Here is a 288,358-nt window from a genome sequence, read left to right as displayed (position 1 = left end):
AGGACAAATGGCCAGAGGAGGAAAGGCTGCTTTAGAAAGAGGCATGAGAAAAATGGTGCAAGGATTTTTTGTTTTTTGCCTGTGCTGCATTTATAAGAAAGTGTTAGACAATGGTCGTGGAAAATATGTGGGTTGAATGGGCAAATTATACATATGTTTAACATTAGTTAATTTTTAAACAATATTAAATGCAAAGGGCTAGAATGAGACAGTGCATGGGAAATGCTTAAATTCTAAAGTGTCAGGCCAAAGGAAAGTGGCGCTTATTTTTATATGAGTGTATTTATAATAAAACTAGAAAGACAAAGAAAACCCAAGCCAAGGGCCTCGGCTGCTGGTCTTCTGGGTTTTGGTGTTCCCCACATCGTGTGTCCCCTGCTCCTCTTTATCTTGCTGAATTACAGCTCTGCTCCACCTCTGGCTCTGAGGGCTGATGTGGGACAGCTGCTCAACAGCTGGCCTGCATTTACCCCAGGTGGTGGTATTTTAGAAACCAGTTGAGCTGTTACTCTGCTATGTGTGGTTTTGGGTTTGCAAAATCCCATAATGATCCTGAAAGACCCATGTTGCTTCATAGGTCTCTCCAAATTGGGTCGAAGAAACTAACATCATACGGTGTAGCCACTGCTGTTTGGCCTCTAGGACCATCTGCACTGGGGCTGCCAGAGGAGCAGACAAGGGTGGTGAAGAGGAAAGCATGGTCACGTGGGTAGGAAAAGTGCCCATGTGCCTCTGGGGGCTCCCAAGACAGTCATTTGGCTTTGTGGCCGTGCATCTGCCACAGACCACCATTTTGCAGAGCCACCACTCATGCTTTCTTCTCCTTTCTCTGGTCTAACTCCTCTTCTTTCACTACCCTCCCTTCACTTCTCCCTTTCTTCTCTGGCTATCATAAGACAACATCTTGTAAGAATAGATAACATAGGGCTGAGAGATGGGCTAAGATGGGGTTCAAGGTTTGTAAGAGATAAACTATTCTTAAATTGATGCCATACAGTTTCTCCTGCTACCTTGCAGGTCAGGCTGTGTGACCAGAGTCTAAGGTTGCAGAAAGGGGCCATTCAGTGTTCACTTCCTTAAAATGAAAGCCACGTCTCTCTCCCAGAGAGCCTTCCGGAGCCCATGCTGGGAGTGACTGAACAGTGGTGAGGAGACAGGACTCCTGCTCAGTAAGCAACTCTTCCCTGGCCCTGGGGCCTGCTCTTCTTTGAAAAGACTAATTGCCTGGGCACTCCTGCTCAGTAAGCAACTCTTCCCTGGCCCTGGAGTCTGCTCTTCTTTGAAAAGACTAATTGCCTGGGCGAGTGGAGGTTCAAAGATGTGATTCCCAGTGTTTTCATTTCCAGGGGCTGCTATCCAAGCATTTGCTTCCAAAAGATGTGATCACTAAGCAATTAAATGACTTTCTTTAATGCCCCATTAAGTGAGATTTTTCTCCATGTTTTGATTAATCATAAATGAATGTGTTTGCCTATCAGGTTTCTGATGGCACAAGCCACCCAGGGTTCTCACACAAGAAGGCGCAATCCCAGCCCACTACAATCAATGCCAGCTGACATTTCAGTCAGCCTTTGAGATCTGACAGATAAAGATGCTTTTCCCCCCGGGGTTCCTGAAATATTTGAATGCCCGTGGAGACCCAAGACATCCCATCTACCTTCCAAGGGACCACTGCTTTGAAGTATAGACCATCATAATTAAGGAACTGATGGGGGAGGACATTTAGAACCAATGTGCCACTTAGGAAAAGATCATCTTGGGAGAGAAAGGTTGTGTTTGGAATTAAAAAACAAGTCAGGAGAAGTTCTCAATGGGGAGGGTTCAGGTTTTGTGAAGTTTGAACCTTATGGCATCTAGTGGAAAGGCCTTTCCAACATAAATGTTGTACAATTACAAACACAAAATTAATATGGGAGCTTCATGGATCCTTGTCTTAGTCACTTGATTCATCACTGAGATGCAATACGAATGAGGTATTTTGTGTGAGACACCCACAAATGAACAGAGGAGAGGGTTACTTTGGCTCACAGTTTGTAGAAGTTGCAGTTGATAGTCTGCTGGCTGCCAGGCAGGACAACATGGCAGAGGGACATTGTGGAAACAAAGGTGCTCACTTCACAGAAGCCAGGAAGCAGAGGGCAAAGGGATGAGCTGGGAAGACTGCTACACCCTTCCCGGCCACACCCCCAGTGACCCTCCTTTTCTGACCAGATCCCACCTCCTAGCAGCAGACCAGCTATGAGTCCCCACAATCCAATCACCTTCTAAAAGCCCCACCTATGATCCCATGAGGCTGTTGGAGGATAGCACGATATAAACCACTACAGTCCTAAAGTTTCAGGTTTACCAGGTTCCCAGTAAGTCTGCTGTGCTCCTGTGGAAACTTCCTTCTGAGTTGCAGAACTCTCAGGCCATCCTAAAAGAACTGAGAGGCAGTTCCCCGGCCTGGCCTGCAGTCCCTTTCCCCAGAATAGCAGTAGTCACCAACTGCCCTGACGTCTGACTCTCAACCTGACCCTCTGCCCTTGGCTCAGTCTGTAGGAAACCCCCTCAGACTTTCAACCACTGCTTTGTGCCAGGCACTGGGGTTATAAGCTGGAATAAGTCGGGCTTTGCTCATAAGAAAAGAGAATAGTAACAGAAATGACAAACACATAAACTAATGTCTAAGATGGGTGTTTGGGAATATTCACAAGCAGCTTGAAAGAACCTATAGAAGGGATGTTCTGCTTAAAATGGAAGGAGAGGAGGTAGACACCCAAAGAGCTTACAAGGATAAAGATCAATTCACCAAGTGTGATAGTTAATTGTGATGTCATTGGTAATGGATTGAGAAACACCTAGCAAGTTAGTGGAGCACAGTTCTGTGTCCATCTGTAGATGATTGACATGTAAGCCACAAATCAAGGCAGGAAGACCCACCCCACATGTGGGTGGCACTAACCAATAAGCTTGTAGGCTGGATGAGATAAAAAAAAAAAAAGGAGAGGGGGAAAAAAGGAACTCTTCTCTTTTGTTCCTTTAGAAGATCTTTGGTCTTCGCCATTGCCTTTGCAGGTTGGTCTCCAGTTCCTTCAGGCTTTGAGTACAGACCCTTCAGCTTTCTAATATGGACTCACACCAGACTCTGCAGAGAGCTCCAGCCCTTCCACCTTTGACCAGATCCTCCAACTTTCCTGCACACAGCCAATTTGCATTCTTCCACGCCTATTCTTTCAGGCAGCCATTTACTTAGTAAATTCTTTGTATATCTTGTGTGTGTGTGTGTGTGTGTGTGTGTGTTATATTAAATATGTTCCTTTAGTGAACCCTAACTAATATACCAAGCCAATATTTTGCTCACCACTTGTGTTAACCTTCATGCGTGCAGATATTGTCCTCATCTTTCCTACAAAAATGTGATTATCCTGGGAAGCTGAGGAGTAAGACAGGTCTGGGTTTCCATCTTGTCTTGGCTGCCTTTTGGGCGTGTGGAATAGGCAGAAGACTTGTAAAATTTTATAAAGCCTAATCTGAAGATAGAGACAATAATAATTTCATATGGTTGCTTTGAGAATTAAATAAGACAATGAATGAAGGCACCAGTGTCTGACACATAGTAAGTTGATAATAGATATTGATTATCATAATATGCATATGACTTTCAAGGATTTATATATAAATTATCTTTGATATCTCCATGAAAATATATACAGTGATGTCATCTTAATGGCTACACAGTATCCTTATATGGATGTATCAGTTTATATAACCAGTGTTTTCTTGATAGATATTTCAATTATTTCTAAGTACTCGCAACTACAAATAAAGCCCTAAAAAACAACCCTGAACATATATCTTTGCACAATTGTGCAAGAAGCTCTATAGTATTGATTTCATGAACTGAAACTGGTAAATCTATGCATTTGCCTATTTAAGCTTTTCACAGATATTGCCAATTGCCTTCTCCACAGGGCATGGCACTTCAAATTCCCACCAATGGTAGATGAGATTTCTTCCCATCTAGTTACCAACACTAGGTAATGTTAATCTTTGAAATCTATGCCACGAGGGCTTCACTAGAACAGAAAGAAACAAAAACAAGTCCATAGAAGAATGTAGTAAGGCATTCAAGAGGTCCAGGGAAAGATGGAGAAGTTGAGGACGAAGTGTTAACTGGCCTATCCTGGAAGCAAATCTGTTTCTAGCCTGCTTTGATCCATGCTGGGTGAGAACGCTCTAGGGTCAAACCCCCAGAGCCTGCCTCTCTGCCCAGGCTACTAGGTTCCTAGGACTGAGGCAGTGTCAGGATGACTCTGGAGGCATTCAGTGTCCAGGGTCTCAGGGCCTGGGGTTATGACACTGCGCCAGGCCACTGCTTTTTGGGAAGAGAGCTTATGACAAAAGTTTTCTCCAAACCTCTCAACTTTTAACTTCTATTTGTCACAGACAAACCAATAACTTCAAACTGCATTCTAGAAACCCCAGTCTGTCATAACTTTCCCCCATGTGGCTCTCAGAATGACAGAGTTCATAATCTAAGCCTACAAGTAGAGAAACCTTTTTAGACAGCTCTCATGCGGCCTCAGAGGCAGTCTAGGCAGAAGAGAGCTTTGGAAAAAATGGCCTTGAATTCATGCAGACTTATGTTAAAATCTGCAGCTGCGCCAGTAACTAGCTGAGTGATTTTGAACCTCAGTAACTTAATCTGAAAAACGGGGAAAATAATTCTCTATAGGAAGAATCTTCTAGGGAAGATTACATAATAAAATCTCTGTCCAGGACTGGGCTCAGTGATGAATGTAAGCTCCCTTTCCCCAAAGCCAGAGTGGAGATATGGAGCTAGTGTTTGCACATAGTCCTGGGCTGGATTTTACATTGGGCAGTTTAGCGTGTTGAATGGGACCTTGTGTAGAATTAGACACACACCCAAAGTGTGCACTGCTCATATTGAAATACTGTGACAACTCCATATGAGTATGACTTTAAAAAGTATATTGAGTCATACACTTTAAATGACTGAATTATAAGTTATGTGAAAAATAGCTCAATAAAACTGATACATAAACACCAAAGGTTTTGTGGAGGTCAGTTTTCTATTGCTGCATTATCTGGCTGCAAAGAATAAATAAAAATTAAATGTAATTAACATTGAAAATCAATCTTTGTGCCTGCCTTCTTTCCTTCCTGCCTACCTTCCTTTTTCGTTTTTGGTTTTCAGTACTGGGGATTGAATCCGGAGCCCTCACCCAGGCTAGGCAAGCACTCTCAAGCTGAGCTACATCCCTAACCCTTACTATTTTGAGACGGGGTTCCACTAAATTCCTCGGGTAGCGTCAAACTTGTGATGCTCTTGTCTCAGCACTCTGAGTAGCTGAGATGATAAAGGTGGGCCTCTGTACCTGGCTTGTGCTTTTCTTTTTTTAAAAAAATAATTTCTTAATCTTATTCTCTTCAAGACATCTCTCATTTGGGGGAGAATTAGGATTGTTCAAACAGGAAGACAAAGGGGAAAAGTCAAGGTTGATTTTTTTTTTTAAACCACCAAATTCAAAATGTTTGCCAAGCAATCATTTTATTTATAAAGGAGAGTTCTGCTGGAAGGAGAAAAGACTCTTATCAATCAAAATGAGGCAGCCCTGAAGGCACCAAGAGAGCATCCGTTCCACAGGGAGAGGGAAGAGCGGGTGAGAAGACTGGACTGCCCCACCTTTCCCTCGCTACAGAGAAACCAGAGAAGGGCCCTCTGGGTGGGGAAGTGGGTAGAGAAGGTCCACGGTCTGGGGTGGAATGCGGCAGGGGTGGAGGGCCCCGGGGCGATCCGTGAAGCCAGGACCCAGTGAGTCCTCAGCACTGACTGGGGCTGAGGGCTGCCTATGCCCGCAGGCTTGCTGGCCTCAGGGAAACATGCACAACCTGATGAATACGCTAAAGAACACTAGGGTGCGCATTACTGTCCCGAGAGCCTTTTTGCCATAGCTGCCTGTTTGTCACCTCTGACTGTGATAAGTGACATTTGTCCATGCCTTAAGATTTTGCCAAGATCTGGCCCAATTGTCTGAGTTGCCCAAAACTGTTACTCCCTTTTCAATAGCCCAGAACTGGGATGGGCTGTAGGAACAGAGTGGGAATCCTGTAATCATTGGTGGAACACGTTCTGCTAGCACAGCCCCGAGCTGCTTGGCCTCCAGCAGCAAGGAGATAGATCTGTGTGCATGTGAGGGTCTGGTGAGCCCTTTTCCTGAATACTTCTGTGTGGAAGTCCTTAGCTGTGGTTGTGTTCTTTTTCTCTAAGCTCACTTCTTGGTCAGTCCAATTCTTGCATCAGTCTCTGCTCTGCTCCCTGGCACCAAATGCAAAGCACTAAGAACCAGTTCAGCTCAGTTTCTGAATCACTGACGTTTTCCAGACTCCCAGGCCTAGGAGGAGGAGAGACAGGAATGTGCCCCGTATATGATTTGTCACCTCTGTCTTTACTTTGTCAGGGAAGTTTCCAACTAGAAGAGGAGTTGAAGGGAGGGCCGGGTAGGACAGATTCTCATCCAAAAAGAAGAAACCAGAATGTTCCTGGGAGGGGTCAAGATGAAGTCACCCTGACTCCCGAAGAGGCCTCTGCTTTGAGGGGTGTCTCTCTCCTCAAAGGCCTTCAGGAGAGAGCTGGGATTAAGGTCAGGGGAAGATAAACAACTCAGCAGTCACCAGGGCTGAACCAAGTTCTGAGCTGGCATTATATTCAAGTCAGATCCAGGCTTACCAAGCTGAGCCAAGCCTTGCATCTTAAAATCATAGTGAGGCTTTGCTAAGATTATTTCCAAAGGAAGAGAGAGATGAAGAGAAGCAAGACAGCTTTAAATGTTCTTTCCTCACCCTATAAAATGTCCCCAATGTTGGAAGGGGAGACAGCTAGAACAAAGTCCTGAATATACAATACCATAGCGGAGAAAGGATGGAAGCAGAGTGCTTGGAGACAATTCATGTGCAGAGTTTGGGGGGCCTTGCCTGAGTGTCCAGTAGGAGTGATAGGGCTGCAGAAGGACATTGGCAGTCAGGCTCCAGCTTTTGTGTACTGATGGGGTTCCTTTGGGGCCATCGTTGGGCCTTTGTCTGAAGTACTGGGCAGAGTTTTGACAGAGAGTCAGCTGGCAGACATGCTTATCTCGGTGCCACTGTCAGCTCTTCCCACTGACCCATCTTAGCCTGCTGTCCCCAGCTCCAGAGCTACTCTGGAGTGAAGCAGAGCGTAGATGTCTGCCATCTGCACTTCGCCAGGATCCTCCCATCTTCCTCTGGGAACTGCCCCGCCAGCTCTGCCTCACATGCTTAGACCTCTACCTCTGAGCTCCAGACATGTGGACATGATCTAATCCTGGGATTTTTTTGTTTTTAGTATTCTGAGGAAATAAGAGGCTTATTTTCAGCTGAATTTGAAGCTGTAGGGAGTAAACAAAAGTTGCTGGAAGCCACCACTTGGAAATATCTGCCTGGAAAGAACATTAATCTGGAGCTGAGAGAGAATCTCCTGGGTCCAGCAGCTCCTGAAGCAGGAGCTACCTTTAGTTTTAGTACATTGGAGATGTATAAACAAAAAAATTTTCTCTGTGCTTAAGTATGTATGAGTTGAATTCTACATTTGTAAGCAAAGAAATCCAGATAAGGGAGATGACCACGGTATTGGCCACATTTTCTGTTAAAACTTAGAGTTCAGTAACAATGCTTTGCCTCAGTTCTTCCTCCAGTTTCTTTCCTGAGCTATGCCCTTGATTTATGCCTTGTTGAGGCTGGCTCCTTCCCCTTTGTACATCCTCCCAGTCTGTATCTCTATACGTTTTCCTTGATTTTCACTCTGCCGCCTAGACCTCCAAATTGCTCAGCATTCTTTCATCAAGGAACTCTGTCTGCCTGTTTGGACTTCCTTGAGCTAGTCTTCGCTCACCTGGTCTGAACTTGTGTGAACTTACTGTGAATCTTGGGCACTCCCTGGCAACCTCTGAAGTGTCTCTGTACATGCAGGTCTGTTCTTCATCCCATAACAAAGAGCTTAAGTCAGTCAGCCTGAGATCCACCCCTGAAGACTCTTCTTGACTCCATTGTGGCTCAGACACACATCCAAATGAGCACACCAAAGGGGAAGAAATATGGGGATATGGACTCTAAAATCAAGGTTCTTAAAGGCAGATTCATGATTTGATGGTGTCTAGCTTGGAAAAGAGGCGATTAAAGGAGAGATATGATGTATTTCTTCAAATATTTATAAGATTATCAATGTAAGACTAAAGCCAATGGATGGATATTCCAGAGAGATGAATGTGGGCAAACTTGGGTTGTTTTTGTACACTTGAGAGCTGTCCCTGACTTTAGCAAGGGAATCTTTTAACATCCTTATAATGTCTCCAATGCCTCTGGTCGTGGATATCAATAAATGTGCATGGATGAATCCCTGGGAATGGCATCTGTGAGGAACCTGAGAGGCTGGAGTGAGGTTGGGGTGAGCTATATGGAGCACATCCATGGCCCAGAGCTGGATCACATTCCTGCACCTCAGGAGGCTGGGAGGAGGAATTCTTGCCCACTAGCTGAGCTCACTTCTAAGGAGCCAAAATATTTCTTCACTGGGAGACAAAGCAGAGTGCCCACTGTGCCAAATCAGGAGGAGGAACCACCTTCATAAAGCTGGTGGGAAATGGGAGCCCAAGCTTAATAATGGTAAATCTATCAAACCCAAGCGGACATAGCTCACATCCTGTGAGCAATAAACATCCACAGGTGAAATTTTATGGGGTTTTAAAGGGAATTTTATGAGCTTTGAGGGAGTCTTAGTATAAACTGAAACCAGCCATGGAAAAACAATATAATGTGAACTGTGGAAAGCAATATCTGAAAGTTTCTGTCACCATCACCACACCAAAGAAACCGTTCTGGGAAAGAGGAAAGACATGCTAGGTTCCCTGTGTTTTTCTCAGGATTTCTGGGGAGGTCGACTTCCTCACTAGCAACACTTTTGCTCCTCGAGAATGAAGGCTACCAGAGGTCTACTGTGTCTCACACAGCACCTTGTAGAAAGCACAGATGTGTGTATGGAAAACATGTGTGGAATGTTTCTAAGAGATGGTGAATAACATTGGTGAGTACTTCCACAGGAAGCCCTCACTCTCCCAGAGAAAGTTTGTATTACAGGTAGGAAACTTGAACTCGGAGTGCTAAGAAGCTGCCCTGAGGTCACATACCTAATAAATGACTGAACCCAGATTTGAACATACATCTCTCTGTCCCCAAACCCCAAGTCCTCTCAACTAAATTTATGGTTACCAGGCTTTTGGATTTCATCAGGCAATGAAGTTTCAAAATACTCAAGAGGACACTAAGTGTATTGGCAACAATTTATTGAGAGGATATTGTTAAAAATTGAGAACATTATTTTAACAACAGCCTCCAAAGGCAGGACATGATGACATGATCTCAGGATAAAGAGAATAAGCCTAGCTTTACAAAATACACCATTCCTTGATGACCATGCACTTGGGTGTACCTATAAAAATACTAATGGTGACTGGCACTGGTCTAGCTTGAGGAATGGCCACTCTGCCCCAGGCTATCCCCTTGATCCCCTGAACCACCAATCCAATAGCACACTGTCCTGCACGAAGCAGATGGTTACGATTTCTGATGAATGACTAATGATTTACTTTTTTCAGTTATGGTTCAGATCTATAATGTGCCCCCCAAATGTTGGGAAGTTGACTGGACTGTGGAGGTGCTATCGTCATCAGTAGATTGCTCTACAGGTGAGTTCACGGCTCACTTGCTGTGAGCAGGTTGGACCTGGGTAGAAGTGGTGATGATGAACATGACCCGAAAGGCTGTATTCTTGTCCCTGCCTCTCCCTTCTCTCTCTGCTTTAAGGCTGCCATAGGTTCAGCACTTTTTCCTCCACCGTACCCCATTTCTGCTTTGGAGCCAGTCAATCAGGGACTAAAACCATGAGCCAAACTAAACTTCCCCTCCTTCAAGTTTTGAGTGCTGAATATTTTGTCACAGTGAGGTGAAATTGACTAAGACAGGTCCTATGAAAAGATTTTACTGATATAGATTCTGACCTGTATCACAGACCCAGCTGACTTGCTTCATCTGGTTTGAGCTTGGATTTGGCCTCCATCACCTCCTCATTTCCTCTCTAGAACAGCAAGATTTCTCCTCCTGGCAGACTCTGTCGATCTAGCTCCATTTCTTTTCACTAACAAGACTTCATCACTGCCCCTCTGCTTAGGACCTCACCCCCAGGGATTCTGCACAAATGCAGTCAGGGAGAACTGCAACTCTAAGAGGTATGTGGGGACCTTGGTCCCCCTGGTTCTGGGGTTTGACAGTCCCATCCTTTTTTCCCAGTTCTTCCACGGTTACATTGGAAAATTCTCTCCTCTTCTTGAATCTCAAGTTTTTTCATGTATAAAATGAGGGAGATTGGGCCAAAATCATTAGAAGTTACTTCCAGCCTTGGCAACACACATTTCACTTCCATCTGGCTGATTCCAGCTCTTCCCTCTCCAAGGTTCCTTTTGTTTGAGAAAAGCTGGAGTTTGGGGATGGATTCAATGACAAGCTGGCTCTTGAGGAGCATTTTGCAATATGATCGTGCAGCTGTTTAGTTGGCTCAGTGTCAGTGTAGGACCACTTGAGGGTGGAATGTCAAAGTTTACCAGACATTATCTTGGACCAAGACTCCTTTTCCCAGGAGACCAAATCATCACCCCCCCCCCCAAAGCATTATTAATTGTGCATGTCCACCAGATGTGGAAGACCTTGCTGAGAAGCTGAGGACCCATGCTGTGGGTCACCCACCCCACTCGGGTTTCTCCTTGGCTGAGCTTATGATGGAGGGCCTGGCAAAAAGCCAAGCTATGCCCTGGAATAAATGACTTGTCACGTCACCAGTGCCAGCCCCAAGAGGTGTTCACAGACCCACTTAGTCTTTCAGGCAATGAAATTAGCTTGCCTAGAAGCCTACCACACTGATAAAAAGGTTAAGTTACAAGGTCTAAGTCTTTTTAAAAAAATTTTTTTTGGAAAAGATATTCTTGGCCTTTAGTTTTAGAGTAGTTACTCTCTAGTACCCATCAGACCAGGGCTATTTGGATGTCATCTAAAGACAGAAAAGAGAGGGCTAACAGAGCACCTGCCTGCTAGAGTGATTTTGGTTGCTTTTTCACATACAGATAAAAAACTCCCTGAACAGTTAACTCTCAGCAAGGGAGTGACATGCTTAGCAAGAGGGAGACTCCTACAAATAGAGAGCACTTGGCAGAACCATGTACATTCATGGTACAGATCACTGCAGGAAATTTCTGCTCATTATACAGATATTCCAAGATGAACATTGGCTCTACCCAGGAAACATCCAGGATGGTCCCCCAGCTATCTTGCCTATAGTGGGTAGGGTTTCCCAGACTCTGGAAGCCTACAAGGTAACCCTTTCTCAATAGAGCCATCTTGCGCGAGGGGTTAGTTTGCAGGATCTCTTTTCCCTTGGTGCCATTTTTCCATATTATCCCTGATGGTCAGTATGAGAGCTTCAGTAACCATTGAAAATAAAAATCCTGGAGGAGGGCAAGACCAAGAAGGCAGAGATATAGTATCATGAGTCCAAACAAGAATATTGGAAAGCATGAAAGGAGCATGAGTTGACTGAGGAAAGGCCTTCAGGGAGTAACCACCAAAGAAGTCAAAAGAGCAAGTAAGGGTACAAGATCCTCAGGAAAGCTGACTTGGGAAAAGAGAGACCCCACACTGGGGAAAACCTTATATCTTTGCTTATTTTTTACTGTTGTAACAGTGTTATAATGTAGATCTAAAACACTGTTATGTTTTGGAAGATTCTTGGATTTGGGGGCACTGCAGCAGACTTGCTGTTAGGCGGTAGGCCATTCTGAGGGTGTGGCCTGGAAGGGTGCATCTCCCTCTCCGGCTTCTCCCCTCTCTCCCTGCTTCCTGGGTGCCATGGTGTGAGCAGCTTTCCTCTACTTGGCTCTGCCACCATGTGGTTTCTGTGCTGGATCCAGCTGACCATGGACTGAAACCTGCGAAACTGTGAGCCAAAATGAACTTCTCCTCTAAGGTGCAGGTGTTAGGTATCGTATCTCAGTGACGGGAAAGTGACTAAGACACACAAAATACCTGAGGCTGGGAAATTGTTAAGGGAAACAGATTTACTTCTCACAGTTCTGGAGGCTGGAAAATGCAATCTCGAGGTGCTGACATTTGGTGAGGGGCTTCTCACTGCATCATAATATGGCAGAAGGCATCACATGGGGAGAGGGAAGGAGCGTGCAAATTCAGATCTCTTTTCTCTCTCCTTTAATAAAACCACTAATGCCATCATGGAGGCCCTACTTCCATGACTTCATGTAATCCTACCTATCTCCCTAAGATTCCACCTCCAAATATCACCCACATATTAATTTAGAAATTAAGTTTCTATGCATGAACTTTCCCCCTTCACATTTATGTTTATTAAAAACTGACAAGCCAATAAAACCTGTACAAAAAATATCCCAAATTGCTTCTGCACCAGTCATCTGGAGAGGCTTTGTGGCCTAGGACCCCCTCTTTTTGTACCATGGCCATGTCCTCTTCCTTGACCTGAGCCTTCACTTCCTTCTGCAACAGCTTCCCTCTTCTTAGATTTCCCCTTAGGTTCAGCTTCCACAAGTAGTGTATCCAGAAGCAAGCTGTCTGGCAGAATAAAATAGTGAGTGTTATTTCCTCGAATGCTCAACGGCTTCCAGCTCTTCAGGCTCTCTTTCTTCAGAGTCATCTTCATAACTTTCAGATGTGTGTTCATGCTGATATCTGCCCCTGTGATTGTTCCATGGACCTGTGTTCCATTCTTCAATTCAGTGGTGACCGTTTCGTGACTCAGTTTCATCTAAAAGTTCACGAACTTCATCCTTGTGACACCGTCACACTTTCAATCCCCTAGTGCACAAAATACAGTGAGCAGGACCCAGCAGCCAGGCCTATGGATGGCCAGAAGCCCATATGAACTTTTGAGTACGCATTCAAATTGCAGAACTCTGAAGAAATGTCTGTGAAAGGTGGCCCAGAGACTTTCTGAACTCCAGAGAGCCCAAAAAGAAAGGTCCCCACTTGGTAGATAGAGGTGTCAAGAGAGAAACAGCCATGGTTTAGCATAGTTGGAGGAGGAAGAAAGGGTGGAAGGGAATGAGAAAAGGGAAGCGTCTGATAAGAAGTGCTGGGTGGAATTTAAGGGAAAAATCCAATCACTAAGAAAGGCCTTCTAAGAGGCCCTCTTATATCTGCTGAACTGTTATAAGTAGTTATGGAGAAATTGAAAGGACAGAAGGAAACTACCTTTTTATGAAAAACTTAAACCTTGTCACCATTAACCTAGTAAGCCACAGAGGCTGTTCAGTATCTTCCTATTGGCTGATTCCTCCAACAAATACAGAAATGTGTCAGGACCACAGAATTAGAGACCAATCTCAGCTTCTCATTTGGCTGATAAAGATATCTGTGGTCACAACAAAAGTGAGCCCCTACCTGGAGCCAAGGTCTCCTTCTCCAGCTCTAATTCCTCCTACTTCTCCAGCAATCTCCGGCACCCAGAGGGTGAGAGCTACCAGGGCAATGCGCATCTGTGCCCCCACTTTTGGAATCTGAGAGTTTCCAGTGAAATAGCTCTGTCTTCTGTCATAGTCTCCTATCTTTGCCTCTTCCTCATGTGAATGAATCTGTGTCTTCTTCAGCTGTCGCATTGAGTCCCTGGGCTCAAGATTGTGCTCAGCCACTGCTAGCTATTGTTGGCCTGTCTGCTGCCACCATTTACTGGTTACCCCCTCCTGAGCTTCCCAGGAATGTAGACTTTTGGTCTCTAGCCCACATATTCACCATCTCCTTGCAGGGCAGGCCTGTGTGGGGCTGGGGTCTGGAGACAGAATGTAGCATGCAGGCAACCATTAAGACCTGTCCCCAGAGTCCCTACCCATTTACAGACACACAGACGAAAGTCATAGTCATGTACAGGTGCTGGCCATATTCTGGCCCCCATCAAACGACAAAATCCTCAGAACTGGTAGGCTGATTATTTATGGGTTTACTGCTTAAGCCAAAACTTTTGTCATTTTCCTTAAGAACAAGTTAAAGGTTAAGAAGATCTGTTCAATACAGGGTCAGAAAGGTCATTTAAAACAGATTCCATTAAACCAAGACCCCATACAAATTCAAGCAGAAAATCCTTAGAGAGGAGAAGAGGGCTTCTCCGGAAGAGCTGGCCTGTCAGGAATGACCAGCTCTCCAGGGGCTGTGAGCTGGACTGGAATTCAGGCTGGAGAATGAGCCCTAAGACAGCACCTTTCTCCAGGCTGTTGGGCAGGCTTTGTCCCACGCTCTAGATTCCAAAGAACCCCTCCTCCTCCTTTGTTCTTTAAAAGGCCAGTGACACTCGTTCTCCTCCTGAGCCTCTCGAGGTGCTATTTATTTAAACAGAACTTATTAAAACAAAAACAAAACCCTCCTGTGAGCCAGACACCAAAATCTGGGATTAGAGGTGATGCACAGGGGAGAGGTCATAGTCCTGGGTCACACAGAACTCAGAACAAGGTCAAGGGAAGTCCAACTGCCTATGACATGGAAAGTTTTAAAATGTTTCCCAAATGGCTCGCTGGCCCAGCTGAGAGGCTGGTTCCACCACCCGCCTGACTCCAGGCAGAATCAGAGCCACTCTCTGGTAGAAGCAGAGAGCCATTAAGTTACACCTGGGACCCTTTTGTGTTCCATTCTGCACCCGTACATTACGTGGCTTCCCTGAGCCAGGTGCTGAGTGAGGCTGGTTGCTGGCCTCAGGGACGCTTCTGGGCTTGGTATCTGGTTAGCCGAGGCGGGGGGTGCAGCCAGTGCCCCGGCACATCCTTAGCATCCCCTGGTGAGACACAGGATGCTTCTGTCCATCTCTCCTGTGGCTTTCCTTAATGTCACTGGCTGGGGGTGTTGGATGGACCCCCAGGGAGGCTTTAAAAATTGAAAGCCAGTCCTGGCCAGGGGCCCCACCGGATGGTGAAAGAGTGCAGGAGGAAACAAAAGCGCTCGTGTTAACAGAATGTCATTTCCCAACATGATTCAGGCTGAGGCAGGAAAAGGAGAGCAAATGCCTTCCCATTCATCACGTCGGACACGGATATTTTTAGAGAAACACCAGCTTGGTGGTGGGTTCCAAGGGCCCCGTCGTGGAAGGAAGTGAGGCTGGGCTGATAGAGTCAGTCAAGAGTGGAAACTGTGTGTGCGTGTGCGCGTGCGTGCGTGTGTGTGTGTGTACAGAAGACAGGGAGGGGTGGGCAGGTGTCCTTCCTCCCATCCTGCAGAGCCCAAGCCTGGCCGCTCCTGTGGACACAAAGAGGAAACTGCACAGGGTAGTGATCACCGGGCAATTGTCAGGGGAGAAGAAAGGGAGCCCCCCTGCCTGCAAGTGAAGTGGCCCCTTGGCCTGGAAAGGCCCCTGCCACTCCTGCTGGTCCAACCTGCGCTTTCTGGCATGCACAGTTCCCCTGGGGCCAAGCAGCCTAGTCCTAGAATCACAGGTATACTGCGGTACTGTGGCTTCGCTATCCTTGCCTTGAAGAATCCGGTCAGCTCAAAGGCTCTGTGCCTGGCTGTCAACTGTAAGCAGCCTCTGGAAAGGTACCCAGCCCTAGTGCCTACAACCCCATTTTCTCAGAGGAAAGTCTGTCCTGTAGTGGAGAGAGCACCCCTCTTTGCAAGAGACGGAGAAGAAATTTCCCTTCAGACCATACCATCTGGCTCTCTTCACCAGCTGAAGGGAAGGGAGGCTGAGGTTGACATTGCCTTGGACAGATTTGGGCTCCATGTGATCCGAGATAGTAATTCTTCCTTCTCTCCTTTCCTGACTTCTATCTCTGGGGTTATTTCTCTTATACCTAACTTGACCCTAACCAACCTAAAGGAATTGCAGCCCAGGATGAGCCTAACTTGTCTTCCTTTCCACAAAGCTTCCTAGCTGTGCCTCAGGGTCTACGGAGATGTCGTCTAGACTTCATGGATCTTTAAGGGCCTCAGAACTGACTCACTTTCCATTAATAGCCTAACCATCCTTGAGGTCCTGGCCAGTTTTAAACCTCCTTATGGGTGAGGAGAGTTGAGGTGACTTCCTGTACCAGCATTGTATGAATCCTCACTGGCCACAGCCAGGGGACAGAGCACCCCACGAAGCGTGTCTGCCTTCCCGCAGGAAAGCAGTAAAAGCTCCTGTGAAGCTTGATGGAGCCCCTAGCTTGTCTGTAAGCAGGAGTCCTTTTGATGCCCCTGGTAGCTCCCATGAGATGAGGGCTTGGCTATTTCACACCACGACCAGGGTAGTGGGGAGATGGGGAGGAGCAAAGGGGGAAACCTGTGTTTCATTCATTTCCACCTCTAGCTTTCTTCTGAAGAGTTATCACAGATGAGGTGTGAGCCAGCAATTCCACAGAGAAATGCACTTGACTTTTTGAGGACTCTCAGGTTTGCTGTACGGAAGACAGAGAATTGCCTGAGAATTCAGGTGGCCTGGTCCCAGCTCTGCACCCAACTTATGTCCACTGTGTCCTCAAGTCAACCACTCACCTCTCTGGACCAAAACAGGAAGGGCTCAGACCAACTGATCTTGAAGTTCCTTTCCAAAGTATCACAAAACAACTCGAATGAGGAAGGTGGGGCTTCTAGAAAAAGGCACCTTGGGGAAGTTAGTTCTCACGCGCTGGCGGAAGTTAACAGATAGTAGAATAATAACAACTACAGTTAGCAATCTCTTGTCAAATGCCAGGGACTATACGCATCTTACCTTTACGGCAACCCTGTATGGTAGATGTTATTCTTCTCATTGTACAGATGAAAAAACTGAAGATCAAAGATGTTAGATCAATTGCTCAAGGCCGCTGCAGGCAGGCTTAAGCCTACATATTTCTGATGCCAAAGCTCATGTGCTTTCTGCCACACTATATCCTTTCAAAGGACCAAGGAGAACAATGCCTGTTTGTTTTTCTTATATTAAGCATCCTTTTAAAAGTCTATCACTTCTCTGTCCTTCGTTTTTTCCTTTCTAGGACATTATATATTATTATAAAAGAGCTGCACCTCTGCCTGCCTTGAGCCATACTGGGAAAAGTAAGGAATAATATTGGTAACTGCCTGGCCCCATAGGCTGCCAAATCAGTCTGGTACGAGTCATGACCAGATGATGTCATCTGCAAGCTTCGGCGTGTGCTGGTGCGTGCAGTCGAGTGGGGTGAATCAGGTGGAGCCCACTTCTTTCCACACACCTGACACCAACCGACTTCCTGTTCCTCTTTCCTTTGGAACAGTGTTGCTTGGTGCTTGAAGCTCTCTGGGAGGCTCTGATTGTTTGCCCAGATCCTCATGAGCCTGGAGTGTGATAAGTGGCAGTCCCCATGTCCGTTCCATTCTCTCTGCTAAATTCCTTTTCTCTTTGTCATGCCCTATTACTTTCATAAGCAATTATTTGCCTCTTCAATATGCTATTTTCAGTTCTTTGCTTTCCAGTCACTCTCCCTCATACCTCTTTGACCTTCTCCCTCTTATCTCTGTACCTTTCCATTCTTTCTTCTCTTCAATTACCAGGTGTCTGACAGCTGGGAAGAAACAGAGCATTGTACACACAGCTGATTAAAGTTGCCTTTCCATAGACCCCAGTGGCCTTCAGGACACCACCATACCAGGCTGTAGGAGCCCTGGAGGGCAGGAAATAAGTCTTTCTACTTGATGCCTAAGGAGGTCTGAAGCCGAAAGGATTGTGTCATTAAGAAACTGACTCACAAATCATACTTCTAGGCACAGCCTTCAATGAGAGAGTTCTCAGAGAAGGATCGTGACTGAGGTAGGTGATTATGAGAGCTCATATTTTTGCTGTTTTTCCTCCTCACTGGTACCTGAGGTAATCATAGGGAAGAGAGGCAGGAGGTAGGCAGCACTCCAGAACAACCTAACACTTTTCTCTTTTTCCCATCCATAACAAGGTCTGCTTTAGAGGAACCTTGCAAATAAGCTCCCCAAACTTACCAGCCTCAAAGGCTTGTGTTGGTTTCCTAGAAGTCTGAGAAACACCAGGTTGAAAAACAAAGTTGGCAAGGTTTACTGCATGCTCAGCACAAAAGACCTCTTACTCTTGGTGGGTAGGTGAATGGCAATTAAAAAGGATCACTGGTGTAAGTAGAGATGGTATCTAGATGCATCATCTGTGGGGCAAAAGATGCATCATCTTGTCTTACTCCCAGTGTCTCTCTGACTCTACATGATCCTCAACATTGTTTACTTTTTGTGTCTTGCTTTCCACATTTATAAGACAGGCTTTAGCAAGAAGAAACCAATACATAATTGGATAAAGAAAATGCTATGTAAATAATATTAGAGATTCTTCTGCTGTTTGCTTGACAGTAGTTCACTTGGAAGGTTCAAGATTCTTTTGATCTTAGATGAGAAGGACCAGCTGCTGAGAGAGGGAGTCGGATTTAATATAGAGTTAACCCTCCAGAAGATCTCTGTGGATAATTTGTGATGCTTCTTTGGAGTCTATATTCAGGACAAAGATGAAGAATGATTTGTGGAATTGATAACAACCATAAACTCTAAGCGGTGATCAAGCCACTCTCTTTGTTCTGCATCATTTGTCTCCTACATACTGCACGTTGTTCCATGCAGACTCAAAGAACTGTTCCATCTGGGCAGGTACTTCTGACCTCTCAAAGGCCGTCAATCCTGTCTACTTAAGCAAGAGCTAGGAAGGCTAACCCAATATATAAGAAGCTATACAAAATTCAGAACGGAAAATATTTCCAGCATTTCTGACTGCCTACTTGAAGAGGTGTTAATGTGGCTCTGAAGAGCCAGTATGGGAAAGGGCTGGTGGTGGTGGGGTCACAAAAACGAAGGAACTAGACTGCATACAACTGTCTTCCTGCAATCCTCCCTCACGTCCCCACAGCAGATTGGAGCAGCCTGTGGAAAAAATTCCTGTCTATTTTCAGAAACAGATAAAAGCATTCAGATTATGCAGTACAAATCTCAGCCTGAAAGCAGCTGGAAAAATCTGTTTCTTGCCACTGTCACTGACCCCCTGACCCTTCCAAGTAATGACATTCAGACTCCCTTCCCCCTTCCCCCTCCTCATCCCTTCCCAGTACAGACTGACCCATCCACTGCACATCTGGTCCCTGTCTACACTGTCAGAGCATTTATCTCTCAGACACTCAAGACAGGAGAGTCAGAGTTGAATTTTCTTGCGTTTGAAAAAAATTATCAATGGGTTCAAGGAGAAGTCAGGGTTAAATCTGTGTCTCTTTCTGTCTGCAGTTCTGGGGTGCATGTTTTCCATGCTGTTGGTCCTCTCCTCTCTATTCAGGGGTCATAAGTCAGGAGGTGCAGTCTCAGGCAGGTACGTGGGTGTCATATGCTCAAATGCACCCTTGGGTAGGACAATATTCCGCCTGAGCCTAGTTATCTCTAGGTTCTGACCTCTCATAAGCATATGCGGCTTGGGAACACTGACTCGTTCATCACACTGGCTGTCTGAGGCAGGGGGATTATCTTGGGCTTTAAGGAAAAGTCTGCCCGAGGATGGACCCACTGTGCAGGACACTTATGTTTGCTCTGAAGACTCAAATAGTAAACACAATAAAACAGGATTATGCTTAGTGCATCAGGGAGCAAATGTCAGCATGCACACACTCGGGAAGACCACAGTTAACTTTCCTCTGGGAGGCATTAGAGGGCTCAGGGCTCCATACTGAAAATCTGCCTTCTCTTCTGGAATGCTTTCTGCCCAGCACTCTTTGCTGAACAATTCACCAAGTACCAAACTCCTTCTCCAGCAGCCCTCGTTTCCACCCCCGCCCCCCACTCAAGGCAATGAGTTTACTCTCCAAATAGAAGCCAAATACAGCCAGCTGCCAAAGGCGCCAGATGGGATAGCTCCTCCCAGGAGGATGGGATGGGTCTCCTTTTCTCCCCCTAGTTTCCCCCTCTGTGGAGCAAGAGCCTCTTCAAGAGAGGTCGAGGGCTGGTCTGTCTGGCAGGTGGATACTGCAGCAAAGAAGGGTTCCCCAGAGCAGAAGAACAGAGTGTAGGATCAGAGCTCTGTGCTCCATGTGTTCCAGGTGTTCAGACAACCACAGGCAGGATGTGGACCAAGTAAAGGATCTTAGAGGACCCTGCCAAACCCCACCAAGTTTCAAGAACAATGTTTTTGTTTCTCAGCTTTTACACTGAAGGCATATTCTGTGAGACAAGAACTGAGGATCAAAGTGGATTGTCGTTATTATGTTTAATAAAAAAGCAGTGGCAGAGCACTAGAAGGAGAGAGAACCCACAGTTCACATCATACCATCCACTAATGTGACTACCTTTGAATGCTTTATGTACCTCTAGCTTTTGCTCAGTCCAGTCTCATCTGCCTAGAACGCCCCTCATCATTTTCTCTAAGGGCCAAACTCCTACCCACCCTTAAAATCCAGTTCAGATGTCTCTTCTTCTGCAAAGCCTTCCCAGACCCCTCCAGTCCAGATAAACTGCTCTGCTCATGCTCCAGCAGAACCATCTCTGTCCACTGTGCCCATATTATCTTCAGGCTTGTGAGACTAGGTAGTGACATGCGGGTCTGTGTCTTCCAACAGGCTGTGAACACCTGAAGGACAGAGCCTATGTCTTATTAGTATTTTCTTCCTACCCATTCCCAGCAGAGAACCCAGCATAAAATGTGCTCCTCCAATTGCATCATCTTTCTAATGGCCATGATGGAGTCCCAAATGCTAGCTGAGATCTAGTGAAGCAAAATGTTACAAGACTTCCTCATTCTTCCCCTCTTCAGATAAAATTCAGGTGTCTTAAAATTTACCATTTTAAAGGGTACAGTTCAGTGGTTTTCAGTACATTCATAACGTTGTGAAACCATCATTCCTGTCTGATTCTAGAACATTTTCATCCTCCCAAAAAGAAACCCTGTATGTATCAAGCTCCTCTTCTTCACCTCCCCTGCCTCCAACCCTAAGGAACCAGTAACCTACTTTCTGTCTCCATGGATTTACTATTCTGAGCATTTCACATAAATTCAGTTATACAATATGTGGCCTTTTGTATCTGGCTTCTTACATTTAGCATAATGTTTTTTTAATTTCATCCATGTGGTAACATGTATCAGTACTTCATTTCTTTTTATGGTTGGATAACATTCTATTGTACTAGATATCATGTTTTGTTTATATATTTATCCACTGATGTATATTTGGGTTGCTTCCATTTTTTGACTATTATGGATAATGCTGCTATAAACCTTCATGTACAAGTTTTTGTGTGAACATATGTCTCCAATTCTCATATGTATATGTTTGAGTGGAAACGCAAGGTTATTGGTATTTCTATGTTTAACTTTATGAGAAACTGCCAAACTGTTTCTCCTAACAGCTGTGCCAAGTTAATAGTTCCACCAGCAATGTATGAGGGTTCTAATTTCTTCACATCCTCGCCAATTCTTGTGATTTTTCTGTTTATCTGTTTTTAAATTTTTTATTAAAGCTATCCTAGTGGAGAACCAAACCTAGTGAAAACCAAAACACAACTCATTTGGTTTTGAATTGCATTTTTCCCTAATGACTAATTATGTTGAGAATATTTTCATGTTGATATTGGCCACTTGTATATTTTCTTTGGAAAAATGCCTATTCAAGGTCTTTGTCTACTTTTAAATTGGGTTGTATGTTTTGTTGTTCAGTTGTAAGAGTTATTTATGTATTCTGATACCAGACTTTTATCAGACATAGTACTTGCAAGTATTTTTCTCTTATACTTCAGGTTGACTTCTTTTTACCTTCTTGATAGTGACTATGATCCACAAGTCTTTAGTTTTGATGAAAGAGACCTTTTGTGCTTGTGTTTTGGTGTCATATCTAAGAAACCATTGCCCAATCCAAAGCTGTGACATTTCATTTATTTGTCTGTTTTTGCAGTACTCAGGATTGAACGCAGGACCTTTGCACTGAACTATATCTTAGCACTTTTTATTTTTTATTTTGAGACAGGATCTTGCTAAGTTGCCCACACTGAGCTTGAACTTTTGGGATCCTCCTGCCTTAGCCTCCCAGAGGGCTGGGATTATAGGTGTGCACCATCATGCCCGGCTTAAGGACATGAAGATTTATATCTATGTTTCCTCCTTAGAGTTTTATAGTTTTGGTTCTTCTATTTAGGTCTTTGACTTACTTTCAATTAATTTTTGTATGTTGTGGGAATTCAAATTCATTCTGTTGTACATGGATGTCCAGTTGTTCATGCACCGTTTGTTGAATGGCCCTGGCATACTTGTTGCAAATCAATTCCTTATTCTTTTTTTTAAAAAACCCATTATTTCCTTGAGTTTGTCATCTGAAATAAAGGCATTGGTTCATTACTCAGATATAGAAAGTTGATGATGCAAATGTAGCAGTTGCATCAACTTGATTTCTTCCTACACATCTCAGACTCTGGTGGATTAACCAATGGCCAACTTGGGACGCCCAGCTGAACTGAGTCGGCGTGGTTCTGGGGATGGAAGACCCACCTGAGGATTGTTGCCATGGGCATAAAAACACAATTGGAGGGGAAGATCAAGTGCTGTTGATTTTCCTAGGGAGGCTTGCTGCGGCTGGTTTTCTTGGTGTGAACTTGGCTGTTCTCATCGGTCGGAGGAGCTCAGGCCTTGGTGCTGCTGGGAATGTCTGCTGTTCTCAACAGGGGAGCTCTGATCCTCACCTTGAGCGTCGCTTCCTGGCTCCAGTGCAGACCCCTCAGCCTGGTGGCACAGATCCTTCACCCCTCCAGGGCAGACTTTCTAACTTCTGCCACTGGCCTTTGCGCCTTCTCAGTAAAGATACTCTACACAGACCTGCAAGAGTCATTGCCGTGGGCTTTAGGTCTCTGGCTGGACTCATGGAGGACTTTGCCTTGGGCTCTACTCTATGCCTTTAGCGGGACTTGTGTGGGATATTGCTGGTGGATCCAAGCCCTCGGCTGGATTCTTCATATCTCTAGTGTGTGGACAGATCTCTTGCACTCCTCTGCATTTGACTTTTTGGGTGAATACTATAAAAAGATCCTATAAATTATGTGTCCTGTATTAAATCTATTCCCTTGCAAACCCAGACTACAACAGACTCCATCCAAGAGAAGTTAACAACATCCAAGGTCAAACATTTTCACAAATGGAAATCCCTTAGACTTTAAACTGGATACATACTATAAACCTAAGATAGCTAGAAGGTAAATTGTATAGGTTGTTTTTGATAAACAGAGAACACACGCACATTATAAAAGAGAGCTGACATTCCAGCCTTTACAACTGGACCCGTTTTATTAGAATCCATCATAAATTAAGTGGAAATGAGTCATTCATTGTTGGTGACTGGTTGCTTAACAATGAAAGAAACTCGGGAGAGAATTTTTTCCCTTCCTGACCCACCTCAATTTAATGGTATCCCGAGGGCTGAACCTAGAGAAGTGTAAACGTGGAGTAAGGGATGGGGATGTAGTAAGGGGAACACTCTTGGGGAGAATAGAGAGGTAAAGAGCAATGGCAGTACTAAGAAAAACAGGAATGAAAAAGTGGGCCAAGAAGTAAGGAGAAGTCCGAGTCCAAAGATGCTGTTTGGGAGAGGGCCTTGTCCAGTAGAACTGGATGACTTCATTAAATGAAAGGCCCAAAAGGAGTGGGTCCTGGTCTCAGACGCTAAAATCACTTGACTTTTTTATAGCACCAGGAGCTGAAAAGTAGTCTTCTTTCTCTCTCTCTCTTTCTCTGTACTGGGGAGTGAACCCCAGTTCTCCTTAAGCCCACTGAGTTTTCTGTCTTTCAGGCTGCTCCTGGCTAACGTTGCTGAAGAGATGTCTGCACTCCCACACGCATTACAGCATTATTAACCGACAGCCAAGCTGTAGACACAAGGTGTCACAGAAGAATGACAGAGAAAAGGTAGCACTGTGCACAAAGGAATTCACAGTAAACAAAGAAGATTCTATCCCTTTTGATGACATAGATGAACTTGGAGGAAAAGTAAGGCACAGGATGGCAAATATCGTATAATCTCACTTATAGGTAGAACGTACAAAAGCCAAACTTTAAACAGTAAAATGGTGGTTGTCAGAGGGAGAAGGAGGGAGGACCGGGAATTGGGGAAATGTTGATCAAAAAGCACAAATTTTTGGTTAAACAGGAAGAAAAACAATTCAAAAGATCTACTGTATATCATGGTGACTACAATTAAAAATAGAACATTATTTTCTTGAAATTGCTCAGAGAGATTATAAGTGTTCTCATCATGAAAATAAGTATATAATTAATACATATGTTGAATAGCTTGACTAGCCATTATATGATGTGTACATACATTACAATATCATGTCATGTACAATAAATACATGTAACTTTTACTTGTCAATCAAAAATAATATTTTTCAAAAATACTTTTTATTTCCAGGGATTTGGGATGGATGTTTGCCTAGCATGTGCGAAGTCCTGGAGTTGACCCTCAGTACTGCCAAATAACAAAAGTTAAAATATATGTATTTTTTCCCAAATCAGTCAATATAGCACAATTGATGACTATTTTTACTTAGGGAAATTAAAATATCACTAGTCTAATACAAATATTTTCATGCTTTTTCATATTGTATTCTAGTTTTGTTAATAAGTATAATTACTCTCAGTTCTATTTTTAAAATATTAAATTTTATATTTTTATTTTTTATTTTATCATACACATTTTCTAGATGTGAACTCTTTTGTCATTTATTTTAATACCTGCATAATATTCTTGAGGTTTCACAATCATATTTTTCTTTACTGTGCCCCTCTGTTGAGCACTTAATTTAATTTAATTTTATTTATTTATTTATTTTTTGGTACTGGGGATCAAACTTGAGACCTTGCGCCTGAGAGGCAGGCATTGGAACCACTGGCCTAAATCCCTGGCCCCAAGCAATTAATTTTAGTTTGACTGGTATACCAAACTTGAAATCAATCATGTAGTTTGTTGTTAATCTCTTTCTTTAGGATAAACTTCTAGGAGAGCAATATCTAGCTCTTGGCGTATGAATATTTTTGTGATTTTGGTGTGCCTTGTGATTTGACTTTCCAAATGGGTCATAAGAATTCATACTTCCTCCAATGACGTATTATCGCCAGTGTTACCTGCAACCTGCCCGTCATCAGTGTCACATTTTATTTGAACTTCTCCTAGTTTACCAATGTAAGTTGTTGCTTTAAGGCTGTTCAAATCCACGCTTATTAAGTTATAAAGATTTTTTTCTTAGTTTACAGGTAAGCTATTGTTTCTCTTTTGAAAATTACTTGTTCACCTTGTTTTTTTCATTCAGCTATTGAGATCTTGACATTTCGTTTTATTTTTATTTATTTATTTATTTATTTGGTACTGGGGATCAAACTTGGGACCTTGCACTTGCAAAGCAGGCGGTGCAACCACTGAGAGAAATCCCTGGCCCTCATTTTATATTTTAATGAGTAATTTATAAACTATCAGTGTATACTCCTTGTCATGATTGATACAAATATTTCTCCAGTCTTTTGGCAGCGTTTTATATTAGTCTGACTAGTTTACATTATTTGAAAGTTACTGGAATATGTATTTGTGCCTGTCAATCTTACAGATTTCTTCAGTTACTTCAGATTTTAGAAATTGTTTCTCCTCTAATCTAGCAAAAGCCTCGAAGTTGAGTTTTTAGTAGTTTTGCCACATAATTTGTCTACCTATCGTAATTTTGAGCCCAATTAGTATTTTCTGTATGATATAAAGTATTGATCTAAATAAGTCATTTCATAAATTTATGACCAGTGATACCCACAGTTGTTATTAAATACAGTAATCTTATCTTAGTCTCCTATTTATCATGTTTTAAATTTATATAATGAGATTGCAGTCTGGATCTCCCTTCTTGCTATATTGATCTATTTTCCATTTTTGTGACAAGAATCACCTTGTTATAATTATTTGTTTTTCTGATATCTGTAGTGTTGTCTATCTTGACTGTCACGTAATATACGCTCAATTATTCCTTCTTTTTTTTTTTGGTACCGGGGATCGAACTCAGGTCCTTGTGCTTGTGCAGCAGGTGGCAAAACCAGAGCTAAATCCCGGCTATATGCTCAATTAATCTATTGCCTTATATTAAATTTACAAATATCTGCTAAGTTTCAACCTCAAGTCTTTTCTGATTGAAAGATAAATTTGGATCTCTCCTTATTGGCTGATTGAGTCACATCTAGAAAGTCTTCTTTGTTATCTGCAGAGCATCTCAATTTCCTTCCCACTTTTATTTCTTTCTATAATCTTCTGAGCAGTATCAGAAATTGAAATAGTAGAGTGTGAGAGTAGAGGAGTTTCCAGACTACCTTCACACGTGCATGATCTCTTCGTCCTCACAGCATCCTCAGGAATTAGGCCTTCTGTTTGCGTGCAGGAAGGGGAAGCTCAGAGAGTTTCACTGACTTGCCCAAGCTCACCCGGCCTGGAATTACAGCTCAAACCTGGATCATCTGGCTCTAAATCCTGTGTTCTGCCACCCCTTCCTGACTTTAGAGATACTAAGGTTTTGTGTCTTAATTATCTAGGCAGAACAACTAGTGAGCAAGTGAGTATTTTCAGACCGAACTCTGACATGGTGACATTTATTTGAAAAGGTACATTGCAGATTACTCACAATATCTGAGGGATGCAGCACAACTTCCACCCAGAACAAAATCTCTCCACAGCACAGGCTGTGGCTATAGACACATGGTAGGGTGGAGGGATCCTAGATGCCCAGTCAAGGCCTGGGAGGCTACCTAGGGAGCCCTTGTCACTGAGCTTCAGAATGCAGACTGCTAAATGCCAGTCTTCAGGGTGGGCTTGAATTTGAACATAGAAGAGCTCTTTTAAACACAGACCTTGAGCTGACCACAGGGGTCACAGGCAGAATAGCAAAAAGAGACAAGACTATAAATAGCAGCTGCAGCTAGAAAGCTAAAGACAGGCCTGACCTGTGCATAGTATGGAAAGGACCTCAGGCAGAGCATCAATCTTGCCCATTCTTCCTTCCTCTGCAGGGACCCCCTCCCCGCTACAGACATCTGCTCTCCAGCAGAGAAAGACTGCATAATGTCACTAGAAGAGCTGTACGCCTGCACAGCACCCTCCATTCCTAATCTAATGACTTAAAAGTTAAAATGGCAAATCAGCCTCAGCTTTGGGAACAGGGCTCCTCTGGGTCCATCCTGAAGGGCCAAGAGCTGATCCTTTATTTATGCTGGATTGTGTATCTTTGTCCAGTTCTGTCTGCTTAGCCAGACTGGAAATGCTTTGCTGGAAAAAATTATGGTGCTGTCTAACATGATGTAACAAGATGTCATTTTCTAACTTCAATGCATAAAAGGGATTTACAGGAAGGAGAAGGGGGGGGGACAAAGCCCCAGGGAGCACTTGGCTCAGATAAACCACTGGGCTTTGTTTGTGACTGTCAAAAAGCTGCATGTTATTTTACTTAGACAGACAGGAGAACAGACTGGTGTTTCAGGGGAGCACAAGATAGGGGCTACAGTGTGCTGGAAAATTAAGCTAATATTCATCTCATGTTGTACACATGCACAAATACACCACGGATCATACACATGAGCTACACAGACACAGAGCATTGCCACAGACGCTGCACACATGTCACAGGCACACACAAGTATGTACCACACACGTCCCAAAGACCCACTCATGCACAGCACACTGCCAGCAGATCATCCTGTAACCCTGCTACAAAGGCACACTCACACCTTCTTTTCAGCCAGGAATCCTTTCATTTCTGTATCACTGAGCCATGGGAGTGAGCGGATATGCGGGGTCTGAGCTTCTCTGGACATTTGTGAGACTCTCATGAGCTTTCCAGACTTCCCTTTACATATATACATATATATATATATATACAGAGAGAGAGAGAGAGAGAGAGAGAGAGAGAGAGACGCCTACTGGAAAACACGGAGGAGAGAAGGTCAGAGGTTTCACAGTTCTTTTTAAATATACAGTGTTTGTAGAAAGCCACATTCCAATCCACCCCTAATACAATGCAGGGAAGAAACGCGCGTCAGAAAGGATATGACAGGCTGCTTGATCATTCATGCTCCTCCGAGCACTGTTGCGTTCTTTATGCACTTGAAGCAAACTCCACTGTAGCCTCTGGAGACTGTCAGTGCCTCAGTCACACACACACACACACACACACACACACACACACACACACACACACTGAAAATAATGACACAGAGGTGGAGGGAGAGAGAGGCAGCCCACAGTTCCTTTTCCTTTGAAATCTTCCTTATTCAGCAGTAAGCCAGAGGTAGAGAGTGCTGGTAAAATGCTGTATATCAAGGATTGAATAAAAACAATTGAATTAGCTTTATGCAGTTTCCACTACTCTGGTAAAAATTAAGTCCATATGCATCTATGAGCCATGAAATCCAAGCTATGTAATTTCATTAAGTGCTCTTATTTTGCATTAAAAGCTGGCATTGGCCAGGCATGGTGGGGCACACCTGTAATCCTAGCACTCGGGAGGCAGAGACAGGACGATTGCTGTGAATTCCAGGCCAGCCTGGGCTACATAGTGAGTTCTGTCTAAAAAAAATTTTTTAAATAAAATAAATTTTAAAAATAATAAATATAATGTTGTGCATTATGGAGATGAACAATCAAACACATGTTGACAGTATTAAAATGATATTTTTTCTTAGACATTCAATTGCAAATCTAAAACTGTCATGAAAAGTTGAGAGGGAGATTGCAGAGAAAAAGCTTTCTATTTTATAGCATTTGAGGATGGTTGAACCCAGGGCCTCACACATGCTGAGCATGTGGAGCGCCACTGAGCTGTACCCCAGCCCTGTTCTTCTAATGTCTTCATCACTGCTTTTTTCTCTACCATTCTGCATCAGACCCCATGAGTCATATAGCTTTGCCTGACTGTCTTCCCCACGGAAATGTCTACTCCCCCTGGGCAGGAATTTATAGGTTTTATCATTGTTATTGTATCTGAAGACACTATAATAATATCTGGACCAGATGCAGTGGCACACACCTAAAATCCCAGAACTCTGAAAGGCTGAAGCAGGAGGATCTCAAATTCGAGCCCACCCTAGGCAACTTAGGGACTCAGACCCTGTCTTCACATAAAAGGAGCAAAAGAAGGCTGGGGTTGTAGCTCAGTGTGAAGGCACTTGGTTCAATCCTCAGTACTGGGGGGGAAACGTGTCTGCAACGTAGTCACTTTCAAAAACTATTTATGCAATACAAAAATGATTGGATAGATGAATGTAACCCGGCATGCCACACCTAGTCCTCTGAAGACAGAATTAGTTAGAATGCCTGGTGCACAGGGCATATTTTGTTCTAGAAGCAGCCTGCTCACTTAAGCTCACCTCCAATGATGGTCCCATTCATCCATTTATTGAATACATGTTTACTGAACACATTTTCTGTGCCAAGCAAAGACAAATTCTTCAGTTTTAGGATTACTGTTTAGAAAGGGAGCCATAGGAACATAAAAGCAATCAAGCATCAGGAGTAGTCGGGAGAGCTCTGTGCAGAGTGGTGGGAAGGCTGACAGTCAGTCAGGCCACTGAGAAGGCCTGAAAAGCCCTGGTAAGAAGGAACCTGGGGTTCCCCAATACGATCTCTGCTTCCACTAGAGCCGGCCTTCCTATGGACCAGGCTGAGCTGTAACAGCTTCATCTTCCTCACTGCCACCTCCATGCCTTTATGCAAGTTGTTCCTTCCCTGTGTTCCCTTCATTTCTCTTAAATTTCTTTCCCCTTTCAATCTTTCAAGGATTTTTCTTCCAAATTGACTCTCCCATCTCTGAGTAATCGTACAGCAAATTAGTCCTGAACATAGATTGCTTTGAATTGTTCTGTCGTCACATCTTGTTTATAAATCTTATCTGCCATCCTGTCCTTTCCTATCACTGACACTCACATCAGACTAGGCTGTAAGCTCCTGTGGAGCCGGGAGCCCTGGTTTCGCCCTATTTCACACAGTGTGTGCCGGCACTCCAGTGAGAGGACTCCCAAAAGTCCAGGCTGCAAAGGCCTCCGGGCTAATGCTCTCTCCTTTAAGGAGGAATAAACCAGCTCTTCAGTCAGTAGATAGGTATGACATCCTCTTCCTAATGAGCCAGCTAGACAGGGTGGGACCTGGAATGGGAGGTACAAGGACATGCTATCACTACCTACATTGGAAATATGGAAAGAGTGAATCCAGGCTCCCAGACCCATGTGTTCAAGCCACTGCACTAGAATGGAATCATCTGATGCAGATGAAAAAGCAATTAATTAGCTAACCAAAAGCTGTTTCCTCTCTGACTAGGTTGGGCAGATGTTCTTTCTGGATTCAGCTTTTCTGAGACAATCGTAAAGAGTGCCAAGACATCGAGCAGAGCTGGCAGCCACCTGCACCTCTAATTCTTACCATATCCCTTTCCACTGTGGGGAAAATACTGAATTGTCAATAATGAGAATTTGCCTTGTGCTTCTCCTCACACTGGGTCACAGTGGCCCAAGTAAAACTTTGAAAAGTGTTACCTCCTATAACACAAGGCTACAGAAGAACATCAGCTAATAAAAGACATGATCAAGACAAAGCCTTCTAAACAGATCCTACGGGGTCAAAGGAATCGTAATGCCACTGTGAACACCACCGAGTGTGTTTCAATTACATGGAACAAATATGAACTGAGCATCTACTGTATTTCTAGCCCAAATCTGTAGGGCACTCATAACAGTTTTGAGCAAGGAAAAATACATGATAAGAGTAGAAGAGTTTAAACACATGTGTAGCCTAGTGAGTAAGGTGGCAGGCTCTGGGTTTGATTGCTAGTTCTTCTAATCCTAGATACTTAGCTTTGGGCAAACTCAATTTCCTCATGGGTACAGTGCGGGGGGGTATGAAAAAAGTGCATTCTTTGTAGTATTTAGAAAAGATTATACAGTGTATTATATGTAAAGCTGTTAGCCTGGTTGAGTACAAGTGTTCCATATCTAGCTGATGATGTGATGAAAATAAGAGGTCGTTCGTTTTCTATAGGGTAGAAGAGAAGTATATTTGCAAATATAACCTTTTCATAACCTTAAGTCTTTCTTCTTCTAGCTCAGAGAGTAAATGGGAAGGTACTTTATCTTGTGGTCACCCAGTAAATGTTCATTGTTGATGGTGATTTTGAATTGATAATTCTGGGATAGGTTGCCAATGGGTTGGCTGGGGGTAAAATCTGGAAGGCTGATTAGAACCATCAGGTTCAGGGTCTGCTTAGGAAAACTGTGATTCAGGGTCCAGCCAGAGCTCCGGGAAAGAACTAGATGAAAAGGAGCTGAGAGTCCAAATCTGGAAAGTCAAATATGTACAGATTTTAAGTCTGTGTAAAATCTCATGTTTGATTTCCAGGGATTAAAAAGGTCAGCCCTAAATCATCAAACAATTCCTGCATCTCCTTATGTGAAGAGTGTAAAGCTTGTGGGGTCTCAGAAGTTGAAGATCTCGGTGGCATTTGGCAGGACTCACGTTGGGTTCCCTTGGGTCACTCTTGGCTTTCAGGATTCCCATGTGTCCATATGTGCTCATGGACATAATGATAAAGGACAATGAGATTGTTTTCTGCAAAAGGACCAAGACCCCTGAATGCTTTCAATTTTGTTTGCTCAACTTCACAATGTTTCTTGCCTAAACTGCGCATTCTAATTCCTGGTTTTTCTTCATTCCTCTTTAGTTCTCATACTTTCCCTCTTTGGTTTTTTTCCCTATTTGTTTGCATTTCACCACATCTGCCTCTGACAACCCTAGTAACTAAATAAAATAAATCTTTTTTATTTGATTGCTTTGTCCTGTATTATTGCTTTCCCTTATTATCACTATGCCATCAGGAAACCTGGTTATGATACATTGGCTGTCAGCATCCAAAAGTAATAAAACGTTGCTCTCCCAAATCTCTTTCTGGCAGTTCATCACCAACAATCTCTTTCTACCTTGAATTGCTTGATTTTATTGCTTCCTTTGTTTCCTGCCCTTTGGCCAATCCATGGTTTTCTGGCACTAGGATTCCTCCTTCACCTCAGACCTGACCTTAGAGATAATTTTCATCTCAGGGTCTGATATGTGACAGTCACAAGGTCATCATTTTACTGCTCCCTGACAGAGACCCTCAGTGATCTATAATATCTTGCTCATAATTTCTCAGTGTACCCATTAGCTTTTATCTTGATGGCTGAGCCCAGGCAATAACTGTTCTGCTTCTATCTCTAGATTCAGAGCTACCTCTCTCATGAAGAAACCACTCTTGTGCATGCATCTGAGTCCTCCATCTCTTCATTAGTTGTAGAACTATTCTTGTTTATGTTCAATGTTCTGTCTCATGTTCAGATTCTCTGAGAGGATTTTGGGGTTTTGTTTCTGTATTGCTTTAAAATCTGATGATTAAGAAGAGAACTGTTCAAGCTGAAGGCATATCTTGGATCTCAGGAGCTAAGAACCAGACAGTATCTGTGGAGTCATTGTATCATATCAGAACTCAAAGTTCCCGTTCAATCTTCTTGTCCCTGTGGGGATGTTCTGACAGACTGACACTTTCCACTTTTGTAAGTCAAAATGAGGTAATGGTAAATATTGATAGCCCCCAAAAAACTCTTCTTCCCCAATCTCTGTGTGCTAGGGAAACATTGGTCTTCCAGTGTACTAGTAACTTTGAGGAACAACATTTGCATTCAAATCTTGCAAATATTGCATTCATATTCAGTATTTTCATTTAAATCTATTCCATAGCCAATTCATTCTCATTATGAAAAATTTCTTTCCAGAAATCTTTAGAGGTCATTTTCCTCTGTGGCCATACTTTGGAGAAGATGCAAACAAGAGATAATAAAAACACAAAGCAGAAACTAACTAATAACTCTGGGTAATTAAGCTTATCTAAGAGGGAGATAGAAGGATGTTACATATCTGGGTTTTGGGAAATTAGTTATTTTTTTTCCTTAAATTCTTTTATTGGTACATTTTAGGTATACAATACATTTACATTTATCATTGGGTACTTGTACCTGTACATGATGTATCTTGATTCTTATTTTTTCCCCATTGCCTGTGTGCCCTTCCCTATTAATAAAGACTTTGTTTCCATTTTTTCATTTTCTTATAATTTTTCCTTTCCCTTCTTTCCTTTCCCCTTCCCCTAGCCCTTTGGACCTTTTCTTCCTATTTCAAATTATCAATTATTCGTTTTAATCATTTTATTTGTTTGTTTGTTTGGTTTTTGGTGCCAGGGATCGAACTCAGATACTTCCACTTGTGCAGCAGGCGGCAAAACCACTGAGCCAAATCCCCGGCCCTCATTTTAATCATTTTAATACTTATTTACACTTTCGGTTTCTCATACCAGAGAAACTTCGGTATTTACACGTGTGTCCTATTTATTTCACTTAAGAATATGGCCTCAATATGCATTCATTTAGCTATAAATGTCTCTAGTTTGTCATTATTTATGGCTCAGTAGTACTCCATTTTATTAAAAAAAACACATTTTCTTTATCCAGTTTCCAGTTGATGGGCACTTGGGCTGTTTCTAAATTTTGGCTGTTACACACTGTGCCGCTATAAACATGCATGCGCATATATCACTGTGGTATGATTCTTTTAATTCTTTCGGGAAGATACCCAGCAGGGGAATAGCTGGGTCAAATGGGACCTCTAGCCCTAGTTCTCTGAGGTATCTCCATACTGATTTCCACAGTGGTTACACCACTCTACACTCCCACCAACAATGAAGAAGGGTTCCTTTCTCCCCACACCCCTGCCAACATTTGTTATTGGTTGATTTCCTGATAGCAGCCATTCTTTCTGGGGTGGCATCTCAGTGTTGTTTTCATCTGCATCTCTTGAATGACCAGTAATGTTGAGCATTTTTTCATATCTGTATTTGCTGCTTTTACTTCTTTGTCTGAGAAATGTCTGTTCATTTCAGATGTCCATTTTTTAATTGGGCCTTTGAATTTGGGGGGTCTGATTTTTTTAAGTTCTTTATATATTCTAGATAGTAGTCCTTTGTCTGAGGAAGAGCTGGTAAAAATATTTTCCCACATTTTAGGTTGTCTCTTAGCTCTGTTGGTTTCTCTTCCAGTACAGAAGCTTTTTAATAAGATAAGATCCCAGTTGTTGATTCTTTCTGCTAGTTCCCATGCTATTGAGGTTTTGTTCATAAAGTCTTTTCCTATACCACTGTCTTCAAGAGTTCTACCTAACTTATCTGCCAGCAAGTTTAGTGTTTCTGTCTTAATATTTAGATCTTTAATCCACTTTGATCTTAGTTTAGTGCATGGTGATAGATATAGGTCTAGTTGTAATCTTTGGCAGGTTGAAATCCAGTTTTTCTGACACCATTTATTAAATGGGCCCTCCAGTGAGGGTGATTGGCTCCTTTGTCAAAGATGAGGTGGCTATGTATGTCTGGAGTTGTTTCTGCATCTTCTAATCTATTCCACTGATCCTCAGATCTGTTTCTTTGCCAGTACCATGCTGTTTTTTTCACAGTAGGTTTGTAGTATAGTTTCAAGTTGGGGATTGTATACCCCCTGCCATGTCTCTGTTGCCTAGAATTGCTTTTGCTATTCTAAGTCTCTTCTGGTTCCAAATGAATTTTTGGATTGTTTTCTCTAGTTCTGTGAAATATATTGTTGGAATTTCAATTGGCATTGCATTAAATCTATATAGTAGTTTTGGAAGTATGGACATTTTCACTACATTGATTCTTCCTCCCCAGGAACAAGGGGGATGTCTTTCCATTTTCTTATATCCTCCTTGATCTCTTTTTTCAGAGTGCTGTAGTTTTCAGTGTAGAAATCTTTTGCTTTCTTTGTTAGATTGATTCCTAGATATTTCATTTTTTTGGATCCTATTGTAAAAAGTATTGTTTCCCTAATTTCTCTCTCAGTGAGCCTGTTATTTGTGTATAAGAAGGCTATTGTTTTTTGAGTGTTGACCTTGTATCCAGCTACTCTCCTCGATCTGTCAGTTAAGTCTAGAAGTCTTCTGGTGGAGTTTTTTGGGTCTTCTATGTAAGGTATCATATCATCAGCAAATAATGAGTTTAACTTCTTCCTTTCCTATCTTTATTCCTTTTATTTCTTTCTCTTGTCTAATTGCTGTGGCTAATGTTTCCAGAACTATATTGAACAGAAGTGGTGATAGTGGGCATCCTTGTCTTGTTCCTGATTTTAGCGTGAAAGTTTTCAGTTTTTGACCATTTAGTATGATGTTGGCTGTTGGTTTTTCATAAATAGCTTTGATCAAGTTGAGATAAAGACCTTCTATTCCAATTTTCTGTAGGGTTTTTATCATGAATGGGTGTTGGATTTTGTCGAATGCTTTTTCTGCATCTATTGAGGTGATCACATGGTTTTTGTCATTGGCTGTGTTAATATAGTGTATTACATTTATTGATTTATGTATGTCAAACCATCTTTGCATCCCTGGGATAAATCTGACTTGGTCAAGGTGTATAATCTTCTTGATAACCCTCTGTATTCTGTTTGCCAGTATCTTGCTGAGGATTTTTGCATCTATGTTCATTAGGGAGATTGGCCTGTAGTTCTTTTTTGTTTGGGTCTTTCCCTGGTTTTGGAATCAAAGTAACACTTCCTTCCAGGAATGAATTTGGAAGTATTGCTTCCCTTTCAATTTCATTGATGAGTTTAAAGAGCAATGGCAATATTGCTTCTCTAAATATCTTGTAGAATTCAGCAGTGAAGCCATCAGGACCTGGGCTTTTCTTTGTTGGTAAATTTTTAACTATGTTTTCAATTTCACTCATTGTAATTGGGGTGTTTAGAATTTTTGTATATTCTTCATTTAACTTTGGCAATTCATATGTATCTAGGAATCTGTCCATTTCTTCTGTTTTCCATTTTATTAGTGTACAGGTTCTCGAAGTAGGTATTGATGATCCTCTGGATTTCTGCTGGATCTGTTGTGACTTCATCTTTTTTGTTCTTAATTACATGGATTTGAGCCTTTTCTTTCCTTTTTTTGATACGTTTGGCTAAAGGTTTATTGATTTTATTTATTCTTTCAAAGAACCAACTCTTTGATTCATTGATTTTTTTGTGTGTCATTTCTTAGTCTCCATTGCATTGATTTCTGCTCTGATCTTTATAATTTCCTCTCTTGTATGAGCTTTGGGTTTATCATGTGCTTCTTTTTTTAGGAACTTGAGCTTCAGCATTAGGTTGCTTATTTGAGCTCTGTTTTCCTAATATGGGGATTCACTGCTATGAATTTCTCTGGTAGAATTGCTTTCATTGTGTCCCACAGATTTCTGTATGTTGTACTGGCATTACCATTTACTTGTAGATACTTTCTAATTTCTTCTTTAATTTTCTCTATGACCCACTGGTTGTTCAGGAGGATGTTATTCAATTTCCATGTGTTTGTGGGTGTTTTATGGTTTCTTATGCTATTGATCTCCAATTTTATTGCAGTATGGTCTGATAATATACAAACGATAACTTCAATTCTTTTACATTTACTTAAACATGTCCTATGAGCTACCATATGGTCTATTTTGGAGAATGATCCATGTGCAGCCGAAAAGAATGTATATTTTGATTTTGTGTGTGTGTATGGGGGGGAACACTGTAAACATCTATTAAGTCCATTTATTCAATAGCTTGGTTCAGTTCTAGAATTTCATCATTGATTTTTTTGGTCTAGATGATCTGTCTATTTGTGATAGTGGGGTATGGAGGTCCCCCACTGCAACTGTATTAGTGCTTATTTGGTTTTTCATGTCCATTCATATTTGTTTTGTATAGTTGGGGTCATTTGTATTTGGTGCATATATATTTATGATTGTCATCTCTTCCTGTTGGATTGTTCCCTTCACAAGGATGTAGTGACCATCTTTGTCTCTCTTAATTAGTTTTGATTTGAAATCTACTTTGTCTGCAAATAAGATTGCTACCCTTGCTTTTTTGTGGGTTCCTGTCATGTGGAGAACTCTTTTCCATCCTTTTACTTTTAGTCTATGAATTTCTTTCTGAGTTAGATGTGTTTCTTGTATACAGCATATTGTTGGATTTTGCTTCTTAATCCATTCTGCCAGTCTATTTCTTTTGATTGGTGAATTGAGCCCATTAACATTGAGAGTTATAATTGATAGATATTGACTCATCCTTGTTATGATGTTTTACTGTTGTTGGCTCTTTTATTTTTTATTTTTCCCCCTTTCCCATAGTTTCTTGCCTTGCTTGGTAGCTTCCCTCTGTCGGGCCTCATGGAGTTGTGACCTTCATTGTCTTTTTCTAGGATATTGTTTAGAATTGTTTGGAGTGCTGGCTTGGTGTTCATGAAATTTCTCAGGTGTTTTTTGTCCTGGAAGTACCTAATTTCCCCATTAAGTTTGAAAGATAATTTTGCAGGATACAACAGTCTAGGTTGGAAGTTATTTTCTTTTAGGCCTGAAATACTTCACTCCAGGCTCTTCTTGACTTGAGGGTTTGTGTTGAGAAGTCTGCTGTGATTCTGATGGGCTTTTCTTTGTAGGTGATTTCTTTTCTCTAATTGCTTGTAGTATTTTGTTCTTCTGTTGAGTTTCTGGGATCTTGTCTAGGTGTAGATTCTTTTTGATCATGGCTAGTTGGAGTTCTATATGTCTCACTTATCTGTATGTCCAATTCTCTACCTCTGTCTGGGAAGTTTTCTACTATTACTTCTGTGAACAGGGTTTTTTAAAATTTCATTTATACTTTCTCCTGCTTTTTCATGGACTCCTATCAGTCTTATGTTATTCTTTTTTAAAATAATATTAAAACTACTGGATTGATTTCTCATGGTCCCTTACTATTTTTAAGAAATCTCTGTTTTCATGGTCCCTAACCACAATCCTGTCTTCTATATGTGATATTCTATCTTCACATTCACTCAATCTGCTGTGAACACTTTCAGTGGAGTTTTTAATCTCCTGGATATCTGTTTGAATCTCTTTCATGGATTCCATTTCTTTCCTATGTTGGGCAATCATGGTTTCCATTTCTTTCTTATGCTGGGCATCCATGGCTTCCAGTATGGTACTGAGATCATCTATTTTTTAATGTGTTTCTGTTCTAGAGACCTTAATCATGTCTTTCACACTGCTCATCATCTCTGTGGTTATCTGGGAAATTCTTTCTGTTTTGAATTTTTCTAGAGCCTCATTCATCTGTTTTGTTACTTCCTGTGCTATCAGTTTGGGATGACAAGGTGGTTGATTATCAGACTTTTCCACCTCGTTTTCCCCAGAGTTTGCCTTTGGTGGGGTGGAAGTCTTGTTTTGTGCCTTGCTTAAATGTCTTTTCATTTTTGTTTTTGGTACTGTCCATGGTTTAATTCCTGGGCTGATACTTCAAAATTGTTTATTGTAAGTATCTTTAAAAAAAATAAAAAATAAAAGTATCTTTGTTGCTTGTATTTAGAACCCTTATGGAATGATTGGTTCCCAGAGGTGTCTTCCAGATATAGGTTTGAGTCTCTAATGACTCTGGGGCTATCTCATTTTCATTACACCAGGAAGGACAACTGATTAGATCAATCACAACACCTTAGCCCAAGTGATACTATCAGCAACACCACAGCATCAAGACAGCTTAGAGAATGACAATTTGTGGTAGTTATTAATCTATCACCTTTAACTATGTGAATTAAATCAAAATCGAAGACCAGACCAACATATGTTTATAGTGAATAGACTCCTCAATATAGCAACTTAACCCTTCGGGATGAGATGTTAGAAGGAGCTGGGGAAGGAGGGATAGGTAGAAAGATAAGGAAAGGTTAGCAGTGAGGCCAGAGGACACAGGAAGATCACACAAACTGTAAGAAATTGTTAAAGACAAGAGGAAAAGACAGAATGAAAGAACAAAGATGAGAACAGAACAACCTAATAGCAATAGGGAGGCTAGAAACTGTATTTACTTTCCTTTAAAGCTAATGACAATTGAGAGAAAGAGAGAAGAAAAGAAAAATAAAGAAGAAATCCAAATTAGTGCCAGAACAGGAACAAAAAGGGAGATGAACAGTGAGAGAGAAAGAAAAGAGAAAAGAAGGGAAAAAAGGAAAAATTTGAAGAGTAGAAAAAAATAAAAATTAAAAATTAAAAATAAGAGCAAAAAAAAATTTTTGAAAACAGTGAAGAGCCTCCTTCACAGTATGTCTCTGCTGTCACAATAGACAATGTGGGCAGCAGTGTGCAGATATAAATCAATGAGTCTCAGCAAGGCAGTAGCAGACCCATGAGATTCAGGCAGATTTCTGGCTCCAAGTCCCAAGCTGAGCTCCCTGTCCTCCTTCAGGGTTGAATTCTGCAAGGTTCTACTGCAGGTTCCAGCTGCCTTTCCCCTGAAGATAGTCCAGGTTCTGACGGGAGGTGGTAATCCCTCCAATTTACCAAGTTCGGTGGTGTGGTGTGCCTTTATTGCAGAGATTCTCTTTACTTTTCCAGTGGGCTTCAATTTTCATCAAGGAGTCTGAGAGAGGCCCTCTTTCTGTTGCTCACTTCTGTGCTATCTTCTGGAGTGCAGAACAATGGCCTTTATGATCCCCTGTGCCTCTGTGGTGTGGAGCCAGGTACCAGCACAGCCAGAAGGCTGGTGGGGGGGGGGGTCGCTCCAGGTGCCTGGGCAGGGAGCCCTGCTTCACGCTGTTGAGGTCCTCACTGTCTGCTGGCCGGTCTGGGGGTGGGGGGCTTGGGCAGGAGGCTGAGCTGGATTTTTTTAAAGTGAAGAATATAGAGGAAGGCATTCCAGAAATAAATACCTGAGGGGCAACCCACTTTCTGGTCCCCCTTCTGTCTCTCTTAGGCAGAGCTTTTCTTTCTCCCAATAAATTTTTCCTACCCTTAACCTCCATTGTTCCTAGAATTCATTCTTCAATTTTAGAGAACACAAACCCCCATTTCTGATATCTAGTAGGTTTGGGAGTTGCATCTCTTCTCCCATATCATTTTGGAGGTCTTCCACCAAGATTACTGGTCAGAGGTGAGAATGCTTTTGTTGCATAGGTTCTAACTTTGGTCTTATTTGCTTTATAGATTGTAACTTTTATTTCATAGGCTCTCAACATTTGTTTCATAGATTCTGGTTTTTGTTTCATAAAGTCTGGCCTTTGTTTCAGTTGTTGTTTCAAAAGTGTCTTAATTTTGGCTGTGTGATTTAAATGTTTGCAAATTTCTTATTTTTCTTATGCATTGTCTTTTGTTAAAATTACATTTTATTCTTGTTTTGTATATGTTACATTTGGACTTGGTTGCTTAAAACAGTTGTAAAATGGGTCTCTTATGAAATCGTCTCAGATAAAGACAGTTCAGGCTTTTATCTGTCGCTTGTAGAATGCCAAACAATCCAACTCTGCCAACTAGTAACTGCCTTTAGAGCAGCTGCCACTCTCAAAGCAGAAGACAGGTTTCTCCAGTTGCCCTCTGCTGAATCCCCACTCCCGTTGACACCAATGGTGGGTGGAATGTTGACCAGATAGGCAATTGGGTTCCTTTCTGAGACAGATCTCTGATTGCGTGGAACTAGGGGAAACTGAGGTGACAACTGAGGGCTCATGGCCAGGGCTACCCTCTGGCAGATACCCAAAGGTCCCTCAGAAGAAACTAGCTCCAGACAGCCCATCCTGCTAATCAGCAGAAAATCTCCACATCTTGTCCCTGTCTGGACTCCTCAGTGAGGTGAAAGGGGAACTCAGTGATCACCAGATAGCCTCTGTCTCAGAGTGATGTGAAATGATGCTGTCAGAGCCCTTTCTTAAGCCACTGTTAAGAGTAGAGCTATAGGTTTGGACTTCTTTCTCTACTACTAATAAGACAGACTTCTAGACAAGTGTTAAAAACACCCCACAAATCTTTGATAGATTAAAAGCTACCTGAACTTTTTCTCCCCCCAGGCATGGTCTTCATCATTTATGTGTGTAGAAAAAAATACCTTTGCTGATAGGTTGTGGACTTATAGAGTGCTATATGGTGATTTTGGATGTTTAACCAGCTTGAGCTTTATTTGGACTTTTTCTCTCTGCTAGTGAGTTAGAAACTCCCCTCAAACTTGTCCCCAATTTGTTGCAAGTCCATTTGAGAATCCCTTGTAGTCAGACCTCTCCTCTTTCCAGAAAGTCAGACTAAGGCAACTTGCAACAACTGCTTTGTCTTACACTAGAGAAAATAGCAATCAGCAACTTGCATTTGTGTTTTACATGCTAACTAGAATATGGAACTATTTTGGCCAGCCGTTCTCTTCATTCATGAGTGCATAGGAAGTTGATAAGAGTGCCTTTACTATGTAGACTGTGGCTGCTAGGAGGATCTATGAGTTTCAAATACTTGGTGAATTTTAAATGGACCCTAAAGGAATACCTTGTATTGCTGCTAATAAAAGTTGCCTAAATGACTGGATAGACAACAGAAATTTCTCAGAGCTTTCTCTGCCCTAGGGCCCAGGACAGAATCTCTGACTTACCATCTCTGGAGGTGATCTCTTTTGCAGGAAAAGTGCCCTAATTTGACTGTTGACCTATTTTCAACTCTTTCGAGGAACTAGACAGCAGTGGTTTAAATCTCTTGGTTTGCTAGCAATACTTCCTCCTCTAAACAGGATTGTTATTGCTGTAGTCAATTGTAGCTTGTGCTTTAACAGTATCTATTGGAGTGAGGATATGAGTTCCCTGAGGAAGATAAAGTCATGCCCTGGTAAAGGGTAGATAGTCTAGTCCAGTTTTTTTTCTGGTTTTCTCTCCAGACAGTAGCTACCTATCCTGAAGTGGTATAAACCTTGGGGGACACCCTAGGGGGCACATAATCAAGCAGAGACTTATGGAATGCCATATTTGTTTCTCTTGTTTCAGATTAGGAGCTCCATATCTGAACCTCCCACTCTTGGAATGTATTAAGGAGCAATTAGTATTTCCCTATACCCATGCATGGTGTGCCTACCTCCTAAAGCCAAGTACACAGAGAAAAAAAGTACTATGACACTATCTCATTAAAATTATACTGTAAAAGAAAATGGTAAGAATCCTCTTATGTTGAGATTTTTCTTTCTTTCTCCCCCCGCCCCCCCCCCCAGTACTGGGAATTGAACTCAGACCTTGTGCTTGCAAAGCAGGGGAACCATACCTCACCCTTTAGGCATTCAGTACCTCTAAGCCTGAGGCTACCCCTCACCCTAACCACCAGGTGCTGAGGGTGGAGTTTCTAGGCCAGCCATAATTAACCTCCACGAGGCTATATCCATCCTTAGCTAAGTTGTTCAGGTCCCTCAAAGACAATATCCCTTCCAGGAAGTAAATGGCAAATATGGGACTACCTGTGTTCATGTGTCTTTTTCTCTCAGTGATGTAAGACAGTTCAAATGAGATCTAGGAAAATTTTCAGATGACCCTGATATGAACATTGATGTCTTTAGAGGACTTATTCAGACCTATGGACTAGATTTGAAAGATGTAATGTTGCTCTTAAATCAAACGTTGATTTCTAATGGGAGACAAGTAGTATTACAAGCTGCTACTACATATAGAGACAAGTATTATCTTAATTTTGGAAGTTCAAAAGTCAGACAGCCAAGGGAATAACTGGTTCCTACTGGCACACAAGCAGTTCCTATACAAGACCTCCACTGGCCTGCCAATCAGATAGGCGATTAAATAGAAGACATTTTCAGGCATGTATTCTTGAAGGTCTAAGAAACATGAGAACTAAGTCCTTCAATTATTTTAAATTGTCAACTATTTAACCAGGAAAAACCTGAGAACATCCCTAGATCCTGTTTTGATAAAAGGAAATACTATAGTTTTTCCTAAGTCACAGTCTTGCAATATACAGATGGTATAGTATTATGGGCCCCCTCAGAAGAGCTTTCTAGCCAAGACATCTGCTCTGCTGAATTTTCTAAAAGACAGGGGCTACAATGTTTCTAGATCGAAGGCACAATTTTGAAGCCTTGAGGTAAAATATTTAGGCTTTATTATATCTAAGGGAATACAAAGACTGGGGGAAGAAAGAATTAAACCAATTCTTTCCTTCCTACAGCCCAAGACTCTAAAACAGCTAAGGAGGTTCCTGAAAATTACAGGCTTTTGTGGCCTTCAGATAGCAGGATATAGTGAGATTGCATGACCCCTCTATCAGCTTATAGAAAAACCCAAAAGACAGCCATATGGGAACCTGGTTCCCAGACCACATTCCAGAAGCTCAAACAAGCACTTCTAGGTGCCTACCTACAGGACACCACTTCAGTTCGTATGTTAATAAAAGGTGAGACATGGCTTTGGGGCTGTTTTTACAACATCAGGGAGCTGTTCAACAGCCTGTAGGGTATTTAAGTAATAAATTAGATATTATAGATTCAAAATAGTTTATTTAAAAAGAAAAGCCCTAAACAATATAGTTAGAACACTTTCATTCTCTTTCAAGAGGCAAAAAGCAGCCATTTGGGTTCTTCTTTGCTTATTGGTTTGATTTCTCTGCTTGGCAATGCAGTGGGAGTCAATCATAGCTTTTGTCTCTGGAGAAATGTTTTGCTATGGATCATAGATCCAGGGCCAGGGATTTAGCTCAGTGGTTCTGGTGCCTGCCTCGAAAGCACAAGGCCCTGAGTTCGATCCCCAGCACCAAAAAAAAAAAAAAAAGACTCTGTCTCAAGGATCACAGATCCACTCTGGAAAAGCTCCTGATCTTAATTGTCCTTCTACACCTGAGATGGTTAAGATTTAGTTCTTGTGCCACACTTAAAGGCACTCTTCTGTCCCTTCTCCACTGCCCTGCTCCTGAGAAATAACACAGTTTGACTCAAGGCACTTCCCTCCTCTGTGGCTGCTGAATTTCAAGACAAAGCTTTCAGAATGGTGAGTTTCCCCCCCTGGAATTCTTCCAGAGTAAAGCTGACCTTCATTTATCTTTGGGCCATATAGAAAACTGGTCTAGGTTTAATCCTGAAACTCTCAAAAAATATAAAAGTGTTAGTCCAGATTTATCTGTCTTTCATCCCTCAGGCAAAATTAAAGAATGGCAAGAACAGCTAAACTGCTCTGGCCACTTCCTTGCACCTCTAGTCAGCCACCACTGGCACTGGATGAGATAAAGTCTAAGGGGAACCTTAGGTTGGGCACAGCACAAGAGGAATAGACAGGGATGCCTTCTTTTCCTTTGGTTTTTTTTTTTTTTCAAAATGGGAAAAACTGACATAGGCAGACATCTACAGCACAGCAGGTTGGAGCCTTGGCAGGCCTTCTTCCCTCTCTGTTTGGAATTCATACTTAGCTCCAAAGAGTGTCACCTAGTCTCTTCTACATGCAAACCTGGCCTGAGCAGACCCCCACTGGAGATAGTCAAAATTACCTTTAATAGTCTGTCTGTTTAGAGGGAACAATTACATGTGGCTATCTAACAACTATGGTTATCAAAGCAACAATGAGAAGCCTGTATAGCTGGGTATTCCAGTCAGCTAAACTGTCAACTTAGGGCCCATCTTAAAACTGTTTTTACTTTCCCAGGTATAGAAGATTTTTATTCCTTTTGACTCTTATTACAAGAGATCTCTGTTAGTTGACCTACAAAGTTCTGACTAGTCTTTTTTATAATTATAAACCTAAAAATTATAAAAGTTATTATAATTCAACTTGGCCAAATACATCTGAGTGCACTCTGGTTTATAAACAAGTTGTCGTGTGTGTGTGTGTGTGTGTGTGTGTGTGTGTGTGTCTGTTCAATTTGTTACAACATATACAGCTGTTATGTGTGAGGTTTTTTCTTTTGGCATTTTGGATTTTTTAAGATGTTTGCCTGTAACTCAAGTTGGCTTATAGATAAATATAATTAAAGACATGCTTCCCCCAGGTTGCCAAATTATCCAAATAATGTCAACTGGTTTTACAAATACAGTACATATTGTTGTCTATGTATAACTTGGGAATCTTTCATTGGTCAAAATAATGTGTTAATTGTTACGATCTGGCTCTCACAGGTCATCTAAAAATTTGTGAAGATAATTAAATAAAGACCCTTGGGCTTAGGAAAACTACTGGACGGGACTCCCCTTGGTAAATAAAGGAGCAGCTGCCTGGAAAATATTTATTCCAGCCTTTGTTCACAAAGAGGACCCCAATAATTTCCATAGCCTCCTGGGAAATACATTGCTAAACATATCATTTTGATATGTATACATCGGTCATGGCCAAAGTTTTCTGCGGGAAAACAAGGTTTTATTTAAAATGCTCTTGGTACAAAATAAAATTAAGGGACAAGAGTTTTGTGTAACTGATACTCATTGTTATTTCATGGCATATATATTCATGCCTTCCAGATGTGCAAGTCTTCTAGGATATTGTTTATGGTAATGATCTTTTTTGACTCAGCTATCTGCCTTTCTCTTACACTCCAGCTACTTGTGATAAGAGGTACATGTCAAGCCAGCATGAGAAAACCAGTCAAATAATAGTTTTCTTAAAAACTCATGTGATGTATGTTATATGTGTCACCACACTTAGGGTGCTCAGTCACCAAACAGTTGAAACAATGTCACACACTAAAATTAGAGGCTAGACATTATGAACTCCTAAGGTACATTTATAGGCCAATACATATGTTCTCTTTAGATGGCATCCTACTAAAGGATAACAAATAAGAGTTTTCTTTATGTCATTTAATGTCTTATGATCAGATGGAGGTGTTTCACTGAAAGACTAAGATGGACATGTAAATGCTACAAAGAAAATGTCATCATGATTGTCATGCTAAAATACTATGTGTAGCTCTTGATATTAAGTTTCTCTATAACATATAACTGTTGTCTGTTAACATTCTAAAGGGATTCAACTACTTAAACAACCATGGTTGGTAAAATAACAGCCCTCTAACTATGCTTTATACTTAAAAAGTGCTTGATGACTTAACTATTATAGTTATGCTCACTGCTCCTACTGAAATATTTATGTCACTTCTGGGTGTTCAACAACTAGTTTGGAGACCAAAACTAGAAAGGTAACTGGGCTATGAGGACAGCCAATATTTTGGCCCTGGTCCCTCAAGAACAACAATGAATCCAGGATATGAGGGAACCCTTTCTACAGGATTCTACATCTTTGGTAAGTCACTCAACCTCCTGAGCAGGGAGATTGGTGGGCACCAGAGGACAAAGGTACCATGTGCCAAAGGAGGGTCACAAAGGGGGAAAAGTCTCCCACACTTTCACTGAAAGCAACATGGTCAAGCAAGGCCGTGTCCCATCTTGACAGCTGACAAAGTAATCCCTGAGGAGACTTAACTGACCTTGATAGATAGCAAGAGTTCTTACTGATTGACATAGGTCTCACTTTAAATTGGTCTTAAACACCCAGCAGAAAAGAATAACCAAAAGAGGTATAAAACAATGCCATAGTAATAAAGCTAGATATAAAAAGGGGCTCCAGTCACTGATCCCTTCTGGCAGTTTCTAGCTACACCAGCAGCTGACCACAGTTATGGATCATTAGGAAAAAACTATGGTAAAATGCATAAGAGCTCAGCTAGAGTTTTAAATTTCTTAACCGAGATTTGTTCTTCAAATTGTCTCTTATCTTCTTACAGCTAAAACTAGAGAGATTTATGACAAAGTATCAGACTTATACATAACATTTATCAGTGAAAGGATCTAAGAGCCAGGAGGTTACAATCACTATTTCAATTTCTAAATGTGACTTTCTGCCCAACCTGGCCTTCCATTCTGGTGTGCTTATGCTTAGATTATACATGCTCTAATTTCTTAAAAGTTTTGTTTATTCTTACCTAGAGGCTGCTAAACTCCAAACAGTCATACAAATGGAACCAATGACAAATGTGTTAGACTTCTTTTACCGGGATCCACCAGATTGACCTTGTAAATAACTCATAACTGCTAAACTATACAATATAACTTCTGTTTTGGATTCTGAAGTCCCCTGGACCTTCTTACCCTCTTTGTGGGAGGCTATTACTAGTTCCTCCTAGTGGAAACACTTGTTGGCTATATTCATAGCAATCCTGCTGACCTTATAATTTGGTCGGTGTATTCTTTCTTTCTTTATTTAATTTTTTTGGTACTGGGGATCAAACTTGGGACCTTGTCCTTGTGAAGCAGGCGACAGAACCACTGAGCTAAATCCCTGGCAGGCCCATGTATTCTTAACTGTTGCTTTGGCTTTGTCTCCTCCAGACTCAAAGCAATACAGCTACCAAGAAGACAATACCTGGCACTTATCAAAGGCCTTTAGACAGACCCTCTGTAGAGTAACTCTGACTGCTGATCACAACTACGACCCTCTTCAGCTAGAAGTAGTCAGACACGTCTTCACCCTTTGGCCCCTCACAGCAGTTAGGGGTGCTTCTTCAGAGGGAGGAATATTGCAGATAGGTAAGTTAATTAGATATCTTGTATGCAACTAGATAAGGCCATCCCATGAGGAGCCAACATGGAGGACAGAGAAGACACATTCATTGAAGGCGAGCATTGTAAAAGGAGAAAAACTACCACACTCACGTAGGATAAATAGCAGTGATTGATTGATATTCTAAGTAGGTATCAACCACAAGGGTGGGGGCCGAGGTCTTAACCCAGCCTCTCCAGGAAAGATCCCTGACCCACCCTTACTGAAAATCCTTGTACATTTGCTATATGACTTGCTCCCCTATTTGACCCCCATTTAATCAATATTACCTGGGTGACTGTACTTGTAATCTTATCGGTTGGTCATGGTTTTGCCCCACCTCATAAATTTCCGTTGGGTCTTATAGTTTTATCCCACTTTGTACCTGCCTCGCCACATGGCTTTGCTGTATAAAATGTCTTTGAAAAGTGGGGTGAGCAGACAACCCACTTTCCAGTCCCCCTTCTGTCTTTCTTAGGCAGAAGCTTTCTTTCTCCCAGTAAATTTTTCCTACTCTAAAAAAAAAAAAAAAAAGAAAGAAAGAAAAAGAGAGAAATACTTGATAAATAGCTGATATGTGGAGAAGAATTAACAGGTATGACTAGAGCATAAAACACACCTGGCAATAATGGGAAATGATACACCTGTCCCTAGCCACATACCCTCTCTCCAGATCACAAGTGCAGGGAATCCTTCACACACATAAAGATCCCCAGAGACCTCTACAAATTTATAATTGGGGTCTTGTTTCACCAGTGAAGTGGTAAGTTCCTCAGTCCCTCAATGAAAAATAATTCCTCCACTTACGAATACTATTATCCTTTAGGCTTTCCAATAGGTTTCACTGCCCCATTTTTTTTTTTTTATACTGGGGATCAAACGCAGGACCTTGCCCTTGTGAGGCAGGTGGGGGCAACACTGAGCTAAATCCCCAGCCCCCACTCTTAAATATGTATAGAGATAACCAAGAAACAGCTGACATTTAAGGAAAGCCATGATGTAAAAGAGACTGTCAGGTAAAAGGGCAGAAAACCAAGACCAGACCAGGCCACAACAAGCCTTTATTAGGGAACAGATCTGTCAGGCTGTCTCTGAACAAAAGAGAGACAAAAGCAATATGGCCGGGGCAGGGAGAGTCTTTTATAGAGACTGGGGTGGGGTTTGTAGGGGCTGAGGTGGGGTTGAGTGAGGTAGTGACTAGGGAATGGAGGAGCCGGTGATGTCACTAGGTGGTAGGAGGTGAGAGAGAATTAGGTTACTTTCTAGGCCGGAACAGGGGCATGCTAGGAAGAAGGGTTTATTCTTTGGTAGGAGCAACCATCTTGGCATGATGTCACACGGGGTGGGGCAAGGCATGATAGGAAGAGGGTGGCTACTATACATAATAGCTGCTGAGGTGGTGGGAGACCTATCAGAGACCAATTAAATAAACAAGAAAAAGAGGGAGCTCAGATGAATAAGAGGTAGTTCAAAGACCAGAGGGAGAAAACTCTGAAGGAAGACAGGGAGAAATAGTATAAAAAAAGAATAGGATGCAATTTAATGTGAGCATAAGAAATGGCTCTGAGAAATTCAAAACAGGTAAAATAATTATAAAAGGTTGGAAAATAAAGTCAATGGTATTAAATGTGAGAAAAAATTAGAGCCTCAAATAGTTTCAACATCTAATAATAACTTCAGTAAATAGATTGGCCAGATTTGGCAAATAACAATTCAGGACACAGTAAAATTTGAATTTCAGAAAAACAATGATTATTTAGGATAAGTTTGCCTCACATATTGTGCAGAACATTCTTAAACTAAAAATATTGCAAAGATTGTATCTATACTAAAAAACTATTTGTTGATTATTTGAAATTCAGATGTAACTATATAACCTATATTTTACATGACAACCCTATCAATGAGGAGAGAGAGAGAAAAAAAAACTTAAAGGGAAGGAAATTATTAACCAAATAGTTTAACAAAATTTCTCAGAACTGAAGAACATGGATGCCCAGATTTAAAAGGTCCTGTTGATTATGCAGAGAAATGAATTTTAAAGGACCCACAAATTGGCATTGTACTTCTCAACTTGTGGAAAAAGTAAATTATAATTGATAAATTTTATAAAATTTCATGAGGAAAGAATTATTTAGCAATTCAAAAATTCAGAAAAGCTCACTTTTCACCTCGCCTTTGTAGGAAAATACTAGAAGATGTACTCCACCTATTTCAGAAGTAAACCAAAAAGAAGTAAAATACAACATTCAAGAAACAGCAGGGCCAGGGGTGTGGCTCAGTGGCACTGCACCTACCTGGAGAGCACAAGGTCCTGAGTTCGATGACTGGTACAGAGAGAGAGAGAGAGAGAGAGAGAGCGAGAGAGAGAGAGAGAGAGAGGGAAGAGGGAGGGAGAGAGAGAGAGAGAAAAGGAAGAGCAGATCCAGATCCAGCTTAGGAGGGCAGCCAAAGAAGACACAGAATGAGGACTGTGCAATAGACCTATTCTGCTGCTGGGGAAAAGGAGAATTCTCAAGGGAGATCATCAAACTAAAGTAGGTCTGATCATAGCTGCAGGTCAGACAATCTTACAGAGTCTAAAACAGGAAAGTAGAGATTTGTCTATGGAAAATTACAGAACTATAAAATGGGGCAATCATAAGCTCAAGGAAAATCAGAGCTATTCAAAACCAGAAATGTTATTTTAGTGTATACTTAGTTCTGTATTAATTATGTAAATACTGATAATTAATATTACTAAAAATAGAGATAAGAATTGAGAAAGAAGGGAGTAGGCAGATTAAAACGTAAAATTTTCTAGGTCAGAAGACTGAATATTTTTAAAAGTGTTGTTCTTCCCCAAATGACATATAGATTTAATGAAATCCAAATCAAATTTACACAGGAATTTTTGTAGAAATTTACAAACTTGCTTGCTTATTTATTTATTCATTTATTGGTGTTGGGAATCAAACCCAAGGTCTTGCACATGTCAAGCACGCACTCTATCAGTGAGCTCTGACAAACTGATTTTAATAAAGATAAATGGACCTAGAATTCTGAGCCAACAGCTTTGGGGGAAACAAAAGGCAGAGAGATAATATTACCTGATTTTAAGTAAATTAATAAGAAAACTTAGTCAAATAAGTTCGGCATTGGTGTAAAAAGCAGATGAATTAGCCAACAAAACAGAATACGGAGTCTGAAGATTGACCCACACATACAGGGACAATAGATTTTCAAGAAAGGTATAAAGACAATTCAATGTAGTAGAGATAGCCTTTTCAATAAACAGGAATAAAACAATGAATTTGACCCAACATCACACCTAAAAAATGAATTCATAGTAAGTCACAGACCTAAATGTAAAAGCTAAAATTCTAAAACTTTTAGGAGAAAACTTTCTGTAACTGGGTTAAGTGAACATTTCTTATATACAACACAAAAAACAAATCGACAATTTGAAATTCACCAAATTTTTAAATTTCTGCCCTTCTACATTGTTAAAACAATGAAAAGACAAGCCATAGAGAAAATCTTTACAAATCATTTAGCTGATAAAGAGTATGTACCCAGAGTGTATAACAAACTCTGTGTTCAATTGTAATGGGCAATCTTTGCCTAGACATTGTGCCAAACATGATATATAAAAATAGCAAATGGGGCCAGGGATTTAGCTCAGTGGTTCTGGCACCTGCCTCGCAAGCACAAGGACCTGAGTTCGATCCCCAGTACCAAAAATAAAATCAAATGACTACATAAAAAGACAGGCAATATCATCAACCACTAGAGAAATGCAAAGTAAATCCACAATAAAGTACCATTACATTAGAATGGCTAAATTTTAAAAGACAGAGCATACCAAATGCTGGTAAAGATGTGGAGAAACTAGAACACTCACATTGCTGATGAGAATATGAAAGAACCACTTTAGAAAACAATTCAGTAGTTTCTTAAAAAGTTAAACATGCACTCACCACATAATTCAGCTACTTCATTAGTAAATATTTACTCACTAGAAATGAAAGCAGAAATCCATAAAATCTTGTACAAGAATGTTTAAAGCAGCTTTATTTTGTTTTATTTTCCAAAACTGGAAAGAATTGAAATGTCCATCAACAAGTGAATGGATAACTAAATAGCAGGATATCCATACAGTGGGCTACTACTATTCAACAATACAAAGGAATGAAATGTGGATACCTACAACAACATGGACAGATCTCAAAGTCATTATGTTGAATGAATTAAGCCAGGAAAAAATAGCACATACCGTGTGTAATTCCAATATATTAAATTCTAGAACATGAAAACTATGCAATAGTGTCAGAAAGCAGGGTTGTGTTGCCTGAGGATGATAGCAGGGAAAGAGTAGGAGGAGGGGATGATGAAAGGATGTGAGAAAACTTTTAGAGGGGATGGTTACATTCATGACTTTGATTGTAGGGATGATTTCCTGAGTGGATACGTATGGCAGAATTTATCAGTTTACATTTTTTTTAATCAGTTTACATTTTAAATACATACGGGTTATACTTCTGTTATACAATAAATCTGCTTGTGATCTTTTATAAATCTTCATCTACATAAAAAGAGAATTATAAAGTTTAAAGCTTCAAGGTTGGAAAATAACAATATAAACATACTATTTAAAAATATCAAGGTGGGCCGGGGATTTAGCTCAGTGATTTCGCCGCCTGCTGTGCAAGTGCAAGGACCCGAGTTCGATCCTTGGTACCAAAAAAAAAAAAAAATATCAAGGCAAAGCATAAAAGAACTGCCCACCCCCCCCAAAAAAACCAGCTTAGAAGTCCCCTTTAGTGGCTTGAACTTGGGCAGAGTAGTAGTTGCCTTTAGTGAGGAAATGCAAGTGACTAATGCTTTTCATTATGGACTTTTTGCTTGTTTTTCATTTTTAAGAAATGTGCAGATATTAGTTGCATTATATGAATAATGGAAGAGTACACACACACACACAAACACACACGAGTCTGGAAATGACAGTACAGCATTTGCCTGCCTGAAATGGTCAAGGCACTAGGATCCATTTCTAGATCCATTGTAGGATCTATTTCCAGATCAATACTGGGGATCAAATTTACAAATTATACTATGAGATAAATAACTGAAAATGACCCTGGGTGGCATTTTGGTGACTAGACTGTGAACACTACGCATAGGAAACAAGGAAGCCCAGCACAGAGGCTTTTTGCAAACATCATGGGGAGATGGACGAATTGAGAAGATGTCTGAATTCAGTCTCTCCTTGTGTGATGTATGGTCCTCACCTCAGACTGAAGCTCATCACTCCCTGCAAATCCCCACCTCCTCCCCTCTGGCAGCATCACACTCCATTCCTTGGGAGGCTTAGCACCTTCAGGAATTACCAATTAGCCTTAGGTACCCACCCACATGTGAGTCCTTAGCCAAGAAGCAGTATAGGACCCGGGGGGATAAGACAAAAGGCAAAGCTAGAGGACTTCCTGGATGCTGTCCGCTACACACACTGCTGCCAGAATTTGAAACCTAGCCTAGCTTCCTTTTTGACACAAGCATGGATTACATGCCCACTACCTTAGCCACTTCTTGGAGGGAAAATGCCTGTACTCTCATTTCCAGACCCCGGTGCTGGAACCCAGTGTCTTCTGGTCATATTCATAGAGTTTTTTTGCCAGTTACCCACAGTCTCTGTTACTCAAATTCCTTTGAATTTCTACATTCCTTTCTTGCCTGTGCTGTTGACATTGGCTGTGGCAATGGAATTTTCCAGTTTCATAGAAACTGTCACAGTTTTCAGGGTATGGCTGCTCCATAAACTCTTTGTTTCTATTATAGCCTGAGCCCTGGAGCTCTTGATGAAACAAACACTTCATAAGATGTCAGGTTTGTCTCCAAGCAGACACCACTGGCGCAAGCGCAGATTATCACTGCACCAGTTAGCCCTCCAAATTGCTAATTGATTTAACTTGTTATAATTTATGTTTGTAAATAACTAAGGAATTAATAGCAGCAGAAGTGCACACATGGGAATGAGGATGAATAATAGAGCAAATAATTGTGCAAGATGACCATGTAAGGTAGTGAGACACAGTTAAGTGAAAAAACAGGTTACAAATCTCTAAGTACTGGATGGCCCTCTTTTTCTAAATATGTATACACACACACGTGTGTGCCTATATAAAACTTGGAACATTAAGACTGATTTTGTTCAAATGAGGGATTTATGAAAGATTTGTACTTAGTTTTTTCAAACGCGCTATTTTATAACAATAAGAAAAACAAGTTATTTTTAAAACATAAATTAAAAACCAGCAAAATTCTGGGCAAATGGCATATGTTTTGTCTGAATTCCACATATCCCTTCAAGAAGGGCCAAGAACTGCCTGGCTAGTGGGGCCCAAATTGCTGGGGACGGGAGAGTGGAAACTTCTCACAGGTGACAACAGGGGACATCGAGGCTGAGGAGCCAGCAGACACACACCGCTTATCAGAAATTCCTCCAAAAGTCATCAGATAGGTGGTCCAAAGAGTTGCCAAAATGAGAAAGACAAAGGCATATATTAAGACTGCTCTCAAAACCAGAAATGCAGGGCCACTCATACATGCTCCCTCAGAGCTCTTAGGTTGGGCCAGTATTATGCTGAGAAGCAGGGGGGATGGGAATGAGGCAACTGAGGGAGGGGCCCCATAGCAAGTGCTGTTCAAGGCTACTTGGCAGAGCTGGAGATCTGCTCAGGCAGCCTGCTTTAGGATACTTGTCTTAGTCTATTATAACTGCTAGGGGAGGATACCATAGGGTGGCTTCTAAAGAACAGGTGTCTCACTCAGCCATCTCATCTTCGACAAAGGAACCAAACACCCTCACTGGAGGAAAGATAGCCTCTTTAATAAATGGTGCTGGAAAAATTGGGTTTCAACTTGCCAAACATTAAAACTAGACCTATATCTCTCACCATGCACTAAACTAAAATCAAAATGGATTAAAGATCTAAATATTAAAATAAAAATTCTGAACCAGTTGGAACAGAGGTTAGGTAGAACCCTTGAAGACATCGGTGTAGGAAAAGATTTTATGAACAAAACCTCAGTTGCCTGTGAACTAGCACAAACAATCAACAAATGGGGTCTCTTATTAAAAAGCTTCTGCACAGCAAGAGAAACCACCAGCAGTGTGAAGAGACAACCCACAATGTGGGAAAAAATCTTCACCTGCTCTTCCTCAGACAAAGGTCTACTATCTCGAATCTATAAAGAACTTAAAAAGATCAGACCTCCCAAATTTAAAGACCCAATCCAAAAATGGGCATCTGAAATGAACAGACATTTCTCAGACAAAGAAGTAGAAATAGCAAATAAATACATGAAAAAATGTTCAACATCACTGGTCATTCGAGAGATGAAAATGAAAACAACGCTGAGATTCCACCTCACTCCAGAAAGAATGGCTGCTATCATGAAATCAACCAATAACAAATGCTGGCAGGGCTGTGGGGAAAGAGGAACCCTGCTCCACTGCTGGTGGGAGTGTAGACTGGTGCAAGCACTGTGGAAATCAGTATGGAGATACCTCAAAGAACTAGGACTGGAAGTCCCATTTGACCCTGCTATTCCACTGCTGGGGATCTTCCCCAAAGAATTAAAAGAATCATACCACAGTGATATATGTGCACCCATGTTCATAGCAGTGCAGTTTGTAATGGCTAAAACTTGGAAACAGCCCAAATGCCCATCAACTGGAGACTGGATAAAGAAAATGTGGTTTTTTAATAAAATGGTGTACTACTCAGCCATAAAAAATGAGAAATTAGAGACATTAATAGCTAAGTGGATGCACATTGAGGCAATACTCTTAAGTGAAATAAATAGGACACACATGTGTAAATACCGAATGGTTTCTCTGGTGTGAGAAACTGAAAGTGTAAATAAGGACTAAATGTATAATAGGTAATATGAAATAGGAAGAAAAGGGGCAAAGGGGAAGGAAGTGGGAGGGCTAAGAGAAAGGATAGAAGGGAATGGGATTAATATGAGAAAATGGAAAAATAGGAACAAAATCTTTGTAAATCGGGAGGACTGGAGGGGTTGAAGGGAGGGCTGGGCAAGGGTGAAAAATAAGAACCAAGAGAGACTATGTAAAGGTGCAAATTTCCAATGATGAATGTCATTATATTGTATACCTAAAATGTACCAATGATTAGAATGAATAATCGATAATGAAAAATAGGAAGAAAAGGTCCAAAGGGGTAGGGGTAGTGGGAGGGGCAGGGGAAAGGAAAGAAGGGAAAGGAAAAAATAATGAGAAATGGAAAAAATGGAAATAAAGTCTTTGTAAATAGGGAAGGTTGGAGGGCGTGAAGGGAGGGCTAGGAATGGGGAAAATATAAGAACCAAGGTGCATTATATAAAGGTATAATTCCCAATGAGAAATGTAATTGTGTTGTATACCTACAATGTACCAATAAAAGAATTTAATACAAAAAAAAAAAAAAAAGAACAGGTGTCTATTACTGGCAGTTGTAGAGCTTGGTGGGAAGCCCAAGATCAAAATGCTGGCAGATTTGGTGCCTTGGGAGGGCTCTCTTCCTAGTTCAAAGATGGTAGTTTCTGCTGGGACTTCCCAGGATGGAAGGAAGTAGGGGCTCTTTGGGACTTCTTTCTTAAATATACTAATCTCATTCATGAAGGTTCTACCTTCATGATCTAATGAATCCCACAAAGACCCCACCTTCAAATATTATCATATTGGGGATCATATTTCTTTCTCTTTTTTTTGGTACGGGGATTGAACTCGGGACCTTGCGTTTTCGAGGCAGGTGGTGGAACCACTGAGCTAAATCCCCAGCCAGGGATCATATTTCTACATATGAATTTTAAAGAGATTTAAACATTCAGTTTACAGCAATCTCCAGGAAAGGTAGTCAGCCTGGGCTGAAACTAGAACAAGAACAATGTCTACAGTTGATATGGAAAAATTTTAGATAACTTAATAGATTGAATATTAAGGTAGTTGTAGAAGCAAAATAAGTAATGTGTTCTTTTAAGATTTGCTTTTCCTGTAACTCCTTGTTTAAGGTGAGGATTATCTGACTAACCAGTAACTTCATTAACCTAACAAAGTTACCAAGCCAGGGTGAATTTACAATGTATATGGGCTATGTTGTGTCTGTGACTTGTAAACAGGAACTGGAATTGTATTTACATATCAAAGACCACTAGGGATGAGATAATGGCTAAAAAGGATATAAAAAGGGAAATACTGAATAAAGAGGGCACGGATATTAACCAGACTGGTTTCTGGCATTCCCGTTCGCTCACGAGAAGAAATTTTATTATTTTATCCGAATTCTGTGTCTCTGTGTATTTCTTTCCGAGATTTCTGCAACACAGTGGAGTATCAGCTTCCCACTCCAGGCCTTCGCCTGGCCTCCACACATCGGATTCTACATGAATGCACATTTCTCCAGGTTTGCCAGAAAAACCAGTTGAGTAGGATAACTGTTTTCTTGTTTGTTTGTTTGTTTTAGCAGTGCTGGGGATTGAACCCATGCTCCGCAAGCATTTTACCACTGAGCTACATCCCAGACCTTTTTAAAAAATTTATTTTGAGACAAGGTACCTCTAAGTTGCCTAGGTTGGCTTTGAACTTATGATCCTCCTGCCTTAATATCCTGTGTTCCATGTTTTTAACAATTTCTTACAATTACATAACATATAAATACGCAAAGCTCTTTAACATACACTATATTTGCAATACAATGTAAAGAATAGGATAAAGCAAGTATTTTTATCCTCTTTTCACAATACAGTAAATTGAGGCTTAAGAAAAATCTTTGCTGGTATTTACATAGCTATTGGGTCAGGCAGAACTGGGTCTGTGGTTTTCTAGCCTTTCATCAAATATTCTTTCCACTAAACTATTGTACTTATCTGTTAATTCCTCCATTTATTTATTCAACATCTGTCCTACTTGGGGTGTAAGACCGCTGTCCTTACCAAACGCTCCGAGGAGGAGCACACCCGGGGATCCCAGCGGTGCCTCCAGAATGTAAGACCAAGGGCCTTACCAAATGCTCCAAGGAGCTGACTGCAGTGAAGAACACCCGGGAAGGAACACACCGGACAAGTTGGAAAGTGAAACAGACCTTAGTCTGGCCAGACGGCACTCCCAAAGCAAAGTAGCTTAGAGAGGCCCCAGTCCAGAGTCTGAGGCTCTTTTTATAGGGGCTTGCAGGGAAGTTAACAGGCGGAATTTACAGAAGAAGGAACAAAGGTTAGTGGTCTTACATTTGTATGTTAATTAGCCTGAGACATACTGACAGTCAGCAGATGTTTTGTAGATTGTTCTATAGTGGTGTCTGGAACAAAGAGTTGGATAATTATGGCTGATATGGATCTTATCTAGTGTCCTGGAACTAAGAAGCATCTTTATCTATTTACTCACATTCAATCACAGTTGGGGCTAGGGGAGTTTTATGATTACAGAGTTATGCAGTCCTACAGGGGCTTGTCAATGTGTTACCACAGGTGTGCTCAGGAAACCAGGTGTGGGCCCCAATAATTACACTCTAGTATCTGGCCTAGATCGATGATTCTCAATTTTGAATTCACTACGATTTGGCTGGGGAGATTTTAAAGAGTCTTGCTCAGACCCCAATCCAAATCAATAGAGTTATGATCTTTGTTGTTTTGAAAGTTCCCCAGGTGATTCTAATGTGTAGTTAAAGTCTAAAACCATATGTCTTAAAAGTACACACAAAACATGACCATTTTAGCTTCTTTATGGGAAGCAGGAAAAGCTGTAAATATCTGGGAATTGACTGATTCTAGTGGAACCATTGTGATTCTGAAGTCTGCGTTCCTCTTTGTCATCAGATACTCTCTGAGGGATGAGAATAGAGTTGACCATCATGAAGGAAGATTTAAAATTTTTTAAAAAAATTTGTATTAGTCTTTGTTTGCAGTACATAATGATTACATTCATCGCGGGGAGTTGGTACATGCACAAAACACATCTTAATTCTTTTTACTTCCCCTCCCCTCCCCTCCCCTCCTTCCCTTTGTCTCTTTGTAATAGAGTGATCCCAGATATCCAGTGTTCTGGTTGCAGCCTGAGGCCTTGATCTCAGGCTGGAGAGAAGAACTTGCTCTAATTTTTAAGGGCTTTGCTTAGCTCTCCACTGCCTTTACTGTATTCGGAGTTTTCATTACAGATAAAAAAGAGAATTGAGAAGATATAGACAGAGATTGAAGAGGATCTTATTCGAGCTCATGCTAGGAAACTGAATCTCAGAGAGAAGTACTTTGAAACAATTAGAGAACAGTGCAAAACAGGACATGATACAGTGCCAAAATATTGCTGCAGGCCACAACTGCCTACTCCCTTAGTGCTTTTGAGGACTACTGATTGTCCACAGGTCACAGTGTATGAAGACTTTCTTTCTAGGTTGACTGACATTCACATTTTCCTCTACCCTGAAGCATGTAGCTGAAGAAAAGTCCTGAGTCCAGTTAGATAAAAAGGGATCAGAGAAAGACAAAGGGAGGAGAAGGCAACTGCTGTCTTCTAAGCATCTGCTACATGTACTAGCACCTCAAATAGCACTGCAGGCAGGCACTATTTATTCTCCTCAGTTTACAGATGAGGAAACTGAGGCTCAATCAGAGTTGGCAAATAGCAATGGAGATCAGTCACATCTGGCTCACTTTATTGTACTTACTGTTTATGAAACCACAACTATATATCATACACTCACTGGGGCTGGGGATTTAGCTCAGTGGTTCCGCCACCTGCCTCGCAAGCACAAGGTCCCGAGTTCAATCCCTGGTACCAAAAAAAAAAACAAAACACCTCACTATTTTTTGTGATACCTGGGGATTGAACCCAGGGCCTTCACCCTGAGCTACCTCCCTGCCATGTTTTGTTTTTTTATGAGAAAAAGTCCCACTAAATTGGCCAGATTGGGTTTGAACTTGCAATCCCCTTGCCTCAGGAGGATTACAGACATGTGCTACCCTGCTCAGCATAATTCACTTTATATTGGTGACAAACCTACAGGTCCATGAACTGGATAATTTCAAGGACTGAAATCACTGTTATTCTCTCCTCTTTTCTTTCCCATAATAACCTTGAGTTATTTATTTCTATTTCCTGCACTTGATGGATGCGACAAAAATACATTGTAAATGATCTAACATACATGGTGTTGGATGGGAAAGACAAAGGGATCAAGAAATAGGAAACAGGGCTGGACTATAGCTCTGTGGTATAGCACTTGCCTAGCACACACAAGGCTCTGGGTTCAATTCCAAGTACTGTTAATGAAATGAATGAGGTCAAGGTGAATTCTACCACTTGAATCAGAAGCCCAGCACAGCCCTAAGGGTGGGGCAGCTATGGCATACAGTATCCTGTGAAGAATTCCAGGGAAGGCTGGAAATGAGGACTATTTTTAACAGACATCTTCAGTTGATCCAGGATATAAGATATTGCCTTCTAAACACATGAGAGTATAAATGATAGATGACAAAAACATATAAACAACATTTTCTTCTCTGAGGAAACCCTGGCAACAGCCTTGTGTTACCTATGTGACCAAGGGAGAGTACTTTATATTTCATTTTGTCAGGATGGGTCAAATGCTGTGTATCAGCCAGTGGGCCTCAGGGACCTTGGACACAACAATCATTGCTTGTTTCATTGTTTGTGACTAGCGGGCAGCTTCCACATGCTTACCACCTCTTATTTTTTCATGGGAATGGTCTCTCATCAGTAAGCAGCAAAATGAACCTGGCTGGATTTCTGAGAATAGCACATTTACATCTGATGCTCTATATTACTTTGCATTTTAGAGCCTGGGACACAAAGATCCAGGAATTCCTGAAGGAAAGGCCTAATCTTGGTATTTTTGTCGCAGCTACCTTTCTTTCTCTCATGAAGAAAACCATTATTCTCAGCTTCTGTCAAAGACAATATGCTTCGGGATTCTCACACACTCTGGCTTGTCAGTAGGCCTCAAAGAGAAAGAGAAGGAAATGACCATTTATCGAGCATCTATCAGCTACTCGCATCCCTAGGGATGAGTATTATCATCTTATACTGACAAAATTTATATTAATAAAAATTTATATTATCATCTCATCTACAGAAAAAAGAATAAAGTCTGTGAAACTCCATTCCAGGCACCGGTTTCTGCAGCAGATGACTGATATGAGTCTGTATCTTGGCTGTACCACTACCTACTTCTATGAATTTGATCAAAGTCTCTGGGCCTCAGGATTCTTTTTATTGCCTTTAATTTTTAACAGCATTATTGAGATGTAATGGGCATACAACATACCACTTAAGTTTTGACAAATGTCAAAATGTGAAACTCAGGAAACCTTCCTGTAATCAAGATAAACACAACCATCAATCCCCAGAAGTTTTCTCCTGCTCCCTTTCAGTCCCTCCCATCTACTCCCTTGTCCCCAGCAGCCACTGAGCTGCCACTGTCAGAAAGTGGAAGGCAGGGGTAACGGCTCTTCCAAAGACAGCTAAGTCCTCCTCCTCTGAGCCTGTGGGTGTGTTGGATAGTAAAAGTGACCTTCCAAGTAAGATTTTACAGGATTATCTTGGGCCCAGCCTTAGAAGAGAAAGAGAGAGGCAGGAGGATGAGAGTCAGAGAAGATGCTGTGATGTTAGAAGTGGGCTTTGGAGTTCTCAGTGAGAGATTTGAAGATCTTATGCTGCTGGCTTTGAAGGTGGAGGAGGAAACCACAAGGCAAGGAATTTAGGAAGGTTCCAGAGGCTGAAAAGGGAAAAGACATGGAATTTTTCCTGGGTTCTCCAGAAAGAATAAGTCCCAAAAGTATCTTGATTAACCCTGAAAATATCTAAGTCCTAATCCTTGTAACCAATAAATGTTGCCTTACATGGCAAAAGGACCTTTGCAATCACAATTAAACGAAGGATTCCGAGATGGGGAGATTATCCTGGATTATCGAGTGGGCCTTAATGTAATCACAAATGTCTTTATAAGGAAGAGGCAGCATTGATTTGACAGTGGATGAGAAGGCAGTGTGATGTTGGAAGCAAAGATGAGAGAGATGTGCTTTAAGGAGGAAGCAAAGGCCCTCGGATAATGCAGATGCCACTAGAAGGTCAGAAGGTGGAGGCGAGGACTTCTCCCCTCAGAGCCTTCAGGAGGGAGGGACCAGGCTGCCAACGCCTTGATGTTAGCCCAGTAAAAGTAATTTTGCACTTTTGATTTCTAGATCCATAAGATGATGAATTCAGGTTGCTTTGAGCCACTGTTTGTGGTAAATTTGTTACAGTGGCAAAAGAAAACTAATATACTGAGGTTCTGTTTTTATCTGCAACGTGAGGATAATATACTACTTCTGTGTTTTTGTAAAACTAAATAACTTAGTTCGTGGCTGACCCAGTTCTTTCCCTGTCGCATCCCTTATTCCTTTCTCCTCAGCCCCAAATGCATATGGTCTTTGGTAGAACTTAAATGATACTTCCGGAGGTGGCCAATATTAGCAGGGAAGGATTTGTCTCATAGAAGTTGTGCTGGGAAGCTGTTGGGTGATAGCAGCTTACTCTAGTGAAAGATGGTGAGATATAACCCATTCTAGACCAGGACCATGAACCTCACAAACTAGTCTCTGAGGGGAGAGAGGAAATAGGGGGAAAATCACCACGGGAAGTAGATGATGGAGGAGGGTCCTGCTTGAGACCGAGGCTTTATTATTACTTAGGTATGGATCAGTCCAGCAGCTCAGGGGAGGATTGCTGTGGAAAAAGCAGTTCGTTATTTACAGATCCTAAGTAAGAGCAGAGTGCCTGCCTGTCTGGCATGCCATGTGGGGCCCCAGAGGAAGGCATCAGGGTGGGCCGGGAGATGTGAGTAGCAGGAGAAAAGACACAGACAGAGTCTTTTTAGGGGTTTCCATGGTAAGGAATGGGCAAGGGCAAACAAGTTTCAGTTTGGTAGTCTCAATAATTTGAGCAGACTGGGCATGGTGGCTCATGCCTACAATTCCAGCACTCAGGAGGCTGAGGCAGGAGGATCCCTGCAAGTTTGAGGCCAGTCTGGGCTACATAGGGAGTTCAAGTCCAACCTGGGCTACATAGTAAGACCCTGTCTCAAAAAAAAAATTTAAAAATTAAAAAAAGGGTTTTTTTCAGCAGATTCTGGGGTGTAGGGCTTCCTCTGAGTTGGCTGATACCTGGCCCTGGGCTGGTTACGGCAGGGAAATACTGGGTTGGCGTGTAAGACCCAGAATAGAAAGTGGGAAGCTCTGGACTGGCTGGTCTGCAAAGGAAGGGCATATTCCTGGGAGATTTGCTTGCTCTCCAGAAATCAGCTGACCCAGGGAGGGATAGGCAGCCCCTTTTCAGTCACATAGTTACTTTCTCGGTAGCCGAGACACAATACTTGATACCCACAAGTTAAAGGAGGGTAATTTTATTTCAGTTCACAGTTTGTAGAGGTTTTAGTCCATAGTCAGCTGGCTCCAAAGCAAGACAGCATGGCAGAAGGGAAACTGCTCATGGGAAGGAAGCAGGAAAGCAGAGAGGTCAAAGGGGGAAGGAAGGAGATAGACCCTTCCAGGGCATGCCCCCAGTGATCCGCTTCCTCCAACCAGGCTGACCTCCCAACATCACATTTAGCTATGGACTCATCAGTGGACCAATCCACTACTGAATACCACACCCCCACCATCCAATCACCTCCCCAAAGTCTAAGCTTTGGGAGCATGCAGCTTTGGGAAGGGGCACCTAGATATAAGCCATAAGATTAATATAAATCATAACAGTCAGTGAGGTCCCACATACCTGAGCCTCCAGAATAAAGGGAATAAGAAAATGCAGTTATGGGCTGGGGATTTAGCTCAGTGGTTCCACTGCCTGCCTCGCAAGTGCAAGGACCCGAGTTTGATCCCCGGTACCAAAAAAAAGAAAAAAGAAAAAGAAAATAAAATGCAATTAGATAGGCTTTTGGATGGTTATTTCAGAGGATGTAGTCATCGCAGGTGACTCAGTGGGGATCACAAATAGATGTTGAAGGACCTTAACATCTGGAATTGGATCTTAAATATTATCACTATTTAGAGAAACAGTAGGGAAAAGGTAAGAGACATTTATACTGGAAGAGAACATAGAACTCCGAGAAGGCCAGCTGGGCCTGTGGTATACAATGGGACAGGCCCTGTTGCTGGCTCAGTTACTCTTGCCAACCTTCCCCCCTCCCTTTTTTTTAGAGTATAAAGGTAATATATGGGCCGGGGATTTAGCTAAGTGGTTCCGGCGCCTGCTTTGCAAGCGCAAGGACCTGAGTTCGATCCCCAGTACCAAAAAGAAAAAAAAGAAAGAAAGAAAATGTACAGAAGGTAATATATGTGTTTGTCATGTATGGGTGTGTACATATAGGGGCATAGATACACATATATTTGTGTGTCTTGTACATATACATCTATGTATCTTTTACATACATGTATGTCTTGTACATATAAAGATATGTTTATAAACATGTTAAAGTATGAATTAAAGTTCTGTTTTCATTTTTCTTATGAAGTTTACTCAGTCAATAAATGAAAGCTTTGACTGAATCTACATTTCTGCTGGTAAACAAGATAGAAACATAAGCAAAATCAAATATTCCAAATATATTTTCCTATAAAAGGGATTTTTTAAACCATAAAACTCAAATTCATGCTTTGCCTGCATCACAGCTATGTTTGGATACAGACATAATTTCTATGGTTTATGATAAGTAAACATTTTGTCTCCTCATAACCATATTGTAGTTATATTCAGAATAGTGTACATTATTGATGAATAGTACACATTTAAGCTATTCAGATCCATAGAAAGAAGACACAATCGTTTCTGTACCAATCCAATCTTCCTTTCTTCTGGTGCTTCCCACTACAGATTCTAGAAAGTCAAATATTTGCTTTTCTATACTCCTTACGGAGAAAGGAAGCCATGTGGCTAAGTTATAGACAATTGGACAATAGGGAATATTTGGTGGAGAGCTCCTAGAAAGGTCTTTTCTTCCTGTGTAAAAAATACAAGGCTTGTTTTCTGCCTTTGGATTTAATTGTGATGCCTGGAGTTGTGGCAACCATCTTGGGCCACAAGGCAATAACCCTAAAAATTTAATGCTGAAATGCTAAGGAATGCAGAACAAAAGGATGGAAAGAACCTGAGGCCTTGAGTTACAAAAGCAATTCTGAGAGTGCCTATTTCTATGCTTTGAGTTAAGTAACAAGAAATGTTCTTGTAGTTTAAGCCACTGCTACTTGAGTTCACTATTACTTACTGCTAAGGAATTCCTTATGGATACACAGACCACATACTGAGTAGCAGTAGGGGAAATGTTCATGTCTATGTTGGACAAGTGGCTCAGTACCAGGGTTCTAAATTTAATTTCTGGCATTTGTTATCTTTTTAGCCTAATTTTATTTGAAACTTTGGTTCACTGGTGTATTAACGAGGGCTTTGGGAGGAAACAAAGGGCACATTTGGCACAAGAGGGGTGACTAAAGAGAGTTGAAAACACATTATTAGAAAGGTGCACTCAGCTGGGTGTGGTGGTGCATGCCTGAAACCCCAGCACTGGGGAGGCTGAGGCAGGAGAATCACAAGTTTGAGGCCAATCTGTGCTACACAGTAAGGTCAAGTCCAGCCTGCACTACACAGTAAGACCCTGTCTCAAAAAGCCAAAACCAAAATAAAACATAACAGAGAACAGTATAGTCAGTTTGATCCTCAGGAATGCAAAAACAAAAACCCAAAACCACTGTACATACAGAGTCGCAACCTTAGGTGGGGTATAAAGTCACTGCCACCCTGCAGCCCCACAGAGAGGGAGCAGCGAAAGGCACACTGTCATCTCTTCCCAGCCACCCTCAGATTCATACCTGTGCCTCTCCTGGGCTGAACCCAGACAGAAACAAAAGAACAGGGACTCAAGAGAAGTGGGTGCATGGGAGGGGAAGACAATCAGAATTAGTTCCCACCATTGGTTTGCATCAGCATAATCTTGTCACCCCTCCCATTCATTCCAGCAATGAGACTCCCTGAACACCAAAGATGGGGCTTACACCTCAGGAAATCAAGAGCTTTGATTTCAAATGTTGTTGGAATCTCAAATCTCATGCACCAATGATAATAGTTAATGCTAACCCTCCATCATAGGGATTTTTGCAATAAGAGGATTGGGGGTCTTAAGAAATTTGGTGCTCTGGACCCCCTGGATAAGTATCTGTAGCCTCTGCCAGCCCCAGGCTGCATGTTCCTTCCACTCGTGACTATTGGACAGAATTGTTTCACTTCTGTTGGCAGCAGCTTACTTGGCTCTTTTCTGAGGTCTATTATTGGGCACATATTTTACCCATGTAAAATGTAATCACTATCACATTTTTGAAGAGGAAGAAGCAATTACATGGCATACAGAGTACCTCGATAATAACAAGTACAATAAGAAATAGGACTTGGGGTTTCCTGCTTGTTACAGAGTCTCTATGAGCATTGCAGAGAGTACCCAATTAAATGTGCCTATTAAATTCCATTAGTGAGTGTGTGCAGATCCCAGGGAGCAGCTGTGTGGCCCGGAACAAAGAGGCTGCAGGTGAATCCCAGCCGGGGCTCTGGCCCAACCCCAGAGGCTCGGGCACACCCACCCAAGCCAAAGGCCCGCTAAGAAAGGGGCTGCATGGACACGCAGGCTTCAGCCAGACACTCGCCATACCATTGGCCACACCCAGGGACCCACCTGGAGAAGAGCTATACAACCACACAAGCAATACCCAGAGGCTCGCCCCAATACCATTGATAAGTGCAAGGAGACCCTAGCCAAAGCCTGTGCAGACAACAGAAATTGGGATGAACCGCCCCCAACCAAAGGCCCTCCCAGACAATAGCTACATAGGGGCCGCAGTGAGAGACATGCCTAGATAACATCCCAAGTGTCCACAGGCCCCAGCCAGAAGCTCGCCCAGAAAACAGGTCAGCTGAGGAATCTAGAAGGCCACCACTCTGAACCTAGGAATTGGTGTACTGATGAGCAGCAGAGTAAAGGCTGCTCAGTGGCTTGCTGAGAATTCAAGACCATGGGGTGAGCAAAAAGTTGCCTCAACAAAGACCCAGCCAGCTGCATCTGTTGAAATGAGAAGACATATAAATAAGTCCTAAAACCAGACTTCCAGATCACCTAAGGGAACCCCAAAGGGCGACAAGATGGAACAATCTGATACTCAACCACCTGAACTTCCTGAACTGACAACGAAAGGGGACCTGGAAAAAATTAAATCAGAAATAATTTCTCAGATAACAGCAGAGATTTTGCCCATAGTATAAGACATGATTACTATATCAAGAGCAGACACAGATTTAAAAAAAATAGAGGAGCTGAGCCGGAGATTTAGCTCAGTGGTTCTGCCACCTGCCCTGCAAGCACAAGGACATGAGTTCCATCCCTGGTACAAAAAAAAAATAGAGGAGTTGAGGAATGTGATGGAATCCCAACATAGGAAATGCATGGAATCCATAAAATAGATGGAAACAGATTTCCAGGACATTAAAAACTCCATTGAAAGTTTATGCAGCCAAATGAGCCAATGAAAGGATAAAATTTCAGATATAGAAGATAGGATTGAAATTAGTGACCAGGAAAAGAAAAATTTCATAAAAATAGTAAGGGACCATGAGAAATCAATCCAGCATCTGCTAGATGATACAAAGAAGAATAACATCAGAGTGATTGGAGTCAAGGAAGAAACAGGAGAGAGTACAGATGACATAAAAAAAACTGTTCACAGAAGTAATGTCAGAAGACTTCCCAAATAGGGGGAAAGAACTTGACATAGAGATAAGTGAGGCATATTGGACTCCAACTGGCCTTGATCAAAAAAAATCTATACAGGGGATGGGGATTTAGCTCAGTGGTTCTGGCACCTGCCTCTCAAGTGCAAGGTCCTGAGTTTGATACCTGGTACCAAAAAAAAAAAAAAAAAAGAAATCTACACATAGGCATATAATAGCTAAGATTCCAGAAATCCAACAGAAGAACAAAATTCTACAAGCAGTTAGAGAAAAGAAACAAATCACATACAAAGGGGAAAGCCCATCTGAATCACAGCAGAATTCTCAACACAAACCCATGAGGCAAGAAGAGCATGGTGCAATGTACTTCGAGCTCTAAAGGAAAACAACCTCCAACCCAGATTGATGTACCCTGCAAAACTATCTTTCATAATTGATGGAGAAATAAGATACTTTCATAACAAAGAGCACTGAAGGAACTTCATAAATACCAAACCAGCACTCCAAAAAATTTTAAACAATTTTCTAGGAAAAGACAAGGATCACAATCCCAGGAAGCCATGCAGAATGAATCCACTGGAGACAACAAGAAATTAAAAGCAAAGGGGGAGAATCCATCAAAAAAAACACAGTCATGACAAGGATAAGTCAATACATATCAATTATAACCATCAATGTTAAAGGTCTCGATTCACCAATCAAAAGAAACAGATTGGCAGAATGGATCAAGAAGCAAGATCCAACAATGTGCTGCATACAAGAAACACTGTTAATTAAAAAAGAAACTCAGACTGAAAGATAAAGGGTGGAAAACAATATTCCATGCAGCAGGAACCCAAAAAAACCAGGAGTAGCTATCCTCTTTGCAGATCAAGTGGATTTCAAACCAACACTGATTAAGAGAGACAAAGAAGGATACTACATCCTTGTAAAGGGAACAATCTAAGAAGAAGAGATGACAATCATTAATATATATGCACCAAACACTAGTGCACACAACTATATAAAACAAATACTAACAGACACGAAAAATCATATAAGCACTAATATAATAGTAGTGGGGGACCTTAATAACCCACTCTCATAAATAGATAAATCAAATAGACAAGAAATAAACAATGAAATACTAGAACTCAATAAACTCTTGAACAAATGAACTTAACAGATGTTTACAGAGTGTTCCACCCCACAAAATCAGAATACACATTCTTTTCAGCTGCACAAGGGTCATTCTCCAAAATAGACCACATACTTGCTCATAGAACATGTTTAAGTAAGTGCAAAGGAATTGAAGTTATCCCCTGTATATTATCAAACAATAGTGTGATGAAATTGGAGATCAATAGCAAAAGAAACCACAAGAATTTCATAAACACATGGAAACTGCACAACACACTTCTGAATAACCAATGGGTTACAGAGGAAATTAAAGAAGAAATCAAACAGTTCCTACAACTAAATGACAATGCCAATACAACAGATTGGAATCTATGGGACACGATGTAAACTGTCTTACGAGGGAAATTCATAGCAGTGAATACTCACATTAGGAAAACAGAGCAAGCTCATTTAAACAACCTGATGATGAACCTCAAGCTTCTAGAAAAAGAAAAGCAGGACAAACCTAAAGCCCATAGAAGAGAGGAAATTATAAAGATTAGGGCAGAAATCAATGCAATGGAGATTAAGAGAATGATACGAAAAATCAATGAAGCCAAGAGTTGGTTCTTTGAAAGAATAAACAAAACTGACAAACCCTAAGCCAACCTTATCAGAAAAAGGAAAGAAAAGGCCCACATCCAACCAATTAGGAATGAAAAGGATGAAATTACAATGGACCCAGCAGAAATCCAGAGGATCGTCAATACCTACTTTGAGTACCTATACACCAATAAGATGGAAAATACAGGAGAAATGAACAGATTCCTAGATATGTGTGAATTACCGAAGTTGAATGAAGACGACCTAAAAATTCTAAATGACCCAAAAATTCTGAACAACCCAATATCAACCAATGAAATTGAAAACATAATTAAAAACTTACCAACTAAGAAAACCCCGGGTCCTGATGGCTTCAAGGCTGAATTCAACAAGACATTTAGAGAGGAACTACTGCCACTCTTGTTTAAACTCTTCAATGAAATTGAAAGGGAAGCAATACTCCCAAATTCATTCCTGGAAACAAGCAACACCTTGATCCTCAAAGCAGAGAGAGACCCAACCGAAAAAGAGAACTATAGGCCAATCTCACTAATGAACATGGATGCAAAAATCCTTAATAAAATAATGGCAAATAGAATACAGAAGATCATCAAGAAGATCATACACCCTGACCAACTGGGATTTATCCCAGGGATGCAGGGATGATTCAACATACTCAAATCAATCAATGTAATACACTATATCAATAGCACCAAGGACAAAAACCATATGATTATCTCCATAGATGCAGAAAAGCATTTGACAAAATCCAACATGCATTTATGATAAAAACCCTACAAAAAATTGGAACAGATGGACTCTACCTCAATCTGATAAAAGTCATCTATGAAAACCCAACAGCCAATATCATACTAAATGGTCAAAAACTGAAATCCTTCACACTAAAATCAGGAACAAGACAAGGATGTCCACTATCACCACTCCTGTTCAATATAGTTCTGGAAACATTAGCCACAGCAATTAGACAAGAGAAAGTAATAAAAGGAGTAAAGGTAGGAAATGAAGAAGTCAAATTGTCATTTTTGCAGATGACATGATACTCTACATAGAAGACTCCAAGAACGCCATCAAAAGTCTTCTAGACTTAATAACCAAATTCAGTAAAGTAGCTGGATGCAAGGTCAACACACAAAAATCAATAGCTTTTCTGTACACAGAAAGCAGACTTACTGAGAGAGAAATGGGGCAATCAATTCCTTTCACAATAGCATCCAAAAAATTGAAATACCTAGGAATCAACCTAACAAAAGAAATCAAAGACCTCTACTCTGAAAACTACACCACTGTGAAAAAAGAGATTGAAGATGATATCAGAAAATGGAAAGACCTCCACTGCTGGTGGGAGTGTAGACTGGTGCAAGCACTGTGGAAATCAGTATGGAGATACCTCAAAGAACTAGGACTGGAAGTCCCATTTGACCCAGCTATTCCCCTGCTGGGGATCTTCCCCAAAGAATTAAAAGAATCATACCACAGTGATATATGTGCACCCATGTTCATAGCAGCACAGTTTGTAAAAGCTAAAACTTGGAAACAGCCCAAATGCCCATCAACTGGAGACTGGATAAAGAAAATGTGGTTTTTTATAAAATGGAGTACTACTCAGCCATAAAAAACGAGAAATTAGAGACATTTATAGCTAAGTGGATGCACATTGAGGCAATACTCTTAAGTGAAATAAATAGGACACACATGTGTAAATACCAAATAGTTTCTCTGGTGTGAGAAACTGAAAGTGTAAATAAGGACTAAATGTATAATAGGTAATATGAAATAGGAAGAAAAGGGGCAAAGGGGAAGGAAGTGGGAGGGCTAAGAGAAAGGATAGAAAGGAATGGGATTAATATGAGAAAATGGAAAAATAGGAACAAAATCTTTGTAAATCGGGAGGACTGGAGGGGTTGAAGGGAGGGCTGGGCAAGGGTGAAAAATAAGAACCAAGAGAGACTATGTAAAGGTGCAAATTTCCAAAGATGAATAACATTATATTGTATACCTAAAATGTACCAATGATTAGAATGAATAATCGATAATGCAAAATAGGAAGAAAAGGTCCAAAGGGGTAGGGGTAGTGGGAGGGGCAGGGGAAAGGAAAGAAGGGAAAGGAAAAAATAATGAGAAATGGAAAAAATGGAAATAAAGTCTTTGTAAATAGGGAAGGTTGGAGGGCGTGAAGGGAGGGCTAGGAATGGGGAAAATATAAGAACCAAGGTGCATTATATAAAGGTATAATTCCCAATGAGAAATGTAATTGTGTTGTGTACCTACAATGTACCAATAAAAGAATTTAAAACAAAACAAAAAAAAAAAGAAAATGGAAAGACACCCTTTGTTCCTGGGTAGAAGGAATCAACATAGTGAAAATGGCCATAGTTCCAAAACTGCTATATAGATTCAATGCAATCCCAATTGGAATCCCAGCAGCATACTTCACAGACCTGGAGAAAATAATCCAAAAATTCATTTGGAACAAGAAGAGACCCAGAATAGGAAAAACAATACTAGGCAATAAAGACAAGGTGGGGGTATCACAATCCCCAACTTGAAGCTATACCTCAAAACTACTGTGATAAAAACAGCATGGTACTGGCAAAGAAACAGACTTGAGGACCAGTGGAACAGATTAGAAGATGCAGAAACAATGCCAGACACACTCAGCCATCTCATCTTCGATAAAGGAGCCAAACACCCTCACTGGAGGAAAGATAGCCTCTTTAATAAATGGTGCTGGAAAAATTGGGTTTCAACTTGCCAAACATTAAAACTAGACCTGTATCTCTCGCCATGCACTAAACTAAAATCAAAATGGATTAAAGATCTAAATATTAAAATAGAAATGCTGAACCAGTTGGAACAGAGGTTAGGTAGAACCCTTGAAGACATCGGTGTAGGAAAAGATTTTATGAACAAAACCTCAGTTGCCTGTGAACTAGCACAAACAATCAACAAGTGGGATTTCTTCTTATTAAAAAGCTTCTGCACAGCAAGAGAAACCACCAGCAGTGTGAAGAGACAACCCACAATGTGGGAAAAAATCTTCACCTGCTTTTCCTCAGACAAAGGTCTATTATCTCAAATCTATAAAGAACTTAAAAAATCAGACCTCCCAAATTTAAAGACCCAATCCAAAAATGGGCATCTGAAATGAACAGACATTTCTCAAAGTAGAAATAGCAATAAACATACGAAAAAATGTTCAACATCGATAGTCATTCAAGAGATGCAGATGAAAACAACACTGAGATTTCACCTCACCCCAGGAAGAATGGCTGCCATCATGAAATCAACCATCACAAATGTTGGCAGGGCTGTGTGGAAAGAGGAACACTACTCCACTACTGGTGGGAGCGTAGACTGGTGCAACCACTGTGGAAATCAGTATGGAGATACCTCAAAGAACTAGGACTGGAAGTCCCATTTAACCCAGCTATTTCTCTGTTTGTTATCTTCCCCAGAAAATTAAAAGAATCATACCACAGTGTTATATGTGCACGCATGTTCATAGCAGCACAATTTGTGATAGCTAAAACTTGGAAACAAACCAATTACCCATCAACTGGAGATTGGATAAAGAATATGTGTGTGTGTTTTTTTTTAAATAAAATGGAGTATTACTCAGCCATAAAGAATGAGAAACTAGAGACATTTATAGCTAAATGGATGCACATTGAGGTGATACTCTTAAGTGAAATAGGATACACATGTATAAAAGCCAAATAGTTTCTCTAGTGTGAGAAACTGAAAGTGTAAATAAGGAATAAACGGTATAATAGATAATGTGAAATAGGAAGAAAAGGGGCAAAGGGTAAGGGAAAGTGGGAGGGGTAGGGGAAAAGAAAGAAGGGAATGGAAATAATATGAGAAAAAGAAAAAATGGAAACAAAGTCTTTGTAGATAGGGAGGGGTGGAGAGGTTGAAGGGAGGGCAGGGGAAGGGGGAAAAATAAGAACCACGATGGATTATGTAAAGGTGCAAATTTCCAATGATGAATGTCATTATATTGTATACCTAAAATGTACCAATATAATTAATAAAAAATGTGCCTATTAAATAAATGGTTCATGAGGTTGAGCAATCCATTTGCTGGGAAACTTACCCCATTGTAGGAGTCAGGAAAAATTCAGAAACTGATGGAAATTACCCTTCTGAGAGTACAGTAGATGAATACTATCTCTTAAGCTCATAGGCACAGAAAGACTGAATTTTTTCCTTTTCTAAATTAAGAAAGTGGCCAGAGATTTAGCTCAGTGGTTTGGCCGCCTGCCTCACAAGTGCAAAGTCCTGAGTTTGATCCCAGGTACCATAAAACAACAACAACAACAACAAATTAAGAAAGTAATATATACATCTGGTTAAAATCCAAGGAGCATGAAAGGGAATACAATGGTGTGTTGGTTTACAGGGATCTAAGTTCTCTACCCAGAGGCAATGACTGCAGTGGTTTCTCCATAGCCTCCCCTGGGACTCTAGGCATGCACAAGCACACAGGGACCCGTCAGAAATCTGACATTGACTTAGTACTTAGCAAGTGTCTAGGGCCGGGGATTTAGCTCAGTGGTTCTGGCACCTGCCTCGAAAGTGCAAGGTCCCGAGTTCAATTCCCGGTACCAAAAAAAACCAACAAAAAACCAAAACTTAGCAAGTGTCTGTGCTGGATGCTGCAGAGGCCCACCCAGATGGGTGCCCATCCCCCTCCTGTTCCTGTGCACTTGGCTGCTAATGGCTCACAGCTGCCCTTTCTGTCCAGAGAATTTGGGTTGTGTGCCCAGCATCTGCACCCTCAGGCAGCCTGGGGTCAACACCTGAGTGACACAAGAATATGACGTTAAAAAGTCCACTGCCCTCCCCAAGGTGGAGCAACTTCTAGGATAATTCATCTTCCAGAGCTCCTCATGGGGTCAGGCTGAAGTCTCCAGCTGAGAGCAGCATATCCTTAATTTTCTCTCCCACCCTTATGTTCTGGTTCTCTTGAGAGCACTTAAAACAAATCATTGCAATCACACAAGGATCCCTGCTTCAGCCTTCATTTCTAGGAATTGCCTCCTAGAAAGCAGACTTTAAAGCTAGGGTTCTAAAGATGGCTCCCTGGATGGTAGGTAGGAAGACAAGGAAAACCCATCCCATTGTTCGTTGCTGGAGAAATGCTAGTCCCTGGCAAATCTACTCATTCTTCCCATCTAATCGTAGAAGAACAAGAGATCCAAGTTATGACCAAATGAAGGCCAGGAATGGTGGTACACACCTGTAATCCCAGCACCCAGGAGGATGAGGCAGGAGGATCTCTTGGAGCTCAAGGCCAGTTTGAACTACATAATGAGACCCTGTCTCAAAAAATAAAAAAAAATTTAAAAAAGAGAAAGAAAAATCAAAAGAAAGTGTAAGGTGTGAATTTTCTATTTTGCTTTACACAAATATATAGATTGCAGAAATGAAATAATGTAATTATATTTGTTGTTGAATCTGGGGAGCTGCAGGTGGAAGGGATTCAGCATCTGGTGACCTAGAGGCACAGAGTAATCACTGCCTTTGAGGACCGTGAACACTGCCTTTGAGGACCATGAACACAGTGGCTATGGCTAAGCAAGCAACATGTGAGTCTTCAGGGCTTCTTCAGTTGAATTTAAAGAGATTCTCATCATCTGCAGCCAGAGCTGAAAACCATAGGTAGAAGAGTGGCAGAGCATTAGAGAAAATGAATTCCCATCCTGGGCAAATCTCTACTGCCTAAGTCAGACAGGGAAAGAGTAGAACCGTGAGACCTGGGGTCAGGCTGCTACTTGAGGACATTGAACCCTCAGGCTCTACTGGGGCTCTTCCTGGGGCATTAGTATCACTGAAAAGCTCAGAGGTAGCTGTGCTCTGCAGGCCAGGGCTGATGACAGAAGATGCCGTCACAAAACAGGAACCCCTAGTAGCAGTGGGGATGATGAGATCCCACAGTAGCAGAGGCCACTGTGAAAAGCAACAGAAATCTAATCAACACAATGGGTAGCAAGGTCAAAGTGGCAGCCACAGAGCCTGACCCAACCATATGGAGATGGCTGATAGAACATATTATTTCTAGGGATGAGAAATATGGTCAGATAGAAAGGGTACTACTTAGCATATAAGCCGAAGAGACTAAGGATGAGTTAAAAGACAGACATCAAACATCACTCCAATGGAAAAGCATAATCTCTTGCCCAATTTGAAGACCTGAGCCTGTTCTCAGATCAAGAATGCATGGACTGGAGAAACTGGGGTTCATGAGGAAGGACCCAGAACACCACAGCAGTTATGTGCAGATTTCTTCAGTCCTTCTCCAAGGAGATTTACAGTTATTTCTTTGCATAACCACAGAGAAAGAGGAATACCTTAATTATTTGAGGTTTTGGATAGAAGATCTAAATTGATGGGACAATCCAGGGTTCCTAATTACGACCCCTCCATAGAGTAGAAGTATAATGGATTCAGATAATAAATGGAGTCTTCAACTAGTTCTGTCTCAGTGGTCTGCTGGGTCCTGTTGCTGGCCCACTTGGTCCTTTCTCTGATTCTTGAATGTGTCATTGCAGTGGATATACTTAGCAGTTAACGGAACTCTCACATGAGTCTTTAACCTAGAGTAAGAGCTATGTAGCAGGGCAGGCCAAGGGGAAGTCCCTGGAACTGTCTCTCCTCCCAACCCCAGCAACTAAGACAATGAACAAAAACAGTATCACATCCAGGGGGAAATTACATTCACATGGGATGGAAAATATTCTACTTTTGCCACCTTGCTCCAGGGCTATGCTCATTTTCCTGTTTTATGTCATAATCTATGCCAAAGGGACCTGGACCATCTGGCATTACCTAGGCCTACCATATTGAAATATCATGCTAGTCAGATCTGAGGAGGAAGAAATATATAGAAGTACTCCAGATGCCCTGGTAAGACAACACTTTTTAGATTGTGGGTAAACCTCAGTAAAATTCAAGAGTTTGCTACGTGGATGACATTTTAAAATAACCTTAAAAATTTAGGAGAGATGTAAAAAGACTACAAAGATATTCTGTATGCCTTTTACCCCTGCTAAAATCTCGTGTAAACATAGAATATATATCAAAACACAAAATAATCTTGCCAGAATGCTATCTAAAATACAGACTTTATTTGTATCATGATATAGTTCAATATCTAGGGAGGTGGGGGCAAACCTATGGCATGCATGCCTCAGCGGGCTGTTTGTATCATTAAAAGCTCTGAAAGGTTCGCCATCCCTGGTCTAGAATATCTCAGGACATTTTCTCCAAAATTAAAGACAAGTTACTGTGTCTGGCACCTTCTGTTACTAAGAAAGAAGCCTTACACTTGGGATATTTCTTAACGATGGAGAATTAGCGTATTTTGAGCTTGACCACACGAGAGCAGCTAGTTATGGCCAGGGTTCACATCAAGAAAGGACTCAGCCCCGAGCCCTGGGTGTGGCACCTTAGCCCTGCCTATCCGGCTCTATCTCGTGGCACAGCTCAGTAAAGGAAAGGCTAGCTGTGGCCTCTGGCAAATCCCGAAGGAAAAGTCACAATACAGGCCTCTAGGCTTCTACACCATGCAGGAAAGAGGGAGAGGAAAGAATGAATATCCCAGCAATCTTATTTTAAAGATAAAAGCGAGGCCTATTGCACAGGGAAAATTGGCTTTTGTGCTAGTGTTTGCTTTGGCTGTTTTCATTTTCATGTTAGAACACCATTTTACCACAGCTCAAATATTTAAAGGTATTGAACAAAATTAGCAAAGTTGTGAAGCTGATTTAAGAGAGGAGTACGGGAACCCTAGATTCACAGGGAATTTGGGAGGTGAATATAGTTTAGTCCTCCCGAAGCTGTGCATCCCAAACCTAGACAATCACTGTCGTTATAGCATAAATTCTGCGACAGGTTATGGTAACCCCCTCCACCATTCACCTTCCTCTCTGCCTTGTTGAATAAACAAATGAAATGTATAAACATACATGAATGGCTGGTTACTCCGAATGTGATGTGTGGCTACATTTATTATTTTTAAGATTTTCATCCAATGAGTATTTGTTGAAAGCGAATGGGAAGAAATTGTCCAGCGTCAATACAAAGAGGTTTAACCACCATCCAGGAGCTTACAGTGTAGTAGGCTGGGGACAGGTGGAAAGAGAGGAGCCCTTTTAAGAGGTGAGTGCTGTAAACGCACTGTCAGGAACCTAGATTCTCAGTGATTTGACCACCGATTTGCCCTTTGAAGCTGGGCAAGAAATTTCGGCCTGTAAATTAATCCCCCAGATTTGTTTTCTATTGTGTAACTCCAAGGGGTGTAGGAGTCCGTACTCCTCTGGACAATGACCTCGGCTGCGTTCCTATTTTGCGTTCTCGTCCCCACTCCCGAGGGCTCTGTCCCGCCCCCTCAGGCCGGAGAGAAAACGGCACTGCCCCTTTAACGCAGCCCTCAAAGACCGGCGCCCGGGGTTCCACCCGGCTGCGGAGCAGGGGCGGGGCGCCTGGGACCCGGGCTTCCCACGCAGCCGGGGACGCCCTGCGTCACGGCGCCCGCAGCCAATCAGGACGGAGCTTGGCGGCACGCATTACTAGGGCGACGGGCTGGACGCTTCCTCGCTCCGGGATGAATTAGCGGCGGGTTCTGGCCTTAGCTTTGCCCCCGTCCCGGTCCCGGAGTCCCCAGCTTGGCACGCGTGCCCCTCGGCCTCGCGCGGCGTTCCCTGCCCGTCACAGGTGGGAGGCCGGAACTGTCCGGTGGGGGTTGCGGCGGGGGGGAAAATGGCGGCGGCGACCCTGGAATCTCCAAGGTGGGGAAGGGGCGCTGCAGCCCGGGCTCCTCCCCCCGATCCGCAGTCAGTGGCCGGGAGTTGGGGTCCCGACGCGGGTGGTGGGGAGGCTGGCGCAGGACCGGAGGCGCGGGCGAGGGAGTCTCAGAGGCTGGCGGAGGCGTCGCGGGCCGAGTGGCTGCGAGAGCCGGCACGAAGAGAGCGAGGTGGCCCGGGTCGAGGAGGGCTGGGTGCCCGGTCAGGATTGCCAGAGGGGGCTGCTGGACTTAACTGCCAGACCTCGGCGGCTCCGGGAGCCGGGTAATCCTGGAACACCACCTGAGCCGTGCCCTTGTTGAATCCCAGGTGCAAAAATGTGCCAAGTGGCTGCCACGTGCAAGGATTGGAAGAGAGCAGTCGAGGGCAAGGTTTCTAGCTGCCTCGTGGCTGTGTCCTCCTGGGGTCAGAGGAGGGCTTAGGAAAGGAAAGGTAGGCTTCCCCGGGGGCTGATGTTAGGTCTGACGTTAAAGGTGCCTTAGCATCTAGTTGCCCATTTTAAAACGAGCAATGGAAAGACAAGGCACATGCTAGTAGTTGTGGAGCCCTTTTGCCTTCTGGTTCTGGCGCGATTCAGTTGAGTTCCCTGAAGCTCCAATGTGTACGCATTTATCCAATGTGTACTGATGGCTGTAGATAAAGCTGAGAGTTGAGATTCAGTTTAAGCGCAGGGAAAGTGTTAAAGATAAAAGTTGATGAAGGTAGTGCCGAGATAAAATATTCATTCATATTCCTCACTTATTTGGACAGAGAAACGTCATTCCATAAAATGGTTAGGTTAAATTTTCATAAATTATCTTGATTTGAAAGTCCTTTTTGCAAAACTTGTATATTTTTGGGTTAATGAAAGGCTCGTTTCATTTTTTCCTTAGTTTCACTTGTCACATTGTGCTCTGTGTGACAGATAAGTGTAATATTAAGTGACTTTAGGCACAGTAGTAGGCTTGGTTTTGTAGAGTGGCTTGTTTTGGAATCGAGCAAGCACAGTGACGCTTTGTGTTTCAGTCCCCAAGAGCTTCTCCAGAGTGTCCACTGTGTAAGGGAGGGTTCCTTTTTTTTTTTTTTTTTGGTACCGGGGATCGAACTCGGGACCTTGTGCTTGTGAGGCAGGTGGCAGAACCACTGAGCTAAATCCCCGGCTCTGAAAGGGAGGTTTCTTCTACATTTGAACTTGAACAACTGATAGAATTCATCTGTTCCCGTTAAGTGTAAAGGTTGGCTGCTGCTGACAGCCAGAAGAGAACAGTGCTGAAGCAGAAGAATCTCAAGTTTGAACCCAGCTTGGGCAACTTAGTGACTTAGTGAGACCCTGTCTCAAAATAAAAAATAAGGGAGGTGGGTGGCTCAGTACAAAGGCCCTGGGTTCAATTTTCATTACAGGATGCAGGGTTGGGGAGGTGGTTCCCCCCTTTCAGTGGGATTTGGTCGTCTTGACCTGGGGTTGAGGTTATGTGTGGTTGTGTCCAAACTCTACCTCTTAAATGAGCCTAAGGCAGTGATGGCAAACCTTTCAGAGCTTTCAGTGGTAACAGCCTGCTGCATGTGTGCCATAGGTTTGCCACCACTGGTTTAAGATAATCATATAACCCTTTGGAAGAGGGGCCTTATCTCTGAAATGGGGATAGCTTTTCTTGTCCCGTCTCACTGCACTGTTATGTTTGGGGGAGCACATGTAAAAAGATTTTTTAAAACTAAAAAACATAATGATAATAGTTGACATTTATTACTATGCACTTATTCAGCCAGGCACTGTGTCAGGGACCTTGTACATATTTGCTAACTCAGCCACTCAGCAGCATTGTGAGGTGGGTACTTTTATCATTTTTGTTTGACAAGTGAGGAAACTGAGGCATACTGAAGTTTTAAGTAATTTGACCCAAATCACACAATTAGCATTGTGATTCCAGTCTGCATTCTTAACCACTGTGTATTCTGCCTCTCCATGTGTATGGATGTGTGATATGTTAAGGGGAAATATGTGAACAAATTTTTGAGGAGATTAGGTTTGTTTGTCTTTTAGTCCTATAAATCATAATTTTGATTCATTGTATCAGCATCTGGTAGCAGTTTCTGTGGTGATGACAATTACTTTGCTTCAAAGTGCTATATTCATCCAACTTAGAAAAGTCTTTTAAATCAAAGACTTGTGACTAATTTCTACTAGAAAGCACAAATCAATAATTAAGATTTTAGTTTTGATTAAAATCTTTGAACGAATAATTTGCTGGGTGACTTTTAAGAGAAAACTTGCTTTAGTAAGGTTCATTGCTTTACTAATTTTTCCAGTGTTTATTTATAGAAGAAAGATGACATAAATAAAAGTGGCTGGAACCTTTGTATTTTATTGAACCTTTGTAACTTTTATGGAACCTTTGTAAGAATAATTCTGCCAAGTCTTTGGGATGTAAATATTAATTCCTGATCTAATCCTTGGGGAGTTCAAGGAGAAGCCTGAGTCCAGAGTTAAAGACCAGTGAGTGAGATGAACAAATAAGTGATTAATACAGTGCACTAAGAACTCATATAATTGTGGGTACAGTGAGCAGAGGGAGCACACAGAAGGGTACAGTTGCTTTGACTAGGGTGGGCCTGGCAAGGAGAGGAAGGAAGCTGACCAGAGAAGGGAGGAAGGGCTTCTGGCAGTAGGAAGAAGCAGTGTGAAGCCAAGATGAATGAGAGTGCGTGGGAGGCCAGGGTTCAGACCGCAGCGTGTAGGCAGTGCTGGGAGAGAAGCCAGGAAAGGTTAGGGCCAGCTTGTGAATTGTCAGCTGAGAGGGTGATCCCATGTGGACATGGGGACTAAAGTGATTACTAATCTTAGAGGAGAGGAATAACGTGGTCAACTTTATGTTCTTGAGAGGTGACTGGAGACAGAGTGAAAAACTGAGTAAAGACCAGTTAAGTAGTTTCGTATCTAGGTGAGCTGGTGAGATTCAAGATTGCAAGATTGCACACGTATTTTGAAAGTGAGTGACAGGTAGATTAGATGTTGTTAGGGTTTGTGTCCAGATGTCCCCCCAGAGCCTCATGCAGTCACAGGGCTTTTTCAGAAGTGACTGAATGGAGTGTGTGATGCTGGGATAAAGGGCGTGTGATTCTAAATCATTACACTGATTGGTTTGACACTGCCCTAGTCCCTGTAGTCTGGATAAGATAAAAAGGACCGAAAGAGGCTTGTCTTCCCTTGTTGCTTTTCCTGTCTTCAGCTTGCAAAAAACTGTTTCTGCTCTGCAACGCCCTTTTGCCATGTGCACTCTCCCTTGGAGCCAGTGAACTATGAACTGAAACCTCTACAAACTGTAAGCTAAATAAACCTTCTCCCTTTAACTGTGGGTGACAGGTATTTGTCTTAGCAAGGAGAGAAAAAGTAAGACAGATGTGAAGAGAACCAGGGTGGGGGAGCTGAACACCTGCTGGTAGAAGAGAGAAGAATAAAGTTTGTTCTGTAAACTATATGGTTGGAAATTGGAGATATTTTAGGAAAAAGGATAGAGCTAGGATTCTTTGAGGCCTGGCTTAAAGGGAGTAGGAAGAATCATCTAAGCTAAGTTTGGGGGGACATAATGGTAATTAGAAAAAATTTACATTAGGTTCTTAATGTATTTGTATGTAACTGATTTTGTTCTTTCTATCTGTCTATCTTATTTTTTTGGTGTTTTTGTTTTTGTTTTTGTTTTTGTTTTTTTGGTGCTGGGGATCGAACTCAGGACCTTGTGCTTTTGAGGCAGGCACCAGAACCACTGAGCTAAATCCCTGGCCCTCTTTCTGTTTTTTTTGAGACTGGGTCTTGCTATGTAGACCAGACTAGCCTCAAATGGCAGTCCTTCTGCCTCAGCCTCCCAAGTGCTAGGATTACAGACATGTGCCACCATGCCCAGCCAGCATTGATTTAATGGGGAGGGAGGTAATCACTGATGAATTCTCTAGTTGTAAAACTAGTCAGCTCGACATTTGTGACATCAGGGTTACCCAGCACCTGACAACTTGGCATGAGTGTAGTGTAAATCAGCTACAAGGTGAAAGTGCAAACCTTACCACGATGCGGGATTTCATGAATTCTGATTAAGATGAAGAACCAAACCAGAAGCACAGATCAAAGAATTAGTGATTAGAGTATCAGAGGTTGCTTAAAAGTGACTCGGAAAGCAATGGCCTTAAAAATGATCAATAAATTTGCCTTTGATGTAATAATAATTAAGAACTTCCCTCCATCTAAAGTTGCTATTAAGTGAATGAAGAGCAAGATACAGACTCAAAGAAGAAATTTGCAATTTATTATCTGACCAGAGACTTGTATCCAAGAATGTATGCGGGGAGTGGGAAGAATTGTGTGTGTATGTGTGTGTGTGTGTGTGTGTGTGTGTGTGTGTGTAAAATCACTAAGAGAATGGATTTACTTTAGAAACACATGGGAGTCCTGAACAGTTACTTTCTAATAGTGAACCTATGAGTAGCTAGTGTCTCACTCGCTTTCCTCTTTATTGAACACAATTCCTGCCGCCGACAACTTAGTGGAAGAGAGGTTTGTTTTGGCTCACATTTTAGAAGTTTCAGTTCTTGCACAGTAAGGGACATAGTGGAGGGGTCTGGGCTGAGGAGAAGCTGCGCACATGGCAGTTAGGAAGCAAAGAGTGAGGGGAGGTGCTTGGAAGAGAGGGGCACCCTCAGGCTGCATGGGTCTGCCCAGGTGACTGGCCCCTTCCTGTCAGACCCGCCTCCTGATAGCAAGTCAGCCACAAACCCCCGTGGTCTAACCCCCCGCCAAGCACAAGAGGCCTTGGGGGCCATTTTAGATTTAGACTGTGGCAGCCAGTAAGCACATAGGAAGATACGCGGCTTTATTTGTTGACAGGAAAAAGATGATTCCATGAGCTACTACTGTAGACCTTCCAGAATGGCTAAAATTAACACGGTCAGTGCCGATGTTGGCATGGATGTAGGCCAGCTGGATTTTAGATATTGTTGTTAGGAGTGTAAGATGATGCAGTCACTTTGGCAAATGTTTCTAAGAGAAACAAATACACATCTCCTAAAAAAGCACGTAAAAGAATATTTATAGGATCTTCATAATAACCTTAAATTAGATACAACTTGAACTTATATCAGCAGAATGGTTTTGTAAGTTATGTTTATAAACTGAAACACTACAAAAGCAATAAAACAGTGAGCTACAAGTACACCCATCAACATGGATGATTTCACAGTACACTAAGGCAGACATAAGATTACATACTGTAGACTTCCACTTAAGTGAAGTTCAAAGACAAATACAATTACTTTCTGATAGTAGAAGTCAGAATAGTGATAGTAGGGCTCAGTGGCTCATGCCTGTAATCTCAGCTACTTGGGAAGCTGAGGCAGGATTGTGAGTTCAAGGCCAGCCTGGTTAACTTTGTGAGATTCTCTTTGGAAAGAAAAAAAGAAAGGGTTTTAGCTCAATGGATATACTATTTCCCTCCTCTCAGAATGTTACCTCCCCTTCCTAGTCATTACCACCACTACAAAGACCCTGGGGTAATCATGATTTTTACCTAGGACTGGGGTTGTAGATGATGTAGTTGAGTGGTAGAGCACTTGCCTACCATGTGGGACACCCTGGATCCAACCCCTAATACTGTAAAAGTAGTTAGAATAGTGGTTACTTCAGAGAGTTGGGGTGTGAGGGAACCTTTGGCGATGCTGGAAATACTCTATCTTGGATTGTGTATATGTACATCTAGAAATTTAAGTTGTACACCTAAGCTTTATGCACCTTAGCATATATACGTTGTACTTATAAAAAGGTCCTAGTAGGAATGTGGCAGTATTAGATCAGTTACCTTAATGAGGAAACCAGGAGGGATGAAGAGCAGCACTTGAAAAGGATTTGAAAAGAATATGTGAGGCTCCAGGAGAAAAGATGATGAAATCTAGATTTATAAAAAATGACTCTCATACAATTGCCTTGCAAAAGGCAAATGAGAAATTAAAGCTATCATATCATGCCATTTTGTAATTTGTTTACAAAATTATGCCACAGGTCTTCTGTCAGTTATTCGTTCCTTGTCCTGAGAATGAGTGCATAGTTGCACATACAACCTAAATTTTGATGGATATGACACATGATAAATTATGAAGTTGATTATTTTTCTCTCACATTTTTGGAAAGTGCTAATAACTTCTTTTCATCATTCTGAATTGTAGTCTTCATTTAATAATACTCATTGTGTGGCTTTTCTCCTGCTCCACTGATTGATCTTGGTTAATCAGGACAGACTACAGTTCCTTTGGCTACAAGGCTTTGAATGCAATAACTAAGAGCTAAGAAAAGCCTTTTGTGAGACCCTGCAGTAGTGTGGGTGAGGTGCCCATAATGGCCTCAGTTACACCTCTCCCTAGATAATGGGAATAGGGCATACTATTGTAATAACTGGGGAGGCAAATGGAAAGGACATCTACGGGGCAGCCATCAGTGAACACTAACAGTAGATGATTAGCCACTCTGTCTGTCCCAGTTGAGGTTTCGTGAGGACTTATTCACTGCACTGGGGGTGCAGTTTAGTGGTAGAGTGCTTGCCTAGCATGTGAGGCCCTAGCTGTGATCCCCAGCACTGTACATGAAACAAGAAACCCATAAAACATAACTTATTTACTTCCTCACAGAAAGTGAATTACTGTTCTAGGGGCCTAGATAAAGGGAATACTTATGCTACCCTCATTTTTCCATCTGAAGAAATCACATCCATATTACACTTGTAAGTATAGTTGATTGCCTGGGGAGAACCCATGGATAGCATGTTGGTGAGCTGGTATCTGGCAGTGGTGTCACAAGAAAGATGGAAATAAGAGAATGATGAAGGAAGTGGAAGGAGTGATAGGAGTCTACCTAGTGGCTGTTACGAATGTTGATACGCACATTCATGTACAAGTTTTGTATAGATGTATATTTTCATTGGATTTGTTGGGCCATAGGGTAACTATATTTATAAGCTTTTGAGGAACTGTCAGACTGTTTTTCAAAATGGCTGTGTGATTTCCCTGTCTACCAGCAGTGTCTGAAGTTTCCCATTTCTCCTCATCAACACTTGTTATTACTTGTCTTTTTGGTTATACTGTCATTCAAGGCAAGTAATAGTATTCTTGTGGGTGTAAGGTGATACTGTCACCAGGCTGGGTCTGGGGTCACCGAGGCTGAAATAAAGAACTTAACATACTCTAAAAGTAAGTTTGCAGGTTTGCTGACTCTTATCATGGAAAGAATTTTCAGAACATGTCAGTAAGAGGCAGGAGAAGGTTTATTAGAGATATAGGACACATACAAGGGCGGAGTGCAGGTGCTCAGAAATGAGGCATGATACATTTGGGAACTGGAGATCTTTTGTGTGTTTTGGGTCTTGGAAATCTGTGAAATTTGATAATCTATAGTCTTAGTCTTGTCTAGTGGGTAGGAGAGGATGTCCCTCCCATAGTGAGGTAAATGGTCCATTCATATGGAAAATCCTAAAAAGGTGGTTTCTTACTTTTCTCTCCTTACTGAGACAAAATACCAACACTCAGGGTTAAAGGGGAAAGGGTTTATTTAGCTCACAGTTCATAGAGGTTTCAGTCCATAATCAGCTGACTCCAAGGCAGGGTGGATAGCAGACAGGCATCTCAGAGGAGAAACATAATGGTGGGCACAAGGTAGCAAAAGCAAAAAGGGACCTTAATAGTGTCTTTTTGCCCCTTTAATCCCATCCAGACTGCTGGGATTAAGGTTGTGCCAAACCAGTCACTCACATATGGTGTTTTAGTAATCACATGCCCTAAATTGCAGCATCAAACATTCCAGATTCAGCCACCTCTAAAGAAGAAAGCCCCACCTCATCTGCTTGAGGCCTTGGGGTGGGGGGTGGGGGATCTAAACACAAGCCCTAACAGCTGGTCTGTTCGTAGGCCAAAGAAGACCTCTTGCAAGTAAAAGGAATGGACAAACCCATTTGTAAGTGAAAAGGAGTTCCCCAGGATTATTATGTTTTGGGAGAAAAGAAAGAGGAAAAAAAACAAGAACAAAAATAACGACTGGGCTTATGTCCTGAAACTGTAGTTCTTAAAAATACATTTTTAAAATCTCGGTTTCCTTACCTTCTTTTTACCTCATTTTTATTTCTTGTATCCTACTTCATTAACCCCCCTCTGAGACTTTGGTCTCCTATACTTAAGGGAGTACAGAAGGGCCAATAGTCCAACTTCTTGTAACTTCTTCAGGCTCTGGAGGGGCATTGATCCTGACTAGCCACGTTTAGGGAACTGGGGAAGGGGACATTACTAGAACTCCTGCAGTGAGTCATAGTCTTCTGTGAGCCAGGATAGCACAAGGAAGATTAATTAATAAGACAGAAATGAGACTTAGCGAAGAAGCTGAGTTTTGGGTCTGATCTGTGCTGCTCTGGGCAGCAAAGACGAAAAACCCTGAGCTTCTCACACCTTTCTTTGATTCAGAGAGCCGTTGTGATAATCCTAGAACAATGAGGAATTTATGCAGATGAAGATCCTAGTTCGATGAGGAACTTATGTTTTGGTTTTTTTAAAATTCTTTTATTGGGTACATTTTAGGTATACAATACATTTATATTTCTCATTGGGAACTTGTACCTTTACATGATGTATCTTTGTTCTTATTTTTTCCCCATTCCCTGCACTCGCTTTACCCCCTCCACCCTTCCCTATTTACAAAGACATTGTTTCCATTTTTTCCATTTCTCATAATTTTTCCTTTCCATTCTTTCCTTTCCCCTACCCCTCCCACTTCCCCTACCCCTTTGGACCTTTTCTTCCTACTTCATATTATCAATTATTCATTTTAATCATTGGTACATTTTAGGTATATAATACAGTTACATTCATCATTGGACATTTGCACCTTTACATAATCTCTCTTGGTTCTTATTTTTCCCCCTTCCCTTGCCCTCCCTTCAACCCCTCCATCCCTCCCTATTTACAAAGACTTTGTTTCCTTTTCTCCATTTTCTCATATTCCATTCCCTTCTTTCCTTTCCTCTACTCCTCCCACTTCCCCTTCCCTTTTGCCCCCTTTCTTCCTATTTCATATTATCTATTATTACCTTTATCACTGGTCATTTGAGAGATGCAAATGAAAACAGTGCTGAGATTCCACCTCACTCCAGAAAGAATGGCTGCTATCGTGAAATCAACCAATAACAAATGCTGGCGGGGCTGTGGGGAGAGAGGAACCCTCCTCCACTGCTGGTGGGAGTGTAGACTGGTGCAACCACTGTGGAAATCAGTATGGAGATACCTCAAAGAACTAGGACTGGAAAGTCCCACTTGACCCAGCTATTCCCCTGCTGGGTATCTTCCCCAAAGAATTAAAAGAATCATACCACAGTGTTATATCTGCACCCATGTTCAAAGCAGCACAATTTGTGATAGCTAAAACTTGGAAACAACCCAAATGCCCATCAACTGGAGACTGTATAAAGAAAATGTGTTTTTTTAAATAAAATGGAGTACTACTCAGCCATAAAAAATGAGAATTAGAGACATAGCTGAATGGATGCACATTGAGGTGATACTATTAAGTGAAATAAATAGGACACACATGTGTAAATACTGAGTAGTTTCTCTAGTGTGAGAAACTGGAAGTTTAAATAAGGAACTTATGTTGATTAGAAATTTCTCCCTCCCCAGGATGTCTTCAGCTGATGTAATCCTGTGGGATCATTGAGGTTTTAGCTGTGACCTGAGGCAAAAATGGAGTTATGTCTTGACATGCCATAGCTGTCCTGTAGGCAGGAAAACTAGGCCTAATCATAATTTACTTGTGAAATGATTTTTTTCCCCCAAATTTTGTAGAATTGTTCCCAACAGCCAGGAACCAAAAGTCTCATCCTGTTGGTTCTAAAGGAGACAGGAATATTAGGATCTTTTGAAGAACCTTTGATACATGGGGAATAGATATAACCCCCAAAGTTAATGGATGTCAGATGTGCCGAGTTTGTGTTCCCCTGAAGTCAAAGAATGAATTCTAAGAAACGAAGTTAAAAGTAGGAAAATTTGCTGGAGAATAGGGATGTGGAATAAGAATAGCTTCTGAGATACAGGAGGGGTCCTGAAAGGGTTGACAGTGAGCTTGCTCAAAGGAAGTTTTACAGAGCAAAGTCACAAGGGGTGGGTACAACATGGGTAAAAACTATAATCAAACAATAAGATTAGAAGTATAGTTGCTTAGGTAATGTTGAGCCAGTAGTAACAAGGCTATATGGATGACATCATTAACCTTGGTTGATAATCTGTAGTATTAGTCTTAAATCTACTTAGTCTTAGTCTTAGTGGTCTTAGTCTTCCTAGGTGGAAGAGAATGGCCCACCCCCAAAGCCCAAAAGGGAGGTACCACTATCCCTCAGGGAAGCATACAAATGTTGCCATTGTGACTTTAATCTTCAGATGTGGCTCCAGCCACAGCTTTGATGTGTTCTCATTCTCTGCACTGACTTTGAGGCACCACCCTGTCTGACTGCCTACAATATTTCTACCTAATTTAGCTGTCTATATCACCATCACCTTTCACTAGTCTCAAAAAGATGGCAAGGACACATGAGACATTAGCCTATAACTAATGGGTCATCATACAGTATAAAGAATTGTAGTGCATAGTATTGATATAGGGTATATGATATAGGACCTCCAAATAATGTAAGGAAAATATTAACTCCCAGCCTACTAAATATCTGAAATGCCAAGTTCATGTTTTCTAAAATCGAAGAATGAATTCTAAGAACAATGGCGGTTAAGAGTAGGGAATATTGAGCCCCAGCACATGCCTGTATTCCCAGCACTTGGGAGGCTGACGCAGGAGGCTTCCCACAAGTTCCAGGCCAGCCTGGGCTACATAGTGAGTTCAGGGCCAGCCTGAACTACAAAGGGAGACCCTGCCTCAAAAAACCAAAAAAAAAAAAAAAAAAAAAAAAAAGGGAATATTTATTGAGACAAAGACAGCTCTTGCCTAAGAGGGACAAGAGCAAACAGCATTTAGCTTAACAATTATGATGACATTATGTTAGAATCACTTTTTTAACCTCTAAAAATACATTGAAATTCTCCTTTTAGTATAAAATAACTTTAATTAGTTACCTTTACCAAATTACAAAATATGAAATGACAAAGAAGCCCTTATGTAAATTTGTTACCTTTTAATTAGCTGTCAGTTAAGTAGAAGGTATTTATTCATTGATGTACTTGATAGCTTATTACTGTCTAATCTTTAATCATTATAATGACATTGCCTCAACTGTACAATATTTAGGCATATCTACCACAATACAATTATATTGTATATAATGCATTTGTATAACTATTAATCATAATTAATACAATTATATAACAATCACATGAACATAAACCTGAAAAAGTCCATTATCACGAACAACTTTAGTGTCACCAGTACAATAAGATGCTTCTCTCAAATTCTCCTACTTAGGCCTATACACTTGGGAAACACAAATGTATTTAATAATTAACATGGTTAGCAATAATTAGCTTCATGAGTATATAGAAATCTTTACATATATTTACTTCGTTTTAATCTTAAGGCAAAATGTAGATTCCTGTTAACAGGTTTATAGGGTGTGACTGTATGGATAAGAATTAAAGGACATGGATGGAAATATGTTACCAGCTTTTTTGTTGACTCACTTCTCTCTCTTTTTTTTTTTGGTACTGGGGATTGAACTCAGGACCTTGCGCTTGCCAGGCAGGCGACAGGCACAGTACCACTGAGCTAAGTCCCCAGGCCCTAACTTACTTATTTTATCTCATGTGTTTTGTTAACTCATTTTTAAGCCATGTGAACAAAAGTATAAAAAGTATTTGGGTTATATCATGAGTGTCTACTTATCTGTATACAATACCAACTAAAATAAAACATTCCTGAAAATAGACACACAGAAACATACACAGTAACCCAATCATACATACGCAGTGGATTATCAAACTTTAAGGCCTTTATTTGTAAGCTACTCTGAGTGTCTTTTTTGTTATTTAACCAGTAAGAGTCAGGAGGATGAGAGAAGAGCTTTGAAGTTTCGTGTTTTTACTCTGTAGTTCACCTTTAGAGAAAAATCAGCTTTAAAAAATTTTTTTATCTTAAATTGGTCCCAGGTTCATAAAATAGATCCTAAAGATGATGTTTTTGGGGATAGACATTGTAACTTAGTAATCATATAAAATTTACTAGATGCCTTTAAGGTCTCTGTTAAGGTCTTACTGGAAAGAAAAAGAAAAGAAAGAAAAAATGAAAAAGAGAGAAAAGTGTTTCTATTCGCAGATGGCATGAAGGTTTTCGTAGAGATTCCCAAGAGATAACACCTCAAAAACCTCCCAGTTTTGGGAGTGAGTTCAACAAGGTTATAGATCCAAGCCAAACATTTAAAAATCAACTGTCTTTTATTTTCACATAAAAAAATTACAGAATGGGAGAGGTTTTTCACATTGTATCTGTAAGAGACTTAAATATAAAGAGCTTCTACAACTCACCAATAAAAAGGTAAATAACTCAATTAAAAATGGATAAGGAATATGACTAACATTTCTCCAAAAGGAAAAAAAATGCAAATAAGCACAGGAAAGCATGATTGATGCAATTTACTGTCCAGGAAATACAAATCTAAATCACATGAATGGACCTAAAAAGAGACATTGAGAGGGTGACTTTAGTAAGTCCAGCCAAAAGGCTTTTTTATTTAGTTAGTTATTTTCTTTCTTTTTCCCCAATCTGTTGGCCCTGTGAAGCATAGTTTTCTCCCAACCCTTTTGTTTCTAAAGCATAGTTTTTCTTTTTCTCCTTCTCTCCCTCTGCAGTTATAGTCTCTTTTCTTTTCCAGCAGTTAGAGACTCCTAAGCCCCTAGAAAATAAGTGCTTGTACATAAGAGCACTGAAGACAAGAGTCGTGTGCTCCTTCGAAGCAGAAAAGGAAAGAAGTATCAGGAGGCACACTCCAAGATTTGTAGCAGCCTAAGTATTCCTTTAGGTTAGCACCACACCCTGTCCCTAGGTTAGATTGGACTCTGAAAAATCTTGCTCTTCCAGGGAGATACAAAGTAAGGATGAAGCCCCTATCCAGTGTCTCAAGCGAAGTTTTTCATACATCCAGCATGGGAAACCCAGTCCTGAGACAGTGGAGAGAACTGGCTTGTAGGTCACACTGGAGTAAGCTATCTCACAAAGCACATCTGTGGGGTCAAGTTTTCTCTAAATTGCTTTTTTTGATCTCTTTCTCTCTCTCTAAAACTGAAGGGCATAAGCTCAGTCCACCTGATGCCCTGGCTCCTCTTTTTGGGTGGGTAGGAACATGTGCTAAGCTGTCCAGTTCAAGTGATTGATCAGGTGGTAGCTGACACTATCCACGAACTTGGTGAAATCTGTGGAGTCAAGAAAGATTCCAATGGTTTGCTTTTGTTCCTTTTCTCTACCTTAATACCCTTTTGTCCCTACAGTAAAGCCCAGCTATTGTGTACAATTTCTTTGCCTGCTTCCCTGATCTGTTGATAAAGGTTGGAATAGCCATGTTCCAGGACCAAGGACATTTGCTCTAGACATGACAGAAAACAGCAGAGCTGCTCCTTTGGGCAGTTCTGACTCTAGGAAATGGGGCAGGCTGCACATGCAGCCCAACCCTGCTTTGAGGTGCCTGGCATGATCCCAGTTTGGGGTGGGCCACACATGCAGCCCAACTTCAGTTTGGGGTGTGGCTGCAGGGTGATTCTGGATTGGGGCACACCTCCTCGTGACCCCAGTTTGGGGTGAGCTGCATATACAGCCTGAGGCCAGTTTGGGGCATGCCCATTTTATGACCCCAGTTTGAGGCAGGCAGCTCAGGCAGCCTGACCGCGGGGACCCAAATAGGATCCCAGTTTTTCTTTCTTTGCTTCCTGGCCGCTATAGTGTGAGTAGCTTTCTTTTGCTGTGGCCCTTCCACCATGCTCTTTGTCTCTTGGATCAGGCCAACTATGCATGGACTGAAACTTCTGAAGCTGTCAGCCAAAATAAACCACTCCTCTTTAATTTGTAGGTGTTGAGTATTTAGTCTTAGTGACAAGGAAAGTGGAGTCGTTGCTATGACAATATTTGACCATGTAAGTTAGACGTCTTTGGACCTGGTTTGTGGGAGGAGTTTGGAAAGGTTTGGAGATGCTGGCTGCAGAAGCTCTAGGGATCTATAAGGCAAGCTTGATGGGATATTTTGCTTGGAGCCCAGAAGATTAGAATGCTGATAGAAATGTGGATAATGAAAGCCAGGCACAAGAGGTTTCAGTTGGGAACAAGGTCTTTAGCAGTTGCACTCAAGACTGTGTAGTACACTCTGGCAGAAAATTTGTCTACATTTTGCTTATATCCCAGAATTTTGCAGGAGCAGTCTCCTGATGAAGAGTGGTGGATGACTGATCTAGTGGAGGAAATTTCAAGGCATCCCAGTGTTCAAGCTGTAGCATGGGTACTGCTTGCTGCTTTCAGGGAGATCCGTGGCAAAAATTAGGAGCAAGCAGCAGAGTTAAATGATTTGAAAAGGGTACAGTTTCTTCAGAAAGGTAGTGCCTATAAAGTTGGGGCCTTGTGGTTGCTGAAAAGATTAACATTAAAACCCAAACTCTTTGAGTCAGGACAGTTGCTCCTGCCTTCTCTATTTGTTTCCTGGCTGATGTGCCCTGAGCAGCTTTCTTCTGCCTGGACTTTTCCACCATGGTGTTTGTACCTTGGAGCCAGCAGACTATGCATGGACTGAAACTTCTGAAACTGCAAGCCAAAATAAACCTCTCCTCTTTTAATTTGTGAGTGTTGGGTATTGTGTGTCAGCGATGAAGAAAGTGACTTAAGACTGATGCCTACCAAGTAACTAAAAGTAGAACAAAGCTAAACCTTCATTTTGTAAATCTAGGTCAAATCTTTCTTGGCTCTGCAAGTAGGAATGTTAATCATTTAGGGAACGGCTAACAAAAAGTTGGCAAAACAAGGTTAATTAGACCTAAATTTACTTTGCCTAGCTCATTTCCCTTCAAGACTGAGAACACCAGGATAAGAGCTATGCCCAGAAGTCTCTTACCCTCAACTTGTGGGCACCATGGATTCCAGCAGAACTTCACATGACTGAGACTGCCTCAAGAGCCACATTGCCCCTCAGATCCTAGGGATTTCTCTGGAGCTATGGGACCTGGACTGAGATGATGATGGATAGGACTCCTGCCCACCACAGTACTCCCTGAAACTGGTCTGTGCTCTTTTGTGAATGGGCTGGCCTGCTCTACCTCTTCAGACCTGTGCCACCTTCAGTTTCTCAATCTCTCAAGGTTTTTTACTATCTTTTCTTACTTTCCTGTGTTAGAAAACTGGCTTGATCTTCATCAGAGCCATGTTCCTCTTTAGTTTCTCTAATTGCAGTTAATGTTTTTCCCTGTAAATTTATACTGTTGGCTTTAGTTTTGATTTCCATTATCGCTAAAGCAAGAACCCATGCTAGCCAGGCTAGTCAGTGGCTTTTAGAGCACTTTCCACCAGGTTATCTAATTCTGTGGAGTTTGCAGCTTCCATTGCTTTCGATTTATTTTATAGCCCTGTAAGTTATGAGTTACTCATAACAGTGGAAATTAGGTCCTGATACATGGGAGGAAATTTTGTTAGTTGAAAGTACAAACAATTTCTTCTTTTTGAGAAGAAGCCAGTTTTGTATATTCATCTTGGTATTCTCCTCTGTCTATACAGTAAGTCCCTGACTTATAAATGAGTTCTGTTCCAGGAGAACATTCATAAGTTGGATTCATTTTTAAGTCCAACAGAGTGAGTCTTACACACCTTTGACACAAATATACAATGTAAAGTATTAAAAAACCAAACACACATAAAAATACTATTAATAGACTATTTTTACTTTTACAGTTACCTTAAAATTGTGGTACTGGGTTAGGTTTAGGGTACTTTCATGATTTGTTCGCATCTACAAATGTTAGTAATGACAGATCCATTTGTATCTGAAAGTTCGCAACTTGAATGTTCTTAAGTCTGGAACATACTGTATATGCCTCATCCCCCCCCCCCCACCGCCCCCCAGTATTGGAGATTGAACTCAGGTGCTATACCACTGAACTGCACCTCCAGCTATTTTAATTTTGAGATAGGGTCTTGCTAAGTTGCCTAAATTGGCCTTGAACTTAAAATCCTCCTGCCTCAGCCTCCCAAGTAGCTGGAATTACAGGCCTGTGCCACCAGGTCTGGCTGGATTCTTTTAAACTAGTTGGAATATCATACATATTCTCCAATTAATGATTATATTAAGTCATAGACACGTTCTTTTTATATTTGTGTGAGATGCATAATGTTATCTCTGTTTCATTCTTTAACAGCTTACACTCTGAAGGTGAACCTACTGGGCTTGAATCCCAACTGTACCACCTGCTTGTTGTTCTGATTTGAGCCTGAGCATTTTATGTATTAACTTATGTCTATTTACTCACTGTAAAAAGGGATTACACTGCTATTTTCTTTCCATAGTTATTGTACAGATTAAAAGAGATATAACACACTTTCTCATAGTACATCATATATCCTAAGAAGTCTTTTATCTCATCAAAAGGATATGGGCAACTACTTTTACCTTCCTGAAACTTAGCTTCTTAGTCTTCAAAAAAACCCCAGAATCAAAAATTATTTTATTTTTTGTTGTTAGGTTGTACATTTCACTGGCAGTAGTTGGAAAGAATGGAATGAAATAGCTGACAGGAGTTGCTGTGGAAGGGAGGATATTTTTATTTTATTTACTTGTTTTTTGAGACAGGGTCTCCTTATGTAGCTCAGGCTGGCCTCGAACTTGTGGCAGTGCTCCTGGCTCAGCCTCCTCAGTGCTAGGATCATAGGTGAGCACTATCATACCCAGGTGCTCAGGGGAGGATATTTTTAATATGCATTTATTACTGAGTTTGGGGGTCCTGGAGTCTCTGGAGGTGGTTTCTGGATTCTTTCTGTCCTGAGCAAAAAATTGGTTAAGACAAGCACAAACGGTAGCAGAGTTTTATTAATGGTAGGAAAAGAAACAGGCTCTGCTGAGCGAGTTTGAGCCAAGTAAAAGTAGGAAAAGAAATATACCCTGCAGTGTGAGGGCAGGCCACCATGCAAGAGAGAACACAGTGGCAAAAACTCCATGTGGACTCTTTTGTATCACCCACTCCTGAGGCTGACAGGCCGTCCTATGGAAAGTTCTCCACCTGCAAGGCTTTGGGGACTGATCTGCACCTGTATCCTGGGGTTTTGTAATTAACGGGTCACACCTACTTCCCCAGCCAGCTTTGCCACGCCCTAATCTCCTGTTGCACAGTGACTTTGCTGCTCTTAGGAATGGCAGTGTGGGCTTTGATGTGGTGAGCAGTTATTTACAACAGTAGCATGGTGACTCAGTTCAGTAAACACAGTTGAGAAGACCCTGCTCTGCCTGGATTTATACTGAGAAGAAACTTTAGAGCTTGAAATGTGACTTAAGACAATTATTGCTATCTTTTACTTTAAAAAAATGTGGGGAGTGGGTCTGAATAGATGGAAGGCTTTAGAGCTGCTAAACACCTTGATAGATTTATCCCAGATCTGTTTCTCAGGAAGTAGGAACTCAAAAGGACTGAATTTTGCTTAACTTAGAACAACCACTTAAAGAGTTTTAGGGATTGGAAAGATGGCTTAAGGATTTTTTTTTTTTTTTTTTTTTGGTACTGGGGATCGAACTGGGGTTCTTCCGCTTGCGAGGCAGGCGGGGGAACCACTGAGCTAAATTCCTGGCCCAAGGATGTCTTATTTAAATTGTCCTTTCCTTCACATTCTCAGTAATTACAAATTACTTAGGATTTACTTAGGATTTGTTTTACTTAGGATTTGTTGTTGTGATAGAATTGATGAGACATGAGCTGAGGATGTAGTTCAGTGATAAAACACTCAGCAAGCCCAACGTCCTGGATTTGACTCCTAGCATTCCCAGAAAAAAAAAAAAAAAAAGAAGTGTATTCATTGAGGTAAAGGAAGGAATCATTAGATTGTCCAGAAATTAGCAGTGTTGCAAGGGAGGACTTTGGCCAAATTGAGTGACCCAAGAGAAGACCTTGGCCTGCTGTAGGTTTTGATCTGAGTGAGTTGGGGAGTGATACCAGAGGATTCCCAGCTACTTTTATGCTGCATCAGTGAACATAAGCCCCTGTGCGAAGTCTACTATGTAAATCACAGGTGTCCAGCCACTTGATGTGTGTAGGCTGCATTAAGTGAAGAGGGATTGTTTTGGGTCACATACAAAATATATAATATTGTTAATGTATCTAAGCAACAAACTTCCTTTATTTCTTACTTTTTTTTTTTTTTTTTTTTTGGTACTGGGGATCGAACTTGGGTCCTTCTGCTTGCGAGACAGGCAGTGGAACCACTGAGCTAAATCCCCGCCCTGTTCCTTACTTTTTAAACTTTTTTAGCATGAGTGTTATATATGTAATTATAACAGTGTCATGAGCAAAAAACTCTTTGATCTATTTTTGTATTTTTATACCAGAGCTGCTAAAAATATTTCCATTTATGATTTTATGAAATAACACAAGCCAAAGTTTAATAATTAAATAAGAAAACTTACATGTCTGAGTAATAACAGAAAGCATCTGTTTTTGTAGGCACATATGCATGTGGGTAGGTTGAAATACTATTGGTAATTGCTGCATTTTTTTCATCCATGTAGCACAAAGTGCATGTAATAACTCTTGTTTCACTTTGGTTTGTGTGACAGATCCAGGAGGTAGAGTTAGGCCGTCTCTACATACATTTTGTTGTCACCTATGCAGTCTTGGCTCCAGCACCTTACAGTCAAGCTATGACAAGTATTGCTGACAAGTATTGCTAACTATCATGTAATAATGTTAAAAGTCCATGGTCTTGTGGGGCTATATTACTAGCTCTTCAGGGCCACATGCAATCCAACGGTGGTGAATCGGACATGTCTGATACAGGCTGTAAGTTTATACATAGATAGATACCATATTTATTACTGAGTAACATTCATTTGATATAAGCAATTTAAGTACAAGTATAAACAAAAGCAATCATTGGCCTGCTAAAATGTATTTAAAGTTTTATACAAAATGAAATGGTCTTTGTAATTTAGCATTAGAATCAGTATCTGGGAAATAGGTAGAGTATGGTCATGTTTGTTTTCTTTCTTTAGGAAAGTCTTTGGGTCTCTGTAGCCAGTTTTGAAATTTGAACACATAAACCAAAAGTCTTGAGATGGAGGGACCTCTGAAATAAAAGGATTTGTTGAGCCATTACAGATGGTAGGGAGAAAAAGGACTAGGTCCTGGGGATAAGTTTCAGTAACTACCAACTACAGGGATAGGTGGTAGTTAGAAATATGCCTACTCAACCAGAGCTAAGAGCTTTAATAAGGACAATTTGGGGAAGAAAGACACAAGGTGTTTACATAGAAATTACTTTTGCTGTAGATAAGAGGGATGTGATTCTGCAAAGCTGGGAAAGCTTTGGGATAGGCAGGCAGTGTATAAGGAGAAGTAATTGTTGATTATGGATTGAGACTTAAAGTCCAGAGAGTTTGAACATAGTCTGTTATGGGATTTAAGTCAAAATTCCATTATATGAAATGAAAATGTGAAAGTTTTGTTGGTTTCACCTGTTAACTGATTAACTTCCCTTATCTCTTTCCCTCTCCACCCTCCAGTCCTTGTAATTAAATTTAGGACAGTCTCAGAATTTTTCTTTTATCACTTGTATGTTAGAAGGAGGGGAGCTTCCCTTTACTCATTCCTACTCTGGTTAGGATGTAGATTCAGATTTTGTCCTGGCTGTTTAAATTCTATCTAAGGGTGTTGCTGTCAGGGAGAACAGCTCCATGGGCCTGGACAAAATATTTCAACCTCCCTCTCTCCCTGCAGCCTGGAGGGCAGCCACATATTGGGCTATGGCCTCAACTGGTCTGGCGTTCTTATTTTAAGCACTAGACTGGCACAGTGCTCCAGCCTCTTGGGTTGCCCTGCATTAATCTATCAGTAGTGCTTGAGTGTCTAGTTCCACAGGCCCATTATAACCTGTCGGCACATGAACCATCTGACCAACCTAGTGCTCTGTCCTCAACTCTGCTTTCTCTTTTTTCTCCCATTTGTCGTGTTTACAGGCTCTGAAAGACTTGAGTGGGGACTTTCTTCTGGGAAGTTGCCAGTGAACAGATGAGATGATCTGTGTGTTCCATGGAAAAATAACTGGTGCTTTTGAACCCATGAGCAAGTAGCAAGGCAGTTTCTGACTACAGAACATACCTTGTGAAAGCAGGAGCATAAGAGCTTGGGTAAGTCCATAGTGGTTTCTGTGCTTGCTATTTTTATCTTGCTTCCTGTATCTGGACACCAAAGCTTTTTGAAATTATAGTTCCTGTTTATGTTGTGTTGAAGTCTTCTGTTTCTTCCATAACCTTTTCATTGAAAAGTAAATATTTACTATATTTCTGTCAGATGTATTAAAAGCTTCCTGTTGATAGCAAATAAAATGGTATATTTCCATCGTAGGACAAAACATATGATTCTTTTTGAATCTTTACATTAGGAATCAGGTACCATTTTGTTTAGAGTCCAAAATATTAACTGAGATATGTCTTAGAGTTCAGAATGTACGTTTTCTGCGCATAGAGTAACTTAGTTTTATTTGAGTATTGTAGCGTACATATCAGCCTAAGTGACAACCATTAGCTGGTATCTTCTTGGAGCAGGGAGAGCTTTTTGATGGGGATCTTATCTGTATAGATGATTCTGATAACTGATCATAGCCCTGTCTTTTCACATCTCTAGGCTCATGGTCCCTTCTGTCCAGTACCCATCCCTGGCTGTCACGTTCAGCCTCAGCTTCGCTAAAACTAAAGTCATTCTCAATCCTATACTCAATTTCCTGCCAGGATATATCTGTTTGTGTTTAATTGTCCAGGCTTGAACATGTATAGACCATTTGACACCCTGCCTGTATCCATTTTTCCTATTGTAATGTCTTTTTTCCCTTATCTTGCATTATCTCACTATTCTACAAGTTGGCTTCTAAAATAAAAGCTTCTATTTATTGTGTATGTGGCATTATAAAGAATATATCTGAGCTGGCATAGTAGCACATGCCTGTAATCCCGTAACTGTGGGAGGTGGAGGCCAGAGGATCAAGTTCAAGGCCACCCTGGACAATTTAGTATGACCTTGCCTTAAAAAAAGGGGTGAAGTGAGGATGTAGCTCAGTAATCCCTGAGAATTCCCCACTACTGCAAAAAAAGGAAAATCTGATCTTTGTCCCTAGTCCCTGGCAATTGAGTTTCAAAAACCCTTAGAATTTTCCGAAGGATTAGAGTATTTTTTATTATGCATAATGAGTCCATTTTGACCACACCTGAGTTTATGTTAATGAAAAGATACTGGGTGGGCTTTTAGTTTCAGTGGAGGGGCTGTCAGCCTCAGAAAGACCAAGATCAGCCGGTTAGAACTTTGAGCCCCACCCCCTTGTCTCTGAGAAGGGGAGCAGGTCTGGATATTGAGTTCCGTCAGTCATATGGGCAGTGATTTAATTGGTCAGGCTTAGGTAATGAAACTCCATGTAAAAAGCATGAGACATTGGTGAACACATGCACATCACAGGGGATTGACACCTGTATTTCTTGAGGTGAGAGTGAGGAAGCTCCGTTCCTTTTTTCTTGTCTCTGACCTTGCCCTGAGCATCTCTCCCATTTGGTTGTTCTTCAGCTGTGCCTGTCACATCCAAGGTGAGCAGCTAGCTGGATCACAAACTCAGAGGCAATAACGAATTATAGGGACAGAGTTTGAGAAAGGAAGACACTTTATTTATAAGGAGGAAAAAGCAGAGAGAAACAAGCTGCCCTGGAGAGGGGGCAGGGGGCCCAGAAAAAAATGGATACCCATGAATCTTCCTCCTGGTTTCTTTTATAAGGGTTAGGGACCCCTCCTGAGTGGATACCTGGAACTTGTCACAGTCTTATTGGTTCCTCAGGCTGTCTTTGGATGAGGGCCAGGTCCATGACCCCCGACCTGGGCAGGTACCTTTGCTGACATGCACATTCCTTGTGGTGGGCTTTGACTTCCTCTTGTCCTTTTGTCCTTGTCTGGGCCTTATCTCTGTGATTATAACTTGGTTAGCAGGAGCATTATAGAAAGGCAGTTTAGGGTTAGTGATTAAATAAGAGAATGTGTGTGTGTCTAGTGTAGTAATATAGTGACCCTAGAGCAGTAGTGGTGAACCTGTGGCATGTTTGTTGTCACTGAAAGTTCTAAATGGTTCACCATACTGCCCTAGAGTGAAAAATACACACACACACACACACACATGCACACATGTATATGTATGTGTGTTATATTTTTATACACTAAATAAGAATTTTCTTTTAGATTGACTAGCTGTCCCTTGTCTCCTTTGTAATGGGGGTTGGTTATCTTAAATTTCCATGCTTCTGGCTTTCTCCATGCTTTGCCTATGAGCTCTTCCTCTGGTTAATCTCTCCAGAGAACATTTCTTCCTTAGTTGTAATTTCTTATACTAATTGCACTATCTGGTACCTTTCTAGGTCTGGTTTCTCTCTTTACCTTTGTCCTTCTAATTGTTCCTAGAGGAATTCCTCTGATAAAGTTTTAACTCTCATAGTTGAGGTTAGCCAGCTAATCTTAACTACATAGGCAAAAGCTGCTTTTAGTAAGATTTTCTTCTAATTTCTTTAATAAATCATAATGAAGCCCTTATTCTCTTCTTTCCCTGCCTATAGACTCCTATCCCTACATACCCTTTATAATAAAACTGTTTAAGTACAGCAATACCTCGGTTCATGAAGACTTCTGTTTGGAAACTCTGTATCAGGTGACAAACTGACCACAGCCATCTTTCCCACAAAAATGCAAACACAGCCATTGTCCCCAAAATTGTAAAACACATTTGTAAACTGAGGAACCACAGTGTTTTCACTGATTTCTGTAGGCTGTTGTAGTGAATTTTTGAACCTGAATGAAAATTTTTGGGAACTCCAGAATTTGTAGCTGTCAGACATTAGTGTGGACAGCCTGGAAAAGTCTAAAATACACTTGGTCTTAGCCAAAAGGCCAAGAAGTGATGGCAAAAATCTAAAATAGAGGCAGTTTTGCTGGGGATCTTTATCTTGTGGGATCTGATGCTAATTGCAGTAGTGTCAGAAGTGAACAGAAATGTAGGACACAAAGTTGATCAAAGAGAATTGGTGCCAAGGCACAGTGTGCCTGTCCTGTGTCAGATGTTGTCATCTGACATAGGTCTCGGTCAGCCACGTATAACAGTGAGCCATATCATATGCATTATTTTGTGTAATAACGCAGTGAGATAAGGCCTGGTATTGTTACATTTTTTGTGCAGGCAGGAGTCGCTGAGCTAGAAGTAGTATTGGAGAACTCAGTGCTTTCAAAGCCCTTTATGAGTGAATCAACTGCCTACCTTGCTGTAGCTGTTCCTCCTTTCTTCTAATCTGGCAGCTGTGGACTAAGGACAGCTTTTTCTAAATTAAACCTTTATCACATGACTTTTGAACTGAACAACTGTGAGTTATTCTTTCTTACTGCACAATAAAACCTCATACTCCATAGGCAGCCATTGCAGACCCTCCAGAGTCCAATAGGCCCCAACCAGGACCCTAGTAGTACTGCCCCTGTATTTCTATAGAACAAAATAGATGCTTGTTTTTTTGTGGTACTGGGGCTTCATCCCAGGGCCTTTCCACTGAGCTGTGTCCCCAGCCCTTCACTAAGAGGCAGGCTGGGCTCGAATTTGGCAATCCTCCTGCCTCAATCAGTCTGAGTGCTGGGATTACAGGGTGCCCACCGAATGCAGATTTGTTATGTTTTTGGACACACTACTCTGTTTCTCCAGGGAATTGCATTGGAGGTGGAACATGCGTGTTCCAGTTTTTTGTAAAGTGTAAGTAGAAACTCAGTATAGAAGAATGTCAGCATAAAAATAGCAAACACTGATCAAGTGAGTAGTTCATGTTACTAGAAGTTTCAGGAGTTCAAAATGGGAACATCTTCGAGGAGCAGATGTGTTGGAGTGTAGCTTTGAAGAGATGGTAGGATTGGGAGAACTGTGGCCTGGGAGAGGACTCATCTGGGCGTAGCTTGTTTCTCACCACCTTAAAGTTACCAGGTTCTGGATAGCTTGTCTCTCCTTCTGGAGGTGGATTCTAGGTTCTTCTCGCCTCAAAGAATTGAATGAGGGCCAGGGATTTGGCTCAGTGGTGGTGCTGCCTGCCTTGAAAGCACAAGGTCCCGAGTTCAATCCCGGTACTAAAAAAAAAAAAAAAAAAAAAAAAAAAAAAAAGAATTGAATCAAACAAGCAAAAGCAGTGGCAAGGTTTATTCAAGAAAGCAAAAATGAAGAGTGGGAGAGAAACTGGCTCTGCAGAGTGAGCTTAGGCTGAGTAAATAGAAAAGGGATTTTTAATGACATTTAGTATAAAAGTATCTGTTATAGGACAAATCTTAGAATTTAAAAATTTATTTATTATCTATTTTGCAGGGAGGAGGAAATTACCTTTTATACTCATTTCAGAGATTTTCGTTGTCCTAAATATTTTTGTTTATTTATTTTTTGTGTGCTAGGGATCAAACTCAGAGCCTGTTGCTAGGCAGACACTTTACTACTAAGCTACATTCTCGGTTCCTCCTAATATTTTTAGAAAAACCCTCAAGAGTTCTTTTACAATAATTTTCCTCATTAAGTCTTGCCCAGTACCACTTACCCTCAACCTAGTAATAGAACTTTTTGTGCCATGCTTAGCCAATGCATAAAAGATTAGCTGTGGTCACTGTGTTATTTGGAACTATTTTTAGATTAAACAAATCATAATTATGCCTTTCTCTCCATTGTCTCTGGTATTTAAAAAACAATGAAATTGTCACCGAACAGGTCCAGGGAGATCCCCAAAAGAGGAGATGGGGGTTCAGCTCACCCTGTGGAGTAGGTTTATAGACTTGTCATAGAAAAGGATTTCCGGACTCATCTGTGAAAAGAGTAGGTAGATTTATTAGGCAGAGTTAGAAATAAGGGTGAATAGGGACGAGCAGCTGGGGAAGAAGGCTCACTTCGATAGAGACTTTGAGACAGACCTGCTCACAAAAGAACAAGGCCACCTTTTATGGGTTAGCGGAGGTGAGCCAGGGTCAGGTCCGTTGTTAGCAGTTCTGTTTTGGTAGCTCTAGAAGAATCCTTAAGACTTGAGGGGCAGTTTGGGTCCTATGAGGTGATTGTTCCTGCCTGGGAGGGGTGATCTCACCATGGGGTAGTCTGCAAGACTGCTTTTCCTGGAATTTGAAGTGATTGTAGATTTGGCGACTCCTAGGCTTTGCCCCAAGGGGTCTGAAAGTGGACGTTGTAAACCTGGTTATTGGATGTCCCTGCAAGTCCTGAAAATGTATAGTTACTCTTTCTTGGTATCCTTAGTGTTGAAGGGGGCTGAGATAGGCTAGGTAAATTTAGAACTAATAAACCTTGTAATAGTGACACTCCTTAAGTAATGAACATGCCTACTACAGACTTAATCAGGGGTCTGACCAAAGTTTTAAGGTAATAAAGGAGATAAAAAAAAAACGAGGCATGGTACCATATGCCTGCAATTCCAGCTGCTTCTGAGGCTGAGGCAAGAGGATGGAAAGTTTGAGGGCTGCCTGAGCAGTTTAGCGAGACCCTGTCTCAAAATATGGTAAAAAGGTCTCAGTGGGAAGGTCCTGGGTTCAATCCCCATTATCGAAAGAAAGGGGCAGAGGGGGTGGGGGTGGGTGTTGAGGAGGCAGACAGAGACACAAAATGGAAGGCAGAGGTGGAAAGTTTAGAATTGTAGTTTCCTTGGCCCTTTTGCTACCTGTCTTTATTCTTCTACCCTGCCTCAAAATGACTTATTGCTTCAGAATATATGTAGATCTATCTATAGCCTCACCAGTTGGTAAACAGGTTTTCACTTTGAAAAATAATTCTCCTGGCTTGGCTGTTTCTGATGGTTAGTTAATTCATTGTGTACAGGAGAGATGGTATGTATGTCAGTGTATGTTCAGTGTGTGTAGTGTGAAAGGTATGTGTTAATACACACTGATTTATGTATAAGACAGTTCTAAACAAGGAGGGCAGGCTGTGTGCCTTTGGCAAGTAAGAGGAATTGAAATATATGATTTTCTTTACGTTAGTCTTTGGGGTAAAGAAAGCAGACGGAGGAGAACTTGGTGGGCTTAGACAGCACCCTATGCTGATTTGAGTCACTTTCATCTGGAACATCTTCTTTGATTATGTTATCGACACATTTCTTACTCTCTTCTTTTCTGTGTAATTATACTCTTGATACTTTAAGAAAGTAAACAAAAGACTTTGGTGGTGATTTCCTCAGTGAAGTAAAAAGTTTACCTACTTTTGTAGATGGGTAGATGAATGTTGATGCATTCAAAAGAATGGGAAATTTTAGAACTTTTCATAGGGCAGTCTACCAAACTCTTTTTCTTTTTGTCTTCTGAAGTGAGTTGTGCTATTAGAGTGACCATTTTTCCTCAGTTGGTTTAACCATTTAAAGGGAATCTTAAAATGTGCAGTGAACTTGCCAGGTGTGGTGTCACAAAACTATAATCCTGGCATTTGGGAGGCTGAGGCAGGAGGTTTGCTGAGAGTTTGAGACTAGCCTGGGCCAGCTACATAGTGAGTTCAGGAGTAGCCTAAACTACACAGTGAGACCCTGTTGACAAACAGAAAAACGTGCAGTGAAGATGAGTAGGCAGTGGGTTGTTGTGGTTGCTGGAATTCACCATCTTCACCTTTATCCAAAATCTGAACGTCACCTTTGCTGGTTATAAAACCTGGTTTCTTTACTTCCTCCAGTGCTCAGGACTTAATTCATACCCACCAAATTCACAAAGCATTGACTTATTTTTTAAAAGCCAAAGGCTTGTTTATTGACTTACATTGGGAGCTGGACCTTTCCAGTACAGTTCACATTCGCTGTTTGGAGTGTCTTCATGTGTTGATACCTGAGTGTCAATGCTAAGAGAATTGTCGAGTGCGTTACAGACAATATGCTAACTTAGGCAGGTAAGAAAATAAACGGGTTAAGGGTTTTATTTAACACAGTCAGTGAGGGGATCCGGCAAGTAGGATGACTGGTCCAGGGAAGTCAGAAAACGGTGAAGTTAGGGGAGTAAAGGGGGGTGAATACGTTGTACATGGAGGCAAAAGACAGGTGGGCGTGGAGGGGGAGCTGGGAGTGGCTCTGAAGTCAGTTGAACCTTCTGCCTGCAGGGCGGAATTTGCATTCCTCGCAGAGTTGTAAAATAGCTCCCCTGGAATGGGCTCTGATAAAGATGATGAGTGTACTCTAAATGATTCCAGGTTTTCCGTTGTATTTTCCTCCACATGTTCCTGGGAATTGCAATGGGTGGGAGCTAGAGGTTATTTGAGTACACTTTTGGACCCTCTCAAAGCCGGATAAACCTTTATATTTGAAACATGGCCTTGTTAATGAACAAATATTTTAAAATAATACAGTTTCAAACAATTAATTTTAGTCTTCTAGAAACTGGTAATTTTCTCTTAGTGCTGTCTCCCGTCTTTTTGATAACTGGTGGTGACTTAGAGTCTGGCTGTAAAGAACAGTAAAAAATGTCATCTCATTTGGTGTGCTTTTCTTTTTCTTTTTTTTCCTGAGGTACTGGGGATCGAACCCAGGGACTTCACACAGAGCTACATCCCCAGCACTCATATTTTAATTTTGAGACAGGGTTTCACTAAGTTGCCCAGCCTGGACTTGAACTTGTAATCCCCCAGCCTCAGCCTCCCAAAGTCCTGGGATTATAGGATGTGCCATCATGCCTGGCTTGTGTGCCTTGCTTTTATAAACATTAAAATTGCATAAAATTGTTGGAAGCCTATGTAGTAAGGTAGGAGAGAACCTAGACTTTATAGTAATCTGAATTACTTACTTTATACCAGGATATGTAAATATAGAATTAGTTTTATGACCTAACTCACCAGAATCTTCATTTTAATTCCTCCTGAATTTTTTAATGCATGTTAAATTGAATAATTTTTAAATTAACATGCATGTTTTACACGACTGGGCACAATATTTCTGTTAGAATAACTGTTGGATGGGTCTTTCCTTTCAGTGACTATTTCTGATATGATTTCTCCTGAGACATGATGCCCTTTAGTGAATTCAGCCTTTCAGAAACACTTTTGAGAGGCAGTAATTGGTACAGTGAAATCTTCAAAAGGAACATAGTAGTAATTAGAACTGTTCTATTGCTTTGTTGAGGTGGAAAGTTTTTGTCCCGGCACACCTTAAAGATTGAATAACATGCAGCTTCAAAATCCTAGATTCCATAGAGAATTTGTCCTCAGCCAATAAATACTGAGCCTGCAGTGGGTGCTTAGCACTGTCCCGGAGGTTGTGAAGGCTTCAGAGGTGAGTCATGGGCGTGACTTGAGGTAACTTACGTGTCAGTGTGAAGATCGTGCTCATAGCTGTCCTTACTGAACATATTTAGCCTGTCCCCAGAGCTGCTCAAAACAGTTTGCCTTGTCATTGCCTGCCTGAAGTAGGTATCATTTTTAGTCCTGTTTTACTAGTACAGAAATTGAGACCCAAAGAGGTTAAATAATTTCCCAAGGTCACACACTAAGTGGTGGAACCAGAGCCCAGGATAGTGGGTATGTTAAGGTAATTTTTACTTGTTTACAACTTGACAGCGGTCTGATGGTTTACTTGTCTGTATCAAGTTAGCTCAAGTTATTTTTGGATACATTTTTACATTGGTCACTGAAGTTTGGGGTTTCTTAGTTTCAGTTATGCAAGAAGTAGTTTAATAATTTGTATCTAAATATTGCAATTTATTTTAATTTTCAGCATGTAAAGTACTTAAAGACTTAGTTGACAGAATGATACAATCTTTCCTTCTTATAACTATGTTACTTTTTAAAAAACATTTATTCTTCGTGGTCTAGAGAATCAACTGTTCATTCTTATGCCTAAGAATTATTTGAATATATTTATGAGGAACCTTTTCAGTTCCTTTTGGCTGTCAGAGCCATTTATCACCCTCTTCATTGGATTCATTTTGTTTTTTTGTTTTTTCTTTTTTGAGACAGGGTCTGACTATGTAGCCCAGGCTGGCCTCAAACTCACAGCAGTCCACCTGCCTCAGACGTCCAAGTGCTGGGATTATAAGAGTGCGCCATTATGGCTGGCTCTTCATTGGATTTTAGGCCTATTATACCTTTTGCATGTTTAATTTTCATCACTGAGAATAAATAGAAGTTTATTTCATGTAGGTAAATTTTAATTTCCTCTCATTAGAGCAAGCTTTTTGATATCCTCAGTTGTACCTATTTGTGGTATACTCAAGTTAGTGTTTATGATATGGAGATAATTTAGGATACATCTTCAGTGTAATTATTGGAAAGATAAGGTCAGCCTTAAGGAACACAGGAAAACTACATTGTGACATTTATAAGGTAGATTTTTTTCATTTCTGGGGACTTGTCTCCATGTATGACAGTATTTCTTTGCTTCAAAACATGCATTTGCATGTGGTCCCTAACCTGTTTGCAACTAAGTTACGGATTAATGGTGACTCTAAGGGTGTGTCTTCCCCTTAGGCTTCATCTTCTTGTTTCAGTGCTATGCAGACCTAAAGACTTGTTATCAACATGTCCCATTACTTTCCATTGAGGGTATAAGTGAGAAATGAATGAGAACATGAGAAAGAATGAAACAGGAAGCTTACCTAATGGAAGGGAAAAAACAAGTGTTAGGCTGGGATTTAAAATCTACAAGTAGTGAGCAGGGCTCTGGAGAAGAACATTTCAATGAAAGTAGAAGCTTAGAAAATTCCCATCCTACCCTCTGTGCCTTTTGATGAAAACAGAATAACTCGCTTTAAAGATTTCTTGTGATTTTATGATTCTTTTTTTCTATTTGCTTTTCTTATTTCTCTCTTTGCTTCCAAAGATTTTTCTAGCAGTAAAAAGTGTCGAAGGAGCATTTAAGGGATAGGAATTAAGGAATAAGTTGTGATCTGGGTTCTGTGGTCTAGGATCTGGGAACATAAAGTGAAGAGTGTTGGTGAGGTTCTAAAATAATAGACACAAGCCAGTCGCAGGGCTGTCTCTACAGGGAGGTCGGAGAGGGCCTTGTGCAGTCTGTGAGAGTTAAGAGGTAGTCTTGTAAACCGTAATTCCAAGTTAGCTTTTTTTTGTAGTAGTTAAACACTGTGTTATTAGTGCTATTTTCAGGTACATTTGAGTGAAGTTGGCTTTTGTAGGCTGATATGAAAACCTGATTACTGGGTATCACATAATACATTCTGAATTCCGAACAGCAGAAATGGAAAGTTTTGAAATGCTAGGGAGCATTCTCATGAGTTGAGACTGTTGTCTCTGTCTATAATTTGATAGAATTCCTGATTTGCGAATTCTGATTTCTAATCTAGGAATTAAAATTTTACTTGACTGTAAATTAAGCAAGCATTGGTAGAATAGGGATATTATAAAAATATTTCTATCCTAAATATAGTACCACTGAATGCAAGTTAGGAGATTGTATTTACTTTTAATTAAGTAACTTGATAACTAAGACTACAATAATACTTGCTATAGTAATATATAACTTAAGATTTGATTTTTTTATTGTGTAAGAATTTAAAAGAAATCACTATGTTAAGATTCAGATGGACTTTATTATTTTTATCACCTAGCGAAGGGGAGATCAGGCTTCTTGGGATCTAGTGGGCTTGCCTGCTTGTTGTATTCCTTTGACTAAGTCATTTTTCCCTTTATGGGTCTTTGTTTCTTCTAAAGAATAAGATTGTTGCCCAGTATGGTGGAACATGCTTGTAGTCCCACTGCTGAGAAGGCTGAGGCAGGAGGATCACCATGAGTTCAAGGCCAGCCTAGGCTACATAGTGAGTTGGAGACCAGCCTTAACCACATAGTGTGACCCTGTCTCAAAAAACAAAACAAAACAAAAAGATTGTTCATAATGGCATTGTTCATATAGCTAAAACCTGAAAGATGCACAGATGTCAAACAGAATAGATAAATAAATTTTACTTTCTATAGTAAAATACTACCTAGCAATGAAAAAAAACCTTTGCTACACTCATTTATATGAATGAATATCACAGATATATACTAAGTAAAAGAAATTAGATAATATAGAAGAGTATATACTTTCTGATTCAGTTTGGATAAAGTGATTTTTTTTTTTTGGTACCAGGAATCAAACTCAGTACCTTGCGCTTGCCAGGCAAGCATGGCACCACTGAGCTACCTCCCTGACCCTCAATTTAGACAAAGTTAAAAAAAGTAGGACTAACTCTGGTCATAGAAGTCATGGTTCCCATGAGAGGGAAGGTAAAGACTGGGAAGGGTCATGCTTGAAAGGGTCCTTGGATTGCATGTGATATTCTGTCCTGATCTACACATGCTCATTTTGTAATTGTCAAGCTGTATAGGTCCTGAGTTTGATTCCCGGTACCAAAAAAAACAAGCTGTATATCTAGGACATGTATATTTTACTGTATTGTTCAATTTTTAAAAGATTGCAAGTGTACACCAAAACAAAACACAAAAAGAAAAAAGCGAAAGGAGTAAGAAAGGACTGACTGGATTAGGAGGCAGAACTAGGTTCAAACCTCAGCAGTACCACTAAAAATCTGTGGTTTTAAGCAGCTCATCTGTCTCTGAACCTTAGGACTATATCTGTAAAACGGAAATAATATTTGCCTTCAGTATGGATATCATTTGAGGTCAAAGTTTAAAAACACATTAAAGGCTTTTTAAAAGCACATTTTAAGGCTATAGAAAGTTCTTAATGTAAGGTGACATATTTGTTATACTGTACTTTTGTGTTTGTTGTATGTATATGTGCTGTGTATGTGTTCTCACACATAGAAAGAATTACTCCTTTTTGGTTCTTCTTTCATGTTTGTTATACATGTGTTCTCTCACAACAGAACTGCATATGAATTCAAAAGTAGTAAAGGGACCAATAATTGAAAACCAATAATTTGAGGAAAGAGTGACTGTATGTGTAGTTATGATACATTTCTCTGGGCAGACAGTCACTTTAAATGGATACTTTGTTACCTCAACATACAATAGGAGTCTTAAAAACTCATTCAATAAGCCTAGGTGGTTTATATTTATTAATGTATTCATAATTGTCCCCTGATGCCCAATACTTTTTCTTTGGTTAGTATTTGATTCATTTAAGAGATTCTGATTTTCTTAGATTGCTTCTCTTTTTTGTTGGGGGGGCTGGGATTTTTTGAGAAAAGGTCTCACTATATAGTTTAGTCTGGCCTCCAACTCAGAGTGATCCTCCTGCCTCAGCCTCCCAAGTGCTGGGATTATAGGAATGTGCCACCATGCCTGGCAGTTTGCTTCCTTAAAATAAAATTGGATATTCAATCTGTGTTAACATTTAGATCTAGTATTGTAATAAGTTAAAACTTGGAGTTACCTTTTCAGGAAAGTAATTACAAGCCTTGGAAATTACGCAAAGGCTATTTCATCTTGAAACATTTAGAAATTCATTTTGGTTTTTGGTAATTACAGTGTTTCAGCAAGACAGACATCTAAATAGGGATTGCATTTGGCAGTTATGTGCATGTTCTTGTTCTACACTAAGTACTGTTTCTGTGGTTTAGCTCTTTTCTTTATAAACAGAATTTTAATCAGTGTAGGTTAGATTTTTTCCAAGTATGTTATAATTAGCACTGGCTACAACTTAATCCTAAAATGTGTATAATAAATTTAATAATATTTTTAAAGCACTCTGGCCACTAAATGAAAACAAATAGGAATTGTATGAATAGTCAGATGGTTTTTATATGCCGTGGCCGCTCACTCACATGTTCTGTTGAATATACTGTGTTCAAGGCTGTTCCTGGAAGAAAAAGTATCACCATAATCTTTCTAAATGTGATGTATCTGCCAGGTCTGGCTCATTGGATTGACCAACATGTAGACCTTTTTAAAATTTAAGGATAGGCAGTTTGAGTTGCAGGAAATTACTTAGGACTGTGATTAAGAAATATCCTTTGTGCAGTAAGACGCACTTAGGGTCGAGTTTCAGTTTTTCACTTTCCTAGGTCACAAAAAACGAGGAAAGCCTGAGAACTCTTACAACCAAGAGGAGCCTGTATGGAGACTTGATGACTAAATGTAGTGTGGTATCCTGATGGGCCCCTGGTATAAAGGAAGAACTTCAGATAAAGAATCAAAGAAGTGCAAATAAAATATAGACCAGAAAAATGTCATAGTATTAATTCATAGTACTTGTGACAAATACTGTTAAGATGTTAATAATAGGGAAAACTAAGTGGTGTATGTGAATGCTATACTGTCATCACAGTTGTTCTGGAAATCTAAAATTATTACAAAATTTAAAAGTTTGTTAATAAAAAGAACATGTAAGACAGGAAATATTTTTTATGGTCATCTTTGGAAAATACAACCTGCCATACTTTGTGATTCTGGTTATTTAGCCTTACTGGATCTCAGATTCTTTAACTTTAAAATGGAGATATAATTGCCTACATTGGTAGGGTGGTTGTGAGTTTTAAACAAGGTAATACAAGCTAATGTGGTGGTGAAGTTTTTGGCACAGTACGTGTGAAGTGCTAGCAATGGCTTGTATTAGCCAGGTTTTTGTCAGTCTAAGGAAGTAACCAGGGAACAGGGCACTTACTAGGGAAAGAGAAGTTTGTTTGGGTTCATGGTTTTGGAGCTTCAAGTCCAAGAGCATTGGCCCCATTTGTGTGGCCCACAGGGTAATGGTGGCTGTCATGGCAGGAAAGTGTGGTATGGGGGAAAGGTGGACTTGCATCCCCAGGGCATCCCCTGAATGACCCGAGGGCCTCCCACCAGGCCACGCCTCTTAGAGCTGCACAGTACCTCCTAGTACTGGTATTCTGGGGAAAAGACTTTTACTTACGGACCTTTGGGGGACATAGCACAGCTTCTCTGTAACTTAAAAAGATCTGCTAAGGAAAAACACCAAACCCAACCCCTAAAAGCCAACTGCTATGGTTTAAGTCTAGATGTCCCCCGAGAACCTCATGCACTCACAGGTGGGACTTCCGGAAGGTGATTGCATAATGGAGGCCTGCAGTTGACTTGCTGTGTGGCCAGAGAGGCAGGTCACTGAGGCCTTGACCTGGGAGGGTTTGTCTCCCATCCCGGCTCCCCATTTCACTGCCTTGGCCTCCCCTATAACCTGAGCAACTTCTCCACTACACTCCTCTGCCTTGCCATTCTGCCTGAGAGCCAGCTGACTGTGGACTGAAATGTGAGCCAAAATAAACCTCTCTTCCCTGAAGTCTCTAGTGTTGGGTATTTTGTCCCAGAAACGCAGAAAGTGATCAAGACCCCAACCAACCAACCCCATTGTGTCCATATGTTTTGGTTGAGGTTTAAGTGTGACTTTATAAACCAGACCAAGTTCAGGGCCTGATCACTTTGAATCTGAACTGCTATAGCATGTGTACCTCTGATTTTTCTGCAGTTTATCCAGCCTTCTCCATAGAGCAGTGCAATTGCTGTAACTGTGTGGGTATGGATGTGTTTAAATAAAACTGCATATTTTTGCAGAACTTTGGAGATTCCCAGTATCCCTAGTTTGATTTTAAGACTGAAACCCTTAATGAATTTTAAAGGCAATTTTACTTTATTCTTCTCAAGCCTTAAAGTCCATAGGCACTAGCTTGTAAGGGGAAGGATACCAAACTAGAATTAGGAGTCCTGGCCTTTAGTTTCCAGTTTGCCACTTTGTTCGGAGATCTGGGGCAGTTTGTTTCACCTCTTAGAAACTTCATTTACTCATGGGTAAGATGAGGGCTGGGCTGTGTATTTAGTTGTAGGATTAAGTTACATTAATATCTAAATTAAAAAATGTGCTCTAAGGCATTCACTTTGGAAGGCTTTACCTCTCCATGGTTGCCTTCCAGAAAAATTAGTCTCATGGCTTTGTGTTTTCGTCTCATTTTTGACCAAATATAGATGACCCTGCATGATGATTCATCATATTTTCTATAGCAGTCCTCTTGTGACCTTTTAAGTGCCTTAGAAACTCAAGAGCATCTTCCAATTTTGGAGATTTGTTACCATTTGTTGAGTATAATCAATAGTATGTGCTAAAGGTTCTACAAGGATTTCCCAAAAAAGAAATTCTAAAAATATTGTGTGGACAGGATTGTTGAAGTAAGTACCTTCTCAAATCAGTCATTTTAAAGGGCTCGAGTCTCTTTTGGTGTAATTTTAGTTTGGGAGGCTTTACAGTTTGTTTACTAGTTGTTCTGCATGACTCCAGTTTTGAGACTCTTGTTTTAAATTTTTAGTGTTTTCTCAATGTCATACAAGTCTTGGCTTTGCCTTTAACCAGTGCAATTTTAGTGTAATTTTAAAATAAGAGCATTAGAAGTACATCTAAGAACTGTGTTGTCCAGAATAAAATCTGTAATGCCATTCTAGTTTTTGTTTCTTTATGCAGAGCTCAAGGAAAAGCTACCTTTGGCTGTCCATTGTATAAATCAGCCATCAGATTTTAACATGACTACAACTGGTAAGACTGGAGTGCATAAACATATGCTCACTTTTATGAAAATGTGACATTTTTAAAAGGCAATTGCATTTTTAAATAATTAAACTGAACCCTTTATCAGATATGATTCTTTTTTTCCCAAATGTGTGATTAAGTTTCAGTGGCCTGAAATTCTATTTGTAGAAATAATTTTACAGAGCTTTTACTATGGTAATAGTATGCGTGTGTTCAATTTTGAAGAACAGTAACTCTCACTTAAGCAGAAAGTTTTTCAGAACTGAATTAAATTATCCAAACATTAACAGACTGCTGTGTGGTAATAGTGGTTTTTGGTAATAGTGGTTTTTGGTAATAATTCCACTTAACTCAGTCTGATCTTTCACTAGTGAATACCTGAACATTTTCCATGGAAAGCATTATGATAAGAGATATATACTACTATTGGAAACCATTAACCATAAAAATTATCAGCAGATGTTTTCCATGCATGGTTAGCTTCATTTGGTTTGGTCTTCCCATAGCTGAGTAATTCTAAACTGACTGGAAAGATGTATGGCTAACATTTACATGAATGTTTGGAACTTATTGAAGCAATATACTAGGTTTCCAGTAAATGAAATTTGCACTGTTCTAACTTTCCTGACAGCTCCCCCTACCCCCTTTTAAGGAGGTGTGCTCTGCAGTGTCATCTTTCTCAGTGTTTGCTACTAGTGGTGTGTAGGGGAAAGATGGAAAAAACTGACTTTTAAAAATAGAGCTATGGTTTATTAGAGGCTGGGAGTTACCTTTCTGTCTTTAATAAGCTCATATTTCTCTTGGTCATAAATACTTCCTAAATGTTCACTTTCTTTAGTGTTCACATTTAATACTTCTACATTGCCAATAAAATTCTTTTTATTGCATTGTGAATGTTATTTGATTTTTTTTGTACCAAAAAGAGGAATTTACTTTCTTCATTCCTATTTTTAATGGTAACTAAACAGTTTCCATTCTAACCTGTAGCAAGTAATTAGAAAAGTAGCATATTACACTATTTTTAGCTTTCAGTAGGTATTTCAGAAAAGGAACTTTTAGATCAATGCTATATCAGATTGTATTTTAGCTTCTTAATTAGCCACTTTCATTATATTTTTTGATGTAATATTTATTATGTATGTTCTGTACTGATAGAAGAGCTTGAATTTGGGTCCAAACAACTCAAATCCTTTCAATCTTGAGCTCGTATTTTTGAGTATAATATTTAGGTGTGTGGGTTAGGAAGCCTTTGTGTCCATTCTCAGGCCACACTTGTTTCTTAGGTTTAAACCGTCATGACTATGGAGGGCTGTCTTTTCTAATTTCCAAGCAATACAGGGTGGCTAAAAAATACTAAATCATTTAAAAATTATATATGTAATAACTAGAAAGTAAAAGTAAGTCTCCATTGACTATGGGATAAAGACTGAATTTGTTAAAGTCAGCAAAGTGTGTTATTTTAGAAAAAATGGTTGACAGCCTTACCTGACAAAATATTTTAATATAAAAAATAGGCATAAATTTTTAATTTTATGATATCACATATGTTAAGTAATAGCAGAAATTAGTTTATATATAATTATACTAATTTAGCATTATTAGGCTATGAGCTTATATTTCTTTTTCTCACTTTACTGTATCCTGGTGGAAACCTTGACACATATTGATTGGGAAATGGTCTCCAGTTAGCATTTGGGACCCACTCACCTGGCCAACCTTACCTCCTCTCCAGAATATTGCCAGACCTGTCCCCTTCGTGGAGTTCTTATTGCCTGGCTTTGACCTGGTAGTTATTATTCATGTGGTTCTCTCCTTCCCAGTTGCCTTTCACCCATCCTTCCTGGTCCATTTTGAATCCTTGTGGCAGGGACTGTTTGTTGGCTGTCCACCAGAATTTGCTTTTCTCTTGTTTCTGAGCATGCTACTTTCCTGTGTCACAGCGTTCTGTCAAATGAAATATGAGTGGAAATAATGTGTTTGTCTATGTTGTTTGCTTTTTGATTTTTGCTTGGGTGGGTGTGAACCAGGGGAATCCAGAGCTCAGGTGAGCGACTCTGGAAGAGAGTTGCCCCTTGACCCTAAATCCACCCACCCCCGTAATACACAGAAGAAAGAAACTGTTGTTTTAGTCATTACACGTTAGGTTCTTTTCATTGTCTAAGTGGCCTAATGACACGACTTCCTCTCAGACAGTGGTGGCAAACCTATGACATGTGTGCCAAGTGGGCCGTTTGTATCACTGAAAGCTCTAAAAGGTTCACCATCATGGCTCTAGGACTGTCCTAGTTCACTTAAATTATCACTTTTCTCCAAGGTTCTACGATACGCATCTGCTATTCACTTCTTAAAGATCAAAAGCAAAAGTAGAAAAAAAAGACACTATGCATATAATTTGTTTCCTCACATAGAAGGTAGACCTTTGAAGAAAAGTATCTGACACTTCTTTTGTATTCCCCATGGGACACAGCCAAGGTGCTCTTTTAAAGACCAGAATGAAAAATTGGGAACACACCTTTAAAGCATGGATTTTGGAGTTTTTAATGGTTTAAATTTGGTTGACTTCGTTAACTTTAGTTTCTTTCAAGTTAGAGTTTCTTCATTATAAAGGAGAAAAGTTAGATAAAATTCATAGTTTAATAAGTGAAAAGAAACCTAAGATTAGTGACATTTGTAATAGTGAAGCCACTTTATTCTTTTTCTTCTCTCTCCTTTCTTGCTCCAAACATTAAACTTCTATAAGTGTCATGTACTAGGCCTGGAGACACAGAAGTAAATAAAATACACAAAAATCACTTCCTCTTGGAGTTTACAGAAAACAAAGCATTTGGAATGTTGAATATGATTAGTATCTGGAGAAATTAGGCAGGGGTGAGATGATGGAGCATGTAGACTGTGCTGAAGTGTATTAGATGTTTGGTGTTACCAATTTACATTACATGGTCAGGGAAGCAGGGCAGGCCTCTCTGAAAAGTAACCTTTGGGCTAAGACCTCCTAAACCAGCTGGCCGCCTAAAGAAAGTGCTCCTAAGTAGAGGTTACTGCCAGTGTTTCTTCCTAAAAGTGGGAGTGATGCTAGTGTTCTGCAATGACTGTGAGGTGGTCATACTGCTCTGAATATACTCAAATGTATACCGCTGGTAATACTTTGCATAAATAGATTTTGTGGCATCGGAACCATATCTCAGTAAAGCTCTTAAGAACAAAATCATCAAGGCTTTTAGAGGTCTTTCCTTACCCAGCCCCCCTTTTGCTGGGGATCTAACCCAGGGCCTCATGCATGTCAAGCAGACACTTTATCACTGAGCTACATTTCTGCACTCTTTAGAAATGTGGCTGCATAGTAGTAGTTACTATAGAAAGTCACATGAAATATGTCCCAGTTAGGCCAAGATTCTGTGAAGTACAGTACATTATAAATGTTAGAAAATTTGTATTTATATAATAATCCAAAATGGTTTGTAAGTTTTTATAATCTCCAGCATTAAAATATGATCCATGTATATGTGATCTTTGTAGTTTACTGCTAAAGTAACTATAGGTTATTAGTCATTTATAATTTGGGAGAAAAAGGTGTTACCTTCATATTCAGTAATGATTAATTTGGGACTGGGAATGTAGCGAATTGGCAGCTTCATCCCTCACCAACATGGCAGTTGCATGATAGCTTTGACCTTGGAATCATGCTTGCTTTCTGTTTGCATTGAATGGTTCATATTCAAAACGGCTTACTGTTTGGGTATCTTCCTAGAGCTTGCTTTTCAGATTCTGATTCCTAGGTACTATCATTTATTTTTTTCCCTCCAGGAATGATTCTTAGTACCCATTAACTGTTTCTTTTGTATGCCTCAATCCCACCCACCTAGGCTGTGGGGATTTAGATTCCTTTTTCTAGATACTAAGAATTTTAGAGCTAGAAACGGCCTTAGAGATCAGAGTTACATAACAGTCAGTGGAAGGATTGTATCCTGGATTTTATCCTCATTGTATTTTTCTAATACTATTACTGTATTTTCTTACAAATTAACAAATGATGCTCAATAAAGGCAGCTTCTCCTTGATTTGATGAAGATTCTTTAATTCTTTTCTGTGTTTTAAATAGACTGTCAAATCATTTTCTTTCAACTTGTAATTCTCTGCCACTGGACCAGTCTTCCCTTATATCGATATATTACCCAAATGACCTCATCCTTCTTTGGAGTTGGGAACACTTAGACAGTAGATCTATGACTAACACTGCCATTAACTCACTCTGTGACCCTTGGCCAGTATCTTAATCTGATTAAAGGCAGATTTTGTATTTCAGAGGTGATTCTGATGGCAAGATTTTTCTCCCTTCCCTGGCAGAGAATACAACTCCCAAGATCTGAGTAAAATAAAATCAAATTTAATATTATCTTCTTCACTTTAGATCCAATGGAGAAGAAAGGGAGGGATTTCCATTCCAAGAAGTGGAGCTGCTTCACAGCTCCTTGCACCTAGGCAGGATGCAGTGGGAGAGAACCTGCTGTCTAACCTGGTCATGGAAGGAAAGGGCAGTTTTGCTCAGAGATCTGTGCAAGGCAGGGGTCAGGGCGTGCACCAGGGCCTCAGCCTGGTCTGAAGAGAGCCAGGCTGAGTGCAGCTTCTTGTGTGCAGGCAAACTGCATTACATTTATACATACTGCGAAAGGCTAGCCATGTTCTTACATTTCAGGCGAAGCCTTGTGTCTGAATCTAAACAGACGCATCTTAACCTAGCTAAATCGGTCTCCTCTTAATAACTAGTGTTTACCAATAATGGTTGAAGGTGTATAGTAAGTACCAGTTGGTGTTCCGGGCACTTTGTATATGTCAACTCGTCTGACTTCATGTCAGTCCTTGGGTGCGTAGGTACTGCCATTATCACCCTTGTTTTAATGTGAGGTTTTCTTTTTTGTTTGTGTTTTTGAAGTACTGGGGATTGAACTCAGGACCTTGCACTTGTGAGGCAGGCGCTGTGCCACTGAGCTAAATCCCCGGCCCTCACCCTTGTTTTTAGAGCTGAGAAAGTAACCGGTTGGAAATTTCCCAGTTATTAAGTGGCTGAGCTGAGATTCAATCCTGAATTGTCTGACCGTAGGCTTCAACTAATTTAGGGGCTGTCTTGAAGTTGAAGAGGAAAAGTATTATTGTAAGAGGACTTAGGGCTCAAAAACCAAGATTTTCCCCAGAACCAAGTTACTTTATTTCTCTGGGGTTCTTGATCTGTAAAATAAAGCTTTAAGAAATGAGGCTCTTAAGGCACTTCCTGTTGGAGAAGTCTTGAAATCATAAATTATAATACTATAGTTAAATTATTCCTGTTAGGTGTTTTGAACAAACTTATTTTAATGTAGACATTTCATAGGTTTAATCTTGTAGTCATCAATATGCATCGTACCCTTCTGGGTGTAAGAGTGTGCCAAGCTATGTTGTCCAATATGGTAGTCAGTAGACTTGTGGTATTAAACATTTGTGATGTGGTTAATGTGAATTGAGCTGTGCTTTAAGTGTAAAATGCACATCAGATTTCAAAAACAGCATGATAAAACTAATGTAATCTTTATATTGATTGCATGTTGATATGATAATATTTTAGATGTGTTTGGTTAAGTGTATTATTTTCTTTACTTGTGGCTAATAGAAGCTTTGAAATCATATTAGTTTCCTTTGGATAGTAGTTATCGTAGAGAGAACTACACTTGATCTTAGCCAAAAGGCTGAGAAGCGATTGTAGAGAGAACTGAATGAGAGAAAGAACATGTGGTTCCTGTGGGCAGGAAACTAATCTAGTTAAATAGGCAGGAAATATAGGGCACATCTGGTAAACCTGAATACCTCTGTGAATGTTTTGCCTCCTATTTGGCTATGGATGAAGCATATGTTTTAATTGAAATGATAGATATATAGTATATTTATCGACCACTTACCACCTACCATACACTCTTCTAAGCATTTTACATACATTAACTAACTTGCTTTCAAGATACATAGCATAGTGAATAATGGAGTTAGTTCAGGTCTATTCAGTTTAGCTTCAGAGCCTCTGCTATTAACTGTTGTGTTGTAATGCTTTGTTAAAATACATGAGCTTATGATTACTATCTTTTTTAATCTTAATGGTTTACTATAGTAGCACATGCATGGATGACCCACTGAAATATTTTTTAGCTTAGCAGGTGGCCTTAGTGCAAGCTTATATTTTTGTTTTGCTTGTAGATTAATTTTTTTCCCCCAGCACAGGGAATTGAACTCAGGACCTTGTGCTTGCCAGGTAGGCGCAGCGCCACTGAGTTACATCCCCAGCCTTTGTAGATCAATTTTTGATTTCCTAAGTGTGAATAATTTTTGTGGTTTTTTTTCCCTTATTGAGTAAGTTGCTTATGCTTTAATTTTCTGTTACTTGCATTTGTAGTAGTATTTCACAAATTGTGAATGTTACAGATCTGCTTGAATGTTTAGGGAGAAATGTATATGGCTAAATAATAACCAGTACACTTTCTATAATATAAATGACTGTGCTATTGGATTTTCTCTGTCTAGAAGCTATAATCTAAGCTTTAATTGCAAAACAAAAAAGATAAGCATGCATTTTAAACTTTGTTTTTCCCTGAAAGGGAAACTGTACCACCTTAAATTACTTTGTAACCTAAAACTTTAAATTGTGTTTTTTTTGTTTTTTTTTTTTGGTACCGGGGATCGAACTCGGGTCCTTACGCTTGCGAGGCAGGTGATGAAACCACTGAGCTAAATCCCTGGCCCTTAAATTTTTTTTTTTTTTTCCTGGCTGGTAGGTGTGAGATGCTGTGGATGTTATAAGAATATGGGTGTGATCGAAAATGGTGAATGTCAAAACCTTTTTAAAAAGAAATTCTTGCAGTAAAAGGCACATTGTGATTAATCCCCCTCAAAAAATTGCCCCTTGCTTTGAACACACTTTTCCTAATATTCTTGCCACTTGCCACTGGAATCCTCTTTTGTGAATGTTTTAGTTGAATGTTTTGTGGCTATCTTGCTGTCTGAATCAATGAAAATCTCTTAGCTTTCATGGTCTTTTTGACGTTGGAGAAGAGTCAGAAGTTCAGTGGTGCCAGATCTGGTGAGAAAAGTGGATGCGACGCACTGTCATGTTCTTGCAAGCCCACTTTCCTCTTGGATGATACTCTGCAGCAGCATTCACCATATTTTTTTATTATGCCTCGTAAAGACATGAAAGAGGGCTTCCAGAACTGCTCCAGAAAGTGGCCAGAACAACGGGATGTGTGTTTTGTGTATTTTGAGGAGGGCAGTATTTTGAGGAGGATTATATATTTTGATCTTCTCTTGTAGATGTCACAAGTCCTTGTCCTGTAGAAATGAGACACATGTAGGCCGGGCTTGGTGACATATTCCTATAATCCCAGCACTTGGGAAACCGAGGCAGGAGGATTGGCAGGAGGATTCGAGGCCAGCCTGGGCCACATGGTGAGTTCAAGGCCAGCATAGGGAGACCCTGTCTCAAAAAAAAAAAAAAGAGAGAAATGAGACACATGTGAAAGAATAAAGAAATACTATCAGTTCAATACAATAATATTATATACATGAATGGACAAGTAAATCTTACAGGAAGGAGTTCCAGGGAAAGAAGGAAACTGAACTAGTAGTAAGGGAAGGGTTACAGGGTGGGTGGAGTCAAGCTGTTGGGTGCTGACTTTGAGGGGGCTTGAAGAGGGTACGGGTGCCAGTGCTTAGATATGAGGAGGAGGCAGTTGAGCTTGGGCAACAGGAAAAAGTCCGCTGTGGCTAGAGTGGAATGTTAGGAAGCTGAGTAGTTAGGGGAAATTTCAGAACTTAATTTGGGGCCAGACTGTTTAAGATGTTGAGTTACAGGAAAAGGAATTCAGACTTTGTAAGGACTTTAGAGCTGGAGGGAGAAAGAAGGCTTTGGGGATGTGATACTGTGTCAGTAAAACACTGTTTGTTTTTTGTTTTTTATTTTCTTTTTCTGCTTTCCTACAACAGTCAATGCAGAAAACGTCTATGACCCCCAAGAGGTGTGGAGATTTCTTTCCACCAGCAAGCAGTCAGTCTTGTAGCAGATGAAAGCTGGGTGTCCACTAATGCACCTGGTTCTGACACTCACTGTTGGTAATTGAGGACTCAGTCTCCGAGACTGTATGTGTCCCTCTCTTACTTCACATGGCATTTGAAGCCCCAGGCTATTTTACCTGTGCTTATGGCTAAGCGGCTACAGACCAGAGTTCCCGCAACCCCCACCTCCAGTTGAGATAACTTGTTTTATTATGAAGGACATTACAGGACACAGGTGAAGAGGTGTGCAGGATGAGATATGTGGGAGGGGCATGCTGCTTTCGGGCCCTGTGGATGCCCTTCCCACCAGGAACCTCCAGGGGTCCCGCTCTGCGAAGCTGTATGGACGCTATCCTTTGGGTTTTTATGGACACTTTTGTGTGTGGTGCTTATTGGTAGAGTGGATAGGGAAATCCGGTACATCGTTTATTCAGATTCTTGTTGGCCCCTCTGTGCGGTGTGCAGCAGTCTTTCCTCCAGAGTATGGGGCAGGGCCCCTTTGGAATGAGGAGGGTCTTTGTGACCTAGTAAGGCATTAAGACAAGGTAGGTTAGAGAATTTCTTTATGGTCAGCTCCAAGTCAGATATATGGGAGAAGGTTAGAGTTTCTAGGATTAGCTTTAAAGAAGAGAAATTCTGATTTCTGTGTCTTGCCTTAGGGAAGGAGCTATGAGCCAGAAACCATGGGTAAAATTATATATGTATATGTATATCATAATACCACATCACAGATGCTTTATCCTTGAATTATGGATGTGCTAATGTGATGGACATCACTAGAAAGTTATGTTCTTGACATTCTAGATATTTTCAGTTCTTGGTAGTAGATACTGAAGAGTTTGCTTTCTTTGTTGTTAGTTATAATCCAGTACATGACATCGGCATATTAGCATCATCTTAATCTTCCTGGTTGGAAGAATTTTATATCACATAGCAAATACTTGACAGTTGTCTACTCTTAGAGATAACAATATAGTATTTTGCATTGACCGTTAATTTCATTTATAAATTTCCATACCTTGTGAATTTATGCCCTTATTTACAGAGCCCATTAAAACTTGCTCTGATTGTGGCTTGTCTTGGGACAGCTGCTTGTTTAACCTGTTGAGCCCCATGTTTTCTCTTTGTAAAAGTGGAAGGATTCTTCCTAGGGATGGGGAGATTGTCCGGTGAAAAAAGACAGTTTAAAGAGAATGCAGTGGTATGTAGCACATTATGGAGACTGTGACTCAGTGAATTTCTCTCCTTCCTGAGTTTGAAGTGGTGCTAAGTAGAGACTTCATAGACTTTCTCATTACTTAATATAGACTTTTATATCATGGAACTCAAAGAAATTTGAAAGACCGTAACTTTTATAAAGTCCAGCTTTGTTATAATAACTTGAATTTTAAAATGTTAATACTGTATACCAATAGAACTTATCGATGTTAAAATGATGAATTTACAGTAGTTTCTATGGAATCTATATAAAAAGTAAACTATTAAAGAACAAAGGAATCCACAAAGACTTTTTATTTCATGAATTGAATGCATATTCTCTAACTGTGGCACTGAAAGAAAATGAAATCCAGGAGAAACATGGTGCCAAGCATGTTGAAATCATGCTGCAAAGGAACACAGCTAAACTTTTTCAACTGACGGTTTTGTCTCCTGGTGTTTACCTGATAATCCTGCCACAGTCGGGACACTGAAGAGTTCCATCTCTCCAGAGAACTCTTGTGTAAATCCCTTAATAGTCACATCTTCCTCCTACCCCTGGGCAACCACTCGTCTGTTTTCCATTTCTTCCTCCAAGGACTGGACTAATAGGATTGTCAAATCAGATGACTGTCTTAAACATCATGTCAAATGAGATAAAATGGGAGAAACAACGATGAGGTAACGTGAAATAAAATGGTTTCATACAAAATAATTTAGTCAGGAGGTGAATCTGAATTGGACTTTTCTATAGAATCAAGTTTATTTAGTCTTTGACAACTCTTTTCCCCCCACGTAGGCTTTTTGGCTTATTTCTTTTTCTTTTTGGTACTGGGGATCAAACCCAGGACCTTGCGCTTTCGAGGCAGGCGGCGGAACCACTGAGCTAAATCTTCGGGCCTTTTTGGCTTATTTCTAAAAGACTTTGTTCCACCTGGTCCTACATTCTGGAAATTCCTGTGTCACTGAATGTCTTGTAATGAATGACCTCTTCCTCATGAGTAGACAGTACCTACCTTCAAGGATTGTTTTGATAATTAAATATTACACAAGCATACAGGCGCACACATCAAGTATGTATGTGTAGAAAATGGCCTATAGAAGGCATTTGATCAGTTTTTTAAAGATGTTTCATAAAAAGTCTACAGTTACTTTCAGAATGGCATGGTAATAGAATATTGGGTCTACTCGATATCCGGACTCTCCCCTCACCCCAAGAGAGAGGTGATCCTCAAAGTATCTTCTATTTTAATAATTTTTTATAATTTTCATTGGAAATATATCAGTAATTTCTCTGTTTTGAGATGGTGGAGAGTACACTAAATATGTTTCATTTTATCTTAGTGATTCAGGGCTTATTTTACATTATGATCATTTTCATAAAATGTGATTTTTTGAGCCGGGGATTTAGCTCTGTGGTTCCACTGCCTGGGTTGCAAGTGTAAGGTCCCTAGTTTGATCCCTGGTACCAAAAAAAAAAAAAAAAACCAAAAAAGTGATTTTTGGAATTGATGCCTAGGATATGCGAGCTGAATTTTTGCCACCTTCAGGGCTTCCTTTTGAACATGTAAATGTAAGTCTATATTATAAGTTTGATTTTCTTTTTGACTTTTTGACCTTTTTCTTAAAGCTCACAATGTTTTGCTAACATCTTAGGCAGTAAGATATAATTGCTTTTCTATGAATTTAATTACTTAATCAAGTGCAGAAGCAGATTTAGAATTTCTTGTTCTTGCCCACAAATTATCATGTACACTCTCTTTATCAGTGTTCTTTCTGTCATTATTATGTTCAAAATATTCATAGAATTGGCAAATAATAGAACTGTGAAGAACCTTTGAGATCATCTGGTCTGTTGAGTCAAAACTGTGCAACCCAAAGCCTCTCTTTTACAATAAATATTTCTGATACTCTTACGTATTGTGAAATGAAATTTTTAGTGGAATATTTTAATCCCATAGTTAAAATGAATCAGTATAATTCTCTTAATGGTAATATGAAAGGAATACAAGGGAAATAATTTAAAATACAAGATATGATTATGCTTAAAAATAAGGAAAGAAAAAGCCCCAACAGATTTCCCAGATGCTCCTGGGATTACTGTTGTCCCGGTGAGAAACATTCATTTAGTCCGATCTTCTCGTTTCCCAGTACAGCAAGGGTGGGGGTGAGCGCGGAGGAGGGTGTGGGATGGGACGTGGTGTCCTGTTCTCAGAGTTACTCAGGTAGTTACTGGCAGAGCTTGAATCCTAGATGTCACTTGAAGTAGTCAGTAGGTATACGACTTTGCATCGTTGTTTTTCTAAAAATTTATATGAAAATGTACTTGTTTTAAAATGGGATCGTTAGCTATGTATTCTTGACATGTTGCTGGCTGTAGAGGATCACGTAATATATTAAGGTTTTTCTCACTGAATATGTTGGCTGAGGGAAGCCTGATTCTTCCGTGGTACAGGGTAGCTGTTAAGCTAGTAGGGTTTCTTGGAATATTTCTTCAGGCAGTGTGTAGGTGGTGGATGTGTGGACAAGTTGTGATAACTTCGGAAGGCACCCTGTGGGCTCAGACATGCTTCCAGGGCCCCTGTTTTCTGTCCTTAGGACTTTGGGCCAAAATCCACTTCTTCAGCTGTAAAGCTTCTGCTACCTTTTCTTTCTCATAGGTTGCTACACCAGTCAAAAGCACGTGATTTGTACATTGTCTGTGATATGTGATTTGCAAATGAAACAGACTAGTGCTTTAAAAGCCTAGCATCTTCTCTCTCCAGGCTATAGAGGGAGCGTGGCCCTATTTTCATACTCTGCAGTTGGTGTATTATATTGTTATTATACAGTCTTACTGCAGTTTCTTGGACTAACAAAGACCTGCCCACCTCAGTATGGATGTGATGCATACTGTCCTCTTTCCCTGTCTCTGCCTCCTCAACCTCCAGTAATCACATACACAAACCCAAATCACAAACAAAAATTCCCATTTTAGTTCTAGCACATTTCTCTGGTCAAAGGGAGCCTCACCTGGCCTTCCCAGAGAGCACACCCCCCTGCTGTACCACTCATAGCCTGGATCTCAGTGTCACTGTTTCTTTGAGGATTCGATCCTCTGTTAGATGGTAAATTCCATGAAAATTGTGGTCTACCTATGAGCTTGTGTCTGAAGGAAAAGTATTACTTCGAAAATACAGGAAAGGGTCACCGAGGGAGAGACCCTGTGCCTATCTTCAAGCTCCACACTAGCTGGTGTCCCAGTGTCTGCAGCAGTGCTAGGAACGGCACCTCACCCATCGACAGTCCGTCTTCCTTTCTCCTTTCATCCTTCTCGGTCATTTAATTCCTAGAGAGTGCTGTCCTGTAACTGTAGGATGTTAAAGCTAATCAGTCGCAGTGTATGGGAATTCGTCGTGTTTAGCTTTATATTTTTCACTTTATCCTACATATTGAATGTCTTTTTCATCAGATTCTGGATAGTCCAGAATCCAGAATTTTAGAGAAAAAGAGAGATGTTATTTATTTAAATGTTATATTTTGCATAAAACTAATATTTTGTAGGGGTTTGTTAAATATTTGAAAAGCCTTTTACTCTTTTGTAAGTTTGTTTTAAATAGTGTAATTGTGCATTCGTACCAGCCACTTTGTCATTTTTTTCTCTGTTAGATTCCTCACTCCACTTAAGTGCAATGATTCTGTTTCTTATTCTTGATTTCTTGAGTTGTATGATGATTGATTGATTGATTGATTGGTTTACTGAGACAGGTCCCGCTATGTACTTTAGGCTGGCCTTGAACTCATGATGTGGCTCAGGCCTGTGCCGCCATACCTGGTTTGATTACGTGTTCAATAAACTTTATTTACATTGATCAGTTCAATTGGGCTTTGCTCTGTTGGTGTTATGCTTATTTTGTTTCCTCTTTCTCTTTAGTGGGTTATCACCATTCTCTTCAGCCCCATTTTGGTGATGCTGATAGCTTAGAGTGCTCATCTTAGGAGACACTATCAATTCTGATCCTAGTTTGGAGACAAGGTAGACGTTCCTCAGAGGTTCCTCTTTTCTTTCATAGCCTGGAATTTCTGCCACACGAATGTAGTCAATCCTTTATTGGAAAGAGCACAGGCCCTGGAGTTAAGTCATTGTGGGTTTCAATCCTGCCTTTGCCACTTGTCAATGACATGGTCTGGGCCTGTTTGACTATTTCTGAGCCTAGTTTCCAATTTTAGTATATGTGCTGCTGAAGTGAGCACCAAGCCTATTTTCGCAGCTGTAAAATGAGTGTACGTTTTCTTACCTGGGAGAGTTGTGAGAATTGGAATATTAGATGTAAATTACCTTCTGTGGTTTTCTCTCCCATGTCTTTTGATGATCTCTGAAAAAAGGGCACATTTTTAAAGTGACCAGTTTATAAAGACCCAAGTAGCCCAGAAAGAGATCAGATTGAGTGGGATGTCCTGCCCTGCCTGTTCTATCTCTAAAATTTCTAACATTTTGTGTTCATACCTAACTTTAAGTGAAGATTCTATGCATAAACAAACCACCAGGCAGTAGAGAGAAGAAATTCTCTTAGTAGTAAAAGAAAAGGAAAGGAGACTATCAGAAGAAAATCTGGGTCTGTTGTCTCACCTGAGCTGGGCTCAAAGGACGTTCTTAGCATCGCCCGGGGCAGAGAGGTCCCGCAGGGAGCAGAGAGGGGTCTGCTGGCACGGGCGCCTCTGCCACAGGGCTGCTGTTTGTGCTTAACACGTGTCTTCTCGGAAAGATTTCTGTATCAAGTGTTCCATGGCCAGAAAGTTACACACTACAACTCTAGTACCTCTTTGAACTATATACCCTAGGCAGTTTTATACCGCCACGTGGTTTTTAAGTAGATGAGTTTTCAGTGATGTCTCCCATAATATTGTAATGGTTGCATTGTGGGCAGTTCTGAGAACTGTCTCATTTTATCTTCAAACACCATAGTTACATTTCTAGGTTCCATAATTTTTTTGAGATAGGGTCTTAATGTGTAGTTCAAGCTGGCCTTGAACTCACTAGGTAGTCCATGCTGGCCTCGAACTGGCAGTGATCCTCCTGCCTCAGCTTCCCAAGTGCTGAGATTACAGGCATGCACCACCATACCTGTCTGGCTCAGAAGTAACTTTTATTTTTTAATATTTTTACTTTTTATTAGTACATGCTTGCCGTACATAATGATTACATTCATCTTGGGAAGTTGGTACATGTATACCACACATCTTCATTTGTTTTATACCTCCCTATTTTTGTCAGTGGTAAGAACGTGCTCCGCGAAACACTTTAAAATGCATGGAGAGAGTTCTAGGGTCAATCTCCATCTGTTATTTATTTTAAGTTTTGCTAGTCTAGGGAAAAAAGGAGTCACAGAAGTAATGTTTTAATAGTAAAGCAGATGTTCCAGATATTAACCCTGCTATTTGTACAAACTATACTTTTATATATAAACTGAAACCCAATCATTGTCTTTCAGAATAAGCCAGAAAAGTGTTTTGTAATATTTGCACAGAATTCCATGGTGGATGGAATTCAGTCTGAAATGCTTTGAATAAGAAATTGACTGTATTTATACTCATTAAAAAGGAGGTAGTAAATGTGAAGTATTTATTATGAATTCTTAAGAAATCTCAAGAGAAAAGAAATTTCAACTGTTTATAAAACAAAATCTAATAGAAATCTACAAACAATGTAACATGATCTATAATATATATTTCTTGTTTCTGCCTTTTCTTCCGTGTTTGTAGTAGTGACCATGTATGATTTATCTTTCCAGCTTATCACCTTGATACTTCATAAACTTGTTTCATGAATGAAAATTATACAATGTAGCATTTTGCAAGTTAAAAGAGCTCCAGGATGTTTCCAGTACCAGAGCATTTTAGGCTGCTGTTGAACTGTTTTTCTAAAACAGTAGTTTCTCAATTCTTTCTGAGTCAACACTCCCACAGTGACAGCTAGGATTCTTCTCTGCAGAAAATACGTGTGCGTAACTTAGCATACAGTTTTAGGGGACCAAACCCATGAGTGTGTCTGTGGGTAAACTTTCCTGTGCCTTGTGAAGAATAGATTTTAAGAGAGAAACTGATGTAACTATTTTTGACATTTTGCTTATATCTAAAGGAAAAAATACTATTACCTATAGTTGTCTTTGATTTACTTGACAACATACTGACATTCAGTTTATAGTCTTAAGTTTATAATCCTACCTTTTATTAAAGGTAGTAACATAACTATGAATCTTAGAAATTGTGTGGTCAGATCGTGTACTGAAGAATTATAGTATAAAGAACTGTAGTTTATTTCTTTCTTTTCTTTTTTTTGTTTTCCCAGTACCGGGGATCGAACTCAGGACCTTGTGCTTGCCAGGCAGGCACTGCGCTGCTGAGCTACATCCCCGGCCCTAAAGAACTGTAGTTTAATGAAGGAAAGCCTTTTATTCCTTGTCTAGTCTCATGAGTTATTAGACACTTCCCTGGAACAGTGGCATTTTATGCCTTCTAGTGAATAAATGGTTGGTACCTGAATATCAACTCTTATTTATGAAACCATTGAACTAGTGTCTTAATATTGTATAATTCAATATTTTTACTTATTATTATCTCTATGCATATATATATATATATATATATATATATATATGTATTTATTATTGGCTTTATCCAGCCTGTTAATATAAGAAACCCTGGCTTCTGATTTTTCCTTTTGTAATAAATATTGATGAGGATTTTGTTATAATGTAAAAATAATACTTTTTTGTATGCAGTTTGGAAAGTAAAAGGAAGGAGGAAAAGAAGAAAAAAAATAACCATAGTCACTACCCGTGAAAACCCATTGGTAATGTTTTGTTCAATTTCTAACTAGTCTTTTTTCAGTGACTTCACTGTGTCTAGTTTTTGTTTCCCTTTTGTCCTCTGGCTTTATTTGTATTTTTTTGTTCTTAATTTCTCGGGTGGTAGTTATCCTTCTAATTTCTCTTTTCCTTCAGCGTTCATGACCTTCAGGGTAGAATTGGTTAGTGTTTCCTGTATTTGTGTTCTAGCAAATTACCTTTTTTTGTGTTTTGAGATAAAATTCACATATCATACAATTCATTGTTCATATACTTCTGAAGTATATAAATCACTGGTTTTTATACTGTTCACAAGAGTCCTGCAGCCATCTCCACTATCTTATTTTATTTTGAGACAGAGTCTCGCTGTGTAGTCCAGGCTGTCCTTGAACTCACTATGTAGCCCAGACTGGCTTGAACTTGCAGTGATCCTCCTGCCTCAGCCTCTTGAGTGCTGGTATCACAGCTGTTTGCCACCATGCCTGGCTTCTGCTGTCTAATTTTAGAACCCCTTTTTTTTAATCTCCCAAGTTTGTCATCATTGGTAGTTACTTCCCATTTCTCTAGCCTAGCCCCCAGTCTTAGGAAACCACTAATCTATTCCATGTCTCTATAGCTTTGCCTGTTCTGGACATTTCGTATGAATGAAGTAATAATAAGGACTTTTAGACTGGCTCCTTTCAGTTAGCACAGTGTTGTCAGAGTCAGTGCATGTTACAGCATGTATTGGTACTTCATTCCTTTTCTCATTCCATAATGCCCACTGAAAGATACACCACTCTTGTTATTGCATGCAGTAGAGGAAGGACATCGAGGTTGTTCCACTCTTTTTTCCTTGCTGTACTGGGGGTTGAACCCAGGGCCTTCACACTGAGCTGTACCCTTACCCCCTATTATTTTTAATTTTGAGGCAGGGTCTCCTAAGCTTCTAAGTTGCCCAGGCTGGGCCCGACCCTGTGATCCTCTCACCTCAGCCTCTGAGACTCCTGGGATTGCAGGTGTGCAACACCTTGCCTGGTTGGGTTCCACTTTTTGAGTACTTGTAATAGTGCTGTTATTAGCATTCATATACATGTTTTTGTGTGGATCTATGTTTTCATTTCACTTTGAGAGAGGTCTATATGTATGTGTGTGTCTGCATATATTATTTATATATGTGTATGTGTGTCTGTGTATATAATATATACACACATGTATATATATGTATCTAGGAGAGGAGTTGGTGGGTCATATTATAACTATATTTAACACTTTCAAGACCATAATATATAATTGGAAAAGGAAGGAAGTCTCTTAAGTAAGAGCCAGGAGGTATCCTATAGTTACCTCAATCACTCTTTCTGAAATGGTTTCATATGGTGGTGTTCCATTTATTGTAGGTATATGTGGTTTTAACTTTCATATTTTGGAGGGGAACCTTGTGTAATAACAGGAAATTGCTTGCCATTTTCACAGAAAAATATTGGTGACATTTCATTTTTAAAAGTCTTGCTGCTGTTGATAATGCATACTGTTTGAAATAATTTGGGGGCAACAAAGCCAACAGACATCCTGGGATTTTGGAAAAACTTCCTTGGCACTAAACAGTCACTGTGCAGTGTGTGCCATAAAGAATAATAATGTCACGAGGTTGGCTTCTCACCTTTGCCTTTTGTCTTAGCTTAACTTAGCCCTCTCCTTCATCCAGGGCCAGGCTTTGTGTTCATTTCTGCTCCGTGGTGAAGCCTTCTGTGACCCCTCTGTCATGGCCACAGGAGACAGGTCTCTGCCCTACTCTGTCTCCACGGGGTCTGTCACTGAGCTCACACCAGGCCTCTCAGCCTTTCCACACTTCCTTTTCTTCATTGGTATGCTAGAGAATTGTCTGAGATCACCTGATGTTTAAAGCTCTGTGATTTTAATTCTAGCTGTAGACCTCTAAGATTTTAAAAACTGTCACACTTCATTGATCTTTCCTTAATTTGGAATTTAAGATGTGCATTCTTGTTTCCCTCCTTCCCTTCTTAAAATTTGCACTCCCCTGCACACAGATGATATTCCATAGGAGTTGGTTACTATTCTTGGCTTGACAGCCATTCCTATTGGATAATAAAAGTATTATATGAGTTTTTAATGACTCCCATTGTGCTTATTTTCTGTTTAAATGAGATGACTGAAATAACTTGGTAAATTTAGACATTATTTTAACTGTTTTTCTCTCCTATGTTTTTGACTGAAATAAAAGGGATATAGGCAGAAATGTCTATTTTGTTTTTTCATAACTTTTTAAACAATTGTTTCTGCTAGAACTGTTATATCCTTAAATGACTTTTTAAATATATATTCATGGGTTCATGTTTTGTGTATATATGGATTTAGTTTCAGTAAACTCCTTGCTTGCTTGTGACAGTCTTTATGCTTCCATCAGTTACTTAGTTTTTAATTATGCATTTGACCTGCTAACTTTGTGTCTCATGAAGGGAAAACCAAACATGAGCTTAAACTTCAAGGGGATGGAGGTAAATACTGTGAAGTAAATTGAATGATAGTTTTGAGTGACCTTTGTTAGGCCCAGGATCCTCCATAATTTAGCAAATGGACTTTTGTCATTCCTTTCTTAATTTATGTTTTCAATGATGTTAATTTGACTGTAAAAATTTACTTTGAGCTTGGAGTATGTTAAGCAATCATTTGGCTAAGAGGTAAAAGTTATTTCTACCTTAACATTTATCATTTTTGCCTTGATTATGGGATCATGAAAACGTAGGAGTTACTGGAAAGTGACTTTGGCTATTCTTAAGTTGCTCTCTCTCTTTCTGACTTTTGCTATAAAAGTAACAAATGGAAATGTTTTCTTTTTAAAGCATCATGGAAAGGTTCAGTTCCCTTTAACCACAGTTAACTGCAGTTACAGTGTGTCCTACTCCAAGAGGTAACCATATGTATCTTAAACAGCCATCTTTATGGACAGATTTTTGTACATTTGTTTTGTTTTGTTTTGTTTTGTTTTGTTTTGTTTTTAGAGACTGAGCCTTACAGTGTTGCCCGAGTGGGCCCTGAATTCCTAGGCTTAAAGGACTCTTCTGCCTCAGCTTCTGTGTACCTGGGCCTATAGGTGTGCACCGCTGTACCCAGCTACATTTGTTCATTGACATTGACCATTAAGATCAGGAGGTTGGGGGGGATGCTTCCCCACACCCAAGAAAGGTATCACATTGCTTTTCTATTAGGAATAAGTTTTGGAGAGCTGTTACATAGTGTTGGATGTACCAATTCATTTAGCTCCACCAGTGGAAATTTATGTCTCATTTTTCTGTTAGGTAGTACAGGAATGAAGCATCTTTGTATATGCATGTTGAATATTCTCTGGGGCAGATCCTGAGAAGGGATTTGTGATGGTAGGTATATTGTAATAGCTGCTTACCAGTTTGTCCTCTGAGGTGACTGTACTTCTTCATACTCCCAGCTGTGAAGGCAAGGACATCAGCAGTGACTTTTAGAGGACCACAGGCAAAACAGACATTTTTCCCAATCTCCCGGGGACGGAAAAAGGTGTTTTGTTGTTTTAATTTGCATTCTCTTAAAAATAATGGGTTAAACATTTCTTTTTATATTTATCGACCATTTGTATTTGTTTTCTGTAAACTGTATATATCTAATTGAGTTATTTATAAAGTATCCATTTTAAATGATTACATATCTGTAACTTTTTATATTGTTGAAATATAACACAGACTTAAAGTGCATAAATCACAAGTCTACAGTTCACTTTTCATTAAATAAATAGATCAATTATATATAGCACAAATCAAGAAACAGAATATTACCAGAATCTAAGAAGCCCCAGGCACCCATCCTTAATCACACTAGCTCTGCGCCTCCCTGGGATAACCATTAATCATATTTCCAACATTACAGAGTTGTTGGTTGTCTTTTGAACTTTAGACAGTAGAATTGTATAATATGTACAGTGTCCTTCCTGTGTATTAACTTTTGAATACATTTAAAGTAAAAGAATTATATCAAAGTTTAGAAAACAGGTCTAGTATTCATATATAATATTTATATAGATCTATCTTATGTAGATGTATATGATTTCTTCTTCACCAGAACTCAAGAGATAGGTAATAAGAGCTAAGCCGTATTCTTTTGTCATAACCCTAGACACCGTTATTGAGTTCTCAGAACTCTGATTGGATTTCTTCCTGGAGAGTTCACAGGCTTGTCGACTGGGTGATTGTCGAGAACTCTTCCTTGCTTCATTTTGGATAAATGTTTGTCCCCATTCTGCTCTTTACTTGTCCTCTTGTATTTTATCAGGATTAGTAAACTGTCACTTGATTTCTTCTAAGACCTTGTCAGTTAAAATGCTTGCTTAACTTGTACTTTCTTTTGGTGTCTGGAAAAGTAGTATTTTCTTGTAGTGCTTTAAGAATAAAGAAACTATATTTTGTTGCTTTTCTGTTACATTGTCTTTTTTCCAGAGTAAACTCTTATGCTGTCCTTTCAGCTCCTCTGCCTGCCTTAATGGATGTTTAATTGATGCAGAAAAGTATTTTAAGTTCTTTTTGGCTTATATTTGTTACTTGTTGCTTCTCATGATTAAAGAGGTGTGAGCTTTGTTTTTAGAATACTTTTTAATGTAAAATTTTTAAATTAAAATTTTTTTGGAAACAGGGTCTTATATAGTTTAGGCTGGCTTTGAACTATGTGGCCCAGGGTGACCTCAAACTCACAGCAGTCCTTCTGCCTCAGCCTTCTAGTACTGTGATTACAGGCGTGGGTCACCACACCTAGCTATTGTAAATTTTTAAATTAAAATTTCTACTCAATTCTTGACATCATTCTTTAAAAGACTCAGTTTTTGAAATTAATGAAATAAATAAAGATGAATAAGATCATTAATGTGATGTTCTATTTATTTCATTTAAAGTGATTTATAAAAAAGACTGTTGAAAACAAAAAGATTATAAAAGAAGAAAGCGATAATAACCATAATCTTTGTTTCTAGAATTGAATGCTAAATTTAGTGATGAGCTTTCTGTCTTTCAAGACTCAAAAGGAAAACAAATGCACTTCTCATTGGGGGAATAAAGAAACATTACTGTTTCGTGAGGCAAGACAGTAGTACTGTGTTACCAAGTTCTGAAAAAAGTTTATATGGATCCTTGTGGGCTACACAGAAAGACTTGTATAAACTCTTTAAACAGAGGTTACAGAAAAGATGCAGAAGGACGTATCAGAGTGGGGCTGTTCAAATTAGTATGCATATATGGATTTACGCTTGATCTTGGCCAAGAGGCTGAGAAGCGATGCATATATGGATTTAAGAGAAATTAATCAGCTCATAAATACTTCACTTATGTTTGTAAAAAAACTAAATCAATGTGATTGTGTCTAGGGGTGGAGGTAACAGAGTAGTGCATAAAGAACATCTGTCTACAACTACATATTTAAATAATGAATAGTTAAGTGCCTTCAGATTATAAAATAATCTCAGTAATCAGGCTGTAATTGTGTAATAAAAATGTTTACATATATTTATTTTCATTGAGAAGTGATCATTCTGCAATGTTGACTATTATGCATATATATGCAGTAGTTAACAGTGTTCACGTTTTCATTTTATGTACTTGATTTTGTATTATCAAAACCAACATGTTGCTTACTTATTTTGGAGTAATTTTAGAAAATTCATAAACTTCCCTGATATATTTATCTCAACAGACTCTCAAAAACATTTATGGCGATTTTTGTCAAATAAAAACATCATGATGTGTCTTTATCTACCTTATTCATCTGATCTGGCCCCGTGTGACTTCTGACTCTTCCCCAAAACAAAATGACCATGAAAGGTAAACTCTGCATCAGTGCAGGACATTGAGGCATCCAGGACAGAACAACTGAAGACACTTGCGGAAGAGGACTTTCAGATCTATTTCAGAAAGTGGCTAGGGCTGGCTGTGGTGGCACATGCCTGTAATCCTAGAACTTGGGAGGCTGAGGCCAACTGAGGCTACATAGTGAGTTCAAGGCCAGCCTGAACTACAGAGCAAGACCCTGTCTCAAAAAAACCAAACAAACAAAAGAAAGAAAGTGGCTAGAATCCTTGAACAGAGGTATTCAAAGTGAGGAATGTTTTGAGGGACACTAATGGCAATGTGTCTTTTAAATTTTTAAAAAATTTCAACAACTACCCAGTCACTGTATTTTCTGATCATACCTTTGTGAGATACACACATGTGCACACACACACAGCATTTGGTTTTATGGTATTTTTTTTCAACTGAGAAGTCTACTCTAACACTGTCACCATTAGCTGGAGGTTCCCAGAGGTTCAGTGTCTGGGTGGTCATCCGACTTGAGTTCCGGAGAGTAGACCAGATCCTCTTTGGGGAAGGTAGTGGGCACATCTGTGCATAAGTGAGCCCTGGGACACAGGGGTCCCCACAGCCTGTGCACCTGGCAGCACTCTGCAGGTGTTGGCTCTCCAGTGGGACTGCTTCTGTCTCGGGTAGGGCCAGCAGAAGACTGCTTGTGACAAAGGTGATAAAATGAGGGTCATCAGTTGATCAAGAAGCTTGGGTGTGGAAGGGAGAGCAGGAATTACATTATACATTAGTACATGGCCAGCAAGGTAAGTACAGGTTAACATTTCTGGCAGGTTAACATTTCTGGCAGGTTCACTGAAGTATTCTGCTCTTGGCTCAAAAAGATTGTGTATCCAGCAAGAAGAATTTTGGGGACACAGGTTTCAGGAGGCTTTCTCTTGAGTCATGCTGCCCGGGTTTGGACCGAATGCCTTATCTGTCTTTCCCATGACTGCCCTCCTGTGATCTCTCTTCACGGTCATCTTGGAGATTCTTTTGATCTCTTGCCTATGTTCAATGTCTTGTTTCTGTAGTTCCCATCTCTCCTGCTTTTATTTATTCCTTGGTTTTATTGGAGCCCATTTTCCAGTCGCTTCTTGGGAAAAAGTTTGTATGAGAAGTAACATAGACACTTTGCATGTATGATAATGTTTTATAACCATTCTAGCACTTGATTGATAAGTGACTTAGTGGAAATAGTTTTCTTCAAAAGTTTGTGGCCATTTTTCTGTCTTCATCTTTTTTCTGATATGGCCACTGAGAGACCAAAGCAGATTTTACTTTTGATCCTTTGTATGTGACCTGTTTCCCCCTAGAAGTTTTATACAATGTTCTTTGTCTCCGCTGTTCTAAAAGTTACAGTAGGACACCTTGGTGGGTGTCTGTTTTCATCCTTTGTCTGGCTTTCAGTAAGCTCTTTTAGTGTGGAATGCCTTTTTCTGTGGTTCTGGGGAATTTTCTTGGATTATGTGTTGGTGATTTCTTCCCCTCCAGTTTCTCACCACTTACTCTTTGGGACTTGTATTTTGGTGTATGGGAACTTCTGTCTTGGCCTCTCATGTTCTTTCTGTGTTCTCCTTGACTTTTTAGAGGATTTCTCAGCTTTATTTTCTAACTCTTGTTAAATTTTTAGTTTGGGTAAATATTTTTGTTGTGTTAAATTTTCAATAGCTGTTTTATTCTCTGAATGTTTCCTTTGTCTGATTTTATTTTCTCACAAGAACATTCTATTCTTGTTTCCTGGATATGGTATGCTGCTTGTCTTCCCAAGAAATATTAAAGATAATTTTCTTCGAATTTCTTCTCCCTGGGTAGTTTGTTTCCTTCCATTTTTTTCTATTTATTTTAGTCTGTACTGTCATATTAACGTATTTCCTGAGATGCCCTCTCTCTGCTCATAATAAAAAGCATGGCAATTAAAAGCTTGCATAAGCTTCCTTTCTTGAGGCTGGGGATTTAGCTCAGTGGTTCTGGTGCCTGCCTTGCAAGCGCAAGGTCCCGAGTTTGATCCCCGGTCCCCCCCCCGCCCCCAAAAAAGCTTGCATGTAGGGAGGCTTATGGACTTGGGGGTTCCCTGTGCGTGATTTAGATGGATGGTTTTTTAGGGAACTCCTGTTTGTCCATGTTTTCATCTTTGCTCATGGCCCATTCAGTCCCAGAGAAGTGGTTCTGTTTTTCTCTCCAGAGCTGATCTGTTGAGTATGCTAGCCACTAGCCTTATGTGGCTATTTAAATGTAAATAAAATTAAATTAGAACTTCAGTTCCCCAGTAGCACCAGCTCAACAGCTGCCTGCAGCTGGTGGCTACCGCGTTGGACCTCAATTGTTCTTCATCATTGCAGAAAGTTCTGTAGGACAGCATCAGCCTAGGACTAACAGTCTTACTGCCAGCCAGGGGAGATAAATTGAAGTCTCAGCATTCAGGATTCATACATGCTCACTAAATTCCACTGTTCTTAGAGCAGATAACCATGCCCACCAGTGTTCTTACCCTAATCAAGAAGCCCTGTCTTGCCTTCACCAGAGACTGGACTTGTGGGTTTATGGTGGGATAGAGGATGGCTGTTAACCCAAAGTAGTGGGAAGAGAAAGAAGTCTAGAAACCTAATCCTCTAATTTTTTTTCGGAAGCTTCCACTTATCCCCATTTGTGTCTGGAAGTAGCTTGTGCTGCCAGTTCCTCATTCTGAACTTATTTGTTTTATTGGCCTTTTCAGGTCTGCCAAGGTAACACTTGATTCCCTGCTTTCTTTCTGGCTTTTAAAATGTTGTCTCTTTGGGGGGGGGATATTTTTATTTGTATGTATAGAATTTTTAAAAGTTTTTATTATAGTATTAGTAATGTTTTCTGAGAGAATAAAATTAATTAGATACTCTTTTGTTTTTGTTTTCTTTGAAACAGGGTCTCTCTTTGTAGCCCAGGCTGGCCTTGAACTCTCAATTCTCTTGCTTCAGCCTCCCAAGTATTGGGGTTACAGACATGGGCCACCATACCCAGCTAGTTAGGTATTTGATCTATATGTAGAACCTCTACAGATTTTTTTTTAACTGTTTCGAATTGTTGGAATTCTTTTATGAAACATCCATTTTTATCAAAATTAACATATAAGCAAATATACATATAAGCAAAGCTATATAAAAATATATATACATATAAGCAAAACCATGTAAAAATCAACTATAATGTATTACAATGCAGGTGTACAACTTTATAATGTACATAAAAATGGTAATCATATTCTAATTTTTGTAACTGCCTCGATAGGTTAACTCTCTGTTGTTCTAGGTGTCTTCTCTTTGCCCTCCAGATCTGCTCTTGTTGTCCATCCCAGATTTCTGACCTGTGGGACAGCACTGATCTCTGATTTCCACTTAGGTTTGGTCAAGGAGGATCCCCTAAGGCAGATAAAAGAATGGAAGAAGCTTGAGGAGCAGATACCTATTTCTAGGCAGCCTCTTTGTAGAGTAATCTTGGGTTTATCATGCTTTCTTATTGAAGTCAGTTTTTTTTATTTAACTAGAAATATATTTATTTACATAAAAACATATGTATACATTTTTTAGAATTTGACTTATACAGGCAAACAAAAGATCATAATATACATAATTCTTTGCAGTTTACTTACTGAATAACATTACCGATATCCTTTCCTATCAGTGTGAGTTACTTTATTCTTTTGAGTAGCTTAGTAGACCATAATATAAATGGTCTGTCCTGCCCTTATTGGGAGGGAGGCTTTATTATCTCCTGTTGTCCAGTATTACAAATTATACTTCAATGGACAGCCTTGTTCCCATATCTTTGTGCATTTCTGTGAATATTTCTGCATGGTAGAGATTTTGAAATATAGTTGTTAATTAAATATGCACTTTTCCATTTTGACAAGTTCTTTTCTTTTTCCTTTTCCTTTTTCTTTTTTTATCTTTTCTTTTGTGGTACCTGGGATGGAACTCAGAGCCTTTTCTCTGAGCTATCCCCCCGCAGCACTGTTTTTGTCTTAGGTTTTCTTATTTTGAGACAGGGTTTTGCTCAGTTGCCTAGGCTGGGCTTGAACTTGGGATCCTCCTGCGTGCACCTCCTAGAGTGCTCTGATTACAGGCATGCTCCATCACTTCAACCTGACAGATACTTTCTTATCATTTACCTAAAAGGTGGTACTAATGTATAATCTTAGTAGCAGAACAGAGAAGTACTTTCATGTGGAATATCATATTTTTATTTTTCTAATAAAATAATAGGAAAATGGTGTTTTCATCTTAATTTTTATTTCACTGATTACTAGTGAGCCTATCTTACAAAGAATAACAGTTTTTCATTAGAAAATCTAGGGAAAATTTGTTTATTAAATACACAAGAATGTTTATATATGTATATCTAAATATATAAGTTGTTTTTCATTTTTCTTTCTTGAAAAGCATGGGGAGTTTCCAGAGCTTCATATTTAGTAGAGCAGAATGCAAGAAATGGAACTTCAGCATAAAGAGATTGTCTGGTTTTGTAGGTACTTTATTTTTTTATTTATTTTTTGTTTGTTTTTTTTTTGGTACCGGGGATCGAACTCAGGGCCTTGCACTTGTGAGGCAGGCGGCAGCACCACTGAGGTAAATCCCTGGCCCATAGGTACTTTATTGACCTCTCATCTTATGAATAAATGAATTTGCAATTACTTAAAAGTATTCTTATATATTTTCTTTACTCATTATTTACTTTTTTGCCTTTCAGTCTTCTGTTGTCCCTAGTTCTGTCCTCTTTCCACTTTATTTCCTGGGCATGCCCCTGGCTCTCGGTCCTTTCTCTCACCTATTTCCATATAAACAGTGTGGGGGACTTGTAATTAAGAGAACCAGATCTCTCACTTCCTCACCTGTAAACGCCACTAACATAATCAATACCTATACTTGAGGCTTTTGTTTGGATTAGAGGAGAATGTAGAGTGCCTATTTCAGGATACACTTGACATTATCAAGAGATATGGGAAGGTCCTTTTGAAACTGCATATTTATAAACCCACTAGAGCCTATCACTTCCCCAGGAAGCACATATGAAGTTAAGTACAATAAAGGCCCTTTGGGAATTAGGATACTGCACAGTTATTAATTACTAAAATGATTTCTCTTTTTTGATATCAGCCTTGCTGAACTTCAGCAGAATTGCAGATTACCTCCATGTCATGGGCCTCTGGGGTGTTTATAAATGGTTGAATCTGTAGGGATTAAATATGTAAGTACCAAGAGCCCTCTGTAAAGTGCCTGGCAAATATTAGGTGCTCAAAGAGTTACTGGTATCCAGCATTTCTGTGTTAGCAGAAGCTTCAGAGAGATATTCCCCCCAGCCTCTTCACTATACAGATGAAGGATCAAGCTAAGGAATGCGGTCACAAGCATCTCACCATTGAGCTCTTGAGCTGCCGTTGAGGTCTGTGTCTGTCCTGGCTTAAAGACTTCTGATATCAGTATCTTTGACTCTTGGGAGTTTTGCCAGCAAGTCCCATGCACTGTCTGTTCTAAAGTCCAGAGAAGGCCCTTAACAAAACCAGTCTATACACTGATCCAGTCCATATCATGTCTACATTTACCCTAAAACATGAGTCATATGCTTTAGTTTTTTGCCCAGCCCTACCTGGTGACAGACTAAAGGTGGTATTCATGGCCCTTCTGACCTGGGTATGTGGAACTTTCTCCCTTGTAGTTTCTTGCAGGCCACTGGTTCGTACCCTGTACCTCTATATCTCAGTAATATTTAATGAGTAGTTCCCTAACTAATCACTTGATGTTTCAAATTTCTGTGATTCTGCATATTTTGTTTTACTACCTCAAATAGTTTTTCTGCCCTGCCAACCACTTGTCCTCCAAAAGGCCAGTGTCTTTAATCCTCCTTCGTGGAGTACGTCCTCCCTTGACCCTAACACCATTTGCACACCTCACATACCCCTGTTGCTGTGTATATGTCACTGTGCATTGCTTTTGCTTGTGCACTTAGCTTCCTGTGAGGGTAATGCTAGTTGTTAACACTTGACATGTGAGGAATATAATGAGAGTCTATGAAGTAAAATCTGGTTCCTTCTTGTGGAAGAACATGTAGGTTTCCCTAATGTCATCAACCCTTGTGAGGAATATCCTCCCACATTGTCATCCTCCAAGAATGATGTGTGCAACTGAATAGGAAGCCTAGCTAGGCCCTGTCTTGGCTTCTATACTGTTTTGGCTGTTGTTTGGTATTGCGGCCATTTAAGCCAGAGATACTTTGATACCATGGGCAAGCGTCAGAATTAGACTCACAGGCTGAACTAGGAAGTTAGTGGAGTGAGTGGAGAGTGTATTAAGTTTCTGAAGGAAAAGTTTTTGTTTTTGTTTTTTTTTTCAGAAAAAGTTGTTGAATTACACTTGAAGTAGCCATAGCTTTTCAAGATAATCTGCAGTTTGCTTCTGTGTCTGTATTTGGCTGTAAAATAGATATGCCATTTTTAAAACTTTTTTTTTCTGATAGCTTTTTAAAGAAATAACATACCAAATTATACAAAGAATGTACAAAAATAATGTTAAATGGAGGTGTTCAATTACTTTTCAATGGTATGTCCTTTTTATTTTAAAGGATTGTAAAAGATTATATGTTTAATTTACTAGGTAAGTAACTGGACTTTCCTCTCGTGGAAGTTGATAACCCCCGTTTCTACTCCCTGTCCCTGTTTCTGTGTGCTATATGTTGTGTTAGGGGTTACAGGAAGACAGTGAGCTTCCCCATTGTTTGTCACTTTTCTGTCACTGGGGCCAAATTCTATACCTGATCCTTGCAACTGAAAGAGGGAGAGGTGTATTTTGCCTCAGGGTTTTAGAGGATTTAGTGTGTGGTGGTCCGCTGGCTCTGAGGCAGGAAACTGATGGTAGAAGGGTGTGGTGGAGGACAGCTGATCACCTTGCAGCACAGAAGCAGAGAGAGGGGAGAGCCAGGGACAAGAGCGCACCCTTCCAGGTCAAGTGCCCAGGGGCCCATGCAGGCCTTCTGACCAGGCTCTGCCTCCACAGCACATTCAGCTCCTGAGCTCATTGCTGGATAAATCCACTGATGAGCACAGCACCTCAGTGATCCAGTCACCTTCCAATCTCTGAACAGGAGATTGAAGGCGCTCTCTCTCTCTCTCTCTCTCTTTCTCTCTCTCTCTCTCTCTCTCTCTTTTGAGACAGTCTCACTATGTAGTCCATGGTGGCCTCGAACTCATGGTGATCCTCCTGCTCAGTGGTGGGATGACAAGTGTACCACCATACACGGCATTTGGAGGGGATATTTTAGGTCTAAACCATAACATTCAATAAATTCCTGTGAACTTCTAAAATTCAGAATAATTTTTGTACAAGGTATTAAAATTTTGCTTTAGAATTGTAACACCTATATAGTATTATACTTTTAAAGTATAAATTACAAAATTGTATCTTCTTTTAAAAAGAAGAATAGTGTTTTGTTGACTGCCATTTTAAGTTAGCAGTATGAATCACACAATAAACTTAAATTGTTATCTTGATATCTACCACATATTACCAAATGTACAGTGTACCACACATTACCAAATTTTTTTGTTGGTACCGGGGATCAAACTCAGAACCTTGTGCTTCCAAGGCAGGTGGCGCTACCACTGAGCTAAATCCCTGGTCCCACATTACCAAATTTAATAATGTTCTATATTTATATATAATACCACTCTATGATTTAATTAAAATGGTTAAACATTTATAAGTGAAATCTATACTTCCTGCAAGTGCAGTTATACATTGGCACTTCATTACAAGGAAAACCCATTTCATCATTTAAGAATAACTCATTGATCATGAAAATAAGTTTTTAAAAATGGATAAATTTTAAAGATTAACATACAGATGGGTGAAAGAGAAATATTAACTAATACATGAATATTCCTTTTGGATGAGTTCCATGGGATAGGCTAAGTAAGGTTTCTTAAAATAAATATTGATTGCAATTTAGGCTAAAGATGCTTTTTTCCTTTTCCAGTAACCTACAGAGGCATGCTGCATTGCCCCAGAGATCTTTGAATTCAACATTAGAATAATCTCTCTGGTAAGTTTTATTGCTGATTTGCATTATTATCTGTCTGCACGTGTCTTTGAATGGTAAAGGCTTGGGGAAGAGGGCTTCAGGGCTGATTTCTTGATCCCTTGATCCTATATTTCAATAAGAGCTTCACTGCCAATCTCTATTAATGATATTCTAATAAATCAACCATATCTGTAGAAGAAACTGCTAATCCTAGTCTGTGAGGTCAGTTTCTGTGGTACTTCAGATTTGGTTAAAGCTTTAAAAATCCTAAATAACAAATTCAAGGTTTGATTTATTAACTTTTTAAAAAGTTTTCTGAAGTATTTTCATAGAATCCAAAATATTAATCACCTAGAATATTTCTTGTATTACTTTGTCATCTCTTACCAACTATTGCCGCAAACTTTTAAGAAATTTGTTGAAAATAGGTTACGAAGCATTCAGTGATTTGTTGATCTCTTACTTGAAACATTGGAGTTATATTTGTTGGAGTAAGGGTGGAAGGCAATAGTGAAAAGAAATTATAGATGATGGCTGAAATTTGAGGATGAAGTAGACTGTTTTGAAAAATTGTAATGTGCTAAAAAAAGGATGTTGTTAAGCACTATTTTTTTTTAACTTCTGAAACAAAGTAATGTGAAAACTAGCTTTTAAGTATCACTTATATTACCAAATCTTCATAGTCAGATCTCATTCAAAAGATGTTGGAATACTACCTCAAGAAATAAAGTATTGTTTAAGGCCGGGGATTTAGCTCAGTGGTTCCGGCGCCTGCCTTGAAAATGTAAGGTCCCGAGTTCGATCTCCGGTACCAAAAAAAAAATAAAGAATTGTTTAATGTTGTAGTCACTTACTATAGTAGATACCTAGCAGCAAAATTATTTGAAATTCTGCTACTTTGTGACCATTGTGTTTTTTGTTCTGTAGATTTGCAAAGGAAAGGCCCATTTTGTTGTTATGAAACACTGTCAAAGAGTATCATCCTTCGAAGTAACTTTTACTACCATTTTGGGGGAACTTTTTTTATTCTATATCATTGCTTACTATCAGCCCTCTGAACTGTGATTTTTTATGACAGATACTTTTCTCAAGTGATGATAGCACTCTTGGCTACAATGAAAGATTTCATTCTTTAGTGTTGCACTGAGACAATAATGCCTTCTTTAGAATTTATATTTCTAATAAATTAAGGCTTTTTTTAAAGGAGGACTTTGATGTTCTATTAAGGATATCTCAGAATTAAAAAAAAAAGCATAGTGTAGTTGACTGAGTGCGGACTCTAACAACATATTGCTTGGAGTCAGTCCCACCTTTACTAGTTGTGTAAACTTGAGCTTTACTAGTTGTGCTTTACTACTTGTGTAACCTTGAGCAAATTAACCTCTTGTTGCCTCAGTATCCATATATATATATAGATAGATAGATAGATAGATAGGGGCAATGAATACCTACAGCATGGGATTGTTGTTACTATTAAACAAGTCTGTGGATGTCAGATAAGTGCCTGGAATATTTTTAAAGCTACATAAATTTTAGGTTATTTTAATTGAAATAATACAGAAGTACAGAATTCCCCTAGTTACAGATCATAATGAATATTTTCTCCAATTTTATCTCACGCAGCATAAGTTGGTTTATTTTTGGTACTGGGCATTGGACCCAGGGACACCTTACCACTGAGCTATATTCCCACCATGTTGATTGGTTGACTCATTGACTGACAGTGTCTTGATCGAGTTGGCAAGTTGCCTAGGCTGGCCTCAAACTTGCAATCCTCCTGCCTCAGCCTCCCAAGTCACATAGCATAATTTTTAAATTTAATTTTTAATCTACAAACAGCATTGTATGGTCTTGGGAATGTAGATCAGCATGCATGAAGCCTTGGCACCGAAAACAGTAGTTTGTGTGAGTTTTCCCCCAGTATCCAGTCTTGTTACCACCATTGCAACCACGAGACAGAACAGCTTCCTCCGCCCCAAAACCTCCCTGTGCAGTCAGACTTTCTCCCCACCCTTGACCTTTGCCAACTGCTGCTCTGTTTCCCTCTCCTGTAGGTTTGTGTGACCCAGAATATCATATAAAATAATGTCCAGTTTTTAAAAAGTTTTTCTTGGGCCCAGCTTCTTTCACTCAGTACAGTGCTGGTGAGATTAACTCAAGATGCTGCATGCCTTGGTAATTTTGCCTTTACTGCTCAGTAATATTCTGTTTTACAGATTTCTTGTAGTTTCTGCCCACCTCTGACTAACAGTTGGGTTATTTCCAGTCTTGGCACTTGGGAATAATGTTGCTATGGATAATTATGTAGAGCACTTTGTGTCAACCTTAATTTTCATTTGTCCCAAATATTCAGTTGTGGAATGTCTGGGTTATGTGGTAAGTATAGATTAAACATTTTAAGAAACTGCCCGATTTTCCAGAGTTGCCATTCCAGTTTGCGTCCTCACCAGCAGTGTGCGTGAGTTCAGGCTACTCATTGTCAGCACTTGACAGTGTCAATTGTTTGTATATTCGTGATTTTAATTTTAGCTGTGCCAAATAAGTACCCTGTCAATCCCTTAAAACTTGAAAGAAGATACAGGAAAAGGCTAGATTAAATTCAAAGCCAGGGAGGAACTCATGAGAGAGAAACCGTTTGTGAGATGTGTAAGAGCTTTGGCAGTGTCTGTCACACTCACTGTCCCGTCCCCAGGTGCCCAGCACGTGTTTGCCACACAGAAGGGATCTCTCTGTGTTTATTGAATCCTCAAAAGCGAATAAATGGTTAAAAGATTGGGAAAGAAATCATAGAATGGAAAAGTAATTTTAGCTTGGATTTGGTCTGGATAATCTGTGTGTTTGTGTGACAAAACCCTTTGTACCTACTTAAGCCTTCACTTGAGTACACGTTTGAAGGTTAAGTTGGCATCCTGAGTCTTGGCTGTTTAGTGTGAGGGAGGCAGCGTGATACAGAGGAAGAAACCCTAGGCAGAAAAGATCCGATGCTGTCGACTGTCCGTGTCCATCTTAACTCTCCGTGGGCCTGTTTCTCTCTGTTCAGGGCAAAAGATTCCATCAGATGATAGCTATGGGAACTCAGGGAGTGGAGGAGAGGCACAGGAGAGCCTGCGCTGGGGGAAGCGGTGTGCCGTGATGGTGAACTGACAGGGAAAACAGCAATAGAGAAGCTTTTCGAGTAGAGTAGGAGCGTTGCAGGAGCTTTTTCTTTTTTGAGGGGAGGGAGGAAAAGAAAGTAGGGGTCAAGAATATTGAAATTACCAACAGAGAAGCTGCCTTAGGTGTCTTTAGCCTCAGAGAAAGGGAGGCAGAGGATGTGCGGGAACTCAGGCCTCACAGAGCCTACTGAGGGCTAGAGCCTTTGGCCTGCTGCTTCCCGAGGGTCTTTTTCACCATCTATGCTGCTCAGTCCTTAAGGTTGCAAAAATCCAGTTCTTAGTAGATATCTGTTCTGTTTGTGCTTTGAAGGATTTTGTATGTGCAGTCAAGTATTAATAAGAGTTTTTTAAAAAAATATACTTAGTACCCAGATAAACACGATTCTGTGTTGGTAAGGGATTGACCTGTTTTGTCGTTTGACATTTTTAAAAACTACCATGACATTTGAAATTTTATTTGTTCTTTGTTGTGACTCTTTTTAAAAATTGTAGGAGTCTTGATCTCTGGAATACCTTTTTTAATATATAAATTTTAAGGCTGTTATTGTTTTCATAGTTCCAGTGTTTCCAACAATTTTATTATCCTGAAGCAGAATATAGTTTTGCTCTAATGTAGTCTAGATTATAAAATCAGATGTTTGATTTTTCATTTTAAACTGTTACCATTTATTTAACAATATCCACGTTATGTTCTGCTTTTGAGGACTCCCGAATGTAATTATTGGTAAATACCTTAGGAAAGACAGTGAAGAGTCCGACTTCCACTTATCCCATCAGCTGATAAAGAGCTAGTTTGTGGTAGGTGCTCAGTTATTTTTAGAGTGTAATGTAAAGAATAAACATTGATAGGTTGAAGAAAAATTTATTTTTATTTTAGTGCACTCTGTTGAACTCCCATTGTTTTTAGGTGTCCTCACCCCAAGGAAGCTGTTGGGCAATTCTTTGTCCATTATTTCTGCTCCTGGGTAGAAAACAACTGTGGGCATTTAAGATTTTATGTTAGGTAACATCCTGCGAAAGAAGACACATTATTTCATGATAAATACTAATAATGATTAAAAAAAGTTTTCTGAAACTAGACAGCCTCCCTCTCGTCCCTGGGAGATGAGACATTTATTCTGCTGAGAATATAAATTTCTAATGTAGTGGAAACTTGTTAGACCTATAGAACACATTGGAGGGGTACTGCCATGAAATTTAGGCTCTTGGATTTTTATCAGAACTTTTTCTGTAACCCTCTTATTAAAGATTATTATAACTGCTCTGGTGTGAAAAACTGAAAGTGTAAAAAAGGTTGAAAATGTATAATTGATAATGTGAAATAGGAAGAAAAGGTCTGAAGGAGTAGGGGAAGTGGGAGGGGTAGGGGAAAGGAAAGAAGGGAAAGGAAAAAATAGGAGAAAAGGAAAAAATGGAAACAAAGTCTTTGTAAATAGGGAAGGGTGGAGGGGGTGAAGGGAGGGCAGGGGAAGGAGATAAAAATAAGAACCAAGACATATCATGTAAAGGTACAAGATCCCAATAATGAATGTAACTATTGTATACCTAAAATGTACCAATAAACTTAATGGGAAAAAAAGATTATTATAACTGGGTGTGGTGGTACCTGCCTGTAATCCCAACATTGGGGCGGCTGAGACAGGAGGATCACACAGAGTTCAAGCCCAGCCTGAACTATATAGTGAGACTCAGTCTCTAAAAAAAAAAAAAGGATTATTACTGTATATGCCTCATGCTAATATGGAATTTGAGCAATTAATGGATAATAACAATATATCCTTTTGTTATCTCTTTCAGAATCATGGTGTCATGGAAAGGAATTTACTTTATACTCATTCTTTTTTGTGGAAGCTTTTTTGGCAGCGTTTTCATGCTGGGTCCCTTCTTACCTTTGATGTTTGTAAACTCATCTTGGTATCGCTGGATCAACAACCGCCTTGTTGCCACATGGCTTACACTACCCGCGGTAAGTTACACACTGGAGGAGAAGGCTGTCTGCCTGTACTAGAGCAGTTTAACGTATTGGTTTGGTTTTGTTAGAGTCAGATTTGGTTGTAGAAGAAACATAAGTTTGTCATATTATATAAGGGAGCATGTTACACTGTAAAGGGGAAAACATAAAAACTAGAGAGTAATAAAAATATTTCATACTCTTAAAATAATATTGAAAATTAGGAGCTTTTTTCCATATTCATGGTTTTCTTTTTTTCCGTCATTGAGGCATACATTACATAGGGTAAAGGACCCAAATCTTAGAGGTCTAGATTGAAGAATTTTTCCATGATTAATTTTTACATAATTTATTTTGCATTTTCATTTTGTTTTTTTACAAGATGAAAACATAAGATTCATATAGCAAACTTTTTTTTTGTTAAACTTTCAACATTGATGTGATTGATTCAATTCTTCCCAGTATGGAAATGTGATTTCCTGTCTGTTATACTAGGTTAACATCTGTAAGGTCAAAGTGCAAATTAAGTGTGTTTTAGAGGCTTGCAACACATGGGCACTCTCTGCAAAGTCATGCGCACCCCTCTACGCCTGAGCTGATGACTGTCAGATTGCAGCCTCCTTACCACCCTCCCTTGGGAGCGACTTCAGTCCTTCCTGCTGCCGCTCATCAGTAGGGCTCGCCTGTCACCAACCCCTGCCTCAGCCCAGTTGAGTGAGCTGTGTGCAGTTGTTTTTCCCTTGGATAGTCAGGGTATATTTCCTGAGCAACAGCTGGGACTTGATGTTATACTGGATTTATTGATCTGTCCTGGAAGAGAGGCAATGAATATAGTACCTGAAAAAGAAAACGAGAGAGGGAATACTTGGGAAAGGATCTTCCTTACCTGTTTATTTTAAAGTGAGTTGCCTGTTCCCCTCAGGCTGCAGGCAGACTGCCTTTCCTTGTGATGTTGTCGTGATGAAAGCATGGAGGTAGTGCTGTAGCCCCCTCAGATGGAGGCTGATTATTTCCAGAATGGTTGGTGTGGGTTTCCCACCTTTGTGAAGGAGATTTTTCTGAAAAGTCTCCTGCAAATTGAATGTTAATAAATCACTCACAATGCACTCTTTTTTTCATATTTTAAAAATGAATCCTGTGGTGAATAATTTTATAAATTGCATTCATTCCCTGGTACAAGTCACTTATATTTTTAAATTTTTATTCAGATATATGTGTTGTATGAAATGTGAATACTGCTCAACTAAAAGTGATTCTCTCCCTCCTCCCTCTTCCCTCTTGTCTTAGTTAACCTTCTCGTTGCTCAGACAAAAATACCCAACACCCAGAGTTAAAGGCAGAAAGGTATGTTTCCCCTCACAGTTTGCAGAGATTTCAGGTCATAGCTGGCTGGCTCTCAGGCAGGGTGGCAGGCAGAAGGCACTGCAGAGCAAGCAGGCTGAAGGCAGCAAGCGACAAGCAATCACAGTAGCCCTCTTTCTCCCCCTTATATTCTGTCCAGGCTGCTCGCCCTTGTGGCGGGTACCATTCATTCCCAGGGAGGGCCTTCCATTATCCACTCTCAGAACTACGCCAAACCAATCAGTGGATAATTTAGTAATCACACACCCTTAATCCCAGCATCGCACACTGTAGATCCAGCCACCTCTGAAAAGCCCCACCTATGACTGCATGAGGCTTTGGGGGGCATCTAGATACAAGCCGTAACACCTCTCTTCTTTCCCCCTTTTCTAAACTTGTACTTAAACTTGTCTGTTCCACAGGTACAAAGAAATGGATGCAAGTATACTGGTAAATAACAAATAACCATGGTATGGTTGCATATTTAACTCAAATGTGAGAATTAGGATATTCTATTAAAAGGAAAAATAAAATAAAAATCCAGGGGTAATGATGATAATAGCTGTTGATCAGTTAGTTAGGTGGGAGATAGCTAAGTGTTTAAGGATGACTTCCTTTCCGATGCTACCATTATTCCCATTTTATAGAAAAGGAAATAGAAACTTTGAGGAATTAGATAACTAGTCATAAAACCAATGCCACTAATGGGATGACTTTCATTGGGAAAGTTTGCAAGTAGTCATAGAAAGCCTTTTTCTTGCTAGAGAAGCCAAAGACATTTGCTTGATTACCTGGAACAAAGTATATATTAATAAATATTTGCTGAATAAGTGGATAAAGAAGATTCAAGGTCAAACCTTGGTATCAGAATTGTGTTGACTGCATAAAGTGAGCTGTGCAGTGTTAACCTCTGTTCTTTGAAAGCATTTGTATAAAATTGGTATTTTTTTCCTTCTGTCTTACAGAATTTATTGGTTACACTGAGTGGAATTTGCTTTGTGGGAAGAATTTTGATAATGAATTTATTTTCCTTAATAGATATTGACCTAATCAGACTTTACTTCATATTTTGTCAACTTTGGCCAGGCATGTTTTTCAAGAAATTTTTATATTTTCATCAAGGTGTTAAGTTTTAGGCATTACATTTTCTTTGTAGGATCTGTAGTAATAACAGCCTATGTATTTCTGGTATTGATAATTTCTTCTCTTTTTTTCTTAATCAATCTTACTAGGAATTTGTCAGTTCTTTTGACTTTTTCAAAGAACCATCTTTAGCATTATTGATTTTTTTTTTCAGTTATTATTTCATTGACTTATTTCCTTCTTGGGGTTAATTTGCCCTTCTTTTTGAAGCTTTCTAGAGTAGAAACAAGCCATTAATTTAAAATATTTCTTCTTTTCTAATAATGTTTAAGATATACATATTTTAAGTATTGTATTAGCTGCATTTAACAGATTTTTCTGCTGTATTTTACTTTTATTTTTCAGGTTTTTTACTTTGGTTTTGGGAAGGGGGTTAGTACTGGCTATGAAACCCAAGGCTTTGTGTGTGCTAGGCAAGCACTCCTACACTGGGCCTCATTGCCAACCCTTGGTATATTTTCTGCTATGACCATATTCTCCTTTAAATCACTAGGTTATAAGTACCTTTTACTCTGTCAGGGCTGGAAGCAGAATTCATCCTCCTTATAGAAGGATTTTTCTTTTCAACTTTTGTGGATTGCAAAGGCAGTCAGCAGGTTCTCGAAATGTTCTTCTGGCAACTTTTATTACATGTCCACCATGTATCAAGTACTTTGTTAGGATGCAATGATGAACAGGACAGGTGGGATCTGTCTTTGTGAAGATAATAGTCCTCTACCTAAAATATGTTCCTTAATTGTAGGTGACAGCTTGACCCAGTTTCTGGCTTTTGCTTGACTGAAAGACTTCTTCTTTCATAATAGAAGTTGACTTTCAGGCCATGAATTTTTAGTTACATTTTAAAATTAGCTTTAATCTAAAGATAGAAAGTCCAGTGTCTCACTGCAGCCCTCAAACAGATGGTTTAATGTAAAATACTCATTTTATATTGTTTGACCATTATCATTCTCTGATTTAAAAGGTATTTTTCATGTCATATTTATATAACGTAAAATAAACATGCTATTTAGTTCACATAAAATTAACCTTCACAAGAATATATTTCTATAAAGTAATTTACAGCCTGTGCAATTAATAATGCTATTTATGGTCATTATAAAACCAGAGACATTTTGTGTTGGAGACATTTGATTCTTCCTGTCATTTACTCCTCCCCATTTTTTATTGGTGCATATTGGTTATACAAATGAATGGGTTTTATTTTGGTAGATTTTTATGTGCATGTAACATACTTTAATTATTCCTCCCATCATCCCCCTTCCCTACCCTCTCTCCTTGTGTCACATGTTAGGGGGGAGTATTCAGTGTATTCAAAATATTTTGAATAACACCTTTTTGTTGTTGTTGTTTTGGGTTTTATCACCTGTAAAATAAGACATTGGAGCAAATGATCTCTGAGGTCTATTCTATGTTCAAGGTCATATTTCTCATTATAAAGCAAACAATTAGAGGTAAATGAGTTTTGGGGGGTAACAATCATATATTGCTACCGTACTTCATTTTTTTAATATCATCAATTTCCACAGTATATATAATATTTTGATTTTGAATCACATTTTGGCTGAATCTTTCTGCAAAATTGAGAATTTTCTTGTAGTTATTACATTGGCTTACTACTTTCAGGTCATTTGAACTTGGCCAAGCTACTTAGCTTCTTTATAAACTGCTGCTTCTTCATCTCTACAAAAGAATGTACTAATACTGCCTGTCTACCTCAGAGAGTTATTGTGATGACTGAGCTAGTAAATTTATGGCGTTTTTAACCATATGCCTGGTATCTGGTAAGTATACGGTAAATATTTAGTATTATATTAGTTTTAGGTAATAGGCTAAATAGCTATTTCAAGGAAAATAAAAAATATAGTGGCTTGATTAAAGTAGAATTACATTTATTCTCAGGTCCAGGTTGGCTGGGTAGCTCTGCCCCCTGCTGTTGTCAAGGAACTCAGATTCCTTCCATCCTGTTATTCCACCTAGCCTGGCTCCTTTTTTTCTAGGTAGCCATGCACACAGTTAAAACTCTTACTCTGGAAGAAGTGCTGGATTTTACTGGAAAGGTTACTGGATAGGCTGTGCAACAGCTGCTTCTACTGCTGTTAGTTACTCCACCTAGCTTTAGTGGTATCTTAGCAGAATTGCATCATATGTGTATTTATACATGCCCTGAGCTGGAGGAAGAAGGAGTCAACAAAGAAGAAAAGAAATTTTCTCTGCTTTGTGGGAGATGGAATGGGAAGTAGGAGTAGTTTCCTGCTGTTATTCTGATGTTAAAGATAGTTCTTTTTTAAAACAACTTTCAAAACTTCACTTTGGTGGTCAGCTGGACAAAGAGCAGTCTGGTCCAACATTGGGAAAACTGGCTGAGCTGGACTTAACTATAGTGTGCTGAGCTCTTTTGAGGTACATTCCTATGAGATTTTCAGTGGTAATTTCAGCTATTTGTGACTTTTATCCTATTAGCTGATTTGAAAATTTTTTGTATTGGTCAGGTTGCTGTACTGCCATACTATGAAATTGGTATACATTTGAAAAACTACCACCCAACTGTTCAGTTCAGCAGTCACAGCATGTCAGGGAGAGAGTTGTTAAATTCATTGAGGTCTTAATCTACTATAGCTAGGGTACAAAAAATTGATGTTCCACTTTTAAATTAGTAATTATCTCTGTTAAAAAATGGAGAAAGCTGTTAAGGGTATCTTATCACCTTGTATTTCGTACTTTTGTAAGATGCTAAAGAGGTTTTTATTTTTTTATTATTTATTTATTTATTTTGGTACTGGGGATCGAACTTGGGTCTTTGCGCTTGCATAGCAGGCGGTGAAAGGTTTTTATTTTTAAGCACTTTTTATTTAGAAGAAATTTAATCAATAATTTATTCTTTTTGTAAGCAATCTCAAACAATTGAAAATAATTTTTCACTAAAGATAAAAGAGGCTAAATGGACTTAAAATAATTTTTGCTTCACAGATACAATCAAAATGATCTCTTTTGTAAGCTCTTGTGCATTAAAATTATTTTGTTGGCAAGATTTTTTCCTGTCTTACTATTTTTAAGGAGTACATTTTCATTGTTAAGTGAGGCATAACATTCAAAAAACATAAATTGTTTAGAGTCCTAGAATTAGATGAGACTTAGAGGTCTCATCCACCTAGCTTTGTTCATTTCATGATTAGATAGTTCTGTTCAATGTAATTAATATGATCAGGGTCAAATCCTGCATGTGCCCAGAGCAGTTTTGCTCCTCAAAATTCGGAGTCTTACCAACAGTTTCACTGTTAACTAATTACCTGGGATTGTAAAAATCACTTGGCATGAGAAAAAATTGAAAGTTCATTGTTTAACTTTCTACCCAGGGTAAAAATCTCTTTATAATATGCCAATACTATCCTAGTCCTAGAGTAACACAGATGTTCAATTAACACAGATTACTGGATATAATTTCTGCCCACACTGTTACTCTTAAGAAAGTGGGTACTCTGGGTCTGAAGAACATCTTGGGATTGCAAAGCCTTAAATGGGTAGGGATTTGGAGAAACGGGCCTAAGTTGAGCTTGAAAAGCCAAAGCTGACTTGGATGTGAGCAGTGTCGTAGAGTTGTTACCTCAGACCAGAGATGCATTGGCATGATGAGTGAGAACGAGGAGCATGAGGACAAAACTGATTCTCTTGATTATGAGAGGATTGTGGCACCTTTGTGTTTTTAGCAAGGTGGAACATTTGGAGGTAGTAATCGTGATATATATGTATAGAAATTGCATCTGTATTTGTAATTATACAAGAAATCTTTGACCAGTTAGGTAAAACTCATGAGAATTGTCACTCTTAATTCAGTAAAAAAATGAGGCATTATTTACTTCTGAAAATTAGTATTTCTTTTGAAGTTATCTTCTACACTAGAAATAGAACAAATCTGAGCATAGTGCCTTTTTCTAGTTTTTAAAAAAAATCTGGATTGAGTTCTAGAGTTCTTCAAAGACATTAAACTTTGTATGTGTTTTTTTGTTTTTTTGTTTTGGTACCAGGACCTTGTGCTTGCGAGGCTAAATCTCCAGCCAAAACTTTGCATTTGTGTAGTGTATATTTGTTATTCTGCCTTTGCAGGCTGGAAATAATGGTGACTAGATATGTCTTGTCTGGCATTAAAAATGAGTTTGAGATCTAGGATGCCTAAAAGATTATATATAACTTTCAGTCATATTCTAAAGAATGTTAGATGTCAGGGAAGAGAATGCTGTAAGGTGCTCCTGGACAAATAATGTCATATGTTTTATTTTGACATTTTTCATAATGAAAAGCAAAATATTATTTGGGAACCATAGGAATCATATGTTAGAAATTGTACATTGGGGTTAGAATTGAGTTTTGGTTTGTATAGGCTTTGACTTCTTTTAATTAGTGTAACACATAATAGTTAACAATTTTCTGTCACTTAAGTGAAGGGCATTCTGCATTTCACTTCTTTGCAAAAACTGAAAAGTATATCATACTCGGAAAGTAGAATAGATTTAATCCAGATTAACCTTGCCTGGTCACTTCGCATGCAGCCTTCAGGGTGAGACATGCAATGTAGTGATGTTTTGTCAGCTGACTGCTCTTTATACTTGCACGTAGAAAAAGAGATTTCTTCCTGTGTGTTCAAGCTTAGAAGGCTCTGCCGTTTTCCTCACCATCATGAAGTCTTTCATATAGGGATTTAAATGTCCAGAGACTTTCTGGAGTAGACCTTTTAGTTATTTGAGCAGTTATGGACCCATTTGAAAATCTGAAGAAAATGGTAGGCATTCTACTTAGCACTTGTGTATGTATTTACAAATGTTTGTATATAATTTCAAGAGGATTGCACGTGTATTGTCCTGTTTAAGGTTGTCCTTCTAGTGCATGAGAGATGCCAGGATAAATATCCATGATCTATAGTGAATCTCAGCCCTGGGAGGTAACTTACCAGGCACCTCTGAGTTATTTGCAGCTACATTAGCGCAAATGATCTTACTTTTATCTGTCAGGATATTAACACTCTGGCTGTATAACAACTTGGACATACAACACTTCTAATTTCTTTCTACATTTCTACATAGCAGCTTTTTTTTTTTTTTGGTTTTCTACATTTCTAATATGTGTCTTTAGCTTCAAAACATTTTTAACTCATTTTCTAAAGACAGGATGTAGTGCTCTCTAGCTAGCCAGTCTAGCTCTTGAAGTTTTTGTATAGACCAGGCTGACCTCCATGAATCTCCTGCCTAAGCCTTCCAAGTGCTAGGACTTTTCTTGATCTTGTTTATTCTAATGTTTTGAAGTCTTAGTCTGTTGTATCACAAAAAATCCTTTTTATTATGTAATGTGACAAACATCCTGAAAAGTTAATAAACATAAATACACCTTAGTGAATAATTTTGCATATAACTATCAACCAGGTCAAGAAGTAAGACATTGCTGGCCCTCCAGTAAGCTACCAGTCAGAATGCTCTTCTTTTTGGCAGATGTAGCGACTAATATGACTTGAAAGTTGTTTCTGGGTATGGTGGCACACATCTATAATCCCAGCACTGTGGGAGGCTGAGGAAGGAAGATTGCCAAGTTTAAGTCCAGCCTGAGTGATTTAGTGAAACCTTGTCTCAGAATAAAAGAAAGGAGTGGGGGCGCAACAGTACAGGGGCCCTGGGTTTCATCCCCAGTCTGTCTGTCTCTCTGTCTCTGTCTGTCTCGCTGTCTCACACACACACACACACGCACACAGATTTACTTTGTTTTTAAAAAAATTTTGCCATCTATATATTTGCCTCCAAGATTTCTTCCTCTTTTAGGAAGTCTAATATATGGATATTTATTGTATATGACCACTTTTGTTTTGCATATTGCTCTAGGTAGCTATAGTTTATTTTAATTATTGCATTATTTTCCACTTTATGACTATACCACAGTTTGTTTGTTGTCATTTGGAAAAGTAATCATGATATTGCCTAAGAAACTTTTGTTTTCTTTTTATCTGACTTGGACCAACTCTTTATTAGAAGTGAAGTCAGATAATAACCAGTATATTTATTATTTGTAAATAATTTGAAATTTAAATAAGAAATTGAGCAAAGTATGGGAAGTATGGGATGTACTTGTGGTCCCAGCTACTTGAAAAGCTGAGGTGGAAGGGTATATCTTGAGGTCTGGAATTCAAGACTAGCATGGGCAACATAGAATGATCTCATCTAAAAAATAAAAAGAGTGATTGAAATCAGTAAACAAGTTTATCTGTTGTTTTATTTTTAAAAAGTCCAGTCTATATTTTTCTTTTAAATATTTTATATATTTATATTCATGGCCATTACAAAAGTTAATTGAACAAATTACACAAACATTTGTACATTGTACTATGTGCCAGGCACCCTTGTAGGTGCCAGGACTATAGTATTTTATCAGACATATAGTTATTCTTTATTGTTAAAATTGAACACATGTGATTTTGGTTAACAAAAGATCATTGTACAGAAAAGTATAAAAATGAAAATTGAGATTCTGTTTCTTAGCCCTGTATCCAGTTTTATACTTTTGGACTGTCTTTTCTAGAAAAAAAATGAGTAATAATTTTAAATATCTAAATACCTTTAAAATGATACAATAGTGGGCCAGGGATTTAGCTCAGTGGTGCCGCCGCCTGCCTTGCAAGCACAAGGTTCTGAGCTCAATCCCCAGTATCAAAAAAAAAAAAGATACAGTAGAATCTTAATGTACATCTCTTGCATTTTTTCAATTTAAGAGATATATCTTGAAGATTTCAAGACTAGTATTTTTCTATTAGGAAATGGCCAGAAACTTAAATTGGTCAAATGGAAAAATAACATAGACCTTCTGTTCTCATTTTTCTAGACTAACCTCCCTTATTCTTTATAGAAATAGGAATCTTGGGAAATATGATTCTTCTATAAACTGTATTAAAAATCATAGTATGTATTTATAGGACATGATAAAACTTAAAACTTTAAATTGCTGTGCATGTGTATTGTTATTTTCTTAGGCATTGTTGGAGACCATGTTTGGTGTAAAAGTGATTATAACAGGTGATGCATTTGTACCTGGAGAAAGAAGTGTCATTATCATGAACCACCGGACAAGAATGGATTGGATGTTTCTATGGAATTGCCTGATGAGATACAGCTACCTCAGATTGGAGAAAATATGCCTCAAAGCCAGTCTCAAAAGTGTTCCTGGATTTGGTAGGTTATTTACATGTTACTTTAAATGGATCACTCATTTTATATGTAATATATCCACTGTAAAACTTAAACTCAAGTCTAAAAGCCCTTTGCATTTTTTCCTCACCAAGCTAAAAACAATCACAGTTGGATGTGTTTTGACAGATGACTTTATTTTAATCCATTTTTTAAAATTATCGTACTGTGAAAGAGGAAATAAACTATTCTCAAGGAAGTGAATATAGTTTCTGAGGACCACTGCTTTGAAGGATATAAATTAATAGCTCTGTAACTTTTTTGTTGGAGGTGGTTGGAACTGCAGACTGAGCCCTGAGCCTTCGCACTGAGCTAGATCCAGCTCTTTTTATTTTTTATTGTGAAACAGGGTCTTGCTATTGTTCCCAGGCTGGGCTCAAACTTGCCATCCTACTTCCTCAGCCTCCATCAGTCCTGGGATCACAGGCATGCACCACCATGCCCAGCTTAGTTCAGTAACTTTTTATTGTGCGTCATGTTTATGACATAGGTTAGAAACTGGTCTGTGTTTATGGTGAGATACTTGAAATTAACTGTTACACATTAATAGCAATAAAATACTTATTGGTTGCAGAAATTATACTAGGTGCTGATATTTTCTGAACTTCCCTAATCTTTTTTTTGATCTTTTTATTGTGCTTGTATACTATAACATTAAAACTCCTAGATATGTTTACTTTGAATAGTTAAGAATACATTTTTACTGTGTGTTGTAGAAGTAGGGTTATTTCAGTATCGCATGTCAGAATTTTCCATTTCTCGGCTTACAAGTTAATGTGAAATACGGGGAGGGAACAGACTATAAATAAATGCAAACCATTTATGAAGCATCTACTCTACTCCCTGACAGGCCTATTTATTACAGGATACTTCTGTGATTTCCCTAAGTAACATTTCTTATTTGAACTCTTGCCCTCTGAACTATGTGTTTCTCAGTGTACTAAAATGATTTCTGACTTAGACATTATTATCCTCAGTGTAAATTAGTACGGGGGTTTGTGGTTGATTTACTAGGTTTGTTCATGGATTTTCTTCTTGCTTTTAATTTTATCTTTGCCACTTTTCCAATATAATGGTCTCAGAGTAACCAGATTTCTTTATGGCAATTTAAAAAAATTGGCATAAAGTTTTTAAAATTGGCAACAATTCCCAGAGACCCAGAAAGCATTTTATAATCTATCCAAAGAATAAATAGTGTCATGTCTCCCATATGTTATTGGAGAATGTAGTGACTGTCCTCAAAGCTTTTAGAAGAGGCAGTGCAGACTTCACCTTTTCATGAGAGTTATGTCAAAAATCTCAGAATTTTAAAAGCTGGCACATTTCTAAAAAGGACTGATCAAGAAATAAAAGCAAAGCCATGTATTGCCAGTAGGGACAATGATAATGTCTAATTTATAATTTCTAAATCTGTATGAAATCTAGTAACAGGGTATTAAGAATAACATTATGCCAGTGAGTTTGAAAGTATTTATGAAATCAAATCATATAGAAAAAGCATAACTGAGAGACACTGACAACAGTGACAAGAAATGGAAAAGAAAATGAAAAACTCACAGTTGTGTGCCTAATAAAGAGATTTAATCCATAATTAAAAGCCTTCTTATATAAGGTTTTTGGAGGACAATAGCAGCTGCCTGATTTTCTTCACTCTTTCAAAAATAATTATCAAATCAACAAGCAGAAGAAATAAACCACATATACCTTTCTCTTCAGCATGCTAGAGGTAAGAACAGGGCCATCACTTCTCAGTTGCCTGAAGTATGGAAATCCCCACAGTTCACTCTGCCCTCTCATCTTTGCAAGCCTGTGGGTACTAAGGGTGGGGAGTAAAAACTAGAGTAGAGAAGCATGAGCAACTCAGAAGAAACAAACATTCATCCCCAGAAAGAAAAGGCCTGATTCCAAATGCAAAAATATTGAAAACAGGCCAAGACAAAGTAGTTCACAGCACAAGATGGGGGAAAAGATTCAGAAGACTGGGCCCAAAGTGGAAGGCTGCGAGAATTGCTCTGGAGGGAGAATCAAATGCATAAAGAAGGAGTCGTTCCCCTTAGCAGTGGGGCAGTAAAGGAAAAGAAGGTAATTTTAAAAATTAAGAATACTGCAAAAAAATGTAAAGGAAACCAAGAAACAACTTCTTCACTCCTCCTCCAAAAAGTAAACCCACAAAAATTAATAAAGACTTTTCTATGCATGAAGAAAACCTCATAACAGAGGACAGAACTGGAAATAATAAATTGCTATAAGACTCTAAAGTGAATTAAATATCATCAGGCAAACATTTGGGGATTTATTAGGGTTCTCTAGAGGACCCAAATCAATAGAATATGTGTATAATTATGAAAGGGGATTTACTAGATAGGCTTACAGAATCAGAGGCTGGATAGTCCCACAGTGGCCATCTGCGCACTGCATGGCTAGAGGAACCGGAAGCTGTTCAGACCGAGAAGCTGGGAGCCTCAGAACGAGGAGGACCAGTGATGCAGCCCCAGTCTGAGCTGAAGGTCTGAAACTCGGTAGAGTCTCTGGTGAGAGTCCGTGTCAGAAAACGGAGGAAGCGGGAGTCTGATGTCCACAGGCAGTTGCAGCAGCCGGGCACATACTTGAGGAGAATCAAGTTTGCACTTGCTGGCTGGCTTCCTCCTTCCACTTTTGGCTCCTCGCCTATTGGGTGGAGCTGTCCACATTCAGGGCTGGTCTTCCCCTGAGTTTGCAGGGCCTCATCCCAGTCATCTCTGGAAACACCCTGATAGTCACACCCGGAGTGTGCTTACTTAGTTCCCAGGCATCTCTCCATCCAGTCAAATTGACAATCAAGGTTGACCACCACAGGGGATGTGAAAAAACCCGGAAACCTTGAATGAGGTATGCAAAGAATAGTAATTGATAAGAAAGCAAGACGAAATGTAATGAGCATCAATTAATAAGGAGTGAAATTCGGGCCAGGGATTTAGCTCAGTGGTTCTACCGCCTTCCTTGAAGGCACAAGATCCCGAGTTTGATCCCTGATACCAAAAAAAAAAAGTGAAATTCATTTAAAAACGGATAGATAAAAGCCTCTTGAACAAATACTGCTGGGAACACTGGGTATTCACATGTAGAAGACTGGAACTATTTGTTTTGTTTTGAAGATTCCACATATTAGGGAAAACATGATATTTGTCTGAGTCTGGCCTATTTTGCTTAACATGGTGAGTCCCAGTTCTATCCATTTTCCTGCAAATGACATGATTTTATTCTTAAGTCCTAATAATATAATACTCCATTGTGTGTGTGTTTGTGTGTGTGCATCACATTTTATTTATTCATTCATTGATGAACACTAAGGCCAGTTCCATGTCTTGGTATTTTGAATTTGTACCACAGTGTTTATTGTGTAGGTTCATAGGAATCTGTGGGAATCTAGTTATAGTCTTCTACTGCTGACTTTAATTCAGTGTATCAAGGTGTGTGTTCTACTTTTGGCTTTTTGAGGAACTTCCATACTGATTTCCATAGTGGTTGTTCTAATCTACCTTCCCACCAGAAGTGTTAAAGGGTTCCTTTTTCTATCATCATTTATTGGTTTTTGTTTTATTTGTTTTTCTATTCTTGATGATAGCCATTCTGTCTGGGATGAGATGGAATCTCAGTGTATTTTGATGTAGGTTTCTCTAATGGCTGAAGGTCTTGAATATTTTTTTGTATACTTATTGGTCATTTGTACTGCTTCTTTTGAGAAGTATTGAATCCATTTGTCCATTTATTGATTGGGCTATTTGATTTTCTGGTGTTAAGTTTTTTGAATTCTTTGTACATTCTAGATATTAATCTTTTATTGGAGTAGCTGACAAAGTTTTTTCTCCCACTCTAGGCTGCCTCTGCATTGTTCATTGTTTTCCTTCTGGTCCAGAAACGTTCTAATTTGATGTAGTCATATTTATTGATTCTTGTTATTATTTCCTGTGCTATTGGAGTCCTGTTTGGAAAGTCTTTGCCTGTGCCTATGATGTCAACTCTTTGCCCTATGTTTTCTTCTAGCAGTTTCACAGGTTCATCTCTTATCCACAGGTGTTTGATCTGTTTTGATTTTTGTACAAGATGAGAGATGGAACTAGAAGACTAGTTCCAGTCTTCTACATGTGAATATCCAGTTTTCCCAGCAGCATTTGTTAAAGAGGCTTTTATCTAACATGTGTTTTTGACTCCTTTGTCAAGAATCAGATGGCTGTAGTTGTATGGGTTTATATGTTCTGTTTATTCCATTGGTCTATGTGTTTAATTGCTGTTTTTATTACTGTGGCTTTGTTGTGTAATACAAAATTGGGTACTGTGCGCCTCTAGCTGTACTCTTTTTACTAAGGATTGCTTTGGCCATTTTGAGTCTTTGGTGTTTGCATATGAATTTTAGCATTGTTTTTTCTGTTTCTGTGAAGAATATCATTGGAATTTTGATGAGGATTGCATTGAATCTGTAGATTGCTTTCAGTAATATGACTATTTTAATATTAATTTTGATGATCTATAAACGTGCAAGGTCTTTCTATCTTCTAGTGTCTTCAGTGTTCTCTTATTTTCATTGTAGAGTTCTTTTACCCCTTGGTTAGGTTGGTTCCTAGGTTATTTATGAAGCTTTTGTGAGTGGAATTATTTTCCTGATTTCTTTCTCAACAAGAGTGTTAATTGGTGTGTAGGAAAGCTTAGATTTTTAAATGCTAATTTTGTCACTTATTTGTTTCCGGTCATTAGCAGTTACTAGTAATGTTGTGGTGCTTTTTGTCTGTGAAATATTTCACATAAGACTGAATTTGTCAGTAAGAATTAGAGATAGATCTGAGAGTATATGAGAGAAATCATTCGAATTCCAGTCATAGGAGCTGAAGCAGTATATACTGCAATCAGCAATATATGGTTGTTCTATCACACTGTCACCAACATAGTGCAATGAAATCCTTGGGCCTTTGTCCGATTTATAGTAGAATGAAAAGGGTAATCTTATTATAGATAAGGTTGGACATTTTTCTACTGGGGTGATGATTTTTATCCTGCTGGATTATACAAGTTCTGAATAGAAATATTAGTTTTCTTGCCTGTGGTGAGTTGCAAATAAGCTTTATTTGTTGTCCTTTTTCTGTGTTTAGGGTAGACTTGTTTATGATTGCAAACTTTCTTCTTGCAAAACAAGAGGAAACCTTGTTTTGAGTTCCTGTTTAAACATTTCATTATTTTCCATTTGCCTAATTTCTTTTCCCATGAGTTGTAAGCTCCTTAGTTTATTTTACACATTCTAGTCTCTTAACTATTTGTAGACTTGATAGGATTTCATGAAAATACAAACTATTAATGAGAACAGATTTTAGATTAGAGAAAAAACATTTTAAATCTTTGAAGCAAACAAGTACAAAGAAAATTAAGGTAGGCAAGAGTGTAGGCAATAAAAAAAAATGGAGCATGTTTGTGAATGAGAGTTGAGAGGTTAATGTTGGAGAAAGCAAACAGACGGATGCTTCTTAGGCTCAATGATACTCTGCTTCAGAGTACACACCACTTAGCCTATTGAAGTTTGGTGTGATTCTAGGGGCCACGTAATATTGCTATTCACACTTTTTTTTCCAAATAAGTGTTTGCTTACCATTTATCTAGAATATAATTAGCTGGTCTATAGTTCACTTACAAATGACTTAAGAAAAGGAACGTATCTGTAGTGCAGGTCAGAGGATTGATGAGAGTTTGGAAATTTAAAGGTTCTCTTGTTAAAGTATAAAAGTAACAGACTTATGTAATAGGCTAGAAAAGGAATCATTGTATTTAGATTCCAGGTCAAGCTATAAAGGTCAGCTTGTGATAAATTACCTTAACTATTTAGAGTTTAAGACATACACAATTAAATTTTAAGAAAAAAAATACCCTGTAGATTTCAGCTCTCTCTACTGGTGGTATACATATAGGTATTTACTTTTAGCCAACTTCTTGAGCACTTAATTATAACTAATAATCTAAATATTAAACTTAAAAGTGTCATAGAAAGTTCATTTTCCTCACAATTTTGTATGAGGAAATGCTTGTGCCATTTGTGCCTACGTAAATCATGCCTTTTTGGTTTCTCTGGGTCGTTAATTACACTTGAGTGGCAGAAGAGTCTGAGTCTTTCAGAATACATTAAAAATAAAAGTAAATATAGCTATTTAAAAGCTGGCCAAATCATATGTTAAACTGAAATTTTTTCTGACATGACCTCCTGATTTCCATTGAAATTATTACATAACCACAATATAATATATGATGAAAACTAGGAACAACACAAATTGTGTTATAGGGAGAATGTTTGGAATGAGATTAGAGATAAATCAGCAGGAATAGCTTGGCCTCTGATGAACACTTTTATCCACTCTCAGGTTTAAGATGCATAAAGACTGTGAGAAAGTTCAGATGGTCCTGTGGTGGTTTTCTTCCACCACATAATTAAAGCTGGTAGGAGGCTTTCCACAGGCACAGCCTCTCAGCATATGAACTGGCTGCCAAAATACTAAAGCATTTTTTGATCAAAGTTGATTTATAGGAATGACTAGAATTGTATTTTACATGCCTTTGGTGTTTTCATATACATTTTTTGGTAAAGATTATGAATAAGAACAAGTCAGTTAAAAATCATTTTTATACCTCGTCAGTACAATATAGAAACCTAATTATAATGTGTAGGGCATTAAACATGAAAGTGCTGAAATACAGGGATCACGTGTGCATTGGGAAAATAATCTGGTTTATGTGTTTAGATTTTCAGTTATATCTAAATTTCGTTAATGCATTTGTAAATGTTAGTACAGTCATGTGTTCCTTACCAGTGGGATGTTCTGTTAAATATGTCATTAGCTGATTTCATCATGTGAACATCATCAAGTATGCTAAGATGGCTACAAAATAATCTCACGGGATCACTGTTACATGTTATACCATGTCAGGCAACACATGACTGTATAAATTTATGTGAATATGTTGGTGCTCACATAGATTTTAGAATTGCTCGATTTATTAAAGTCTCCTTAATTGTATTTACTATTTTATACTGAGCACAAAGAATGGATGTTTTTCTTTTCCACAAAGAATGGATAAATTTTCTTTATAATCTATAACACCAAACTTTATTTCCTTTGAGAAGGACAACTCTCCTTTTCCTATTCATCTTCTTCCTACTTGAAGTGGACACTCACTAAAATTAGAAAAAAGTCACGAATGTCTTTGAGTCCATGCATTTTAGTAGCCCTCTTTTTAAAATTTAACACAATTTCATGTTGTTCTCTTGCCCCACAACTCAGAAGACTAAGACAAATATACTTCTAAATTGGGGAAGACTGCCACACAACTTTGTAGCAGTAATACTTCACTGCTGTCTATTTCTTTGGGTGTAGTTTTATTACCCACATTAGGTAAAGATGTCTCATCACCCAAAGTAACCGCTGCTTGACACTCCTGGAGTGACTGTGATAGCCACTGTATTCGAAGTTCATCTGTACCTCTTGAATGAGGCTTTTAGTGGAGAATTCCTGGCTAGTTATTAACTGTACTATAGCTGCCGTCCTCACAGCACATTTACTGCTGCCCGTCTTCAGTGAATTGATTAGTTTATGGTTTCCTGTCACATCTCAATCGTAGACGGTACCACGGCAGCCCTCTTCCCTGCATTGCCCCATTTATTGCTAAACAGCTGACAATCAGGAAGGCCCTCAACTTATTTTAACAGTGAGCCTCTCTGATGCACGCAGCCCATCACAGAAGACGGGAGCACCGATACTGGCTGTGCCAGCTCCTGTCGACAGAGGTGTTTATTGGAGCCAGTGTCACCAGAGGGACAGAGTCTGTCTGGAGGCTCTAGGAAACATTTGCCCCTTCAATAAGAAAAAACAGGTTGGTGGAGGACGTGTGGCGCTCCTTTCTCTGCTTTTGGACATTATTGTGAGAACACATGATGCTTTGGAGCTTTTGTAATTGTATGGGTCAGAAAGGAAGACCCTTGGACCTCAAGAAGGTGACAAGTAGAATGTAAGCCATCCTCAGGGCTAGATTTCTTTTCATGTGAAAAATCGAAACCCAGATTTTTCAGATACAAGCTTCTAGATTGGTGTTCTGTTATTTGTGGCCACAGGCAGTGTTATAACTTGCTTACTGGCATTTCACCACCTATAAAGGAAAGTATCCACGGATTGATTCAGTCCTTCACTAGATTATATTAAATCCTTATCCTGAATCAAAATTTTCATGAAAACCATCAAATGAAATACAGTAGACAGAACATAGTAAACATTTGGTTCTTTTGAAGATTCACAAACATCTCTGCTTATTTTTGTACATATAACAGATTTCATCTTAGCAATTCTACTGGTACTTGAAAAATAAGTTCTTGGAATTGCCAGTTATTTTGCTGAGATGAATTCTGTTGCATTTTTTGAGGGCCATGGAGGGCTGGTGAGGAGATACCATTGGAAAGAAAGGATCAGGGCCGGGGATTTAGCTCAGTGGTTCCGCCACCTGCCTCACAAGCGCAAGGTCTTGAGTTGGATCTCCGCTACCAAAGAAGAAAAAAAAAAAAGAAAGAAAGGATCAATTCCGTTAAATTATGTGCCCGGTAGTATACCAGCATTACACTCCTTTGTAGCATGACATTGAGAATTTAGTAATTTTTTAGGATGGCATTGAGATCTGAACTGAAGCTTTTGTTTTGAATGTGTTTGCTAACCTTTGAACAAAGCATAGTCCCTGAGCTGCATGGAAGTTGACAGTGTCCTTGGCTGGGAGAAAAGGCTATGGGCTTCAAGGTTATCCAGTCAGTCACTTACTGAAGTTAATAGGATTTGTTACCTGTAAAGTGGGCTATCCTGTTGTGTGCCAGTGCTAATACCTCATTGAGATTTATTTTGCTTTACACTGCTAGGAGTCCTAGAAGTGAGTTAGGAAGTGTTATTTTGCCTCTAAGATTTTAAGTAACCTTAGGTCTGCTGAAAATTAAGAAATTCCTTTGCCTAAGTTAGTAATTGCATTCTAAAATGATCCGAAACGTATGCTTTTGTAACAGGGTGATTTAAGGAGAGAGCACTAAAAGAATTTGGCATGAGCTTTAGGAGTTTTAGTTTGCTTTGTATTTAATGGCAAAGCACAAATGAAATAAATCTTACAGTGATCAGTTTAGAGACAGATTTGAAATGGCAATAATAGTAAAAAGATAAAAGGTGGTCTCAGTGTACTTTTAGTTGTTTGTTAACTTAAATTTCAACAGACAGTTTGACTCAGGGCCTTCAATTGTCCTTTCTCTTACGGCTAAGTACCTAAACTGTGTTAGTATTTTTAAAGAGAAAGACATCGTTAAAATCCTGGGGGTGGTGGGGGAGATGAATTAGCTGTTTTATTTACTATATATGTCATTTTTTTTTTAAAAAAAGCTATGTGGCTTTTTCCATCCTCTTTATCAACATAATAAATCTTACAAAACATATTTTCCTTCTGCTTGAAGTCAAATGTTTTTGAGTGTTACGCCATTGTAAAATGAATACCAGACAGGGACATACTTTGTAGCCAAGAATTAAAAGTGTTCTTTCACAGTGAAAACAGCACCAAAACTGTATCAGAAATGTAACTGACAATCTTTAATTATTTTTATCTATCTATCTATTTTGGTTTTTTTGAGACAGGGTCTGGATTAGTTCAGGCTGGTCTTAAACTCACTGTGTAGCTCAGCTGGCCTCAAACTCACAAATCCTCTTGCCTCAGCCTCCCCAGCACTGGAAGTCTAGGCATGCACTACCATGCTCAGCTGTGTAACCTTCGACAAATGAAGTCAAGTGATGTGGCATAGAAAGTGAATTCAAAGTAAGAATATTTAGGTGTTGATTTTAGAATGCAAGATGGCATTTTTGTATAATGTTTACTAAGTATAATTTTGTTATCGATAGATGTTCTGAAATAAACTTTTTATATGGAATTTTAGATTAAAAATTTATAAAAATAGTGCAGAAGTTATTCCTATTTCTTTGATTTACATGTAGTAATGCATTTGTCAAACAAAAGATTAATAGTATAATATTTTTACTATAACTCAATAATAAACTATTTGGAGTTTTTCAATTTTTCCACTAATGTCCTTTATCTCTTCTAGGATCCCATTGAATAAACCACATTACTTTCAGTCATTAGATCTCCTTACTTTTGCCTCTATTTTGTGACAGTCTGTCCTTGTTTTTTCATAGTGCTTTTGAAGAGTACTGGCTGGACACTTTATAGAATGTTCCTCAATGTGAGTTTGCTGATTTTTTATTAGATGGGGGTTATGGGTCTGGGGGGGAACTGTTACAGAAGTGACATGCTCTTCTCACCATTACCAGAGAAGTTCATGATATCAATGCAGTTTTTTCACTGGTGACATTAATCTTCATAACTTAGGGAAGGTGCTGTCTGCTAGGTTTCTCCACCACGGAGTTACTGTTTTTTCCTTTACATGCCGTGTTTGTTAAGAATACATACTCAAGTGCTGAAGGAGTTAAGCTCCACCTCCTAAAGTAGGGAGTATCTGCATATACCTGTCCCTTCTCTCTGTTCATTTATTTATTCAGTCATTGAATTGTGCCAGTGTGGACTCATCAGTATTTAGTCCGTTTTGGTTTATAACCCGGTACTGTTATTTTGCTTGTTGCTACTGAAATTGCATCTTCCGGTTTTTGACATGGGGATTTCTTGAAAGTGGGCTTTTGTGTCCCTTTGACATACTCTCCCGCTAACTTTTTCTCTTTTACTCATTTTCTGGCAGTGCAAGATTATCCAGGCTCATCTTGTATTCTGTCTGCCCCGGTCCTAGACTCAGTATTTCTCCAAGGACCCTTATTTCCTTTTCTTAAAAAATGATATTAGAAACTAAAACTTGTACACGGATTATTTTCTGTATTATCTCTTGCTTATACCACAAATAGAGTAGCTTAAATGGCACAAATTCAGTACATTTCAGTTCTGGAGGTCCGAAGACTGATGTGGGTCCCAGCGGGCTGAAACCCAGGCATTATCAGGACTGATTTCTTTCTGCAGGCTGTGTGTAGGGGATGTGTTCTGGCTTCTCTCAGCTTCTACTGGACAACCACATTCCTTGCCATCTTCAAAGACAGCAAGGTTTGTTGAGTCCTTTTTATACTCTATAACTCTGATACAAAGTCTTCAGCCTCCCTCTTGTACTTTTAAGGACCTTTTTGATTACATTGGTCCCACTAGAATAATCTGCATAATCTCCCTACCTTAAATTAAATTGACTGGTAACCTGAGTTGCTTTTTGCCATGTTACCTAATGTTTTTACGGTTCAGGGAATTAGGATGTGGGCATCTTGAAGAGGGGTATATAATCATTCTGCCTGCCATATGCTAGTTGCTACTAGGATGTCTTAGTTTAGGAATTGGTTTTGCAACAGCAGTTGATCTCTTATATGGTAGATTATTGAGATTATTGATCAAATGGCAAATCTCAAAGTGTGCATGTAAGTTTTGGTTCTACATTAGCATAAACGCACAAATTATAACCCTATCCAAGCCTCATCTTGCTACCAAAAAGCCATTAGTAAATATACTTGTCCTCAAAATCGAGCAAGGATTTCTATAGTCTTCAGGTAGATGGGATAATCTGTCTTTGTGGTGTGAGGTGAAATTTGCAGAAGGGTGTTTTAAATCCATTTTTCTCTGTTTGTGGTTTTTCAAGTTTGAAATTATAGTTAGAATTTAGTAATTGTGTGCCCATACTTTGATACCTAATAGTTTTAGCTCAGGCACATTTGAAACATAATAATACTACAACAGGATTATTGTAAGAAAAAGGTCATAAAATTGTCTTCACTCAGTGTTTCTAAAACCCAGAGACTTCATGGAAATTAATCATCTTGAAGAAGGGTGTAGAGAGAATTACCTGATTTGCAATGTGATTTCAGGGAAGCCACAGCTTCCCTAACTTTGTCTGTAGAGCATTTCGCACCCTGATAGAAGTTAAAAATCTTAAAACTGTAACTACTTGTTAAATAGCTTCTGGAGCTATTTGTGTAGTTTTAATATATAAGTATACATTCAATAAAAATACCATTTTCTCATGATCTTTGTGATACAATGTTTTCACATAAAATTTGCATCTGTTCCTATTGCTATTCATTTTCCTTCAGTAGAGGCCTCTGGATAGCATTCCTTGGTTGCATCAGCATCCTCTGCTCAGCATTAAAAATCCCAGGGAAGAGACCGTCTCTTCCACTTTACTTTGCTTCCAGCATCATATCCATAGTGACATAGTAGACACCATCTTGAATTACTATGTAGACAACAGCAATAAATTGTAGCCTATCACTGAGGTGCGGTCTTTAGGGCACGAGGGAAGTAGTGCAAATTATGATTCCCTTAACTATATCCCATCTGCACTCACATTAAAAACAGAAAAATGGTGAATATGCTTTCTTTTTATGAGATAAAGTATGTAATGTTACAGATACATTCAAATAAATAGTTTGTTCTGTCAACTCTAACAGCTAATAAAAAGGGATATAAGTCAAAGGAAACTACGTTTTGGACTACGGGAATTTCTTGGGGCTTATTCACCTCTACTTTGAGAAAGTAGTGCTGAGACCATACATGGGGTTTTAGAATGGAGATAGTAGTGTGAAGCTGTATCAGTATCCACAGATTCTGCCTTTTAGACCTGCCAGACACTCAGCTCTTGCCTGAGAAATTCAGGCTAAAGACAGCATGTACTACAGTGGGAAAAAGGGAAAACGAAACGTTATTTTTTTAAAAAAGACAAGTTACTTTAAATTTTATGTAAATTACACTGTAATTAGCTCATGAAAGTATGAAATAAATGTAATCAAAATGTGATTTGAGGATCTCAACAAATTTAAGAAAAAATATGAGTATTGCTTTAAATATGCGTAAATATGCACTTATGACAATGAAACAAGAGAAAAAAGCCTTGCAAGATGTTCCTGTGGTTTTCATGAGGAAAAATTGAACATTTAAGTTAACGGAAGTAAAAACAATTTAACAGCATTGGTGATATGTAAATGGAACATAAGCCAAAGATTTAAGAAGAATGAATCATTAGATCTTCAGTGAAGAGGTCCAAAAGGCAGAATGATTCAGCTGTTTTATCTCCCATTCCGAAATTTTTGGAAAGTATACAGATTGTTAGAAAATTGTTACAGCAGACCTCTTTCTTCAAAGGGAAGTTATTCTCATGTGGGATGAGAAATGCTTTCTACATGTGATGATTGTTCTGTCTAGAGCATCCTTTGCTAATATGAAGACAGTACCAACAGAAGTAGTACTAAAGAACAACTGGTACCAAAAAGAGGAAAGGTCTAATCTCTGAATGTCTAAGTTACTTTTCTCGTTGCTAAGACAAAATACCTGATACCCCAAGTTAAAGGAGGAAAAGTTTATTTGGCTCACAGTTCGTAGAGGTTTCAGTCCATAATTGGCTGGCTCCAGGGCACGGTGGCACATGGTAGAGGGGCAACAGTTCATGGCGGCAGAAGACAGCAGGGAGCTTAGCATCTTTCTGCTCCTTTTATACTCTTATCCAGGCTACTGGGATTAGGGTGGTACCAAACCAGTCAGTGTACTGGCTTAGTAATCACACACTCTTAATCCTAGCATCACATGCTCAAGGTTCAGCCACCTCTGAAAATGCCCCATCTAAAACTGCATGAGGCTTTGAGGGCACATCAAGACACAAGCTATAACACCAACAGTTCTCTGTAGAGAATTTAAACTGCATGTCATTAATATCCTTAAAGGGGTTCAACTGTAGAGCGACTGTTTAATATTTTAATGAATTAAAACAGCTTTAGGGTCAGACTGCCTGTGTTTGAAGCCTGGTTTTAGCACTTACTCATTGTTTGGCTCTCAGTGTGCCTCAGTTTCCTCATCTAGAAGATAGGGATAATAATTTTACCTAATAAAGTTGTCTTGGATATTAACTGAATTAATGAATAATGCTTAGAATAGTACTAGGCATATAGTAAGCGTTCAGTCAGCATTTTTATTATAACTATATTATTCACTCATACAAACTGGCTAAGATGAAAAAGAATTCTAAATCTTGAAGTAAAAATATATGATTGGTGAAATAAACACAGTTATTAGGACAAACACAGCTGAAGATCAGATTCATGACTTGGATAGTCAAGCAAAGGACTTTTCCTTAAAAACGATGTCAAGTGAAAAAAAGATGCTAAGTATGAGAGAAGGTATCTACTTCTTATATCGAATAGAAGCCGTACACAGAAAGTGTGAGAGAATGAGAAGGAGGGAAACTGTATTTTCTTTAATAATGGAAGGAATGTTCACAGTTTTGAAGAAGGACTCAAATACAAGTTTGGCAACTGCTGAGCAGAATTAATGAAAAAATTTCCATTCTGTAAAGCTTTTGAAAGAAAAAGAGGTTATCTGCATAAATCAGATATTAGACTTCTTAGTCTAATTACAGCTGTATTACACAATAGATTTTAAATTCTGATCAGAAATGATTTGGAACCAGTTTTGTTTTTAGCCAAATTAGCTTCCAAAAATAATGTCTGCCACTTTTGTAAGAAGAGATGTTACAGGAGAGCCTATGTTTCCGCTATTACTACTGTTTCAGTTTTTCAAAGCTTAAATGAAAGGCCTCATGTGCAGTGATAGAATTGAGAGCATTTGAGGAAGATTGATGTTTAATTCAGTGTTGACAAAATTGTATGTTTAAGTGTGTTTGTCAAAATTGGAAAGGTGAAAACATTTTTAGAGTGACCACTAAAGGAACAAAATGGGGTGTACAATTACCAAACCAACAGTCAGCAAACTGTTTGTATTTAGGTAGTCACTGTTATAGGTTGTAGGCTGAATTGTCTCTGCAGCACTGATTGCACCATGCTACTGTAACATGGAAGGAGCTATGGACTGTATATATAAACAAATGCCTCAAGCTGAGTTTCAATAAAACCTTGTTTATAAATTCTGAATTTTTAATGTTATGTAATTTTCTCATATCACTAAATACTATTCTTAATTTGTGAGTCATGTTAAAAGAGACTGTAAACTGAATTTGGTCCACTGTCCATAGTTTGCTTGCTTCTCCATTAGAGAGAAATGGAAGCGGCAAGGAAAACTTAATTTCAACCAAAGACCAAAAAAGGGAAATGGAGAAGGGGTGGACAAGAAAGCACAAAGAAATATAACAAATAGGAAACATGAAAGATATCAGCAAGAGAAAAGTTAAATAAATGTGAATAGAGTAAACTTTTCTAGTAAAGATGAGAGATTCTAAAAAAAAAAAGATGAGAGATTCTCAGACTGGCTACAGCCTAAGTGGTAATAGGGTATAGAAAAGGAAATCATGGCATATCTGAAGTACAGAACAGTGCTTTTTGTTTGTGAGTACCTACTGTTTGTCCCTGCCAGCTGAAATGGTGTATATTGAAAAGATAGGCACGGTGGTAGGAGAGGTGGCTCCACACACTGGCAAGACCGGTGGAAACCAAAACTATCTCATCATGGATTAAAATCAGTTTTAAATGGCTCAGTTCAGCAATAAGAGTTTTTGATCTTCACTACAGTACGTTATCTTTATCTTGCTCAACTACCTCTGCTTTCTGTGCTATTTGTTCTCCCCGTGATCCTGGGTAATGTTTCTGAGAAAGTACAGACATTTGGCCGGCCTGGATAGTTACTGCATTTGGCCCAGGGATTTCATGCTTCACGGGCTATTGCACACACCATGGATTGTCTGCCTTGAGCCTGGCAGCTCCCAGTCTTTCTAGACATTGTGGCCAGAGAGAGCTGGGCATTCATCTGAGAGAAGGCTCATGTAGGGCTGCCTCATTAGCAGCAAGGTAGATTTGCCCAAGAGAAAGGCCTTATGGCCACAGTGAATACTCCGGTGAGCATGTTTCATAGCCACTGCACAGTTTGCTTTTTCTTTAAAACTTAAAGTGATTAGCACTGAAAATAGCAGTCACACTTAGAGACCGAGTAGGACAGAAGAGTATTACAGAGAGTGCTTCTGTGATCTGGGAAATGTTCTTTGCTCATCACTCTGTAAACCTCACAACACAATCCTTTCTCTCTTACAGGTAACTTGGTTAAAAAACTGTTTAGTTAGGGTTGTTAAAATCTTGGACAAGGTAGGGTAATATCAGGGAAGTTTCTAGTCTTCATATTTTAATAGCTAGTTTTGGCTTGAAATGTAGGTTTTTAGACTACCAAAGCCCTTTAAAAATATTCTCTGATACATGTATTACTTAAAACCCAAGATTAATACTGAATTTATGGTATATCCTGGAATGCTTATTTTGATAATAAAATCACAAAAACCTAAAAAATCTATTTAGTAATACGTGAATATTATTAAATTATGTGCAAACATTTGTCAAATTCATTCTAGGCTGGGCCATGCAGGCTGCTGCCTATATCTTCATTCATAGGAAGTGGAAGGATGACAAGAACCACTTTGAAGAGATGATTGATTACTTTTGTGACATCGGTGAACCACTTCAACTCCTCATATTCCCAGAAGGGACTGATCTCACAGGTAAGATAGATTGGGTTTGGGTCACAGAGTTCTAAAACATAGGGGAACTTAGAAATTAGCTAGTGAAAACAATTTATTCTTCAGGTGAAGTAATTGAATGCCAGCGGGATTAATTTACCACCCATAAGGTCAGTTAATCCGAGGTCACTCAGTCAATCGCTAGCACATCAGGACCCAGGATTCATGGTTTCCAGCCCACTGATTTTATTATAGATAGCTGCAATCAGTCATTATTATTCACACTTGCTATCCTAGACTTTCTATTTTGAGCCTCAGAATATATTTTAAAATAGCCTTTTATCTTTATATAAGCAGAACTTTAACATTATCTTTTAAGTAGTTTTTCCATACCTGTTCTATATATTCTCTTGTCCTATTCCAAGGCATTTATTTATCCTTTAACCGCTTTCCCCTCAGCATTTTCCTTATAAGAAAAAAAAATCTGAGAGTAACTAATTTCAGTTTTGTTGATTTAAATTTATGTGTTAGCTTTCTTTTAATATTTAAACCTTTTCTTTGCTGTAAGTAGGAAAGGCTTTGGCATATCTGTAGTAATAAGGAACGACATTCATCATTGCCAGGTGAAATAATAAATGTATTCTGAGATATGCATAGCAGTTGGAGAGAAGCCAGATAGAATGGAAGTCGAAAAAGCACAAGCAGTGCAGAGAGAAGGAGCATGAATTTTTCTTCCTGAACTTTGATACTAAGTCAAGAAGGGCAACCCTTAGAACTTACGAGAAGAGAACAGGTAAATGGACATACTAATTCATACTGTGGACATAATTTATGGAACCCATCACCCCAAAATGTTCAAAATAAAAAATACAAATTTCACAGATACTTGAGCGGTGACAGAGCCATAGTAGGTTGATAAAGGAAATTAAGGTATCTTGGAAAAGATTTACAGTAGATGGCAATAAAGAAATCTTTGACTTATCTGTTGCAGATGGAACTGAGCTACATAACTGTGGCAGTTTCTATGTACTAGGCAAGTCTCTGAAATACATGCTTACTGTGCAGTGTATGTTTGCTTTTCTGCTTGAAATTCTAAAAGTAGTTGGATCAAAGAGTATAATATGGAGACTAATATCGCCTGCCTGTTGTTTAAGCTTGAAATTAAATCACAATGATTGTATTGTAAGTTGATTTCCAGAGCTAAACTATCATTAGGAAATTATAATAGACAGCCATATTCATATTATATAATATTTAGAACATACAGTACAGTCATAACCTTGGTACCTGACTGACTGCTTTAAAACTTCTTAAATTTGGTACTTGGCACATTGTGATGCAGATGTTTTGTTCCAGAACTCATTGTTTGTTACTCCACTTGCAAGCTAAAATTTGTCAGTGCCAGTTGCTTCCTGATTTGCTGCCCTTTCCAACCAAGGCAATTTATGTGGTCTTTTGTGGGACTCCTTGGACTCTGGGTACCACTGTACCTAAATGTGGGTGTCAGCTCCATTTGATAAATACAGAGTATAAAAAGCCATTTACTGAAATGATAGCTTGATTCCTATTTCTGAATGCCAAGATATACATTAAAGAATAGCAAGTTTCAAACTTATTAAATGGGAAAAAGGTCATGTATCACTCATCCTTTGGTACATTAGTGTTAATATGTTCATCCAGTAGACTTTCAGTCTATAAAATATATTTAAAACACTTCATTCTGCATTTTTTTTCTAGAGTTTCTTTTGTAGTTGATGAACTTCACATCAGTTACTTGTTTAGAGTCCAGAGTACTCCCTATCACACGATATTTTTATAAGTTAAAATGATATTTACATTTTGAGAGCAACTTGCAGAAGCCTCAGTATTTGCCATTAGAGAAAACAGACTGTTTCTGAAGCTTTACAAAGTGTTTTTTGTTGTTTTTTCACAGAATTATACAGATAATTTTACTGAGTTAGGGAAAAAAGTTTTTAATAAACAATTTGGAAAAAATATTTATTAAGCAGTGTTTCTAATTACCACAGTTGGATTTTTAAGCCTAAAGAGAACATTAGAGTCTACTTTTAAGTTCTGAATCTAGTTTGCTTGCACATTTTCAAGTTCACACATTTAAATGTTACGTTATATACATTCTGTCTTCATATATTGTTGGTTATAACTTTTTCTTATTAATGGAATATGTTAATATGGGGAAATTTAGAAAGAGACATTTATACATTGCTATAATCCCACAGCCCATAAATAAACACCATTCTAAATTTGATCCATTTCTCTTAGGTCATTTGGCCACATGCACACGTGTACACATACTTGTGTTATGCATATTCACATGTATGTAATGAAGTAAAATTGGAAAATTGAGCTGGGCGTGGTGGCACACGCCTGTAATCCCAGGACTCTGAAGGCTAAGGCAGGAGGATTGCCATGAGTTTGTGCGTGGGCTGTATAGTGAGTTCAAGGCCAGGCTGAACTACATACAGAGACGCTGTATCACAAAATTAAAAAAAAAATTGGTAAATTGAGATCTTGCTTTTGTTTTTTTGTCACTTAATGTTATATTGTAGTCATTCTTGCCACTGTTTATATTATGTCGATGTAATAGGGTTCATCAGAGAAACAGAACCAATTAGATATGTGTAGGGAGAGAGAGGTTGGGGTTTATTTTAATGAAGTGGTTTTTGGGACATTGGATTCCTGCCCAGTCCACAATCTTTAGGGTGGGCCAGCAGGGTAGAGTCTGGGAAAGTTGCAGTTTGAATCCAGAGGGGGTCTAGAGCCAGAAATCCTCCTTTCCTGTGGGTGAGGGGCTGGAACCCAGGGCCTTCGCACTGAGTATGTGAGTCAGGGACTCCTAAGTTGCCCAAGCCAGCTCGAAATTGTAATCCTCCTGCCTTAGCCTTGCAGAGTGCTAGAATTACAGGCATCCACCACCATGCCCAGCTCCCTGTCTCTTTCTGTTAATCCTTCATCTGATTTGGATGAGGCCCTTCTGTATGATGGAGGGTAATCTGCTTTATTCAATCTACTGATTTGAATATTAATGTTACTTAAAAATACCTTCACAGAAACATCTAGAATAATGTTTGATCAAATCCTTGGATACTATGGTCTAGTAAAGTTGCCACATAAAATTAACCAACACAGTTCTTATACTATACTTTTGAGTTCCAGTTCCCTGATTTGGAAAAGAAAACTATTTTAAATATTGTATACAGTTTAATACCTTTGTACATAAAATGTGTTTATTTAATATGCCTGGAGCTTTATATACAAAACAAAATCCTTTCATGAAACACAGATAAGGAAAGAAACTGATAAGTTAAAATATATACAGTTAGTGTAAGTTCTGTGAGAAAACAATGAAGCAGGATAAGGAGCTATTTGATAGAAGGTGGGTAGGGCAAGCTGCTCTGTTAAATTGGGGTTAAGGAAGAACTAAATGAACAAAGCTGGGAGCTGTGGGAGCACGTGGGTGGGAGCCCTTCTTGGTAAAGGGAAGCAGGAAATGCGCCTGGGTGTCTGAGCTGAGAATGGCCCAAGTGCTGTAAGTAGAGGAAGTGCGGGTGGGAGTTACTGGGAGAGAGCGCACAGGCAGGAGCTTGTGGTCAGAAAGAGGGATGCTGCTGAGGTTACCAAGAACAACAGGCCTGGGGATGGGTAAGTGAAATAGGGGTGAGGGAAAATCTGCGAACTAATCCATTTCTACCTTTCTACATCATGACTGCACATTTTGAAACTGTTTATACTCGTATTCACACGTACGGAAGACTTCCGTTTTATCTTGAGTATCCCCAGCTTTCTGACAAGAGCAGAGTAGCCAGCAGCCAGTCACTCCTCATCTTTGTGGTGTCTCTGGGGTTCCTAATTGCATGTAAGTTCGGTCAGCTGCCTGTGGTAGGAATCCTGTTTTGTAGTCCCATGCCCAGGAGACTCCCAGTTGAATGTGAGAGCAGCTTATTAATTTGCTGTGGTTGGGGCCTTTCCTTTTTATTTGGAGAAGATCTGAGGGTATCTGACTCAATTCCTCTATTCTAATACCTTCCTACGAGTCTTCTTTGAATATTTTCATAATGTGGCATGCATCTGTGATGTTTGGAAGTTGGGAAACTCAGTGATATTAAATTTACTCCTAGGAAACCTGTGCTTTTTAGGTACTTTTCTTGTGCTTGGCATAAATCTGTAAACTTCAGAGTGCAGCTGAGGATTGCAGGTTTTCACATCTGCTGTCATCAGAAGCATTGCATGATCTCTCCCAGCAGTTGAGCCCACATTTCTGAGCACTTTACTTTTTCCAAATGTATTTGCTGAATAATGGGTTTGGTTCTTCTTGGAACTTGTAAAGTTACCTCATGGAATGGAAAAAGCAGTTTTTGCCAGCAGTTGGAACATATACTTGACTCCTAACTGTGTTCAGCCAAACCATGTTCAGATGTGTGTCCAGAATGTGCCAATCATGTCCCCCTTGTGTTGTGGAGTGGTTTGGGTTTGTAACATCACCCAGCCCTGTGGCCTGGGCAAGGCAGGTAGCTTGCACGGCAGACTCAGTACCAGTACCGAGTAACAAAACAATGTTGAGCTGATACATTTGAGAGCCAGTTGTTTCTTCTGGACGTCTTGATTCTTACCTTGTATTAGTTTTTCACTATATTAGCGTTTTATGTTTTAGAATTTGTTTTTATTACAAAAGGGTTTTATGAAAATTTTAGTTTCTTATTTTACTTTTCATTATATTAACTTTCATGAATTCTAACAATTTAAAGAATTGAATACAAATTTCAGACAAATTTTATTTAAAATCTTTTGATGCCTTGTTATAAAATTTAAAAAATTACATTAGATTGTCTGGGATCTTTGTAAGGGACTAGCTAAAAGGTTTGAATCATATCAATATATTGTATTCAGTAGTTACAGAACATTAACTGCCATCTTTTCATTTAAAAAATACATGTCTTTTACCTCTCCTTTTATGGTTTCCAATCATCTTTCTTTTTTTTTTTCCAGAAAATAGCAAGGCTCGAAGTAATGATTTTGCTGAAAAGAATGGACTTCAAAAATATGAGTATGTCATACATCCAAGAACTACAGGCTTTACTTTTGTGGTAGACCGTTTAAGAGAAGGTAGGCATCCATCTCAAAATGTACTTTTTGTTTTGTAATGAAAGTGGCTAAAATTTCTAAACTTTATAAATAGTTCTTTACTCTGATTTCCCGCAACCTGTTTTGTACAGTGGGGACATCTATGACAAATAAGAATCTTCATCTGGTAATTGCTACACTCTCATAAAACTGCCTGTGCCTAACATGAAAGGTCTCAAACCATTATGTGAGAAAAGGTATAAAGCTGGGGATTTAGCTCAGTGGTTCCGGCACCTGCCTCGCAAGTGCAAGGACCCGAATTCGATCCCCAGTACCAAAAAAAAAAAGAAAAGGTATACAATTTACTTCTTTCCCTAATGGCATTAAGATGGAAAGCATAACCTACCACAGTGAGGCTTCTTTACAATTATTAAGTACCCATGATTGTAAAGAAATGTGTACTAACAATTCAAAAATTACATTGATACCCTAAACCAAAACTGTTATCCTACTAATTTGGCTGTGTTTGAAATACTGTGGTCACTACTAATTTGGCACGGACTTGTGGGCAACATTCCATTGTCTGTGGGTAGTGAGTGCCTATCTTCCTTCAGAAGCTTATGGAGGTGGTAGTTCTTGCCACCTTGGAGTAAACTGGCAAGGCACCAAGACATTAACGTGGTAGTGCTTGATTCTTTCTTTTTTTTTTATGTGCCATTTATTGTGGTATCTAACTTAGACTCACCCTTCTCAGTCAATAATATGATTTCTTTAAAGCACTTCTGACATGGAACACATTTGTCTACCCAGTTTCTCTGTAAGCAAAGCATAACTCTGGAACACATCCTTTGCTAATAAAGAGTTTTCTAAACATAGGCAGGAAAATTGAGAGATGATTGTTTAGAAGGATATAGGATATCTCTAAAGGTCTGAAAGCTAGAAAATGTTTTAGTAGCAAATTGAATTATAACTTTCCTGCACATTTGAGGAACACTCAGCAGAACAAGAGTCAGCAACCATAATTAGTCACTTTTCCTGCCAGAACTGATCCCCTGCCCCATATCAGTATTTTTAAAAAGCAACACACACACAAAAAAAAACAGAAAGAAAAAAAAAGCAACACAGATGATCCCATTTGCTTCAGTTGGAAAACTAGATGCCTATCCAGGTGATTCATTTTACCTTAAGTTAGAAATGTAGACTGCGATCTACACACTGTAATAATAAATGTAAGAAATACGTTGGTGATTGTTAAAACAGTAATAGCAGATATCATTAATACAGCCTTTACTGAATGTAAGAAATTATGGTATTTTTATACTTAAATTCGGTTAATCCTTATGACAATCCTAGACAATAGTTATCACTCAGGGTGCAGAACCAGAGCAGAAATTGAGGGGGGAAAAAACCATATCAAAGTTACTGAAATAGTTTGACTGAATAGCACACTCTTTCTGCAGTAACTTGCTGCTTCTTCTATAGCATGAATTTTGTTAACAAAATTTCTAAACCCTAAAGCACCTGTTTAACAGTAGTGAGCGGGGTTGGGGCACAGTGAAAGAGGAAAAATTTCATTCAGGATCAGAGGTGGAGAGGATCTTAGAGGCTACAAGTCCAGAGTACCCTTGTAGACAAGTAATCCAGGAGTCAGAGGGCGCCTCACAGCTTTCTGATGTTGACACATCTGAGCTCTGCACTGATGATAAATTGTGTGGAAAGGAAGTTTGCTGCTGAAACAAATGACTTATAATTAATATTCAGCTGGAACCCTGGAGACCACATATTGAAACAAATTACCATAAAATAATTTCTTTACTGTTCACACTTGTTGCTGCTCTCTACTAGGCAGCTAGTACAAGCGTAGTACAAGTGGCGAGTGAAATGTTAGGACATCAGGAAGTTAGGGATAAAGTTGTAGCAGGAAGTATGGAATAAGAGAAAATACAAAACAAGGAAAGTAGTTTCAGTGTGTCTGGTTAGGGTATTTTTCGCCAAGAGTGAGAGCACTTGGAAAATTCACAATTATTTTGAAGTGTAGCACCAATCATGTGGCATTATACAAATATGGTGTTTCTGTAACAATAATGGTAGAAGGTTTACCTTCAGTACTTTGATTTCCACCATTTGTGTACTTGCTTTATAGTCCTGCTAGATCATAACTTTTTTGAGGATATGAATGCCCTACCAACAGAAGGGGCTTAGTCAGTATTATTTGCACAGAATATTTTAAAATTTTGACTAAAAATACATGTGTGGCCTGCTGTGTTCTCAAGACATTGTATATTACACTGATAGATATTTGTCTTGGGTGATTTGTTTCATATGTACCTCTAATCACAGAACGTTTCCATATGTGATCATAATTCAGACTCAAACTTCGGTTGCTGACTTAGAGGAAAGAGGCTTCACAGGAGGAAAGTTCATTGTGTTTCTTTTAATTACACAGGGATAATAAATCCATAACATAGTTTTAAATTGTTAATCACTGCACAAAAATTACTTATATTCATCATAACCTCGGGTGTTTCATCGTGCTTAATAATAATAGCTTAATTCTTCTTTGACGACAAATAATGATTTGGCCCATCCATTATTTGATTTTGTTTTACATTTTGTAAACCAATTACCAATTACTGAGTTGCAATAATTAATTTCACCTTTAGGTGGCAAAAGTGTGCACATTTGAAACAATTTAAAATTAGGTTAGAGTAACTATGGGAGGGAGAGTGAAACTATTTACAAGTATGCCCTGTCGGAGATGGGACTTTGCTTTCAAGAAGTTTACAGTCCTCACAGATAGATAAAGATGATGCACACTGAGATGGACGTGCTGGTGCATACCTGTAATCTTAGCTACATAAGAGGCTCAAACATGAGACTTAAAGTTAGAGGTCAGCCTGGTCAGTTTAGCAAGACCCTGTCTCAAAATAAAAAGATAAAAAGGGTTGGCTATGTAACTCAGGGTTCCTTGGGTTCAACCTCCAATACCACCTCCAAAAAAGATCCATATTGAAAATAATATCAAACAAGTCTTAGGGTATGTGTTTATAACTATGCTGAATAATTATGAGAGCATTCAGCAGGGTGTGGTGGCGCAGGCCTGTAACCCCAGCACTTATGAGGCCAAGGCAGGAGGATCACCAGAAGTTCAAGGCCAGCCTGGGCTACATAGCAAGACCCTGCCTCAAAACAACAAAAATCAAACAAAAACAGTATGCAGCCCAGGGCATATAATACTAAGATAGTGAAGTAAGGCTTCTGGAAGAAGCTGAATTTCCCTTGGCGTTAGAGACTGTATGTGATCTGGCTAGGCCTAAAGAGACAAGAGTGGCTTAGAAAGAGTATAAGGAAGGCCACAGAGTCAAGCCAGTGCGGACCTGCACAGGGACCTAGGAAGAATCAGCCCATGGAGCTGAATTTCAGGCCTGTGTTGTAGCATGGGAGACAGCATTTAAGGAGGTTGCCTGTGGCCATTGGTATTAAACAGCCCAGATAGTTGTGACTCGTTTGTCTGTTACTAGGTCTAGTCACTCAAGCACATCAGCTTGTTTATTAAGACTAAGTCATTGTGTAGTTACATATAAGTTGTAGGTTTGAAATAAGATTTTTTAGAAATTTAAGGCAGTCTATATTTCTATTCCTATTTAACTCACTTGCATAAATTCTAAATATAAAGAAATGAAGGATGCAGTCTTTCCACTAATCTAGGGGATACAGAGTGACCTGCTGAAGAAAAAATAAATTCCCCCAGGATTAGGGTACTTGAAAAAAAGTCTTCATTCTGTGTTCAGGGAGAGAGAATTGCTTACTTAACACCTGGTAGCCTATGTTTGGCTCTTTCATTTTTGTCCATAGGAGTTCTCATTTGCTCAGAGAAAATTGAAAGCAAAAGGAATACATCAACTGTAGACAGCTCAGTCTCTTGACTGCATTGTTAGACCTTTTTCTCAGTTCATGCCTGCCTGCTGACAGTCCAGTCTTTGTAGTTGCTTTGTGTAGTGGGGGACTAAAAATGGCCAGCAGAGGCCACCACTCTGGGTGGCTCACACTCCTTTTAGTCAGTGAATCTCTCCCAGAACTGCATTTTAGTTATGCTTCCTAACAGCCAGAATGTTGTAGGGGGCAGGGGAGAAAGGCAGACAGACAAACCATTGAAATATTGGGTGCATTATATACCATGCACTCTGACCTTTCCATGTGGCCTTTTATTGCTGGAAACTATTTATGAAATACAATAAGACCTTTCCCTTATGTTAAAAAATGTGACTGTACAATAGACCTTTGACATTTGCTAGAGTATTTTCTGAGACCTTTTGCATTTCCCCAGATTTGCAGATACTTTTGTAGATTAGCAGTTGACTTTCTTTTGAGGTAATTTCACAAGGAATAAATCCTTTATCTACTGCTGGTGATAAATAAAGTACAACGAAACCTAAGTGCGATTTGGATACTGATCAGTGGGTAAGCACACAAGTCGCCTGAATGACTTGGTGATCTATATACCTTGAAGCAGAAATTATTCCAATTTGCTTCTGCAGAATTTTGTATGACACGTCAGGATTCTTAGGGGTCTCTTCATGTTGAATCTTCAGGTGCCATGCTTTAGGCCATAAATGACATTTCTTTTCTTGGTTCAATTAACACCACCCTCTCCCCAGCAAGAGAGCAAACACTGTAAGCCACTCATTAAAGGAGATCTTACGTTGTGTTTAGTGAAGTCATGACCAAGTTAATGAAAACTCACGGAAGCCTTACGTTTGTACATAAAAACACCATCTAAAATTTACAAGAATCCACCACATGACAGGCATTGTACTATGCATGTGTTTCCTTATCTTTCCCAGCCATTGGAGTCATCCGTGGAGATTTTTATAAACACTCATACTCATGTCCAAGCCCAGACCTGCTGAATCAGCCTGGTGATAGATCTTGGGTCACAGGCCCCCCCTCAGCCCCTCCACTCCCTACCACTCCCATACTTATCACTTAATTCTTCCAACTAAACCAGGTGGGAGTTTGCCTCTGCTGAGACTGGCTCCCTTTAGCAACTTGCACCGGGGTAATTAATATGACTGCTGAGTGGGGGTAAGTTGAAGTTAGATCTGTTTGATACAGATCCCCTTGTTTTTTCCATTATAGTAAGTTCACAGATTTTCTCTTTCAGATGGTACAATCCCTCCCATACCAAGATTTCTCTCTGATCTCTTTGGCTTTACTGTGAGTTTTGTTAAAGTGGGAAGATATATAGAGGATTTTCTTTATTATAAGTTTTTTATTTTTCTCAATACTGCATTTACCATTTTTTCCTCCATTTTCTTAGAGCACACTTGGAAAACACACCCTTATCTGAAAATATAACACTAATTATGTAACATTATACGAATATTGTTTCTGTAATAATTGCTAAAACGTTAGCCCCAAGCATCTTAATTTTCACCATTTGTTTACTTGTTTTATGTTTCTACTAGAGTCTAAACATTGAAACTATCAATCCATTCTAATTGTGCTTCTTTCTTTTTCTTTACCTGTTAGCCGTTAGGTCTCAAGAATGGCTTCATGGGGGCCAGGGATTTAGCTCAGTGGTTCCGGCACCTGTCTTGCAAGCAGAAGGTCCTGAGTTCCATCCCTGGTACCAAAAAAAAAATAGCTTCATGACTTGATTTTTCTCTACACCAGTTCACTTTCTGTAAAAAGATACTAGTATTTGGTATTTAAATAATAAGTGTACTTTTCTATAATAAAAACTAGGAAAATTAATTAGAAAGAAGTAAAGGCACCCATAGTTGTAACCAGTTCTCAGAAATATTGTATGCATTTTTTCATACAGTCTTCCTGTTTTATCCAACATTTAGATTTACCTTAGTATAGTGTGAATGTTTACATGTAACATGATTGAAACTTTATAACATAATTCCAACCTGTGATTTAAATTTTACTGGTCAGAATGCCCCTTCATGCAATGCGGTCCAAACTACTTGAATTAACTGACCATTCCTGACTGTGTCTTTTGTTTTCTTAACTTTGCCTCTGGTTATGTCTGTCCAGGTTACAGCCTGTAATGCTTTGCTCTTTTCTTTGACCTCCAAATACTGTTCCTGTAAGAGTCCTCCAAGAGTCTGTCCCCTGTTTCCTGTTCCTCTCTAAGAGGAGTCCTACTTAGCACAGTAGACCTTTATTAATAGCTGCTTTAATGCATTTTACCTTCCATTCCTAAAAGGACAGCAAAGGCCAGGTCATCTAGATCATTAAGGGCAAAGATTTTATTTCTAAATCCAGTGAACACATTTCCACTTTATCTTCTTTCTTCTCTGAGAACATTTAGCACTATTGATTCATCTTGATAAACATTTTTCCTTTGGTTCATCATATTTCCTCCTCCCTCTCTGCCCACTTGGTTGTTTTTGTTTTTGAGTTTGTTCCTCTTCAGGCTCTCCTAGGTTCCTTTGTTCTTTCATTCCACACATTCTTTCTGGGCCACATCATTTAGGTTGGTGGCTTAAAGTATCACCCATATATTTATATATTCTAAATCTAAGTTGAAAACCTTTTCCTAGTTCAGAGTTATATCCCTTTTGCTGCTTGGAGGTACTTCAGCTTGAGTAGGTCTAAAATTGAACTTGTCATTTCCTCTAAACTGTTTTGCTCCTGTATACCCTATGCCAGTGAGGAGGAGGAGGAGGAGGAGGGGAATGAGGAGGGGAATGATAATGGCTAACATCAAGTGCTCATGTACTTCACTTGAATTAGTACAGTAATTCTAGGAGGAGGGATTACTGTCATCTCCATTTCATGCATGAGGAAACTGAGGTAAGGAGAAGTTAAATAACTAGTCCAAGATTATCCAGCTCTTAAATGACATAACTAGGAGTCTGGCTGCGAGCCTTTGTTTCAACCTCTGTGGTTCACTGACTTGGTTGCTCAAGCCAGAAATCTGGCAGTCATTCTTGGCTGACCCCTTTCTGCCTTACAGGCAGTGAAATCTGAAACAAGGCCTTCTGATTCTACCTCTTAGATGTCTTTCGAATTAACCCTTTTCTTTTTCACTGCCATCATGGCCTAAGCATCTGTTGTGCCTCCCTGAATTATCATATCGCTGCTCTTCCTAGTTCTGGAATCATTTTACCGAATTCTGGGTTTCATAGCACTCCAAGGTTAAATGTACTTTTTTGCAGTGGTCTAGCAGCTCACTTTGGTCACCTGTCCCATCTCTCCAGTTGTACCGTTAAACATTGGAACCCCTTTCCTTCCCCAGAGTGCACGGTGCTCTCCTCCTCCTCCATGCTTGCCCTCGCCCAGTGGTGGTGAACCTGTGGCACGCACATGCAGCGATGTTTGTTGTCATTGAAGGCTATGAAAAGTTCACCATCACTGTGAAGCTGAGCTCCTCTAGCTCTTGAGCTCCTCCCGCTCAGCGGTGGGTGTCACCTGAGAGCCATCATTCTTGGGCTTGGTGAGGCCTGTGCTTTTTGTTCCCTACGTGAATACTTTCTCTGCTATACTTGTGTATGTCCAGGTTTTCCTGCTGTATTATCACTTGTGTAGCTGTCTGTTCTATCCCTTAATTCTTAGTTTCCTGACCATAAGAATCAAGTCGATTTTGTTGACTTTTCATCTTCAGCATTCAGCAGAAAGCCTGGCATAAAATAATACCCATCGAAGTTTTGGAGTCAATTAGTCACTAATTTTATACCCTATTATGTTCCAGTAAAGACTGGAAGTGGCAGAATGGGATCACATCAAATTTAAAAGCTTCTGCACAGCAAAAGAAATAGCTACCAGAGTGAAGAGACAACCTCAGAATGGGAAAAAATTTTGCCAGTTATTCCTCAGACTAATATCTAGAATATATAAAGAATTTTTAAAAATTAGGACCCCACCCCCAGATAAAAGTCCTAATCAAAATGTGGGTAACTGAATTGAATAGATACTTCGTAGAAGACGAAGTCCAAAAGGCCAATAAATACATAGTAAAATGTTCAACATCTCTAGCCATTAGAGAAATGCGAATTAAAGCACTACTGAGGTTCCTTCTGACTCCAGAAAGAATGGCTATCATCAAGAAATCAAATAATAAAGGTTGGTGATGCTGGCATGGGGAGGAAATCTTCTACATTGTTGGTGGGAATGTAAACTAGTACAACCACTGTGGAAATCAGTATGGAGATTTCTCAAAAAACATTCTGTTTAACCCAGCTATTCCCCTTCCAGCTATCTTCCTGAAAGAGTTAAAGACATCATATTACAGTAATATATGTATACCCTTGTTTATAGCAGTACAACTCATAATAGCTAGATGTTGGAGGTGGCCTCTGTCCATAAGCAAATGAATGAACAAAGAAAAGGTGGTAATCATGTATAATGCAGTACTACTCTGCCATAAAGGAGAAACTTGAGACAATTAGAAAATAGATGGACCTTGAGACCATAATGTTAAGTGAAATAAATCAGACAAGCTTAAATATCACATACTTTCTCTTGCATGAGAAAATATACCTAAAGAGCAGCATGAAAGACAGACAATAGGAAATAGGGAGAGAGCTTTTGCAGAAGGGAAGTGGTCTAAGAGATGGGGGGGCAGGGGGGATGGGGTGAAAAAGGAGTGAAGATGTGTTACCTGCATGTGAGGGTTGTAACCACTAAGAACTGCAAACATCAATACATTTTTCAAAAAGATTTAAACTGGCAAACATAAGTATGTATAATTTTAGCAGCACCAAAGTGTAAAGAAATCAAGGTAAAAGGAAAATAAGGGTCAAAGTTTTTTTAATGGATGGAAATTAGCATACAAATTATGTATTATAAGATTTTATATTCCTATAAAATAAGAGTCTAAAAGTTGGCGTGGATCTTTTGGCACCTTCTATAGAGGGAAGCTGAATGGTATCATTAGCAAGGTCCATAAGGTTAAAGCAAACCCTGTGCTCAGGGAAAGCATTTCTGAAAGACCTGAGAGAAATAAGTTAGTTCTTTACAAAGAGGACATTGTACCTTGTGGTCACCGTGCTCCTCAACAACATATTTATGCTAAATATAACAGCCTCCCCCCTCCCGAAAAGGTCTAGTAGTCCAGGCCAGCCTTGAATTTCCTGTGTAGGTGAGGCTGGCATCAGTCCTCCTGCCTCAGTCTCCAGAGTGCAGGGGTTGCAAGCATGCAGCACCATGCCTGTCTTGTGACAACATTGTCAGGGCCGTTTGCCTGGCCTCATGGTGTTCGCCCGTGTTGGGCAGTGGTGTGAGGAGGAGAAAGCAGCACAAGTATTCAGGACACTGGGACTCTGGATTTAGTCTCTGGATTCTAATGGTATGGACAGACTGTATGTCCTTCAGACATTCTCCATAAATGATATTTCAGTCCCTGAGATTTTTTAGTTTTCAGATTTTGAATATTCTTTGTGAAGCACTTATCTACAGATATTTTGTATCACAAATTAAGTGCAGGTTTAAAGGCTACTTCAGTAGCCAGAGCTAGGAGTAGGCGTCTCCTAGGGAAGCTAAAGAACCTAATGAGATTTCATTCATAAATTAAAGGCCACCCTGCCTCCGAACTGAGGTTGGCCAAGGTGTTGCTACGAAGACAATTGGGATTTATGCGTTTTTGGTTTATTGTTTTGTTTTGATATTCTGTCATTTGTGCCAAAACTGTGGCTTGCATATAGTAAGTGAACCACTGTTCAAAGGTCCTGGTCTGTGTGGCCTTTTAAACCTTTTTTTCCTGTGACACCATCCCTCTCTTCTTCCCAGCCATGTAGGACACGCTTTTCTCATGCTATTCTCTCTTTTCAACTGTCCCCGGCCACGTGTGTAGCTCCTTTTGGTCTCCCAGCCTGTTCAAGGCTCTTGCACTTCTGTTTCCTGGTTTCTGCAGGTCCCTGGGGTCCCCTTTTCTTACTACAGTGTCATCACATTCTTCCTTAGTCATCATTACTTTTGCTCCTTTGTAATATGAGCTCCCTTCGGATACTGTGTCTTATTTTTATGTCTGAGACCCTAATACAGTGCCAGGAATATTGTACGTACTCAATAAATTTATGGTTTTGTGAAAATTTCCACAGATGAGCTATTTTTAGCATCTGTCACACACACACCTAATTAGCAGTGACCACTGCCACCTTCATCCTAGATATCAGACACTGGTCAGATATTAATTCATGTGGGACCTCTTTATTGCCACAGAGGTGAGATACGGCCGTACCAGAGGGCTGCCTGAGGGAGATGACAATAATAACTATCTTAAGATACCCTCCTCTTTTTAGAGCTAGCAGAGGATAAAAGAGTGACTTTTTCTGTTTTAGATTATGTATTCTAATAGAAGTACAGAAACATGGATGAATAAAGTCTTAGCATTTGATCAAGTGAAAATTAATGTGTACATGTGGTTCTTAATATTCTTGTGGTGTATTAATATTCCTATTCCATGAGTTCCAGATCCTGAGATGGTGCTGCAGAGGCAGTTTATAGCTTTATACCTCTTTGACTTCAGTGGAAGAAAAACTGTCTTGGGCTTATAGACTCTTTTTCTAATATCAGCCAGCCATAATATGCCTTCCATTGTAAAAACTGTGTAGATGGTGGTGACTACGTGTCATTAATAAAAACAATTCTCAAAATATATGTTCTGCTATTAGAGGATTATTGGTTTTATAGATGAGTGAAAGCTATGGACTTGTAATTTACTCGTTCAAAAACCTTGTTTGTGCCTAAACATTGTTGTCCTGTTATAAAGTTTAAGTTATTTTCTTAGGAGTATCACCTTGAGATGTTGATAACTGACATTTATAAAATATCTTTATTTTAAAATTCAGAATTTTGGAAGAAGCTTCTGTAAGTAAACCATGTGGAATGGCCTTTGAGTGCTAACCTCTGTGCACGGTGCAATGACCACAGGAATATTGTTACATACACTGCAGTGCTCTCCCGGATTCCCCTGACTGCCAAACAGGCCTGGGTGGTAGTGGGAACTCGCTATGGCTCATTTAGTGGCCAGTGCACAGTAAATGTTTATGTCCTTAGAATACTGTTTGAGACAAAGTATATGAGAGGATTTCACATGAGGATACAAAGTGTATGTAACAATATACTTTAGCTTCCTGTTCATATGAAAATCAAAAATTTATTCTCAGCGAAGGTGAGAGTTGGGCCTGCATCTAAACCCTATGAACTTCTGAGGCCAGAAATTCATCTTAACAGGAGCATACGCTTGCATTTTGGTTTTCTATAGTATATGATTTTATTGTGAATATGTTGTATGTCTTTTTTGGAGTTGTCCAAAAAAGGCTTACCTTGTTTCTCCTTTATTCTTGACGCGTGTCCATTTCATTACTGATCAAGGTTGTGCCTTTTCTCTTTTAGCTTTGTAGATTTTCTTCTTACTTATTCAAAACATTCCTTCTGTGTTTCTCCAGATAAGGACTTTTCTTGCATTTAACAAAAATCAATTGATGTTTATTTTGAGTACTGCAAAGTAACATTAAAACAGTACTAAATCTTCCTGGTGTGTGTGTGGGTGCGTGTGTGTACACATGCAGACCAGATTCACAGGCCTTCACTTTTTAAAATGGATTCTGATAAGAAAACAGTCCCAGAAGAACAAGAAACTAAAGTAGAGATTATTTACTTATTAATGTTGAAGGTTGTCTGATTGGTTCTCTACATGTGATTTCTCCCTTTTATTCTATTTAGATTATATTTTTATAGAAGATGCAAAATTATGTGTATATTATTACATAACATAAAGGCATATAGGCTCTCTGCACTGATTGTACAACCACTAAGAACACTTGGACCCGTTGTGTCACAGGATCTGGGCCGACCGAACCACTCCTCACGCAGTTATCATGCACTGGCCACTCGGTCCTGCGTACAGTGTGAGGTGCTGAGTGCACACCAGTAAGTTTCTAATGCAGCTGCTGTCTGCGGCAGTGAAGTTACTCAGGGGAGTAAAGTACACCTGTCCTCAGTGGCTTTCACCCTCCACACAAGAGTGTTACACTTGACCATGGAGTAACTCCAGGATTCCCCTATTTCTATGATTACTGACTTTGAAAATCTGTCAGAAAATGCATATTTTAATGTGCTTCATTTTGCAATAATTAGTAACTTTATCCAAAAAGTTACACTATGGCTCACTCATCCCCCCTTTTTTTTGGTAATGGGAATCGAACTCAGGACCTTGTGCTTGTGAGGCAGGCAGTGGCACCACTGAGCTAAATGCCTAGCCCTTATTTAACATATGTTAAGGTACTCTGTAGTGCATGGGTCTTTGTGGACCTGTAAACAGCTAGCTGTTGGGGGGGGGGGTGTTGTCTCCAACACTAAGTGGGAGAAATGCACATTGAGAGCCACCTTCTGTGCAGGTTGCCCTCACTTTCTTTGAAGTGATAGGGCTTCAGAAACTCCTAATTCTGAGGGTTCATTTTGTATTATGTCAGTCAAAAAGTAGTTTAGGATCCCACCTAGAAACGCTAACAGAACTTTTGAGGTTCTACAAAAGTTTCAGAATCCTATGTTCCTTTTGATTTATATCTTCCCTTTCTCCTCAGAATTTTAAATAGCATTTAGCAAAGATATAAGTAAGTAAAATGTGGCCCACAATACCAAGGTCAAGTAATAACATTTGTGTGGACAGGGCTTGAAGGAAAGGTGTGTTATTATCTGAGTTAAAGAAAGATTTAATCAAACATAAACTTTGGCACTGACCTTCAGAGAAGTCAAGGCATAAAAGGCCTCCTGCATTTTTCCCATTGCATTAAGTTCTTGGTGATTTACAATGGCATTTCTAGGCACAATTACTATTCCTCTTAGGCAGATCTATCTGCAGCATTCCTCAAAGCTGGATGACAAACTGTTCCTGCTTTTGCGGACCATTCTTCTTAGATGCTGTTATTATAAAATCTACCAAGTTGGCCACAGTGTACTTCCTTCCACTCAGGAGAGGAACTTCATACTCTTTCTGGTGTGAGTACATGAAAATTACTTAGAACCTCAGAATGTAAAGGCCAGACACCTCAGACTTTTTGGTGCCTCTTACTGAATCTCTAAATGGTACCAGTGCTCCTGCCAGGGTGATTTCTTAGGCTTTTGTTATTTTATTTTGTTCCCCTTTTAAGAAAATGGAAGCATAGATAACCATTAAGGTGGTGTTCACAGTTGAATGTAGGGAAAGGAGTGATTCCTTCAGTTCCTGTTTCTAAGTGTACTAGAAGAATGAGTAGAAAAACAGGAAATCAAGAGTAAGATATCACTTCTTTTCAGCACATGCAGCTACATTTGGAAGATCACTTGTTTCATTTGTAATAAAATCAAAATTGAATATAATAAATATCTACTGAATGTCTTTATGTCATTCTAAATAAATATGACCCATTAGACTTCTGAAATATTTAAAACAGCATATAGTGGAAAGAAAGAGAAAGAGAGTAAGAAATAAGAAGCACCAACAAACTAGGATGACCCCTAGTCAACTGTAACCTTAAATCGCCTGAATCCAGGGCAGAGCTAAGCGAGTTCCCTTAAAGGGACACTCCCTGGTTTATGACTTCCCAGGTCCAGATGGAGACACGTGTCTCAATCCATCTCGAACCACAGGACAAACGTTTTCGGGCCTCTCAAGGAGCAGGAAGGCAGGCAGGGCAGCAGCTCCTCCCAGCTTCGGAGCGGTGCTCCCATCGCCAGCTGGGCCGCGGCCACGGAAGATAGAGGCCCCAGGCCCCAGCGTGGGGGCAGGGAAGAAAGTTGTGTTGTACACGCGGGTTTTGGGAAACCAAAACCTAAGCCGCTGGTGTTGGCGACAGTCCCTCCGAGGCGTAGGCACCGCCCGGCGAGCGGATTCCTGAGCAAGAACCGCGGCAGCAGTAGACATGCAAATGGATATTCCACATCCGGGAACAAATTCGCCAACTGCCTATACCAGTCAAAATCCACCAGCAACACCACAAGGACCGGGACATTCTGGCTCTCCGAAGTCCGGGGGTGCAAATCCAGGTTCCCCAACTGACTATGCAGTCCCACCACCCGACTATCCAGGCGCTGTCCAACCCAAGTTTCCTATACAAAATCAACAAGGATGTCATCATCAGCCAGGAGGACCCACAGGGGTATCATGGATGCCAGCACCATCAGCTCCATTGAACTGTCCACCTGGACTGGAATATTTAAGTCAGATAGATCAGATTCTGATTCACCAGCAAGTTGAACTTCTGGAAGTCTTAACAGGCTTTGAAATGAATAACAAATTTGAAATTAAGAACAGCCTTGGACAGAGGGTTTACTTTGCAGTGGAAGATACTGATTGCTGCACTCGAAATTGCTCTGGACCATATAGGCCTTTTACCTTGAGGATTCTTGATAATTTGGGCCGAGAAGTCATAACTATGGAGAGACCACTAAGGTGTGATGATTGTTGTTTCCCCTGCTGCCTACAGGAGACTGAAATTCAAGCTCCTCCTGGTGTTCCAATAGGGTACATTACTCAGAAGTGGCACCCATGTCTACCAAAGTATGCTGTTCAGAATGAGAGGAGAGAGGATGTACTAAAAATCACTGGTCCATGTGTTGCCTGCAGATGCTGTACAGATATTGATTTTAAGATTAAATCTCTTGATGAAAAATCTGTAGTTGGCAAAATTACCAAGCACTGGAGTGGGTTTTTGAGAGAGGCATTCACAGACACTGACAACTTTGGGATCCAGTTCCCTTTGGAGCTTGATGTGAAAATAAAAGCTGCGCTGCTTGGCGCATGTTTTCTCATTGACTTCATGTTTTTTGAAGAAATTAAGTGAAAATAGGAAACAAAATCGAGAGCATGGTAGTGGAATGATGAAAGTATCTTCAAAAAAATTGAAATCTATTGTTGAGACTATGTAAAAGAAAACTCAATGATTGTCCTTTCTTTATGGAAATCACTCATATCCGCAAGAATAAAGCCACATGGCTTTAACTTCAGTTGTATAGTTTTGCTTTTTCAGATTATAGAGTTTATTTTCTACATCACATGTTATGGTTTAGATCTCAAATGTCCCCAAAGCATCATGCACTTATAGGGGCTTTTGAGGGTGTTATGGGGACTTATAGCTGACTTGCTGTGGGGTCTGGTCAGGAGAGGTGAGTCACTGGGGTGTGTCCTGTTGATGCCCCTCCCTACCCCCTCCCTCCTCTCTCTGCTTCCTGGCTGCCATGCCATGAGCAGTTCTTGTCTGCCTTCCTGCTTTGGAGCCGGCTTAAAAAATTTTAAAAAAGGAAAAAAGAAAATTACTTAGAACCTTAATCTGTAATACCTAAAAAGGAGTTGAACATTCTTTTCTGGGCTCATAAAATTTTTCTTTTAATGTCATACGTATTATAAATATATATAAACATTCTGAAGGAAATGACTTATAAATATATATAATCTTGATTTTAAGTAAGGTCTGGGTCTTACAATTGATGTTATGTTACCAAGGAAGACTGGTGATAGCATCAGAAAAATTTATGATGAACACAGCTCTGTATACACATTTGTGAGGTACACGCATCTGGTTGTAATCCAGTGCTATGGTGATGGTACATAAGTACCACATAGAGAAAGCCTATGGTGGTTAGCAACAGAGTGGGAGAGAGAGTTTAGAAACTGCTCTTTGAGTTAGGTCCTGAGAAGTGGTAGAATTTGAATTGGGAATGAAGTTTGAAGAGAAAGTTAGGGGTAAATATCTTGCAGCGGACCCTGGCCTCATTAAGAGTGCAGAGTTCATCTTATTAATCATTGGAAGCTAAGGTAGAAAGGTAGTCTTAGTTGTCATGAAGTCTGACTTCTAACAAAGCAGAAAATGAATCAGAAAGAGCTGGAGTTGTGAAGGCAGTAGTTATGACTTTATAAATACTCTAAGACTGGTGAGTAAATTGTTCCCTTCTTAGTATTCTAAGAGTATTATTTTCCTAAGCAGTTTACTACTTGTTCTAAGATAAAATAAGATCTCTTGGCTTTGTCATCATCCTAGCCATCCAAAAATAGTGTCTTGTTCTGAGATTTCTGTGTTATGTTCAATCTGAAGGGAAACTCAGTCAAAGTAATTACACCTCGTGGTTTTACATCTCTTTGAATCACAAGTAAGGTTATTTACGGACTGTGATGGCATAGTGGGAACAGACAGAGGATGAGTCATCCTACTTACAAAGAGGTTTCCTAGGAAAGAGTCACTAAAATTATGTCTTATTGATGTCTTTACAAATGGTTTTCAGAGTTTAAAGAAAAGGCTGACCCTTTATATGACTGTAAATGGTCATAATTTTTTATATCTACAAACACTGATTTGGTCAAATCAATTTGTTTCAGCTGTAATTGGCCTGTTTGCCAGATTGGGTATTTATAGACTTTAATGAGTTAATATTCTGTAAAATATCAGCGCCTTTTCTGGATTCTAGAAACCAGTAACATCATTGGACATAAAATCTGAGAAGAGTCCTTTGGGTGCTCATATTTTTGGTGGCCTCAGAGAATAGTTTTATAGGAGTGGGAGTGACAGAGCCACATTTGAGTGAAGACTGATGGTGAGTAGATGACACAGTTTGTGGACAGAGAAGAAAGCTCAAATAGTGAGCAGAAGGGGAAGCCACATCAGGGGTAAACAGGGGAGTAGTGTTTTTAAAGGCTGAGGAGATTCAGTAGAAGAAAAGTGAAGGTGAAAGAAATGGAGCCGTTTTGTGGAAAACAGGAGGCTAGGAGTAGATATAAATTAAGAGGATTCCTCGTTTTCCAAGGCAGGAGACAAGTTTGAACCCGAGTACGTGTTTTGGTTTTAGGGGGAGAAAAAGAGGGCCACTTTGTGGAAGGCTCTGTTCTGTCAGATCAGAGGTTGGGCAATCAGATGATGATGGGGGATAGATGGGTGAGGGAGGTGATTAATGAGAGTTGGAACAGTTGTTAGGAAAATGGGTTTTTAAGACAGGATCTTCTTCGCTGTGTAGTTAAGACTGACCTTGAACTCACCTTGGAGTTCAGGCTGGCCTGTAACTTGCTATGATCCTCCTGCCTCAGCCTCCCAGGTGCTGGGATTAGAGGTGTGTGCCACCCTGCCTGCTTCCCTGTTCTTTTATGCCCAACTAACAATCAGTTCTTGAGCTAAAAGAGCTATCAGTCCCCTTTCAGCCTTCCACACTTGGACTACTCATGAGACAGAGAAGTAGACTTGAAAAAGGTAAAGGGATCCGGGGGGAAGGAGAGGGGACCAGAACTGATCAAGATACTGGGGGTGTGTGTGTGTTGTAGGGATCCACCCAAATGAATGTGATTATTACATATCACAAACATATACTAATAAAAACAAAGTTTAAAAGAGTCACATCATTTGCGAATATAATTTATCTTCTTTACTAGATTATAGGTTTACTGGGGCCAGGGATTTACCTCAGTGGTTTCGCCACCTGCTGCGCAAGCGCAAGGACCTGAGTTCGATCCCCGGTACCCCCCCCCCAAAAAGGTACAATAGATTATAGGTTTATTTGGGGAAAGAAGAATCATGGTGTCTGTTTTTCCTCCCTCCATGCCCAACAGCTCCCCTCCCCAGCCAACCCTCAACCTTGCCTAGGACAGCAGTGCCAAATTGTTCAATAAATAATGAATGGAGCAAACCTAGTACACCCATTATGGAAATCAGGATGGAGATTCCTCAAAAAACTAAAACTATCAATTCCATTCAGTCCAGCTATTCTCCTTCTAAGAATCTTCCCAAAAGAGGTAAAGTTATATTACAGTGATACATGCCTACCTGTGTTCATAACAGCACAGTTCATGATAGCTAAATCTTGGAAGTAGCCTGTATGTTTATCAGCAGGTGAATGGATAAAGAAAATTGGTATTTACACACAATGTAGTACTTCTCTGCCATAAACAAGGATAAACTTGAGTCATTTGCAGAAAAATTCATATAACTTGAGACCATCTTAAATAAATCAGATATACAAGCTTAAATATTACATGATTTCTCTTATATGAAAAACCCCAAATATAAATAAAGAATAAAATAAAGATAAACAATTGTAAATTCAGAGGTAGATCTTTTGCAAATGGGAGTGGTGGTGGGGGAAAAAGGTGGAGTGAAGGGAGGGGAAGAGGATGAAGGAAAACCTGAGATGTGTTATGTATATGTACCAACTTCCCATGAGGAATGTAATCATTAGATACTGAGAACACATACTAGGAAAAATAAAAATATAAAAAAATCCACCACAGTGTACAACCAAGTTTTATAAGTGAGCAGTAGACATTTATAGGAAAGTAATGTTTGTCAGAATCTTGGAGAATATTATTTTATGCATGTTATAGCTCGTACCTGGATGGTTTAAGGGGTGTGAAATCTACATTAGTTTACTGATTGGTTTAGCAGAGTTCTGGGTGTGAATAATGGAAAGTCCAAGCAGTTGGCTGATAGCCTGGTGGAATATAAAGGGAAAGATGGAAGGTAGGCTCGTTCCCTCCTGCCTGCTCTGCCACGGACTGTTTCACCTCTGCAGTGCCCCTCTGCCATGCCACCCTGCCATACACCCGGCCAACTGTAGACTGAAACTTCTACAAACCGTGAGGTAAAATAAACCCTCCTGTAACTCTGTTGTTTAGTTTGTCTCAGCAACAAGAAAGTAACCAGGACGATACAGATATATAACTTGCTTTTCACAATAGAGGGAAATACACTTGTAGGTGATTAGCCTAACGTGATGGCTCCAAAATATTTAATATTAGTTTATTTAAATGATTGTAACCATTTAGCGCCCACTCCCAGCACAGTCTGTTGTGTGTTTGCTTATTATGGAACTTTTACCTTAGCTTTTGTAATATTAGTAAACTAATGCCATAATTTACCCAAAGGTTACTTTTTAAAGTTTCTTCCTATCCAACTTCCTTTACAAATTTTTTTTAGCTTGTTTCTTACTCAGTGACTCACTGTGCTTTGTTAAAGGAACTTTGTGTACCTACTTCAGCATCTTCCGCTCTTAGCCTTACAAGGTTTGGCTAAGAGAAGAAAACTCAGGATGAAAACATCAAAGAGGCAGCAATTACAGAAAATAGGAATGCTGGATGTCACAAAGTATGATGGAGCATGCCTGAAAATTCTTAACTTTATGCAGCTTTATGTCCATTGGCAAGTAGCTCATAACATTTCCATAAATTGAGACAGATTGCTGTTCTCTTATAAAGGTCATCATCCTCTTTTATGACTTCAGAATTTTTAATAATTCAGATCTTTGTATTGTGCTCACCATTTTTCTCCCCTGTGAACCAGTTCATTTTACTTTATACTCAGCCCTTGATATTTTTACCAAGAGTTTTGGTGCACACAAATTTAAGGTATGCTGAATTAGCCAACAGATACAACTAGCTTTTGATTGGGTATTCATTAAAAGGATGTTTTGGTTTATTGTCAAAATAAAATCCAATATTTAGATCTTAATTTGCATTTACAGAGTTTATTTCTGTAACTTTCCACTTTCATTTGAGGAGTTAAACTAAAAGTTTCTCAGACAATTTTAATGCTCCTTTTGCCATTTTGGATATGGGAATACAGCTAGTAGCTATAAATCAAATTTCCATCTCTCTGAACTCCAGGATCTTTGGCTTCCTATTTCATTGACACATCATCCAAAAATATCCTTCTACAGTGCTACCCTCACCATGGTTGTGCTACCCTCTGGCCACCACTGTCCTTATCACAAGCCTGAAGAGCATGTAGCAGAACCCTTTTATTCCCTCTCAGTAATACTGCTCCATGCACTTCCCAGTTCAATCCCCACTTTGGTATCTGGCAAAATACCTATATTGCTAAAACCTATACTCTGACCTTGGGAATGGAGATCAGAGCAGGTAAAATTCTCAACTTTGGGTCTGTCTGCTGAAATTTTCCAGACAGGCCAGTATATTAGCATGTGAAGTTGATGAAATGTGGAGAAAAGAGGAAAAGCAGTGTTGACAGGCCAGAAATGTTGCCATCATTTTGTGATAGTTTCTGACAAAACTGAAGTTTCAACCCACTGGGATTTTCTAGGCTTCTAAGGGTTGGGCTGGCTACATACAACTTCTGTCCGAATAGTCACTCGGGATTTTCGCTTTGTGTTGGTTTGGGGGTTTTTGCCGACATTATCTAGTAGGAATATTTCAAATGAGCAAGAAGATGAGAGAAGAAAGGCCATCTCTTCAATGAAGTTTTCTCTGAACTTGTCAGCTAGAAATAATCTGTCTTTCTAATGAATCTGTGCAGCAGTTCTCCTGAGAATCGGTTTGTGTTGTAGTAGTGTGCGTGAGCTCCTCTTTGCCACATGGTGAGCCTGTTTGCTACCTTGCTCATGATTCCTGTTTTTCTCGTGTTCGGTACATAGAGCCAGAACAGCTCTGAGATTGTAGTTTTTCTTGCCGGCTGATTGACATTTGGAATGACTTTAATATCAAGAAGGGCTTCATGGGGACTTTAATCCACGTAACAAATGATATGTAGATGTGGCAGATAGAGCTGCCACAGTCTTAAATAAGGTTAAAGATTGTGCCACATTGTATGGTATACATAGCTTGATGGCAGATAGTCATGCTGTGGAAGGTTCTCCGGCTTGCTTGCTATAATTCTTTCTAGCTCATTAGCTGTGTATAATCGGAGAGTGTGTTTTCTAAGAATTTGGTTACAGTTGCTGATGCATCTTAGGAAGGGAACTTTCTATGATGATAATTAGCCCAGCTTTTATCATCTTAGGAGTATGAGACCTCTGTAATGATAAAACTCATAAGAACCATTGCTGTCCTAAAAAGAAGCCATTATTATATTTCAAAAACCTAGGCTATTTTAAGGGGCATGAATAAGGGTAAAGTTTGAGATAGAGTGATTTTGTATTAGCCAAGTGACAAAGTCTGCAGGGTAAATATGAGGTAAATAATCTTAATCATCAGGTCGATGAGCATTTTTCAGACAGCTCCCTCTGTGTTGACCATCATCCTGTCTGCCTTATTGTCGTTATTAAAACATAACCGTCTCCTGACCCTGCTGCTTCCCTGTCCACTCACAAGTGAAAGCTTCACTACCTTAACTCCCCTAGGATTTACCATCTTGGAGTTTAAGAAAGAAAAAGCCCTGATATTTCTCTTTTAGCCATTTGCCATCCGAATACAGCAGCCTTTACTCCTGTTAGACACTGGTCAACCCTTCACCACATCCTCTGCCTCCAATTTGACTTCACTTCACTGGAGAAGGAAGACTCAGCAGCTGGCTGTCTTCCGTTCCACCCCTGACCTGTCCATCCTCTTCCAGCCTAGTTTCTTGATCTCCTCATTACCCATACCACTTCATGCTTTGGGTCTTCCATGCCTTTTGGAACTGCTCTGTTAAACACTGAGTTGAAATATCTCACACTCTGGCCAATGTTTTATACTCCTGTCACTGTTATTTTCCTTACGGCTGTTCTCATTAAGATCTCTCTTCCCTTAATGCCCTTGTATATTTTCCTACCGCATAGCCATGATCCTGCATTCATATTTTTCTATCATTCCACCTGTATCCTATGGTTAGCTGATTGAACCAAACTCTCACCAGTATCCTCAACACCTTAGCCCTCTTTCCCTCGACTAGCACACTCCTGCCAGAGGAGCAGTCCTGGGCCTTGCCAGCTTCCTGCCTTCTTTCCACCTGCACTTCTTTAAGCTCTGCAGGGGTCTCTCAGCTATGCTGGTTACTGCCAAAGTCAGTTCTTGGTTGCTGTGTTGGTTTTCCAGAACTGCTATAACAAATTACTACAAACTGTTTGCTCAAAGCAACAAAAATTTACTCTGTCACAATCTGGAAGCTAAATGCCAGAATCAAGGGATCCACAGGGCTGTGCTCCCCCTGGAGGCATTGAGGAGGAATTCTTTTTTGCTGCTTCTAACTTCAGTTCTGGTTGCTAGCAACCTTCGGCACTCCTTGGCTTGTGAGAGCAGGACTCAAGTCTCTCCCTCCATCTACATCTGGTCTTCTGCCCTGTGTCTCCTCTTTGAATAAGGTTACTACTCACACTGGTTCTAGGGCCCACCTCATCATTACTTAATTATTATGTCTACAAACGCCCTATTTCCAAATAAATTCATGTTCTGAGGTTGCAGTGGACATGAATTTTGAGGTGTTACCATTCAGACCAGTACAATTGCCCATTTCAACTGGACCATTATTGCTGGTTGATGATTTTCCTGCTTCCCTTGTCAACTTTCCCATTCTCCACAGTAGCAATTTAAGTCTCCCTTGCTGGCCTTCAACACTCCCTCTCCTGCACATGTGTCATTAATGTATCTTTACACTCTTAACTTGAGAATGGTCCCTTACCATACTTAATATTCAAATGTCTAAAGTCTTTGAAAAGACCAAAAACTGTACAAATACATGACATTTTTTTAACCCCATATCCCACCTACCCGTACTCCAGCTTCCACTGTACCTCTTTCTTCTCTTCAGACACAAGCTTCTTGGAAGGACCGTCAACTCTGTCATTGTATCTGTATCCTCTAATAACTCTGCAGCCCCCTGTGATCAGTCTTCCATGTTTTAGACTCTAAGCCTGAACAGTCTGTCCAGTGTCTGCCTTGCTATAAACTCCAGACCTTGTGCCTCCCTACCCCCGCACCGGCACCTGACCCACATGGGCACTGCCTCAGCCTAGTCACATTCTCTGCCCTTGTACTTGCCTGGGGAGAGTTGATAAAGAGAACGGAAGGCTTCTAAGCCGTATTGTAAGACTTGATGATTTTCTGAGATAGCAGGGATTTTTGGTTCTCTTTGTTTATAGAACTTCTAGGCAATTTGTGGTTATTTAAAGAGAATAATGCCTTTTTTTAAAATGATGTTGAGGCTACAGAATACAACATCTTTCACATGTGGTTACTGTAATTTCAAAGAGATTATTTTTAGTAACTTTGTTGTTATTGTAAAATTTCTCAGAAATAGAAAAGCACTCTAGGGAAACTTGAAATAGAAATTAGCTGTGCTGCATTTAAAATCCCAAGATCTAAAGATACAGACATTGATGTATTAAGTTAATCTTGTGAGCTTCTGAAGTCTGAGAAGTCTTGTAATATCATAAGGTTATTATATATTTATAAAAATAAGCTTATTGTCTAATGGTTTTTTTCCAAGCAGATAAGATGACAAGGTAATATAAGAAAAAAGGGAAATGGGGCCGGGATTTAGCTCAGTGGTGCCGCCGCCTGCCCTGCAAGCGCAAGGTCCCGAGTTTGATCCCCGGTACCAAAAAAAAAGAAAAAAGGGAAATAAATGGTGGAAGAGTTAAGCAAAACTGAAATTGTTCATCATTACATTGTTCTTCATTTCCTCCCTTCCCTAATGATATCGCTATATGAAACATTCAGTTGTTTGTGATAAACTATTTTTTAAACATAGCCCTCCCTTTGGATAAAAATAGTTGGGGTCTGTTAGAAGTGGAGCCCTTGAATTTTTATCCAAGATCAATTATTATTAGAAAACTGACCAGTTTTAAGTTGTTTTAACCATTCCAGATGTCCTTGAGTCTTCCTGCCCTGAAGATAGAGATGAAATCATAATAATACCAAAATATCCTGTCTTGGTGGCTCCTTCAGCCTAGCTTCTCAGCCTCAGTACCTTTCTCCAAGCGTCCACCAATAATTTGCAAGTATAGCTGTCTCATAGATTCTGGCCTTCCAGTAGAAGTCTCTCTTCATCCCATGCAAACAAGCTGGTAGAGGCCTTAGGGCATGGCTTCCTTCCTGTGCTCTGTGTTTCCAGGTCTCCCCCTCCCCCGGGAACTAATGCCCTTGAGCCCCTCCCTGGGAAGCGCTCCTCAGCTTTTAATTAGAGCCCCCACCACCTAATCCTTGGGGGGAAACACCTTGCTCTCCTTTTTAAAATTTTCAATACCATTTCTGCTCCTGGGGCTGGGCCCCTCAAACATCTTCAGAGGCCTCTTCCCCAATGCCTTGTCATTCATCCACATAAATAGGAGTGGGGAGAGGGCAGGAAAGTGTATGAAAATTTATATTGCAGATATTACTAAATTTGTCAAGAGGCAGAATGCCAAGATTTTGAGGCCTCAGTTTCTCATTTTATCCTTAAGACACCTCTTCTTGCTACCTAGTTTTGTTCAGCTGTATCAAATTAAAGACCCACTAAAGCTCATGAAAAAAATTGCAGAAATCTTCAGCAATTACTTAAAACAAAACTTTTTTTTTCCCATTATGAATTGCTACAAACTTGATTGTTAGACAAGGTTTCAGTAAACAATACATTTTGTAAATTTTGCAAATTAGTTATTTGGCAGACTAATCCTTTAGCAAATGGGCCTGCTTTCCAGTTCATCAGGCATTAAATCTCAGAGTCACTCGGGACTTCCTACTGCCATACCTCTTTTGTGACAGTGGGCTTCAGAAACACTTTTTAAAATATTATATAATGTCTTTCAATTGATATATTGTTCCACATTTACTTTTACTGAGAAGATGTCACCTCTGAGGCTGGGGTGTGTAGCACAATCACAGTAGTTCTGCAGTGCAGTGTTAGAGCACTCTGCAACAGAGCTGGCTGCTGCCCTTAGTTTTCTTTATTTTCACTTCGAAGACTGAGGACCAGGTGACTACTAGAGTATGTGTTTTCCTGAGCCAGAGGGTGCCACGTTGAGGGTAAAAAGGAAAAGAAAGGGACAGTATACCTTGGCCGTCATCTGGAGGAAAACTTGACTACTGAAGATTTCAGTCAGACGGACAGCTGATTTAGAACGTATCTTCTGTTCGTCTAATTCCTAAATTGTAAAACTAGTGAGCTCTCTCTTCTCTAAATATTAGTATTATTGGAGTGACTTGAATTTATGTAGTACATTTGGTATCTTTTTTAAGTAAACAAAGCAAAACACGTGTATACACAGATTGGTTTGATGTAATTGTCTATTTTATTTGCTGTTCAAAGCATATTGAAGTACCCAACTATGATGAGTGAACTTTTACCCAGGAATTCTGCGGTTCCCTTTAGGTCTTCTGTTGATCTTACCAGCTTTTGCGTCCCATTTGATGTCTTCGATAGATACTTAGTAACAGGCCAAGATTATTTCTTGCCATTTACCCAGTGTTTGAAGAGTCCCTTATAATAAAACCCCATATTTGAGGTGACTCAAACTGTTTTTGTTTTGTATATGACATTTGAAGTTTTATTTTATGGAATTCTTTTAAAAGAGACAATTATGACTTCTCATGAGCAGGAAAGTCCAAGGACATCTGCCATCATTGCCTTTCAGGCACATTTGATTTTATTTACATAACCATTCTACTCTTGCTCTTTGTCTAGAAAAGATTTTTGGAGCCTGCTGTATGTACAAGAATTCTGGACCCTTTTGCATAGGCCTTCATCCAAATAAAATTCTAGAGATTCTAGAACATTTGTGAATGGAAAAAAAGTGACTTGAAACATCACTTAAAATATTTTTTGCTAGCTATTTACTTCAAACTTTTGTCACTGATTTTAAAATACTTTTACCTAGTGCTTCTGATAGATTTCTTTTGGGATAGGAAAAAAGATACTTGCTTCATTATTCTTTAGCGGAAGCAACTTTATGGGTGGCAGGGAAATCCTTTGATTTCTAAAAAGAAGTGATGAATGAATTAGAAAAACTTGAAAGATTTGATTTGCCAAATCAATAGCCAGTAAAGCTATTTATTCCTCATTCTTGTGTAAAAGTGGCCCTAATATATATTCTGGGGGTGGTGAGGCATGGCTTTTACATGAAGGAGGGGAACAAGTAAGTAGATTTCTTTAGAATGGAAAAGACATTAAAACAGATCATCTTATGTTTCACTGTTTGAAACTCAAGTTTCAGGAATAAATTAGCAGCATGGTAGTGACATGGAAATATATTGAATATACCTAGAAAATTCAAATATTTGAGCATGCTTGCAAAAGGGGCAAGTTGGTTTAATTTTACTCAAAACAAGGCTCACAGGTGCTAAGTATCATATCGCAATAAGAAAAACAATAAATCCTAGTAAACTAGCAAGAAGTGCCCAACCACAGCTAACATACCTTCTATTACTTGTCTGGGTATCACAAATGAGACCCAGCTGCTATGATGAGTTTAATGTTCTAAAATTTTTCCTTTTTTTTTAAATCCAATTTAGAAGTGAAATCAGATTAACAGGTAGGTAATTTGTTTGGTATTTGTCAATCAGCAGGTAAATGAGTGCTACTTTCACAGTTTGGGGCATTGTAAAAACAGCTCACATAGCTAAATTTGGAAATGTAAATATTACAGCAATGGGGGGAGTATTGAGTTACTTTCCAACCTAGAATGTGATGACCAACTTGCTGAACTATTCTATCTGTAAAACAGGACACCTGCCTTCCACATTGATGTCAGGAACGAAAGACATCTGTGTGAGGGGCTTAGCTCCTACCTCATTTGCATCATAATCATTACTAAACACGTCATAATTGTTACTGTCCTTTTCAGGACAGTTTCCAGCAGCTGCACTTTGACTTTAGTGTTGACCATAAGAAACAGAATCTTTATGTTGCACCCTTTAAGATTAACAGATGAAAGAGGGCTGTGGGAATATTTTACGACATTGTATAAATAAAATAATATACTTCTTTACTTTTAAAATTTAGATTATCATTATCTACAGATGTTAAAAACAGCATTTATATTCATGTGCTATATTTGGAATTTTACAGTGGCTGATAGAAGAAATGATCTTATAAGAAGTTTTGCCAAGCACCTGCTGTAATCAGTCCCTGAAAATACAAAAGTTAATGAAGCATAGCCTGGCCTCACCTAATAGCATAGAGGCCGCAGGCTGCTATGGAAGACAGGCATGCAAACAGTTAAATAATGCACTATGCTATTTCAACTTTCTTTGACTTGCCTAGCCAACCAGTCCAAAGCTGAATTACCTATATAGCTTGAAAATCAGACCCAGCTGCTGCTCCTCTGAGAAGGTATTCTGCCTCACCCCCTCTGCCATAGAGTTATCCATTTCTTCCTTCGAATGCCTCTGTATCTTATGTAGTGTTACATTATTGTCCTTATCACACAGTATAGTAATTTGTTTACATGCCTCTCTCTGCCACCAGACTGTTAATTACAGTTTTTATCTTTGGTCATCCAAGCTCCTGCCACAGAGCTTAGCACCCACTGAACACATCATAAATACAGATGAATGGATGCTGTCTCCTCTTGTTCCCTCTCCAGTCCCTCTCCCGCATTCCAGCATGCACCTTAGACAGTGAGGGAGCATAAAAGAAATGAGCCAAAACTCAGGTGTAGAAAGGAATACTAAAAATATTTATTGATTGATAAGATGCCATTCTTTCTCTTTCCTATCTGAATAGTTATACTCATGTATTATAAAGACCTGTTAATTTAAATTTCTCACTTCAATATGAATTATATTGTTTGGAGAATTGGACTGAAATGTATAATTATTTCATTTATGAAGAAAGGAGTTCCTAAACATAGAAACTGAATAAAATTTGGACAATTGTTTAATCTGTTGCATACATTTTAGTGACATTTATGTAAATATATTCAGTTATTACGTTGATTACAAGTACAGTGATACCTCAGTTGTTGAAGGGCTCCAAGCTCAAACTTGCCATTACTTGAACAGCAAAATTAGAAAAAAAAAAAAATCTCAGTGTTTGTAACTTTGATAGTCAACCAAAAATCCGACTTGAAAAAACCTGTAGGGGCTAAGAGTGAGTCACGTGTCACGTCTTGCAGCAGAGAAAGGGGTGATGCTTCAGTCTAAGAACCATACTGGCCCGGACAACAGATAGTGCATTGTATTGGTGCATTAAAACATCCGTCATTCTGGTTTGTTTTTGTTTGTGCTTTCTTTGCATAAAATATTATAAGTGATACCAGCAGAAAAGCTAAGAGAAAAACTGTGAGAACCATGATAAAGTTAAAGAGAGAAATCATTGCAAAATTTGTTTAAGTCCTGGAAAAAATGAATTTATATGTGCAATTTTGGGGCCTCAGAACCAATTATTTGGTTTTCCGTTATTAAGGGAAATATATGTTCATTTCTTAAACTTTTCGGTATTGGAACATGAATTTGGAATGAATTGAGTTCAACAACCAGGGTATCACTGAAATATAAAAGAGCTATCTGCTTATTATAGTAGGTCCAATAGGACTTGTTATTGACCAAGCTGCTACTGGTACTTTAACAATTTATACTTGAAGGGGAAAAATGCCATCCTTAAAAACATCTGAATTGGAAAATAGTTCATTTTTCCAATTAATCGAGTTAAAGTGCTTTTGAACTCCCCACCACCAGTGTTGAATGCTAGAGAATAAAGGCTTAGAAGGATTTCATAATTTAAAATCAAATCCAATATATCAGTATATTCTGGCCTAGGGATCATGGGTTCCAAAAGCCCTTAAAAACCAATATTCAGTACTTATGACAAAGCATTCACTGGTGATTAATTTTATCTGTAAATATTCTCATAAATGTATCTTATGAAACCTATTTTCTAAAATTGTTCCCAATACTTGAAAATCCAATTTTGTGAGGTAAAACTGAATAATGAGCTAATTTAAGTCTCCTTTAGGAAAAAAGATTATTTATGCTGACTTTTGTTTCACTGTTGTCCTGATTTGACCTATCATGCTATATAACAGAATTAAATATTTTAGTGTAACATTTTAAACCTCTGCTAAATTTTTCCTGGTAGACCATATTTGTTCTTTGAAAACTAAGGCATATTTTGCATTTATACTCAAATTGCGTTTTCTGTGAGAAAGTTGGATGAGAAAAAATTAATAGAGATGTGATCTATTTTGTATCCAGGATTTGTTAATAGTATGTTATTGCATGTCAGTGTTACTGCCTGTCCATCATCTCTTTACCTTTCTGTCTGCTCTAAGTCTTTGAGATCATTTAAGTTAAAAACTATGAAATTGGGTACTATTTCCATTTATCTAAATTACTTAAAGCAAAATGAAATTATAAATTTTAAAACATAACAGCTAAAAGAATCCTAGCGCTACTAAAAGAATATTATACTGAATCTTCATTAAAATAACAGATTGATTATACTTTGTCCTTCTAGACAAAGTCATAGTCCAGAAAAAGTTGCTAATTTAACTGTTGGCAGAATGAATTCGTTAGAAACTGAGTTCACTTTTTCTTTGTAAAAAGTGTCTGTAGCCAGCCAATCAAGAATTGGAACATATAACTTAAATCTTAGTGTATCTACAAACTCTGTATGAAATTTTTGGAAAAACATGATCATTGTGATCTGAATGTTTGCAGGCTTCCCCCAAAATTTATATGTTAACAACCTAAATCCCAAAGCAACTGTATTAGGAGGCAGGCCCTTTGGGTCATAGTTAGGTAATGAAGGCAGAACCCTCATGAATGTGGTAGGTGCCAGAGAGGCCCTCCTCTTTTCTACCATGTAATAAGAACAGTGAAAAGAGTACAGTGTATCAGCCAGGAAGGGAGCCCTCACCAGAACCAGACTGGGACCGGATCTCAAACTAGCAGGCTCCACAACTGTGAGAAATAAATTTGAATTGTTTATAAGCCACCAATCTATGATAGTTGTTAGAGCAGCCCAGATGGACTAAGGTACCAACAAAATGGCTTATCCTCTATATTTCAACTGAGATTGACCCTCCCACTGACCCAGTTAGAGAAGAGAAACATTTTCCTGAAACAAAGGTAAAGAAAATGTCATCCAGTCTTCTCATCTAATGTAGGCCTCAGGTGTGGCTTTTTATCAGTAGGTTGGACAACTGTATCATTTTCAGGACTCTATAATTAAATTGTTTTGTCTTCTTAATCTGCTGAGCCTTCTTTTCTTTCTGTTGCTTGAGGTATGAGCAGCACCACTAGGAAACCCCTGCCATCCTTGACTCTGTGTCACTGTGATTTCTTCACTTTCTCCTCCAGTTTTATGTGGAAGACATTTCTTGTCATTATTTTACAAGATTACCTCCTTCTAGGTTTAATCAGGATATGTGAAATTCTAATTCTAAAGTTTCGGTCATTCTGTTTCTCCCTACTTCATTTTATTTTGCCCATTCACTAATTTTCAAAACAAAAAAAATACACAAGAAATGTAATATACACTTTATGTTTTAAACTGTAAAGATTTTATAGTTTTGTATTTGTTTATAGAATCTCAAAATGTGGAGAGATGGTAGGGCTTGTTCTTTTTCATTTGAAGTTTTATCTTGCTATTTGATTTCTTGATCTATTTGGGGTTTTTGTTTTTTTTGCAGTACCAGGGATCAAACTCAGGACCTTGTGCTTGCAAGGCAGGCGCGGTGCCACTGAGCTACATCCCTGGCCCGTGATCTATTTGTATATGTTATTCTACTTAAATTTAAAAAGTCAGAAGTTTCACAGACTTTTTCATGCCAGGATACATTTTTCTCTGTATTCAAATACTCCTGCTGATTCATCAAGTTGGGTTTTGTTTCAGTCGTTTTTGTGAAGATTTTAAACACATAGCAAAGTTCAAAACAAAGTTTACATTAAACACGTTTTTTACCCACCACCATGTTTTACTCAAAGTACTTTACTCTCCGTTGCTTTATGACACATCTATTTCTTTCAGATAACTGATCCGTTGAGTGTGAGTTAATGTAGCCCATAACTACAGCTCTTTGGGGAATTCCTGTTTTGGTTTACTTGTTTTCTTAATTTGCATCAAATTATATTGCTGTTTCCTTTAGCTGTGTTTAACGAAGATTTGGATCAGCCACACTCGTGCAAATGTGCAGATATGTGCATTTTTAGGAGCCAGAGTTCTCAGGCATTTGTACCAAGTGGACAGTTACTACCCTTGGGTTAATCATCACATGGGAAGGTCTCTTATTTCTCAGCACAGTGTACAAAATTGTGATCTTCCTCTTCTTTCTTCTCTTTTCTCAGGAATACTGTGTTAGTTGAAATAGTGTATAATCACTACTTCTTTAGGAAAAAGCAACAAAGAAGATTTTATTGGATGTCTTTAAAGGCATCTACTAAGCTTATGCCATATTGATGTATAATCCTCAAGTAAATATTCTAATCAAGCATAAAACAACCACTGTAAAATATTTATGTTTCCCCAATAAATCATGAGCTATAAGGTTGTACCCTCCAATAGGCTAGTCTTCAGATGTGATTGATCTTACTGGTTTTATCTTTGACTTATTTTCTCTTTTATGTTCTTTTAAGATTAATTTTAATCATAGCATTTTTGTGAATAAGATATTGGACAAGTATTTTGTTTCCTGCAATTTAAACAGTTTATTTCCACCACATTGTGTGGTATACACCTATTAGTCTCAGAAGCTGTACTCTTACCAGCCCTTCTAGAGGCTGCTTTGTAATGGTAGTGTATAGTAGCCTTCCTGACCACTATCCTTTTATGGTTTTCCATTTCTCAGTCCATCCTGTTTTTCTCTTTGAGACAGGATCTCACTGTGTAGTTTAGGCTGGCCTTGAACTCACTTCGATCCTCCTGCCTCACCTCCTGAGGGCTGGGATTATAGGCATGCGCCACCACACCCAATGATCTCTTCTTGATTTTTATGGTAGACAAGTTTTAAGTGTTAGCCATCCATTCAGAACACTGCCTTGAATTACGTGCTAAGCACTAAACTTGAGCTATGGAGATGCCTCCTGCACGGAGGACTTAACCAGTATCCTTCACTACCCAACTACTTTGAGCTTTTGATGAACTTAATAGGTACATGTAAAAATAATGTTAGAAGAGTTTGTTTTATCAAATTGATAGTTATAATGAGGGTTTCAAATAATAGGTCTGAATAGTTTTCCAAAAGAGAGCCTACATTTTTGGATGCCAAGATGAAATATAGTATGCTGTTATTTTTCAATTATTTTTGCTGCATGTCAAGAGTGGTTGTAATATTTTGGGGCAATTTTTGAACTAAGTTGCTCTGAGAGTGAATATAATTATTAAAGTGGTAAAACAACCAAAGCAGAGCACTAACTTTACTTCAGTGTATTATTTCTTTTGGTTAAGGACCAATAAGCCCAAGATTGTAGGTTTTAGTCCCACGTGGGCCAGTTAACTTCCCACAAACAAACATTGTCAGTATTCACATGAATATGACAAGTTTAGGGCAGACTCATTTATCATAGTCAGCAGTACAAGCCTCAAACCCCACAGTTAACAGACATAGGAAATAATACATATTAATGAAAGCATTTAAATTGTTTGCCAAAATTTTTCTAAATACAATGCCAGAGATACACCAAGAAAGTGATATAAATGTTGTATGTAAATTCTTTATCAATAATACAATTTGACGTATCATAGAAATGTGAAATGATTGTTAGCTAACAAGCTTCAAAACTGAAACAAAAAATAAAAGCAGTAGTGCAAAGTTCCGAACATGTCAGACTTGGGACCAACTCCAATAGGGGACCATTAAGACGAATACAAAGATGAAGGAAGGGGACTTGGTGGTGGTTGGTTGGCTGCCACCCAGCTTTTTTCTCAAAGGGATTTTTAGACGGCAGGCATAGCAGTTAGATACAGTCGGATAAACAAATGGAAGACCCGTGGGGCTTTCACCAGCAAATAATGGACAGATGAGAGTGTTTGAGAAGGCTCAGGTTTCAGCTGGGTTAACAGTGCAGCAGAGAAGACTGCTGAGCTTTTAAAACCACAAACGCTGTTGGTATTGTGTATCTTTCTAAATCTGACCAGCAACTTGGAAAATGCATACTCCTCAGAAGAGTTATAGTTCATTCCTTCTGTATCAGACTACCAGGTCCAAGGTATTTCAGCATACTCATAAAAGCTAGAGAACCTTGAGCAGTTCTTTCATGAAGCCAGGCTTTGGTAGACTGGCTAAGAGGTGAAGGTGTGTTTCAGAGAGGTCACCACCCACACTCTCATTATTTCTCATCATTGACTGAGATCCTGCCTTTCTTCCGCCACTTTCCCTGGACACAGCTATGCTAGGAATTGTTCTATACCTTGTCTTGTCCAAAGTCATCATTTCTGTTTCTCAGTTTCTTTCACAAACTGATTAATAGGTGTTTCACCCCAATGCTTCTCTTTCTTCCTTTTGATATAAATTGTGCACATTCAGTATTATCTTTTAATTTTGTGCTGTGAGATAAGGGAGTAAGTAGTGGTGGAACATTGAAGCATCATGGCCATCTACTGAAGGGCAGTTCTTTTTTGTTTTGTTTTGGGTACTGAAGATGGAACTCTGGACCTTGAGCTAGTTTGCTTGTGTGTTCCCCAGCCCTGAGGGCCAATACTTTAACACAGTGTTGATCCTTGAGTGATGTTTTTCTAATCACACTAGCTCAGCATAAGATCAATGCTGGCTTCCTCTCCCATTTTTTTTTTTTTTTTTTGTACATCGGGACCTTGCAAGGCAGGCAGCTGGAACCACTGAGCTTAATCCTTGCCCCACCCTCCCATATTTTTTAATTGGCCATAAATTTAGAGAGAGATAAGATCTCTAAGAATAGGGATTGTAGAACTTTCTTTCAGGGACAGTGAAACCTAACAATTTATAGCATGGATTTGGAATTGAAAGAACTGAACTAGAATCATAATCTTATTAATTAGGTGTGTGACCATGCACGGTTATTTCACATCTTATTGGTTAATGAGGATAATAAAGCTTTACCTAACATCCTTCTTTTGCTGCTTCAGTGAAATACTGATACATATATCATACAGAATATATAAGAAACTTACATTTTAAAAACAGTACCTGATGTAGAGTATTCACCCAGAAAATTGTTTCCTGAATATTCCAGCCATTGCCACAGTGAATAAATGATCAAAGAAATCAAGAAATGATCACAGAAGTTTAAAAACAAATCACAAGCTATTTTCTAGGGTGGTGGCACAATACAGTGAAAAAAGGTCGTAACCACATAGTCACCATTAAATTTCAGAACTCAGCAATGAACTGGAGATCCTACAAGCTTTCAAAGAGGAGAAATAATAAACATTCAGAAGATTGAAAATTACAGTGACATCATGTTGTTCAAAGCAATGCTGGGAGAAAAAGTGGAGCAAGTCCTTTTGTTGTTGTTATTGTTAAAAAGTGGAGTGCCTTCCAGCTAAGAATGCTGAACATATGCAGATTCTCATTCAGGTTTGAAGACAGAATAAACATTTTCAATCATTCAAGATCTCATAACATTTACGCCCTTAATACCTTTCTCAGGGAGCTACTGAAGGATGTGTCCTAACAAAGAAGTAAACTAAAAAAGATAATAAGTGACTGACTTAGTCCTCTCAAGAAGGGACTCTCTAGGAAGGTTATAGTGGAGAAAGATCCAGGATAACAGCCATGCAACAGGCCTAGAGGATTTTTAGTCAAGATCATTGTCGTCCTGGTCCTATTAACAATTTATGGAAGTTTCTAAGGAGAATTTCACCAAATAAACTGATAGATTATCTGATGTGTTTGAACAAATGGGAAGGATATTGGTGCTTCTAGCAGACTTTGAAAATGAACAAGTGGCAGGTCTCAAGAAAATTAAGTAGAGAAAAGTTAGGTGATTATTAAGACCAGAGGAAATGATTAGTGAAACAAGAAAGGTAATTGCTACTACTCAATTCCACATGAATATTTACCTAGCTGCTTAAAATATACACTAAATACTGACCTTACCAAGAATTATGATATAACTGTTAGGATCATGAAGGAATATGGTCGTTTTCTCCTTCCTAGGGATGCAGAAGCCCATATCCCTGAGTGCCTTCCAGTTAGGGCACAACTGACCAGCTCTGACCACAAAGCAGAAGTGATGCCTGCTGTTTCTAGGCTACCACAGTATGGCCTTTCAGTCCTCTAGAAGGGACACTGCCAAACTCATATGCGTCCAACAGTCTAAAAATCTTTTCTGTGCTCTTTAAAAGTTTGGCTTCCCACATTAGAAAAAAGAAGGCTAAGAGAAGATTTGACAGTTCTCTTTAAATCAGATTACCAAGTGTTTTCTGAGGGGGCCAGAGGGTAAATATTTTTAGGCTATGTGGTCACTTTCAAAAATTGCTATTGTCATGCAAATGCATGAGGAGGTCAGTATCCCAATAACATTTTATTTGTGGGCATTGAAACTTGAATTTCATAGGACTTCTACATGCCATAAAATTTATCCTTTTGATTTTTTTCAACCATTTAAGAAATGCAGAAACTATTCTCAGTTCACAGGCTCTACAGGCAGAGGCAGGTATTGGCTGTAGGGTGTCCTTTCCTGACCCTTGCCTTTAATATTGGAAGGAGTGTTATCCGGAAGAGTTAATAGCATCATGCTGTTTGTTTCTATAAGATAATGACTAACTAAACAGGAGTTCCAGTGGGGCAAATTTCAACCTTCAGTTTCTCAGGTAATATTTCTACAGATTAGAGCTGCCTGCTATGAAAAAGGCTGCATCCCAGTATCCCTGCATTGTAGTGTTCACACAGGTAGGAGGTTGTACCAGATAACCTCCTAGCTCCCTTTTGATCTTTACATTACATAGACCTGTAACACAATTAGAAAGAGTCATTCTGATAAAGCCCTTCTAATGTTTTCCAAAGGGTAGTGACTTCTTACTAGTTTTAGGACAGTGTTTTAAGAAAAAGTTAAACCAAAGTGTATGTGCGTGCCTGTGTATATGCATTAAATATTTTAAATTAAGCATTTATAATGCCACAGTTTGCAAAGACTATTTGCTAGCCTAACCATATTTGCACACAGAAGTATTTTCTAATTTAAATTCAATCATAATCTCCATACAGCCCTAGTTTAGACTAGCTGAAGGTATAAACTTCATTTTCATCTCATTAGGCCACCTGGAAACTGCAATCAGTGAGTAGTCTTGACGTCAGGAGTCTGTCTGCTTCATTAAAATGTTAATTTCATGGTTTTAATTCCCTTTGTAAATGTGCCACTGCAGGACACTATATGCAGATTTATTCTAAAGCCAACCAACTTGCATGTTGTGTTCTTAGTTTATTTCTTCAGATTCTCTCTGCATATTGTTATTCTTAGGAATTGCTTTAGAGTTTAAAAAGTGTTCAAATATCTAAAATATTTAGATATGTAAGGCAATTTCAGCCTAGCAAAATTAAAGAGTTCCAAAAGCTATTTTCCTCACCAGTGACATAATTCCCACTTCTAAGAGTGAAATATAAATCCTCTTTTCCCTACAGCTATAAAACTGCTTTTGTTGTTGCTGTTGTTATTATTGTTATTGTTGTTACTGGGGATTGAACCCAGGGGTTCTCTACCATTGACCTACATCCCCAGTCTTTGTGCTCAAAACAAAAGCAAAAAACATTTTTTTTTGAGACAGGGTCTTGCTAACTTGCCCAGATAGGCCTCAAACTCCCAAGTAACGGGGATTAGAGGTGTGTGCCAGGATACCTTTAAAAAAGAAAGATGCAGTAGCAGTGTTAGTGAACAATCAGAATGAGTCTAGTGCCCAATAGAGAAGTGGAGGAGCAAATTCTTTCATAAGACTATCTCTAAATTGCCTTTTATGTTTTGAAAGGTAACTTAAATACCAAATTTAACTTTTACTCCTTACAATCTTGAATTCTGACTGATTTCCCATGAAGATTAATCAAAAGAGCTAGCCAAGAGGTTGCTGCTGTCCTGACAGAAATTAAATATGTCCCAGTCTATGTCCTCAAAAGTAATCAGAATGGTTGTACTATACAAAATTCAGATAAAAATGTTAGTGTGCCTAGAGCCTTGTAGGTGGAGTATCTTCGACTTACCACATATATGCCAGTGACTTTCCATCATGCTGAAGTTCCTCATTATTCTTTTCTCATTTTAACAGATATTCTCTTTTTTTTTTTTGTATTGGGGATCAAACTCGGAACCTTTCGAGGCAGATGGTGAAACCACTGAGCTAAAATCCCAGGCCTATCTTTTCTCATTTTAGAGCTCCATAGTTTCTTTCCTTTCTTTATCTGGTCTCCTTTGCCTTCATCTCTTTTGTTTTGTTTTATTTTATTTTTTGTTGTTGTTTGAGCTGGAGTCTTGCCATGTTGCTCGTGCTTTCCCTGGAACTTGTGATCCTCCTGCCTTAGCCTCCTGAGTAGGTGGTATTATAGGAGTAAACTACTCCTAGCCAGCTTCTCACTCTGTTGTCACTTCCTTAAAGTGTACCTCCATGCTGCAACTCTTCTGTCCTCTGCTTGCTAATGAGCCTTGGATATATGCTTCTGACAGGCTTGTCTCCTGAGATCTGACCTACCCAATCTCTAATAAGGTGAACTGGATTTTTTTGTTGTTTTTGTTAAATATTGCTATATCACCTTGTGCCCATTAATCTTGATATGTCAACTTCACTGGATTAAGAAATGCCTAGCAGATTAGTAAAGCAAGCTCCTGGGTGTGCATGGATGAGTCTTAAAGACATAGTCTTGAGTATTACATGTGATCCTTCACTCATTCTCCTCTGGCACTGTTCCCTTACTCTGCTTCTCAGCCACCATGAGCAGTTTTGCTTTGCCAAACTCTTCCACCACACTATATCTGTCTTGGAGCTTGCCAATTATGTACAATACTGAATCTCTTAAAACTGTGAGCTAAATTAAATTTTTCCTCCTTTAAGTTGTGGGTGTCAGGTGTTGTGTCCAGCAGTAGCAAAGCTAACACAGAAAGTTGGTCCTAAGAACTGAGCCATTGCTGTGACTATACCTGACCATGTGTTTTGGGAACCTTTAGAGGAGTTTGGAAAGGATTAGAGATGTGGGCTAGAGAAATCTTAGAATGCAGTAAGCAGAGTCTGGTAGCCAATTTTGTTTGGAACTTAGAAGACCCAAATGTGGACAGGAATGCAGACAGTAAAGGCCAGGTGCGGGAAGTTTCAGTTAGGAACAAAACTATAGGCCATGTGTATTATACTATGGCAGAAATTTTATCTGTATTTTAACCAGGTTGAGACTTTGTGGGAGCCTGAGATTAAGGGAAGTGGATTAATTAATATGGCAGAGGAAATTTCAGAATATTCCAGCATTCAGGCTGTGGGATGGGTACTTTGGCTGCTTTCAGCAGAATAATTTGGAAAACTTAAATTGTGGCCTAGCAGGAACCATGTGTAAAGTTGGGGCCAAAGAAGTGTGGGTACTAAAGCGATTAATGCCATTAAAAAGAAACCAAGCGCTTTGTACAAGGATAAGAAAGTGCCTTGATAGCACCAGGGAAATTAAGACCATACCAATATCAGGCTCAAGGGTGAAAAAGTATTAACCTTTCATTTGAGAAGTAAGTCCCTAGGACCTGTGCTCAAAAAGGCCCTCCTAGAGAATTAATCCCCTGGGATTCATTTCACTGTGCTCAGCCATCTAGGCCCTCAGAGGCATAGTCCAAAAGGGCCTAGCTGCTGCTTCCACTGAGAGCAGACCTTATTGTCCATGTGGTGGTGTTTTTATGGGTATGCAAAATTGGGGATCAGGAAGGCTCCCACCTAGATTTCAAAAGAAGACCTGGGTGGCCAGGCAATGTGCCCCTAAGAGTGTGTGAAATTGTAGAAGTAAAGCCAAATATTCAGGGGAGACTCCAGGAGGTTGGAGAGGACAGGAACACCAAATGTCTACCAAGGAAAGCTTCAACCCGAATAGAGCCAGCGCAAGAGGGAGGGCACATGGGTTGCAGCTGTATGGTATGGGTAGGGCAGTGTTGCACAGACCTTATAGAACTCAAGTTTTACCACCATTTGCCCCACATGCCAGATAACGAGCTATAGGACTTAATTTTTGGCCTGCTGAGTTTCAGTCTTGCTTTGGTCTAATTTTTTTCTATCCCCCTATTCCTGTTTTAGAATGGGAATGTTCACACTGTGCTGTTATACCTTGGGATCATGTAACCTGTTTTTGAATTTTACAGAGATTCACAGCTAAGAGTTTGCTGAGTCTCAGAAGAGGCTTACACTTTTACTTTTGAAAAATGCTGAAACCATTGAGACTTTTGGGAAAGGATTATTGTGTTTCCAGTTTTTCACAGGATAGAGGATTATGTTAGGCAGAATTAGGAACTCGCTTTTGTCTTTATTTGGAGATTAAGTGTGTTTAAAGAGATTGTGTGGATGTGAAGCTGGCAAATGGATTATGACCATTAATCCTGATTTATGAACTTCATTGGATTAAGAAATACCTAGGCTCTGTTCCCCAGCTCTGCTCCCCAACCTCCATGAAGTAAGCAGCTTTGTGCTGCCATGCTCTTCCACCAACATGTTCATCCCTTAGAGCCAGCTGACCATGGACTGACTCCCCCTCAAACCATGAGCTAAATTAAGCCTTTACGTTGTGCCAAGTATTGTGTCCAGCAACAAGAAAACTGACTAACATATACTTCTAATATAGTAGGTCTAACACTGAACTCCTTATTTTCTCCGTGGCTTCTCTGTTTCTCTTCAGTAGTGTCACCATTCTTACATATGCTCAAGCTGCAAATGTTCTAGGAAGCCATCCACAAAGATTTAGTGTAGAAAATCAAACCATTTATCTCATTTTGACGAATGCCAAAAATTTGTCTTACTCCAGGCCAGTTCAGTAGATTTAAATTCTTCTTAGCCCAAGAATATCCTTGGGATATTAACAACCCAGTGAAGTTATAACTAGCTCTCAGGTAGGCGCCCTCAGCTTCCACCAGAGCCACTATTGATGTCATTTGTCCTCGGGCATCAGGGGTGGGAATTAATTTGGTTAACATTTTCTAAATCATTTGAAATTATTAAAATGAACATAATTTTAAAGGGCCCTGAAATTATTCTACTCTTAAGATGAAGGGTGGCCCAGATTATTACTCAGGACTGTTACCTGCTTATTGACTAGAAAGAGGCCTTAGTTGCCTTTTAAAAGAAGAGTTTAACAAGTACCATCCCACTGTGGGATTCCTGATAGAGTGGACTGTTCAATCCTTTTCTTAGATATGTGACAGTGGATTAAATATGACTGGGCTCAGCAGGGAGTGCTGGCGCACACCTGTGATCCCAGCACTCTGGAGGCTGAGGCAGGAGGATCATCATGAGTTCAAGGCTACATAGTGAGTTCAGGGTCAGCCTGAACTAACAAAGCGAGACCCTGTCTCAAAACAACAAAACAAAACAAGGCTGGTTTTACATTTCAGATGCAAAAAGAAAAGGAATGATTTGATTTTCTGGCGAATATAATACTGTCACCACTGTTTGTCCCCAGTGAATGGGACATAAAAGTCACGGATACATATAAGGTTAAAGTCACTATTTTAAGACATAATTTAATATCTCTTATTGATATTTCAATGAAAATGATTATTACCAAGGGTGACATAGCTCCTTAAGCCAATTAGGATAGTTACCCACTCATGCTAACTATTATCATCATTATTAAATATCTGTAAGGAGTCAGCATTGAACTAAAGTGCTGTATGGAGTATGAAGGTATTAACTCAGACTTCACTCTTGAGGGATCATACAGTCTAGTAAAATTTCTGATAGGCTGGTAAGTTTAAAAAAGCAATTAAAAAAAAAAACTCTGAGATTAAAGGCCATAACTCCTAAGGTCTGTGACAGCTTTTGGCAGTTTTAAGTGTTAGTCCTTATTTATGTATCCCCTTACAGGTTTGAAGTGGATTGTGTGACCTTCTCTAACCGTTCTGAATACTAACAGGATCAGTAGTAACAACTGCTGAAGCAGGGACAGCATAGTATGAAACAGACTTTGACCTAGGATATTTTTTTTCCAGTACTAGAGCTTGAACGCTGGGCCTCATGCATGCTAAGCAAGTTCTCTACCACTGAGCTATATCACCAGTCTCCACCACGACCCTCACTAAATGAACCTCTAATCAACTGCACCCACTGCATTATATGAAACAAATAGGAGGACTTAGAATAACTGAACAGTTTTCTAGACTGAAAGGTCACCCTAATTTAAGTGTAACCCTAGCTTTCATCTTAAATATACAGTTTAGTGTTTCTTAGTGAGCCTTGTTGAGGGTCCTTTTGTTATCAAGTTGTATTTTCTGACTTTCTCAGTACACATACACACACACACGCACACACCCATGGTTAAGAAAGTTGTAAGCTGCCACTAGGGAGAGACACAAAGAGAGTCAACTCAAAGAGACTTGAAGCACTTGGGACTCTAGCTGTGCCAAGTATAACAGAAGTGCACAAATCATTTCTGTCTCTGAAGAGATAAAGCAGATGTTGCTCCAAGAATAACTGGCAGATTTTCATGAGAATGGTGGTTAAGCAGACACCAGTAAAGCTGCTCCTAAAAGTATTGAGAGTAAGTGGACCACAAACTTATGTGGTCATCCTGTTCACCTAGAAGTCTTTCGTCTTCTCTGTCAGGCAGGATAAAAGATACTTTCCTAAAAGGAGGTTTATACAGAGCAAGTTTATTCCATGCAAGGTAATGCCCTGGAATAAAAGATAGCTAAGCTCATCCTAGGAATGTGATAGACAATATTATTCCTTTATTATAGGTCAATATAGGAATCACTAAAAAAGTCATACAATTCTTTCAGGTAGAAGTAGGTACTAATACCTGGAAGAGTAATAGAAAACTTTGCCAATTCAGAGACACCTGCAAGAAAATATACTGTAGCCCCATCCTTTTTAGGGGCCACATTCTCATTTAGAACAGTGTGTTTCTTTTGCTATGGTTAAGTGTCGATTGATATTTGTAATATATTTCAGAAATGGAAGCAATTTCAGTTAGATATTTACCTTTGTCTAAAAAGATTTTTCTGCCAAACATTTTGAGAGATTTTTTAAATAGATAATGTAAGAACAATTGTATTCTTCCAGATTATAACTTTCAAAACTTGGGTTTATTGAGACTACCTAAATAAAATTTTAAAGACTTCACTGGAGTCCTTTCATGGCATAGAAAGACCCAACAAAGCTGAGGGCAGGAAGCCTGGCTTCTAAGTGTAGTCCTCCTCTTTAGCCAACTCTAAGAAACCTCTTTGGATAACCACTTGATCTCTCTTACCTGCAGTCACCAAACTCAAGATGAGACTTTCTGAACAGTCTCCTAATAATAAACTTATGACCTTACCTCCAGGCCTTTCCAATGAGATGGGCCTCCATTGGAACCATCACCCTATCTCTGATTAACTTTGTATCCTTGGACAAATTTGTGAAGCCGAGTCTCAAGACTCACTTCATGAGGTTACTACGACTACTGAGTGAAGTAATAGGAGAAATTACCTTGTATGCTATTTAGCTTTCATTGTTTCTTTTTTTTCTTAGTCTGCATAATATAAGGAAATCATTCCTCTAACAGATACTTGTATAAATAACATGTTCAAAAAGTATACAGAGGAGAAAGTCACACAGCCTACTCTTGATATAATCTACCATATAATCTAATCCAACAAAAATGGCTTTGAAATATGGTTAATGCTTAATACAGATGAGAAAAATGGTAAGTGCTATAAAAGAAGTCCACATAAAGAACTGTGGGGTTTATAGAAGGAAGACAGTATGTACCTCATCATCAAATCTCAGAGTCCAGCTGACTTTAAGATAAAATAGTAGATTCATATGTGATGACTTAAGGGAGCTGAGAGGTCACAGCATCAGTATTCCTATATTTAAAAGTATTTGACAACCACCTATCAGTTGATCTGCAATCCCCAAGTAAAATGATACACATAAAAACCGAAGAATTCTCAATCTCCTTCAGCTTGTAGTATTCCAGCTTAAAATAGGTTTAACTGGGCAAGACAAACCATGCCTCCTCCTCTCTCAGCCTATGTTGTGTATTAAATTATAGTGCTCCATCTTAGGGGAGTTGACCTTTAAATCCTGCTTCAAATTTTTAAACTTTTTTTTTCTAAATATGCTTTAGGAGGTAGGGAAGCTCATTTAAAGATTGGGCCTTGGTTTTTTTTTTTTAAGCACTTGATTTGTGCCTCTAGTGTCCATTAATTATTTAAGAATTCTTCTAATTAACGAAGACCTCAGTTTCAGAGGATTGAGTTAACCATACACCTCAGTTTTTAGGACACTATCATTATTAGTCTTGGGTGAAGTGGCTTTTTCCTTCTCCTGCTTCTCCTCCTCCTCCTTTTTAAAAACTTCTCCTATCTGCCATTTTCTCTTCCTTCCATAACTAATCATTCTGATATACTTAATGTGTATATATTTTTGCCTTTGTTCTGTAAAACTTGTTTCATATTTTTAAATTACACAAATCAGTTTGTATCTTAATAAAATGCTACCATGAGATCTATAACAGTCATAATACTGTAATTAATCCTTGGCTTCTGACCACATGTTCTTCATGATGGGTCTATTCCAATCTCATTTCTTTAGGTTCCTAAAGACACAACTAGGAAACCTCCAACCTCTACCACTGCAAAAACATTACACACAATGATCTCACCAAAAAAAAACTACCCGGTGCCCTTTTATGTGCCCATGTGAGAATTTCTTTAGGATATTACTAAGGTCAGAATTGCTGGGTCATAGGACTGATGACCTTTATTTGACTAGACTAGCTTAGTACTGCATTCCAGAATGAAGACTCCCATCCAGCCTCTCATGGGAATGGAAGAGGTTGCATGGACCCACACACACCTGCCACTGATATTACCCTGCTTTCTCGCGCTTGCCAGATGAATAGGTATAAAGTGGTACCTTGTTCTTTTAATTTGTTTATGCATTATTACAAAAGATTTGTATATGCCTTGTATTTTCTAGGGTTCCTCTTCTATACCCTGTTTGTATTTTCAATTTTTCAAATGGGATTACTGTATGACTTATTGATTTGCACTAACTAGCTCTTTTTGTGTTCTAGATATTAATCTTTTGGCTATTTTAGACTTTCCAAATTATCCTGTCATTACATATTCCTTGAACAGAAATTCTTAATGGAATCATATTAATAGATTTTTCTTAATTTATGGTCATAACATTTGTTTTTCTAAGAAAGCCTTCCTCAATTATTGGTTTCCTTTTTCTTCTGACAATTAGATAACTATCTTTTACATTGAAGTTTTTATTAATCTGGAGTTCTTTAAATGTGTCACTGGTATGTTGTGTACGATGCTGTGTTATTTCTGATTGATTTTGTCAACCTTATTAAGTTCCCATATATCAGTAAGATTGGCTTTTGAACTCTATTTTGTTGCATGGTTCTTTGTCTTTAGAGACATCTGATGTTTGTTTTTCCATGACCATTCAGTACTTTCAGAGTACATTTTTCATATTGAAGACCCAGTTTGGTCTCAATCTCAAGGAACTAGTTTAAGTTAGAATCATACCAACATAACCGTCATGTTCGCAGACTGTTTCTGCATTTCAGCCCACACAGTGATCTTGTGCTCCTCTGAATGAGGAAGATTCATTTTCTATTATACTCACTTCACATAAAATTTTGTGTTAACTCTTATACATCTTGTGTTACTACTCAAGTTTCACATTGTATCCTGTATTTCAGCTAGATTGTGAACTTCTAATAGGCAGGGAGGAATTGCTCCCTTGTCTTTGGACCTCTCATGGCAGTTGTGGCTAGCATAGGACCTGTAATCGCAATTAGAATGGTGATTTAGCGAGCACTTCATAAAACCTTCACCAGTACTTTTGATTTGATAGGTGAACAACTTCAGATACATTTAAGCACATAAAAGCAAGGACCAACTTATGAAAGAGTAAAATACAGTTGTTTTTTTTTTTGGTACCGGGGATTGAACTCGGGTCCTTGCACTTGCCTAGCAGACGGCAAAACCACTGAGCTAAATCCCCGGCCCAAAATACAGTTTCTACCTGTGCTGTTTGATCACACCCACATCTTCTGCACCAAGATTTTTTTCTAATTATTAGACTTTTTGTTGTATCTGAGTTTCTCCATATTTGAAAAAAAATTTTCACATACTAATTCTTTTTCTTTCCTCTTGTTTTTCATTTTATTTTTTAAGTTTTCTCTAATAAACAATGAAAAGCAGTATGCTAAATCAATCATATGCAATGCAAAGCAATATGTTATAATTAGGATTCCATTACTGAATTAGTGCCTCTGGCTTCTCCTTGTCTCTGACTAATTCTGAAACACATTCTTTTTTTGTGGACAAATACTAGCTTGTAAATAATTAGAGCATTCATCTAAGTTAAGGCTTTTCATCAAATCTCTTTCTGATTAAGATAGCTCCCCAAGAACAGATGGATTTAATATGATTTATCCACTGTGTATCAAAGTCTGGTGGAAATTGTTTCTAACACCAGAGGACTGGAATATTAAGACCATCTTTATAGTCACAGGTCTGTCAGGTTTTAAGACCCTGCTGTTTGAATTATTAAACAAGCCTAGGTCTGACGTCACTGCTAACTCACGAGTGTCATGAGTGCCATAACCAACCCACCGAAGGCAGTGCACTGATTCTGCAGTACATTAAGGTGCTCGTAGCTAGATTGGGTACATTCTCGTGTTACTTGGGTTGGGGAATCAATTTTCTTTCCCCCTAGTTGGTTCAACATATTTAATGCGCTCTTTCTGTTTTACCACAAGGTTAGTGTTATTCAAAAGGAGCAGATCATAGACATATTCAGTATTTTGAATTAAAAGCCTCTGTACACATGAATATAACATGGTGAGGGGTTTTGGTTTGAGGTGTGTGTGTTGTGTTTTAAACTATTTAGGCTTAGCCATTACTGCTTCCTCACCCTTTCCATCTTCCTGCTTTTCTTCTGTTTTTCAGTGCTGAACCAGGGTCCTTTTACCTCTGTCAATTTACCCCCGATATTCTTCCCTTCATTTGGAACAGTCAGATCTTACCACCTGCTGTATTCTTCTATCCTTTTTCTTCTGATGTTTTTGTCCAGCTTTCTTATGTTTGTTCTTGGTCCTTTCAGTCCTTCCTCCTTACCCATTTTTCGTGCATGAGAAAGTTTGCATTGCTGTCTGTGTATGAATACAGCTAAAGCTACATGAATTAATCGTGGGATAAAGCATGTATTCTAATTTGCTGCAGCCAAAAAAAATCCTGAGAATGTCATCCTCTTATGTGGTATCAAGAAAAGCCCACTGTGAGGCAAACCAAATCATTTATCCCAATTAAAAGTTAGCTGCAATGATAGGAACTATCAGGAGGACTGCGTGTGACAGTCAGAGTGTGCCTGTATGTGAGAAGGAGCAAGCGCAGCTCTTTTGGGAGTAAGAGAGTGCCGTGACGGGAAGGCAGAGTGCTCCAGTGTCCTCCACTTTCTCCAGCCCCATTCCTAGCACATCCCGTAGTTACCAGGTTCCTGAGAGCTGCCGACTCTTCCTTCTCTCTGCCAGCTCTCTGGTGCCCCATGGGAGCTGTTCTGTGCTTTCAAACAGTGGTGAAGTAGGAACCCAAGTCAGTAGAAAGAGCGCAGGGGCCCTGGAGTAAGGCGTGGAAACTGAGCGAGCACAGGCCCAGTCAGAGGAAGATTCTTCACTGGGCTGGGCACGGGGAAGGCTAGAAGCAGCCCTGAAGCAAGCAGGGGTTAGCTCAGGCAGGTCCACAGAGGGAGGTGGAGAAGGAGCCTCGTGGGAGGCCATGTGAACTCAGGAGGATCTGTGACCCTGGAGAAATCCTGGGAATTTGCAGAAGAGGCCTTTCTGGGGAAAGGCTGGGCTGGAAATGAGTGCCATGTGCATAAGGCAGCAATCGCTGCTCTCAGAGAAATGTCTGTGCTGATGGAAATGCCAGCTCTCTGCGAGTTTTTCAAGCCAGTGGGGCTCCCATGTGTCTTATGGTTAGAACCAAAAAAAAAAAAAGCACAGTAGAGAATGAAAAGGCTTTCTGTGAGGAGACTAGTGGTTTTATGAAAAGATACATTCTTGAGAATTAAGAAACTGCTTCTATAGTAATAGCAATTAATAAAGAGGCTGCGTTCTAGCCTATATAATGAAGTTTCTTTTGTTACCAGAGAGAATTGATACAGAAAGCATAGGATTACATTCTAGAATTTCAAGAAAGAATGCCAGCTTAAAAATAGCATTATGTAAATGTCCCATAACTAGAAAATAATCATCTGGTGGACAGATAGGAGCATATCAGACTCAGTTCATTAAACCTACCCATGCTGACTAGGTCTTTAGCTTCCTGTTCCCTTGTGACATTCTGTAGATACCCCGATAGCCTCAGTTCCTTTGACCTCTTGTTAACAACACACACATGTCATCTTGATTTCTCAGATATCATTTGAAACTATCATCTCAGGTTGCCTGACAACTCATGAGAACATTAGCCTTTTAACAGTAATACAGCAGCAACAGACAGAGAACGGCAGAACTGGCAGCAGATATGGGGCTTAACCAAGACTGTCTGATGCTTACAGAGAGCAGAAGTATGGATTCCTGGCCACCTTCTCTCCTGTAGTCTGGAGTGTTATTAATCACAGCTATGCTCCAACTACAGTCTCTCATTATGTGCCTTCTGCTGGAGGCTCTGTTCTTAGTCTCCTCCTAAGCAGAACTACCCCAGACAGAGCTTCATTCAGTTTTTCCTTTTCTACTTATTCAGTTTACTTAATAAACATAATTACTGAGCTCATTGAAGAAGTGAATAAGATAGAAAAAAAATTCTGCCTCTGTGGTGCTTACACTTTAGCAGAGGGAAAGTGGACTGGAAAAGACCAACCAGGGAATGAATGTAAATGGATGGAGAAGAGTGTGGCCCAGTATCGGGCCACGCTGGTACTTAGGGATCAGAGACCCACACAGTCCACAAAAGAGACTTCAGAATAGTCTCCAGAGGGTGGTCAGGAAGCCAGGTTTTAAAAGCTTGGAGGGAGGGCAGGAGAGAGGGAGTCAGAGGTTTGATGATGTGAAGGTCATTGATGAGAAAAGCTTCGGTGGAGTAGTGAGGGTTCAGGCTTAATTGGCATAGGTTCAGGAGAGTAATGGTAGAGGACTGAAGACAGTGTAGACAGCTCAGGAAATGTAGCTATGAAGTGAGCATAAAAGTGATAGCTGGGAGTAGATGCCGGATGAGGAAATGATGGGAGAAGTTCCAACACACTGCTGGGCAGGACAGGAGGATTGATCAAAGGGGAATTGCAAGGGGAGAGTCATTGAGTCAACAGGCAGAGATGAGATAGAGCACATAAGGAGAGGGATTGGCCCTAAATATGAATGTGGGCCAGTTGTCTATATAAAGAAGAAAAGGCAAAGTACATGCCCTTATCGTAGGGTGTGGGTAGATAAGGTGGTAAGAGTATGGAAGTTTCTTATCACTTAGTGACTTGGTGAAATAGGATGAAGGATAGTGAAGATGTATTGGAGGTTTGAGAGAAAATCCAAAGTATGAAAATCCTCACATCTAAGCAGATGGGACACAGAAAAGACTGAGAAATACGATTGATGAGTGCTTCTAAGGGTCTGTTCCTGCTTGATGGTCACACTTTACTAGGAGTCCCCATTAACCTCCATTTTCAGACATGCCCCCCCCAAAATAATTACACTAAAACATGTGCTAATAGGCTCCAGTGAGTTTCTGGGGGTGGAAATCCCAGAACACCTTCAGCTGCCAGGTTGGTTCGGTAAATATGTGATGTGTGACGTGACAGGGAGTAAAACCTCAGACGCTGGGCATCCAAGTTCAGTTTGGCTTCTTTGCTTTATGGGTCTTTGGTAAAGAATTTATCTGGGAAAAATAAATTATATGGTATAAAAAAATGCAAGAAGACTAAACCAGATTACTTTCTGGTTCTGTGTCTTAAGACTGAGTTGGAGAGTTTAGACTCTCATCTGTGCACCTCAGAATATAATCAGGTGATCAGCTCACATAAAGAACCAGGCCTTTCCCTGCTGGAAACGTGGAGAGGCACCAGAGAGGAAGGAGAGCAGCGGTGCGCTCGGCTAGCCCCATACACACTTCTGCCCAGGCTGCCTCCTCTGCGCAGCCACTGCTCGACACGGTGACTCATACAAGCTGTCGCACACACCCTACTGTGTGGTTAGCTGCTGGGGAATGCTGCTGCAGTATGTGGAGGGACTGTTGTTTGGGGTAGAGGTAGTATATTTAGCAGTGGCTTATGTTGGACTACTTCATAAATATGCTACCAGTTCTAGATGGCAGTTTTGATTAAAAGCAACACTGTATCTTCCTACTTTGAATTCCTAAATAGATTAATGCCACATTGGAATATTTGCTGTGAGTGCATTGAAGACTTTGCAGGCTTTGTGGGGGGGTCTTATTTGATAAACCTGAAACCCTACTTCCATTGTGGTAATCTAATAGATGAGAGTTACTGGCTTCTAAAATACCCATCTCAAGGCACATGGTCTCTCAGTTTTCTTATTTTTATTCCCATGTCATTTCTAATTGAATTATTTATAACTCAAAAGTAGTATGTTGAATGACACTTTTTCCTTTGTAGATAGTAACGAGAAAATATGGTAACTATATGTGACTGAAAGAAATTAAGATGGTCAAAATTGTAAAATGTCAGGTTGAACTTAAGAGTAATCACTTAATTATATTGCACATTAGCCAGGAAAGGGGAAAAAATGATGCAAAACTAATGCAGAGCTTGTCAATATGTTTATTTAAATGAATAGGAAAATATGGTTTCCAATAAAATGCTAACAAAAACACCATTAAAAATAGTAAATATGGGGCCGGTGATTTAGCTCAGTGGTTCCTCCACCTGCCTCACAAGCACAAGGACCCGAGTTTGATCCCCAGTACCAAAAAAATAAAAAAAGTAAATATGAATAAAATTTGGATTTGTTTCAAAGTTTAAATACTTTGTTTTCTAACATTTTGGTTTGAGAATCCAAGCAACTTTTCATAAAACTATTTAGGCTATTGCACATATTACAGATTTGGGATTTTGGCAGGTATTTGAGAAGCTTTAAAAAAAAAACACCCAGCTTTTAGAATTTACTTGCTGTAAAAATGTGCTCGTTTTCATTGTACAATTAGATGGGTTTTGACATACAGAGTCACATAACTAACACCATAGTCAAAATCTAGGTCTCTTCTGAAAGTTCTTTCCTATGCCCCTCGTCATCTAAGCGCGTCTGCTGAGCCCTGGTCACCCCTGGGCTGCTTTCTGCTTTGCCTTTTCTAAGTGTTTATCTAACTGGAATTACGTAGTATGTAGTGTAGCTTTCTGGATCTGGCTTCTTTCCGTTAGCAAGTTTTTAAATTCCATCCATATTGCTGCACGTATCAGTAATTGATTCCTCAGAGGTGTTCCATTGTGTGAAATACACCACAATCTGTTTACCTCTTCATGGACTGATAAACATTTGAGTTGTGTTTGGTCTTGGGGTACTATGTATGGAATTGCAAAGGCACAGCAGGGTTTTTGTGAGCATATTTTGAGTGCGAACCTAAGAGCGTGACTGCTGGACCACTGTCAGACTCGGGTTTGTCACTGTGGCTCTGACTCTGAACTTGTAGTTAGCAGTTTTCACATCCTCACCAAAGCCTGATACAGCCTTCTCGATGGTTTATTTCCTTAATAACTAAAAGCATGAATTTAGATATCTTTTTCCTGGGCTTATTTACCTTTCATATACCTCCTTTAGTGATATGTTAATTCCAGTTTTACTTATTTTTTAAGAGATTTTTTTTTTTTTTTTGGTACCGGGGATCGAACTTGGGACCTTGCACTTGCAGGGCAGGCACCGGAACCACTGAGCTAAATCCCCAGCCCATTTTACTTGTTTTTTTAAAACTCAGTTTGTCTTATGATTACTATTTTATAACCCGAAACTGTTGTAAAATTTTAGAAGAATTTCCTTCCCTCAAATCAAGACTACCAAAAAAAATAATCCTTGATGTACTGTATTCCTTAATGTATACTGTGTTAGTCTTCTAGGCTATCATAAAAAAGTCACCACACACTTGGATGCATAAAACAATGGAAAATTAATTTTCTCTTAGTTCTGGAAGACAGAAGTTTGAATCAAGGTGCTAGCCAGAGTCGAGGGCGCCTCCCAAGGCTCAAGGGGAGACTTCTTCCTTGTCTGTTCCAGACACTGGTAGTCCCTAGGATTCTTCAGCTTGTCCCTGCATGATTCCCTTTACCTCCATGTGGCCAAGTCAACTATATAGCCTTTTCTGTCTCTTCGAAAATATCCTCATTGGATTTAGAGCATCCTGTAGTCTAGTATGATCTCTTTTTTTTTTTTTTTCCTTTCTTCGGTACCAGGGATCGAACTCAGGACCTTGAGCTTGCGAGGCAGGTGTGAGTGCCACTAAGCTAAATCCCCAGCCCCAGCATGATCTCATTTTATCTCTGTCCTTTCATTAAGACCTTATTCCAAATAAGGTCATATTCTGAAGTTCTAGTCTGCATAAATTTTGGGGGAGATACTATTCAACACTCTTAAAAATACTTGTTTTCATTCCGAATGTATTTAACCCAATTTAAATTTCAAGATTAGTAGCTATTCATCCACGTTTCTAACAGTTTATGCAGGAAGTTCATTTAGGATGGTAGTGATAGTTTTATGTTGCTATGGATAATATTCATGTCCCCCAAGAGTTCCTATGTTGCTGCCTAAATCCCCAGTGCGATGGCATCAGATGCTAAGGCCTTTGGAACTAGTTAGCTCCTGAGAGTGAAGCCCTCATGAATGAGATTAGTACTGTTCTGAGAAAAGACGGGGTGGGGCTGGAGAGAGGACCATCTGCAAACAGACACAGGATCTGCTGGCACCTTGATATTGGACTTTCCAGTCCCAAAACTGTGAGAAACAATATATGTTGTTTAAGTCACCAGGCTACAGTAAATTATTACAGCCGTCCAAACGGACCAAGACATAAGCCAGTTCAAAGGAACTAATCTCTAGTTGGGAACATTTTCCCTTCTCTTGTCTCCTAATGAGTATTTCCAAAGAAGCCTGGTTCTTAATACTCATTTTACCTGAAAAGTTCCTCAACCTTGACTCCACCCCTTCTGCTGCTCAAATGTAGCAGTTATTTAGTAAACATTTGGGCTAGATTATCAGCCCTAACCTTTACTTTCTGAGGAAAACCTTTTATTAAAAAATAAACTCATCCTTACACCTCCAACCTCTACTGGTCCACACTGTATTGCTGCTTTGGGGAGAATTTGCCTTGAGAATATCGTCAGCATAGAAATTTCTAGTAGGTAAAGTTTGGGAAATGTTTAGAAGAGTCCTTAATCAGTCCTGTCTAAGGAATAAAAGACACAGGATATTGTTATGTAAAGTGTTCCTCTTTGTATCAGCAATTGATTCTAGATTCTTTGGTCTGCAAAAAACAAACAAATGAATTTTCTTTCTGGAAGAACATAAGGCAAGTAACAGCCATTCAAAACCAAGAACTGAAGTTTATAGAGACTGCCCCCTGCATGGAATTCTGATCATTTAAAAAGGATTAGAATGCTTTGGTTGGTTTCTAGTTTTGTGTAATGTTAACATCTGTCTGAAATAAGGAAAGAAAGAAAAAGGAAGAACCAAAGAAAAGCAAAAAATGTAACCTATTTTGGCCAGAAGTACCAACATGATACATGGTGTTAACAGTATATCTGCTCTTTTCTTTGAAATTCAACCTTTCTGAATTATATAAAATCCGTATTTTCTCTTTTTTAACTTCAAAAGATACTCTATACACTGTGTAAAGAATAGAGCCTACTGTTCTTTTACTGTTTTGCAAGAATGAGAGACTGGCTGTCTTGCTGTTGAGCTACACGTAACCTGATTCTTTTCCTCTCAGTAGAAAAGTTAACATTTCCATCAGATTATCTCTTCCCCACCATCCTGGTGGCAGCTTTTGCACAGTGAAGAGTTGGGCACACAAGCCACCTGCGTTTGAGAATTCTGACTTTAGAATAGACCCTGGATCGGTCTGTATTTTTTTTTACCACCACCACTTCTCTTTGTTCTAGTGAGGCCTGTAAGTCACACGGATAAGGAGGAGGGAATTATGACTATTTCCACTAATAGGTAGAAAGGCCATGAAGTGTCGTCCTTGGTGGAATATTTAATTTGGTCATTTGGGCGGGTAGTATGAGCTGGAAACAGTGCAGAATAGATGCCTATTCTGTCCTGCCCAGATATTTCTCCACATGCCTTTCATCAGCAAGAGGGACTTTTGGATTAACAGACTCTGCTTTGGAATGCCTACAGCCATGCTTGAATCAGTCTTGGCTGATCCAATAAATCTTGCTTTAATAAGATTCTCAATTCTCAGGCTGAGGCCAACAGTACTGAACGGGAATTCTGATTTCCAAGTGATTGAAAACAAGGTAGCTTAAATGACACCTGGGTCATTTGAGGAGAGGGCTTGGCCTGGAGGTGTGACACAGCCTAAACAGTTAGGCACTGCCTTAGGTGCAGAACCCAGGGCCAAGGAAAGGCAAAACCCACCTGAGACCAGAGACATTTCCTTCTGCTGTCTAGTTGTCTTGTTCCTGAAGACAACAAGAACTTACCCTACATCTCATTAACGAAACCTTATCCCCAGCCAAATTTACCTTTCTTCCCAAAGGAGAAAAGAATGAAGTTATAGAGAACACTCTGTGTCATATGCAAAATCATGTAAGTCACTAAAGTTGGTAGGGTAGTAACATTAGATTTTGACTCAGGACCTATTTTTACAGTTTTAAGCCATACTGGTACTACCATATACTGTATTTGCTAGGTTTACAAGATTGTAATTTAGACCTTCTACTGTAGTTTAGGGGGCCACCACAAAGTAGATGATAGGGCTACCTTCAGGTTTGGTAAGCTGATCAATTAAGTGTTGTCCAGGAATGGATGGTAGAGATTTACATAAGCTTCAGTTCCTATAAAATGCCTGCAAAACTCTGTTAATCAGAACATATGCATGATGCACTTTTTTTTTTAAATGTATTAAATTCTTTTATTGGTACATTGTAGGTATCCAACACAATTACATTTCTCACTGGGAATTGTACCTTTACATAATGCATCTTGGTTCTTATTTTTGCCCCATTCCTAGCCCTCCCTTCAACCCCTCCACCCTTCCCTATTTACAAAGACTTTATTTCCATTTTTTCCATTTCTCAACATTTTTCCTTTCCCTTCTTTCCTTTCCCCTGCCCCTCCCACTACTCCTACCTCTTTGGACCTTTTCTTCCTATTTTACATTATTGATTATTCATTCTAATCATTGGTACATTTTAGGTATACAATATAATGACATTCATCATTGGAAATTTGCATCTTTACATAGTCTTTCTTGGTTCTTATTTTTCACCCTTGCCCAGCCCTCCCTTCAACCCCTCCAGTCCTCCCGATTTACAAAGATTTTGTTCCTATTTTTCCATTTTCTCATATTAATCCCATTCCCTTCTCTCCTTTCCCCTAGCCCTCCCACTTCCTTCCCCTTTGCCCCTTTTCTTCCTATTTCACATTACCTATTATACACTTAGTCCTTATTTACACTTTCAGTTTCTCACACCAGAGAAACTATTCAGTATTTACACATGTGTGTCCTATTTATTTCACTTAAGAGTATTGCCTCAATGTGCATCCACTTAGCTATAAATGTCTCTAATTTCTCATTTTTTATGGCTGAGTAGTACTCCATTTTATTAAAAAACCACATTTTCTTGATCCAGTCTCCAGTTGATAGGCATTTGGGCTGTTTCCAAGTTTTAGCTATTACAAACTGTGCTGCTATGAACATGGGTGCACATATATCACTGTGGTATGATTCTTTTAATTCTTTGGGGAAGATCCCCAGCAGTGGAATAGTGGGATCAAATGGGACTTCCAGTCCTAGTTCTTTGAGGTATCTCCATACTGATTTCCACAGTACTTGCACCAGTCTACACTCCCACCAGCAGTGGAGCAGGGTTCCTCTTTCCCCACAGCCCCACCAGCATTGGTTATTGGTTGATGTCATGATAGCAGCCATTCTTTCTGGAGTGAGGTGGAATTTCAGCCTTGTTTTCATTTTCATCTCTCGAATGACCAGTGATGTTGAACATTTTTCATGTATTTATTTGCTATTTCTACTTCTTTGTGTGAGAAATGTCTGTTCATTTCAGATGCCCAGTTTTGGATTGGGTCTTTAAATTTGGGAGGTCTGATCTTTTTAAGTTCTTTATAGATTCAAGATAGTAGACCTTTGTCTGAGGAAGAGCAGGTGAAGATTTTGTCTCTTCACACTGCTGGTGGTTTCTCTTGCTGTGCAGAAGCCTTTTAATAAGAAGAGATCCCATTTGTTGATTGTTTGTGCTAGTTCACAGGCAACTGAGGTTTTGTTCATAAAATCTTTTCCTACACCAATGTCTTCAAGGGTTCTACCTAACCTCTGTTCCAACTGGTTCAGAGTTTCTATTTTAATATTTAGATCTTTAATCCATTTTGATTTTAGTTTAGTGCATGGTGAGAGATATAGGTCTAGTTTTAATCTTTGGCAAGTTGAAGCCCAGTTTTTCCAGCACCATTTATTAAAGAGGCTATCTTTCCTCCAGCGAGGGTGTTTGGCTCCTTTATCGAAGATGAGATGGCTGAGTGTGTCTGGCATTGTTTCTGCATCTTCTAATCTGTTCCACTGGTCCTCAGGTCTGTTTCTTTGCCAGTACCATGCTGTTTTTATCACAGTAGCTTTGTAGTATAGTTTCAAGTTGGGGATTGTGATACCCCCAGCCATGTCTCTGTTACCTAGAATTGCTTTTGCTATTCTGGGTCTCTTCTTGTTCCAAATGAATTTTTGGATTGTTTTCTTGAGGTCTATGAAGTATGCTGCTGGGATCTCAACTGGAATTGCATTAAATCTATATAGCAGTTTTGGAAGTATGGCCATTTTCACTATATTCATCCTTCCTACCCAGGAGCAGGGGATATCTGTCCATTTTCTAATATCATCTTCAATCTCTCTTTTCAGAGTGCCATAGTTTTCAGAGAAGAGGTCTTTGATTTCTTTCATAAGGATGATTCCTAGGTATCAAGCTTAGAAACTTGAAGAGATGAAATAAATTCTGTACAAATGAAAGGCTTTAACAAAATATAGTTTAACATAATTTGCCTTTACAAGCTAGCTGACAAACTCCTTTTGTTTTTCCTAGCCCTTCGAGGGAAACATTATTCCCATTTTGGAAGAGAGAACCCTGAGGCCCAGGGAAATTAAATAACTTGCAGAAGTTCACTGACGCTGGGTGCAAAACCATGTCAGCCTGACCCTTTAGCTCCCATTCTTACTATGCAGTTCTGAGAAAGTAGAAAAGCATAGGAGGAAGGACATAGAGTTAGACAGAACGACTACAAGCTTACATGATCTTCAGCAAGTGACTTAATTTTTCTGTGGCTTAGTTTCTACAGCTGTTAAGCAGAATGAGATCTCAAGCATTGGTATGATATTTAAACATGACTGTGGACCCTGATAAATTCCACAAAGGCAAAGATATTTGATCTGTTTAAAGATTTGTCTAAAGCTCTGTCTGGTATGGTTAAGTGCTGGCTAGACAGCTTGTTGAGTGAATAATGCCTGGCTCATACATAGTAGGCACTCAGTAAGTCACATCCAAGTGTGTCCTTAGTCATCTTTAGTCCTCACGTCAAAGTGTAGCAGCTGTAATAATGTGCTGTCTCTGGTCTCATTTATATCAAAACCAGAACATTAGCAGATTAGGCATGTAGTAACGCTTCTAAGTATTTTTTTAAATGTTATTGATCCATGTCCAGGTGTTTTAGCAACATCTAAATAAATTTGTTGAGGCCAAGCATAAGGTAAAATAGTGTACTTTGATACTGCTCGTTTTCAGGCTCAATTTTAACTGTCTTCTCTCAATCACATATTAGGACAATTTTTTCTTTTAAAGAATGACAATGAAAACAAAACAGGAATTTTTCAGAGTATAGACTAAAAAAGCCCATGTATCAATAATACAGTGCACACGTGCACCAGGTTTAAGTGGCAGTTATGCTTAATAGGTCCTGGAAACGAAACCAGTTTGAACGTGGAGCCCTTGTCCTTTCCCCTCACACAGCACATTGTTCTATTTGTTGTTGTCCATTTTTACTTCATAATTTATAGTGGAATATCCCTAGAATTGAGGAAAAGCATTGTACACAAATGTAGCTATAAGGGTGGTGAAATTTGCCATGTCTACTGAAAACAGTTTAAATTTCTACTGAAAAAAATAGGCAAAATTTAATGATATTTAACATGATTTTGAATTGAACACAGATATTTATCAAGCAGATCATTCTGAGATTCAATATATGCACATGCATAATCTGTTTTGGCTTTTATGTCTACATAAAGGGCAAATCTTCTACTTTATCACATATGGATAGGTGTAGGTTCATATTTTCATAGTCCTTTGAAATCCTCTATTTACTCTTGGTTTCCTTTACTATCTGTAATTTTTTTTTTTTTTGGAGGCAGATGCAGTACTTGTTTTGGAATTGAATTAAACTCTTAAGAGTTTCTGTTGCAAAATAGTTGCCCATGAAAAGGAACATACGGGCTTACTTGCTTTACTGTATGTCAAGGCACTAAGAAAATCAGTGTGGTCTTGAAGCAGAAAGAAATCCAGGTTAGTGGAGCAGAAGAGAAAAAGGAGAGTAGATTACATAGTTGGAGCATTTATTATATGACCTACTTAGTATTTCACTACAGTGGAGAGAAGAGGAGTTCTTTAATCAAAGCACCTGCAAAGATTGCTGTCTATTTGGAAGAAAGGAGAGCTAGCTTGTATTTCCATCTGATAGAGAAATATAAAATGCACACACAACGTGGGAGCAGAGGAGGCAAGAGTAGGAATCACCAGTCTGTAACAGAAAGGAATTTTCTTGAAGAGGCATATAGACACTTGTATTGGAAAAAATCCCATAAATAAAGGCAGGAGATAATGGATTTTTAAAAGAAATTTTCAGCACAATGTTCAAAAGATTAATAATCTGTGATTAAAAAGGAGATTTGCAAATTGACTGGAGGAGAATAAATACCCTATCAAATGGGTAAAGGAAATGAAACTGCATTCACAGGGGAGCAAATCCAACAAAATAAACTCACTGGTGGTCAGGCGGCAAAATTAGCATAAAATATTTACAGCATATAATGGACGATAAATGTCTTCACTATGTAAAGCACACATAAATCCATAAGAATATGACAAGTAACTGTATTTTTAAACAGGCAGAGAGTATCACCAGTCTATATGGCCTATAAATTTGTTTTATCTAATCAAAAACATTAAAAATAAAGTGATACATTTGGGGAACTTTCTAAAAATCACAGTACAAGAGCTGGAGGTGGTGGCGGCACACCTGTGATCCCAGCACTCTGGGAACTGAGGCAGGAAGATAGAAACTGTGAGCCCAGCCTGACCACCTTAATGTCTTAGGGAAAGCCTGTCTCAAAATTAAAAGTGAAAAAGGTCTGGGCATGTGGCTCAGTGTGAAGACCCAGGGCTCAATCCCAAGAACTGGAAAAAAATTTACCATACCAGCATTAGTTAAAATGTGAAAAAGAAAGCACTATCATCCATTTCTTATGTGTATTTAAATTGACTTTTCTGAGAGTCAGTTTCCCATATGTAGCAAAAGACTGTTCAGGTGCTTATATTCTTTTATCTGGCATTTGACTTACTGGAATTTAGCCTAGAAAAGCATTATCACTTGTTGTAAGCATATCCATTTAAATGTTTATGTAGAAACAAATATCTGCAAACAGCAGGCTTTTTAAAGTTTTTTAAATCTATCTAATCAAATATTATGTATCCATAAAATGTTTCAAGAATCTTTAATCATATGAATGGAAAGATGCATGAAAAAACAAATTATAAAATCGCACTAATCTAGTCTACCGTTTGTAGACCTTTTTTCAAGGCAAATGGGGTGTGGGTGTGTGTATTCTTCCTTTGTCATCCAGAGCTAGCATAAAACAGAATAACATAGACTGAGTGGCTTAAACAGCAGAAATGTCTTCCCTCACAGTTCTGCAGGACACAAGGCCTAGATCACAGTGTTGGCAGGGCTGGGTTCCCCTGAAGCCTCTCTATGGCTTGCCTTCTTTTCATTACGTCTTCTTATGGCTTTTACTGTGTACACGAACATCCTGGTATTTCTTCCTTATCTCAAAAGGTCCTCACCCCCTTGTGAGCTCATTTAAGTACAGTTATACTTTTAAAGGCTCTATCTCCAAATACAGCCACATTAGGAGAAGGGTTTCAGCATTTGAATTTTGGGAACACAATTTACTCTTTAACAATAGGTGTGTGTTGCATGTATATGGGTCACATACACCTTGAGAACAAAAAGGAGTGGAAAGATGTTAAGTCATGCATCACCTAATGATGGAGGTGTTTTCCAAGAAATGCATCAGTAGGCAGTTTTGTATTACAGAAACATTTTAGGGTATACATACACCAACTAAGATGGCTGTGGTCTGACTAGGCAGTATAATCTCATGGGGCTCCCATTATATATGCAGCTTGTTATGGATCAAAAAATCTCATTGTGTGCTAAATAACTGTATAAGGTGTACCAAAATTAAATCAGGTTGTGTCACTCTTTTTTTCTTCTATAGTTTACCTGCATTCATCTATGTTTAGTAACTTTTTTACTATAGTTTTTAAAGGTTAATTCAGAGAAATTATCATGAAAAAAGCAAAAATGCTAATATAACTTCTATAAAAATTCTAAATGTGAATCAAAAAAGAGCCTTTCACTTTTCTTCAAATAAGCCCAAAAACCCACATGTAGAAATATCTGCAGTTTATCATAAGCCCAGACATTTGCTTGAGAAATATGTTTTCCAGCACTGGCTGGTCAAGGTGAATACCATCGAGTCTTGAAAGGACTTGACTTGTCTACACATGAACCAAAGTAGACTTTGAAATAAAGTATGACTCACTAAAGTGATGTTGGAGAAACGTTTCCCTGAGGGTTTATATTATGTATAAATCAAAGATTTGTATACTGTTAGGGTGACCACTTGAAGGAAATAGAAACCCTCCTCCACAGTAGAAATGCTATTGTTTCTGTGTTAAGTTGTAATTGATGCTTAATTCCTACCAGCTGATCCACCACCATTATGAGAATACTTGGCTTATAGCAAAAAGCCGAGTCAAGACAGGCTCCAAAGTAGTAAAATGAAATGTGCCATACAACTAGAAATTTAGCAGTGGGGTATGTTTCAGAGTTAGATTTTGTCATCTAACCATATCAACGAGGGCCAGATACCTCTATGGTATTGGCTTCATACTGTACGCAGATCTTGTAGCATTTTCTTGGAAGCATGACAGCTTTCTCCAAAAGCCCCAGAAATACATGCACATACATGCATACCTCATTATGCTAACTCGAGTTGTGAACCTATTCCAAAGCTGTTCCTACACAAAAGGAAATGGGATTGCCATGATTTACTTAGCTCAGGCTTCTGTACCATGGGGGAGAAGTGAATTAGAAAGTAGATGTGCAAAGGATTTGATATATGTCCCTAAGGAACTGTTGAGGATGCTGAGGGGCCATGCCCTTATCATTTATAAGATGTCTTTGAAGTACCAAGATGTTGCCTGATCAGGAGAAATCAATGTTTATAATGCTACAAAGTTCAATGTAGTAGTGTCATTATTTTTACTTGTATTTTTAATGCATTGTGTGTGTCCAAAATACAGCTTGCAAATTCTAGGCCTTTGAACAGAAGAATCTTAAAATTAACATTGACTCAGCCTAGCCATTATCAGTGAAATAAAGGGATAGTAGATAAGTACTATGAAAAGTGGACACTTAAGATTCAGTTTATAGGGCCAGGGATTTAGCTCAGTGGTTCTGGTGCCTGCTGCGCAAGTGCAAGGTCCCAAGTTCGATCCCTGGTACCAAAAAAAAAAAAAAAAGATTCAGTTTATATTTAAGAGAGTTTCAAGAACCGTGATTTAAATTTGACATTGTTTTTTTCAAACTCTGGCCTTGCCAAGTGCATACTGTTATTCAGATCTTGCCTTTGATGATCTCCTAAGTCCTCGTTGTCAAATTGTGACATGTCGGATACCTTTATTCTGTCTCGAAAATTAAATTAACTGTTTTGAAGATACAGAGAACCAATGCTCTTTGGAGAGATTCAGCATTGAAAGGGTTTACCCATTTATACAAAACATTCAACAGATTCACAACAAAAGTCTGAAAAATACATGTCTCTAAAACTATGTGTAAAGAGGTAAATTTAGGTCAGGTAAGCAAGATGTTCATAAAAATACCATTTTTAATTTCATGTGTCCAGGTGGATGATTTTTAAGTCCAGAATAGTTCTTACTTAGAAAAAAGATTGAATATGGGGGGAGCAGTGACTGTAGAGCACAAATCATCAGCTTTTACTCTAAATACCATGGGAGGATTTAACATCAGTGCTCAACTTAATGTGTCTAAAGAATGAGCTTTTGGGGTGCACAGGAACATATGCCAGAGAGAAATTAGCCCCCCACCACGGTCGGTCTTCGGAATGGCTTTGTTCGTGTCCTGAGAGGAGTGGAGTGTTCAGAGAGTAAATTACAGTGTTCCTATTTCTCCCAAAGGATGAGAAATCTAGAGAACAAAGGAAGCTAATGGTAGGACCCTAATGCTTCAAGTGCTAGCAGTGGTATCCCACCTGGAGGAATGTGTTAGTTACTTTTCTCTCATTGCTGAGACAAAATACCCGACACCCAAAGTTAAGGGGAAGGGTTTGTTTAGATCAAAGTTTGCAGGGGGGCCGGGGATTTAGCTCAGTGGTTTCTCAGCCTGCTGCACAAGCACAACGACCCGAGTTTGATCCCCAGTACCAAAAAAACAAAACAAAACACAAAAACAAAGTTTGTAGGGGTTTCAGTCCATAATTGGCTGGCTCCAAGACAGGGATGGAAGACAGGCATCGCAGAGGAGAAACAACATGGCACGCACAAGGTAGCAAAGGCAACAAGAGAGTTAACAGTGTCTTTCTGCCCCTTTTATCTTATTCAGACTACATAAGGTAGGTAGCACTCACACCCTTAATCCTGGTGGAAGAACCTGAGGCTTTGGGCGGACATCTAAACACAGCCATAACAAGGAATCATGTCAGTACAGCAACAGAAGATCTCAGGCACATATGTACTGTGTGCCAGGCTCTGCTCCAAGCTCTTAGAAGTGTTTATCCTAGTTGGTCTTCACAGAACCCACAGAATGAGGGCAGGTACTGAGATACATTTACAGACAAGCTTACAGGGAACATGCCAAGGTCACAGAACTGGTAAGAGGCAGAGCAAGGAGTTGTCAGGCTCCAGCTTTTGTTCCATGAGTGCTCAATTTACACTGAAGGAAAGATGCATAATGCTCCAAGTAGAAAACTAAGACTTTCTCTACCAAAGAAGATGGCACAGTATTTTGAGCCTTATTGCCAGTTGGTTTTCAAGTGATTCATGCATACTCTTTTATTTCAAAGCTGAAAGGTGTCTTGGTTATTGGTATTTTTAGTGTAAATATGTCCAAATCGTTCCATTCGGGACTGTTCTAATATGTTTGTCATGCTGTATTATTGGCCATATACGATTACGAGTCGGTGCTGGTAAATGATTGCTTAGTTACTAAAGCCAGCTTCTATCTTCTTTGGGTGATTTTTTTTTTAATCTAAAAAGATGTACAAAATCAGCATCCTTCAACATTTTAACACAAATTCATCTTGAATGACAAGCTACTTTATGTAAAAATTTCCAGTATACGTAGTTAAATTTATGGATTTAGATCTGGCCAATAGAAGACTAGACTTGTATTTGAATTAAAGCAGGTATTAAAATCTAAAATAAATTATATTTTTCTATATTCTACCTATATTTGATTACAGAATGGGGAAAGAAAAGTTACAGTTGTTATCAGTTCTATTAAAAATCACTAGGTTAAAAAAATACTTTCATTTGTATTATTCTGTCATTGAACTATACAGTTAAACCTGATGCTTTAGCAGGTATGGGCAGACCAGGATTTCTTCATTGTAATATGCACTCTTTCATTTCTTTTGTTGTAAACATACAACATATAAGGATATCGCCATCTTCCCATTCCAGGGAGCTTTTCATATTAGGTAGGAGTCTTCTAATCATCATGGATCAAACTTGATGTTCTTGGAAACACTCTTTTCTGGATATTACATTTGCAAAATTCAGTCGTAGCTTTTAAACTTCTACTGGCTACTTAAACATGAGTAAAATACTGTATGCAAGATCCCCTCAGTATCAGAGACTAAAAATTAGGAATTGGAATGTTAAAGCAAGTGCTTTGGCATGGGCATAACTGTGGGCCCAAGTGAGTGCAGCTGTTCTAACACAGTGCAGTTTTATAAAATAATGAAGTACCATATAAAACTTTCCAATAGACTTGGTATCTGAAACTAAAACCCTTTTCTAAGCCCCATATAGCAGATGACAAGTAGTTGGCATCTAGGCTTTGTCATTGAAATCATCTGAAAGCAGTGAGATCTTAAAAATTGTGTCCCTGATGCCAGTCATTGTAATTGGCATAGTTCATCTATTGTTTTCCTACCAAAAGATCTAGAGGCAGTATAAATCCTTTGTAATTTTAGGAATTTCTTATTTTTGAATATATATCATTTCAGCCTTATTGGTTAGTGACACAGGCACTTTTTTTTTGGTGCTGGGGATCGAACTCGAGACCTTGCACTTGCGAGGCAGGCCGCGGAACCACTGAGCTAAATCCCTGGCCCCCATCCTTTTTTATTTTGAGACAAAGTCTAATTAAGTTGCTAAATTGCCCAGCCTGGACTCAAACTTGTGATCGTTCTGCCTCAACCTCCCAAAGTGCTGGGATTATAGCCATGTATGACCACACCCTGAGGCATATCTTAACTTTTCTTGACTCTCCAGTTTTGTTATCATCATGTACATATAAACTCAGCCACATAAGCCATGCTAACTTTTTGCCTGTTCTGCCTAAGAGGGAGCTCACTTTTCTGGTTGTACTGATACCCTTGGTCTAGAGCCCACGGGCTGGGAGGTCTGGACAGGATGATGTGGAATCAGCTGTCCAACCTGCATTGACTTGGGCCTGCCTGCTCAGCAGCATGGAGTCATTTGTGGCTTTGTGTCATCTGGAGATCTTTGTTCACTTAATTATATAGTTTAAAAATTATCAAGACAACTCACACACTGCCCTTCCAATGGTAAAACCTTTCTCCCATTTCCTCCTTCCTCACTTTGGCATTAACCCATTTATGCCAAAGATTGAAATTTTTTAAATTGTTGCATGAAATTCATATATGTTACCTAGAAAAATTCAAGGAACAAGAATTTGAAAGTACATTTCATTATGTTCCGTTGTGACGGGAGTCCAGAAATGGATCACTAGGCTTCTGATCTCTCACCTGAAGGGAAGTATAAGTGGCCAGCAGAGCCCTGGGAATAAGCATGAGGGGATAGCTGTACCCCCAGCTGCCTCCTCACGTTATTGTCTTTTTTTTGGTTCCTTTCATAATGGTGTTCTGTACTTCCCTGTCATATAAACAGATAGTATTTTAATTATGTTGAATCATTCCAAAGTTCTAAATTGTAAACAAGCAGTTTATAAGAAACTTTTGGGATATTGCTCTTCGGTAAAGTGAATATCCTTACCCAAGATTGTTGTAATCCTTTCAGAGCCATAGAACCCAAGGTACAAAAACAAACAAAAACACACACCATGCAGCGAGTCGTTCTCACCGAGTACAGAAGTTATAGTAGCAGATGCTAAGATTAAATCCATGTGCCCAGGACAGCGTGGGGAGATCAGACACATGTCTCTGGAGCCTCCTTAGTGCCAGGCTCTGAGGAGGCAGAGATGTGGTCTTTGCTTCTTGAGCTGCATGGGAGAAGGGGGCCGAAGGGGTCGGCAGCACATGTGCTGTAAGCTCAGAGCAGGCGAGGAACACTTCTTAGGACTCTAGGGTTGGAGCTAATCATTGAAGGAAGCTAAGATCAAATGTTCAGGGAAAAGTAGATTTGAAGCCAATGGAAAATTTTTTGGCCGTTGTATAAAAAACAAAACAAAACAGTAGTTTGAACACTTGAGTGGAAAGGTGAAATCAGTAGGTATCTATTTGCATCTTCAAGGCCTAGGCAAGTAATGCTCAGAGAGTAGCATAGAGAGGGGATTCAAATGCGGTATGGCTGTGGGAACTACTGCTGGAGTGAAGGCTGGCCGTGACCTGGTAGTCAGATGAGCCATGATACAGCCACTGGTGTTCACTGAGCACTTCCAGTGCACTAGATCCCGTTGTGTGTGGATTGATGTATATTATTTAACGCTTACAACCATGCACTGAGGTACTTATAGATACAATGAACCGAGTAAGCCACAGAGAGGTTAAGTACTGCGTTCGAGAGGCTGGGCCAGGATTTGGTCGCCTCCACAGCCCTCTGGGCTCTGCCCACAGAAAAGCTAGAATTCTTCGCAAAGGACAGTCCCTGTCGGTGGTGCCATCATCGTCTCAAAACTTGCTGCTTAAATACTAAACATTATAACCCCACAAACAGACGAGGGACACGCACATACACACCCTTAACCTGTAGGTTGTCAAGAGCAAAGAACAAACAAGGAGCAGTTTCACTTCTTAATAAAACTAGTAGGTAACTTTTCTTACCATTTTGAAACCAATTTCCAATAATGCATGAGTGTAAATATTTGATTGCTAAGCTTTACAAACCACATGTGGCAGAAAGGCTGGAACTTATGACTATTTTAAGGTTAGATTAAGACCAAGTCACAGGATTCTGAGGTTGGATGTGAGAGCGGTATAGAGCGAGTAGAAAGATAGAGGAGCTGCACGAGTAAAGTTGATGGGTCAAGGCTGTGGGCAATGCTGTGTGTGACAGCCAGCAACTCCCAATTGCGGGGAAGGGTTGGGGACAGAAAACAGAAGTGGAAACTGGTTGCAGAGGAGTTTTGAAAGTAAATGCCATGGGAATATAACTCCTAATTGGCATGAAAAAATGACAAAGACATCTCGTTTTCTCCACCATGAGAGAAAGTGGGAAGAAAAGGATAGAGGTGAGGTAAGGCAACCAGCATGAGGATCTGGGTATGGATGGCAGAGATGCAGGGGGTCTGCGGGTGGAGGGTACCCTCAACTAGGGAACGTGACTAACTTTATAGTCAGGGAGAGTTTGACCTGTTAGGAAGTAGGTAGTATTGATTCATGCTATAAAAACTGACTTGATTTTTAATGCAGGTGAGTTAGCAGTTAACCATTCCAGGGATGTGGCATGCTCCCTGTGTAGTCACTTGAGGATTCTAACAGATGGAGCATCATGTAACCCACACCTTTAATCTAGAGTGTTTGCCACTCCAGAAAATGTCCTCATACTCCCTCCCAGGCATGTCCCACCTCCACAGGCAACCATTGTTCTTATTTCTGTCACCACAAATTAGTCTTGTCTGTACTAGCAAGTTCTATAAGAAACTGAAGTCATCAAAAGTCCCTCTGAAGATAACACAGTACAGAAGACAGCGTGTTCAGTCCTGTGCCCTTGGACAAAATACTTAACTTCCCTGATCCTTGCATACAGCTTCCATTAAATGGCCCCCATCACCTCACCTGCTCAGCACTCTAAGCCAAAAACAAGCACATTCACTCCTTGCTGCTCCTCCTTGCCTCCATATTAGTCACTTTTCCATTGCTGGAACAAAGTACCTGACATACATAACTGAATGGAGAAATGGTTTATTTGGTTCACAGTTTGAGAGGTTTCAATCCATGGTCACTTGGCTCCAAGGCACGTACATCATGATGGAAGTGCATTGTGGAGCAGAAGAGTGAACTGTATGGCAGTGAAGCAGAGCACAGGAAAAGAGTACATCCAAGAGAGACACCCTGATGTGATCAGAACGTTCAGTGAATGCTTAAATAAGAATTTTTAAAATGTATTACAGTAAAAGACCCATTGTCATTAATCCCCCTCAGCATACTCCCCTCACTTTATCCCATCATTCTTGCCACCTTCTCAGACAGCTCTGGTGGAAGTCCCCTTTCATGTCTTTTTGTGGCTGTGTTGCTATCCTGAATCAATTGTAATGTTTATGGCAATTTCTGTCAAGTAAAAGCCTTACTGTTTGTCCTCATCCACCTTACTCACTGCATCTGGCACTGTGTGACTTCTGGCTCTTCCCCAAGGTCAAAATGCCATGGAAAGTAAACATTTTTAATCAATTCAGGGCATCGAGGAAACCACAAACAAGGCAAGTAGAGACACTCATGAAAGAGGACTTCCAGAACTGCTTCAGAAAGTAGATAGAATAGTGACATAAGTATATTCAAAGTGGGGGGAAGTATTTTGAAGGGAATTCACGGCTGTGTGTCTTTTACTGTGATAAATTTTTAATTCAGAAAGTCAACATATTTTTGATCATGCCTGAAACTACCCCTGCCATGACTCCCTTCCCCCTCCAGTTGCCTGCTGTCCACATCAGTTCTTTGTAACCGTGTTGAACACAAAGAGACATGGTTGTCACACCATTGTTGTCACTGCCCTCTGGGCAATCTTTGCTTCTCTATTTAAAATCCCATGGCTCTCCATCTTAAACTGGACCTAATGTGCTTATCCATTTAGCTCAAGAATGGCAGATTACCGTTTCTGGGAATGGAGATCATATCTTTTTAAAGCCTTTGCAGTAATTAGCAAATGGTGGGGGTGGTGGGCGATGGGTAAATATTGACCCCAGCAGCCAGGAACAGAGTACTGTATCTATAGCTCTGTTTGCTCATCACGGTTCACTGTGTCCTCATTTTTCAGTTTTTGCTTCTGCCTTGCAGCGTGAATCAGCAATAGCACCCCATTGATCACTGCTAGCCCAAAGATATTTCTTTCTTTTCAAACCTAGGTAAGAACCTTGATGCTGTACACGACATCACCGTGGCGTATCCTCACAACATTCCTCAGACCGAGAAGCACCTCCTCCATGGAAACTTCCCCAAGGAAATCCACTTCCACGTCCACCGCTACCCCATCGATACCCTCCCCGCGTCCAAGGAGGACCTGCAACTCTGGTGCCACAAGCGGTGGGAGGAGAAGGAAGAGAGGCTGCGCTCCTTCTACCAAGGGGAGAAGAACTTTCATTTTACTGGGCAGAGTGTAATCCCACCTTGCAAGTCTGAGCTCAGGGTCCTTGTGGTCAAATTGCTGTCCATCCTCTACTGGACCCTGTTCAGCCCTGCCATGTGCCTGCTCATATATCTGTATAGTCTTGCTCGTTGGTACTTTATCATTACCGTTGTCATCTTCGTGCTACAAGAGAGGATATTTGGTGGTCTGGAAATCATTGAACTTGCATGCTACCGTTTTTTACACAAGCAGCCACGGTTAAACTCAAGGAAAAATGAGTAAGATGGTAAGATTCACAATGTCGAACTTAGGGGATATTTTGGAAATGTTCTAAGTCTTTGTAAACTAAGATGCACTTTTGCATGACTATGTCAGATATTTCTTAATGTCATTATTTGTTAAAGATATTTTGCACTTAGTTTTGTGGAAAAAAATATTGCTACAATTTTCTTTTTAAACCTCTGAATGTAACTTCAATGCCGCGTACATAGCAGGGATCAATTGCTGTGAGATAATTCGGGCCCGAGCATTACCAAACAGTCATCAGGCTGTTAACACACAAGGTACACACAAGATTTTCCCAAAGGCCCAATCCTCTTTCCTGATGACTCCCCAGACCACAGGCAAGTTGGACTCCAGAGCACTGGCCCAGCACGCACTGGCATGCAACTGCCCTGCACACCCTCCTGCAGGCAAGCGGCCGTCCTCCAGGTGCCCAGGCAGATGGCACCCAGGCTTCCTCAGTGAGCACTGTCCACACCCTTTCTACACCAGCCAAGTCCACCCATGCTTCCCTAAGGCAGGGTCCCTAACTCTGGTCCCTAACTGATCAGGCATTTTGATAGGAAGCCCCTCATCTGTCCCAGTATCTTGTGCTAAGTTGTCAGAGGACCACCTGTGCCCTTTCCCCTCTGGAAACCACACCTGCACATGCCTCAGGGAGCAACCACAGGCTGTCCACTTTGAAATCTTCATTTGAATTTTAAAACATAGGAATTAATTGAGTTGAAGTTCTTCACTTACGCTCCGTCTTGCATGCTTAGTGCTAGGGTCCTTACAACTTGTTGGCAGGTGGCGCGTTTCTTTCTTAAAAATGGTATACGTGCAGTCACATACTTTTTTTTTTTTTTTTTTTTGGTACTGAGGATCGAACTCTGGACCTTGCGCTTTTGAGGCAAACAGCGGAACCACTGAGCTAAATCCCCGGCCCAGTCACATACCTTTTTAAAGGCACACTTAAAAGAACGTTCTATTATTGTAGATGCAAACTATCTTGTAAAATATTTCTTTAAAACCTACCAAAAAAGGAAGGTTGTGTTTTCCACATATGCATGGGGATCTAGCAGTAATGGTGTATCCTAAAGTATTCAACCCTGTAGCCTGGATAAGTTTTACTCTTAAAACCAAAATAACACAAAAGGAATTATTTTCAGTGTAACAAAAGCACTGCTTCCACCCCTAGGCTTCCTCTCTTAAACCCACTTTTGACCAACTCTGCTAAATATTTCTGTCATTTGCAGTCACTGGAAAATTCACAAACCCACAGCACCAGTCCCCTTCTGGGGCAAAGAAGCGTATTGTCATTATTTCCACTCCATTGGAGCCGTGTGCCCCTTCCTCGTTTTTGTTTTATTTTGTTTTGCTTTTCCTTGGTCTTATAGTAGGGGTATTGGTCAGAGCTGCTAAAAATGTAAGACAATTAAAAGTCTTTAGCTGTTAGCAAATGTGTTAGCTTTACTCTTTTTTTGTCTTATGTGCTCTTTAGGCACGAAAGCCTTCTTTTTATCGCTTGACAGTGACTGTTAACAGTTGAATCACGCATCGTGATGAAAGGTAAACACGGCATTGTGAGCTTGCTTAGCAGAGTCTTAAAGAAGGCGCTTGCTGGGACTGAGCACTGTTGACACATTGTTTCTGTTGGGAGAGTTTTAACTAGCGCCTCTCCTGAAGCACACCAGCCCACAGTTAACGCTTCTTCAAAGCTGTTTTCAATCCTACCAGGAGCTTACTAATTACTCATTGTGCACTTCCGCTCCCAGGCCAGCTATTTAACTTCATGGTTTTTAAAGGTATTCTTTTAAAAACAACAACAACAAAACAAACCTTTTCCCCCTTCTCTTAATGAAAGAGGCTTCTAATTTAAGCTCTAAAACGTCCTTGGGTTATTTTTAAACGCGGAAATAGTTTGTACAATGAGGATTGCATTTGTCCCAGACAGAAGAGAAGAACTGCTTCCTACTGGAAAGGTGTATGTAACAGGGCCCTACTTTTCCTGCAGGCTCGGCCAGTTCTTTAGTCCTTTAACTCCCATTCAATTGAGTGGCCTCTAACTCAGATATCTTTAAATGGGAAAACCTTTTTTTCTTTTAATAGCAGCAAACATATTTAAGATAAACTAGAGATTTTATTTTACCTACCCAAAATTCATAATTATAACGTACTAAAATTGGGAATGTAGACATTGTACTCGCTTTAAGAATTAGAAATAAGTCCCTTTTTGACAGTAAGGCTTATTAAAAATTACAGTTGCATTTATGTACACATAAATTTAGCTGCATGAAAGTCCACTTTTTTAAAGAAATATAGTTAATGATTTGGAGCTTAGAATAGTTAAGATTGATACTGAAATGTGCAGTATAAATGAAGGTCGCTTCAGTAGCTGTGACGGCCCTGAGGAATCACCCTGCCACTCTGTCCCCCGCTGCGCCCGGAGCAGACAGGCGCTTCCTGCTTACTGCACTTGTGGTACTTTGAAGGGGAAATGTTCACAGTGCTATTTGTCCACTTGCCAGATTTCCCATTCTGAAAAGTTTTAAGTATACCAAGTGTGGCTTACTCATAATATGAACCATTTTATTTAAAATCTGAACCCACAAGAGGAGCTCTGGCGAGGTGACAGACTCCTCTCATGACACAGGCCAAACAAAGTACTTCTAAAATTCAAAGAACAAGGTTGAAGACTAGATGTTTTGAAGACCCTAATCATTTAAGGTTCCTGATAAAATTCTTCTTTGTTGTGTTCTTGAAATGCAGATGATAGGGTGATAACAGCTTCCACTTAAGTTGCTTTGAAATGACTTCTACAGCACCATGTCAAGAGTCATGGGTCTCCAGCCATCCCACCCTGAACGCACCCGATCTCATCTGATGTTGGAGGAATCATTTATGGGCAGCCGGACTGAATGCTGCAGACAGGGCGGCATTTCCCATTTCACCCGACTTCAGGCGAAGCCCCTGTGTTCTCTTACAGTAAAGACTAATGAAGGGAGCCTGTCGGTGTTAAATTGTTTACATTTCTTTATCGAAATAATGTGCTTTCAGTGCCTTAGTTATGGGTCCCTTTCTTTTTCTCGTTCCAAGAATTCTGCAACGTGTCTTAGGTCAGGTCTCTGCTCCTCACTAGGAGGACCATGGTCTCTGAGCACTGGTCACCGTGGTGGGTAAACACTTCTCCGTCGTAACATGGAGCAGACAGCCCATGGCTGAGCTAGTGGCCCCTTGGAGTTATCTGTGCTGTAGAAGACAAAAGTGGTTTTGTCTCACGATGAGCTTCAGATTAAATATGGCCCTAAAATTCTCTTGGATCTACCTTAAATTTTTATTTCAGAAGAGAATCTTGGTTTGGGTAATCCGTTTTTTTAAAAGATCATTCCGTGGAGAATACCAAGTTTTAAAAATAACTCACAGAATGGCCTTAGTTTTCAATGTCTACTGCTATGTATGAGTTGTGTTATCTGTAATACACATCCAGAATAAAGTGGAGTGAAGTAAGTAGAGTTTACATGTGTGTTATGTTTGTGCACTCACAGGAGGCACAGAAACTAGAGGTCATGGTGCTGCTTCATCTGCCCACACTGGTATAGCTTTGCTATACCTAAAGAACTGGAAGGTTAGAACTCCTTTGTCCACAGATGTTAAGAAAAAGTGTCCAAAGCTAAAAACAATGTATTCCTTCCATAATTGAAACAGTCTAGGGACCGCAGTTGAATTCAGGGCCCAGCAAATGGCCTTGGAACCTGATTTTACACGGGATAATTTGGTCCTTCCAGTCCTGGTGGGGCACCAGCTCCTAGAAGTAAACAGGACTCAAGGTTCCTGCCCTCACCACACTGTCCCAGAGCATAACTAGGAAAGCAGGTTGTGAACCAAAGTCTGCTGTAAAAATGTCCCCAGCAAACGGACACACATGCGCGTCACGGAACCTGTTCTTCTAAGACGCTAGTCTTTGATTCTTCAGTGAACACTTCGTGTGAAAGTTTCACTCCGGTAGAAGCCCAGGACGAGACATTGCAAGGAGCTGGCAAAGCCAGAAAAGCACAGCCGAGGCCCCAAGAGTGCTGGTCCCAAGGACCTGGCCAAAAAACTTGCAGGACTCTTGTGTTTCATTCAAGCAAAGAAAGTAAGAACGTGGTCTGGCTGGTCACGCACTCATGTCTAGTATGACTCAGTCCACTGATAAAGTTGGCTAAGAACATGTGCCTGCAAGAAGCCTTGTCCAGCTGATCTACCTCCACCTACAATTGCAGACAGTTCACAGTGTCTAATGTCTACACTTGCCTTTGCCCCCAGTCTCACTTGGAGAAACCTACTCCATAAACATAAGATGCACACACAGAGCTCTGCACTGTAGCTCTGTTCATAAGAATGAAATGTTGGGAACATCGGAAGGCTTCGTAGTAGGGACTGCTGGAATCATCCCTGCTGTCATGAGAAGACTGAGTTCTTCTCATTACACAGGTATGTGAAGAGCATCTACACACACCAATATAGGAGTTTTCCCCAGAATACTGTGTGCACTGGTAAGAGGAGAATAACATGAGTTTTGCTACCTTTTACTTAAGAAGGCAAGGCTATTCAGATATACACACATGCTATTAAAATTTATAAAAAATAATTTTAAAATATAAATCATCAAAGTGAAGTAGCTGCAGTCCTACTCAGTACTCCTGCAACAAAATACCACACTGAATGGCTTATAAACAACAGCAGTTCATTTCTCGCAGTTCCAAAGGCTGGGTGTGTTAAATGTGCATCTGCAGATTCAGTGTCTTATTTCTGGGGCCATTTCCAGGTTTAGTACAGTGTCCTCACATGCCAGAAGTGGTGAGGGCCCTGTCAGGTCTCCTTTATAAAGGGACTAATCCCATTCACCAGGGCTTCATCCCTATGGCCTAACAATCTCCCAAAGACCCCCACCTCCCATCACCATCGCTTTGAGGGTATGAACTCCAGGGAGAGGAGTGAACGTTCAGACGATATCAGTTACATATGGCAGGGAGGCAGACGAGGTTGAGGGGAGTGGGATAGAAATCAGACTTCTCTAAACTATCTTATTTTATGTTATATACTTGACTTTGGAACAAAGTATTTTACATAATTACAACATTAAATTTAGAAATGGAAAATGTAATAACTAAGGATTCAAAGGGAAAAATGAAACAAATGAATCTAACTTTTATCAAATTGTAGCTTAATCATGCAGAGAGGAGTTATTTCAAGCAATTACAATGCATGCCCCTAATAGTAAATATAACAAAATAACTACCAAAAAATACTTAGATTGTTTTATCATTATTCTGTTAGTAATGGATCAGTTGTCTGAAACTATTGCACTTAATTTAAGACAAAGCATATAAAGTAGTTATGATAATGCTATTAGGAACTATGATTTTCAGTGTACAGGATGGATAAATATAAAATTAAAGAGATTAAGTAAAAATCCTGTATTGACAGGGTGCACAAAAGCTAGAGAGCTTAGAACTGAAAGGTCAGAAATAATGACAAATCAGTAGCAGTGAGCACCTGAAGACTCAGTATTAGCCATTTTCCACCAAAAGAAACCAGAGGTTCTTAGACAAATAGCTGATTCTAGGTTAGGAACAGTGCAGGCAGAAGGTGAACTAGAACACCTTGAGATACATCAAGGAGGCTTTCATAGACCACAGAAGCCCAGTTAGAGAGGATCCCATGGGCCAGAGGAACAACTGAAGCATTAATAATAATTAAAATATCAGGAAACACATCAAATACAGTAAAACTCAAGAAGAATGACACTCAGAAATAATTACACACATCATTACATCTGAGGATGCTAGTAACCAGTTCACTGTTCTGAAAACTGGTATCTAAAGGAAAATAATTTAGCATTTAACCTTGTTTTCCTATATAAACTATATCTATCTAACAGTTAAATGGGAAATTTTATTTTCATAGAAATACTTCTCGGCTCCAAAAATAAACCCACACTCTACACTCAAGGGTACCAAGAATATACAAGAAGGAAAGAATCTCTTCAACAGAACTGCATAACCAGCCGGGGATTTAGCTCAGTGGTTCCACCACCTGCCTTGAAAGCGCAAGGACCCGAGTTCGATCCCTGGTACCAAAAAAAAAAAAAAAAGCAAAACTGCATAACCAGAAAGAGAGACAGAAAATAAATTGGACCCCCACCACACACTAAAACCAACTCCAAATGGATTAAAGAATTCATTCAACAGTTAAAATCTGAAACTGTAAAATTCCTAGAAGAAAAGCTTCTTAACATTGGTTGTGTCAGTGATTTCTTGGATATGACAACAAAAGTACAGGCAAAAAGTCAAAATATACAATCAACAAGATGAAAAGGCAACCTGTAGAATGGTAGAAAATATTTGTAAGCCACATACCTGATAGTGGATTAATTTCCAAAATGCATAAGGAATGCCTGCAGTTCAATAGCGAAAAACAAATGTACAGTGGACCCTTGACTTATGAACTCAGTTGGTTCCCAAGGGCTTGTTGTAACTAAGCCAATAATCTGAGATCTGGATGTTTAACTGGGTACCCGCTATAGATAAGAAGAGGCAGATGAATCTTCCATTAACCTAATTAACCCAAGTTGTTTGTATGTCAAGCCAGTCGTATCTTGAGGGTCCACTGTATGTGAGAAGACATGCAACATCATTGTCAGGAAAATGCAAGTCAAAACTATAGTGAGATGTCACCTCACAACTAGTTAGGACAGGTATTATTAAAAAAACATAAGCACTGGCGAGAATATGGAGGAATTGCATCCCGTGGAACACCATCGGTGGAGATGTAAAATGGTGCAGCCACTGTGAAAAATAATCCTGAAATTCTTCAAAACATTAAAAGTGGAGTTATGATATGATCCAGTAATCCCCACTCTGGGTACATATCCAAAGGCATTGAAATTGGGGTCTTCAGGAGATATTTGCACATCCACTTTCATAACAACAGTATTCGAAATAGCTAAAAAGGTAATTAACCCAGGTGCTAGATGCATGGATGAACAAAATGTGGTATACACCCACAAACACACACACAAAGGAATATTACTCAGCCTTAAGGAAAAGCAGTCCTGCCATTTCTTACAATATGGATGAACCCGAAGGACATTAATGAAGTGAAGCAAGCCATTCAAAAAAGGGGGGGGGGGGCGGGGGCGGGGAGGAAGTTCCTCTGCCTAATAGTATTACATAAGCTCAAAGATTTTCTTACTTACAGTCAGTAGTTTTGAGCAGACTTCGGAAGTGACCAGCGTCAGCTCCATGCAGTCAGTGTGGACAGCAGATCTGCCTGACCTGGCCAGCCGTGGCGTCGGCTGCGTGGCCAATGTGCACAGAAACCCCACCCACCACAGCAGTCTGCCCACGGGACCCGGGGCTCAGGGGCCTTCCCCGGGTGGACTGCTGACCCAAAGACTATCCTGAGCCTCCTAGCTAAAGTGCCAGTGCCTCAGCAGTGTCAGGTGGAGCCCAAAAGAATGAGTATTAAATATGCCAGGCTCTCCTCCCGCCAGTGGGATCTCCCTAAAGTCACTTTTGGCAAACTGTCCCTGCAGTCTGCTTGTGAGGAGTCAGGGAGGCAGAGGCCGCTCGAAGATTTGGTGTGTTTGGAGCACCCTTGGAGCTTTAATACCTGTTGCGGCCCCACCCCTGAGACACTGGCTTCACACGGGTCAGGTGTGCAGCCTGGTGAGCCAGAGCTTTAAAGGCTGCCCTGGCGAGTCCAGTCCTCAGCACAGGTGCTTGCTCTTCTAACCTCAAAGGCCTCTCCACTCTAGGCTTCTGGTCTTTCGAGTGTAAAAGAGGCATTCGAGCTTAGATGATCTGCAGGCCCAGGCTGATTTAGAAGTAGATTTTATTCAGTAAACATTTGTTAATGTTGTGCCCAGATCGTGAGGTCCCAAAGACCACCAGGAAGCCGATTCCGATGTAAGCACACGAGGGTCGTTTATTCAAGCTCCAGCAGGGACTCCCAACCGTCACCGACGCAGCGGATCAGAATTGAGAGCCCTGACTCCAAATCAGCAGGGGTTTTCATACTAGTTACAGCAACATTCTAGATTGGCAATTAAACCTGATTGGTTGTGCCTTGCACACCCAAGCTGCAAAAGGTTACACCTGGGACATTGGGGTAGCTGTTGCCAGGGGACGGCTGAACACTTATCACAAGCAGGTGGGCAAAGTACATCTTGTGGTTTTTCTAGGAACTGGAGTTTATGTCTTAGGCCACCTCACTCTTAAGATGGAGCCAAATTTTAGGTCTCACATTAATGCCTTAGCTGTGGGGTCCTGGCTTAGAATTGGGGAGGAAATAAAGATAAGTAAACTTTACTCTTGCCCTTTATACATGTGTGTACATGAACACACACACACACACACACACACACACTCACTCATTCCTTCCCAAAAATATCCTTTATGAAGCACCGCTTTCCAGAGTGTGAAGCCAACCAAATAGAAATGTAAAGAGGAAATCAGAGAGGACATCCTGTGCCATGGCAGAGCCCTGACTCTGATGCCAAAGCTTGGGTGCAGGCAGAGCTAGAGGTTCCCAGAATACAGCTGGTGAGCAGAGGACATCAGCTCTGTCACCAGCTTCCCAGGGGGTGAGCCAGTGTCATGGACAACAGCGAAAAGTGCAATTTCCAGAAACCACTGTGAAGTAACACGTGAATAGAGCTGGCTCCCTGTAACCGTTTAAATCCCTCCCACCAAGTGGGAATTTCCACAGCATGGGCTGGCTGGGGAGAGATCCATCTTCTCTTTAATTCACCTTCGGTAAGATGGAAAAGCCAGCTGGGAATTGCCCTTCAGTGAGCAGCACCTCTCAGGGAGGAGGGCAACTGACTTGGTTCTCCTGGTTAACTCCTGGGGTACAGAGAGCGGACCAGGGGAGAGTCACCAGAATGTGGGTGCACAGCGAGATGACAGCAAGCATGGGGCTTTGAAGAAGCATAAGCTCATTCGAGAAGGAGCAGGACATGCAGAGAGCTGGGAAGGTCTCCCCTGCCTGGCTCCTCCTCTGGAGATGACTTCATTCTTCCAAGGCTACATCTGACCGGAAGGTTGGCTGCCTTGAGCTGCCAGCTCGTGATCCTACTCAGAAGAACCACCAAGGATGAGGAGGCAGCTGCGCGTCCTTCTGAGGAGGCTGCCAGGGAGCTGGTGGCTAGAGGCCAAGTGCCAACTCTGTAGGGCTGCAACCTGTGCAGCCACAGGGTCTGCCTTCCGGAGGGCCTGCGCTTGCTCTAATGTGCTGCAGGCACCGTCTTGAAGTTCTTAATAGTTTTGAACAAGGATTCTCACATTTTTCTTTTGCTCTGGACCCCATGACCTGGATAGTCAGTTTTCCCTGCCCCCTGTAGGAGACCAAGGAAAGCCTGAATTAGAATTGTAGTCTTAAGCCCCATCTGCATGTGAAATCACCTGGGATGTTTTTCAAATACAAGCAGCTAGCCCTCCTTATCCCACTCCCAGGAGGAGACAGCGTCTCCCAGTGAGGCTCGCACACTGCCGGACTGATTCAGAGCAATGGTCCTCCAGGCTCAGAGCCTGGAGAAGACCCGGTTGAGCTGTGGGCACTGCCTCTTGAGAGAGGCCCTCCCTGCACAGCACCTAGTTATGGCACCCACCATACCGCCCTGAGGGCCTTTCTGTTTTTGTCTCCCAGGGATCGCAGCACCTGAGGCAGCAACTGGATCTCATTCACTGCACCAGACACACCACTGGTGGGCAAGAAACACTTTTCTTTCCCCTTTCAACTCTGAACTAAAAAACAACCCAAGATCTCCAGTTGCATCATTGGCTTCTTAAAGATCGGGACCGAAGCACACCATGATCTGCCAGCATAAATGAGTGCTCCCTTCTTGTCGGACTGGTGTAGGATGCCAAGGTTGGGCCTAATCTCCTGGCTGAAACTCATCTTCTATTCCTGAGCTCCAGGGACAACTTGACAATTACCTTTGTATCACAGCCCCTTCCAAGCTCACTTTCTCTGTCATCTATTTTAAAGAACCTACAATTTTTCAGAAACATAAATATCCACTATTTGCACCATATGTGAAGTGTACCACTTTTTGCCTGTGTGTGTACCAGGAAGTCTTCTGTGTTTATTTTTGTAGAACTCTTCAGAGATTAGGAGCCTGCTTTCCTGGCACTGAGAGGAACATACATTATGCCATCCAGGTGGAAATAGCGCCAGTGAGGACCAGAGGCGGGCTCTGTGGCAGGAGAGAGGCTGGTGGAGGCTTTTCGGTTTTCCAGGAGTGCCTAACGAATGTGAAAGTGGTAGAAGGTAGATCTTTTAAAAACAGTTGTTATATCTCATTTGGTCAGAATAGTCTAGAAAATGATTTTTAAATCCAAGAATATTCTAGAAAAGCATTTTTTACTTAAGATCTCTCTGTACTCTTAAAAATTACTGAGAGCCCCCAAAGAACTTTGAGTTATATCTATCATTATTTACTGTGAAAAATATTTTAACTGTATATTTATTAATATGTACATTATATTAACTATAGTGATGTTTATATTTAAAATAAGCCTTATATATCAACATAATCTATTTTTTAAAAATACATATTTTCCAAAACAACAACAAACCACTCAGTGTGAAGCAGGCCATAGTTTTACATTTTGTCAGTCTCTCATGTCTGTGTTCCTAGAAGGCAGCTGATTCTCATGTCTGCTGACATCACATGCCTGGAAAACGCCACCAGGCACTTATATGACAATGAAAGTAAAAAGGAGCAAGTCAGATCTTAGTATTTCCCAGACCCTATGGACCAGAGGGCAGAGAACAGTGTGTTGACCTGATGGGCCCCCTGAAAAGGTCTTAGGGATCAACGGGAGTCCCCAAAGAGCCACTGCCTGGGCCTGTCCATGTCCCCTGCACATGCGTTGGCAGCCAGGGCCATGCAAGAGAGGGGAGTGGGTGAGGGAGACCCTGCTCCCAGACTCAGCAGCTGCAACAGAGCAAGCTCCTCCCCACCTCAGGGTCCTCAGCTGTGAATTGATGACAGCCCCATCCATGGATCTCAGCCCAGGCTACACAATGAAACCTCCTGGAAAGCTGTCAGGATGTCCTTAAGCCAGGGCCCGTTCCGGAACAATTCCATCAGAATGGCTGAGAGCAGAGAAGCTCCCAGAGTGGTGCACTGAAAGGACACAGGAGCCAAGCTGAAGGGACACCCAAACATGAGGGCAGGGCTGGAACGACTGGACCAAGGGAGTATAAGCCACAGAATGAAATAAATAGCCACAGCCAAGCACAGAGGTAAATGGCAGAGATGCGACCATTCTTCTCTACAGTGGCACCCCAACTAGTAAATGTAGAAGAAATGGTGGAAACAGCAAGTCACCGTCTGGCAAATGCCGCTGCAATAACTGGTGCAGGCAGAAACCATTGATGGCTACTCAGCTTAGTGAAATATATGCGGGCAAACAGGATATTGCCTAGTTGCACAGAATCTCCCCATGAAATAGTTATGACAAAGGCAAAAGTGCTAACTGTACAGTGGAGAAGTCTGGCCACTTTAAGTGGCCAAGGCCAAGATCACCAGACCCAAGACATGTTGACATCCTGTGCCCCATTCACGTCATTCTTGCCAAAAAAAAAACCTTCATCTGAGCACAGCAAAGTTCACATGGTTCCAAATTGAGAGATCTTTTTCCGATCAACTGGCTAGAACTCTTGAAAACTGTTTAGGTGAAGAAATACTGAAGAATTGTTGTGGATCAAGGTGGCAAAAGAGGAAGAAGAAGAAAGGAGAAAGAAGAAAGAAGAAAGAAGACAAATGGAATGTGGATTCAGTCCTGGAAAAATTTGAATGCATTCTTGAAGTGAGCTCATACTTCAGGATCACTGTGAATTTTGGGGTCTGATAACTGCCCCTGGCTGTGTACAGTGGTAATATTTGGGGAGCTAAGGGAAATGTGGGAGCTTCTTCCCCAGATAGCCACATGGTTTGCTCATTCATTCCCTTCCTGTCTTTCTCCACATGCCAAGGCCTAGGATGACATCAGTTTTTCCACTGCAGGAGAATGTCATTCATCTTGAGCCATGAGCTAACAGCTCACTTTTCAGGAAACATCACCACTATCTTCCCACTGAAGACAACGAGAAAAATACCAAGAGCGGGAGAAGCCAGGCCAGTGCGTCATCTTTCCTGGCTGGATGAAAAGAAGGTCAAAGGATATGAACCATGAGTGGGGTCTGCAAATGTGCAAATGAGGGTGTTGTGATGCTAGACCAAGGGCAGCTTCTACCCACCATTCCTCCAGCTCAGGCTCAGGGCCAGGATCAGGACTTGTTGGTGACTGAGGCCAAGAGCACCCCCTGTTGGCTCACTGCTGAAGCCACATAGCCCCAGCCTCCACCAGATCAGAGAGCAGGGATGCAGGCCCCTGGTGATCTTGTGCAAGGTGCCTGCCTGCTGTGGGCATCAGAGAAGGCAAGGCCCTAGGAAGGAACTTTAAAGAAGACTAAGAAAAGCCACGACCCCATCCAGCCTCCTTGGGTTTGAATCTCACATCCTTCTGTGAGAAAACTTAGAAAATTGTGGAGAATTTGGTGGCTCCGAAGTGAGGCCCCTTTTCTCAGTAGGAGGAAATGGGAGGAGATCAAGGGGGTGGACACAGTCGAATGGGCAGCTCAGGCCTGCTTGCCACTCTGCCCACCAGCATTTGTGGAGAGTCCACTCCAGCCACAGCGTGGATGGGAATGACCGGGGAGGGGGAAGCAACCCTACAGCAAATACTGGGGTATGGAGTGGCGGGAGAGGAGGGAGGCAGGCCCAGTTCATGGGAGACCTGTGGCTGCAGCATAAAATGCATATTGCATGCTGTGTGTTTCAGGTTTTAAATAGAGATCACTCCCGGGCTGCACGCAGCATGGACTGTAGGGGTTAAGAGTGGTACTGGGTGGGGATCAGCTCATCAACTCAGGGGGTCATGAGCTAAGGCGCTGACTTCTGTTTGCCATATAAAAGGGAGCAGCACATTCCCACACTCTCCTGTCCTCCACCAAGCCTGCCTAGCCTCTTGCCCTGACACCCCACATCTGTGAACCGCAGCTTCCCCCATCCGCCCAAATCACCCTCTGCTGTGTGTCACATACCTGCCCTGTGCAGACCCCAAAAAGGCCAAACCTCTGGCAGAGCCCTCAGGCCCTGGCCCCTGCCCTTGCTCCCGCAGCTGGTCTCCATTCAACCCACTGTGGACAGATAACCTGGGGATAACATTCTGTAGCTATTACTTCTGCAGTTCCAGGCAGCCTTGGAGAATTGAAGGGGAAGAATACCCTACTCTAAGTGGCCTTTTGTGAGGCCATGGAGTAATGAGGAATGCTCCCTTCTTTTCCCATCTCCTTCCTCTGAGGAGTTCTCTCCTTCCTCTGGGCCCTCACTCCACGATCAGCACTTGCCTAACCTGTGCAATGAGCTCACACGGGGCTCTGCTTCTGTTTTCTGTGCTGCTTGACCACTCACCACCACAACTCAACTTCCAGGACCAGTAGCTGTGTCCTACCCAGCTGGTAAAGTGCTCATCTCCCCTCCCCAACACGGATGCAAGGTCATTCGAGTCTGCAGGTGGAATTTTGAACCTCTCTGTGGGCAGCCTTGTGTCTAGTGGGATCCAGCCTACTTGGATTCCACCCTGACATCACTGTGGGCCCACTGCTTGGGTTTGCCAGAGCTCAGGCTTTTTGACCTTCTTGAGCTTCAGTTTCCTAAATGGGGAGGCAGGGATGATAATACTCAGCACCGGGCCATGGTAAAGTTGATAAAATAATGGATGCAAACACACAGTGCATGGTAGATGATGAAAAAAATATCACTGCCTGTTCCTACTTTTTGGTAACTAGCACAAGGGCTGCACTGAGCCTCCACCATTCCAGAGCCATTCCTACAATTAAAATTTGGAATGGGCATATTGGGGAACTTCACTTGAAACACACGTTTGCTTTGGTCTACTTTTGGTCATGAGGTAGAATAATTGCCCTTCCAGAGTGGCCTGAAGACTGCTCTCCAAGCCAGCTCTGTCACCTCATCCAGAGACCTCTGTGGGGGACAGAATAGGAAAGCGACGTGGATCATGTGGTTCAGTTGCTTCATGGCACAGACAGGAAGAGAGACCCATGGCTGATAAAGGATATTCTCTTCTGCCTCACATGTAGCTTGTCACCCTCAATTCTGGGCCTCCTGACCAATAAAGTCCTCAGGCCTCTGCCAGAAGGTTGACTAAGCACCCACCGAGGCGACAGCTTTCCAAAGACCTCTCCATGAACTTCCCTTTCGTTGCTCCATCCAGGTGGCTGGAGGATTGCCAAGGTGCGAGGTGTGATCATTATACTGTGATCTGGAATCACTTCCAGAGGAAATCTTGGCTTCATAAAAACCCAAATATAAAGCTATCCTGGCATCTTGGTAGCTAAAGCCAAACAACCTTTACCTTCCAAAACCTGTGGTAACCCCATACCAGAAAAGAAAGCCCTTCTGCTTCATCCTAGACCTCTGGTATTCAACAGGGAAGTTCCCAGACCAGTGGGAAAGAGGCTGGAAGATGGAGCCAGGCACACAAAGTGTCACAGCATCGGGTACATTCTGCTTCAATGGCTCCGACACGCAGCAGGGACAGAAGGTTCCTCCATAGTCCCTTGGAAGGGGACAAGGCGCAGAGCCTGTGGACAGCAGCCAATGTCTCTTTGGAGCTGGAGGACTTCCAGGAACCAAGAGCAGAACCAATGAGCGCTCGATGACAGACAGCACCCATCAATTGAATCATGCCTTAGACCCAAGACCTCATTTTAGCCACTTTGAGCTCAGCAAGCTCTGGTCACTGCAGAGTTTGCCACGGAGAAGTTCTTCTATATACAAGGATGCTGGACAGGAAAACCTGTCAGACAGAATGTGAGAACTGAGCAAGTCAATTAATCTTGCTGAGCTTCAGCCTCCCTATGTGTAAAAGCAGTCAATGGTGTTGAACCTTAAGCATGAGTCATTGATGTAAATGTGGGCATGCTTTGGAAGCCCTGTATGGATGAAAAGCAGAGTGTGAATCCTTTATCAATAGAAGGATCTTTCATAAATAGAAATTTCTAGAGATATGCTGAGAAACTGGCTGGGGAATCAGAATGCTTGGCGTCCTATCTGAGCTCTGTCTCTCACTGTCAGCAGAGCTTTGTGGCCCTGATGGGCAGAGGGGATGGGGATCTCTGAGTGCTCATTGCTCTTCTTAGCCAAGGCACCACACCCCAAATCTCACAAATCCTTCTGCTACCAAGAGTGGAGAGACAGTCTTCTAGCAATGAGACCTGACCACTCACTTTTCTAGGGGTGAGAGGAGGGAGCAGTTGTTGGGATAAAGGAAGAGCAACACTACGGGATTTTCCTTTTCATTTAGCAAATAATTGGAATTCAGGGAGCCCCCCTTGGAATATCAGTGTTTTGTGGACTCCTCTGCCCCCTAAAGATAAAGTTGGGAACCATCTGTCTTCCTCTTTATATGTTCTTATAGTTCATGGTTGGATTTTCCATTTCCCTCTTTTTCCCTTTTCCTTTGCCTTCGTGTACTAGCTCATTTTTTCTATACCCCTCTTACTGTCCTCTTCCCCCTCTTCTTTATCTTCCTCTGTCATCCTTAGCAAGTCAAAGCTGATGGTAGAACTACCATGGAGAGGGCAAGCGACTTATCCAAGGTCAGGCCAACAACTTGTATTGAGTTCCTACAGTGTACCAGATACCCTGCCCCCTTGGAATTGTCATGCCACATCTGGCCGGGAATTTGCTTATTCCCACCAGAAACAAACATCCTGTAGAAAGAATGGGAGAGGCACCATAAAGGAAGATTTCCAGAGGCCCCTGGAGATACAGAGAGTATACGTGCTTATAGGGTTTCCAGTCAGTACCTTCTAAATGTAAGTAGAGCCTTATTGATGAGAAAGATAAGGGGGAAAGTGGTTGAGGTGGAAAACAAACAAACATGAAAGGTACAGCTGGATAGGGTGCATGTGAGCTTACTGACTTGTGAGCTTGAAAAGGAAAGAGGGAGGGAAAATTCAAGATGACATTCCACAATCGGCAGTAATTGTGGAATCCACTATGCCCTTCAGTCAAGGAGGCTCAAACTCTGAGTGCTCCCAGAAAGCAAACATTGGCTCGCCATTGAGAGAAACAGGGGCAGCTCATTTTGGAGCAGATCCCCAAATTGTTTGACAATCATTCTTTGGTGTCATTTCAGGGAAAGAACCAGCCTGGGGTTGCAATTCTCTTTTTTTTTTGTTTTGCTTCAATTCTTCTATTGGTACATTTTAGGTATACAGTACATTTACATTTATCATTGGGTCCTTGTACCTGTACATGATGCCATCTTGGTTCTCATTTTTTCCCCATTACCTGTGCACCCTTCACCCCCTCCACCGTTCCCTATTTACATAGACTTCGTTTCCATTTTTCTTTTCTTTCCTCATCATTTTTCCTTTCCCTTCTTCCCTTTCCCCTCCCCCTCCCACCACTCCTACCCCTTTGGACCTTTTCTTCCTATTTCAAAGTATCAATTATTCATTTTAATCATTTTAATCCTATTTACACTTTCAGTTTCTCACACCAGAGAAACTATTTGGTATTTACACGAGTGTCCTATTTATTTCACTTAGGAGGATGGCCTCAGTATGGGGTTGCAGTTCTTTTAATTTATAGTCCTGAGTCAACCAACTTTCATTCCCAGACACAGACAGTGGCAAGGAAGAGGCGAGCAGCAAAAAGGTGATGAGGGGAGGCTCAGGTTGACCATGACTCATTAATTAGGCTCATACATGGCCACGACGGCATCCTGGCTCTCCCAGAAGCCGGGTCACACACAGCTCTGTGTGAGAACATGCCTGTGTCACCTTGCTTTTCTGGGGCTATGGGGGTCACACCGAAAAAGCCCTTGATGTCCCCCAGGTGTGAAAATTCTATGGGGTTAATCATTACTACAGAGCGGTTGTATAAAAGTATGTGTTTGATCACAAAAGCAACTAATGGAGATCACTAAACTCTCCTAGCTTAAAATAAGATGGCTGCAGTGTCTGAGCATCTGCGAGCTAGTGAGTGAGGTCAGGACACAGGAGGCTTCTCTTGGGGTAGAGCCTATATTAGCCGTGCTGGGCCGCTTATTAAATAAAGGAACCGGATGCTGTTTGAACCATGAAGCTGCTCCTCATTAGATGTGTGGCCTTGGTTCAAAGCAGCGCCTGATCTGCCCAACTGCCCCCAAGAACTCCAGCATGAGGTAAGGGGTGGGGATTGGAAGGAGAGCCCAAGTTGCATAAACCTCCCAGGCCATGGCGAATTCTTGGTAAGGAGTCTTCAAAGGAATCATTACATTCTCTAATGGCAGGATTAAGACCCCCCTCAAAAGTCAGCCCTTCAACTTCTGGTACCCAGGTGGGTACTCCAAGAAGTCAAAGAACTCATCACAGGAAGGAGGCGAAAGGGCAGCAGCAGCGGAAGACTTGTGCCTCACCTTTGTCAAGATAACAGCTCTACCTCTCAGGCAGAACTTGGGCAAATTCTTGCTGTTCAGCAAGGCCCTTGATCTCGAGTAGAAGGGAAATTAGAATAATTTGGACAGGATGGTGCTGCGTTACAGAAACAGAATGAGTGCTCATGAGCTCACAGAGGCTGTAGCCGTCAAGACTAGGGGCCAGACCTCCTTCCTCCCGGAGCAGAAAGAGCTGGGCCTGGCCTAAAAACGAGGGTCAGCCCCCGAGCCAAGTGACTGGCAGAGTGGGACTGCCCAACTAGAAAGTGCCAGTGGGATCTGAGGGCTTCATCATCCATGATGGGTTGTGAGTCCATAGCCTCTTGACCCCAAAGTAGAAGATCTCATCTCATCAGCTGACTCTTCCATTGACTGCCAGCTGCTGCCTGTGGCTAAGCAAGGGATCCTACAAAGAAGAGTCCCCCAAGTGCTAAGGACACAAAGCCACATGGACAGCTGTGTTTGAAGAAGCTGCCTTCTTGTGGACTGAAACTCTGCCCCTCAAGCTTCTGCCTCCTCCTCACCCCTATTCTTCAGTTCACTTGCTAACAACCTCAGATGAGCCTGATGAGTGCTTCTTCCATACTGACCAGGGCCTGCTCCCTTCCTGAGCTCCTTTTGTTTTGCTCCAGGCATCTGATGCGGCCTGTTTATCTCTCTAGTGGGTCATATGAATGGACTCTGGAAATGGGCCTTTGTCTCCTGGAGAGCTTAGTACCTTCTCTGCACACAGTAGGGGCTTAACAATAGCTTGTTGAATGAAAGAGCTGAACAAAATGTTGGGATGAGAGCATTCCCTGGTGGGAATGGGCCACTAGCAGGTGGGTCTTTCTCCTCCTGAACACTCTTAGCCAAGGAATTCTCCTATCATGAATGAACAGTGAATTCGCTGAAGCTTGACAGTTGCATAGTGCTCCCCAGTGCCTAACACTCGCTTTCTCTTGGTCCCGGTGTTCTCCATGCGGGACAACAGGGGCCCTGCAGGGAGGATAGACCAGGTGGGATGACACTGTGTCCTTCTAGGGGCTCATGTCCAAATGCCAGGGTACCTGTGATGTGCAGCACCCAGAGCCCAGCAGCTGCATGCAGCAGCAGGAACAGCGAGCCCAGCCCTGTGTGCAAAGAAACAAACAAAGCTGCCCTGTTCCCCACAGGAACACTGCTAAAAGCTCAGTTTCAAACTTGAAGTGACCTCTCAGCCCCACATATGGAGACCATTCCACTTCCAGCTCACACCTCTAGGCAGAGCAGTGCATTTTATTGTGCTCCATCCTCCCTTGGCTGGTGCGGCTCCCTCCCACTGCTCAGGTCGAGAGAGAAACAGGCACTGGGCTCTTGGGAACTTACTTGCTCTTCACTCCCCTCTGCACCTGCTCACCACAGGGCCTGGAAGCCAGCCGTTTCCACAGCAAACAGCAATAAACAGCCGGAAGGGACCAGACCTTCAGGTGCAGAAGGAGGGGTAAGGAAAGGCAGAAAACACTTCAGCGGGGCCCGTTTCCATGCAGATGTTTTTAGCCATAAACCGGGGGACTGTGGAGCAAGAAGTGGGCCGGGCTACTAATGACAAGGCCTGCGAAGCACATTAGGCTGGAGCTCAGACAGTGACTCAGAACTTCCTTGGAATGCTGGTCCCCAGCTCACGGCAAGCTGTCTTGGGGTGGGGTGCAGGCTCGGGAAGTTAGTTTCGCAGCCCAGCGGGATGGTGCTGAGGATGCTGCCCTGAGTTGGCAAAGACAAGCACAGCCAACCTCCTAAACCTACATTCTGCTGTGGAACCAGCCCATTCTCCTTAACCAGCCTACTAGTACACAGCATAGAAACAAAGAGAAAAGTCATACTCCCAGTAAAACAATAAAGCACGCCCCATTATCCAGACTTGATGACATTTGCAGCTTGCTACTGCGTAAATCTGTGCCATCCATGTCCAAGCCCTTATGGACCCAGCTTGGTTCTTCTCCAAGGTCTTCTCTTGGTCATGAACCTGATTTTATACCAATTTTCACCCAGATCTATTAGGGAATGAGGGGTGATTTTGTATCCTGGCCAGGAAGCCTTGATCCTGAAAGTCTTGTGAGAAGACGTGGTAAGGAATTGAGTCGACTGCACACCATCCTGGTGGAGAGACCTTTGATTCTAATTGGTCCCACTGGGGCACCCGCCATGTGCAGGCCCTGTGACTCACAGCAACCATTCTCGTTTGTTTCTAGCTGTGTAGGGACACAGGGCACACTCATGGCTCCTAGTGAAGGGGCCGTACTGAGTCTTGCACTAGGACAGGGGTACATGGTGCAGAGGAAGTACAAAAGAGGAGAGGGATGGTGAAATCAGACTTGGGGCCAAGGACCAGCCCTGGGAGGAGGCAGCAAGGAGGAGGTGGGCAGGCGCTGGTAGATGTGGAAGGGAGAGCACAGAGCAGTGCCCGGGACAGCACCCACAATGAAGGCCACAGAAGTGTGACAGGCAAGGCACGTGCTGAGAAACGCAAAGAGCCCGGTGTCCTGGGGCAAGGTAGGCCTGTGGCCATGAGCAGGGAGAAGAGCCGCCCCAGGAGATAGGGCTTGCAGGGTAAGCAGGACCCAGGCCAAGGGAGGCCCAAATGCAGGAATAAGAAAATCATTCACAGAGTATTTTCAATGTGAATTGGTTTCTAACTTTTATAAATTAGGCGATTTCATAAACAAAGCTCGGTTCTCCCAGCTCATGAAAGTTGAAGTCTGCCAGTTTGGGATCTTTGTTCCCTTGTAGCCATCCTGAGCTGTGGCTGGGTGGTGGCCACCCCTGGGCAGGACAGTCATTCTCCAGTCTGTCCAGTTCCCCATCACTCCCCATCACAGCCCCTGACTGACTCATCCTGTGTGCTCTCATCAGACCGCCCTTGGAGGTTTGTGAGCTGGTGAGGAACTGCTGCGGGGCTGTATTCAGGAAAGTATGGGGACAGCTGAGGGGAGGCCTGAGGCTGGAGTCGATGAGGCTGGGGAGAAGGGTTCCTGGAGGGTCCTTGGGGGCCAGGTAGAAGGCGGAAGTAGTCAGGAGGCCCTGCCAAAGGAGGCAGAAGGGAGCCGAGCTTCCTCCTGCTCCCCAGCAAGCTCAGCCCCAACCTGAGTCACCATCTTCCCCCTCCCCTCCCCCTCCCTCTGTCAAGGTCTTGTTATGTAGTTCAGGCTGGCTTTGAACTCACTATGTAGCCCAAGTAGCTCTCAGTGATCCTCCTGTCTCAGCCTCCTGAGTGCCAGGATTACAAGTGTGAGCCATAAGGCCCAGCAGCCATGACTTGTGTGCTGAGGAGCCCTGCTGGAGCGGAGGGCCTCGCTCTTGCTATCAGCTGAATGTCTGTGACCCCCAAATCCACATGTTACAGCTAGGGAGGTAATTAGGCCATGGGGAGCTGTTGTGAAGAGAAGGTGTGCCTTATAAAAGGGTCACCGAAGTGTTCCCTTGCTGCATCCTCCTTGTAAGGACACAGCGAGACAATGCTGCATATGATCCACAAAGCAGGCCTTCACCAGACACCGAATATGCCTGGATCTTGGACTTGCCAGCCCCCAGAGCTGGGAGGAACAAATGTATTGTGTGAGCCACCCAGCCTGTGGCATTTTTGCTTTAGCCACCTAAGACACGCGCAGTCGGCACAAGCTTTACCTGAAAAGAAGTGTCCCCGAGAGGCCTGAGCAATGCTGAGCGCTTCTCAGTGGGGAAAGGGGCCATGGATGTGGGCTGCATCTCTGCCTGAGTCCCATGGAATAGTTTCGTCTCTGTTCCTTGAAGCAGTCCTTGGAGATTAAGTGGAGTGGGTGGAGGCTGAGTCATGGGAGCCTCTGCCTAAAATAGTGGAAGACAGTGAGTCACCAGCTCCAGCTCTGACACGGAAGCAATTAGCAGCCTACAGGGAATATACAGTATTGCTGGCCATGTCTGGTCTTGGTTTGTAATGCTATCTTCATGTGTGCGGCAGTGATTGTGTCAGCCACAGGCCACTGTGAGGGCAGGTACTGGCCTCGGCTGTGCTCCTCAATGCATCCTTAGCCCCAAGTCCACATAAAACAACTGAATGAGCAAAAGAATGAATGGTCCATTTGCTACTAAAATCTAACATAATGTGCAAATGTGTGTAACCTATTTATAGATACACATATGCTATTTGATATAGGGAATAACCGTGGAAGAATAAAAATATACAAGACACTACTGATAAAGCTTGTCTCCTAGAGACACAGCCTAAGGACAAAAGTCTGGGATGATGGGAAAATTTATTTTCCTTTTATGTCTTTCTTTCTCCATTCTACCTTTACAATAAGGATACCCTCCCGCCCCCCACACACTGAGTAACACACAGTGAGTATATTTCTGCCTCCCTGGGTGGCCTTGATTTTGCACCCCCAGTGACCCACCCCTAGGTTTGGAGATGGAATGGGACGCGTTCCAGGTTGTTGGGGGGCCCTGGACTGCAGTGTAGCCAGCTGGGATTTAGCTCTCAGCAGCAGATGGGGCAGGCAGAGGCAGAGTGAGGGCTGTGTCTAGTGAGGAACCAGGCAGCAGGAGAAGCCATCAAGGCTGAGTGAGGGGAGCAACGTCAGGGGTGGGCAGCGCCAGAGAGCTGTGGGACAGCGTACTGGGTGTGATGGTCCCAGTGGGCAGGCCGGGACCTCCATGGTCTTTTGGTCCCTTGTGCCCACAGTGGATGTTGTCTCTGCACATCTAGAGCCACCCTGTCCCACCAGTCTCTTCTTCTGCAGGCTCCGGGGAGACCTAATGTCCTCAGGCCAAGGAGCTGCAACTGAATTTAGCCTGAAGATGCCTTTGTACTTTTAATTTCCTACATAGCAAACTGCAACCAGGCAGAGGAAGCCCCTAGCATCTGGCTCATCTTGCCTTTATTCACCCAAACACAGGCACAAGCAAAGTAACACAAGATTCATCTGCTTTCCAATATCCATTAGCACATGCTCGGGCAAACATCTTAACCTCAGCCGTCTTAAGCTTTCCCTACAACCTGCACTATGCAATCGCCCCTGAGTGCAGCCTTTCTCCTTTGTGCTTACAGAGGAGGCCAGTTAGGCCTCAGTTCTCCTCTGGTCTCCAATACTTGGGGGAACATAAAACAGTGCATCCACTTTTGAAAACAGTTTGACAGTTTCTTAAAATGTTAAAAATACATCTCCTATGTGATTTAGCTATTGTTCCTTAAGTTATTTACCAAGAAAATGGAAACATAATTCTGTAACAAAACCTTGTACAAAAATGTGCATAACACTTGCACCTATAATAAATACCCATAAACAGGAAAATGGATAAACAAAGCATACTCAGTACTCAGCAATAAATAAAGAATGAACATGTGTGAATCTCAAAATAATTCTGCTGAATGGAAGATGCTAAATCATAGAGTATGTATTTCATGATTATATTTCTATAAAATACTAGAATATTTCAACTAATCTTTAGCGATAGAGATCAGATCAGTGTTTGCTCAGAGATGGAGACTGGGGAGGGCAGGAAGATGAAGTCACAAAGGAAAATGGAAATGATGGATATGCTCATTATCTTGATTGTGGTGATGGTTCCAATCCATGCAGTTTATTGTATGTCAATGATATATCAATAAAGAAAAACAAATTTAAGAAAAATTAAATTCAAAAACAGTATACATGAAAGCCAACACAGCTTTGTTAGAAAAGAATCTGAATGTTTTCATTATCTCACTAAATGTAAATGGACTAAACTTGCTAGTTTAATAGAATTGGATTGATTGAAAGAAAGAACAACGTTCCATTATGGTTTGTTGACAAGAAACATTAAAAATAAGGACCCTAAAAGATAAAAAGGCAGAAAAATTTTAAACACTAACAAAGAGAAATCTTATCTATCATTACACCAGAAGAAACAGGCATAGCCTAAGTGCCTGTAAAAGAGGAACTGACAAATACATAAGCACAACAAGCTATTTTAGCACATTTCACACATTTTAAAATTGTTAGATTATAAATAACCTGTAAAAGATATGAACTCCACCAGTAAAAATTTGATTTAAATAAATCCACAAAGAATCAATCAAGCCCACATCTGGTTCTCTGAACAGATAAATAAGACAAGTCTGTAGCGGGATAGATCAAGGAAAAAAAGACTATGCAAACAAATGGTATTAGAAAAAACAAAAATACAGATATTTTAAACTTATAAAAAGAATTGCAGACAATTTTATGTGAATAAGTTTAAATTTTTAGACAAAATAGACAATATCCTAGAGAAAACATAAAGTATTATTGAAAGAGAACTATAAATCCTGTGTATACGTTTAAATAAATTAGATAACTACCTAAGAAAAAATTCTCACCAAATGGCTTACTATGCTACTCATCCCTCCTCTCTCCCATTAAAAATTGCAAGACCTTTTTTTTTTTTTTAAAGTTGCCCTAGACATGAGAAGTGACCTAGAGATGAGATGAGTTCCTTAACTCATTTAATAAAGCTGGCAAAACTTGCCATTGGAACAAGAAAACAAAAAGAGAACACAGAAAATTATACTTAAATATCATTTATGAACATGCATGCAAAAATTCTTGAGCAAACTATTAAACAAATTCATTAATATGTAAAAGTTGTGCATGACCAAATTGAGCCCAGAATTGTAAAGATGAATTAATGTTAGAGAATTACATAGTGTAATTCACAACACAAGCAAATAAGAAAGTATGTCATTTCAATAGGTACAGAAAAAGCATTTGCTATGATTCATTATCCATTCATAATAAAAGTTATTGGCAGACCAGGGATTTAGCTCAGTGGCACTGTGCCTGCCTTGCAAGAGCAAGGTCCTGAGTTCCATCCCCAGTACCAAAAATAAAAGGTTATTGGCTACCTAGGAATAGAAGAATACTTCCGTAACCCAGCAGATGGCACCTAGGCCTAACCCTGGATGACTTCGACTTGGCAATGAGACATAAGAGTTCTTGGAATCAGAGGCGAGAGGAGAATGGCAAGTCCTGGCCAGGGCAGTGAGACAAGAAAGATGAAAAGGATAGAGGATGGACAGGAAAAAAGTTTTCACTTCTGCAGAAAATAAGCTCTGTAACAGAATCTGAGATTAAATATTGGACACTTCAGGGTGTTTTAATATAAAAACAATATATATATATAATATTTACATAATTTTTATTCACCAGGAACATTGAGTAGGAAAGATAAATTTTTAAAAGGGCTAACTAAACCTTTCTCTAACTAGGGTATTACTTGGGTAAAGCCAATTGCTGTATCAAGCTTCAGTCACTGGTGTGGACAATGGAAAGTTTTTTCTTGTTCAAGTACTAGCTCAAAGTGATTCAAGTTGTCGATGGTGAGACTCAGGCTTCTCTCCTCCCACCTCATAGCTCTGTCCTCCCCCAGGGCCTGAGAGCCCTCTGGACCCACCTGGCAGACAGGGGGTGTGCAGGAGCGAGAACACGGTTGCTTTTCTGATCACACTCCACTGAGACCTGAGCTCTACAGTCACATGTGGGTAACAGGGGGCTGAGCTATTCAGCCTGTAGCTGTTCAGCTGTCTCCAGCAACCACTTTATACCACGGAAGGGGTTTACAGACTTGTGCCGGACAACTATCCATTCTCTTACAAATGCCAACAAAACAGGAAATATATTTTAACTTGGAAATAAATCTAACAAAAGTTGTACAAGACTTATCTGTATATGATTTTAAAAAGTTATTAAAAGACTCAAAAGGAGAGAGAGATGAGAAATAGAGAGATGTACCATGCTCCTAGGTGGAAGAAGTCAATATCCTAATGATGTTAATCATCTCCAATTAGTCTGTATTTTCAATGAAGTTCTAAAAGAAATCCCATTTTTTCATGGAGCCTGAAAACTAATCACAGAATCTAATTGGATGAACAATGCCCAGGTGCTTGGAAGAAGAGGGGTGAAGTTTTCTAATCAGACATTAAGTCTTAGCAAGGAACACTAATTACCAAAGTGTAGCATTGACACATGGATAGATCAATAGTCAAGTGAAAACTCGGTATATTTTAGAAGTGTCATTAAAAGTCATTGTCAAAGGATAGTAACATTTGGTTATCTGAATGGAAAAAAATAGTTTATTTCCTGCCAGACCAAAATATAATTTCCAGATGGATAAAAATCCAAATGTGAAAAGCAGGACTTAAAAATATGTTGTAAGATAGTTTATGTCAAATTGACACAGGAAAGGTTTTTTAAATCAAGGCCCAGAAAACACAAACTTTAGAAAAAGATTGAGAATTTTGATTGCATTGAAATAAGCCACCAAAATCAAAGCAAAACATAAGGCACCTATTGGAAGAAAATATTTACAGTCCATAAAACTTAGAAAAGAGCTTCCCCCAAATAATTAAGAAAAAATTACCATCAGAATGAACAAAAGATATGTATAGAAGAGGGAACTCAAATTCCAAATATATCATGTTTGTGTTGATATAAATGCAAATTTAAGATCATAATGAAATACTCATTTTCATGACCAGACTAGTAAAAATGTTAAATTCTGACAAATACCAGGTGCAAGTCAGGCTATCAAAGAAAGACTATTTAAGCAGGTGTAATCCGGCAGAAGGACTGCAAGGTTGAGCCCACACTGGACAAATTAGTGACTTAGCAGTAGGACCCTGTCTCATAAAAAGAAAGAAAAGAAAAAAAAAGCTTAGAAGACCAACGGTGGAAGCAAAAATTGATACCATTTTTTTTAAACACTTTTATAAAGTTGAAGCTACACATTCCTGGACTCAGCAATTCCACTTAGAAATGTATATCCCAGACAAACTTCACTACTGGGCACAAGGAAATATGAATAAGAAAGTTCCTAGCAGCACTGTAGCAAAAAATATGGAATCCACTCAAATGTTCATCACTTGCATTGGTAAATTATCTGTAATAAATTCACGTACAGAAGTGAAAAGCAATTCTCTAATACGTACATGGGGCCATCTTAACATAGTGCTGAGAAGAAGCAGCAAGTGGCTGGAGGATTTATGTAGAACTTAAAGCATGAAAATTTTAATATTTACCGTAGCTGCACCTTCTGCCTAATCAGGCTACAAAAAGGGTGGCCAAACCTTCTCTGTGAAGAGCAGGTGGTCAGTGTTCCAGTGCTGCAGACTGCCTCCCTCTCCATTTCTCTGCCTCTCTCCACAGGGATGGTTTGTAATAAGCATGCAGTGCAGGGCCTGGCACATAGGAAGTGATCAGGAAAGCAAGCTCCTTTCCTTTCTCTTCCATCATCTTCCCATGAGTGGCCACGCTTGACAGCAGCAGAGTTTGTCTTAGGTGATTGGGAATCACCATTCCTGGCAGGACCTGTGGAAGGCCGGCAAGGGGACAGAGCAAAAGGAGGAAGAACAGCCTGAGCTGGCCTGGAGTGGAGAGTAGAAAGCACTGGGGTCTCTGCACTTTCCTCCTAAGGGGGAGAGGTCCTAGGCGGGCAGGGACAGTGCAGGGGTTCTGGCCCCAGGGTGGCCTGTGAAATGCTGCTCTAATGGGGTGGGACGCTGACCCTCAGACTCCATGTCATGGGATGGTTGGGCCAGGTTAGTACCCCACTGGGCCTGATTCTGGCCAGTGATTCCTGCTGCATTGCACAAAGTGCCTGTTTTTCTTTCTTCCTCATTTCAGTTTTCTCCCATCCACATTTTACCCCGGCAATAGTTGTTCTACTCATGGACAGCAGGTTTTGTTATTCCCTGGCACAGCCCAGCTTATGCATTCCTCTTGATACGTTTCTCCATCCTGCCTGCCTGGTGACGATGTGACATCTCCATGGAAACAGACGTTGATCCCACAGTTGCTTAGCAATGGCCTGCAGGATGGTGTAAGCTGTGCTCTGGTTTCCTGGGGGGCTTGGCATCCTTTGATGTGTCTGTACTATGGGCCGGGATGAGTGGGATGCTTCTTCCCTTGCCTCTTCCCTTTTTATGTAAAAATAAAAGCAAAAAGAACTGGAAATTTACCTTGTTTGGGAGGAATGACATCATGAAGTATAGCAAAGTGCAGGGAGTCAGAAAACCGGGTTTGAAGTAATGAAGAAGGGGAAGGTGACGTGTTCTTTTAAGGCCCACAGGCTGGAGGCGTCTTGGAAACTGTGACCAAAGATGAGTGCACAGTACGTCCTTGTTGCCCTGACACCACTCCCACCAAGGCACCCCTCACATTTGGGGGACCTGTGGCAAGAGCACAGATGGAGGCCGCTACCATAGCTCTGAGTACTTCAAATTATAAACCAAGTCAGCAGGTTGTTAAATAAAATAGATCCTATCCTCTGGCCTCACCAATTGTGTTAGAATCGTGTCTTCCCCATATAGCCACAGCTTCATCTCAACAACAAGTAAATACATTACGTTCACTTAAGATTACAAATGGAATTAAGGTTGCTAGTCACCTGGCTCGAAGAGGGAGATTGTATCCTGGATTGACCAGGTGGGCCTGACATAATCAGAAGGGTTTGGCTATGGTTTGGCTGTGGCGTGTGTCCCCAAAGTTCACGTATTGGAAGCTTGTGGTGCTGCTGGGAGATGGTATGGAAACTTTATGAGCTGGGGAAGCCCTTAGGTCTTTGTGGCACTGCCCTGAAGGGAGTGCTGGTGTCCTAAAGTGAGTTCTCACAAGGGCCAGTCATTGTAAAAGCTTGAACCCAACTTCTGCATTCCTCAGTGGCTTCCTGTTTGGTGATGTAATAACGTCTTTCTCTCACACAAGTTCTTCTGATCCACCATGAGGTCCTGACCAGAGTGGAGCTGATGCAGGCTCTGATCCCTTTAATCTCCAGAACTGTGAGCTAAATAAGCCTCTCTTTTTTATGAAGTAGCCTGCCTCAGGTATTTTGTTACAGTAATGGAAAATGAAGTAATACAGGTCCTTCACAGTGGAAGATGGAGGCAAAAGAGCAGATCTGAGTGACACAATGTGAGAAAGACTCAATTAGCCATCCCTGGCTTTCACGATGGGAGGGGCCACGAGAGAAGGAACGCAGAGGGCCTCCAGAGGATAAAAGAAACACAGAGTCTTCTTTACTAGAGCCTCCAGAAAGACTGCTGACCTACAGAGGCTAAAATAACATATCTCTGTTGCTTTTAGCCACTGAGGTTTTGGAAACTTGTAGAACCAGTAGCAGGACAGTAATACGACAGTGATGCCATATGGCCTGTGGCCCTGGCAGAACCACCGCTGGAGAAAACAGTAGTCATTTTCTCCCCTTCTGTCCTGTCCCAACCCCTTCAAAACAAACGAAAAGCTCAGATGCACTAAACCAGCCAATCCCATCACTAGGCAGCCCAAGACAACCCTCCTGTGAGCAGAAGAGAGCAGAGTGGCTTTTTGGTCCTTCACGGGACAGTGGGGCTCTGGGACCATCTTGGACTCAGAAGTGGCCCTACTTATCTGACCCCACCCCCAACTCTGTGACCGTGGGTAGGTCACGGAACTTGGTGGTCCCTTGGGGCCTTCCTCTGAGATGAAATTTGGTAATGACCTTAAGAAGGGACCATAGACTCTTCTTTCCCTCAGCTGTCTTGACGTTTAGCAAATTGTCTTGCTTAGTTCTGAGGAGTCAGGAACTGCAAGGAAATTAATAAATGCTTTCTTCACTTTTCTCAGTTGTTACAGATTCTGCAGATTCTGCGGGTCCAGGACACAGCCCTCTTCCTCCAGGAAGCCTTCGGCAACCACTGCCACCCATGTTCAGCACTTCCTGGCTGTGGTACTTTTATACCGTCACTTTCTTCCCAGCATGCAGTGGTACATAAGCGTGTCTCATGTAAACTGTTCACAGACTGTCTCACGCCTCCAGTCCCCACATAGGGGACACACAGTGCTAGGCACACTGTAGGCTTCACCAGATCAGTGTTGGTCAGTGGTTCTCAGTGGGCAAACTCAGGGTTCAGAAGAGCTGGTTATATAGTCATGTCAAAGCTTGTAATCCCAGGCTTTTCTTCTCTGCTAAGCGCAATGGCTTGTGTGGCTTCATGCTTTCCTGTCCTCCAGAATCCTTCCCTGGGACCCCTGATCACTGTGTGTAGGCTCATCCCAGCTGCAATGTTGGGGCTGATCCTGTGCTCAGCTGGGGAGAAGCTTAAATCCTTTGACTTTAAATTAAGCGAGAGATTTGTCTTTGCCTGGCCCTGCCTGGGGCCCTTCTCCAGCCTTGCTCTCAGTTCTATGAACAGGCTTTATTTGCTGGCTACAGGGCCTCCAGCTCCTGGTCCAGTAGCCATTGCATTCTCTGGGCCATGACATTGAGCTCAAGTCCTGTTTTCCTCTGCCACTCACTCTAACTGGCATCTGGAGTCCTATGTCTCCTGCTTGTGGGACACCTATCGATCCACCTGTATTTGGCCAACATGTGTATTCAGTACACCTTGGAAGAGGTCCCCATTGAACCTCGTGTTTCTTTCCTTGGCTGAATTAAAACAGCCACCTTTAAAGCTGAAGATATGTTCTCCTCTGCAGCTTCTTCATGCCCAGCCACCTCTGGAATCACTGAAGTTGATCCCATCCACGGGGATCTCAAGTGAATTCAAGTCACCAAGTCTAACATTTGCTGTGGGGAAACTACCCAAGAGTGCCTGGCCCACTGTGAACCAACCCAAACGAGGCACTAGTAGCCCAAATGGATCTTCTCCTTACAGAACCATGACCTGGTCTTCTCTGGCCTCCCATTTTCCCTGAGAAAAATGGAAGACCAGAGTGGTTGCCCTGCTGATAACGACCCTGTAGCCACTCCTGGGCTTCTATGTAGCCATAGTCCATCAACACCTAGAATCATTTCTGAGTCTTCCAATCCACTCCCTGTTTGGGGCAGAGGTCCGAAGTGTGATGAAATGGCTCATGGGGTATGCAAAAGGAGGTCACCGAGCAAGTGATAGCCACGATCTGCAGCGATGACAAGTGTCTGCTTTTCAGGCACCACTGAGGAGAAGGAACAAGAGAATGCCCAGTCCTTCCCTGATGTCCTCTGCTTTTCTCTATATACCTCAATGTATGGGTCTGCACTGCAAGAAACGTTCAAACATAAAATCATAGTGACCAGACAATCTATTTTCAAGTTGCCCAGGATGCTCACTGTTGGATGCCTCTTGCCTGATACTTCTTGGCCTGTTGAGAGGCAGACTATGCCTCCATCTTTTCCATCAGAAAAGGTGGCCGACAATAGTCAGTAGGGCCATTGGGTGAGTGAAGGAACAAGTCTCATGCTGGCTGGAATTGTGGCTGACACACAGCAGACCGTAATGTCATCAAGGAAGTTCACTCCACTCTGGGAACCTCCTAGAGGGAGTCATGCATTGAGCCCTGCCCATTTGGGATTCAGCCAATGCACACCGCATTCAGTACAACTTTCAGCTTTTCAGCTTGTCATGTTGTGGGGAGCAGTTTGCCATTTGCTCCAGGCACTGCCTTGGTCATAGATTATAAATTTTTATTTTTTATTTTTGGTACTGGGGATCGAACTCAGGACCTTGTGTTTGTGAGGCAGGCGGCGGAGCCACTGAGCTAAATCCCCGGCCCAGATTATAAATTCTTTCCAAAATTTCAAGACTTTCACTTTCTTTCAGAATACATTTTCTATTTTTATGTGGTCTGCCTTTCTGGGAGAATATTCTTGAGTATGAGTAACTCATTTTTGTTCCTCAAAACCCCTTTCGTTTGCCCAGATGGCCTTCCTTTCAACCACTTGCCATATTTTACTGATCCTTTATTCCTAGAGAATTTTTCCGAGTGATATATTTGATCAAAGTTTTAGACCCAAACACATAGCGTTTTATTGCTGATTCCTGCCCAGGTGCTGGTGTTTCATCTTTGGGGCCTAGGTGGAGAAACCTATGGTTAGCTGAGATCATCAGAACACAGTTTCCCAAAGGAAGCTTTGAGTGACACCTGCATCTACTACGAGCATGTTTCCTAAGACGTAGACTGCTGGGTCTACTTGCCAACCCACTGGGTAAACATTTTGGTGGGGAGAAGCAGCCCTGGAATCTGCATTTTCCACAATTGCAGCAGGCGGTGCTTGTACACCATGGAGTTTGGGAACCACCACCAAGAAGAAGAAGCAAGAGGAGCATCCTTCCCCAGTGTCCTCTAAGGCTGCCTTTCCCTGTAAATCTCAACTCACAGCCTGCGCCTTGAGAAGGACTCTCCTGTTAGGCCTTCTCACCTGTCTTTGTGGCAGCTGCTGGTCGCTTTCATACCAGGTAGAATCTTGGTGGCCCTTCTGAAGGTGAGCAATTCTGTAACAGTGAACTCCATGGAAACGGATCTGGCCACAGTGCCTGGGATGGGGCTGAATGGACAAAAAGGGGGACTTGGCAGAGAGATGAGGGCTTCCCCAATTTTCCATATAGCAACACAGAAATGACATTTGAATTGCATACTGGAATACCAAATGAGGCTTCCGAGAAGGTCTAGCCTCCCCAAGCCTGGTCTGGGTTCCCCAAGGACCAAGTTCTCTCACTTGCCAGTGGCCCATTGCTTTGGAAGCCCTGGGTTACATATTTGCTGCTGTAACCCAGACTAGAGACAGACACTGGTCTGTAGTAATAAAGCAGAGGGGATGAAGCAACAGATTTCAAGGATGAGAATTTTAGTATTTAACAACTGATTTGATGTGTGGAAAATAGAAGGGAAGGAGTCAGGTAGTCTCTGGGAGGTGAGACCCCATCAGAAACAACGACAGAGCTCGCTGTGCTGCTGCCGGAGATTTCCACTGCCCTCTCACGCCTCTCCTCCATGCCTTTTTCCCTGGTCACTTGTCCCAGCCAAATGGCCTGAGGCTGTGGAAGTTGGGGAGCTGATACCCCCACAGATAGTGACTACTTTACCTCCCTACCACCTGTGCTCCTTCTAATGATGGTCAGAAGTATTTCTCTGTTTTGTTTTTTTTGTTAATTAAGGCATATATATATATATATAGAGAGAGAGAGAGAGAGAGAGAGAGAGAGAGAGAGAGAGAGAGAGAGATCCTGTTTTTCATGCATGACTCCAGGGGCTGAGAAAGAGAACTTATGCCTGGCCTTTTTAATCCCTAACTTAGTGTTTTGCATGTTTTTGCAATCACCACCAACACTGCCATCTCAGCACATGGGCAGATGGCTCGTTTGCCCTTTTCATGAGCCCCTGCTCTGTCCAGGTCAGGCTTCTCAATTGCAGTTTACTGAAAAAGACTCCAAGGTTCTGGGATTATGTGGCTGCACCCAAGTCTTCCAGCCACTAGATGGCAGAGCAGAAAACTCCATTTCCCTAATGACCTCAAATCTACAGTTCAGTTCTGATTCAACAAATCACCAAACTCCTTAGCCCCTTACAACTTGTACCCTCAAGTCTCTTTTGCCTGTCCTTAGAGGAAGGATGAGAAGGAGTAAGCTCATAAGCAGGGTGGACCCAAAAGACAACTTTGGGTTAAATGTGGGTGGAGCTTTATGCTTGTACAATTCTGGAGATCTTCCTTAGGGAAAAAAATGCAAATTACTTTTACAAGTTTTACAGAAAACATAAGACCATGTAATTGAGAGGCCCCAAAGAATGGGCTTCGCTGGTGACCTGGTACATCTGCCTCTGCCTAGACACACTAAAGACAGCTGAGGGCCTGCCAAGGCCTGGGTCCCTATTCCCTTCTGTGTGCAGCTCGCTTGGCACAGGTACAAAACGACAGTGACCTTCCATTTGAAGACAACAGTTGTCCCAAGGCCTCGAGGCCCTTTAAAAATGTCAAGCTAATTATTAGATGATTAGATAATAGCTACAGTGTGTGCTGTCTGGGTGAGCCGAGCTGCAGCTACCAAAACAACTTGAGAATGCCAAGTGGCATGTTTAGAAAGGAGGGACGAGCTAAGTGCTCTGGGCCCAGAGGGTGGAAACAAGCCAGAGGTGGCCTCTGCCAGCAAGAGACCTCCCAGGGGACGGAGGGGGAAGGGGTGTGCGCAGAGGAGGCTGTGTGCGCCACCTTCCTCCCCAGGCGAGGACTCAGGCCAGCCGCTCTTTACAGGAATCCTTTCATTTCATCTTCAAAACAAGCTTTTAAGGAGGAGACTGTTATTCTCAACAACAGGTGGCAACCGAAGTGGTGGAATCAGTATGCGAACTTAGGGTTCTCCGGCTGCTGTTCTTGTTTTGTTTTGCATTTCTGTCCTGGGGATTGAACCCAAGAGCCTCACACTGAGCCACATCAGCAGCCCTTGTGTTATTTTTTATTTTGAGACAGTCTCGCTAGATCACTAAGTTGCTCGGGCTGGGCTCAAACTTGTGATCCTTCTGCCTCAGTCCCAGAGTGGTCGCTTTCAGGCATGCCTCACCAAGCTCAGCTTCTGGATCACATTTTTAACTCCAGTTAACTACCAGTGAAGAGCTCCCTGGGCTAGGAAGCCCTCTCTCTCCTGGTCTTTTTCTTGAAAACATGGAGCTTCACTCTGGAGTCATAAGTGACATTCCCCCACCAGTCCCACCCTGGGTCTGCTTATAGCCAGGACTGAAGTCCTGAAGGCCCGGGGCGTGGGCATCATGGATTTCCCATAGACGTTAGAGCACCAACAAGGGGGGCCTGAAAGAGGCTGATTTAGGTCTGTAATTTGCAAATGAGCTCTGTAGCTAGGAAGTCATGGAGCTTTCCAGGAGTGGTGAAGGTTGGGAGAAGATTGAATAAGGAGGTCAGGTGGAGGGAAGGGGCAGCTCTGAGGACCCCAACCCCAAAGACAACCAAAGCAGCTGCACTTTATATAATGCCGGACAAGACTTCCGGAACTTTTGTTTGAACAGGGGCCTCTGTGAATTGTGTGCAGACCCACCTAGGTCCTTCTAGCCCTGCGCCTGTTATCCTAGCTGATTGGAAAGTGCCTTGGGCAGAGCCTGAGGATGGCCCTTCGTCTCCTCCTTACTCCCTTTCTCCTCCCTAGATTAAAGAGTCAAACAGAAACAGTCTGTTTGACTCACATTGTAGACCCTGGATGGCACAGCCCCGGAGACAGTTACCTTGTATCCTTCCCTGCCCCTTCCTGCGCATGCCTGGATCACCACGAAGCAAGCAAGTTACCTTCGGCCTAGGCCACATAGGCCACGTGGCACTATTCATCCCGCCTTGTCTTCCTGTTTGCCTTCCACTAGAAATAAAGAGCACCTGGTGCTCCTGGCGGCCATCAGCTCCCGACAAGGTATGGTTCCACCTGGTCCCAGCTAAGCGTAATCTTGGCCTTCATCCCCCACTGCTCTCCCTGCCTTGGGACCTACACTGTCTGGGTCATGGCAGGAAAGATTATTCAAGATCAAGCAGCTAAAGCAAGAATGTCCTTACTTCTGCACTCAGACAGCCTGTTAGAACTTATGCATAAAATAGAATACACAGAATTGTAAAGGAAACCAATCACACGGAAACACCATTATCAAAATATTTTTTAAAACTTCAAGTTAGCGATATGACATCAGAGGGGCTTGTTAATGTATTAAGCAAGATCTAGTGACAGGTTCAGCAACCACCAGGATTGTGACGTAGTGATGAGCTTAAACAATAATGAGGATATCTGCAGTAAATCCGTGTGATGTGAAAAATACCTTTGACTTCTACTGCTGATGAATCATGGATGCGGCTAGAACATCAGAGGTCCGTTGCCTTCACTCATAGTAGCAGGAAATGCTACATTTCAGCTGAAATTATGGCTTGTATCTGGATGTCCCGCAGGCGCCTCATGCACTCATAGGCGGGGCTTGGATGGTGACTGGGGTCTGGGGGCCTTATGGGTAACTTGTTAGGAGGCAGGGTCTAGCTGGAAAAGGCGGGTCACCGTAGGTGTGACCCGGAAGGGGGGATCTCCCATCCCACCCCTCCCTTCACTCCCTGCTTCCCAGCTGCTTCCCGGCCTCCATGCATCGAGCAGCTTTCCTGCTGCATGCCCCTCTCCCACGCCTTCCTGCCTTAGAGCCAGCCGTCTGTGGGCTAAAAAAGCCTGCCAAACAAACCTCTCCTCCTTTGAGTGGTGTGTGTTGGGTATTGTGTCCCAGAAAGGAACTAAAAATAAGTAAAAATAAAGATGTAGCCTTTTCTCTCATCCAAGTTCACAGACTCCTTGAATTGTATCCCACAGCTCCAAATGTAGATGCATCAGTCCATATCACTCTAGGCATTTGAATTAGTATTTGAATTACTAATTATTGTGGTTAGAATTTTCTTCTAGTTCAGTGGCACAATGTCCTGGCTTCTTAGAGCTTTTTTTCTGCTCTAAGTCCTGGGAACCAGAGAGGTAAATATGTCTCCACATCTTTTCTTGCTGGACTTTAGCTAAGATGCCTCTGGTCTGGAATCTGTCCTTCTACCAGCGAAAGCTGCAAAAGGAAGTCTCCACCTTGAGCCCAGGAAGCCTATCCATCACCCCAGGACTAGAACCCATGCTCCTGAGCCTTCCTGCCCTCGAGCCTGGAGAGACCAAGGTCCCTCACGTGGCCTCCTTGTCAATGTAGCAGAGCATCTCTGTGACAAAGGCACAAAATAGCTGCAGGGAGCTATTTTGGGATGAGTGGCTTAATTTCTCCTCCTTCCGATGTTTGTTTTCAGACTTATTCATAGAATGCCATAGAGGCCCCAGGAGAGGGTAGTGCTTTCTTCTCCACCCATGGAGGGGGGAGAGCAAGGCTCAGTGTGCCTCCCTACTTCTCAGGAAGGAGACTGAGTCCCTCACCATTTCTCAGAAACCTCTCCATGGTGCCACATCCTCTCGGTGGCTGGCCTACTGTACGTTGGACTCTTGGCTCAGGCTAGAAGCTGGGCAGGGCCAGGCTCATCCCAGCCAGGGGGCCAAGGATGTCTAGCTAGATGGACCTCAGAAGACATGTAGCCACTGTCTCTTTGCCCAGACAAGGAGGCTGATACCAGGTCCCAGTGGGTGGAGCAGAGTCAGCATCCACAGCTCCCATCCACGCTCTTCTGGGGCAGACCTGAGGGGAGCCCCTGGCCCTCAGGTGAGATTCTTTGTTCCTCTCTGTCTCATAACTGAGGGCTCAGTCAGCCCTGGGCAGTGTGGCAGCTCTCACCCTGGAGCCTGTTCCTGCTGCCTGTGCCTCTGCCCACTCAGAGTGATGGGTGTGTCCTCTAACCTGGTTCGGGAAGTCTCCCCTTCCTGGGGCAACTCTGGCCTTCATGCCATCCCTGCCCTAGCACTACCCAAAGTTGATGCACGGAAATGGGCCACTTTCAAGAGTGGCTTTGCAGGCTAGGGTGACCCAAAGTGGACTGTCATGTGCCTCTGTGTACCTTGCTGGCTGGGACCATCCTGAATCTTGCTTGGCATCTCTCCTAAAAAGATGTCCACCCCAAGCCTCAGTTTTGAGTGTCCCACCAGCATCTGCAGGAGGCAGCTGTTCCTTCTGACCTGCCCAGCAGCTGCTTCCCTCTAGACCTTGCTGCTGCTGTCCGTGTGTCTTCAGACAAGGCCCAGGCTCTCGGGCTCTGGGAGGCGGCAGGCGGTAGACAACCTTTCTCCCAGCCCTTCCCTGTCTCTGGAGCGAGGCCCGCTCTGAAGTCCAAATTGCACTCCCTTATCTCCACTGCCCACAGCCAGGCCTAACCGGGCAGGTCCAGGCCCCAAGTCAAGAATGTAAGTGCTGCAGGGCCAGGCTGTGTGAAGCCCAAGAGAGGACTGGGTGAGGCCCTAGCTGCCCTCTCTGTGGGTCTCATCCTTGGGGCAGCACCACCCCCCACTCAGGGCCTGGGCCTTCACCCCACCCAGGAGCAGACATGACAGCCCATCTCGGGCTGTGGGCTTGCTGGGGATCTTAGTTGAAGCTCTGAGGGCACAGTCTCCCATCTCAGGGTGCAGGAAAAGGTTCAGAGCCGTGGCCTCACTGGCGGTGGAGGAAAGGGCTGCTGGCCCTAAGGTAGCAAATGAGGGCAGCCTGGGTGAAAAGTGACTCGGAGCCAAGCAGTGCCAAGCCCAAGCCTGGGGTTCCCAAGGCTGCAGGAAGCAGCAGAGGGGGCTTTAGCTTCCTGTGGAAATTGGTCTCTGTGAGTAAAGCCAATGGCTCACCCAGCTCCCAGCCCCTCTTTCCTCAGCCCTGGAGATGGGAGAGGGTTGGAAGAACCTCTGTCTTCCTACACAGTTCCACCAGCTGCCCCTCTCCAACTGCCTAGTCTCCTTTTGTCCCTTGGGCTGAATCTACATGGAAACGAGGGTACTACGTAGGCTCCACAAGAGGCAGGACTGACGGCATCATTTTTCTACCTAGAACCTTCATGCTCTCTCTTGTCCAGCTTCCCAGCTTCCAGTCTCAAGACTTCTTTCCATTCCCCACGACTTCCAGCCACCACTGTCCAGTGACCACACCCCAACACACCAGGATCCTTCCTACCTCAGGGCCTTTGCACATGCTTGTCTGTTTCTCTGCTCTTCTTTTGCTCCTCTGCCTTCAATGACTTACCCATGCCTCAAGTCCGACTGAAACATCTGCTTCTCTGTGTAGCTCCCTCTTGTACCTAACACTAATTATTGCTCTGTCTTCTGTGTCCCCAACACCCACCTGTCCTGACATGCATGGCCCTGGGTAGAAACGTGGCATATGTGTGCCTGTCTCTACCCCTGAGCCCTGAGATCCATGGCTTGTCCTGTCCCGGAAGTCTCAATGCCTGCTCCCGAGCTGGGGTCCCATTAGGTCTTCAGAAATGTCTCCGACTTCCCTAGGCACCAGCTGTGTACCGTACACTTTGCACCACACAAAGTATGAATGTTCTTGGTCTTTGGCAACTTCACAAGCTGGGGGGAAACAAAGCCAGAGGCCCTCTGCCCCATGCTCCTCAGCCGACCAGCTGCTGCTTGGGCCCGGCCACCCTGGGCCATTACCCTCCCAAGCCCAGGCAGTGACGCAGACACGGCTCCTCTGGAGGCATGGAGCCCGGGCTGCTTTGCTCCCTTGCAAGGGCCTCCCTCTGCCCCAGGGAGCCTGCTGCTCAGATGAGTCTCTGTCAAAGCCCACCTGGGAGAGCGGGTCTGATGAGGGCAATGTGGATGGAAGGCCTTTCCGCTCAGCTTTCCCAGCAAAAATAACTTGGAATTTATGTTTCCGCACATACCGTTCCATGTTTCTATTCAAATTCCTCCCACTGCTGCCTAGAAGCCTCAGATTTGTAAATAGCCCCGTCTTGGCATTTGAGAGGTCACAGCCATCTGTCACCCGTGGGCGTTTTATTTCAGCAGGGATTCTTTACATCCCTACTGAGAGCCAGGCCTGGGCTGGGCCTTGGTGGCCTCTGATGAGTTCAACCCAGAAGGGGAGAAGGGCAGAAATGGCCATGGCACGGCTTCCGTGGCTCTCTGTGCCAGGCATGGTGCGGGGCACTTGGCAACATCCTAACTCTCTCAGCAGAGCTGACACCTCAGATGATCATTCTCACTCGACAGGGGAGGAGGTCCAGGCATGGTAGGGTCAATAATGGCATCCCAGGAGAAGATGTCCACATCTTCTCTCCAAACCTGCAAACTGCTTTCCTTTTATGGCAAAGGGCAGTTTGCAGAGGGCAGGACAGGAAGGATCCGGAGACAGGAGAGCTTTCTGGATCAGCGGGGTGGGTCCAGTGGAAGCCCAGGTCCTCAACAGACAATGACTGGAGGCCAGAGGTGCAGCGATACATTCACAGGAGCTGTCGTCCAAGTGATGTGAAGCCACAGGTGAGGAACATGGGCAGCTGCTTAAGTTGGAAAAGGCAAGAAATGGATTCTCCCTGAGAGTCAGAAGGAGTGAAGCCCCGCTTGATACCTTCCTTACCCAGGGGGTCTGGTTTTGGTGCCTGATTTCCAGAATTATAAGATAATACATTTGTGTTGTTTTATGCCAGTAAGTTTGCTGCAGTTTATTTCAGCACCATCGGAAAACTAATGCATAAGGCAGAAATCTTTCCTAAGGTCACAGAGCTGGCAGGGGCAGAGGTTGAAACTGAACCCAGTTCTATTGGACTCCCAAAGAAGCTACGGACTGAATGTTGGTGTTCTCTTAAACCTCATATGTTGAAGCCCTAACTCCCAGGGTAGCTGTATTTTGAGAAATGAGGCCCTAAGGGTGAGGCCCAGATCTGACAGGATGAGTGGCCTCAAAAGAGAGAAGGGAAAAGAAAAAATATGAGAAAAGGAACAACATGGAAACAAAGTCTTGTAAATAGGGAAGGGTGGAGGGGGTGAAGGGAGGGCAGGGAATGGGGAAAAAATAAGAACCAAGATACATCATGCAAACATATAAGATCCCAGTGATGAATGTAACTGTGTTGTGTACCTAACATGGACCAATAAACTGAATGGGAAACAAAAAGAGAGAGAGAGAGAGGGAGAGAAGAATGAGATCTCTGTTGTAAGGACACAGCAAGAAGGTGGCTAACTTTGAGCCCTCGCCTGAAACTGACTACGCTGGCTTCTGACCTGGGACTTCCAGCCTCCAGAGTGGTCAGAAGTCAGTTTCTCTTGTTTAAGCCACGTAGTCCACAGTATTTTGTCATGATGAATACAGAGGTGAAGAGGCATTTCAGCAGAGCTGACAACCATAGCAAGAAGTGATATTGTTTGGCCAGGGCGGAGGGGTGTCCTGGTCCTGTCGTGAGCTGGAGGCACAGGTGCTGAGCTGGGCCCGAGGCCCTGGAGGGTGCTCCCCTGAGCCCAAGCTGAACTGCTCATAGCTGGAAAAGCCCAACCTGCATTCTCCTGGAGGATCAATAAGGACCTCCAGCCCTCAGTTCCCACAGGGACCGAGACTGCCCTTCAGGGACTAGAGCTGGCTGAGGCTTCTGCTGACAGTGGAGTGGACTGGGGTGTGAGCAAGACTTCTTA

The 288,358-nt window shown here is 40.5% G+C and overlaps 1 protein-coding gene, 2 long non-coding RNA genes and 2 pseudogenes across 11 annotated transcripts; 2 read left to right on the top strand and 3 right to left on the bottom strand.

Moving 5' to 3' along the window:
* Window positions 1-11,405: 11,405 nt before the first annotated feature.
* Window positions 11,406-12,919, bottom strand: LOC101701567 (small nuclear ribonucleoprotein Sm D1 pseudogene; annotated as a pseudogene).
* Window positions 12,920-148,407: 135,488 nt separating this feature from the next.
* On the top strand, window positions 148,408-251,524 carry Lclat1 (lysocardiolipin acyltransferase 1). 7 transcript variants are annotated; one of them, XR_015453205.1, is made up of 7 exons: window positions 148,410-148,574; window positions 158,047-158,245; window positions 174,663-174,809; window positions 179,772-179,888; window positions 247,533-248,039; window positions 249,519-249,586; window positions 250,787-251,524. XR_015453205.1 is itself a non-coding variant. In XM_021253686.2 (6 exons), exons 4-6 carry the CDS (start codon window positions 174,671-174,673, stop codon window positions 248,033-248,035), a joined length of 759 nt encoding a protein of 252 aa, XP_021109345.1. In that variant the 5' UTR covers window positions 148,408-148,574; window positions 158,047-158,245; window positions 168,478-168,524; window positions 174,663-174,670; the 3' UTR covers window positions 248,036-251,524. The 7 variants fall into 7 exon arrangements, 5 of the variants coding, with proteins under 5 accessions (XP_021109345.1, XP_021109344.1, XP_004839309.1 ...); XM_021253686.2 differs by adding an exon at window positions 168,478-168,524 and having other exon boundaries at window positions 148,408-148,574; window positions 247,533-251,524; XM_021253685.2 differs by adding an exon at window positions 152,667-152,824 and having other exon boundaries at window positions 148,409-148,574; window positions 247,533-251,524.
* LOC110347935 (uncharacterized) lies at window positions 148,573-255,625 on the bottom strand. 2 transcript variants are annotated; one of them, XR_015453207.1, is made up of 3 exons: window positions 255,258-255,625; window positions 185,372-185,472; window positions 148,573-149,629 (listed from the first exon to the last, which is right to left on the bottom strand). It is a non-coding gene; the product is annotated as an uncharacterized LOC110347935 (long non-coding RNA). The 2 variants fall into 2 exon arrangements; XR_015453208.1 differs by lacking the exon at window positions 255,258-255,625 and adding an exon at window positions 202,237-202,974.
* Window positions 189,261-197,816, top strand: LOC147827036 (phospholipid scramblase 1 pseudogene; annotated as a pseudogene). The gene has a single exon (XR_015453206.1). The product of XR_015453206.1 is annotated as a phospholipid scramblase 1 pseudogene (transcript).
* Window positions 255,626-255,872: 247 nt separating the features above from the next.
* LOC147827035 (uncharacterized) lies at window positions 255,873-279,940 on the bottom strand. The gene is made up of 3 exons (XR_015453209.1): window positions 279,730-279,940; window positions 269,206-269,385; window positions 255,873-258,309 (listed from the first exon to the last, which is right to left on the bottom strand). It is a non-coding gene; the product is annotated as an uncharacterized LOC147827035 (long non-coding RNA).
* Window positions 279,941-288,358: the final 8,418 nt, after the last annotated feature.

The sequence above is a fragment of the Heterocephalus glaber genome, unplaced genomic scaffold, assembly GCF_053883595.1.
Source record: "Heterocephalus glaber isolate CG9 unplaced genomic scaffold, H.glaber_assembly_v1.0 deba00001457, whole genome shotgun sequence".
Classification (NCBI taxonomy): domain Eukaryota; kingdom Metazoa; phylum Chordata; class Mammalia; order Rodentia; family Bathyergidae; genus Heterocephalus; species Heterocephalus glaber.
The sequence above is the reverse complement of the archived record's forward strand: the minus strand, read 5'-3'. Positions and strand labels throughout refer to the sequence as shown.

Bases quoted from the DNA above. Each gene is read 5' to 3' on its own strand.
- Lclat1 (XM_004839252.4), top strand. From the start codon at position 148,410: ATGGTGTCATGGAAAGGAATTTACTTTATACTCATTCTTTTTTGTGGA. The intron at 158,246-174,662 runs GTAGGTTATTTA...AATTCATTCTAG, and splicing joins CAAAAGTGTTCCTGGATTTG to GCTGGGCCATGCAGGCTGCT. The intron at 179,889-247,532 runs GTAGGCATCCAT...TTTCAAACCTAG, and splicing joins GGTAGACCGTTTAAGAGAAG to GTAAGAACCTTGATGCTGTA.